We start from the raw sequence: 288358 nt of genomic DNA, 5'->3' as shown, positions 1-288358 counted from the left end.
TATCGTCGATAATAGATGTTTTTACTACAACATAAAATATTATCGAAATTAAATTATTATTGACGATGATAATTTATTGTCACTAATTTTTTTTGTTTGTAATGACCTATTTTCTTATAATGAAATCATTTTGGTCCCAACCCAAATGGTTCCCATATTGTATTATGATCAATTAAATATATAAAAATATTGATAAATTTATAATTAATATGCATTGCTTTTAGTGATTAAAACTTTAATTCAATTTTTTGTAGATACTTCCTATATTGCGTTTTTGGCATGGACACCGTTGGGTTGAAGTGGATCCCAATTCTAAAGATTAGTACCTAAGAACTAATCCAACTTGTTACATTTTGAATATGATTAATTTATCATTGATATCTTTTTATTTCATCATGAAATGATTGGTTGGTATGATTTTTTTATTTAAATTTTGACATTATTTAGAATCATTAAAAAATGTCTCATTTGTTAGCATATAATTTTCTTAATGAATAGTTAATTATATTAATTTGCATATTTTTTAATGCCTTTAACTGGTGGGCTCAGTGAGGGCATGGGTGTGGATGACCCCACTCGGGGTTTTGCTTGCAAGGGGGTGGGCCCATTAAGTGACGCTGTTCTCGGCAAGGGTTCCTTGGCATAAAAAAATTAGGTCTATAATACCAATTATATCTAGACCCGAGCTAAAATCTAAACCTGTTAAGACCCGAACTGATCAGACTTCTAAAAAAACTGCTTATTATTTGTGTTAAGAGGTACATTGATTGGCTTGTACATTGTTTTATGGGAAAATGATGAATGAGTGGGGAGCTAAAACGTTACACTGTAGGCATTGGTTACCAAACCAATGTTGCATCTGCCCTGAATCGTTTGGTGGCCACCGATTCAGCTGTATCGACAGATACCGATACTCAAAGTGAATGTTCTGTATTGGTCAAAAAATAATAAAATATATTACATATCAATCATAATGTGATACATGTTACAATTATTAAAATAATATTTAAATACTAACAAATTATTTTTTAGTATTTTTATATTTATTAAAAAATAGATGATTGTGAAGCATATCAATTTTCTGCGGATATGATACATATCGGCCGATACGCACTGTTCTGATAACATTGTGCCAAATAATGGCAGCAATCTTTGAAGAATCAAAGTTCTACCCCATGTAATGGAATGTCATAGCTTCATTCTATTCAAGGTTACAAAACTTGCATTATCTTAGCTGGAGATTGTCTACCAACAAAAATAAACAACAAAAATCTGATTGCTTAAAAGTGGTAGACAGTTACCATGTATATATATATATATGAAGGGAGATGGTCCTTTTTGTTAGGTCTCGACTCTTGTTAGGAGTTTTTGAAAATTGTACTTTCAAGAATTTTTTTTTGATGAATATGTATCGTTAGATGCATTTAACATTGTTTACTCAATAGAGAGCATGTGTAGTTTAAAGTTTAAAAAAATCAATGGTTGATATTATACTAAATTTTGCTGATAAAAATATTTACATTTTTACATCAAATCAAATTAAAACATACTTAATTTTTAGTAAATAGGCAATGATAAACGTGCCTAATAGTTAAGATTAGGCAAAAAAATACTTGACAGTATCATTTTTAAATTGTCCTAACAGAAAAAAGCAGGACCATCCCCCAACTCATACTTATATATACATATATAGAGAGAGCAAATGTGCACGTCACTAATTAGTGATGCAAATATGTGCCAGAAAATAATGTATTAGTGATGCAAAGATTGTTTCAGAAAAAGGTATGTATTGGTGACCCAATGTATTTTTGTTCTGAAACAATAAGTAGGATGCATTTTCTTTTGGATAATCTAAGGGAAAGCTCTCCATCATTCACCACAGATTGGCTGACGTCCAATTGGTAAAACCCTTGAGGTCACCCCTGCCCACCGGGGACTACACCCAACTTCGACCTTTTGGCAAAGAATGCCACTCGTGGGTTTTTAACTTGTGACATCTCGTCAACTTGGTGACATTCGCAAGACACCCCTACCATATGAGCGGAGCCCTTGTGGGCAAAGTGATGATGCTCTTACTAACACTATTAATGTTGCACATTTTGTATTAGTAAAGGTTTTTTATCACGTAGTTGTTGGGACAAACAGTCTTTTAATGCCTTATACCATGCATCTTACAATACTTATCAAATGGTCTCAAATATTCACCTTCATTGTCAGTTCGAATACACTTCAACTTCTTCTCTGTTTGTCTCTCAACAAGAGCATGAAATTGCTTGAATGCATCAAACACTTAGTCTTTTCTCTTCAAAGCATAGACCCACAACTTTCTTGTTAATGATCATTAATGAAAGTCACAAAATAAAGTGCACCTTCAAGCGAACTCACTTTTAAAGGACCACATACATCTGAGTGAACTAATTCTAAAATTTTCTTCTTTCTTGATTGAGGATGACTCTTGAAAGATACTCTCATTTGCTTCCCAACCAAGCAATGAGTACATCTTTTCAACTTCTCTTTCTTCATACCAAGAAGTAGATTATTCTTTATCAAACATTCAATGTTCTTTTCGCTCATATGACTCAACTTCTTATGCCACAATTCAACTGACTTCTCATTTTCAGTCACATTCACGACATTCTTTGAAATCAATGCATGCAAAACATACAAACTGTTGCACTTCTTTCTATGAGCCATAACCAATGAGCCTCTAGTGCGCTTCCACTGTCCATTATTGAATGTACTACAAAAGCCTTCATCATCAAGCTTTTCCGCTGAAATTAAATTCAAGCGAACATCTGACACATGCCTGACATCTTTAAGCATCAACATAGTTCCATTGGTGGTTTGCAAATTTACATCACCAACACCAACAACTTTAGACAAACCATCATTGCCCATTCTTAACACTCCAAAGTCACTCAAAGTATAAGTAGCAAAGAACTCCCTATTTAAAGTAACATGGAGAGAGGCACCACTGTCTATCACTCAACTAGCATCATGACTAGTCAAGTTCACCACATCATCATCATAGATAACAACTAATTCAGTCAAAGTAGTCGCGGTGACACAATCACCATTCTCATTATTCTTCTTTTCTTGCTTTTCACAATTCTTGTTCTCTCTTTTCAACTAAAAATAATATTTCTTAATGTGCTCCTTTTTTTCGCAATGATGACACCCTATATTCTTGTATCTTGATCTTGATTTGATTCGTCTTTTATCTCTACCCTTCTCACCCTTAAATTTACTTCTTCCCCTATTCTCAGTGATAAATGCCTCTGGCTGTGGAGAATAGCCTTGAGATTTTCTTCTCATCTCTTCATTGAGGACATCGACTTTAACAAGCTCCATAAAAATAATACCATTAGAAGCAAAATTGGTGAGTGCGACCCTAAATGTCTCTCATAAATCCGGTAGAGTAGCAAGCATCCAAGGCCCTACAACTTTATCTTCAAATTTAATACACATGTCTGACAACTGATTAATAACCCTTAAAACTCATTCAAGTGGTCAACTATAGAGCTTCCTTCTTTATGCTTGAGTTACATCATCCGTTTAAGTAAATACAATTTGTTGTTGCCGGTCTTCGAAGCATATAAATTTTTAAGCTTAGTCCACAATGTCCTTGCATGATTCTTATGTTGAATATGATTGTAAACATTCTCATCAACGAATTGCCGAATAAAACCACACATTTGCTCATGCTCAAATTCTCATTCTTCATCACTTTTATATTCGAGTTTTTGAGTAGCAAAGACAGGAAGATGCATAGCCTTAACAAACAAAAGATCTTTCATCTTGTTCTTCCATAAATTATAATTTGTACCATTAAAACTAATCATCCGACTTGTGCTTATATTCATTCTTGAACTTGAAGTTTTGATACCACTGATGTTGTGAAAAAGAAGCACAAACCGAATGCAACCACTTCTCAAATGAAGGTGATGGCAACAAAGTACCTAGAAGAAGAACACTTCTATGCCTTATACATAACACATAGAATAACTCCTTCCACCTGAACTCCAAAATAAAACTCTTATCATCCAAAGGATACCACAAAAATATATATACTTCGATTCACAAAAGCAAGGGATAATAAAAAAAATAAAAATATGATAAGAGAGAGGCTCACACTAATTTTAACATAAAAAACCCTCTCAAAATAAGAAATAAAAATCACAGGGTTGAGAGTAACCCAACAACAACTCCACTATGTGATATAAAGAATGACTACAAAGGGGCATACACAATGCATACCCACAATAAGCCCACAAATCATCACAATAGAGAAATATCAAAACAAATAAAAATGTGAAAGTGGAAGAACATCACCTAATCAATAGTGATGACATTTCTACAACAAAAACTCTTTTTCTCTTGCCTTAATCTTTACAAAATAAGAAGAGGATAAGAAATAATATGAAGAACACCAACAATCAAAACTTTTCTTCTTTCTTTCTCCTTCGCTTTCACTCTCTTTCTCTCGTTCTCACAATCTTGTGGAAGCCCCACACAAAACAAGAGGAAGAAACCCCATTCTCTCTCTTTCTTTCTCTCTTTTCTTCAAAGAGCAAAACCCAAAAGGACTCTTCCAAGCATACCATCAGGTCCTCTTTTCTTTCTTTTTTTTCATTTTTTCAATTGTAGTCCCTCACTTCTTGCTACAGGTCCTCCACGTGGAGGGAACCCAAATCCAACATTAGTGACACTTTCCAAGTATATCTAACTATACTCACAAGGGTTCCGCTCATTTAGTTGGAAAGACTTGTAGACGTCACAAATTTGAAACCCACAAGTGGCATCCCTTGCCGCTTAGCCAAAGCTGGGTGGACCCCCTCGGTGGGCAATGGGGTCGATTAAGGGGTTTCTTCTTGGATTATCCAAAAAAAAAATCTCACTATATTAGCATGAAATATGCTTTCAATCAATAAATTTAGGTATTGAAATTTACTTTCAAGAAGGACAAAAATAGGTAGTCTAGATTATATGTATATATAAATAAAGGATCACAGGAGCAAAGATAATGTGGCAAAGATGATCCTTATCGTATAGTTGAGGCACATATCAAACTTACGCAAATCCATCAAGGGATACTTATCTCACGTCTGGAAGTGAGACATCATATGAAAAATTGTACATGCTTTTTTTTTGTGTGAGTGAAAATCGAATTGAAAGAGAGAGAGAACAGCTTGTCCTATAAAAAATTTCTCCATCTCTAAAAATGGTGAAACCTTTCACATGAAAAAACTTTAGATTTCTAAGAACTTTTTATGTGAAAATTTTTCTCTTGTTTAGAACAATCGGAAAAACTGCACCTTTTTCTTCAATTTTCTCACTTCCAAAAACGCCTCAGATCTCAAATCCGAGGTCATCTAACCCTACTCTTCCTCCAGCCTGAAATCTATATATTTAGAGGGGCTCAAAGATCATTGTTTACGAAACCAAGGATTTAACCCGGGCCACGTGTCAGATCAAGGCAGTCAAAAGTCTCTTAAGACAAGCATCCTCTGCAGATCATATAAAAGTGGAATTAACACTTTTGTACACTTGATTACACCGTGCTCTTTAGTCATATAAAAGTGGAATTATCACTTTTGTACACTCGACTACACCATGCTCTTTAGTAGAAAGTCATAGGTGTGAGCTTTACATGGCCTCACATAGACGTGATTAGCATGGTTTCTTTAGTAGAAACCAAACATGGATCAAGTGGTTTTTATATAAAAAGTTTTTTTTTCAATTGCAAAAACTTGATGTATTGTTGGACTTTTGAATTTTTATGCTTTTAAAGAATTTGTTCATACAACACAATTACACAAGCAATTAATCAAAAACATAAATTTTTTTAATTAAACCAGCTGCGTCGAACACATTTGTAATGCTTGATCTAGAAAAGAACTCAAGAAAACTTATATATAGGGTTTCTAGTAGTGTAGTACTGGGATGAATGGCCTCTTGGGAAGTCCTCATGTTGCACCTCTTTATCTTCTTAAAGAAAAAAGAAAAAAATATATGGGTTATATTAGAGTATGGTACCTAACTAGAGTAGCGAAAGTTTTTCGCACAAAAAATTGTCCAAGTTTTGTAAATCTGTCACTGAAGCATTAATTTTCACATGACTGCAGAAACACTGGAAGAGAAAAATGGAAAATTTTTCCCAGTTCCAACTTTTTTTCTCACGGATATGCAGGCTCTTGTAAGTGGACAGGGTCCTTGTCCGGATATCCAACTGACCAGTTACTGATTACCTGAACTCAGAGAGCCCCTTGAGGATCCCATACCTGTTTGGGTTCAATCTGGTCAAGATCCAGTCCGTTTACGTGAAAATGAAATTTGAAAAAGCTGATCGGATCCAGATCTAGCAAGCTCTCTCCCTGATTGATTTGGATCCAATTTGTGCATCAACATCTTAAGCGCTCCAGCGATGTCGACTGAAAAGTACGGGTTAATAACCCGTTACATTAATTTGCGTCTCCGTTTTTCTCCCGGTCAAACGGTCACACTTTTTCTCACGGACCCTCTAAAACCTATTTACACAAAATGTCCTCAACTTTTCTCGAAATGCCTCAGGTAAACTCAACAGTCAACAGCCTTTTCTTGCCCGTGAAGATTCCCAGCCATCGTTACTTTTCATATCTCGCAAAGGTTGAGGGCAAAAAAGTCAAATTTTCACTATAAAAAACCTAAATCGCAGGCGTCACCGGAGCGTCTACTCCTTCCTCCACCTCCTCCTCTTCTTCTTCCCTCCGACGGAGAGAGAGAGAGGGGCGCCGAGGAGATCCGCAATGCACAGGCTCTCCCTCTCGAATTCCGCTTCTAAATACTCGACGATCCACGGCGGAAAGGCGGAGAAGGCCCTAGAGAGCCGAAGGGAGGAGGGCGAGGGTAGGGAGGAGATCCAGGAAGCCAAGGGGGAGAAGCTCAGGACGTGGGGCTGCCCGAACGAGAGACTCGTCCACCTCATCCCTCTCGTCCTCCTCTTCTGCATCCTTGTACTCTACCTCTTCTCTTACGACCCGCTCCAGAAAGGTGAGAGAAACCCTGAGTTCCTGCTTGGTCTCGGACGGAGCGATTCGATTTTTCAGCTTTCCTTACTTCTTCCGAGTCGATCCGCGTTCTTGATCCGGTAGAGATTTTGCTCCTATCTTGTTTAAGACAGCTGCATTGTTAAAACCGTTATTTTGGATAGGCGCCAGTTGATTACCCGAAAATTCTCCGATTTTCTCGTTCTCAAGAGCGTCGAGTTCCTATTTTTGGCAGTTTTTTCGTGTTTTTTGTTTAAAAAAAATGCTACAAAGAAGCCGCTTTTACAGGGAAATGCGTATATACGATTCTGTGATTTTTTCCTTTTCCGAAACGGTACGAATACTAGTTTTCTTTGAAATTTTGATCAAGAAAAATATTTCTTTCCTTTCTTCTTCCGAGTCTACGCTCTGGTCGAGATTTTGCTCCTACCTTGTTTAAACCAACTTCTGCGTTAAAACTCTTTTTTTTTGGTAGGCGCCAGTCGCTTTCGCTTACCCGAAAATTCTCCGATTTTCTCTCTCTCGAAGAGCTTCGAGTTCCTCTTTTTGAATTTTTTCCTTTTTTTGTCTAAAAACGCGATAAAGAAGCAGTTTTTATAAAGAAATGCTTATTTAATATACGATTCTGTGATTTTCTTTTTTCCTTTTCCGAAACGGTATGAGTTCTAGTTTTCTTTGGAAATATGATCAAAAACACTTATTGTAGCCAAACTATTGAACAACTGCCAGAAACATACGTCTGGTTGTAAGATTTTCTGGTTCAGTAAACACTAACATTCTTGCTTTGGTGGTTTTCGGAGAAGGCAAAAAAACATTTTTCACGCGGTTGATTAAAATTGTGAATGTAAGTACCCGATTTTGTCTGTTCCTGGATCTTCGTCTCGTTTACCTGATTTTCCTCGGTTCTTCACTCAAATCGTCCGATTTTTATGTTTCTGGATCTCCGTGTCTCATTTTGCTGATTTTCCGAGTCAACTTGCAGTTTTTAATCGATTCTTCTTATGCATCGTGACATCAAATATCCGGTTCTCCATCCTCTCTTTCCCATGCCGGTTTAGCTTGATATTTTTTATTTCGTACAGAATATTTGTCCGATGTGATACTGTGGATATAATCCGCGTTTTCGCTTCGTTGAAAAATATTATTTCCCTTCACTTTTCCAGTTTTTTCGTACGTTCCCTTTTTCTTCTGTTTGCTATTCTGCTTTTTTTCTTCTCACCCTTAGTTCATTCTTCTCGTAAGAATGTGAAGGAATCTCTCTTTCGAAGCAATGGAAACCAAAAACACCATAATTTTCAACAAAGAGTCGGAACGAGGATCCGATTATCCGGTTCTCTATAATTTTCAACAAAAAAGTCGGAACGATCATCCGACTATCCGGTTCTCTTACTCTCTCTCTCGGCCATCTCTTTGCAATTGCGACTCTCTTTATTTTTCCCCTTTTCCAGAAGAGGCGAAGATCGGCGACGTGGGGCGATTTTCCGATCGTCGGAGCGGCGATGTTTTGGCGCTCTACAGCCACCGCAGCCTGCAGCATGCGGAGAGGAAGGACGCCGCCACAGCAACGCCGTCTCCTCCGTCAAATCGCTACCGAAAATTTGCCGATTTTTAGCCGGCGTTGTAAGGGGAAAAAATATCGCAAAACAAAATAGTCTCAAAGACTCCCAACCCCTCTTTCTTTCTTTCTTTTTTTTTTTGCCTCGAATCTCTTTCACGGCACGTGCCAGCTGGTTTTTTTGCACGTGTAAAAATCCCATTGAGATTTGAGACATGGAGTACCCGTCGGAAGAAATCCAGCCGAAGATAGGGTCACCGCCTGCCGTCGCCTTTGCGCTTCGCGTCACGAGCGGGCGTCCCCTGACCAGTGTAACACGTCCGTGCAGCGTCGCGATTAAAGCGGGACTGTGTCCATCCATCCGCTGGCACGTACGACGCGCGAACGTGAGAAGCTTATCCTGGAGAATTATGAAAATGTCCATGTAGTAAAACTGAAAATCGGTGATATTTGTTTTTGATTTATCGATGAGGGGCGTACTGGTGATATATGATGTTTAGCAGCCTGGTTTTGGTAATTTTGCGGACGTTTAATTGCCGTTTGGCAGGGAGGTTTTGGTAATTATAGTTGTGGTTGTCTTTTTTTTGGTCCTTTTTGCCCCTTCGGGACGCTCGGCGACCTTTTGGTTTTTACAAGGTGCAAGATATATGATGAGGGGAATTTTTTTTTTTCCAGTGGTTGTGGATGAACTGCATCTAAGGTTTTCAAAATGAACGGCATCAGAGCGACACTGACGGGGTCGTACTGTCCAACACTCCAACTTTCAAATCGTTGCCTTTAGTACGATCCGTTGGATACGGGTCTGGATGGACTCCAGGTTTCATCCTAAATTGTGTTTGCTGATGGTTGATAGACGGACAGGATGATGGTCCCAGGTTGGGCGCACGATCACCCTGCATTTACCGTATTAACTCAGTCTTCTCAATGAAATATCACGATGATTAAATTTTGACTTTTAAGACGTGATTACATGTGCACATTGTCATGGTAACGGGATACAGCAGTTTACGTGCGGTTTATAAGCATGAGCCCAGCCGCGTTGAAATGGGTTCAAATGATACCCTAACTCGTGACATAGGGGCTTAATCACATGTTGAAGTTGCACGACCTGAACTTCGGTTGAATGTGGGTCCGCTCAAAATTCTCCCAGGTGATTGGTCCTTAGGCGATGGTTCAAGAGATCATGCTTAACCCTTACTCCAGGGTGCCAATTTTTTGCCCTTTGCCGCTATTAGAACCCATCGGAACAGCCCTTGGATGCTCTATTTGGAAGCCATCCTCATACTTTCTTGGTAAAGGGTGACCTAGAGGAAGCGTCCAAGTCTGACCTGTATGGTCTAATAGAGATGAAGTAACGTCTCTAGAATCACATTGCCATTCTCCAAGACGCCAACCCAAGGTTTTTTTTTATCTGAGAGATCAACCCAGTTGTTTCGCGAGCTCCAAAGAATACCAGACCCTTATCAGACTTTAATCATTCACGAGGCAGTACTGGTAGAGCAAGGCCTGCAGTGGGACAATAGAAAAAACCGGGCATCTTCTTGGTTTTTGCTTTGATGGTTGCTTGTGTGTGGTTATAAGCAGATGAAAGCATTAGTTGGCTGATAATTTGAAGGTTAGCTTACTGTTTCTTTTTCATCTCTAGTGGATGAGGGGGCACTCTTTTGGATTCGGAAGCATGATTCAATGGGTACCACCAGTCTTATCAAAATCAAATCGAATCGAATCGGCCATTAATTGATTTGGAGGCCGATTCGGGGGGGCCTACACAATCGGCCTAAGTCGGCCTATATAGATATGCCTCTGTTTTTTTAATTAAAAATCATTTGCTCAAGTAGACCAATTTAATTTGGGAAAACGATTCCAGAAATTTTCAGGCATAAATATTACCAAATCAGGTGACATCTTTCTGAAATCCCCAAAAAAGGGCACATTGTTTCAAACAAGCTGCCCCACCTTTTATCCATGTAGTTTAATTTAACCTTGAGTGGAGCACCACGAATTGACCAAACAGTCGGGTCTCTATATAGAAAATTCCCTTACATTTTTATCTAAATTTGAGTCTTGCTAGGAAAATTGAAAAATTGTTTTGTTGGGAGTCTTGAGTTTATGATCCACGAAGAGCTTTCATTATGTGAAAGGACCAAACAGATGAGCCTGTAAGCTGAAAATTTTCCTTAAGGTTTTATCTAATTTGGACTTGTTCGAGAAACTGAATATGTTTTGTTGGGAGTCTTGAGTTTATGATCCACTAAGAACTTTCAGAGCCATGTGAAACATAATCAAGATCATGCAGAGCATGAACCTAACGTATTGTGTGCAATTAAAAGGTTATAATCCATAATCCATAATCCACAATCCACAATCCATATAGCTCTTTGGTAATCTACATTAAAGTTGGATTGCAATAAAAAACATAATACTTTTCTTTTTTAACCCTTAAAATGGTAACAATGTTGTGTCCAAAATTTCCCAGTGAGGGAAAATCCCGTAACAGATTAAAATTTTTTGTCTTGGAGAAAATCTTGAGAAAATAACAGCATATACAAAATTTAAAGTATTAGAAAAATATGTAATAGAAAATATAAAAACACAAAAGTGCTCAAGTATCACCATAATATTGCAAAAAAAAACACTTGACATATAAAAATAGGTGATGTTTTGAAAATGCTACATTTTTTCAAAAATAATGCTGATATGTGTGACCATGGTTCAGAATGTTCTTCATGTCATGATCTTCAAATTGTATTTCAGACCAGTTTCAGTTACCTCATATAGCTTAAAAAGCCTCATATACCTCAATGAATAATTTGGACAAATTTGTGTCTGCATCTATCTGAAATGAGGTTCAGCCAACTTGGCGACCACGGTGTGATCATCCAAGGGACAACCAGAAAAGGGGACAGAATTATGCACCTAAAGGCCCAATGCTGGCTTAATTCAGTCTGATGGGCCTACCCATTTTGGATTATTTTGCCTCACCATTAGGCTATAGACTAGGTGTGAGGCCTAATTATTTGACTTGATTAGTTGATGGACCAGGCTATGACTGATATTGATCTGGCTGGGCCGGGCTTATTATATAATATATATTATATCTAAAATGTAATATGGACAGGGCTAGGCCGGGCCAGCCCAATGCCCACCCCTAATGACAATTAATGGTGTTGACGGTCTCCCCTTGGATGCCGTTGATTAATGAGATGAACGAAATCCAACCCCCATAATTTTTTTTCGTCTCCCTTCCCACCCAGTCCATTTCTTGTGTGCTAGACTTTCTTCGTCACGAGCAAGAATGGTTTAGAAAATTTTAGCGGGGCCATCCAAGACATAAGCAATCCAATCCAGCCATGGTGCATTGAATGAAGGGCATCCAAGGGACCCTTGATCTGATCCTCTCATCAGATATGGGTTGGATCAAGCATCATCTGACACTATCTGTTTTCAATAAGTTGGGTTTGGTTTCATACACAGATCCAACTAAGGTCATAAAATGGGTTTCGATGTGGACCAGACCTGCACTTTAATGACGAGATCTTGTGAAATGGGTGTTATTTTGTAATTTTTGTACATTACAAATAAATGACAGGCTGTCCTAATCCAGATTCCAACCCGTCTAATTATATGTGCTCATCCACTTATAAGGTAGGATTTACTTTAACAATAATAGGTTGGGTTAGTCTGGTTCCAACCTGATCTGAGGTCATATGCTTATAAGGTCTGTATCCAATAAGGGATCCGACCTAGATTGCTCAAATCTGATGTTATATACTTATTCACATATAAGGCCTGGATCCAACAAAGGAGCCAACCAGATTTGGATGTAAAGTAATGCAGTACCAGTATATGATAATACGGGTCATATCAGGATTGAGAAATGACCCTGTTGCACCCTATGTGACCAAATTCCAAGCAGTACAAGCTATTACTAGGGGTGTAAACATAACTGAAACAAATTTTAGGTGTTAAGAAACATCAAGTTCTAACCCGTCTCAAGCCTAGTTGTCCAAGTTGAGCTTGATTCAGTTTTATTGGTGAGCTTCGTATCAACTTAAAGCTTCATTTCAAGCTTAGATAAGATACAACATTGCAAAGACCAAGCCTGGGCCCATATTAATCACTAAAACTTCAAAAACAGTGGCATAATAAGCAAATAAACCCAGAAAAAAGGATCGGAGTGGTTAGTTTGCAACTTTAGACAAACCCACAAGCAAAAGATTTGAAAGAAAAAGAAATGAGTGGGAAAAAAATGCATATTAAAATTTGAAAATCTATGAACTTTTTCTTTCAAATCTTTTGCTTGAAATTTTGAAAAAGGTCAGACTAACCTCCAAGTGGGGCTCCGCATGCAAAAGAGTTAGATGGTTTTCTCTGGTTATCTCAAAAATTTCCTGCTAAGGGCAATCATGTCATGTAACCAACGGGGGCTCCACTTGTCTGGTAGGAGCAGCTAGTGCACATCACCTCATGTTTAGGACGTTGCAGGTTCAAAACCCAATGGTATAGTTGCATAACTGGTAGGGATCTGACTAACCCTAGTGTCAAGGGCTTATTTGGAAGCACCACATGACACTTGGTGATTTCAACCAGGTTAGCCTTCAAGAAACAAAGGTATCAACATGGTGGGCAGGAATATGCTCCCCCGCCTAAACTGGCGTCATCCTCGGCGGGATCTGTTGCTGGTAGTCTTCAATGACTTGCTGAAACTGGTGAATACTTCTTCGAGTCTTTCAACTGGCATTACTCACTGATAGTCCTTTCCATTCCATGAGATACTTCTTCACTTTTCCTAGATAGTTGTTGACGTGATCTATGATGAATTCAATTTCTCTGGAGGTTGATGTTGATGTTGATGTTGGAGCTTGCTAAGGAATGAAAGCCCACTGAGGTAGACTACGGCTGAAATCCTCTTCATCTTCATTTAAAGGCTTTAGATTACACACGTGAAAGACATGGTGGACCTGAAAATTGGTAGCTAGGAAGGTCTAGCTTATATGCTAACTTGCCAATCCTCTGGATAACAGAAAAGGGTCCATCATATCGAATGAGTCCTTGATGGTGTCCCCAAAAGATATTTGTTCTTTCAGGGTATAATTTGATCAACACTTTATCTCTGACTCGAAACTCGACGAGCTGACGGTCTTGATCCACCCATTTCTTCATTTGTTTAGCAGCTTTGTGTAGAAATGCCTTTGCTAATTCTGTCTGATCATGCCAGTTCTTCAAAAGTTATAAGCAAAGAGCGTTTTTCCTTGACCTTGAGCATCGATGAAGTGCACGGTGTCTGGGGTTGTTGTCTTATCACAATATCAAATGGACTATGTCCCGACAATTCGACCTTTTGAAGATTATAGCAGAACTGAGCAATATCCAATAGATCTATCCAATTTTGTTGATTTGCACTTATACAGTGCCTCCAGTATTCTTACAACATCCCATTAATACATTCAGTCCGGTCGTTCGTTTGCGGGTGAAAATTGGTAGAAAAGTATAATTTTGATCCCAGCAACCGAAAGACTTCTCTCCAAAATTTACCTATAAACTAAGCATCGCAATCACTGTTAATGCTCTCCGGAATGCCCTAATACTTTACAACGTGCTTCACAAAGAGTTGAGTTGTATCTTCAGTTGAACCATTGTTAGGGTCAGATGCAAAGGTCGCATATTTTGAAAATTTGTCAACTACAATGAAAATGATACTGCACCCCTCAATTTTTGGCAAGCTAATGATAAAATCCATAGAAATGTTCTCCCAAGGTTAGCTTGGGATGGGGAGAGGCTTCAATAGACCCGTGATCTTCTGATTCATGGCCTTATCCTGTTGATGGATCAAACAAGTACGTACGTAACTGTCTACGTCATCACATATTTGAGGCCAGTAATAAACTCGTTCCATTAACACAAAGGTCCTTTCTTGCTCTGGATGTCCTGCCCAGGGATAGTTGTGACACTCCTTTAATATCTCTGATAAAAGGATCCCCATCGGGGCACATATACTCAATTCTCGGTTGTTATCAGCAATTCTTCTTGTTTCCAAAATTGTCTCATCTTTCCTTCTTTTACCAGAGAGAAAAGATGATGTGCCATAGGTCTTCTCGCAAGCCCTCTCAGATTCTATCAAGGTCGCTTCAAGGTCTAGTACCCCCACTTTTATCTTCAATCAAGGTCGTCAGTCTGTCCTTCTTGCTTAATGCATTTGCAACTATGTTGGTCCTTCCGAGTTTGTACTCCAAAATCATATCAAATTCGGCTAAGAACTCTTGCCACCGAGCTTGTTTGGGACTAAGCTTTCTTTGTGTTTGAAAATAGCTCGTGGCAACATTGTCAGTGTAGATAAAAAACCTCAACCCTAGTAGGTAATTCCTCCATGCACGTAAGCAATGTACGATGACGATAATTTCTCTTTCGTGTATTGTGTATCGTCGTTCAGTGTTGTGCACCTTTCGACTCTCGAAGGCGATAGGATGACCATCTTGCATCAATACACCTCCAATGGCAAAATCTGATGCATCCGTATATACTTCAAATAGTTTTTCTTGATTCAACAGTTGTATGACCAGTTATTTGGCCATTGCATCTTTAAGAGTCTCGAATATTTTTTGACATTCTTCTTGCCAATCCCAACTTCTGTCCTTCCTCTGTAACTCTTTTAGAGGCACCGCAATGACTGAATATCCCTTAATGAACCGATGATAGTAGTTTGTTAGGCCCAAAAAGGATCGTAGCTCAGGGACCTTGGTTGAGATTCTTCAATCTTGAATAGCTCTTACCATCTGACTATCCATCCTTAGACAACCATTTCCAACCACATGGCCCAAGAAACTTATCTCCGCTTGGCCGAACATGCACTTCTTTCTTTTTACTTACAGCTCATTGTCTTTTAGAATCTAAAACACCATGAACAGATGTCGCATGTGTTCCTCCATTTTTTGACTATAAACAATGATATCATCCAAATACATGACCACAAAACGATCAAAATAAGGGTAAACTATTTGGTTCATCAGTGTAGATAAAGTCACAGGCGCATTCGTTAAACCAAATAGCATCACCAAAAACTTAAAAGCAACATACCATGTAACACATGTAGTCTTGGTTTTGTCTCCTTCCGTAATTATGACCTGCCAATATCTCAATCGCAAATTCAATTTTGAGAAAACTCGAGCTTCTTCTAATTGGTCAAACAGATCTGCAATTAGGGTTAAGGAATATTTGTTCTTGACAGTCAGTTTATTGAGTGCCCTATAATCCATGCACAACCTCTTGGACCCATCATGTTTGGTCTGAAATAGTAAGAAAGCTTCGAAAGGAGCCTTTGATAGTCGGATAATACCAGCAGCCAACATATCATCCAGTTGTCTTCTAAGTTCTATTAGTTCAGAAGGGGCCATTTTGTATAGTACTATTGCGGGAGGTCTTACACCTGGCACCAACTCTATCTGATGATCCACTTTCCTTCACGGCAGTAAGTTTTTTGGCAACTCCTTGGGCATTATTTCTTGGAACTCTTCTAATATCATAACAATAGGTGACATTATATCTTCAGGAAGCTTCCCCTCTGTTTCTTTTCGCACCGCCACTAGAAATGTCTGATCACCTCGTTGAAAGCTCATTTTTATCTGCAAAGCAAAAACCATGCGGAGGTTCGATGTTTCCGACGTCAAGGTAGAGATCATGCAAGAGCACTCTTCACTCATAAAGTTGATGACGTCCAAGTAGGGCATATGCACGACCTTACTCGCCCATAGGAACTCCATCTCCAAGATTATTTTGAAATCGTCTAACGGAGCAATAGAGAAATATGTTCTGTTAGCCCATTCTCTAGCTCCAACTTGTACGTTCCTAGATACTCCCAAGATGAGTTGCGCAGTTAAGTTCACGGCCTTCATGCGACTGGCTTTTCGATCCCATTGCAAGCCCAATCTTCAGGCTTCCTCTTGGGCCATGAAGTTATGTGTGGCTCCTGTATCAACCATTGCATTAGTAGCCCTCTCATTGATAGTCAGTGCCAAGTACATTAACTCATTTACCACAGGCACTGCAGAGGTGGACCCCACTAGTGTGTTCACCCTCTATAAAACCCCTATTTTGACATCCTCTTTTGCGAGTGCCTCTTTTATCTCGATAGCATTGGTCGCTCTTCGTCCCACATTATCTTGATTTTGGTTGGGGCAATCATGCACAAAGTGATTTTCGCTGTCAAAGGTTCGAAGGTACTAGTCTATTTCCCAAAAGTCCATCATGTTGTGCTTGAGATTGATTTTTCTGGTCTCGAGGAGGTGGTCGATACTGGTTTCACCCTTGGCCTCTTGTAGCATTATCCTGATCATCTCTACGGAAAGACTTTGCTTGAAGTCCCCCACGATTAGGGAACTCAACTATTTGTTCAGCTATCGTCATTGTACTTACATGGTCTGTCGGTTTCATTTAAGTCAACTCCTGTTGAGCCCAAACCTTAGGCCTCTTTTAAAGAAGTAAATGTGATTCATTTTCGACATGTCTTCTATATCAAGCATCACCGATGAAAATGCCACCACATATTCCTGTATGCCTTAGGGCCATCAGCTTGTCACAGGCAAGTTTCTCAGCATTGTGTGGAAGGAAATATCCCCTCATTTTCTTTTTGAAGTCATCCCACAATTTAATCATAACTCCTCCGCGTTCCATGCTTTGGTATTTCATCCTCCACCATACGACGACACCTTCAATCAAGTACCTAGTCGTCGTACGTATTCGATCAACATCGATATCAATCTCTGCTTGATCAAAGAATTGTTTCACATTTCACAACCAATTTTTCACGATCCTAGCATCTCTTTCACCTTTAAATTTTGTTGGCTCGACTGGTTTCAACTTGGGGCGATCACGAAGAAACACCATTGCATTTCTCCATTGTGGGATGTTTTCAAGATTTTCGACATTTGCCACACCTCCAATCTCATTTCCCAATAGCCTTTCTAGGACTCCATATCGTTCCCAGAGTTCTCGCATTTCAACCTCCTGCATACCCAACCGATCTGATAATTCTTGGACTGTAGTTCTTAGTTCTTCGGTCTCAGCCCTCATATCACCATCTAACTTTTTGAAGTCATCTTGTGCCCTTTCAACAACATTGGCACAGGCACGAACGTCACTTGTCAATTTTGTCATTCTTTTCTAGACTTTGGTCACCCATTTTTCTATAAGTCCGGCCGTTTCTTCCAAGCGCAACATTTATGTTGACTCCACAACATATTTCTTCTTTTCTGCCTTTTTCTCTTTATGAACTTTTTCAAGGAGTTCTCTCAACTTTGAGTCCATTATCGAACTCAACTCACGAGGGTTTCAACAAATACCCCTCTTTCCTTCCCTCAATTCTCGAGTAGGCTCTGGTGTCAGTTGTCACGGGCTTATTTGGAAGCACAGTGCGACACCTAGTGATTCCAATCAAGTAAGCCTTTCGAGTCAAGGAAGCAACACAAATACCCTGCACAAGGGTGAACAATCGCAACAGAGCGTGCACAATCTCAAAGAAAACAACAGAGAGAGATAGAGAAAAAGTAACTCATATTCAAATATTTATGACGTGCATAATCTTCTAATAATAAGGGACCTTGAGATTGTAAATGTTTGAAACACAATAAAGAAAGCAACACACTCATACAATGAGGCACAATTTAACGTGGTTCGGTAAGGATTGACCTGCGTTCGTGAAGACCCTATTCACTATCTCTTAACACACTGGAAGAGGAGTCAAACCTTCATTATATATAGACTTGATTATAAGGAAGGACCAAGTTGTTCAAGACTCTAACCCTAGCTAATCTCTTCGAGTCCTTTAGATATTGAGATTTACAAGAAAACAAGACTCTCTTAATTAGTCTATCATTAGGAGACTTAGAAACATTATCTTTATTCATACAGGAGACGTTGGATTCTTTTAGATGATTCTTGGTCATAATTGATGAATCTTGACCGCTCATATAGGATAACTTTTTTATCATATAGGAGTCTTGTTGAGCCTTGAATAAATCTTGACGATTCTTGGACTCTTCTTGAACCTGGCCACACGTGGCCTTGGATTGTCCTCTCTTAGAGTTCTTGATATTATTGAACTCTTCTTGATCTTGATCTTGGATATTCTAACATCATGACAAGTAGGCCATGCTTTGGCAAGTTAGTCTAAAATACAACAGCTCATATTCTACCCAGACTTTGGAATAAAAAAATCAGGTTCTCATTAAAATAATATGATTCAAATTGTGCTCTCTAGCAAAAAGTAGAAAACGATAAACACATCTATAGGCTCAAATTAAGCAAAAAAAAAAAAAAACTTACAACAGATAATATGATACTGCTAAGAGTACAACAAATATTCCTCAAAACTTTATTTGCCATGGAAAATGATGTAATAAATACAGAACTAAAGGTTCTTTTGTGCCAGTTCATGGTTGGTAGTTAGATGTTCGCTGCGTAATTAGAGGATATAATCATGGCCACTTTATTGTACAGTAGTCTAGCAACAAATGAACATTTCGAATTAATATGCCTACATCTTGCTTCTCCATCATGGATGAGCTATCGTATATCAAATAATTAGACACAAATCTTATATTAAGTAGGAAAATTTGATATTTTCACCAAAGAGTACTATAGATGCACTGGCTATGGTGCTCCCTAATGGATTCTTCATTGGGACAAACCATTTGGTATTTGCCATCACACTTCAGAACCTTCTAATGGATGAGACATTGCAACTTCCAACATGCAAAAAATACGCATGAGCTCAACTTAAACATGAACAAAGCATACCATGAAGCATATCTGCAGAAAGACTCTCAAATAGATGACAAAATTGTTTGGGAGACAATGTGTAATACATGAATCTCCCTGATGGGAAAAACAAGGGCACGTTTGAAAGCAAGAAAATTGTAGGAAAAAAAAAGTATAACCTTTTCAACCGTTCCAAACAAGATAAATTTTTTGAAAAGAAAGTTTTTCTAAAAAGTATGATTTTTTATAGGAAAAGTTCCTCCACCCTCCTGGGTGGAGGATTTTTTCTTATCAAAAATTCTTTTGGTATTAGGACAACCATTCACCCACAACATATCTCATTTCATGGTTTGCCACAACAAGAGCTTCCCCCTCAGCCTAATCTTCCTCCCACCATTTTCAGCTCTTTCTCTCTCATATTTTTTCATTCTGTTTGTCATGTTACATAAACAAGTGACTTTTTCATAAAAGTTATCATATCAAAACTTCTCATGGGCAAAATTTTCTTTTCCTATCTGAATCTGTCATGGGACGTGGTATAGAGGGTTTGATTACAGCTCTGTGTTAGGCATCCTAGCTCATCATATGATGTTAATTACAATAATTTTCATCCTGTGGCTTTTCATCTTGTTCAAGCAGCTAGGCACATGGAGAGCATTATTTATGCGGTGTAATGTAATTCATTCAAATTACATGGTCATCAAGAGTAATTATTCATAAAACTTGAATACCTACTCATATGGAGAGCACTAATTATGTGACTAACATACTTCACTCAAATTACATAGCCATCAAGACTAATTGTTCATAAAACTTGAAAAACTGGATTAATATATCGGACATCAAAAGAAGATGGCCATACATTACCACAATCTCCATTTTAAAGACAACAAGGTCCATCTCCAAAGCATCCATCCTGTCCCTGTCCTTCAACAGTCTAGCTCAAAGCAAATACAAGCCTACCAATCTTGTATCATTTCACTCAACAAACGTAATGTATCTATCAACTTGTCTCTTTTAGTCACAAAAAAGGAAACCAGACACTCAAACTCCTAAAGGCATGCCCCTTAAAGATAGAAGACATCAAATACACCCAATCTAGAACGCAATATCTTTCAAAAGGGTACAAGCATATTTACAATGTTTTCGATAATCAAAGAATCAAGCCTTGTGTAGGTGGAGGCTTTGAAGAAGGTTCAATGGGTGCAGCTTTTGGAGACTCAAGGACAAGAACCGCTTGATGGCCTTCAGTATTTTCTCTCACATTTTCTACTTCTGCCTTCTCAACTTTCCCCTTGGCCTTCGAACCCACATCTTCTGCAGCCTTGGCAACCTTATTGAAGGCACCGGTAACCCATGAAGCTCCAGTTAATACATAACGATTTTTCATAATGGCAGAGCCAGCACTGCTAACTTTCTGCTCAGCAGCAGCAAAGGCAGTCCTGGTCTTCTCGGAAACATGGAATTTCTCATCCACTTCCTTAACTTTCTCATTAACAACAGTGGTGCCCATACTTATCTTTTCACCAAGTCCAATCTTTTTATCCAGAGAAGCAACCTTCGCAGTAGCACTAGACGTGAGCTGGTGCTTCTCATCAAATGATTTTGTTTTGTTGAGGGCATCCTTACCCAAGGTAAGACCCTTGGAAAGCATGCTGCTGACAACATCCTCTGCCTTCTGAAACGCAGATTCAGAGCCACTAACAACTTTTTCTTTTTCCTGGAAAGACAGAGATTGTCCAGTAAGTATCCTAAATGATGGCATGCTTTATGCAGAAAAGATGAGTGGAGATAGCAAGAGGAGCACCACTGGAGGAGCTGAGGCAATAGGTGGTAGTTGGTAATCAGGAGCAGGTGTTATGGAAACAGAGAGATCACCTATTGTAGCACCCTGTTCCACAAGAAAAATTTAATATATCACGTATGCACAATGTCAGGACAATAGATAGGAAGCAGCAAAGGCAGTGAAGCATTCGTGGGCAAAAGTGCATGCTACATCAATCAGACATGCCATCAGCTGTCATAAACCACTTAAAAGGCTTTAATGGAAATTGAATTCTTGGGAAAGTTACAAATTTGGACCTGTTTCAGTCCTCACCATCCAACCAGGAGAGCAGAAAGGAAAAAAAAGAATGGAGAATAATTAAACAATCTTAGAGAGAGAGAGAGAGGAAACAGAGAAAGATTTCAATCAGGAAAATGAAATCATAAATCCATTGATGTAGAAATGCATCGACAGAGAAGCTTTCAAAAGACAAAAACTCAAGCATAAAATGCAAGACTTTAGGATACTAATCAGAGTAAAGAAAAGGACAAAGAAATAAGCTTTCAGATGCATGTGTTTCCAGAACCAACCAACTGGGAGTGCCCTTCAAAGCTTAAAGTGATGCTGGAAAGAATATCTTCAGTTCAAGCTGTTTGGCGAAAAGATGAAAGGAAGTAGGAAGGAGAGGTCCAGAATAACACTCCTAAAAATAATAAGTGTAGACTGATTTGCATGAAAGCACAGTAAATAAACTTCACTAAAAATACAATCAGTAAAAACCTGCTTCATGGAAAAACAAGAAAAGCAAACAATACATGATATGTAATAGAAGATATACTCAACATGTTGAAGATAATGGATGGTTATACCTTAAATTTCAGTAACAGCTACCATCTCATGAGATGGCAATTCATGGACTAAAGAAAATATATTTCAAGAACAACACGAGCACAGGGGAAGCAAATATACCGAAAGGAGCAGTGCAGTCTCAGCACCCTGTGAATCCTTGAAAGTGACATACGCAATTTGAGATCGCTCACTTTCACTGCAAGTGAAATAGGTCTTTATAAAGAAAATTTCAAGAATTTCATTAGTCTTACATGAAGTCACAGACAAACAAACCTTTGCATTTCAACATATTCAATATCGCCAGAAAAGGAAAAGAATTCTTTAATGTCACGCTCAGATGCACCTAAGGAGACATTGCTGACCTTCACCGTTCTCACCTGTTTTAAAGAAACATAGGGTAAGAAAAAAAGGAAAAGAGAACGAGTAAGTGTCCAATGGATCTGCCATTGAAGCAAGAAAAGAAAGCAACATTTGAAAGATTAACAGAGTTCTATTTCCAGTATGTCCCTTGTAGAAACAATAATAAACTGCAAATTACTAGCCCAGAAAATATAAGGTGACATGTACAGCACAAGAACCAACCAAGACCTCATGCCATTTGTCCAGGTCACATTCATCCTGTTTACCAGTCACAGGTTCGGCCTACTTAGGCTGGAGGCAGGTAATCTAAACTAATATTTTTCTCTTATCCATTTCATCTATGAGGGTGAAAGTGGGAGAAGGGCCTGAACCTGCAACAGCCGTGTTCACAAAAAGTGCTGCTGAAATGGGACAATAACAAATGGTTTTGGTGCATAGAAAGTCGACCAATTTCCTTTATTCCTCATCACAAACTTGGAATGGTGTGGCAACTAATTAATGTGCCATGAACATTTTGCAACATTATCAAAATATGCTTGGTGGTGGAGATTAATATGAAAAACCACCAACATATTCTGAAATTTGTTAGAGGCAACAAAAAGAAAAGGTGGTCTCCCTAATATCCACTAAAAATGGCTAGCATAAAAAGCTCAATCATTGTCACATGCGCACAAGCACACACAGGCATGCATAAGAAAACTCAATTATTCATGCATAACAAACATGCACCATGCCACTGCCCACCCCCATCCACTACACACACACACAAGGGGTCAAATGATAGCTGGACAGAGAGTCCACTATATATAAATATTTATAGGTGCTTCGATGGTGGTACTGTACCACCATAACTTACGGTGGTACACCGTTGATTTACATAGATATAAGCTCCTAAAGCAAAATCTAACCTTTGGATCATGTTTAGCATATTGTATTTACTATTTTCATGTGTTAAAGTTGACTCAAAGATGATGTTTTATATCAATTTTAAACACCCTTATTTACATGAATTGTTAGCCGCTGATCGTTTATTGTCTCAAAAATAAAATTTTGTGTGGTGTATTAGACATGATAATGGAGGAGAAGGAATCATGTGGAAGACCCAGAATGATTTTCTTTTTTGGTTCATATCGCCGACCCCAATTGTTTTGGGATGAAGGCGTAGTTGTTGTTGTTGTTGTATTAGACATGATAAAACCTTCCACCACAGTAAATAAACCAAGATAAACACATTTGTACGATTAGATTAATCATTTGGTGGCTAGATCCATCTAAACAAGAGTACGTACCACCACCGTATGGTATCATGGTACAGAACCACAATATATTTTACGTATATTCCAACCAATGACCAAGATATGAGAAGACAGAGGGTCAGTATTAGGAACTCCAGAGCATTTCCTAACCCGAAACCAACTGGATGGGACATGCTAGCACGAATATCTAGACGGATAGCTAAAATTGCTTTGCACAAATTGGCCAACACGTTGCTATATGCAGCCAAGATTGGGACACCCCCTGAGACAGTCTCACCATCCCCCTCTACGCAAACACAAGTTGACGGAAGCATTTATGCATACTTTACCCCACAAGAGGAAACAAAAAAGAAAAAACAAAAAACAAATGCCACCATGAAAGCCCCAAAAACATGCCACCATGAAAGCCCCAAAAATTACGAGGAAAATAGTCTGGGACTCACTTCAACCATAAATTTCCGGATTTTAAAGTCATAGGCACACATATACCCATCAAATGTAAGATCGATTTCCAATTTCACGAAATTATTCCTACCGAGATCATAATCAAGCAAAAAAAAAAGGAAAAGAAAAGGAAATAATTTGAATGATCGCAAATTCACTCACCGACATTGAGCCTGAGTTTTCGTGCTCCTGCTGAGAGAGAGGGAGAGAGAGAGAGAGGAATCTCAGATGGCTCGGGACGTTGGGAATTGAAACCCTAACTCTGATCTTAAACCCTAAAGAGGATGGGAAGAAGGTTTTGGGGAGAACCGCTTGAACAAGAGACGTGAGAGACTAAGCCTCATTAATTAATTCCCGTTATCTAATTAAAAAACTGTCAGCTCGTTCAAACGGCAACTGAATAACCAAAATGCCCCTAAAACCTATGCTTATCTGATGAGCAAATCAATGGGTCGGATTTGACCCCGGCCCAACCCGTACCAAACCTTATTATAATTTATAAGGTAGGCGGTGATAAACAAGATCTGATCAGAATTATGGTCAGGATTAAAGGGGCAACTTAATATTATGAAACCGTGTATGGTTTGTGAAATTTCATACCAGGGGCCTCACCCAGTTTTGATTAAGATCTGCAAATTTTCAATATAAAAAGGATATAAAATAATATTTTGTCAGGTATGCTTCAAGTCTGGTTATGTGATCTTTGTATGATTCGGATATGATTTCTCTTATAATGGATTTAAATGAACTCAAATCCTGACTTTGTTTTTTTTTTGTTTTTACAGAGAAAGCAAGCAAACCCCTACCAGTTATACAACCATACCATTTGGGGTTTGAACTTGCAGTATCCCAACACAAGGTGACTCACACTAATTGCTCCGGCCAGACAAGCGGAGCCCCAGTTGGTAGGGATGGCGGTGGATTGAGGTTAGGGATGGCAGTGGGGCGGGGCGGGGGACAAGGTCTCCACCCCCGCCCCACCTCAAGATTTTATCCTCCACCCCCGCCTCCATCCCCCGCCTCCATCCCCCGCCTTCATCCCGGTTTATTGTCCTCCATCCCCGGTTCAAACGGGGATGAGGTGGGGTGGGGCGGGGCGGAGATATTGCGGGGAAAAGTGGTTGGGGCGGGGCAAAGTGCACGTCCATCCCCGCCTCCACCCCCAGACGGGGATGGATTTTAACCTTCGTCCCTGCCTCCATCCCCGTTTCATACCCTTCATCCCCGGTCCAAATGGGGCGAGGCGGGGCGGGGCCCCGCTTTCCCTGGTCCACTGCCATCCCTAATTGAGGTGGGTGGCGAGGGACAAAGGTCTTCACTCCTGTCCTGTCTCAAGATCCTTCCCTCCGTTCTCGCCTCCATCCCTGCACCGGTTTTGATTTTAACCTTCATCTTCGCCTCTATCCCTGTTTCATGTCCTCCTTCTGTCCAAATGGAGTGAGGCACGGCCCTGTTTCTCCTGGATCCATTGCCATCACAGGGATTGGGATGGGGACAGGGGCGGGGGGAGGGAGAAAGCCTAAGTTCAAACAGAGGGAGGGAGGGCATGAAACAGTTGGTAACTCAAATCAGGTCTGGAATCTCAAATCAGATGAGTTTGTTCCCAATTAGGTCCTAATCAAACCTGACTTGTTGACACCCTTACAAATATCTGACGCCGAAGATGCCTTTACATTTTCTGCATTAACACAATGACAAAATTAGCCCTAAGCCTACATGTGATTCCAGATGTTTGTTTATTTATTTATCAAGGCAAGGGATGTAGGTTAGGAAAGGAGACGAGCTGCGTGAGACTCGGTTCATGCTCGGCTCAAAAAGTACTAGTTTGAACTCTGACCTTGGCTTGTATAGGCTCATTAACTAGCAATAAATGTATTTTAAATATATTTTATTTTATAGTGTAGATGGTTGAAGTTTTTAACTTACAAGCAAGTTTAGAATTCAAATCCTATTCCTTGCACATCTAAAACAATGCATTTATTTTGTAAATTAGTTAGTTTGAGCTTGGCAAAGTAAGCTTAAAGTTCAAATTTATTATTTAAAAATTTTAAAATATATATTTGTGTAATGAACTAACTCAAGCTCGGCTCGTTTAACTCGGACTTGCTATGAGCTCAAGCTTAGTTCAACTCGTTCTATTGTGAGATCTAATATTAAATTCGGATGTAAAGACATAAAACCGAATCCAATTTATTTATCTAGCAAAACATGGAATTGAATCCAAATAATGGATTCGGGTTGGTCACCCAAACCTTTACTGATTACATCCTTGCCTTTGAGAACAAAAGGCCAACTCATTAGACTTCTTTGATAAGAACATAACAGATGATGCTGATATTTTCAAAACATTAGGATTTTAATATGACATTTTCATTAGTCATTATTCTACCATAAAGAACTGTGATATTTTAAAAAAATCGCTTGTTTTAAAAACGTCACATTTTAATGTGATAGGAGCACATTAAAATTTTGTGCACTTTTTGTATTACTTAAATGTTTAGCGTAGTTATATATGTTTCATATACACTATATATTGGCATATACCATTATTTTACCACAATTGTCTGAAAAAATAAAATTTTAAAAATATCATGAGAAATTTCATCGCTGAGATTTAGTCACAAATCTCGTTTTTAAGAAAATATCAGCAAGGAAGCATCTTGCAATATTTTGAAAATTTTATTTTTCCCATGAAAATCTTAGGAAAATATTGGTATATGTTAATATAAAAATATAAGTAATATAGAGAAATATTCAAGTGTTTGTACTTTGTATCACATAAATATCAGGTGGAGATTGTGACTGGCAGGTTACCCAACTTCTGCTCGAGCATCCCGGTGAAACGAGAGTGTGGAACCAGATTTGGACTAGATTTTCGGGTATGGTATCAGGTCCAGACCCAGGTCTAGTCTAGTCCACTATAAAAAATCATACCCAGACCCGATAACAAGAACTAAACCTGGACCATACCCGGTAAAATCATGTTTTTTTTTATCATTTTTACATTGAAAAATTGCAGGTCTTAATCGGAACTCGGGTCGGGTATAAAATTTCACTAACTATACCTGATCCATGTATTAATCAGACCTTCAGGTCGGAACACAGGTCCTCTTATTTATCACCATACCCGGATCCTATAAGGTTTGGTTCGCCTGTTGACACCCCATAATTCCAAATGGTGGTATAGGATCTATGGAAAGAAAGGAATAACAAGATCTTCCAAGATGAGAGGAGGGAAGGGGACAACATGGTCAAAGCATGCTTAAACTCAGTGCGGGAGCATGTGATGCACATCCTTAAAAACTCAAGTCACCTGATTGCCTTTCAATGGATCAAGCTGAATACTTGCAACTTATTTAGTCAGAGTTTGGAAGGTTGGATACACCCTTAGGAATCATGTAGGCCACTTCTTAAGCGTTGGGTATTCAATTTACAAAGGGTCATAGACAGAGTAGGGATCATAAAAGAAGGCATAGGCGGAGCCACATATCGGCCAAGATGGGCCTGACACTGAAATTCCTAATAAGCGGTTTTCAGGGGCGCTCTCTCTCTCTCTCTCTATCTATCTCTCTCTCTCTCTCTCTCTCTCTCTCTCTCTCTATATATATATATATATATAACTTATGGTGGTACAAACTTGATTTATGTAAATCTAAGCTTCAAATGTAAAATCTAACATTTAGATCATGTTTAACATATTCTACTTATTATTTTCACGTATTAAAGTTGACTAAAATATAATGTTTTATATCATTTCAAGACAATTGTGAGCTATTGATTTTCACTGTCTAAAAAATAGGATCTTATGATATATTAAACATGCTAAAACCTTTTAACATAGTAAATAAACCATGTTAAACACATCGATCCAAATAGTTAGATCTACCATTTGGTGACTAAATTCATACAAACAAGTGCGTGTACCACCATATGGTTTCATGGTAAAAATGTCACCTTGTATTTTTACACACATACACACATATATATAAGCACATACACACATTTATGCCAACTCTAATTTGGATTTATGTCTTTGGAATGAGGTCCTAAGTCGCATCCCGAAAGGAAAAAAGTTGCTCATAGAGGTGTCCCAACCTCATATTGGCAAAGCAAACATTGCCACTCTCCCTTGTTACACTGGGAATAGGGACAAAAAAAACACAAATAAAAAAAAAACATGAGGGGTGGGGTTATACCCCCTACCCCCTCTCTCTCTCAATCATTAGCAGACGGGGAAAGGCTTGCTCTCTTTCTTATTAGGGTTTTGAATCAAATGTTTTCAATTAAAACTGTAATGTCCCAAAATTTTAAACTAAAAAATAAGTATACAATTTTAACTAATTTTTTTAAATGTAATCTAACTCGAATGAGTAGATCAATACACAACGAAAATCATTTTGGTTTGAATTAGACAACTCTGTGCGAGTTACAAAAATCAAGGCACTAAACTAGACTGGATCCACTTCTTATTTGAACTTAAATATAGGTCCGCACACTAAATGATTTTATTGAGAATCTTACTCCACATGAATTGAAACAAAATGTAATATCATTTCAAATTAAACCATAATGTATCAATACTCAACATAAACAATAACATATTCAAAGGTAAAAAGTCAAAATCGTCTCAGTCTAATATCCTAGGATCAAGAGTCGATAGAATATGGTATCTTGACTTTGTCACCACATCGCGCCATCACACTGCTCAACAATGCTCACTTGAACATATCTCATAAAATGAGTCAGACTTATAATAGTCTAATAAATGGATACACCAACCACATAAAAATTAAACCGGCGTAGAATCATACATCATAATCATGCATATCACATTTATATACATCAAAATCATACATATTATATTCATGTATATCACATTCATCTATATCAAAATCATGCATATCACATTCATGTACATCATAATCATGCAAGAGACATATCATATTCATGTGTGTCATATTTATGTATATCATGATCATGCAAGAAACATTTCATGTGATATCTTAAGCATGATAAGTACTAAAGACGTAACTCATCATTCGAGATATCAACTATGTATCTATTCAAGATATTAAACATATATATTTAAACAAGATATCAAGCATGTATCTCATCATTCAATAACAATATCAAAAGTTATGTCAATGAGTCTTTGTTTATCTTAATTACTGGTTTTGGGTATTCGGGGGTTCACTATTTAAACAATTATAATTATAATGAGTATTTATTATGCAATATATTATTTTATTGCTCAGAGTGTCTAACTAATCAAATATCCAAAGTAGGCGATCTGTGGCCGAAAGTATTTCTTGCAAAGACATCATTTAGAATAAGATTGCAATCCAAGACTAGTTGTAGTAGTTGAAACCTATCACTTAGGACACATTGATAGTCCTGATCTCTTAAACCTATGAGTGAGTAAAGACCAACTGAGACGTCATTGCTCTTATAAAATATAACATGTCACTCAAAGCTTGTATCATTTACCCTCTCAAAAAGTACACTATAAATATCAGAATGGGTTATTGGGTTCTTAATTAAGTGAAACATAATTGGTGTAAGTTTTATGAAATAGATTTTCAAAGAGATCTTTTTGATAAAAATATTTTGTGAAAGTCAGACATCAAATAACAATAACCGGCTCACACTGAGGTGAAGTTCAGGTCAAACTCAGGGAACAGGAGAATAAACTTTGTATTCCATAAAAATTACAAGCTTTATTACCTTTAAAATTAAAATAAATAAATAATTAAAATAAGAGTGACTCTGCGGAGGACTCAAAAATAATAAATAACCTTATTATAATTTGACTTAAAAAATGAATAAACCTGAGCTAAAAGAAAAGAAAAAGGGTCTTCAGTTGCTTGAGCTCTAGTCCCTTTGATCTTCACTGCTTATATTTCTCGCACATCTTAATATGATCAGTACTTAAGGGCTCTCTAAGGGGCTCTTCAGGGGACCTTTTAGGGGCCTCAGAGGCACTTTTAAGAGCTTATCACATGCATAACCACTCCTCTGCAAAGCAAAAAGATAAAAGAAAAATACGACAAACGAAGAAAACTATGCCAAAATCTAATGTCAATAAATAAAACAAGACCCTAACAATCTAATCTAACAAATTTAAAACAAACTAACTAACATGTAACAAATAAACTAACTAAGCAACAAACTAAATAACAACTTGATAACAAACTAACTACCTTGAAGCAAGAAATAAACTAACATGTAACAATCAAATTAACAAACTAACTAATTAAAAAAAACAATAAAAACGTGAATCTAAACTAACTGAACTAACACTTAATGAAAGCTAATTAAATATGAAATATGCTAAAGAAATTCTAACTAACTAAAATCAAGAAATCGTGAGATCAAAACTAATTAAAGTTAATGATTAACTAGAACTTAACTAACTATGAACTACTCTAAAGTAAACTCTAAATAATCAAATCTGAAAACACGTTAATTCAAAAATGAACTAAACCTAATCCATGGAATAAGTAGATCTGATCTAATTTATTGGACTAGTTTAACAAGTAACGAATGAAAAAAAATGCAATTAAGGAAGGAGAAAATAAAATAAAATAAAATAAAATAAGCTATTAACTGAATTACTTGTAACAAAAATTAAAGCAATAAAAACAAAAGCAAAATGTGAACTCTAAAGAGAAGTTCTTCAACTAAACTACAAATGAATTGAAATACAAAAAAAAAAGTTAACGACCTAACTTTGAATAGCAATAACTCAATGCAGCCTAACTAATTAACTACTAGAAAAACTAGAATGAATCCAACTATCTAAGAAAGAAATATCAAATGAAGCAACCAGAACTATAACCATGAGTTAATGAACTACAACCTTAAAATAAAACTAAATTAACCTAACAATATACTGCAACACATTTTCACCGTTAACCACACTGGATTCAGGATCGATGGTGATAATGTCAATCCCGAAGAAACACTGGATCATGCCCTAGGGATCTTGATAGGCTCACTCGGTTGGCTTCACACTGCCAGTCAAACGTTGATCTGACTGCATATAAAATGATGTTGTTGGGCTTGAATCTGAGGTGTTGTAGATCAAAACTATGCTAACAGACTGATCTGCAGTTCTGATTTGCATGGATCAAGCTCTGCAATTCAATGCCAATGGTCGTGCAACATAAAATAAATGAAAATCTGGTCTAGGAACGGGTCTCAATCAGATTTATATAGATTTCTAAAACGACTGTGGGATCATGTTGGACTACCAATGCTGCAAACTAAGATGGATTGACGTGTTCTAAAAGCAACTAAAATGGAGTAGGAATTCAAGATACTATTAAATGATGCAACGACTTCAGTATATACTTAACCTAAATGCAGAAATAAAAATCAAAAGCAAACTATCCTATATGATATACGACTGCAGAAAATACAATATGATATATTCAATGCTAAAAAAAATATTAAAATATATGCAGTTAATGAACAAAACAAAGAATATAATCTATGCACATAAACGTAAAGAGAAAAAGCAAACCTTGCGATTCCCCTCCGATGAAGTGGTTGAGAAGAAGAACGCGGTCTTTCTCTGGGCTGCACGTGCCTCCGACAATGTGGATAAGAAGAAGCCAACGATAGATGAGATTAGAAGCAAGATGAAACGAAGATGGAAAGAAAAACCGAGGGAGAAACCAGCCAATGCGAAACAGAAGAAGAAGAGAGGAGAGGGGGGAAGGCAGAGGGGGAGTGAACTCCAAGAGGAAAGACGCCCCCTTCTTCTAAAAAATCTATTTTTATAATAAAGAATTAGGTCAAAACACTATTTTTTAAAAACTCCAATTAAGTTTTGAAAATTCTAAAAACTACACTTTTAAAAATATATTTTCAAAATCATTACTCATAAACTAATTAGAATACTAATTAAAAACTCTTAAAACTGCTGAAACATTATAAAACACGCAAAAGAGGGTTTAAAATGCGCATTTTTACTCATTATGATTTTAAAGTGATCTCTTGGTTTTTGATGCATTTTTTTATTGATTATGCATAATATATATATATATATAATATATATATATATACAGAAATTATGCATGATCAAACTCCCCCATGCTTATCGTTTGCTAGTCCTCAAGCAAACTGACATTTAATTGCAAAAACTAAAAACATACTAAGTAAAACAAAAACCTAACTCACTTTTATAGGAATCACAATTGTATTTAGCATATGCAACAAGCCCTTTAAACCACTGAGTTACCCCAGTGGACGAGTAAGGTTTTGTGAGGGTTTGCAGTGATGCTGCTCACAAACATCTCTGTCATGTGTACAAAAGATTCAAATTTAAGAAGCATTAGGCAGTTAAGAAGTTTATTTTCATGAATATTTAATGCCATTATACTTTCAAAACATATTCAGAGTCTTTACATGCCACCACAGAATATAAGTTTTTTCCTTTACTTTTTTAAATATCATAATCATTTATGCTTTATTCTTTGAAAATTAAATATATGCATGTCATTGTTTATTTATCCTCACTTATATGTTTTCTGCACAGGTTTCTCAAAAATTATTCTTAAGTAGTGAACTTTATCTTTATGCTCTAGATTTTATTTTTCAATTTTTTTCTTTTTTATATTTTTTCTTTTTCTTTTAATTGAACACTATATCAAAATTTCAGTTTTTATGACCGGTGTAACGAGCTTTGAGTCAGTGACTCTCAGGCCAGATGACTTTAGGGCACCCGATACAAAGTATCCCACAGACTTAATTGCTCGAGTCACTAGACCTTCAATTTTTATAGTTTTACGTATAGCTTGCTTCTTGTCATATGCAATGTCAGCATCTCTTAGACTTTCTATAACGTTCATGTAATAAGTTTTCAAGTTGATGACTCCCAAACCAGATGGTTTTAGGGCACCAAGTGTAAACACTCCTCGAGATCTACTTGCTCGAACCAAATAGGCCACATATATTAACTTAGACATAGAAGTAATTTCCTTCGTTATCCTTTTCAACATGGGGATCAAATACTTCAACTTGTATCTAAACCCAGCTATTAGGAAATACAAAGAGATCAAACAACTAAACATATGCACTTTTTCACTTTTTCACTTTTTCACTTTTTGAGCTCTTTTTTTGTATGTTGTTTATTTGCTTAGTTTTTCAAAAATAAATTATGCATATTCATACTTGTGATTCAAAATAAAACTCTAACAACATCTATCATCATTTTTTTGAAATCCACATAAGTGACCACGTTTTTCTAGATTAGTGTCAAATTTTTTTCCTCATGGGGCTTAAAAATTCTCTAAAATGTTAGATTATGTAAAGCATTCATATAAGTTAAAACTCATTCCTTAAAAGCCTAATTTTTATGAGTTTTTATCAGTGTAGATACATGGACAGAAAGAAAAAATTTGAGTGTACAAACTACACCCTCCCCCATGCTTGAATGACACTATCATCAGTAGCACTCCCCCATGCTTACATGAAACTAGATGGATGAATAATAAGAAACAAAAACATACAAGGGAAGGAATAGATGTCACCTGATGTACGCTATTAAAGTTGTCCAGTCACTTGTAACTCATAAATCATATCCAACAAATGAAATGTATACATGATCTATAATACATGCTCATGAAACAAAAACAAGAAAAAACTACTAGATTACTAAAATTACAACAACAGTCTGAGTTGCCTCCCACAAAGCACTAAATTTTATGTCTTTAACCAGACGGATCTCTGGTTACCCTTCAACATCCATGAGATCATAGACTGAAGGTCATGCTCAATCAGGATGTCTGAGGTATATGGTTTCATCTTTTACCTTGTCCACTATGTATCCTAAAAGTTGACCCCTCTGGACCCTGAAATGACTCCTTTTTTTGCTAAGAACGAGCTTAGTCTTCACGTTTGATTGAAAATCATGATGAATCTCATGGGGACTATTCCCATATGATGGTAATCCATAAACCAAATATCTATTCATGCAAGTATCCAACTGCGGATCAAATTGCTTTCATTGAATCACTCTCATGACAATATCAAATATATTTATCCGTAATCGCTTGTTGCCAAAAGAAACATCTATCTTCCCAATGCGACAAATACATACATTGGCAGTGGCCAAGAATGGTCTACCAAGAATGATGAGGGTCTGGTGAGCAACATTAGTGCCTTTCATATGCAGAATGAAAAAATCAACTGAAAAATAAAAGTCATCAACCTTCACTAACATATTTTCCAAGATTCTCTGAGAAGCTTGGTAGACCTGTCGGCCAACTGTAAGATGGTCATAGTGGGTTTCAAATCTCCAATCTCAAACATGTCATAAAAGGAACCCGACAATATGTTTATATTGGCCCCAAGATTGAGCAAAGCATGCTCGATGGTCATGTTCTTGATGACACAAGAGATGATCGGTGCCCCCATATCCTTAAGTTTAGGTGGAACTTGGTGCCAAAATACCAAACTCACATGCTCAGTCATTAAGATCTTCTTGGGCAACGATCTTGATTTTCTTTTCTTGGTGTAAAGTTCTTTAAGGAACTTTGCATAGACAAGTACTTATTGGATAATGTCGAGCAACGGGAGGTTCATGTGAACTTGCTTGAATATCTCAAGCATTTCTTGCATTTTTTCTCCCTGCTTGCCAAAAAAATTTGGTCTCTCTAAAGCCTCAAGAAAGGGGGGCTTTGATATATATGATCTAAAAGGTTCAGATGGAGGAGCCCTCTCACTTTCTTAGGATGTCTCAATAGGGACTGACTGCTTAACAATCTTTCTCTCTCTTTCTTTTGCAGTCTCCTTGGTTCTATGAAATTTCTTTCCACTCTTAAGGATAGTAATAGTCTCGACCTACTCATGATGTGAGTCAGTTATGTGCAGATCAGAATGCATGGGTTCTTTACCCCTCGGGTTGACGACAGGTTGACTAGGAAGGCTCCCTTCGTGATGGCTGCTCAAGGCCTTAGCCAACTATCCCATATGGTTCTCTAATTTTGTAATGAATTGAGTATGAGAGTTGAAGTTAGCCTTTATGTCAAAAAAGGTCTTGAGGTGTTTCTCCTGAAAGGATTAACTTGATGTAAGTTCTTAAGGAGGAGGAAAGCTAAGTTGTGAAGGGGTCTACGAGAATGTAGGCCATGGGTAACTTTGTGGAAAGTTATCCAGTCTGACTTGTGTTTGAGAAAGAATGGATGATGGGTCATGTGGATTTCTTTATGCAAAGTTGGGGTGATTTCGCCAGCTCGGATTATAGGTTGGTGCATATAGATCATGCATTGGTCTAGTGAAACCTTGGTCAACATTCACTTGCTCCTAAACAAATTCAAGATAGAGTGGTACTGCCGGACAATAAAAAACATAGTGTGCAGGGTTAACATATAGCTCACACACTTTATTCATGTGATTTATTGAAGTTGGGTTGGTTAGTAGTTGATCCACTTTTCTAGTCAATTGGTCAACTTTGATTTGCAATTCTTGATTAGACGCAACTTCAAAAATCCTTCCCTTTTTAGGGCCACTAGGAGCAAATGTGGTCCTATCAAATCTCGAGGATAAGGCATGGTGCATGGCATTTTTACTCAATGTTTCGAATAGAGCCCATGCATCAACCTCACTATTGAGCATGAACGTGCCTCCACACAAAAAATTAATAATTTGCTTGTCTTTCTGAGTCAGATCATCGTAAAACTACTGCACCAATTGTCATCGGGGTAACTGGTGATGGGGGCACTTTTTGAGTAGGTCTTTTAACCTATCCCAGGTCTCGTGAAACTGTTCTCCCTCAATATGAAGGAAACTGGTTATTGCCTTTCAATATTGGTTTGTCTTGCCAATGAAAATATATTTTTCAAGAAACTCTTTTTGCAACTATTTTCAAGTGGCAATTCGTACTATATCTAAAGACTTTAGCCAGTGCTTGGCTTTGTCCTTGAGGGAGAACGAAAACAATGTTAACCTCAATGATCATATCTGGAATTATTGATCCGTACCGTAGAGCAGATCTTGAGGAACTCATCAAGATGACGGTAGAAGTCTTCATTACTAAGACCATAAAATGAGGGTAACATTTGTATAACACTGGCCTTGATTTTGAACTGATTCACTCCTATATTTGGTCTCGCAATGCAGGAGGTAAGAGTATAAGCATTGAGAATGAAGTACTCTCTCAGAGGACATGTTAACTGTTGATCCTTAGTCGTAGGGCTGAACCTATGGGCTCTCTTAATGATAGACTCGGGGTCCTCTACTGACTCTATAAGCTCAGGGTCAAGTGAGCGTCACCCTTGTATATACTTGAAGTAGAGACCGGTGTAACAACAGTCCTAGGGATTGGGTTTCTACCTATCTAGCGCGCAAACGTGATCAAACCACACTACAAAAGCTAGAAAAAATAAAATAAAAAGTAGTAAACATGCAACCACACACTTGCACCCAAGCAGTTACTGTGCATAAATCAAACTATATGCAAGGTACCAATGATGCACAATCACCTATAAAAGGGTAACCTACTAGGTGGGCCGGGCAGAAAAAGTAAACTTGTCTTTAGGGCTTGCAAGCAACGTGGTTCTACAAATCCTAAATACAAAAAAAACTAACAATCATAATTAATGAGCAAGGAAAAGAAACTAGCAATCCTAAATAATTTGCAGAAAATAAACTAACAATCCTAAATAAAACATGAACAAACAAGAGACAATAAAGTGAATACTCATTTTTTTAATCGTCGTTCTCGGGCAATGACACTAAAAATTTGGTGTAAGTTTTATGAAATAGATCTTTAAAGATATATTTTTTATAAAAACGCTTTGTGAAAGCGAGGCATTAAATAATAATAACTGGTTCACACTAGAGTGAAGTCTGGGTCAAATTCAGGGAACAAGAGAATAAACTTCGTATTCCACAAAAATTACAAGCTCTATCGCATTTAAAATTAAAATAAATAAATAATTAAAATGAGAGTGCGGCTCTTTGCGGAGGACTCAAAAATAATAAATGGCCTTATTACAATTTGACTTAAAAAAATGAATAGACCTAAGCTAAAAGAAAAGAAAAGGGGTCTTCAGTTGCTTGAGCTCTAGTCCCTTTGATCTTCACTGCTTATATTTCACACACATCTTAATATGATCAGTACTTAAGGACTCTCTGAGGGGCTCTTCAGGAGACCTTTTATGGGCCTCAGAGGGCTCTTCAGGGGCACTTTTGAGGGCTTATCACACGCATAACCGCTCCACTGCAAAACAAAAAGACAAAACAAAAATAAGACAAACGAAGAAAACTATGCCAAAATCTAATATTAATAAAGAAAACAAGACTCTAACAACCTAATCTAATAGATTTAAAACAAAATAACTAACATGTAACAAATAAATTAACTAAGCAACAAACTCAATAACAACTTGATAACAAACTAACTACCTTGAAGCAAGAAATAAACTAACATATAACAATCAAATTAACAAATTAACTAATTCTAAAAAAAAATAATAAAAACGTGATTCTAAACTAACACTTAATGAAAGCTAATTAAATATGAAATATGCTAAAAAAATTTTAACTAACTAAAATTGAGAAACCGTGAGATCAAAACTAATTAAAGTTAAAGATTAACTAGAACTTAACTAAGTATGAACTACTCTAAAGTAAACTCTAAATAATCAAATCTAGAAACACGTTAATTCAAAAATGAACTAAACCTAATCCATGGAATAAGTAGATCTGATCTAATTTATTGAACTAGTTTAACAAGTAATGAATGCAAGAAAAAAAATGCAATTAAGGAAGGAGAAAAAAATTGAAATAAGCTATTAACCGAATTACTTGTAACAAAAATTAAAGCAAAAGCAAAACGTGAACTCTAAAGAGAAGTTCTTGAACTAAACTAAAAATGAATTGAAATACAAAAAAGAGAGTTAACAACCTAACTTTGAATACAATAACTCAATGCAGCCTAACTAATTAACTACCAGAAAAACTAGAATGAATCCAACTACCTGAGAAAGAAATATCAAACGAAGCAACCATAAATATAGCCAGGAGTTAATTAACTACAACCTTAAAATAAAACTAAATTAACCTGACAATATATTGCAACACGTTTTCACCGTTAACCACATTGGATTCAGGATCGATGGTGACAGCGTCAAACCCAAATAAACACTCGATCATGCCCTAGGGATCTTGATAGGCACACTCGATTGGCTTCACACTGTCAATCAGACGTTGATCTGACTGGTACAACCAACAGATAAAATGATGTTGTTGGGCTTGAATCTAAGGTGCTGCATATCAGAACTATGCTAACAGACCGATCTGCAGTTCTGAGTTGCGTGGATCAAGCTCTACAATTCAATGACAATGGTCATGCAACACAAAATAAATGCAAATCTGGTCTGGGAATGGGTCCCGATCAAATTTATGTAAAATTCTAAAATGGTTGTGGGATCACGTTGGACTATCAATGCTGCAAACTAAGATGGATCAACGTGTTCTAAAAGTAACTAAAATTGAGTAAGAATTCAAGAAACTATTAAATGATGTAACATCTTCAGTATATACTTAATTTAAATGTAGAAATAAAAATCAAAAGCAAACTATCCTATATGATATACGACAACAAAAAATACAATATGCTATATGCAATGCTAAAAAAAATATTATAATGTATGCACTCAATGAAAACAAAGAATCTAATCTATGTACATAAACGTAAAGAGAAGAAAGAGAAGAAGCAAACCTTGCGATTCGCCTTCGATGGAGTGGTTGAGAAGAAGAACGCGGTCTTTCTCCGGGCTGCACGTGCCTCCAGCGATGGGGATATGAAGAAGCCGGTGATAGATGAGATTAGAAGCAAAATGAAATGAAGATGGAGAAAAGAACCGAGGGAAAAACCAGGCAAGAACAAAACGGTTGAAGAAGAGAGCAGAGGGAGGAAGGCAGAGGGATGCATGAACTCCAAGAGGAAAGACACCCCCTTTTTCTGAAAAATCTATTTTTATAATAAAGAATTATGTCAAAACACTATTTTTAAAAAACTCCAATTAAGTTTCAAAAATTCAAAAAACTACACTTTTAAAAATATATTTTCATAATCATCACTAATAAACTAATTAGAACACTAATTAAAAACTCCTACAAATATTGAAACACTGTAAAACATGCAAAAGAGGGTTTGAAATATATGTTTTTCCTCATTTTGATTTTAAAGCGTTCTCTTGAAAAATATTGACAAGAATGGGTTTTTGATGTAGTTTTTTGAAGGATCATGCATAAAAATATATCTAAAAAATACAAAAACTATGCATGATCAATAATCATGTGTGTCTTAAACCGTTAAACGAGTCAGGTCTCCGTGGCCCAAATATCTTGTTAGGGTAACAATGTATTAGATTGCATTCATATTTACCCAACACAATTTAGTTTGCTCTTGCATATTTAGCCTATGTGAATACTTTGCCTGTGAAGGCGGATCCCAAGTTAAGTGTAGGCATATATTATCAACAAAATGGTGCATTCTTTAACACTCGAGGGTTATCATTAGAGTCAAGCTTGCACATGAGCTACAATAGTACATGCATGTTAGATGACTTGCCTATACGATACAATAAATATAATTTTCATGCAACACACACAATAAATACATGTCAAAGCATTATAAATATTCTTGATGTATGCATATGACCTTAATGTCATGTGACATTTCAATAATAATATGAAGCAATGTTCAACAAAGTTGATGTTCATGCTATATAAATTTAAACCATCAACATATTTATATAACATACTCATATCCATTTGTAACTATGCTACATGCATTTGAACCATCAACATAGTTAAATAACATATCCATATGCATTTTTTAACATATTGCAAGCATTTGAACCATCAATATAGTTACATAACATACTCATATGCATTTTTTAGCATACTACATGCATTTGAACAATCAACGTAGTTATATCATATACTCATATGTATTTCTTGAACAGACTACATACATTTGAATCATCAACATAGTTACATAACATACTCATATGCATTTTTTTAACATACTACATGCATTTGAACTATCAACCTAGATAAATAACATACTCATATGCATTTTTTAACATATTACATGTATTTGAACCATTAACATAAATAAATAACATAATATATCATTTTAAACACCATTCAAGCATCTTAAAACATCAACATGAATACACATTTTAAAATATCATTCTTATGCATAAAACTAAACAATATACCATTGAGAAATCGATGTGAGAAAAGTGTTTAGACCTTACCTTAAGCAAAATGAGCAAAAAACACAAGACTAAGATGTAGGAAATCCCTTCTAATCCGTGTAGCATGGAGTTTCAATGGTACCCAACCCTACACTTGATAAGAAAGAGGTGTGGTTGCCTCCACAAAAGCTAAGGTTCAATGGCTACCAAAGAAAAAGGGTAGGAAGAGAGAGGGAGAGAAGATGAGAGGAGAGAGAGTCAAAAATGAAAATGGGGAGGAGGATGCTTGACCCCCTCTTTCAAAACTCGAGTTTTTCATAGGGGGGAGTGTGGGTGAGATAGAGGGTGGAGAGTGGTTGTAGGAAGATGAATAGTGGAGATGGGTCAAGCCCACCTACTTTTCCAAACTTCAAAGAGAGGTTTTTTCCCTTTCACCAAAATCGAAAAACACATTTTCAACACAATGCTTTGTGTGGTCCATTTATGGACAAGTATTGAGAAGCAAAGCTTGTTGGGAGTTCAAAAAGTAACTTTACTTTTTCAACATTTTTTCATTATTTATTATAATAATTATTTTTTGTTTGATTATGTCCTCTCATAAAAATCAACTTCCATGTGGGCTCCACATATGGATCCAAATCTAGTTGGGGTCCAATCCAACCCAACTTGAATCCAACTCCAAAAAGGAAAAAAAACAAATTTTTTATTTTTAAATGCTTATAAAAATTATATATTACATTAAATTCTAAATTTAATTTATAAATCATGTGTAATAATCTACTTAATGCTAATTAAGCATAATTTTATTTAAATGCTAGTTAATTAGGAATTAAACATTACTTATTCATAATTAGTAAATGAATGCTTAAAATTTAACAATTAAATGCTAATTAGTTCTAATTAGCCAAGCAATTACTACACCACTGTAATTGACTAAAATTGTCAGATAATATAAGTTGAATTCGTCTTACAAAAACATTCTTTATATTGATTAAAAAATTATAAAATTTGTGGATCTTATAAAAGTTTTTGATATTTAATTTGATTAGAGCTTTTTTTTTCTTTTTTTTATTAGGACTTTGAATCAAATATATTTAAATAAGGCTTTTGATATTTAATTTGATTAGAGATTTATTTTTTTGATTATGGCTTTGAATCAAATTTCTTTAATTAGAGCTTCTTATAGTTAATTTGATTAGAGTTTTTTTTTATGTATTTGATTAAAGTTGTTTTTTCTATTAAGGTTTGAAATAAGAATTAAGGTTTTTTATATTTAATTTATGATTTCATTGATTTTATGGTTTTTAATGGTTTATTTTTCTTATAGTTTAGGTTTTTGGTTTATTTATGATATTTTCTCTTATATTTAGGGTTTTATGATTTATTTATGATTTTTGTATTTGTATGTAAAAATATATTTTTTTCTCAAATTACCCAAATATTTAAATCCATGTTTGGGGGCTAAAATCCAGTAAACATGTTAAACACTCATATGGTGGGACATATTGAGTTATACTATCCAAAACGAAGTTATCCAACCCATTATCTATATATGTCCAAGTTATCAGCATAGCCTAAAAATTAAATGTTAAATACAAGGAACATAACTTCTTTGTCCAGTCAAAACAAACACTGAATGCAGTACAATTGTTACAAAACAAATCAAACATGTGTTTTGTCTGTTATTATGTTCTACTGATCTATCCAAACTTGGACAAGCAATCAAACACACAAGAAAAATTGAAAGAAAGGGACAAGTCAAATGTCATACCTAATTTCCTGATCCAGCCACTCTTCCAATTTTTGTTGGTTAAAGTGCAAGTGGTTCCGAAGACATAGAACACTTACCAAATTTGTGGCCCACATAGCTTGTCTTGATGAGAACTACCACCAGTTGGATAAGCCGCCATATTAGCTTCCTTCTTGTATGACTGCACAAGTAGGGGTTGCCTAACCCTAGTCTGTCTTTGAAACACAAGATATCAGGTTAAAAAATAATATTTTTAGAATAAGTGATAATTTAAAAATATCCAATTTTTTGTATAAGTTGGTATTTGAAAAATGTTGCGATAAATCAATTAGGATATTTGTGATTGTTCACTCGAGAGGATCAAGTTAACACACCTCTGACCATAGTAGCTAAGCTCGTCCTCAACAATTCTTCGAAAATTCACAAATTGGTCAACCTTGACATGCAATTAATCAACTCATCAAATCCTGATTAATCGGTAAAATCATAAATAGTGATTAATTAACAAAATCATGAATATTATATTAATATTATAGACAGTTAAATTTTAAAGAATATAAATAAAAAAACTCAACTCTGCCTGTGTATAACTGTTTAGTTATACACTGCCGGTCCCAAGCCCGGATAAAGGAGGAGGGTTGTGGTAGGCCTGTGACAGCCAGCATAAAAACTTAGTCATACCCTATGAATATGAACCAATATGAGAATTTCGTTGGGGCGTTCCCTGCTGAGCGACGTGTTGTACTCTATAGGCCCGGAGGTAGTGATAAATGGGCAAGGGTTGCTAGGTCGTCGCCCGGAAGCAACGCGTCACACCGGCGCTTGGGTGTGGTGTCAAATAGGCAAGGGTTCCCTCACTTTGTTGGACGGGTGGGGGTAAAGAAGTTAGTCCAAGACCATAAAATTAGGTTAGCCACTTGGAACATAGGGTCTTTAACTGGTAAGTTGGTAGAGTTAGTAGATGTTATGTGTAGGAGAAAGATTGATATTTTATGTCTACAAGAGACCAAATGGGTAGGTGAGAAAGCAAAAGTGATAGAACCTTGGGGATATAAGATTTGGTATACAGGAATAAATAGGAATAGGAATGGAGTAGGGATTGTTATGAGTCGTGAGTTTATAGATAATGTAGTTGAGGTCCGTAGGAAGGGTGATAGGATTTTACTTATTAAATTAGTATTAGGTACGAATATTATTAATATTATTAGTGTTTATGCACCTCAAGTAGGTTTAGATGATTCCACTAAGCGTCAATTTTGGGAAGATTTAGATGGAGTAGTACAAAGGATATCTTATGGAGAAAGGCTTTTCATCGGTGGTGACCTTAATAGGCATGTAGGCATTAGTAGGGATGGATTTGAGAGGATCCATGGAGGCTATGGTATAGGAGAAAGAAACGATAGTGGAGAAAGGATTTTAGATTTTAGTTTGTCCTATGATATGATCTTAGCAAACACTTGGTTTAGGAAGAGAGAGTCTCACCTAGTAACATTTAAAAGTGGGGTTAATACGAGTCAGATAGATTTTTTTCTACTTAGAAAGAGAGATAGGGGTTGTTGCATCGATTGTAAGGTTATACCGGGAGAAAGTGTATCTACACAACATAGAGTCTTAATTTTAGATCTTAGAATTAGACAATGCCGCAAAAGGGACAGACATAGGATAGATCCTAGAATTAAGTGGTGGGCACTGAAAGGAGCTAAACAAGGAATGTTTGTAGAACGGGTAGTTAAGGAAGTTGATTGGTGTCTCGAGGAGGATTCAGAATCTATGTGGAATAAGATAGCGGGTGGCATGAGAAAGGTGGCTAAGGAGGTATTGGGTGAGTCTAAAGGCGGTGCACCGCTAGGTAAGGATACATCATGGTGGAACGAGGATGTCAAATTAGCTATTAAGGTTAAAAGAGAGTGCTATAGAAATCTAAGTAAAAGTCGTGATAATGAGAATTTGGAGAAGTATATGATAGCAAAGAAGGAAGCTAAAAAAGTAGTTTGGAACGCGAGGGATAAGGTATATAAGGAGGTTTATGACAAGTTGGATACCAAAAAGGGTGAGAAGGATATTTATAGGATTGCAAAAATGACAGATATAAAATCGAGGGATCTGGGTATGGTTAGATGTATCAAAGATGAAACGCAAAGGGTTTTAGTCAAAGATGAGAAGATTAAGGAGAGATGGAAAGATTATTTTGATAAGCTATTTAATGAAAGTCATGCTCAGGATCTTGGAGACTTTTCCATTCCTTTTCATGAGATGAATCGTGACTTCATGCGCAAGATTCAAAAGAAAGAAATTGCAGAGGCTTTGAAGAAAATAAAATCAAGAAGGGCAGTTGGCCCAGATGGTATACCTATCGAGGCTTGGAAATGCTTGTGAGAGAAAGGTTTAGAATGGTTGACAAATCTTTTTAACAAGATTTGGCGGACAAATAAGATGCCTAATGAGTGGAGGAAGAGTACTTTGGTGCCTCTATATAAGAATAAGGGTGATATACAAGATTGCACAAACTATCGTGGTATAAAACTCATGAGTCATACTATGAAACTTTGGGAGAGGGTGATTGAGTCTAGGTTGAGGAAGGTTGTCATGATATCGGAGAATCAATTTGGTTTTATGCCTGGAAGATCTACTATGGAAGCTATACATCTTCTTAGACAACTTATTGAGAGAAATAGAGAGAGGAACAAAGATTTACATATGGTTTTTATTGATTTGGAGAAGGCTTACGATAGAGTACCTAGGGACGTTCTCTGGTGGACAATGATGAAAAAGGTGTTTCTCTCAAGTACATTAGTATAATTCAAGATATGTATGAAGGAGTAGTAACCAATGTCCGCACTTGTGGAGGCGTGACAACCAATTTTCCTATAACGGTTGGGTTACATCAAGGATCTGCTTTAAGCCCTTTCCTTTTTGCTATAGTGATGGATGAGCTTACGAGATCAATTCAAGAAAATGTGTCGTGGTGTATGTTGTTTGCTGATGATATTGTTTTGATTGATGAGTCTAGAGCTGGGGTTAATGCTAAGTTAGAATTATGGAGACAGACATTGGAAGCAAGAGGTTTTAAGTTGAGTAAGAGTAAGACAGAATACATGGAATGTCGATTTAGTAAGCAACGAAATAGAGATGGGAGTGTAGTGAAGCTTGGTGAGCAAGAAATACCGGTGGATGATTCTTTCAAATATTTGGGATTTATCATTCAAAAGTATAGAGAAATTGATGGAGATGTAAATCATAGGATAAAGGTTGGGTGGATGAAATGGAAGAGTGCAACTGGAGTGTTGTGCGATTGTAGAATGCCATTGCGGTTGAAGGGAAAGTTTTATAGGACGACTATTAGGCCCACTTTACTATATGGTACGGAATGTTGGGCTGCCAAGAGACATCATATTCAAAAAATGAGTGTAGCTGAGATGCGTATGCTGAGATGGATGTGTGGAAATACAATAAAAGATAAGATTCGGAACGAGAAGATACGTAAGAAGGTTGGCGTTGCACCCATTGAAAATAAGATGAGAGAGAATCGTTTACGGTGGTTTGGACATATTCGACAAAGGCCTAATGATGCTCCAGTTAGAAGGATGGAGAAATGGGAAAATATATTAGTTAAAAGAGGTCGGGGTAGGCCTAGGAAGACATGGATGGAGGTGATAGGAAAGGATATGAATGCTTTGAACCTCACCGAGGACATGTCATTGGATAGAAATGAATGGAGGAAAAGGATTCATGTGGAAGACCCAGAATGATTTTCTTTGTTGGTTCATATCGCCGACCCCAATTGTTTTGGGATGAAGGCGTAGTTGTTGTTGTATAAATAAAAAACTCATTTATGTGCTTAAAATTTATAGTATATTAATATCTTAATTTTGTGATAAAAATCTATCAAAGATTAGCTATGCTTAGATACATATAAATTAAAAATAGTAAACTCAACATGTTAAAAATATTATAGCAAAATTGTTGAAATTGATTAAGTAAAAGAATATGCAGTCTATCTTATTCTAAAATGGTTAGTTTTTACTTTATTATTAAATTATTAATTAAATATTTTCTTAAATTATGTAAATTTATTTGTATTGTTAATTTTTGCATTTATATTAAAGTCTTTTTTATTGGTAAAGTGTAAAGACTTTTGAGTTTATTTTTCTATTGACATTTGATTTTATTGTTATAAAGTAATTAAAAAAAGTGGGGCCCATCCAACTGATGAGCATCTCATCTGTACAAGTTTGGATGCCGTTCACCTCGAGATCAACGGCATCCAAAGCAGCTCTGCATACTCTGACCTGATCCCATCTCGAGGTGAGCCTGTTTTAGATAAAGTAACTCAGTAAGCAGAAAAAACTTTAATCTAAGGGGCGCATTAAAAACAACGTGAGCCTGTTTTAGATAAAAACTTACCTCAACGTCCACGTGGCGACGATAACGTCGAAGACTTATTTCCAAATGTACACTTTGGTCAACAAGCCGATATTTGCATCTTGCCAAACGCCAGCTGCGTTCTTTTTCCCGCCCTCTTTCTCTCTCTTCCTCCAAAAATCGGTACATTCCGGCAAGTTTGCGGCCGTCGATTTCTGCGTCCAGAACCGCTAAGATGAGCTCTCCGGCGAGATCTTCGGTTTCGGCGAGCAACGCCTTCTTGGGCGATGAATCGTCCTTGACCCAATTCCACGACGATCTCGTTTCCGCCCAAGATTGCAAGCTTGAAGCAATCGCCGGTAATCACCCACCACAGATCTCCATCTCTTTCGTTGATTCAGTATATTAGAAACTACCAATATTCTTAGAGTCGCAAATTTTCTACCAAATCTTTGTTCATTATCCATTTTTTCTCTTGAATAATGACCACCACAGTCGTTTTCTTGATCGAGAGCAACGCTTTCTTTCTTCTCCAAATGATTGGTGTTCTGTAATCTCTGTTTCAAGATGGGTGGCTTTATTATTATTATTATTATTGATTTTTTCTTTTATATATGTATGGGTTAATGGGGGTGCCTGTTGTACTAATTCTGATTTGTTTTGGGAGTTTTCTTTTCACTTACTTTTCCTGGAGTCCCGGGCCAATAGTTGGTCATAGTAGATTGATTAGCTCCCTTTGGTTTTCTTGCTTTTCTTGTTTTGTTTGTTTAACTTTGCACCAATTCTGATGACCATTAAGCGGTTTTGGTTGGATGTGTTTGCTTAGTTTCATGTAACTTGTTTGGTGATGGTTTTGGTTGGTGGTTCCTTTGTGTGGTTCAGTTTTGAAATCGGATGTAATGGCTGCTCTACAAAAGGAGGTGAAATCCTTGGATGAAGATAGCTGGATGTTTGCCGCCCCTCGTTCCAAGATCCACCTTATATCTAAACCACGTAAAGCATGCCTTGCCCATGATTCTGTTTATCTGTCTGTTATGGTTTTCTGTCCATTCCATCTTCAGTAATGTTTACCTGTAATGGTCTTTATTCCTTCCATCTTTGGTACAGACATTTTTCTTGGTTATACCATTTTAAGAACTAACATTGTCGAAATGCCAAAGGTGGAGTCATAGAGATATATTCACATATATAAATTGGTGCACTTTTTTTTTCTTTAATTGCATGCTGCATAATACACATGTATAGGCTATAGCTGTGGAGCAGTTTTACTCACATAATCAGATACTTCTTTATTTGGCAACATGTTAGAAGCAAATAGTTTAATCATAAGTTGTACTCACCAAGTGCTCTCATTATTTTGTTTTTAATACTTTAAATTTTGAATCCCTTCAAAGTGGCAGTTTCATTATAAAATTATCACCTTATATATCCTACACGTTTCTGAAAGATCTCCAGATATCTCTTAAATACGCTACATTTTCAAGTAGTAAGTAGTTTTTTTGATGTTTCAGTTATTATATTTAGTTGTTTGTCTAAGTAGCATCCACACACATGCTTCTTAGGTAGGGCTGGTAAATGAACGGAGGCTCAGCTCATTTACAGCATTATAGTATTCGGGTTCAGCTCGTATGGGCCCGAGCCAAATGAGCTGAGCCCGAGCTGGATTTTCTAAATAAAAAATTATTTTTTATCAAAGGGTTCACAGTGAGAATGGAACCCTTGGCTTGTTGGACACAAGTATACCCAACCACCCAGCTGAGCTAACATGTTTTTTAATACATATTATTATTATTATATATAAAATTCTATATAAGCTATCTAAACGAGCTGAGCCAAGATGAACACCCCTTGTTCGTACTCGACTCGGCTATATATAACGAACAAGCTCATGCTCGGCTTGCCATTTAAAAAAACTGAACATGAATGAGCTTGAGATGAGTCGAACCGAGCCGAGCCGAGCCACGAGTTCTTTGGTTCGTTTACCAGCCCTATTCCTAGGTGATTCCTATTCTTTACTCTTGATCTTGGTGGTTTGTTAATCTGTCAATTTAGTTCTTAACACATGCTTGCAAAAGGGAAAATAAGAGAATATAAGCACATGCAAATGATCTTGCCTCTCATGAAATGGCATGGAACCCGAGACACAAGAAACTAAAAATAACAACGTAGATGAAATCCAAATGCATTTGACTAGATACAATAAGCTATACAAATACAAGGGAAGAAACAAGATATAAAAAATAAATATTTTATTGATGTGAAATAAACACAAAAAATATACAAGAGAAACCTCACTACAACACTCATGCACACACACTCCATATACATTCATCCTCTCTCTCTCTCTCACACACACACACACACACACACACACACACACACACTCTCTCTCTCTCTCTCTCTCTCTCTCTCTCTGTCTCACACACACACATTCTCTCTCTCTCAGTTTATATAAGAGAGTGAGAAGGAGAAAAGGAGAGGGCTAGCCTAACGGCTAGTTGGACCCCTCCAACTAGCTGTTAGGCAAAGTCCTAACGGCTAGCTGGTCAAAACAGTTTGACCAAAAAAGAAAAACAAAATACAAAATACAAAATACAAAATACAAATATTAGTCATTAAATAATGACTAAAAATATAAAAACAAAAATATAAATGAAAATTTCTATTCTACCTCTACGAGTATACATTGATGATACTTAATCTAAAGACTAAATATCTAATAGGTATACCAAGGATATACCTAAAATACAAAAAAGAATATAATGAATTACAAATACAATGGAAGTACCGATAAGTATACCTAAGTATAACTCGGTAAATACAACACAAAGATACATTTATCTTAACAATTGCCTTCATATCTAATCTAAACCCCCAAATGATTGACACTATTTTTTTCTTCTATGGGGGAAGAAAGCAAATTTGTGCAGATTTCATCATGCCTTAAATTGTGAAAAGACCAAGATATGGCAAACAACTATATCTTCTTTTGATGTGAAAAGATGGGCTCACAGTGCAACAAGGGCTCCTTATCGGAGTTACTGGAAGCTTCTTAGATAGGTGGGAAGCCTGCGTCCCGGAAATTCGCTTCGGAAGCGCGATACTGCTCGCTTCTCTCACGCTTCTCATATGCTTTCCACACACTTCATTTATTCTTCTTATATGTTCTCTTATTCAACTTTTCATGTTTTTTATGTGTTTTCTCTCACTCTTCTCACTCACTTCCATGTGCTTTCTCTAAATTGATAGTCATCATTTTTAGATTTTGTTAAAAATTTAATTCTTACACTAAAAAATCATGAAATTTAAGAATAGTCATTTTTATTTCAGTTCTTATTTGTGTTTCATTTTGATTCCCATTCAATTCCTATATTTCTTTTTTTTATTCCTCGATTCCCGCTTCCTATACATTTTAAAATGTATTGCTTCTCGCTTCCACTTCCTAGTTTGGCAACCTTGCTCCTTACTCCTGTTCTAGATGGTTGGAATATGGTGAGATACCGCTATTTGTAGAGTTCTAAATGGAATTTGGACCTAGACAAATTGGATTTTGGATTATATCCAGATTCAGTTGCTATGCAGCAAGCTGTTTTTGATTGGATGAAAAAGTAAGGTGGCGGGATCATAATTGGTTAGGACTGCATGACTTATCCTAATGATTTTTCTTAGAGAAGGAAAATGTTTTTTGTAGGATTACTAGTCTTATCCTAAGGTTTTGGAAGGCTTAAAATCTAAAATCCATGATTTAGGTAAGTTGGTTTGGGCCAAGACACATTTCTCTAGGCGAAACAGGTCCAAAATGCCAAGTTTTGGACCACGCTTCTTGTTTTTGTCATAACTCTCAAAATATAGCTGATTTTAACGTGAGTTTTTTGTTTGTTTGAAAGATGACAAATTTATCTTTGACTTTTATTTTAAGCTCAAGACCCCAAAACATAATTTGATAGGCCAAAAATGCGTACTAAGTGCGGCTCAGCTGAAAATCAGGGTCAGCCTTGGGCAGAATTTACTATTTTGGTCATACATCCCTTCCCGAGCATCCCTTTTGACCCAAATTTGTTTTATTTGGAAGGTAAGACGTTCTAGAATATTTGACCTTTTTGGTGAAAAGTCAAAAATGCCATCTTGTGGGTCAAAATCACATTGCAAGCTATGTCACACGGACTCGGCTCCAAGGTCGACGCACCCGCGTCGACACGCACCGGGGGAACCCCCCCCTTTTGTAAGGAAAAAAACCCTGAATCAGGCTTCACAACTCATCACCTGTCCCCTAATGGGCACAACTTTGACCGAGTCCAAAATTTTTGAAATTGCGTCGCACCCGTGCCGCACCTGCACCCACACCCATGTGACATAGATTGCAAGTCAAATTTGTCATGTTTGGACCTGAAATTACCTGTTTGAGAAATCCAATCCAAGATCCAATTTACTCAAGATCCAAATGGGTCAAAATTGGAGTGTCTACACATCTACTGTTAAAATTTTAGACATAATCATAGACAAATACAACTAAACAACAACATAGGTTCTTAAACCAGGTAACTCAGACAAAATAAACAAAATTCAGGAGTATCTAATTTCACTATATAACAACTTAGAAAATACAATCTCTCTCTCTCTCTCTCATGCATGCACGTCCATATGCACATCTCTGTTATCATGTAATGAATCTCATCAATCATCATGAATATGATAGTACAATGATAAACCATCATAGAATAGTCCTACATGCTTCCCTTATGCATCAACCTCAGGTCCTGTGTAGTCATCCCCAACATGATGCTGCAGTCTTTCTCCTTTAGGTGTGATTCTTATCATCCTCTAGTGTACCTTAAACTGCTTGAATACATGTATCTAGAAAGTCAAAAGAGTCAAAGCAAATCATATCAAGTAGTGGCAGATCCAAGGGGTCAGGAGGGGGCAATTGCCTCCTAGCCCAAATAATTCTGACGTGTATAGGCACTGTTTGGAAACTGCCCATCAGACACAGATGGAATGGAGCTGGGGAATATTCCAGCTCCAAAATCCTTTGGAATGAATGTTGTTATAGGAAATGAGGGAACTGGATTCCTCATTTCACTTCCCACCTGGATGAGGTGGTGGTTACCAAAGTCTATGCTGGCTGCCACAACATGCCCATTCCGACTGCTCCGGTGACCCTCCCAGCACTCTTCCTAGTTTTAATCTTAGGCTTGCAACCACATTCCAGACAACCACACAAGTGGAAGTGGTGAATACTCAGTTGAACTATACCATGTATTCCAAACAACCACTGCACTTGTTGAAACCACGGATTATGGGGTTTATGTCCCAGAACATAAGGAAAGCTAAAAAGTTACTGCTTTTTAGATCTATAGAAATTCAAAAATTACTGTATTCAATCTTATAAAATCAGAAAACATAGTTAAATATTTTATGATAAATATTTAGAGTGAACGATTTTGCTGTTTCTAAAATTTGAATGCATAGATATTTTAAAATATACAGACTAACATCGCTCCCTCCCTAGTTTATGCATCCATTTCTCTCTTTTGATCATCAGAGGCTCCACAATATGCAAACCACAAAAATAAGAGGTCCAACAAAATAGCAAGCTGCATCTTGGTGGTCTGGTTATTATTTACCACAATTTGAGAGAGGGTCATTTTGTATTCATTTATATATCTATGTTTTATTTCATTGTGGTTGCTGGAATATTTACGTTTGTGTCTTCCAACATCACTTTTGCATGATTATAAAAAATATATTTTGAATATTCAGGAAACATTATGCAACTTTTGCCCCAGGAGCCAAAAGGACGAAGCTCGAGTATGGGCAGAAACTTAGGAACAAATGACAGGCTGAAACTCCATCTTCAGCCTCATGACACACTATGTTACAAGCCACGATAAGTCACATGAGCTAATTAAGGCTAAAGGTATGCCTAATAATGTTATACCGCTGGACGTGTTATGTACAAATTTGCGTTTGAGTTGAGTTCTCAAAACTTTGAAGCTTCTAAAAATTTCTCTTGTAAAGTTCTTTGTCAGTTACTATTGTTCGACTCTTATTCTTTTCTATGGTTTTTGCTTCAGTGATGAACTTCTGCTTTGTTCATCAAGTTGACTGTCGCTTTGTTCCAATGGATATTTCCTTGTGCTTTAATTTTGTGATGCCATTATCAATTTATCATGTTTCCAGAGGCAACACTGAACATAAGAATATTGTTGACAGCCGACCACCCCTTGTTTCTTTTTTCAGGCGAGTTAGGGGTAGCCTCTGGTGTGAACTTTTCTGATCGAGGTATTATGTATGACCTGTAAGCGAACCAACCATGAGTATACCATTGTTGAACATGTCCTAGATGGTGCCAGGGTGTCAAGGGTTTTGTCTTATTTAGTGTGCCAACTGCTTTTATTAAGCACATTTTTGTTTACTTTTTCTTTGTTCAACTTTTCTGACTATAGACGTGGTTGTTCGTACCCTTAGGTTGTTACAAAATACAGGAATTATATTTTTATACAATTTTTGCAGTATTAAAATGTAGGCTGTTACATGAATATGGCTACCGGTATGGGGATTGACAATTTTTGTGAAGTTTTCCTATATACCTAATGTATAAATGGATATGGTACTAAAGTGAAAATGCAGTATCTATGTGACATAGAACGTTCGGGTATCTTTGTCAGATGATAATGGTAACCCTTACATTGGTACTTTTGTCTTCCAGCATGAGTTTTACATGTTTTTGAATATTAATCTGATTTTTTTTTTGTTGTTTTTTATGACTGCTGAAAATTTGTTGTTAAGCTTGATTTTTGGCATGGTGCATATTTATATGTATGAGATATTGTTAAAATGGATTGGAACTACCAAGCTTTCTATGTCTCATGAACAATACTATGGAACCTTTTTTGTTTACTTTTTTTTTTTTTAATTTTTTTTTCAATTCTAAGTGTTTGTTCTGAGCATACCTTAGCAATTGTGCCCTCTGGGGAAACTAAAAGAATTGTAGAAATAAATTCAAATGAAAGACGAATCTATTGGTATAATTTCAATGTGTCGAACTTGTTACTCTGAACTATGAACAACATGTTCACAGTAACAATGCCATGTTTTTCTATGCGGTGTTCATATATTGACACAGAACTATGACACAAAATGTCACTGCTGGAGTTTCATCACACAGGACGAGGGCATGCTTCTAATCCAATGGCATGATTCAATATCCCCAGAGAGTTGGTCCTTTGATTAACCAATAAAAGCATGTCATTGTTATGCTTCTAACCTTAGTAACACACAATGCAGCTTGCTGGAGATAAGATATCCTCAAGAGAACAATGTTGCCTGCTAATCTGCACGCATCTATTTATATGGGGTGAAAATGTCTGAGTACATACATCTCTGAACTGTAAAGGAATGATGCCCATGATTGAATATGATAAAGTATTCTACACACTTGTGCACATGGGAGAAACCCCCAAGGCCCATTTGATAACTTGAGATTCTGTTTATGTTCTTTTTTATCCCTTAGTATGCATTATTATAGTCTAGTGCAACATTCCACAATATTTTTGAAACATCTAGAATGTTTATTCAATATACCCGAGAATTAAAGGAAGCATAGGTAGTACGCTTGCATATAAATGCTGTACAATTATACTCCAGGATTTATTTGAGGCATGATTAAACCTGGTCTTTGTCATGTTCACTTCATTTTATTTTAATATGAGGCCAATTATACAAATTTGTACTGGTGCCCTTAGTCTGCTTATATGACAATGCACTTTTTTGCTGATTCAGTCAAACCGGATGTTTTCTGCTATTTGAAATTTCTCATAGGTGGTTTTGCCATTCAAGGGTCACATTGCAAAAAAAACTTATGGATGCTGGATGATACAAGCATTTGGAAGTCAATGACTTCCACTTTGGATTATGAAATATCTCTAGTTAAAGACGGACTGTCACAACCACATCAAACTCATGCTTGATAGCCTTATTTCTCTATCGTGAAACCTTAAAGAAAGTGATTCATATGCGGGATATTTTTCATTCCTCAGAGGGTACATGTGTTGCTGCTGTTAAGATTTTTTTGGTCTCGGTTGTCTTCATATACTAACCTTTTTTAAGAGCGATTTAAGATGCCTATAGGCCAAATTTTTTCCATTTATCAGCCTGTGCTTGTGATGCTTAACTGTGTCAAGAAGATGCTGGTCCGTGATTCAACATGGCATCTTCAGTCTGTGCTGTTTTCATTAGACACTAGATAAGAAAGTTGTTCACGCACCGGAAGGACATAAAAGGGATTCTCCAATATGTGACATGGCATAACAAGGCTACGGTAGGTGACATGGTAGTGTCAAAGCTGAACAAAGTAGGTATCTTCTGTTTATGTTAAGATTATTTGGTTGCATTGGCTGCTTACTAAAACAGAGACTTCCACTCTTCTTCTGTCTGTACAGCAGAATAGCAGTTTCACCTATATTACACGGTTCATATTTCCTAGTTCTATGAGTGCGCCAAACATATCAAAGTAAACCACGTTGTATCTAATAGCAAGATAGATATGAGAAAACACAATGCGGACTACATTGCTTTGTTGATCTAATTAGACTAGATGGTTTCCTTACCAAGTCCGAAATGATTTAGTTGGTCCACTTTCACTTGTGATGAAGTCTGTGTAGGAACTAGGTTTGGGGTGTGCTCATTGAAGGCTAGAGGAGAAGTGAGAAGAGTTGATATTAACGGCTTGCTTCAGGGGAGATCCTCAATGAGATTATTGAGAGTTCTGAGTGTGTTCTGCAGAGGCGGGGGCTGAAGAATTTATCCTCTTCTGGGTAGTTGTTATCTAGTCATAACCAACTTCATTGGATTTTCAAACATGCTGAGAATTCAATGAGTAGAACCACCACTATCATGGTGGTTCTTATCTCAATGGTCCACTACTCAAGTAGGTCATTGGATTCCATGTGAGATCTATTTGGTTACATTGGATTCGTACCAGGATCAAACATCTCACACTTGGCCATATAGGGCGAACACCTATATTGTATCAAAACCAATGCATTATGTATTGCACTCATGATATTATGAGATTTTACATACGTTAGTTAGATTTCTCCTTTATAATATATCCCTATCATAAGGCTATTCACAAACTAGGTTATTTTTTCATCATGTCATAAATTTTATTATAACTTTTATTTTGTGTATCATTTTATTCTAAAATATTCACTATTCATTGCATACTAAGTCATGCAATCTATAGATAAAAAATGAATACATCATAATGTAGGTCTTTCATAGTCACGGGGTTCTTGTGGCTCTTCCATGACTATACCATAGACATGCACACTAGGGGAGTACTGTGAAATTTATTAACTCATAAATTCATTATTTGACAATATAGCAAATACTCTCACTTTTTCAAATTTATACTATAGTTTATACTCTCACTTTTCATGTGCATTATCACATGTTAATCACTTCCTGATCATTTCAGATCAGTATATTCGGATCTAAATAGTCATAAGTGTAATCATTTCATGTATGAAAATAAAATATTCCTTCATGCATTTATAGAAGTATACTATAAGGAGCATTATTTATAATGATTTATTTATCATCATATAAATATCTTCACATGCATGTATAAATTTATAATTTAGCTCTCACTTTTTAAATGCATTGCATTTAAGCAATATTTGCATTAAGCCATGACATCACGAGGTTTTGCATGCACTAGCTGGACTTTTCTTTCATGATATATCATCATCATAAGGATACTCACATACTAGGTTGATTTTTCATCATGAAGTTAAGTATAATTCTCTATATCCAAATTCAATTTGGATATACATAAAATCCATATCCAATAAGAGTTATGTCATTATCATTTGGATATGCCAAATATGGTAAGCCAATTTCAAAGCTTTAATCAGACAACAAAATTAAAATTTTAAGTTCAAATCCTTTATCGGATCCACTAATATATATATATATATCCAAATTTATTAGATTTGAAGGATTCTATATCCAAATCTGACTTGAAATGTTATCTATCAAGTCTAACATGATCCATATTAAAATGGATCTCCATACAAGCTTAAATAAAACCATGGATCACTCAAGATTTGATCATAATCCAAATTCATATCCAAAATCATATATTTCAAATGCAAATAGATCAATATTATACATCCAATATTCTACTTATTTGGATCTAACAGTATCAGTCCCGGACCCATATAAAATATATGTAATTATTAGGTTCAAATATCTGGTATGATCTTATCCAGATTCAACATAAAACTTGGATCAATTCTGGATCCATATCCCATATCCGGGCATAACACTTCTCCGGATCTAATCATAAATCTTGAATCAAATCTAGATCCATATTTTATATGTGATAATTATACTTATCTGAATCCATCACAAACCTGGATTAAATCTAGATCCACATTCCATTCAACCAGACTCAATATTGCTTTATTGGATTAAACTAGGTCTATTTAATCTTACCAGATCCAAGCATCTGTTCCAATACCGATCAAATCCAATCTTGACCCAAACATTATATTTAATAGATCTTACAATTAAACTTGATCTATATAAAAAAATTGGATTAAACCATATTGGATCCAAATATTAACATAAATAGAATATTAATGCATATAATAAAAACATATGCAAGCACAATAGTTTTGAATAAAAAAATATCAGTGTAGAAATATAAACCAAATTATAACTGGGTCCAGAAAGTTTTACCAGATCAAACCAAGTTTATAAGAAGCTATCTGAATAACTTGTCCCAATCCAGATCCAAACCTATTTGAGGTATTCTTGCTAACTAGATCCATTTTTCTGCAAAATTAGAAAAGTCAGAAACATTTCTGGGTAAAATCAACAATCCAGATCATAATATTAAAAAATCTCTGAGTTAAACAAAAAACTTTGGTTTTCTGTAATTTTAAAAAACACAACCTTGTCTCGGATATTAACTAGTGGGCAGACTTGTTTTTGAAAATTTCAGAAATAGAGCCTCTACAACAACAACAAACAACAACAACTACGCCTTCATCCCAAAACAATTGGGGTCATCGATATGAACCAAAAAAGAAATTCATTTTGGGTCTTCCACATGAATCCTTTTCCTCCAATCATTTCTATCCAATGCCATGTCCTCGGTGAGGTTCAAAGCATTCATATCCTTTCCTATCATCTCCATCCAAGTCTTCCTAGGCCTACCCCGACCTCTTTTAACTAATATATTTTCCCATTTCTCCAACCTTCTAACTAGAGCATCATTAGGCCTTCGCCGAATATGTCTAAACCACCGTAAACGATTCTCTCGCATCTTATTTTCAATTGGTGCAACACCTACCTTCTTACGTATCTCCTCGTTCTGAATCTTATCTTTTATTATATTTCCACACATCTATCTAAGCATTCGCATCTCAGCTACACTCATTTTTTGAATATGATGTCTCTTGGCAGCCCAACATTCCGTACCATATAGTAAAGCGGGTCTAATAGTCGTCCTATAAAACTTTCCCTTCAACCGCAATGGCATTCTACGATCGCACAGCACTCCAGTTGCACTTTTCCATTTCATCCACCCAACCTTTATCCTATGATTTACATCTCCATCAATTTCTCCATACTTATGAATGATGGATCCCAAATATTTGAAATAATCATTCACCGGTATTTCTTGCTCACCAAGCTTCACTACACTCCCATCACTACTTTGTTGCTTACTAAACCGACATTCCATATATTCAGAAATATAGCCTCTATTCTGAAAAATAATAGAGGCATCATAACATAATATTTTAGAAAACAAGGACTAAATGTTAAACTACCCAAAAAGTAAACAAAAAAATGATAAAGGTATTCTCGAGCTTTTTCAAAACCCTATCCTCATATATTTTTTGGTTACCCTTTTCTTAAAAGGTAGACCTCTTAGGGTTTTCCCCTTTTACGAAAGGGAGAAACCCGAGAGGAGATGAAGAGGGGTGAGACAATCGCCTCACCTCGCTGTCTCACCCCCGCCTTCGCCGCGAGATGCGGCAACCGCCATCGTGGGTTTTGGTGCAACCGCACCACCTTCGGCACACTATCCCACGACAGAGGGGATACCACCATCTTTCGGCGGTCAACTGGCTGGGGCCCCACTGCACGTTGGCAGCTTCGGTGCCTTGATGTCTGTAGTAGCGTTTCTCCTCCACCACTTCAGCTTCGTCACCTTCATCACCATTGGTGCCATCCTCTTGATCGTCTGGCTCGTCTTCCGCTTCTAACTCCTCGATTTCACGGTCATCGGTGCCTCTGTCATCGGCTTCAACATCTTTGGCAACCAATTGGCGGCCAATTGGGATGTGAACATCACCGCCTACAATGGGAACAAGAAGATGGGGATCGACTATAGGAGCATTTAGGTCATCGTCGCGTACCACAGAGAGCTCTTGGCCGACACCTCCCTTGCCCCTTTCTACAAGGAGAAGCACAATGCCACCATGCTCCGTGCTAGCTTTGATGCAAACTCGAGGTATGTCTTCGACTGGACGACGGGCTGGTTGAAGGCCAACCGTGGCATCGGGATCGACGAGTTTTTCTCTCCCGATGCCTTCCTCGCTTTCGTGTGAGAGTTCAGCCCTTTCGTCTCGCCCTTGCTGGTTTGTCTTCGGATTTTGTTGCCATCGAGACGATACGTTGAGTCTTCCTCCCTGAGCCCCTCCAGCACCTGGTGAGCGATTCTGTCGATCGATCGCTCGAAAATGGTTCCTTTTGTCTTCAAGAGGCCCTTGAGGGCACCACTGTCCATGTACTCTAGCATGAGGCACACATCGCCGCCGGCGGCCTCGATGATGCCGTGGCACCGCACGACATAGGGCGATTTCGTCTTCTTGAGGATATCCATCTCATGGATTGTCTGCCGTCGGGTGGAGGCATCACAGTCGTCGTGGATGACCTTCAGAGCATAACAGATGCAGCTTCCTCTATGGGTCCAGGGGCTATAACAAAGCTCACTCACTTTCTGTGTGGGGTCACTTCTTTGGAGGGAGGCATATGGCTTCTCTGAATCTCAAGGCCCATCCCTCCACCAAATTAAACCAATAATGCAAAGCTTCTTTCAAGATCACAGAGATTTGTAAACTCTTAACCCCTTTGGTGTGGTACATAAAACCTGTGAGCTCCTCCTTCCTATCGGTCTTAGCTTCCTTTTTTGTTTTCTTTCATTGGCAGCCATCTTCATCCTTTCCTATTTCGAAGGTAAAAGAAAGCAAAAGAGGGGAGGGACAACTACCACTTAGGACCACGTATTTCCCTTAAAAGAGGATGTCATGAGAGAGAAGTGCATGATTGCTTGTCGGCAGCTCTGGCACGATGCCTTGATGCTGCAAACAGTCATCGGTGTCACCGACTCCAATGGTAAAGCATGTGTTTGCGTAAGGGTTTCCTTCCTTAGCTGCACTGTCAGATGAGCCTGATGGTTCTTGGGTTTTTCAGCATTTGCTCAAAATTAGGATGTTGTTTGTACCTTCATCGCAGTCAAGGTAGAAACAACTCCTCCTCCTGTGCACACCAGTAACCTGGCTACGATACTACTGTACGAACTAGGATCAGGGTGTGCTCGTTGAAGGCTAGAGGAGAAGTGAGAAGAGTTGATATTAACGGCCTGTTTTTGGGGGATCCTTGATGAGATTATCGAGAGTTCTGAGCGTGTCGTGTAGAGGCAGGGGCTGGAGAATTTATTTTCCTTTGGGTATCCGTTACCCAGCTATAACCAATTTTATTGGATTTCCAAACATGCTGGACAATGAGTGAAACCACCACTATCCTGGTGGTTTTTATCTCAATGACTCCCTACTCAAATAGGTCATTGGATTCCACATGAGAACCATTTGGCGCATCTGTACTAGGATCCCACAGAGAGGTGTTGGTTATGACCCCATCCAAGGGAAGCTGCTTTCCTATGAAAGCTGTGCCAGGAGGGAAAGTGGTTCACTATGGGAGAAGGTTTGACTCCATTTTGATAGGAAAGATGCTTATTTGTTATGTGAGCCCTACCAGCCTACCACATATTTTCTGTAGAGATGTTAGTTTCTCCCACACTCCTTGTCCTCCCCTTTTTCAAGAAAGAGGCCATTTTCCTATGAAAGAGGTTCTCTTTTGTTGGAAAGGGCATGAAATAAATGCCTCGATGTCTTTGAGTTCATGACCTTTGGAGGCTTGCCAAGTTTTACTTGTCTGTTACAGCATACAAAAATCAAAGGTTGAATACATATTTGCGATGCATATTTGTTTATTTAGACGGTTGTTTTATCTTTCCATGAAGTCTCATTCAAGGGTATTTTTAACCCTCTAAATTTGGAAATGATACTAGTCCAAAATCTTGTGAGGTTTTCACGTAAATCCAATTTTTCTCAACTATGTGAGCAAAGAAAATGGAAAAGAGAAAAATGTCCACCCTGTAAACACCTCAACAGGATATGCACACAACGTTGTTGTAGGACATCAAAATTTTAGAATATGTGAAAATTAACTGCATGGGCAAATAAGTATCATTACATGTTTCTCATATTAACTAGGCTTTTAAATTCCAACAGGAAGCTATCCTCGTTGTGCCGTGGGGAAGTACTTGGAAAATTTTATATTATAGACCGCAAAACAGAGCTACTGTCAAAGTGGCACCTTTCAGCCACGTCCAATTAAAGGTTTGGCTTGGTTCACATTTTTATCCTGATGTGGACTTATCCTAGCTATACAGATTCTTTGGCTGGACGGCTAAGATTGACGTAGGATGGAACCCATTTGTCAAATGATGGGATTCCCTTTGGTGTTTTCTCCCCCTTTATATAAATAAAAAGAAGTGTAAAGACCTACAAAATTTAAAGGAAAAATGACCGTACCGTACCACAAAAATGCTGCATTTTAAAAAATGTCTTACAATTTACTAAATCTGTCAAATGAACAATTTGGTAGGTTCATACTTCTTTTAAACACTTTTATCCTTCACAACTGAAAATTTTTGATTTTCGTGGGTCACAACCTTAAAAAGTAGATGGACCCATGAAACTCATCAACAAAATTGCATTTGAAGTTGCGATGTTCTAAACAGGATTGTGAAATTCCAAAACACTTATGAAAATTGTGACGAGTATTACAAGACATGTGAAAATCCTTTAAGCGTTGCAAAAGTCCATATCTTACGAAATTCTAAAAAGTATCGCAAGGGTGTTATGAAATTTCATTCTATATACATGACATTTCATTTCTCAATATCTTATTTGCATCCTAATGCCTTACTTTTGCAACCTTAGGATTCTTTTGGTTCTCAATCATTTTGACAGTCTTTCGATGACATTTTGGCTTTGTGAAAATCCCTGATCGGTGGTGGTTTATCGGTAGTGGTTTATTGACGATGGTCAATCCTGAAAGCATGAGCGACACTTCATCAACAATGAGTTTTTTCTGGTAAAAGAATGGGCAGCATTTCATCGATGGTGAGTTTTTTTTTTTGGTAAAAACATGAGTGATACTTCGTAGACAATGCATTTTTTTGGTAACAACGTCGGCGGTGAGAAGACTAACAACACTTTATCGATGATAATTTTTTTTGATAAAAGCATCAATGGTGAAAAGATCGACGACACTTCATTGATAATGAGTTTTTTCGATAAAAGCATCAACAATGAGATTTTATGGTATGGGTGAGATAGAAAATCAAAAGTCCGTGAGTTATTCGTAAGTATTTCATTCTCGTCATAGAGAATGCGGATGATGATAATGCAAAAGGCATTCACTCGAAGACACTGTGATAGCTGAAAAGATGATGATGTAGAGTCGATGTATTTTACAGTCAGCGTTCATTCGATCACATGGTATGAGTGAGATAGGAAAAATCAAAAGAACAACACAAAATGTAGAATCAACAATAGCATACTGTGTTTTCTTCCTATAAAAAATATGGTGCAATTTGGCATTCTTGAGGCTGAAAAGATGAAAGTACCTCTGTCCATACTTTGTTTCTCTTCATAAAAAAAAAGCAGTGAGTAACAATATTCTTTTGAAAGAATGAAATGAATGCAATGCATGAGCGACTTTGTTTTATATGAAATAATGAAATAAATGCAAAATGTATAAGCGATTTCATTTGGTGAAAGAATGAAATAAAGGCAATATATGAGCAACATCATTTTGTGAAATAATGAAATGAATGAGCGACTTTTTTTTGTGAATGAATAGAATGAATAAAATATATGAATGACTTCATTTTGTAAATGAATGAAGTGTATGCGCAACTTCATTTTGTGAAAGAATGAAATGAATGAGCAATTTTTTTTTGTGAAAGAATAGAATGAATAAAATATATGAATGACTTCATTTTGTAAATAAATGAAATGTATGCACAACTTCATTTTGTAAAAGAATAAAATTAATGCAATGTATGAGCAACTTTATTTTGTTAAAATTACACTAACATAGGATGTCCAAATACAAATAAAGGGTTGAGAAACCACAAAAACAGTAGGATTGCGAAAATAGAGCATCCAGATGCAAATAAGGATTTGAAAAACTAAACATCATTTATATAGAACATAATTCACAAGAAAAAAAAACTTTGCAATACATGTGCAATATTTATCATAATTTTGCAATATTGCAATATTGAACATTCATAAGTTTTTCATAATTTTGCAATACCTTTGCGATACTCTTTTAAAATTTTGCAAGGTATGAACTTCTTGCAACACTTAAAGGATTTTTGCAATGTAGCTTGCGATACTCATGACGATTTTTGCAAGCATTTTGAAATTTTGCATTTTTTTTTTAAATATCGTAACCTCAAATGTGATTTTGTTGATGAGTTTCGTGGGTTCATCTGCTTTTTGCATTGTGGCCCACAAAAATCTAAAATTTACAGTTGTGATTGGTAAAAGTATAAAAAAAGAGAGTAAAAACACGTGAAATTATGGTAAAATTGTGGGATATTTTTTTAAGAATACATCAATTCTTTTGGTATAGTTTGGTCATTTCCCCAAATTTAAATGTGTTGAAACGAGTTCTGAGTTAGTTGAGTACAAATTGGAAGAACCAAAACTCACTATCTAGTCTTTGATTTAAAAAGACATTTTCCTTCACACTCTTCTATAGCCAACAAAAGGGTGGCGTGTGTCTAGGAAACTTTTGGGAATCATGCATCTTCTCATCTCATTCACAAAGCCCAAATATCACAGTAGAAAGTAGAAACCAAACAAGAAAATAGAAAAGTCAAAGTGCATGATATAAGTGGAGAAACTACAACAAAGATAAATGCATGCGCCAACCGATTACCAATAGCTACAGTTTTGACGGTGTTGTAGACAGAAGAGAAGTTGTGAAAACAATAACTATATCTTTTACATACAGCAAGCCTGTCTAGCTCAGTTGGTAGAGCGCAAGGCTCTTAACCTTGTGGTCGTGGGTTCGAGCCCCACGGTGGGCGCTTTTCTGTTTTTTTAAAATCGCATTACTTTCCCTTAGGGGCCGGGGCAACGGACTGGCCTGTTGGGAAAATACCCACCACCTCAGCTATATATATATATATATATATATATATATATATATATATATATATATATATATATATGGGTCGGTCCCCGGCCTGGCCAAACTTCAAAGCTGGCCCCGATGCCTACCGAGCTACAGTCAAAGTGGCACCTTTAGCCCATGTCCAATCAAAGGTTAGGCTTGGTTCACATTTTTATCTGGATGTGGACTTATCCTAGCTGTACAGATTCTTTGGCTGGACGGCTAAGATTGATGTAGGATGGAACCCATTCTTTGTCAAATGATGGGATTCCCTTTGGTGTTTTCTCCCCCTTTATATAAATAAAAAGAAGCCTAAAGACCTACAAAATTTAAACGAAACAAAAATGCTGCATTTTTAAAAAATGTCTTACAATTTAGAAAATCTGTCAAATGAACAATTTCGTAGGTTCATACTTCTTTTAAACACTTTTATCCTTCACAACTGCAAAATTTTTATTTTCGACGTTAAAAAGTAGATGGACCCATGAAACTCATCAACAAAATTGCATTTGAAGTTGCGATATTCTAAACAGGATTGCGAAATTCCAAAACATTTATGAAAATCGTGACAAGTATTACAAGACATGTGAAAATCCTTTAAGTGTTGTAAAAGTCCATGACGTTTCATTTCTCAACCCCTTATTTGCATCCTAATGCCTTATTTTTGCAACTTTAGGATTCTTTTGGTCCCCAATCAATTTGGCAGTCTTTCGATGACATTTTGGCTTTGTGAAAATCCCTGATCGGTGGCGGTTCATCAACAGTGGTTCATTGACGATGGTGAATCCCGAAAGCATGAGCGACACTTCATCGACAATGAGTTTTTCTGGTAAAAGAATGGGCAACATTTCATCGATGGTGAGTTTTTTTTTTGGTAAAAACATGAGTGATACTTCATAGACAATGAGTTTTTTTGGTAACAATATCAGCGGTGAGAAGACTGACAACACTTTATCGATGATAAATTTTTTGATAAAAATCATCAGCGGTGAAAAGATCGACGACACTTCATTGACAATGAGTTTTTTCGATAAAAGCATCAACAATGAGATTTTATGGTATGGGTGAGATAGAAAATCATAAGTCTGTGAGTTATTCGTAAGTACTGCATTTTCGTCATAGTGAATGTGAATGATGATAATGCAAAAGGCATTCATTCGAAGACACTGTGATAGCTGAAAAGATGATGATGTAGAGTCGATGTATTTTACAGTCAACGTTCATTCGATCACATGGTATGAGAGAGATAGGAAAAATCAAAAGAACAACACAAAATGTAGAATCAACAATAGCACACTATGTTTTCTTCCTATAAAAAATGTGGTGAAATTTGGCATTCTTGAGGCTGAAAAGATGAAAGTACCTTTGCCCATACTTTGTTTCTCTCCATAAAAAAAGCAGTGAATAGCAATATTCTTTTGAAAGAATGAAATGAATGCAATACATGCGCGATTTTATTTTATATAAAAGAATGAAATAAATACAAAATGCATAAACGATTTCATTTTGTGAAAGAATGAAATAAAGGCAATACATGAGCAACATCATTTTGTGAAAGAATGAAATGAATGAGCGACTTTTTTTTGTGAAAGAATAGAGTGAATAAAATATATGAATGACTTCATTTTGTAAATGAATGAAATGTATGCACAACTTCATTTTGTTAAAGAATAAAATTAATGCAATGTATGAGCAACTTTATTTTGTTAAAATTACATGCACATAGGACGCCCGAATGCAAATAAAAGGTTGAGAAACCACAAAAACAGTAGGATTGCAAAAATAGAGCTTCCAAATGCAAATAAGGGGTTTAAAAACTAAACATCATTTATATAGAACATAATTCCCAAGAAAAAAAAACTTTGCAATACATGTGCAATATTTATCACAATTTCACAATATTGAACATTCATAAGTTTTTCGTAATTTCGCAATACCCTTGCGATACTTTTTTAAAATTTTTCTATGGTACGAACTTCTTGCGACACGTAGCTTGTGATACTCATGACGATTTTTACAAGCATTTTGAAAATTTGCATTTTTTTTTAAAATATCGTAACCTCAAATGTGATTTTGTTGACGAGTTTCGTGGGTCCATCTGCTTTTTGCGTTGTGACCCACAAAAATCTAAAATTTAGAGTTGTGATTGGTAAAAGTATATAAAAAAAGTAAAAACACGTGAAATTATTTGTTTGGTAGATCTGGTAAAATTGTGGGATATTTTTTAAGAATACATCAATTCTTTTGGTATAGTTTGGTCATTTCCCCAAATTTAAATGTGTTGAAACGAGTTCTGAGTTAGTTGAGTACAAATTGGAAGAAGCAAAACTCACTGTCTAGTCTTTGATCTAAAAAGACATTTTCCTTCGCACTCTTCTATAGCCAACAAAAGGGTGGCGTGTGTCTAGGAAACTTTTGGGAATCATGCATCTTCTCATCTCATTCACAAAGCCCAAATGTCACAGTAGAAAGTAGAAACCAAACAAGAAAATAGAAAAGTCAAAGTGCATGATATAAACCCTAAACCCTAAGTGGAGAAACTACAGCAAAGATAAATGCATGCGCCAACCCGATTACCAATAGCCACAGTTTTAACGGTGTTGTAGACAGGAGGGAAATTGTGAAAGTGATAACTATATCTTTTACATACAACAAGCCCGTCTAGCTCAGTTGGTAGAGCGCAAGGCTCTTAACCTTGTGGTCGTGGGTTCGAGCCCCACGGTGGGCGCTTTTCTTTTATTTAAAATCGCATTAATTTCCCTTAGGGGCCGGGGCAACGGGCTGGCCTGTTGGGAAAATACCCACCACCTCAGCTATTATATATATATATATATATATATATATATATATATATATATATATATATATATATATATATATATATATATATATATATATATATATATATATATATATATTATGGATCGGTCCCGGGCCTGGCCAAACTTCAAAGCTGGCCCCGATGCCTAGCGAAACTTTTTTTTTTAAGCAAGCTGGGGTTAGGCAGACCCCACCAGTTACACAACATACCATTGCAACGTCCCAACATGGTGCCAGTGATGCCTACCCCTACTTTCACTTCTTAAATGTTATTTTATTTTTTAAAATCTTCTGGACGTCTTGGGCGGAGCCATCAACTGTTCGGGTTTGGGTTGGATATTAAAGATCCGATTGTATAGTCTGAATGGGTTGGGTAAGGGTTTTCCCTATGCATGTCACTGTTTGGATCCGCTTTCTAATTATGCCACATCCATAAATCAGAGACTGGACTGCAGAGCCTCTCAAATCTCAAAGGCCCTGGGGAGGATGGTTTTCCTGTTGATTTTTTCAATTGGTTTTAAGACACCACTCGATTTGATCCATTTCAGTTCTTCAAAGAATTCTACAGGAACAGTAGACTCCTTAGAACCTTTAAGAGAACTTTGTTAGTTCTTTTACCTAAGCATAGTAAAAATGGATATCTGCCTACTCAGGGCTGTGTATAAGATCTTAGCAAAGACGTTGGCCCTGAGGCTCAAATCTATTATCCATAATCACAACATGCTTTCATACTTCTTGGTTGTGCCTGCATGATTGCGTAGCTCTGTCAAACTAACTTCTGCACAACATGGCCCAAAGCACCCTATGTTGATTTCAGCAAAGCCTTTGATTCAGTCTCATAGCCCTACCCTTCTTATCTGAATGCGTGCTCAAAATGGGATTCGATGCTCGGTGGATCAGATGGATCAAGGAGCTCATCTCCACAGTCATGACTATCTTACAGATAAATGGGATTTCTTTTCTTTTGAACAGGGAGGCCCTAGCGGCCATGTTTCAAAAATTTAACTCCATCAACTTTATCAAGTTGGTAGCTTTCAATGGCTTTGAGTTCATCATTTTATAACATGCAGATGACCTCTTAGTTCTTGAACACAATTTCATCGAGCAAATATTTAGAACCATATTTTTTTTCAAACTAGTGCTATTGATATTCGCCATAGTAATTTTGATAACATCCAGTCCTTCGATGCAGATGCCATAACTAGGTACAAGTTTGTTAAACTTTATAATTTATAGTTAAGATTGTAAGTGTAATGATGAAAGTGTTATTTCTATACTTGATCATGAAATTTAAAAATGCATGAATGTTACATGCATGAAAGTAAATGAAGTGATAAATACGATGACTTTTGATTTAGTTTGTGCATTCAAACAATCAATTGGTCATAACAACAATCACGTGAACAATAGAGAATCAAATAATGATGATGACTATACCATGTTAGATGAGAATGACTAAAAAATGATAAGAAATGATGAAGATACTGATGACATGGGATAATCAATGACAATTGCAAATGATGCATAGATGCCAATTGAAAAATTGAACTCATAGTATGTTGTATATGCTATATGAGCATTTATTGGGCAGTAGAATTATTTTCTGTTTTTATACTAATGCGACATGGTTGAATAAATTCTCGTTTAATGGATTTTCATACAATGAAAAATGATTGAAATTCATTAATGGTGAACATATTGTTATCAGACAAAGGTTTAATTATCTAAAGCACTATCGTGAGTTTTTGAAAGATCATGTTATCAAGAATAACTATAAATTAAAATTCGTGAGGAGTAACAATAATATAGTGAATGTCGTATGTACGAGAAAAAACTTGTAGACTATGAGAGATTGTCCTTAAAAGATTCATTGCACAAAGTTGCGTGAAACAATGTTCTTTTAAGTGAAGAAATATGAAAGAACACATATATATGGTGGATCATTGTGCAACCTTTGAGTAAAAAAAATGTTTGTTGCATGGATTGCAAGTGTTATTCGCAAACGCCTGCACGATGACCAAAAAATTACTCAATTTTTTTTATCAATGACATAAGTCACAAGAAAGGTATAGAGATTAGTTATAAAGAAGCATGATGTGAATGCGAACACACAAACGAAGAATTATATGGTTTATATAAAGTCTTCTTTAACAAACTTCCTGCTTATTTGGATCATTTAATGATGAGAAACCTAGAAATGGTAAAGTTCATTAAGACTGATAGGAAATATCAATTTAAGTACATATTGTTATTCTCGTCCATACATTAATGACTTTCTAAAAAAGTATCCTCTAGTTCTTATGTTAGATGACACATTCATAGAAAGAAAATACATAGATATATTATTGGCTCATAGTATTGGTCCTTATGGCGATATATGTTTGATAGCATTTATAATTCTAGATAATGAGTCAAAGGAGTCATGTGCGTAGTTTTTGAAGTCTCTAAAGCACAAATTCAAATACTTCAATGAGTTTAGAGAGCGAACAAAAATAGATTATTTTCTCAGATAAGCATCGAGGGTTAAAATATGTCATCCTCCATATCTTTACTATATGTCATGTTGGATATTACATGAAGCACTTGATATAAAACTTTTCTAAAAATTTTTGTTCACCACTCAATGTACTTTGGTGGAGTGCAATTTGAGCAACCATGAAACTACAATGCAACTATTTTCTTAAAAAATCCAGGAGCAAAATACAACCACATATGATTATATTGCCACCAACATGAAACTAGATTTTTGGGCTACATCACACTTTAAAAAAAAAAAGGTGTTTGACATCTTATATAGCAGAGTACTTCAATTCTTAGATTCTTCCCATATATGACAAGCCCCTAGTGCCTCTTTTAAAGATGTTTCATCTCATACTAATGACATTGTTTGAGAAAAAAAAGAATATAGAGTAGAAAATATCTGACGTTGTTGTGCCTCAAGTAAAAACAAAAGGTAGACGCATAGAAGAGAAAGGCACAACGACTATATATAGTTTTCGAACATTGTCATCTATGTCTATACGAGGCCTACGATCGATCTCACGATTACAATATTGATCTTGAAAATATAATGCTTTTGTGAAGTGAGTGAGATTCCATGTGAACATTCAATTGCATACATTTTGTACGATGATAAGCTACTGGAGGATTACTGTGATGAGTACTTCAAAGTTGAATTGTATTTAAGTGCATATCATACATTTTTATTCTTTTCGATGCTGAATAATGTCCCACACAATGCTCTATTGACAGTCTATCCATCGAAGGTGATGTATAAACCATGAGAACCTAAGGTAAAGAGACAAATAACAACACCAAAAGATATGTCATACAAGTATAATATATGTAGTGAGGTTGAATACAATAGGCGGAAACACACGTAAAAGTATCTTTAAGTACCTCTTGTTGCAAAATGAGTGTGTTTGTGTGTGCTTTTCTATGTGTGTATATTTGTTAAGAATTGTTTCTATTTATATATTTATCAAGATTTTTAATGAACTGTCTTAATGTTTTATGTCTTTTATATGTATCTTAGGCCTTTACGACTTAAAGGGAAACATAACGGCAGAAAGGGAACCAAACCCCAAACCCGAAGTAAGGATTCAATTATGATAAAATGTATAATAAAATAAATTATGTGTGTATACAATTAGTGATACTACATGTTTGTATTTATATTCAATTGTAATTGATCATGAAAACATATTGATGATAAGCAACCACATGGTGTTGAAGAAGAAACACAATTCGAGCATGATTTTTTCAAGAAAACTTTGTTGATAAGTGATGTAAGCATTATGTTTGCATGTTTGTTTGTTTATTTGTTATGTTTATTTATTATGTTTATTTATTATGTTTATATGTAAACTTATTTAAATCTAACATACACTACAAGAAAAATGTTAATTAGCGACAGAAATTTGCAACAGATTTTTTCCGTCACAAATTAGCGACGGATTAGCTAGAGAAAACTTTCTTCATGAATCCGTCGCTAAGTAGCGACTGATTAGCGATGAAAGTTTTCTCTAGCTAATCCGTCTCTAATTAGCGGCGGATTAACGACAACAATTGTTTTGTCGCTAATTCTCAATACAAGAAAAACATTTTAGCGAGGGATTTAGTGAGGGAATTTTTCTGTTGCTAATCTGTCGCTAATTAGCGACGCAAAAATTCATTCTCTAAATCCATCGTTAATTTTCGATTTAAACCGAGCGCGAAATTTTCCCTCTCTCCCCGTTCGAAATTTAAATCGATCGTGCTCGATTTAAACCGACTTCTTCGGAGGACGACGACGTCGGAGAGCACGTTGGAGAATGGAGGACGACGATTCCGAAGGACGATCGGCGGTCGCTGGAGGACGTCGGTGCCTGTTCACGGAGGACGGCGACGCTTGTTCACGGAGGATGACGGCGACGCTGGTTCACAGAAGATGACGGTGCCGGTTCATGGAGGACGGCGACGCCGGAGAGCACCGGTTCACGGAGGACGGTTCACGGAGGACGGCGACGCCGGAGGACGGTTAGCGATCGCTGGAGGACGTCGGCGCCGGTTCACAGAGGACGACGATGCCGGTTCACAGAAGACGACGACGCTAGAGGACGTCGGCGCCGGTTCACGGAGGACGACGATGCCGGTTCACGGAGGACGGCGACGCTGGTTCATGGAAGATGACGGCGATGCTGGTTCATGGAAGATGACAACGCCGGTTCATGGAGGACGGCGCCGGAGAGCATCGGTTCACGAAGGACGGCGACGCCGGTTCACGGAGGACGACGACGCCGGTTCACGAAGGACGACGACGCCTGTTCACGGAGGACGGCGATGCCGGAAAGCACCAGTTCACGGAGGACGATACAAGTCCGGCGACGAGGCAGAGCGATCATTCTGTGCAATGCCTGTCGAGTGCGGTATAAGTCCGGTTTATTGCTGCCGGAATACCGCCTGACAGGGATCATTTTTTTTATTTTTTTTTAAAAATTTAGCGACGGATTAGCGCTAATCTGTCGCAAATTAGCGACGGAATTAACGACAGATAAGTTTTTTTCGCTAATTAACGAGCGAAAATTCGCGATGGCCTCTATCCATCACTAATCCGTCGCTAAACAATTTAGCGACGGATTAACGATGGATATAAGCCGTCGCTAATCCACGATTTTCTTGTAGTGATAAACATATCACATATATCGATTATGTAACGTCTATATAGATTTATAGGAAGACTTATTCAGAATCACTATTAGAACATGACGACAAGAAAAGAACAAACAAAGACTATTTACCTTACCTCGTATTTCTTAGTGAGTCTCCAAAGCAATAGTTTTCATATTTTTTTTGTTAACTAAGAAACTAATAGCTTAACATTGTTCACAACAAATGGTCGAATGTCCTAATAGGAAAGAACAAACTCATTTTTTATTAGAGAACCAACATGTGTTGTATCCATTTGATGAATGTGACAAGGTATCCACTAAACAATATTGCATACTTATATTTATGTTTACACAACATACAATGTGTATTTATGTCTTGAACTCGATTTATATTGCAGATCTTTATTCCTCTCAACTAAGGCAATCATCACTAGATTCTGTGGGAGATGACCATGAAATAAAATGCGTTCATGCTCTATAATTCTATGGGACTACAACTAATGCAAATAAAGACATAAAAAATATAGTACAAATTTATTACTGATTCAATAATATATTTATTTTTCTATCATATTAGGTAGGATTAATGTTGAGTTTTAGGTTCATTTTTTTGCATAATGCTTTAACTACGATGCTTACTCTGATTGGATGACCTATCCCAATGAATGATATTTCTCAACAAGAGAATGATTTATTACTTTGCATATGTATATAAACTCAATAAATACATGTACATGTTGACTTTGTATATGATTGTTACAAGATTGATTGTGGTATATTTGTTTTGATGTACATGTTATATTTGGATAGAAACATAAAACTTGATTTTATACATGCACATGTTTATATATCGTGTTTTATTATATTCTTGCGATATAAGTTAATTAGTTATTTGCTAATAAATTTTTTTATACTGATGTAACGAAATGCGAAAAGTGTATGATAAAAAAAATTATGACCTAATGCGGTTAAGGTAATGGTGGTAAATGCACAAGGAAGCTTTGGACATCGTAATGAGTTTACAATAATTAAGGCTTCTACATCGATGGTTGCTCCCTCGACAATCTTACTTTGTACATTAACTTTTCAGCTATACGACGTCACAAGTTCGAAACCCACGGATAACATTTCTTGCCGCAAGGTCGAAGTTGGGTGTGCTCCCCGGTGGGCAGAGGACTCAAGGGTTTTACCAACCTAAAGCCAATGTGCAGTCGGGGTTTTTTCCCTTTGACTATAGAAAAAAAAATGTTATGTTTTTTTCATGTAACATCATGTCCAAATAAGCACTTTAACTCCAATGCTGCTAAAAACGGTTCACTAAGTGAATCCGTTTCTTAATAAAAACTTAAGACCCCAATCGATTTGTGAAATGACAACTTTTTATCATCAGATGACATCATTAAAAAAATTTAAAAATATTAAACAAATTTTTAATCCCTTAAAATATTAAAAAAATGAATTGAAACGACACGTGAATCGGCTAAGCGACGATTCGATCTCTGATTCAGGCTGCTTGAGACTGGTTTTAACAACATTGTTAACTCTTCAAAGTAGCTTTCTCTATAAAAAAAACCGACTCCCAAATGTAACTTTTTCCTTTAGGCCAAAAGAAAAACCATCATCACCGACACATACTGTGGTTGGTAAATCCCTTGAAGTCCTTTTAGCTTACCAGAAAAGTAGGCTCAGCTTCGACCTTGCAGCAAGGAATGCATCTCATGAATTTCGAAATCACAGTGACCCATCAACTAGGTAAAGTTCACAAGTTGCCCCCCAAGAAGTATAAAAGATAAATTTGGAAGATAAGACCCTTTGTCGCATAATGAAATGCTTGATTACAGCCTTGGCCTTAGTTTAAGAGGAATAGCACAAATACAATCAAATCTCAAGTCTTTGAGCAGCACCAAATAGAATGAATACACAACAAAATATGCTAATGCTAGAACATAATGTTTAGTAGGTGGAGCTTATGAGTCCAGTTCCATGAAATTTTATTGGAAGCCATACTACCCCTCAAACAAAACTTATAAGAGAAACAATAAATTTCCCAACTTGTTTACAACAGAAGCTACAGTTGCTTAGTTATATGAATAGAGCCTTCTGCGTCAGCTTGTTGGGAGGAATAGTATAGTGGATTTGCAAAGTTTGTTGCATAAGTCTGCTAGTGAGGCATCAAAACGAACCCCTAGAACAGCAAAATGTGGCAAAAACCAATGAACTATGTTGGACATCCCACAAAGTACCATAACAGAGTAAAGGGCACATGTCTATGAACTTCATATAATCCTGGAACACCATGTTCTAGGACCTTTAGAGTTTAGATCAGGTTGGTATTACTTTTCAGAGAAAAAACATACATAGTTTATACAGAGAAAACATGATTATTATTTTTCTTTAATAGATTCAAATTCTTTAACAAAGTTCATCATTCTTAATATAAAGAAATAAAGATTACATCAATATTCAATGACAAGGAATAAAACTAACACATATCACTGCTGCACGATCGAAGTAGCTAGTCATGTCCTGCCTCTGCTAATGTACCTAAAACTTATAATTGTAATTATTCAAGAGGTGAGTTTATAACTCAGTAAATAATATTTATAAGAAATAAAAGACTTTGACTTACAACTGTAGTGGACTCTAAGCCCCTAATCTGAGTTTAATTTTTGACACACCACACAAGTTTTGTATCTTTTAAATTTCTCTCTTAACTCTCTCAATCTAACACTCACTCATAGCACTAGCTCGACTATACCAGTCATAACCATCTCTGGGTATAGCAACCTGTGTAGAACACATCAATTCTACATTGTTGGTTAGACTATAAATCTTACGCTTCCAGTAATCCCTGTATCACCAAGCACTGTAGTGAAACAAAAAGAAGACCCCATCGATAGCTAGCCGAGAGGTTTAGACTTAAACTCAGTATAGTTCATACTACATCTTAACCATAACTAACTTTCAACCATCTATGATTCTTTAGAGTCACAGATACTATCTGAATATAAAACCCTAAGTCATATCTTAAGTTCATTACCTTGAACCTTACTCTCAAGCTCGTATTTCACTCGTTCTCCCACGAGTGCCATCGTGAAATAATTACGATGAGTCTCAGTCTCAATATTAAAATTGTACCAAGGTTCACACTTTGTATCATACTAAGCATGCAATAAGGTAGAGTCTCTACATCGTTAAATCATCAATGCTCAACTCTCTATAGTGGCTGCATTTTGGCCGTGAACCAAGTAGTCATTTTAACAGGTTGTCATTTTCAAAATTTAAGGGGTTAAGCATACTAATCTCAATTTAAATTCATAACACATGACTAAATTTAAGAGACTCAAGAATAATCACAATTTTTATCACAATGTATGCCATTGAAAAAACATAATATAGATATGTTGTAAAAAAAAAATCTTTCTTTCTAACGTGCATAGCATATCACAACCGACATATGCATATATTCATATCATTGTAATTAACTCATGCATGATAATTCTATGCATATCATTTTCACACTCAAGAGATATATTTCTAAACATGCTAATATACATCAAATAATGATAACATGCAACTCAACATGATTTATTCACAACTAAAGTTACTTATAATATCTTATGTAGCGCATCTAGACCAATCTAAATATATGCAAGGAGCAGAACCTAATCTAGATTATCGTACCCACAACCGACAAGCCAAAAATACTCATTTTGGGTCCAAAGGGAGTCTAAGGATAATTTTGTCATTTTACATGAATTAATTTTATGAGATTTTTGTTTCGTCCATCTCATAAAATACATATTGATATATGGTTCTAATTTTGTGATTTTTGAAATCACTAAAACACATTTGTATATTTTATTTTGTTTTTTAATTATTTTTTTATAGGTGTTAGATTCTATGGATCCAGATAGTTCTGGTATCCGTTAGACTTAACTGTGAGTACTAGAGGATGTATGAGGAATATGGGTAGTTTTTATTTTTTGATCTAGCTTTGGATCTAGACCTTGGGTCTATTCTTTTGTTAAAGATTCAATTTTCAAGTTTGGATTTTGAGAGAGATCCAAAATTCAAACTTTGGATCTACATTGGCTGCCTTGAGAGAATGCATTTATTGGGCTAATGTGGATCTATATTCATTGTGGTGTAAGGTTTATTACATGTGGCCTTGTTTCATTGGATGTGATGTGAGGTGAACTCTTAAGTGGTCAATCCCTTTTTAGCCATCTCACCTTCCACATGGCTATGCAGAAAAAATATAAAGAGCTTTTTTTTTACCTTTTTCTAAAATACTTTTCTGGACTTCGAAAAGTTGCTGGAACCTCTTCCATGGAGAAAATGTGAAGGTTGTACCTTGAGGGTGAGCCGGTGGTGCATGGACCTTGTGGTGAGTTGCTGGACGTGAAAGCTTGAGGAAGCTTTTTGGGTGACCGTTGTGGGGTTTGTGAACGCGTGAGGAGTTTAACCCTTGAAATGACTGTTTGTGTAGTGTTCAAAGAGCCTTTGGGCATCAAGAACAGTTGGATGCGTGAATGCTTGTGGAGACCAGCGTTGGGTTGACACTTTGCTGGTTGTTGCCTTCTTTGTTGTGCAAGAAAGGAGTGAGTTCAGAAGAATTATGGTGCTTGAATCGGCAACCTTTATCGTTGATGGTTTGGCTAGAAAAACTTATTTATTTTGTTAAACTTGAGCTATGAAGATGGTTGAGTCTTGAATTTAATATTTCATTGAGATAGTTCTTGTTTGAGTTCTTATTTGTGTTTGTAATATCTAAAATTTGATTGCAAGTTTTGAAAAAGTTCATTTTTGTGTAAGTTATTGAATGTTAGATGATTTTCTTGTTTTATTGTGAGTGAAGATTGTCTAACCGGAGTTGGGTTGTTGGTGGATGAGATTGTGAACACTGGAGCAATTATCTTTAGAAATATTTTGACTGCATGTTGAACTTTAATCACCTAAAAGAATTAAAATTCAGAAATATATTCTTGTGTGCTTGTGTGTTTTTGCATTCAGTTTTGTTTGACCCAGTCTCAGTAATCTGATTATATCTTTCTAGATATAAGTTAGGTTTAGGCATACTTGGATTCATCAAAAATCTGACAAAATTTTCAAAATCTTTCTTGTTTTGGCGTTTGTTAGATTCTGTTCCTACTGTCTTTGAGAATAATTCATGAGATTGTGCCTCAATTTATCGGTTTGTCCGAGTGTTTTTACAATATCTCGACACCCCGATGTTAGATTTTTTGTGTTCTTGGATTCGTCGGAAAGCGGGTGTCTAAGAACCAAATTTTTTTATAAATTTTATATATGATATGTATGTTTAGGCTATTTGGAGATTCTGTCCATATAGTTTCTGAAAACGGGTGTGAACAGTGAACACTGTCTGTCATGAGACTGTGTTCATGTGTACCGGACTGTCTCAGTGTTTAGGCGATATATCTGCATCTTGGTGTTAGTTTTCAGTGTTCTTGGAGTCATTGAAAAGGTATCGAAAATACCTCCAACTTTTGTGTTCTGTCCGTCGACAGATTCTGTAAATAAAGCTCTGAAAATGAACATAAATAATGTATGTCCGATGTGTGACTGTGCTTCGAGTGTCTTAGTTTGCCCTGTTCATCGGATCATATCTCCACGCCCCGATATCAGAAAACTCTCATCTTTGATGCATTGAAAATATAATTATATTGGATAATTTTTCTTAGTTTATCATTTTTTCAAATTTTGTGATCTACTAGGATGAATTTCGATATTAACAGACATTATCATTTTTTTGAATTTTCACTCAAGTGCTTCCACAATAGAACTAGTAGGGTCAGTGTCTTGGCTGCGAACCAATTTGTTGTCGGTCTGCACCAATATCCCTTACTTGATGGTAGAGAACACCTTCTCTCAACAATCTAATCTCTCGTTAGGCCACTTGGATATGTAATTCAAATTAGATCCACGAAGTTAATTCAACTCTAAATATACAATTATTAAATTAACCCTATAGGGGTTGGTCAGATTTCTCTCTCTCGATTGGCTAGGTTTGGTTGCGGATACAAAGCCAACAAGTAACTTTCTGCCTTCTGTTTTCAATGAGCCAAACCTTGCTCGAATCCGAGTTCGAAGTGCAGAATTATGCCCATTTTAACAGTTTGAGGTTTGAGGCAAGCTTCAGGGTATTTTGGTTTTTTCTCCCAACTCGGTTGCGGCCTATCCATATACTTAGCCCTCTGGTTTCCTCTAACCCGCTAAACTACGTTCGGTTTGAGTTTGGATTCATAGGACCCGAATTACAACGTATGCATTGAACCTTCTTTGGTTGCTTATCGTGAACCTAGATCTAAAGTGATCCGCACCGGAACAAGATTTGACACTCCCTGTCTCGCCTCATTGCACAAAACTAAGATAGAGGGACCTCTCCACCGAGACAGATCTCTCTCTATCTCATTTCGGTGAACAGAACCCAGACGAAGAGATCTCTCTATCCCGTCTCAACGGACAAAACTGAGCTCTCTCTGTCTCCCTCTATCATGTCTCAACGAACATAACCGAGACAGAGAGGGCGTCTCTCTCTATTTCGTCTGGGTTGGATAGAGCCAAGACAGAGATGAGGAGACCTGTCCTGTCTTGACAAACAGGACCGAGACACAGAAATAACTCTCTCTCTCTCTCCCAACAGACAGAGTTGAGACAAAGAGAGAGGAGACTCGCTGTCATGTCTCGGCCTACAGAGTCGAGACACAGAGAGAGGGGTTTCTCTCTCTGTCTCACATATATCGCCAGCAACCACTCAGTTGTTCAGTGATATCTCTCTCTCTCTCTCTCTCTCTCTCTATATATATATATATATATATATATATATATATATATATATTTTTTTTTTTTGAAATTGTTATCGGCAATTGACGACTGCTAATTTTCTTTCCTCAACCACACCGGCAGCTATGTCGGCCGGCCCTCTCAAGAAAACCCCACAACAACAAGAACGAGGGAAAGAAGGCATTACCTGTTGGCGGCGGCGGTGGTCCGACACCCCTTCCCTTTCTCGTTTTTTCAAACCCTCTCTCCCACTATCTGTTAACCCTCTCTCATCTCTATCTTGTTGATCAAGTGGTCTCCCTCTATTTGGGGAAGGTGAGGTTTATCCTCATCTCTCAAGCAACAAGAAGGAAGGAAGAGCAGCATTACCCAAAATGCGTTTCTCTTTTTTTTTAAGTTCGCTTTCCTCAACAAGTTTCAAGAGAAACTCAACACTTTAGAATGGAAAAAATGACCTAAATCTTCCTCTCGTACTTGTCGAATAACTTTCAATAAATCAGGATAAACATAATTTTTGTAAATGGCAGCATGATAAATAGTTAGAGAATCAGAGTTTCTATTAAATGCAATTAAGCATCAGAAAAATTAAGAAGAAATAATTTTTTTTCCAGCTATGGAAGAACAAATGGAATTAGTAGTATGCACAATGGAGTACCTGCGCTTATCTTGATAATGACTACAAGTCTACAACATTACCCTCTCAGTAACAAAACAAATTAGTCGACAAAGCAAGAGGTCTGAGAGAACTCTAAATCGTACAAACTAGCAAGGGTGCTGGGAAATATGTTTCACACTTAACTAGAAAGAAGCTAAATACAGGAAGCCAAAAATGCAGTGGTGTTGATTTGGCAAATATTTTTCCAGCAACGCTTATTAGCAGATTGCCATATCGACTTGTTATGCTGATTTTTATTTTTTTGAAGAAAAAAAAAAAACTACAACATAGGATGTAACAGCTTGAGGACAGGCAAATCCATATGATGATAAGGTTCACCCATTTGTTTCTGACGCAAAAAGCCCCAGCTGTTGAGTAAGCAGCTCCATATTAGCTTTATCCCATCTAATTTCCTTAAATGCTTGTCTGAAACCATTTTCCTTGACAAGAGCATCCTGATTGCTTGACTCAGCCTCCTCGGTTTCACCTGAGATTGGGGCCCCTAGAAGTAACTGATCCCAGGAAAAATCAGTCATATCTGACAGAATAGGAACCCCATCAAACAAACTGTCCGCATCAGCTTCGGACAAGAACTTATCTGATTCTTCTGTAGGCATTGGGGCATCAACTGGTATAAGATCCATATACCCAGTTGCAGATTTAGGAGCCACCATATGTGCTGCACTTGCAAGATCAACAGCACCACCTTCTGGCACTAACCATGGCACCTGAGGGAATTTGGGAATATTAAGAACCGCCTCACCTGGGACCATTGGCTCTGGTAATCCAGAAACCACATTTGCACCTGGTAAATCACTTGAACTTGCGACCGATTCCAAATGATCAACAAGAGACCGAATCGCCGATATTGAGATAGATGAGGAAACCTCTGGAAATCCTGTCACAGCAGGCAAAAATCCATGTCCAGAAGTTGGCTTCACCCCTGAAAGTGTTACACCAGACTTTTGGCTTGAAGAGAAGCCATTCTCAAATGCTTCAGAAGTTGAGGTGACGGCATTAATCAAGGAGCTTTCAGGGCTGCCTGATGATGACTGCAAGCGGGAAGACAAACCCATGTTAAGTATTTGCATAAACATGGCTTTCGCAGCCTCCTTCGCAGGCTGGTACTTAATTATCTGACCATCACTCGGGGCGTGTTCGCCATCCGCATCGCCTTCATGCTTAGGCAGTCTGCGCTTTTTGCCCACCCCAACTACACGCCTGTTGTTATCGTTCTGGTGCACGAACTGAGCCAAGAACCCAGGGTTCTGCATTGCCTTCGCCAGGAACGACATCATCTGCTGCTGCCGATGCTCCATCCCATGGATGCGCTGAACTAGTGTCTGCACCTGGTGGTCGGTGCCCTGCTGATGCTGCTTCACCCGAACCAGCTCCTGCATAAGGATGTTCTTATCCCTTTTCAGTCTCTCGATTTCTTCATCGAGCCCAAACTTTCCAACCTCCACGCACGCGCCAACGGACGCACTCTGTACTTGAGGCAATTGCGCCTGAGCATGGCTCTGGATGGGCTTGCGCCTAGAGATAGTCTTCAGCAAATGCTTTTGACCTCTTAGAAACCCTTCGTTTGCAAACTCCCATCTATCTGGATCAACTTTCCTAAAACCCTGCTCACAAGAAAAAGAACTTCAGAAACAAGCAAAAATGCATCAACAGGTTATAGCTTATCAGAACAAATTCAGAAATTCATACCCATCAGAAAAATGGCATCAAGAAGGATGCAAACTTTTACCAATCCTATGAATAACAATAATACATCTCCTTCCGTATGAATTCCTGCAGAATGACACGGCACATAGACATTGCTTTTACATATACATTCTTGTGAAGAACTAGAAGACTGAAGTACCATACAATCAAAACCATCCTTCTCTCATCCCCATTCACAACAACCGGCGTAAGAATTCGATCGATGGAAAACCAACTCTACCGCCAGAGTCAGTAGATTTCCGTTCAATATTATATGCCGATTTTCACAATCGTTGAAAGTTTCAACTTACCAAACACAAAGTGGGCATGAATCCTAACTGGTAAGTATCAAACTAAGGGCTGGATAAAAACTGAGGATGAATCCTCGGCGAATGATTCGTAAAAACAAGACGATCACAGTGTAACATCTCTTCCTAACAAGGAGCCGAATCATATTTACTAAAGCCTTCAACTTCATACGGACCAAACAGAAAAAGCAGATATGAGCAAACACAAAACAATCATATTTTTCCTTCTCTGATCTCGCGAATAACGGAATAAGCCTACGGTCTCCTGATCATAAGAAGAAGAAAATCCACACAATTCAACTACGAAACCAATGAACATAAATGAGACCAAGAAGCCTTAAAACATTAATGCAAAATAATTAGCTCCACACGTCGAATTCAACCGCGAAGGAATGAAGCCTTCGTCCGAATGCCATGTAACGCATAAAAAACCTTAATTTCCCTATCAGATACGAAGAACCAGCAAACACACACCCGCAATCAACATCTTCCAACACAAACACGAAACACCCGAAAACCGAAGTCAGCAAAATTAATTCCAAACGAACGAACGGAAATCGCAACAATTCAAGCACAAAAACACGGAAAAACCAAATCTTTTAACTCCACCCACAACCAGACACACCGCAATAGCTGCGAAACCAAAGTAGGGGGCTCACGTAGGTATTCAATTGGCGGACGAAGCTAGAGAAGTTGCTGTGCTTGAAGTACTTGGGAAGGAGGCAGCGGGCGAACTCCGGCGGGTTCCACACGATGAAACTATTGCTCCCCTGGCTCCACGATACCACCGAGTCCGTCGACGATTCGTCCACCATGTCGTATGTCTTGCTCAGGAACGGCGGCGGGCCGCCCAAGCCCAGCCCCGCGCTTCCTCCTCCGTCCATCTCTAGGGGGTTTTCCGGCCAGACTACCGACTCCTCCGGAGCGCGCGCCACAGAGAGAGAAGACAAGAGAGAGGGAGAGTGGGGTTTTTCGTTTTGGAGTTGGGGTTTCGAGGGAAGAAGAAGACGAAGACGACGACAAAGAACATAGGCGGTGAGGGGAGAGTTAGGGCATTTTGGGGAAGATGCAGGGACAGAATGGGCGCGCAGACGTTTTCCGAGGGTGCTGCTTTTTGGGGATCTTACGGGTAAATTAGTAATTTACTAAAGCAGATTCGTTGTGCTCTGGAAAAGGCCGTCTGAAGGAGTGCGGATGAAGTCGGAAGTACTTCTGTGGGATTCCTTAGAAGCCGTTCATCCAGTTGTGGGGCCCATCTGGAGCAAGGTTCTTGCCGTCATCGCCACGGATGAACGACATCCAAGGGACCGCCTGACGGTGGAGGGTACATCTGACCTGATCCCTTTCCCGCCTGGGTGTTTTGAGGATTGTGCCGTTTGTTTTTTTTAGTCTGAATACCATTTTTGCCCTTTACATTGGTAGCAATACCGAAAACGTCCTCCCAGCTCTCTGTGGAGCGGTGCGATTGCCACGAGTCCTGTTAACGTCCGTTACCTTTTTTTTTTTTTGGCGAGGGAAATTCTCGCGGTTAATTAGAAAAAATGGAAATATCGGCATATAAAATTTGAGAATATCGGGAAAGGAATGAACTGCAAAGATAAAGAATTTGATACTACGAAAGATTGAAGAATAAAAGCTTTAGTGTATAGGGTGTTAATGTCGAAATAAAATCGAATATTTTAGAAAATATTCAACGTTCTGAGCCCGTGTTTTTATGGTATTTTATCTTTTGAAATATCATGTTTTAATTACGGTATTTTCAAAAAATATCACCAGCAATTGTGACTATTAGGTATGTAAAGGGTTTGGATTCGGATCGGATGTAAAAAAGATTAATTGGATGTTGATTAAAGAGATTCAGATTCAGATGGTGACAAGTTCATACCAGATCCCGTTTTTTAACATGTAAACGGATTCAGATATCCATCAATTTTGGATATTTTTCGGATTGAGTAGCAAAAATTCAAAAAGCATGTCAACATCCTAATATAATCGGATATTGTTTTGGCTTACCAAATTAGGTAGGATTTCGGATAAAATCCAGTTCATTAACTTCCCTAGTTATTATGGTGGGAAGGACTGTCCTTTGTTATTTAAAGTGAAAAAAAAACAGACTTCCGTACCGTAGGGCTACAACCAAACGGGTTGGTTGAGTTGAGCTCGTGAATTGTCAGAGAGAGAGAGAGAGATTATGACGAATAGGTATGTGTCTGTTAATATTAGCCATTAGTGAATGTATAAAACTAATGAGTAGAAATCATATTTTTTTTTCAAAATTTTATTTTTTTTGTAAATCAAATATTATGAATGTGATAAGAAACATATTTAAAATCATGTGATTATGATAAGTAGGTTTTTAAAGAGGTCCAAAAATCAATGGCCCCGATGACATCTTGAACCAATATAGGCTTGATCAAATGTGATTTCTATCTCATTAGTAGCTATATATATATATATATATATATATATATATATATATATATATATATATATATATATATATATATATATATAGAGAGAGAGAGAGAGAGAGAGAGAGAGATTCTTATGACAACTTACCATGCGTGATTGGAGGTTTTTGAGTTTTTTTTTTTTTAAATCCGACTATGGAGATGCATTCAACATGGTCGATTTGCTAAGAAATAACATTTGGATCAGGTTTTTTCGATAAAAATCTGAACTTTTTAATTCTTAAATATTTATAAAAATTTTACAGTCTATTTTTAAACCTTATAAAAACCAAGCTGCACGTTGAAATTGAATGATGAGTCAATTCTTATAAAATCAAAGGCATGACAAACATTTGTACGATCATATTCAAGAAAAACATGAAACTAGTCTCTACTAAAATATATATATATATAATGAATCATTTTTTCTTAGAAAATATCATTTTTTTTAGATCAAATGTTGTACATGGTTTGTTTAGTAAGAAACTTGTTTTAAATCATGTAATTATGACAATTAGGTTTTTAAAGAGGTCCAAAAATCAATGGCCCACATTGTGCTAAAATTTCATAACTGAAAAGGTCACATTTTTACATCAATCAAATCAAACAAACCATGCTGAACATGTAGTTAGACTGAGTCTATATAACTTGCACCTTTGATTTGTAGCTCATTAGTTATGTACCTTCATTAGTAGCCAATATATATATATATATATATATTGTTGCAAATGTTTGTGTAAAATGTATGGATGTCCATGGTGCATGTTGTTTTGATTTAAATGAACTTCATGTAAAATCTCATCTTTAAGGCCTTATTGTTTTTTGAAAGGCAAGCTGGCACATTTTAAGGTTAGTTTCATAAAAAACAACTAAAAAAGGCATTTGCACCTACAAACTATATATATATGGGTAAGTGCCTGACACTTTTTGTGCCTACGGCTTGGATAGGGGTTTTCAAGTAGTTTTTAAAAAATCCGACCCTACATATGTGTTCTTCATGACCGATTTGCTAGAAATATCACACTTTGGATCATGCTTTTTGAGAAAAAAATAATATTTTAAGCATTGAATATTTTTTAAAATTGTATCCCATTGATTTTTGAATCTTATAAAAACCTAACTTGGTGTTGGAATGGGACAATCCAAAAGTTGATTCCCATAAAATCAAACATGGAGATCACATCTGTATGATTAGATTTTAGGAAAAATAGAAACAATCTTTCCAAAGCTAGATAGGCACATGGTAAGCACAAAAAAACGTCATACACCTACCCATCACTATATATATATATATAGGATAAATATTGGCTATTAATAAAGGTACAAAACTAATAAGTAGAATTCATTTTTTTCTTCAAAATTTTTCATTTTTTTAATATTAAATGCTACAGATGTGATCGGCATGGTTGGTTTAGTAACAAACTTGTTTTGAATCATGTCATTATCACAAGCAATTAGGCTTTTAAAGGGGTTAAAAAATCAATGGCACACAATGTGCCATAATTTCAAAACTCAAAAGACCACATTTGTACATTAAAAAAAGCACGATCCAAGACTTTATCCTTATCAAACAAACCCAGCTAAACGCATATATGTGGCGAGATTGAGTTGATACAACTTGCACTTATATTTCTAGCTAATTAGTTTCGTACTATCATTAGTAGCCAAGATTAACCCATATATAGTAGACACGTATGTTTGATGGCGGTAAGATGACTATATGCTGCTGATCAGTGGGCAGAACTGTCGCTAAAGATCCTGTGTGAAAATACCCTTAATCACCAAGAGGTGTTTTCCACCCAGGGTCTTTAGTGACGGTTTTGCCTGCTGCTAAAGACCAAAAAGTGAAAAAAACAAAAAAATGCAGAATCGGATGCAGTGTGTGTTTGACCCTGCGTTTGAGGATTGGGAGTTTGATGATACATGTTTTCTTGTATATATACAATCACTCGAATATGAGAACTAGTGTGAACCATTATTTTCATGGAGTTTTTTGTTCTTTTCTCTTTAATCTAAGTGTAAGGATGTGATCTACATGATTGGATTTATAAGAACCCACGCTTGAATAATTTGATTTTGATGCATTAACGTGATTTTTTTAAGGTTTTAAAATCAATGACTCATAATCTTCATAAACATTCAAGCATTCAAAAATCATATTTTCTTATCGAAAACACATGATCATCCAATAGTTGATTCCTAAAAAATTCACCATGCCAGTTGGATTTGCACAAAAAAAAAAATTGGAGATGTTCACATTTTTAGTTCACACACACATATATATATATATATATATATATATATATATATAGAGAGAGAGAGAGAGAGAGTAATGGGTAGGTGCTAAATGGGTTTTTCAAGTATTTTTTTTTTTGTTTTATTTTTAAATTCTGACAGTACAAATGTGATCTATGTACTTGATTTTATAGAGATCAGCTCTTGAAGTGTTTGATTCCCACATATGGGTGGGTTCAAATCTCATGGGTGTCACACCTAGCATTCGATTAAGCTTACAGAGTTTTAAGCTACCAGGACTGTGACCATAAGTACGGCAGACAGTTAGCGCGATTAGGTCTTTGTCCCTGGAGGCGGTTTCTCTCTATAAAAAAAAAAAAAAATTGTGATCATGCACCTGATCCTCAATTGTCTTTCATCCCACGACCCAAACGCCCCCCATACGGTCCACGTGAAGGGGGGGTGAAGGGTAAAGCAATTGGACAATGCACACAAATTGTGTCTGATTCCCCCTAGCTTTGCTGGGTTATGTGCATGTTTTGTGGGCACAATAACACGTGTAACGTGTTGTGCAACAAAGGGCAGCTCTGGGCGTTCAATTACATTGCACCTTATTCTTGTTTGTGTTCTGCTTGCTGACCCTATTTCACGTGTTCCAACAAACTCCTTACCAGGGTGAGCCATGAGCGGGCTCGATTGGGCTGTGGAAAGTTATTGACAAAGGCAAAATCTTACCATAAATCCAAAATCTTTGTTGTCAAAATGTTAGAAAAAAAATCATGGCACTTTATGAAAAAACAAAAAACAAAATTGCGTAACAAACTTTAAATTTTAGAAAACTATCAAGCGTCATTTATGATAGAGTACGTCAGGTGAACGAAAAGGTCATCAAGATAATTTTCAAGATTACAATTTGCATACATTAAACAAAATTTTCGTGTCTCGACGTTCGAGCTGCTTTGATGCACACTGAATGATATCTGTTGTCACACCCTTTCACCGCAAGGCCAGTGGCTCGTCTTGTACCTCGAGAGATGGGATCAGTTCAGAATGTGCTCTGACAGTACTGCCGTTGATCTCAAGATGAACGGGCATCCACACCTATGCAAATGAGATTGCCCATCACTTGGATGGGTCCCAGTTTTTTTTTTCATGATGTTGTTCGTGTTGCGGATAGACAGCATTTTGAATGGTTTAAAATGAACGGCTCACAATAAGCCTTATTCTCTGTTTGATGGGTGTCGTTCATTTTTTAGATGAACGGCATCCAAGGCACCTCTGCAGTAAACTAAACTCTGTTCACGTATATGTAAAAAGCATTCAAACTTCAAAGGTATCATTACCCTTCATTGCAAGGCTAGTAGTTTTGTAAAGGTCACGTTTGGTGCCCTTTATTAGAGCCTGGAAGGCCTTTCATATGTGGGTCCCACTATATTTCAGAGAAGGGGTTTGGATGTGTTAGAGTCACGGTTCCAGTTGAGGGAAACTAAGAGTCCTGATGAAGAACAAGATAGAACAAATATCCTCCCTAAAGATCATGATAATTTGGTTGGGAGAAGAGTGCACAAATCGTCTAGTGTATGGACAGTTTTATCAAAACCGAATGATAAGGATGCTAAAACGTTGGTTAAGACTAGGACTCATCCTCATATCACGTTAATTAGCTATATTGGACTCTCAATGTAACACATATAAAGAAAATAAGAAAGAACCTCTATTTGTGAGTTAGAATAGAGAGAGATTATCGTGGACAAAGGTTTATATCGAACCACGTTAAATCGTTGTGCATCTATGCTATTTCTTTGCTGTGTTTTATTTCAATCGTATGCGTGCTGGTTCATTTTGTGGTATCAGAGCCATATTCGTTTGCATCAATGTCAAGCTCAACCTCGTTCTCCAACAATACTCAGCAACCTATAAATCAATCAGAGGCTTAAGGTAATCTCAGTATGATTTTACCCCAACCGAATTTCTAATATGGCCTTCATCATTTTTTAACTACCAAATTAACAGTTGATAATTACTTATGAGAATCTCAATTTTTGCTTATTTTGAAATCGTATGACCTTATTGGTCTTGTTGATGGGTCTAAGCCGTGCCCTATGAAATTCAAAATAAATTCAGATGAAATCAATCTAGATTTCATATTATGACATCGTCAAGATCAACTTTTATTTAGTTGGATCTTATCATCACTATCTGAATATGTCCACACTCATGTTGTGGGTCTCTCCACGCCCTACGAGGTCTGAAGTTCTTTGAAACTTGCTTATGCTGCTCAGTCTCGAGCTTGAATTATGCAATTGAAAAATAGATTTTTGAGTTAAAGAAAGGCACTCAAAGCATTGAAGAATATATTCAGTATGCGAAAAGAATCTTGCATCAACTAGTAGTTGTCGCCAAACCGATTTATGAAAATGATTTAATGGCTCATATTCTTTGTGGCCTACCATATGAATTCAATTAGTTTCGTACGACCATCACTACTCTCATGGAACCTATAATACTTAATGAACTTCATGGACTTTTGTTGATTCATGAAGCTCAATTAAGTGAAAATGAGCCGATCCCTGATGTGACCATGCCCATCGTCAATCTCACTACCTACTAAAATCAAAACTCAAATTGGTGGGGCGGCTATCGCGAAAAGAATAATGAAAATTGTGGTAGTTATCGAGGGTGAAATAAAGGCTATTTCAATAAACCTCGAAGTGAACAAAACTATGGAGGGCTTTCGAATTCATCAAATAGAGTTATTTGTCAAGCGTGCGACAAACCAGGCCACATAGCAAGCAAGTGTTCTCAATATGCCTTACTCTATCAATCAAACTCTCCGTAAGCCTATCATGTTGCTCCTATGATGTACGATGATGATTCTTGGTACCCTGATTCTGGTGTGACTCATCACGTCACCAATGATCTTAACAATATGTACCTACACTCTAAATATCAACGCAATGACACTCTTAAAGTCGACAATGGCTCAGGTTTGCAAATTCATAATGTGGGTATGATTCATTTTTCTAAAGCTTCGTTCATTTTCAAAGATATTTTACATGTTCTTTTTCTTACGAAGAATTTGATATCAGTTAATAAGTTGACCAGAGATAATAACTTATTTGTTGAGTTTCACCTTGATTATTGTTGCATTAAGGACAAGGCTTCAAGAATTTTTTTAGCCAGCAGAAAGAGTGATGGAGGTCTCTATCAGTTTTTTCTTCCAGCAACACGACATATAGAAGCAATGGTAGGCAAACATGCTCGGTTTGACCAATGGCATCAACGCCTTGGTCATCCATCATCTAAGATTGTTTAACATGTGCTTCTTTGGTTTCATTTACCTTTTCTTAAATGGTTTGAAAAAAAAGTTTATGAGGCATGTCAAATCGGCAAGAGTCATAACTTGCCTTTTGTTTCTTCTTCTCTTCGAGTGGATAAACCTTTAGATTTGATTTTTTGGGATGTTTGAGGACTAACCCCTATTGTTGCACTTAATAATGAACAATATTATGTCAATTTTATTGATGCATATTCTCGTTACTGTTGGATTTATATGCTTCATAAAAAATCGCAAGTGTTTGATGTTTTCAAGCAATTCAAGGTGCATGTTGAAAATATTTGTAATGGTAAGATTAAATTCCTCCACACGGATTGGGGTGGTGAGTATCGTAATGTTTCTACCTATTTACATGCTTGCGATATTGGTCACGGGTCTCTTGTCCCCATACTCATGAGCAAAACGGAAGTGCCAAACACAAACATCGACATATTGTTGATGTTGGTCTCACACTTATGGCCCACTATGCCGTCCCCTTGAAATTTTGGCCTTATGCTTTTCAAACTATAGTTCATCTCATCAGTCGACTCTCGTCACATACCATTGCCCATAAAACTCCTCTAATTTTTTTTTAAAGCCCCTGCCGATTATACCTTTTTGCATATTTTTGGTTGTGCCTATTTTTCCTGTCTCCGTCCTTATTGCCGTCATAAACTTGATCCTCGCTACACATTATGCACATTCTTAGGGTATAGCCCACATCACAAGGGATATGTGTGTCTCAACATGATCACCTTCAAACTTATTATTTCCCGACATGTTTTTTATGAATCATGGTTTCCTTTCTCTGAACTTAGTCGCCTTCCTCCGACTCCATTTTTGCCCTCTCCCTCTTCTGCGTCGGTTCCTCTTGCCATATCTCATCCATCCTACCCTACTCCGACAACTCCTATTCCTATCCCTTCCACTTCTTCTCTCTCCTCTCTCTTACCGACTTGTGTAGACCCCTCTTCTCCTCCTTCTCCACCTATTGATTATGTCTCCTCTAGATTCATGCCTCCCTCTCTGGCATTGGTCCGAACTCACCCCATGGTTACTCGCACCATGGACGACACTCACAAACCAAAATTGTTCCTCTCCACCAAATACCCTCTTTCGGTTGCTCTTCTCTCTGAGCTAAACCAAGATATGGAACCGACTTCCTTTACCATTTCCAACCACGATCCTCGGTGGCGGCATGCTATGTACTTAGTTTAATGCCCTGATCCAGAATGGCACTTAGGTCCTTGTTCTTCTGACTAATCATCACATTATTAGATGCAAATGGATTTATAAAATTAAATGGAGGTCGGTTGGTAGTCTTGAATGCTTTAAATCTCAGCTTGTCGCCAAAGGATTCAGTCAACAAGGTGTGGATTATTTTGAAACATTCAACCCGGTGGTCAAACCCACTACTATGCCACTGGCCACAATTGGTCGATCCGTCAACTTGATGTGCAAAATATCTTTCTCTATGGCATTCTCAATGAAGATGTTTATATGGCACAACCTCCTGGCTTTCAAGACACACACTTTCCCCACTATGTGTGCAAGTTGTGTCGTGCCCTATATGGCCTGAAACAAACTCTGCGTGCATGGTATCATCAACTTAGTTCCTTTATCTTGAACATGGGTTTTATTGGTTCCTAGATGGACACTTCTCTCTTTATTTTTTGGACTTCGTCCATTATTATTTTTGTTCTAATTTATGTGGATGATATTATTGTGACCGACAACTCTACTTTTCACATTCGGTATCTCATATCTGATATAGGGTGTGAGTTTTCCCTCAAGGATTTGGGTCCACTACATTTCTTTCTCGGCATTGAGGTTTTTTCTATCTCCACTAGTTTGTTGTTATGCCAATTCAAGTATATTCTGGATCTTCTTAGTCTGTCCAACATGCTTGGTGCCAAACTCATTGCTTCACCAATGGCGACTAGTCTTTTATTGTCTACCTTCAGTGGAACTACTTTTGAAGACCCCACTTTATATTGCATCATTGTGGGCACCTTGCAATACATCACCTTGACTCGACCAGATGTGTTCTTTGCTGTGAACAAAGTATGTCAGTTCATGCATCGCCCTACTCTTGATCATTGACAGGATGTCAAGCGTATTCTCCGCTACCTCAAGTCCACAATTTCTTATGGATTGCTTATGACTCGGTCCACTAACTTTGACCTCTCTGTGTTCATGGATGCGGATTGGGTCGGGTGTCCTGATGACCGCAAATCTACCAGTGGGTATGATGTGTTCATTGGTCCTAATTTAGTTTCCTGGAGCTCTAAGAAACAATATATTGTCTCCCGCTCAAGCACTGAAGTTGAGTATCGCGTTCTCTCTAACTCTGTTGCTGAAGTTACACGGGTTGAATATCTTCTGCGCGAACTCAGTTTCACTGGTCCTTCGCCTATCATTTGGTGTGACAACATCGGTGCCATGTACCTTGCTTCTCATCCAATGTTTCATTCTCACACAAAACATATCGAAATAGATGTTCATTTTGTTCATGACAAAGTCGCCAAGAAGGATTGCAAGTTCAATATTTACATACTCATGATCAACTGGCTGTTATGTTTACTAAGTCCTTATTGTCTCAATGATTCTTGTTTCTACAATTCAAACTCAATGTGCGTGAAGACCCATTGGGTTTGTGGGGAGCTGTTAGAGTTACGATTTTAGAGAGTTCCACCAGAGTCCAATTGAAGGAAACGACTTCTAAGAGTCCTGATGAAGAACAAGATAAAGCAAATATCCTCCCTGAAGATCACAATAATTCGGTTAAGAGAAGAATGCACAAATCATCTAGTGTGCAGACAGTTTTATCAAAACCGAATGATAAGGATGCTAAAATATTGGCTAAGACTAGGACTCCTTATCCTCATATCACATTAGTTATATTGGACTCTCAATGTAACACATATAAAGAGAATAAGAGAGGACCTCTATTCGTGAGTTAGAATAAAGAGATATTATCGTGAACGTAGGTTTATACTGAACCACGTTAAATCGTTGTGCGTCTGTGCTATTTCTTTGATGTGTTTTATTTCAATCACGTGAGTGCTGGTTCGTTTTAGGATGCCTTGCTTAAGGGCTCCTTTCTATCTAGAAATCCATATGGAAACCATGATTTTTGAAAAGAGAAAATTGCTTATTTTCGTGAAAAGAAGCATGCGTTCATGGGCAAGAAGGAGGAGCAAAAGTGTTGCGGACATCAACACCTTTGGGTCTACTTGAAAAATTATAGCATATAAAATTATGCTCCTCCTTTTTCTTCTCATCTCCTCTCTGCTAGGGTTTTCTTCTTGTTCTCCCTCTGCTAGTGCTTGTGATTCTCCATCATTTTTCTCCCTCCACTGGTGTCTCCCCCTCTCTCTCGACTGCGACTCACCTCGACTATAAAGGTAAACTCTCTCTCTTTCTCTCCCTTTGGTTCTTCTCCAAACCTCCTGAGTTCCCCCCACTCTCTTTCTGATTTTCCCTAAAAAACTGTCTATTTTTTTTGCAAATCAACTACTATATGTTTCTTGAAATTTATGTAAAAGAGTTATTTCTGAATCCTGGATTTGTATATGCAGTTTGGTTATAGATGATTCCCCTATTTCTTTGAGTATTTTTCTTGTTAAAAATACACGAAAATTTTAACCTGTTTTCTCCATGGACTTCTTTCTTACACAAAACAAGAGGATGAAAACTGAGAAAGGATGATGGTCATTCAGGATTTGGGTTATTTCTTGATGCAGAGCAGTATCGACCTAGATCCATACAACTTGACCATGGTAGGGAACCAGACCTGCACGATGGGATCGAGGATCGGACCCAAGCATTGGATCCGACCCAGTTCCAGTCGGTACCGAGATGCCCCAGATCCCTGTGTACCTACTCCAAATGAGCACATGTCAGGATGCCCCAGATCCAACAGCAAACAAAAGCTGTCTCAGGTCCAGAACCAGACCTGAGACTTGGATCCAACTGCACCCTTTAAAAGGGCCAGTCTAGGGTTGCGTGAGAAAACACACATAATATTGGATTACTGCAGCCTTTGTTTTCCTGAGTTTTCTGATTGCCTTTCATCAACCTCTTTTTAACATTTGTTTATTGTTCTCATTACCTACTTATTTTTTTGTTTCATTTCCTTGTTAGATTGATTATTATTGATAATAAAATCAACCATTGTTCATTCAATGATGGTTTTCAATATCATTCTCAGCATACTTCACAACTAGTGCAGTCGAAAATCTCATTTCTCAGCCCCTACGTGCCAAGTTACAAGCAAGAAATGTTGCATCACGTGCAACACGATACCTCCCTGCATCAAAGTGGTATCAGAGCACAACCTTCCTCCTTCGTCAGTGGCATGGCTCAAGAGGCAAGGAACGATCCTACGAGTAGAAAAGAGTAGGAGGAAATCGACAACGAAGATCCGATGTTGAGTATGATAGAGATGATGGCAAAAATGCAAGAAAATATGTTGCGTATAAACAAAGAAGTGGCGGGGATATCCAAACGGCTGGACGGGATTGAAGGTCGGCTCGTTACCCTAGAGTTGCCAGCGGAGCTGCACACGACGTCAACATCAAAAATGGGTACGAGCATGGGCGACAGTATAGTCAATCTTGTTAATACTACCGTGATCGGCCCCACCCAACTCAGCTGTCAGCCTGTCGTGCAACCGGAAGGCACTGAGGAGGACTTGCGGAGGGACGCTGGTCGTGCGACATTCCCGCTGGCGGTAACATTTCTGAACCCTGTCCCGGTAGCAGCGACTAACCAGATCGACAACACTTTCCAGTTGAACGTGGGGGTCGTCGTAAGGCCTTCTGACGTCAGCCTGAGTGCGCAAGCCTATCATCGACCCCCAACACAGGGGCTGCAGGCCAGGCATGGCCTGCAGTGTTCGGAGGAGATACGGGGCCAGGCTGCAGGCGCGCCTGCGTTGGCCCGGGTCGAGGCTGACCTAACAACCCTCCCACCGCACGTGCTTGGTGGATCGGTCGCAGCCCACCAGCGCGACGGGGGGTGTGGATCCTTGTGGGTCGGACCGAATCCGATAGGGTCTGGTCAGAAGCCAGTTTTATCGGGCCCAGACCCAAATCCAAGGGACCATCCTTTGGGTCTCATGGGGCGGGTCAGGGCCCGAAACCCATTACCCAACCTACCCAGTTAGGTTCGATGCACGGTTCGCTTGGAATCAGACCAAACTCACTATGTTTGAACCCCAAAATGGATCCCATGCCAACCCAAACCCCTATCGGACCCGGACGGAGCTCTAGTTTGAATTTGAGCTGGGTCAAAATCAGACCCATCCTGTTATGGATCAAGGATTGAGTTTAAACCAGGCCTTCTCACACCACAACTTGATCTATGATCCTACCTACCTCATTCTGGGTCCGACGAGTAATTTAGGACTTGACCCGATCCAGATCTAATTGAGTGAATCATCCCAATACTACACAAACCAAACCCAATACCCGTATCAAACCCAATCCATTAACCCAACCCCGATCCAGAACCCAGTACCATACCCGAATCACTGCCCCTACCCTGACCCAATCCATAACTCAAACCCACATTATGCTGTTCCTACCCACCTAGAACCTCAGACTCGACCAACCCATCCACCTTTAGTAGGACCCCCTTTCATACTGGTGCCACAACGCCGGCCACATATGGCTCCTGCCCACGGGCTAGTCAGACTGAAGCAAAATCAGTAGGGATCAACGCGACCTGAGCGTCGACCACACGTCGTTGGAGTTCAGCAGCACCAGCATCCAGGCGAGCAGTACCGCGCAGAGGGTGATAAAGCAGTGTGAGATGACGACGCTTTCTGGAATGAGTATCCTGCAGGAATGGTGGAGACTCGTCAACAAAGAGCACTAGAGCACCCCTCCACCTACGGGGTGAGGCTAGACCTTCCAGAGTTCGCAGAACGATTCAATGTGGAGCAGTTCTTCGACTGGTCCTATGTCGTATAGTTCTTCTTCGGCTACCACACTGTTGCTGAGCACCGTCGTGTCTCTCTAGCGCTCACTCAGTTGAGAGGCCTAGCGCAGACATGGTAGGTTGAGCTACAGAGGTCGAGGGAGCGGTAGGGACTAGAGCGCATACAGACATGGGAGGAGATGCATAGGTTGATGCAGTTTAAGTTTGTGCTGTCAAATCACGCTGAGAGAGCCTACAAGGAGTACCTGACCTTGCATCAAGGCACCCGTACTATGGCAGAATACATTGTTGAGTTCCATCATTTATCTCTGCGAGTGCACATCGAGTAGACTGCCCGCCAACAGGTCACGAGGTATATTTCTGGTCTTCGTTTTGCTATTTCTGATGATTTCAGTTATATTACAATCGAGTCATTAGATCAAGCAAGCAGTTATGCCATGAATATGGAGGAAAAATTGAAAAGGGAGCAGGATTATAGGACCTCTCGTAGTGACCAGTCCAGTCGACCTAAGTCGAGTTTCCCAACCAGGGGAGCGAGCTCCATTAGAAAGGAAGACTCAAAGTTCACCCCTAGAGTAGACCCTAGCAAATCTGACCAATTCGGACCTACATACAATACCAGATCCAAAGCCAAACCTAGTGAGTCTACCATCTGTTGTTTTAGGTGTCAGGAGTTAGGACATGTCGCGTCCAAGTATCCCACCATGAACAAGAACACCCATCTCATCGAGGGTATAGTTGAGTCAGCATGTGACAGTGAAAGTGAGCGTGAGTCATTGGATGAAGAAGAGGATGAGAGGGAAGTTGTAGAGTTTGATGGCAACATCAAAAACTTTTTGTCCATCCATCACATTTTGACCGCACCCCGTGAGCCGACCACTGCAAAATGGTTGTGAAACAATATTTTTAGAACCCGGTGCAACTGTGAAGGTCATGCATGTGATGTTATCATTGATACTGTGGCATGTGAGAATATGGTGGCCGAGAGTGTCGTGTCCGCCCTAAACCTGAAAACGGAAAAATTGTCCCAACCTTACAAAATGGCATGGTTTAAGAGAGGAAATGAGGTTGCCATCACCCAACATTGTCTAGTTCAGTTCTCTATAGGGGAGCATTACCACGATGAAGTGTGGTGTGATGTAGCCCCTATGAGTGCGTGTTACATCCTTTTGGGACGTCCCTGGCAATTTGATCGCAAGACCATCCACGATGGCCGCAAAAACACATAATCGTTTATTTTTAAGGGTTATAAAATAGTTCTTCTCCCTATCAAGGAGACTGGTTTTCTTACTATGGATAAGCCTGAGCGAGTTCCCCTACTCGCGGGCCTATCCTAATGGTCTTTCTTGAGTCATTGTCGGGAGGATGGTTATTGTTATGCCCTGGTGGCTAAGCTGTCGATGAGCACGTCGTTGCCCATTTCTGTAGATATCACCCCCCTTGTGGAGGAGTTTCGTGATATTATGCCGGATGACCTTTCTGATGGTCTACCTTTGATGAGGGTGGTTCAACACGCCATTGAATTTGTCTCAGGATCTAGTCTCTCTAACCTCCCCGCGTACCGCATAAACTCATCCGAACATGCCGAGTTGTTGAGGCAGGTCCAAAAGTTACTGCAAAAGGGTTTTATTCGTGAGAGCGTGAGCCCTTGCACCGTACCCGCCCTGCTCACCCCTAAGAAAGATGGTTCCATGAGCATATGTGTTGATAGTCGACCAATCAATCACATCACTATCAAATATTGTTTTCCTATTCCTCGTTTAGATGATATGTTGGATGGTGCCTCTATTTTCTCCAAAATTGATTTAAAAAGTAGGTACCACCAAATCCGTATCCGAGAAGGGGGATGAATGGAAAACAACATTCAAGACATACGATGGATTGTATGAGTGGTTAGTTATGCTATTTGGGTTGTCAAATGCCTCGAGTACTTTCATGAATATAATGACCCAAGTGTTGCGTCATTGCATAGGGAAGTTTGTCGTTGTGTATTTTGATGATATTATGATTTATGGTTCGTCTTTGTCTGATCATTTGAGTCATTTACGTCAGGTCGTAGAGATTTTAAGGAAAGAAAAGTTGTATGTCAATGCCAAGAAGTGTGAGTTTATGATGTCAAGTGTTGTTTTCTTGGGTTTTATTGTGTCCTCTGATGGAGTTAAGGCAGGTCCCGCCAAAGTCCGTGTGATTGTAGATTGGCCTACCCCAAAGATTATCAGAGAGATTCGTAGCTTCCACGGGTTAACCACTTTCTACTATCGTTTTGTGAGAAACTTCAGCACCCTCATGGCCCCTATCACGGAGTGCCTAAAGGGGACTAGTTTCCACTGGACGTCTGCTGCGGGAAAAGCCTTCATACTCATCAAAGAGAAAATGACTAGTGCCCCCGTCTTAGCCCTTCCTGATTTTGGCGCAGTCTTTGAGGTTGAGTGTGATGCTTCTAAAGTGATAATTGGTGCAGTCTTGAGTCAAAACCGCAGACCCATTGATTTCTTTAGTGAAAAGCTTACTCAAGCCAGGTGCCAATATTCCACTTATGATGTCAAGTTTTATGCCGTGGTACAAGCCCTTCACTATTGGAGGCATTATCTTATTTATAAGGAGTTTGTCTTGTACACAAATCATGATGCATTGAAGTATCTGAATAGTCAAAAGAATTTGAGTGATCGTCATGCCAAGTGGATCAGTTTCTTACAAGAGTATATATTCACGATTCACCATCAATCTGGTACTCTGAACAAGGTAGCTGACACTCTTAGCAGAAAAAACAACCTTCTGATGACTATGTCAGTGCAAGTCATTGGGTTTGAGCAGTGTAAGGAGTTGTACTCGACGAACTCTGATTTCCAGCAAGTCTGGGAAGGGTGCCTCTCCTCTGATTGCACAGTCAACCGACGATTTAGTATACATAGCGGTTACCTCTTTCGTGGTAATAAGTTATGTGTGCCTGCATTCTCCCTTAGACTCTAGTTGATTTCCGAGCTACATAAAGGGGGACTAGCTGAGCATTTTGGACATGATAAGACGTTCGCCCTGTTAGATGAACGTTGCTTTTAGCCCAAAATGCACAAAGATGTTGTCAAGTTTGTTCAAAGTTCTCGTGTGTGTCAAGTGTTCAAGGGTCAATGTCAGAACAGTGGATTGTATACGCCGTTGCCCATCCTTGAGCGTCCCTGGGAACATGTGTCCATGGATTTTATTGTGGGTCTTCCCAGAACCCCACATCGTTTTGATTCCATTCTAGTCATTGTTAACCGATTTTCCAAAATGACTATTTTTATCCCATGTAAACAAACCACTGAAGCCTCGTTAGTAGCTTCATATTATTTCAAGGACGTGGCCCGCTTTCATGGATTGCCGCACACGATCACCTCAAATTGTGACACATGTTTTATGAGCCATTTTTGGAAATCGTTATGGGCTTTATTGAAAGTCAAGCTCCAGTTCAGTAGTGCTTACCACCCACAAACCGATGGCCAAACCGAAGTAGTGAACTGCACTCTAGGGAACCTGTTAAGGAGTCTAGTGGAGGAGAATGTCAAAACTTAGGACCTAGTATTGCATATAATAGCTCCATCAACCAGTCCACAGACAAGTCTCCTTTTCAAGTGGTTTATGGTCGGTCACCCACCCATGTAGTAGACCTAACACCTGTGTCCAGTCCTCCAGACCCAGCCCCAGACGCATTTGACGCCATCAAGTACATGCGTGATATCCACCGACAGGTCCGTGACAAACTTGTGGAAAGGTACGAAGCCTACAAAGCTTTTGTAGACCAAGGTTGTCGAGATGTCCAGTTTCAAGTCGGTCAATTAGTATGGGTTTACTTGCGTTCTGAGCGTTTTCCAGTGGGTACTTAGGGCAAGTTGAGTCCTAAGAAGTATGGTCCTTTTAAGATTCTTCGACGATTGGGCCTGAATGCTTACCTCCTTGAACTGCCCGAAGATTGACACATTTTGCTTATCTTCAATGTGTCTGATCTATATGCTTACTGTGGAGACAACAAGTCGTCAGAGCCGACTTCTTCTTAACCAGGGGAGAATGATACAGAGCAGGATCACCCCAGATCCATACAGCTTGACCATGGTAGAGAACTAGACCTGCACGATGGGATCGAGGATCGGACCCAAGCAGTAGATCTAACCCAGTTCCAGTCAGTACCAAGATGCCTCAGATCCCTGCGTACCTACTCTAGACGAGCACAGGCCCGGATGCTCCAGATCCAACAACAAACAAAAGTTGTCTCGGGTCTGAAACCAGACCTGAGACCCAAATCCAACTGCACCCTTTAAAAGGGTCAGTCTAGGGTTGCGTGAGAAAACACACAGAATATTGGATTACCACATCCTTTGTTTTCTTGAGTTTTCTGATTGTCTTTCAGCAGCCTCTTTTCAACGTTTGTTTATTGTTTGTTTCGTTGTTTCATTTCCTTGTTATATTGATTATTATTCATAATAAAATCAACCACTGTTCATTCAACGATGGTTTTCAATATCATTCTCAACATACTTCATGACTAGTGCAGTCGTGAATCTCATTTCTCAGCCCCTACGTGCCAAGTTACAAGCAAGAAACATTGCATCACGTGCAACACGATACCTCCCTGCATCATTTCTATGGCTGTTCATTTTGCAATTTTAAGGGTTCCATGTTCATTATTTTCTCTATAATATTTAGAATTCATATTATCGATTGAGTTTTTCATTTTGGGTGTCATTAGAATATTCTTTTTTTTGGTGTATTTTGTGTGTCATGGTCCCAAATTTATCATATTCTTTGCTTTAAGTTTCAAGGAGTCATGGTACTATTTACGTATGAACCTTTTTGTATGAAAGAGAAGAAGAATCTAGATGGTATCTTTTATTAGGTTTACATCTTTTCTTTTCTTTCATTTTTTTAATGTGTTCTTGGTTTTCATGTGCCTCGAGTTCCATCTCTTTGTCTTGTTTTCTTTTAGCTTTTTCTTGATTTTGTTAAGAACCCCTGATTTTAACAACCATATCTATATACTTATATGAGTGTTCTTTGTTATTAGGCCTGACTTTTTTTAATCGTTTTATTTCTCATGTATTTGGAATTTGATTTTTATGATGCTGTATCAGTTGCTATTTAATTTTCTAATCCAATTTCAGTACAATTTTTGCAAGCTTATTCTATTCAACTTGATTGCAAAGTTGGTACAAATTGCTTATTAGTTTCTATAACCCTAAAAACTTAATTCAAATGCCTTTGGGTCCTTAATTATTAATTTGTGTATTAGACTATGGGCAATGAGAATAATCAAGAACCAGTGGCTGTGAAAAAAGAACATTGGGATGACCACACACATAAAGCTTTCGTTAAAATATATCTAGAAGAGGTTCAGAAAAGCCTTGAGTTTCATGATGAATGTGATATTCTCTTTGAGGGGACCACTGCTATGGGTGAAGATATCTTGACTCCATCCGAAGTTCTTTCTCCAATAGTGAATGTTCTTACTACTGAAAGCAACACTCATGCAAACATAAGATTAAATGAGCTCAAAGAAGAGGAGGACATTGCTGACACTGCTACTCCTACCACTAGTGCACTACATACACAATGTCATAGGGAGTCCGCGGAGGTATCAAATTTAGATGATGTTGAGAACAACACATGTCGCAGGAGGAAGTCTAGTGCAAATCAGTTGATTGAGAAGTTTGACAAAACATGTGATGTGATCACTAATAGACAAAGTAATACAAAGTTCAGCTTTATAAGTCAAGCAATGGAGCTTTTGGAGAGGATGGAGGGTTGAATCATCTTGGTCATGCCAAGTATGATGACAGATGCTGGTCTTAAGCTATTTTTGATGATTGTTTGTAGCTCAAAGTTTTTTCTTTCTGATGCTTGAACTTAAGGATCACTCTTTGATTTGATTATCTGATACATTTTTGCTTTTACATTTTGTTGGTTTCATGATTGAACTATGCTTGTTTGTTGATCTTGGTTTGGAAGGAAAAGAATTGTTGCTAACTGAACTGAAAGTCCATGCTAATATAGAGTTGCTTTATGTAGTTTTCATAGCCTATTGTTCATGGATTTCATGGTTTACAGTTCGTGATCTTTGTACAACTTTTGCTATTTCCTGGTCATTTTAAGTTTGTCTTGATGACATTTATCCTAACTTGAGCTGTTTGTGGCAGAATTCCTTCATTCTTTTTTTTTGGTTGCAGCATTGGAATGTAACATGTTCTCAGTTATAACTTTTGGCTGCATGTGTTTGTTTACTTATCCAATTATGGCTGTCCTGTGTCTGCTTTGGGGCTATTCTGTTATTAAAAAGATTATGACTGATCTTATTATTGGCTTTTGACACTGTTATCTATTTTGATGAAGGGGTATTTTTTCCCTCTGTTTCATGCTCCAAATCCTTTTGACGTGCATTTTATGGACACCACATATGTGCTTTCATATTGTTCTCCATGAAATTTTTTTGAAAATAGCACGATTGTATATTCTATGTTTGTATTTATGTGACATAAGCTTGTCTTCGATGGATGCATTGACAGTCCTTTCGACAATTTAAATTTCAAACAACGAAGCCAAAATGAGCTCTGAATAGGGCGGTGGAGAAATTGATCAACTCATTTTTTGGGTTTTGACTAGTTCGTTTTCATGTTGGTCAAATGTTAAGAAAATCATGAGAATACTTGACTCAGAAGTCAACTTCAGTGCTAGTGTCATCTATGAACACTTGTGAAAAACTGCTGGACTCACCGAGTTCATTGACATAAAACCCTAGATTTAACATATACCCAGCTCACCTCGAGTTAGGTATAGGCTGGCCTAACCCATGACCAAACCCGACCCACCTCAAGTTGGGTTCAGGTTGGGTTGGGTGGGTTTAACCTATACTCAACCCAAACCTGAACTATTTTATAAGGTCAGAGGTAGGTTGGTCCTTTACTACAAAAACAGTGCTTTAGAAGACCTTAACTAATGCACCAAACACCCCATTAAAATTAAAAAGTCCTTTCAAGATACAGTTTCTAAACAATTTCTTCATCCAGTAGATGAACTTCTAATCAACGTCATCCCTACAATTGACTTTATTCAAAAGTTCATCCTCATTCCTCAATATGAGGGGCCAAACATGACCTAAGCATTTAACAAATACATTTGTATTGTGTATTTTGATGTGCATGAGCACGAGCATATATATATATATATACCAACCAAATATGTTTGATGATATGAATCAAGATTTTCATATGTTTTTTTGCAAATCTAACCATGCAGATGCATTCAACGTTATCCATTTGCTAAGAATAAACTGTTGGATCATCCTAATCGGATCAAGAAATACAATTTTTTATGCTTGAATGTTTATGAAAATTCTAAACCATTGATTTTCAACCCTTAAAATATTCTTCTTATACATAGTAATTAGATGATCCAAATAGTCTATTTATATAAAACCAAGCATCTAGATCACATAGGCACAGTGAAATTTAAAAAAAAAGTAAAAAAAGCTATGAAAATCTTGATTCATACCAGCAAACATATTTAGTTGGTAAACATATTTTAGTTACCACACACACACATATAAATACAAAAAAGTGTAGATGCATGATCACTTTCGAACATGACTAGAACAAACTCGCACTGAACATCCATTGCGAGTTTGCGCCAAATAACACCTTTAACGCAACAAAAAGTCGCCGCTAAAAGTCCCTGTTGAGACTTCTGCTAAAGATCCCATACCTTTAGCAGCAACTTTTTGTCACTTAAAAGTGTTTATGCAGAAATAATGATGCTGAGCATCCATATGCTCAGCACAAGTTAATTTTGGTCATGTTCGAAAGTGATCAAGCTCTCTCTCTCTCTCTCTCTCTCTCTCTCTCTCTCTCTCTATATATATATATATATATATATATATATATATATATATATATATATATAATGATAAGGTGCTCCGGGAGTACCTACTCCTACATAATAGAAGCTTTAGATTTTTAATTTTCTTAAACCTTTTTTTTGTTGATCCAACCCTATAAAATATGATCTATAAGCATTATTTAGTAGAAACCAAGTTTTAGATCATGTGATTATAATATACATGTATGTTTTTTAAGACCTTCAAAAATCAATGGCTTACAATGTCAAAATTTTAGAATTTAAAAAATCCTATTTTTATGTCAAAAAAAAAAATGATGCAAAGCATGAGTCCTACCAAATAAACTATGTTGAGTGCGTCCATAAGGTTTAATTGAAAAGATCCAACCTAAAACTATGATTTCTAGTATGTGGGAGTAGGGTTTAATTGAAAAGATCCAACCTAAAACTATGATTTCTAGTATGTGGGAGTAGGGTACTCCGGGAGCACCATAGCATTACTCTCTCTCTCTCTCTCTCTCTATATATATATATATATATATATATATATATATATATAAAGAGTGAAAGAAGAACAAATGCTGAATCAATATACTAATCGATACAACAAATGTGTTAACACCATCTCAATCTAAAAGCCTCACTCAATGGCACTCATGGTGCGCAGCCTATATGCACCATTATTTCATGGTTGCCAAAACTCTACCACAATTTACATCCAAAACTTCAGCCTCTTAAATAGATTCGATTTATTAATTAAAAGGCAAACAAAGAAAATAACATGAAAAAGAGGAAAATTAAGATAGAATCAATCTTGACTGTGTTGTCTGCAACCCTTTGGTCCATAGTGCTGGGAGCTGCGCCTGACAACTTTATGGCACAAAGCACAGTAGTGATTTTGGCAAGACCAACAGAAGATGTGGTTGTTATTTCCAACCTGTATTTTAGAACAAGATAACAATATTAGAGGTAGGAAAAACCAAAAAAGCTGAAAAAAGAAAGATCCATTACTCCTTCCCTTTGCTACAGTGCAAAGAAAGCCATAATGCATCTAGAAATCACTAGGTGCTTTATAAACAATTCTCCAATCTTAAACCACTCCCACTACCAATAAACAGATACAAACATGTTCAATAATACTTTAAAGTGCGACAAAAACTGTGATTATACAAGTGATGGCAGTTGTCCGGCCTAGCTTTACCGAAGCACATACTAGTCAATTCCTGGCACAGCACATTGGATGAATGAAAAAAAGAAGGAAAATAAGCATATGATGTAGACACACTTTGATTTTTATTTACATTCGTAAAGTGATTCGAACAGAATTGTAGCTATATACAGCTTGGAGTTAGAAATATGTGCATATGTTGTAATACAACCTATTTAAATTCTTCAATTAGGAGACATTTTTTAAATAACATTATATAAACACAACCACACACTAAGAAGAATTTCATTAATATTTCATATAAGAAAAAGAGAAATTTTTTATGTTTCACATACATGGACGGGCAATTTCTTGGTTGATTTTTACAATTACAACCTTTTCATTTTTTTATTAATTGAAGGTAAATCAAACACAATTTCATATGCACATGTATTGCATGTGATATATTAAATACAAGCATAAATTTTTTCAACAGATTTTTTATAGAATGTAAACACATAATTAAATGCCATCAAAATGCCTTCCAAAAAGATGGTAAACATTTTAACCTTTGTGCATAAGAAACAAAGCTAGGAAGAACTTGACGTGCACTTTTATCCCTCATTCTTTACAAGGGCAGAATACAACTCTATTAGAAAGACTAAGCAAGCTAAAAGAGACCTTGCCCATCTGAGAGTGTTCCCCCCTGACACGGGATTAAGCAATGGGGCCTTGCTCACCTGGTCATTCAACAAAGAGCTTGTATTTGGTTAACATTAAGTGTGAAACAGGTTGGTTTCAGTCTAGTCTCCACTCCAGATCCAACACCTTTTTCTTAGATATAGACCTTAACATAAGATCTACCGTGTACTTGGTGTTAAGACATATGTAATAATACATCTCTCTCTCTCTCTCTCTCTCTCTCTATATATATATATATATATATATATATAAATATAGATGTATTTACCATAATACCCGATAGGGGTATTATGGTCTTTTCACAAGTACCCAATAGGGGTACTTGTTTTATTTCTTTTATTTTGCTGTTTTTTATTTTTTTATTTTTTTAAATGTATTTTGGGATACCGAAAAGGGGCCCCACAATGGAGTCGTTGGGGCCCCCAACGGTCACAATTGTGACCGTTGGGGGCTCCCAACGACTCTATTGGGAGCCCCCTTTGGTCTCCCTTCTCTTATAAATAGGGGGAACCCCCCTTGTATTTAGTATGGCTCTTAGAGAGCTCCTCTTCAATAAAAGAAATATTCTTTTATGTGTGTAGCCTTATTATAAGGCCCTTCGTATATCCCTTGGTGGATTTTCTCTCTTGTGCTTGTTTCATTTGTCCGTGTTGGACATTGTGAATGCTTTGGCATTCTTGAATTCTTCCGCATACTTCATTACATGGTATCAGAGCCATACGATCTTCTAAGGTAAAATTGTGTCTCTCTCTACTTCCTTTTTTTCTCACATCTTCATTTTGTAGCAATGAAAGTCAAGATCGATCTATCATTCAAACTCAATGGAAAAAATTACATGATGTGGGCATCCGCAATGGAGAATAATTTCAAAGGCAAGAAGCTTTGGGGTTATGTAATGGGAACCGTTCCGGAACCCCAACTTAAGCTCACAAAGATGGAAGGAGATCAAGAGAAAGTACTTGAAGGTGATGCTCGTCTCAAGGCCATTGAAGATTATAATCACCAAATGGAAGATTGGGAGAGCAACCATGCAAAAATCCTAGCATGGTTTATGAATAATGTCGAACTCAAGGTATGTGCAAATATTGCAAAATTCCGCCGGGCAAATGAAGCTTGGTTTTTTATGAAGGGTATGTTTACCCAAAAGGATCTTGCAAGAGCTTATTTTTTGCAAGAAAAAGTAAGAACCACAAAACAAGGTGACATGAGCATACAAGATTATTATAGTGCTCTAAATCCTTTGTGGGATGAATTGGCTCTTTTAGAGCCTAAATGGGTGGCTATGGAGGATGTGGTACTAAGACAAAAACAAATGGAACAAGATAGATTGTTTCAATTTTTATTTGGGCTTCGTCCCGAATTTGAACAAGTTAGATCCTCACTTTTCCATAGATCTACGTTTCCTCCCTTAGAAGAGGCTATTGCCGAGATTACTCAAGAAGAGACTAGGCATAGCATGGGTAAAAGCATAGAGGAAGTTCTTGTCGTATCTAAACCCGGCAATCATGTTAAAACATACAAACCACCTCATTTTGGTAAGCAAGGGAGTGGTGGAAGAAAAATGATTATATGTCATCATTGTTATGAGCCGGGACATATTAAACCCGTTTGCCCAAAGCTAAATGGGGCATTCAAGCCAAAGGTGGCTTCCGTTGAAGAATCATCCACCAAAGAAGATGACGGCAAGAACGGGGATCTCAAAGATACTCTTGGACAAATCTCCTTGGCTCTCCAACAAATTTTAAAGGCTACTTCTTCCACCTCCGGTGCCGCCATTGCCTCATCATCACCTCCCGGTACGTACTCTTGGATTTTAGATTCCGGAGCCTCTTTTCACATGACTCCTCATGAAAATGCATTAACCAATGTGCACACCAATTCAAAAATATCTTGTGTCTCTACAGCCGATGGAACTTTTCTCAAAATAAATGGTATTAGAACTCTTGATTCTAAAAATGTTCAAAATTTTCTTGTTCCAAAAGTTAGAATAGTTCCTAAATTAAATCTTAACCACTTTTCCGTTTCTCAAATAGCCGACCATGGATGTGAAATATCTTTCTCATCCCAAGGGTGCTTTGTGCAGGATCTCCGGTCCGGGAAGCGGATTGGGCAAGGCCATAGGAAGGGAGACCTTTATTTTATGGATAACTTAATACTTCCAAATACCTCATTTTGTACTTATGTCCAAGACAAAAATATTGAAACTTGGCATAAAAGGCTTGGACATCCAAGTTACTCTAAAATGTATCTTTTTCCTTTTGGAAACAAGTTTTGTAAAAAAAAAGATATCAATTGCAAAGATTGCATTTTTGGAAAAATGAAGTCTACTCCTTTTCCTATTAGAACCTTTGTGACAACAAGACCTTTTGAATTGGTGCATTCCAATGTATGGGGACCATCTCCGGTTCTATCCAAAGGTGGTTATTCGTATTATGTTACTTTTATTGATGATTATACTAGATATGTATGGATTTATTTTCTTAACTTTAAATCAGAAGTTTTTAACTTCTTCAAAGAATTTCATACAAAAGTTCAAAATCAATTTCAAAGTCAAATATCCATTCTTAGATCCGATTCGGGTGGAGAGTACTTATCAAATGATTTTCAATCATATCTAAAACAACATGACATTTGTCATCAAAAATCTTGCCCAAGAACTCCTCAACAAAACGGTCTAGCGGAAAGAAAACATAGACATATTTTAGAAACCACTAGATCCTTACTCATTTCTAAAAATATTCCAAAAAGTTTTTGGGCCGAAGCCGTGTTAACCTCCACCTATTTAATCAATAGGATGCCATCTTCAAAATTGAACAATATCTCTCCTTATGAAAAAAATTTCAATATGACACCCGACTACAATCGTCTTCGTATTTTTGAGTGTAAATGCTTTGTTCTTTTACATAAAAGAGATAAATTGTCACCTAAAGCAATAGAATGCGTATTTTTAGGATATGGTGAAAATCAAAAGGGCTATAGATGATTTGACTACAAGAACAATAAATTATTTGTCTCTAAAGATGTGACCTTTTTAGAAGATGAAAATGGATTCGAAATTTTGAAAAAACCAAATGATATTGATTATATGTTTATCAATGATCTTTTAGAAGACTCAAATGATGACCTTTTGAGTCATCCAGAATTTTTAGAAAATACTCATGATAATGGTGACAATCTCCAAGTATACACTCGGCGTAAGGAAGCACAACCTATTAGTGCTTTAGAAAAATTCTTGCGGCTTAATGAACCCCTAGAAGAAACCTCCCTTAGGCGTTCTTCTAGAGAATCAATTCCACCTAATAGGTTTGTCTCATATGAAACTCTCTCACCTAAATATAGAGCTTGTTTAATTGCCTTGCATTCTTACTATGAACCTTCCCACTATAATCAAGCAAAAAATATTTCTCATTGGGTTGAAGCAATGAAAGTTGAACTAGATGCTTTAAATAAGGCTAAAACTTGGGAAATAGTTCACCTTCCTACAAATAAAAAAGCTATAGGATGTCGATGGGTCTACAAAGTCAAAACAAAAAGTGATGGTTCCCTAGAACGTTATAAAGCTAGATTAGTTGCTAAGAGATATTCACAAGAATATGACATCGATTATGAGGAGACTTTTGCCCCCGTGGCTCGCATGACAAGCGTTAGAGCTCTAATAGCGGTAGCATCATCTAAAAAATGGCCTATATTTCAATTAGATGTTAAAAGTGCCTTTCTTAATGGTCAGTTGAATGAAGAAGTATATATGGACCCTCCGCCGGGAATTAATGTTAACCAAGGTCAAACTCTTCGGTTATTAAAAGCTTTATATGGTCTTAAACAAGCCCCTAAGGCTTGGTATGATAGATTTAGTGCTATCATGTTAAAATTGGGATTTCGTTCATGTTATACTCACACTACTCTTTTTGTTAAACGTGCAGGTAATAGTATCATCATCCTTCTGCTTTATGTTGATGATATGATCATCACTGGCAATGATGAAAGTGGTATTCTTAATGTTAAAAATATGTTAAAACATAATTTTGATATGTCTGATCTGGGTTTTCTCAGGTACTTTCTTGGTATAGAAGTAGCATACTCTCCTCGAGGGTATATATTGTCACAGATGAAGCTTGCTGCAGACATATGTTCCAAATCTGGGATTTCAGATGACAAAAAGGTGGAGACTCCCGAGGTTATCAATGCTAAACTTCGACTGGAGGATGGAGTTCTGCTGGATGATCCTACGCCCTACAGGCAACTCATTGGCTCCCTCACCTATCTGACTATCACCAGGCCGGATATTGCTCATGCTGTGCACTCTGCAAGCCAATTTCAGCATGCTCCTACATCTGTGCATATGAGTGTTGTGCTCCGGATCATTCGATACATCAAAAATACTTTGACTAAAGGGCTATTCCTATCCTCACTCTCTTCCTTAGACTTACTGGCTTATACTGATGCTGACTGGGGAGGAAACTCAAATGATCGAATCTCAACTACTGGTTTTTGTGTTTTCCTAGGAGATTCGCTAATTGCTTGGAGGTGCAAGAAACAGCAGAAAGTCTCATTGTCTTCTACTGAAGCAGAATACAGGGCTATGACAACTACTACAATGGAGCTTGTGTGGCTTCAAAGTCTTCTTCAAGATATGGGAGTCGAAATTACCGGTGCTTCGAAGCTTTGTTGCGACAACAAAAGTGCCATCTACATTGCCAGCAACCACACCTTTCATGAGAGGACTAAGCATATTGAAATGGACTGTCACTATGTACGTGATGAATATCTTCGTGGGACAGTTACACTGCCATATGTCACTTCAGAATATCAACTTGCAAATTTCTTTACCAAAGCCCTGCCTGCTCCTCGCTTCTTGTTCCTTCTTGGCAAACTTTCGGTCATTTCCCCGTAAAGTTTGAGGGGGGTGTTAAGACATATGTAATAATACATCTATATATATATAAATATAGATGTATTTACCATAATACCCGATAGGGGTATTATGGTCTTTTCACAAGTACCCAATAGGGGTACTTGTTTTATTTCTTTTATTTTGCTGTTGTTTATTTTTTGTTTTTTTTGTTTTTTTAAATGTATTTTGGGATACCGAAAAGGGGCCCCACAATGGAGTCGTTGGGGCCCCCAACGGTCACAATTGTAACCGTTGGGATATTGGGAGCCCCCTTTGGTCTCCCTTCTCTTATAAATAGGGGGAACCCCCCTTGTATTTAGTATGGCTCTTAGAGAGCTCCTCTTCAATAAAAGAAATATTCTTTTATGTGTGTAGCCTTATTATAAGACCCTTCGTATATCCCTTGGTGGATTTTATCTCTTGTGCTTGTTTCATTTGTCCGTGTTGGACATTGTGAATGCTTTGACATTCTTGAATTCTTTCGCATACTTCATTACACTTGGAATGGGTTTACTTCTCTAAATGGATTAGTATCTGTGTACAGAAGAACATGTTCTATTGGATTTTCCCTTGTGCCCATATCAAGTCCAATCCTTCTAATATTGCTACATGCAAACCTCAACCGCTTTTACCAGACCCGATATTATGAAGTTAGTATCAGAATCCAACTCTAATTAATCAGATCTATACCAGAACCAGATATTAAATTGGATGTAGTACTAAAAGTTAGATTTTCATCTGGACCAACAATGACCAAGCCTGCATGCAACCCATCTTAACGCCTAATTACTGTGGTTGTTGGAAGTGGCCATTCCATGTTTACTTCCATGGCATTTTAGTAAAGGATAAAGTTAAAAAAAAAATGAGGTAAGGGCACGTTTGACGCCGGGGGGAAGTTCTGCTGGCCCCCTCTTTTAGTGGGGCCCATGTGGTCCCATCAACCCCCCCCAGATTTATCACTGTTTTGGGGGGAGTTTCTACCCAACAACAGGGGGGGGGAACCTTGCGATTCCGCAGAACTTCTCCCCAGCGTCAAACGTTCTGTATCATAAGATACAAGGGTGTATCGTAAGATACACCCAAAATGGGTACGATACACACCCGTATCGAGATATGTGTTAGAAAATAACATATATATGTATATACTTGAATATATATATATATATATACTCTTCGTAATACAAGAGTACGTATATGTATATGTATATAAATATATATTTAAAGTATATACGTATATCTTTGTAATATTTAATTTTCTGTATTTTTGTTTTATTTCTTTTTATTCTTTTTTGTCTTTTTCTTAACAGTCATAATGACTATCACTGTACAGTCTGGCGAGCTGTCAATATATATATATATATATATATATATATATATATATATATATATATATATATATATATATATATGACTGTTGACAAAGAGCTCTTGGGAACTATTCCCAACAGCAAAGAGCTGTTGGGAATAGCCCAACAACTATTTCAAGAGAACATGTAATCTATAAATAAGGCATTTGTGCCCATTGTAATTCACTTTTTGTAGAGGGTTCTCCCTCTCAATTATATTCAGATTGAAGTGCTTTTTATGCACTCTTTAACATTTGTGTTGTGAAGCATTTATATGCTATTTTTGTTCTAGCATATTCGATGAATGTATGTATTATCAAGTTATTTGAAAACTTGATTATTTGTAAGTCTCTTTTCATGGTATCAGAGCTTGGTTTATGATCAACCGTGCATTGGTGGGTTGCCTCGTAAAACGTGCTTGCTCTCGTTTGTGGTAGTGACTCTCTTCTTTCTTTGTGATTCATCATGGGTGAATTTTTTTCACACAATACAAGCAACTCCAACTTTATTCCGCCATTCAAACTTGAAGGAAGCAACTATAACATTTGGGCGGGACACTTGGAGACATTCATAAAGGGTCAAGGTTTGTGGGGTTTCGTAAGAAGTACTATTCTTGAACCTACTCCCAAATTTACATTAGGTGAAAATGGTGTACAGACTAGTCTTGAAGAAAGTGATAAAGCTATGAAAGAATACTACAAAAAATTGGATGAATGAAACATAAAAAATGCTAAAATTCTTTCATGGATGTTAAGTGGAGTTGATACAAAAATTGTCTCAAAACTTTTATGTTACAAAAAGGCTAATAAAGCATGGAAATAACTTAGAAGTATGTTTACCGAAAAAGATATGGCTCACATGTATTATCTCTAAGAAAAAGTTAGAAATATCAAACAAGGAGAAAAGAATGTAAGAGATTATTTTATAAAGTTATCCTCCATTTGGACCCAACTTGCCCATTTTGAACCCAAATGGGAAGAGAAGTGTATAGAAATGCGAAGAGTTCAAGTTGAAGAAGATAGACTCCGCTTTTCTATATGGTTTGAGACTCGAGTTTAAACAAACGAGGGCGTCTTTGCTATCATCTTCATCACCTCCTCCTATTCATAAGATTCTCACTAAACTTAGTGGAGAAGAAACTAGGCTAAACATAAGTAAGAATGTTCGTGTACTTGCTACTTCTAGCAATAGACAAGAAGAGGATTGCGCACTTACCGCATCCAAACCAGGACATTATATCAAGCCATATAAACCTCCTCATTTTAGTAAGAATAGAGAAGAATTAAAAATCATTTGCCATAACTGTAATGAGCCCAGTCATATTAGGTCTCAATGTCCTAGATACAAATATAGGCCTCAAGAAAAACGTGTTGCCATTGCACCATCAAAACAAGATGAGGATACTCTGAATCTTAAAGACCTCACCAAATCATTATCTCAACTGATAGAAGCATTGCAACCATTGCTTAAAGGATCTACCTCAAGAGCGGTCATTGCATCATCTTCTACTCCTGCTACGTACTCTTGGCTTCTTGATTCAGGAGCTTCATTTCATATGACCCCACACAGGTCTATTTTATCTGAATGTCAACCTAATTCAAATACATCATTTGTTTCCACTGTTGATGGCACTGCCTTGCAAATAGAGGGCGTTGGAACTTTTGAAAATGATTTGTCAAAATACAACAAATTTCATATTCAAAAAATAAGACTTATACCAAAACTTCATCTTAACCTACTTTCAGTTTCTCAAATCTCGGACCATAGATGTGGTCATTTTCTAATCAAATAAATGTTGGGTGCAGGATCGCCAGTCCGAAAAATTAATTAGGGAAGGTTCTAGGCAAGGAGATCTCTATTACATGGATTATCTTTGTATTCCAAAGGAATAATTTTGTAACACTGCTCAAACAAAAGATATACGGACTTGACATCATAGACTTGGATACCTAAATATAAGAAAATTAAATTTTGTACCTATTACCAAGAATCTTTGTAAATATAATTTTGAATGTAAACTATGTTTACTTGGTAAAATGACAATCTTGCCTTATGGTTAAAGAATTTTTTACTCTTCGATGCCTTTTGAATTAGTTCATTCGGATGTGTGGGGTCTTGCTCCCGTAGCCTCTAAAGGAGGATTCTCCTACTATGTTGTGTTTATCAATGACTTCACTAGATATTGTTGGATTTACTTTCTTAAGTTTAAATCTGATGTGTTTGCAACCTTTAAAATGTTCCATAACATGATTAAAAATCAATTTGAAAGTAAACTCAAAATTCTCAGAACTGATTCTGGAGGTGAATATTTGTCAAATGAGTTTAAACAATTTTTAGAAAACGAAGAAATTTTACATCAAAGATCATGCCCTAGAACCCCACAACAAAACAAAATTTCAGAAAGAAAACATAGACATATTATAGAAACTACAAGGACTCTCCTTATTGCTAAGAATGCTCCTAAAAACCTTTGGGCTGAAGCTGCGTTAACCTCAATATATCTTATAAATAGGATGCCTTCAAAAACTTTGGCCAATGAAATTCCTTTTGAAAAATTATTCAAATATCAACCTGACTATCAAAGACTGAGAATCTTTGGTTGCAAATGTTATGTTTTAAATGATAAAAGAGATAAACTATCTTCTAAGACTATCTCCTGTGCGTTCATTGGCTATTCTGAAACACAAAAAGGATTTAAATGTTATGATATAAAAAATGATAAACTTTTCGTCTCAAGGAATGTTAACTTTTTTGAAAATGAAAGTGGATTTGAAGACATAAATTTTGATTACTCTTTTATTTAAACTATTGTCTAATGATGAAAATATTTATGTAGAATCCCCTATTAGAATAGAACAACAGTTGAACCAATAGTATACACTAGAAGAAATCAAAACACACCTAATGAAAGTGTAAATCAAAGTAACCATGAAACATTAGAAATTCCTTAAGAACAAACCACTATTCGTAGATCTGAACGAACCTCAAGAGTTCCAAATAAATTTGTGTCTTATGACTCATTCTCTACTAAACATAGAGCATGTCTTATAGCTATTCATTCATATTTTGAACCCTCATGTTACAATGAAGCAAAAAATTTACCTGAATGAATAAAAGCTATGCATATAAAATTAGACGCTCTTAAAGAAGCTAACACTTCAGAAATTCTAAATTTACCCATTAGAAAGAAGATCATAGGTTCTAGATGGGTTTTTAAGGTAAAAACCAAAAGTGATGGATCGTTGGAAAGGCATAAAGCCAGGCTAGTTGCCAAAAAATATTCTCAAGAATACGGAGTGGATTACGAAGAAACCTTTGCTCCTGTTGCTAGGATGACCACAGTTCGAATGCTTGTAGCTGTTTCAGCTATTAAAAATTAGAATATATTTCAAATGGATGTTAAAAATGCCTTTTTGAATGAGAATCTTAATGAGGAAGTATACATGGATGTTTCACCTGGATTGATAATTCCTTCAGATAAAGTGCTTAAATTAAAAAAGACATTGTATAGCCTCAAACAAGCACCTAAAGCTTGGTTTGATACTTTTAACAATGTTATTACAAGATATGGTTTTAAACCACGCTAAACTGATACAACTTTATTTATCAAGAATTCTTCTGCAGGTATTATAATTTTACTTTATATGTTGATGTTATGTTGATTACAGGTAGTGACAAAGAAGGAATCAAGAAAGTAAAACAGTTTTTGAAAAAATCTTTTGAAATGACAGATCTTGGGTTCCTAACATACTTTTTTGGTATAAAAGTATCATACTAAAAAGAGGGTACATATTGTCACAAACAGAGTTTGCTTTAGATATTATTGACAGGTTAGGACTATCAGATGATAAAGTTGTTGACACTCCAGAGACTATTGGAATGAAGATGCGAGCCGACGATGGAGTTCCTTTGGACAATCCAACTCCATTCAGACAACTCGTGGGGTCTCTTATGTATTTAAGTATTACAAGACCGGACATAACTCATGTTGTACATATAGCCAGTCAATTTCAACATGCTCCAACTTCAGCTCATATGAGTGCAGTCATGAGAATTATCAAATACATTAGAGGCACAATAAATAAGGGAGTTTTTCTATCCTCTTCTTTCTCCTTAAATCTTATTGCATACTCTGATGTTGATTGGGGAGGAGATCCAAATAATAGGAGATCAACAACTGGCTTTTGTGTGTTTTTAGGTGAATCCTTAATTTCATGGAGGTGCAAGAAACAACAAAATGTGTCTTTATCATCTACAGAAGCTGAATATAGAGCAATTGCGACTACTACCATGAAAGTCGTGTGGCTCAAGCAACTAATTTCAGATATGGGAATTCATCTTCAAAATCCTATAAGATTATGCAGTGACAACAAGAGCTCTATATACATTGCTCAAAATCATATTTTTCATGAAAGAACTAAGCATATAGAGATGAACTGTCATTTCGTTCGTGAAGAATATTTAAAGAAGACTATTGATCTTTTCTATGTGACATCAGAATATTAACTTGCTGATTTCTTCACCAAGGCACTGTGCTCACCAAGATTCAACTTTTTACTTAACAAACTTTTGGTGATCTCACCATAAGTTTGAGGGAGGCTATTAGAAAATAACATATATATGTATATATATATACATACTCTTCGTAATACAAGAGTATGTATATGTATGTATATATATGTATACAAATATATATTTAAAATATATACGTATATCTTTGTAATATTTATTTTTCTGTATTTTTGTTTTATTTCTTTTTATTCTTTTTTTTGTATTCTTTTTTTGTCTTTTTCTTAACGGTCATAATGACTGTCGCTGTACGGTCTGGCTGGCTGTCAATGTACAGTCAACAATCAATATTTCACTGTTGACAAAGAGGTGTTGGGAGCTATTCCCAACACCTCTAATTAGAGCGGTTGGGAATAGCCCAACAACTCTTTCAAGAGAACATGTAATCTACAAATAAGGTCATTTGTGCTCATTGTAATTCACTTTTTGTAGAGGGTTCTCCCTCTCAATTATATTCAGATTGAAGTGCTTTTTATGCAGTCTTTTACATTTGTGTTGTGAAGCATTTATATGCTATTTTTGTTCTAGCGTATCTATTATCAAGTGATTTGAAAACTTGATTATTTGTAAATCTTTTTTCAATATGGGTGTATTGTTTCAGAACACTTAGTAGATAAGACACATATTATAGAGTATCATACTATACTTGCAACACTGGGTACAGTAGTGTGATAATATCATGACATGTTGAAAAAGGAGAGATTTTATGTTATTGTGATTCTATTAAATTATTTTGACTTGTGAATTAATCATGACAACCTCACAATAAATTTAATATATTTGGTAGATTCTTTTTTAGATAATCCAAGGGGAAAACCCCCCATTACCGACTGCACATTGGCTGGCCTCCGGTTGGTAAAACCCTTGAGGTCCCCCCTGCTCGCCAGGGAGTACACCCAGCTTCGACCTTGCCGCAAGGGACACCACTTGTGGGTTTCAAACTTGTGACCTCCCGTCAACTTAAATATTTGGTAGATAAATGCAAATATAAACTGGAGAAAATGCACTAAAGGAAAGAAAAGCACAAAAGTAATAGAATAATTATAAACTTATATGGGAATAATTGCAAATGCATTTTATGGAACACACACACATTAACAATGATAGGGTGCTTGGGAGTACCTACATCCCCCTAGTAGAAACCATAGGCCTAGACTGCTTCTCAATTATACCTCATAGATGTATTCAACATAGTTTGTGTGATAACAACTGTCTTGGATCATGTTTTTTATGGCAACAAAAGTAAGATTCTATAATTCATGGAATTTTGGCACATTGTGGGCCATTGATTCTTGAAAATCTTAAAAAACCTACATGTACCAAATTACATTATCCAAAACTTGCTTTCTACTAAAAAATGCATGTAGATCATATCTATGGAGCCTGATCAAGACAAAACTAGAGAATTATCAAAATTTATAGGTTCTAGTTCTACTAGGTTGGTGCTGTCACACAGACTCTTCTAAAAGGGCACCACACCCGCGTCGCACCCGCACCGAGGCGGGTGCGACACTTGGACACAACTTCCTTTGTGTTAGGCGAAGTCAACCATACCGAGGTCCATTTCTATCCAAAAGTAGATTCAGTTAACCCTAATCAAGTCCATTTTTATCTATATTATATATATAAATACATAAATGCACACCCATACACGTAGTGTTAACTTAAAACTGTTAAAAATTATATATATATACCCTCCCCACACCCCCGCACCCAAGTTTTTTTAAAGTGCCGCATCGCCCACCCGCACCTGCATCCTCACCCGCACCTATGTGACATAGGGTGGGTGTAGGTGCTCCGGGAGCATCCTATCATTAGTATATATATCTGCACCCCTACATCCAAGATTTTTAAATTTGTCATGTCGCACCCTTTGCACCGGCACCAAATAACGTATTTAATTGATATAATCCATTACGGTTTTTTTTTCTCAGTTCTACAAACAAAGGTAGCATATATCCATGTTGAGAAACAAAAATTTAACTCACAACTTTGTTTAGGACATTTAATGCATCTCCATATGTATTTCATAAGCAACAAAACCACTAACAAATCTAGAAATGTTATGTCGGTTTCCCAACAAGTTGATTCTAAAGGTGAACCTCTCGGCTAGATGTTGGTCCTGTTAAAATGTAATGTTCTTGTTATATATATATTCTTATATATATATGGAGACACACACACACACACACACACACACACACACATATATATATATATATATATATATATATATATATATATATATATATATATATATATATATATATTTCAAAACCCGATAAAGGGTATTTCAATCATTTCTCATTTTGCGCAAATTCTCATTTGAGAATATGACTGTATTTTTTCATATTTTTTATTTCTTTTAGTTTTTCTTTTTTCTTTTATAATATGGGGGGGGGACTCAACACATACGTTGGAGCCCCCTCCAACGGTTATATTTATAACCGTTGGAGGGGCTCCAACGTATGTGTTGGAGCCCCCCCACTCCTCCAACATGTATATATAGGGGGTGCTCCCCTTCTAGTTTTTTTCATGCTTTTGTAAAGTCCCTCTTGGGACCCAATATATTGAAGTTGATATTATTTTATGCTCTTGTGCATTTGTATCCGTGCCTTTGTGCACTTGTGAGAGTTCCTCTTTGCGCCTTTGTGCACTTCGTGCTTTTAGCATTGTGTTTATACATAAAATCTCTTTTTATAGAAATTTTCACATGGTATCAGAGCAAGGTTGCTTGTGAGAGTGCCTTGAAAAGCGTGCCTTTAACTTTCTTGTGATTGGCGGGAAAACTTCTATTCATCCAATATTTTAGAAGATTACTACAACAAGTAAGATTTAAAATCTCATTGTGGTACATATTCTTTTCTCTCATCTTATCTCTCTAATGGGTGAAAAAGGCTCCCATTTCTCTCTTGGCTTTAAACTCAATGACTCCAATTATCACGTGTGGGCCGAAAATATGGAAGCCCATATTAAAGGAAAAAGGCTTTGGGGCTATGTTCAAGGCTCAACTTCGGAACCAGAGCCTAAAATTACTTTGGTTGAAAGAGGAGAAATCAAAATTCTTGGCTCTTGAAGAATATAGCAAAAAACATGAGTGAAAAATGAAGAACTTCAAGATCTTGTCGTGGATCTTCTCCACCGTTGAGACTAGAAACAACACCAATATTTTAAAGTTTAAAAAAGTTTCTCAAGCATGGGAGTACCTTGAGAAGATGTACACTTTTAGAGACTTGTCCCATAAGTATTACCTCCAAAAGATGGCGCTAACCCTTTTTCAAGAAGAAATGACTATAAAAAAATATTTTGCCGAACTCTCTTCCATTTGGGATGAGTTTGCTATGCTCGAACCTAAGTGGAGTAGAGAAGCCATAGAGCTTCATCATAAACAACTCGAAGAAGATCGATTTTTTAACTTTTTGAATGGGCTGAAGCCTGAGTTTGAGCAAATTAGATCTTCTCTCCTATCCTCCTTCACCTCTCACTCTCTTGAAGACGTCATTACCAAATTAAGTGGAGAGAAAACTCGTATGGGCATTAGCAAGCAAAATCCAAGTGTTCTTACAATGCCCACAAATCAAGATGAGTGTGATGGAGCAAATGTCATTTCTAGGTCTAGAAACAACTTGAGGACATATAAACCTCCTCATTTTAAAAGCCAAAATCAAGGTGGTCAAGGCGGAATAAGAGACTATAGCAAAATTGTGTGTCACTTTTGCAAAGAGCCGGGTCATATCAAACCAGTTTGCCCTAAGTAGAAGAAATTACTAGCAATGACCACCACATCTCAACCACAAAAAGATGAATCTACAAATGGAGCTCTATCTCTAAATCAAATTGTAGAAGCTCTTCAACCCCTTCTTAAGGGAGCTATTTCCGGTGCCGCCGTATCTACTCCTCCTCTAGGTAAAAGTTCTTGGCTTTTAGATTCTGGTGCTTCATTTCATATGTCTCTAAACATTTCCTCTCTTTTCGAATATTTTGAAAGTTCGTCTCCATCTTTTGTTTCAACCGCGGATGACACTTCTCTTGAAATTAAGGAAATTGAAAATTTTAAAAGCCAAAACTTCTTTATTCCTAAAATTAGATTTATACCAAAATTGAATTTGAACTTACTTTTCGTCTCTCAACTCTCGGACCTTGGGTGTGACATTCAATTCTTGTATAATAAATGTTTAATACAGGATCACCGGTCTGAGAGGTTGATTGAGGAAGGCTCTAGGAAGGGAGACTTATACTATGTGGATTCTCTTCAAATTCCTAAAACCCCCTTTTGTAACGTGGCCCAACATAAAGACATAAATGTTTGGTACAAAAGACTTAGTCATCCCAATATCACCAAGTTGTCCTATTTGGACTTTGCTAAAAATCTTTGTAAAAGTACTTTCTCTTATAATGATTGTATTCTTGGAAAAATGAGAAGTATGCTTTTTGAACAAAGATCTATGTTTACCACTAAACCTTTTGACATTGTTCATTCGGATGTTTGGGGACCGACACCCGTTGTATCCAAGGGAGGTGTTGTGGGCCACAAGGGTTTTACGCAAATCAGAAAAGGGAGAGAAAGAGAGAGAGAGAGAGAGAGAGAGAGAGAGAGAGAGAGAGAGAGAGAGAGAGAGAGAATCATTGCAATCCATTAGGTCTAATTTCCATTAAATAGAGAGATTAGGAAAAAAGATAAACATATACAAAAATACCCTTAGCTATAATGAGGAAATACGATATACCCAAATTATTAAATAATTACGAGACTACCCCGTACAGTTTCTCAACACTCCCCCTCAAGCTAGAGCATATATATCAATGATATTCAGCTTGTCACAACACTTTGAAAAACTTGAGCTGGCTAGGGTTTTTGTGAAAACATCAACAATTTGGTTTTCTGAAGATACGTGCTTGGTACAGATGATCTCAGTTTGTACCAAGTCACGTACAAAGTGACAATCCACTTCAATGTGCTTTGTCCTCTCATGAAACACTAGGTTATTAGCAATATAAGTAGCAGCTCTATTATCACAGATCATCTCCATAGGTAATGATACTTTTACATGGAGATCAGTCAACATAGATTTAACCCACATCATCTCTGCAGCAGTCTGAGCCATAGCCCGATACTCTGACTCAGCACTTGACCTAGCAACAAGAGTTTGTTTCTTATTTCTCCAAGTAACCAGATTCCCTCCAACAAACACACAGAATCCTGTTGTTGATTTTCTGTCAACAACCGACCCTGCATAATCCGCATCAGAGTAGGCAATAACATCTAGAGAGGGATTTTGCCTAAACCATAGACCTTTGCCAAGGGATAACTTTAGATATTTAAGGATCAACATTGCAGCCTCCCAGTGAGCCTTAGTAGGTTTGTCCATAAACTGACTTATCTTGCTCACGGCTAAAGATATATCTAGTCTACTTACAGTCACATATAATAGCTTGCCAACTAAGGAACGATAACTGCTATTTTCCACATACTCTGATTTTTCATCAAACAGGTGAGCCTTAGGATCTATAGGGATCCTTGCAGGTTTGGTACCTAACATTCCTGTCTGTCCAATACAAATTTCCGTTGGGACAAAACCAATCCTTCTTTACTCCTTGCAACCTCTATGCCCAAAAAGTATCTGAGTTGTCCCAGATCCTTAGTTACAAAGTGTTTCTGCAAGTGGGACTTGGTTTCAGAGATGTCTTTTTCGCTGCTACCTGTGATTATAATATCATCAACATATACTACCATAACCACAATCTTTGTACCAGTCTTTTTAATAAAAAGAGAATGATCTGAGGCAGATCGAACAAACCCAAATGCTATCATGAACTCAGCCAGCTTGGAGAACCACACACGAGGACTCTGCTTGAAACCATAGATTGCCTTGTTAAACTTGCAAACCTTCTGACACTCCCCCTGAATCTCGAACCCTAGAGGTTGCTGCATGTAAACTATCTCTTCCAAGTCACCATATAGAAAGACATTTTTCACATCAAGCTAACAGAGAGACCAACCATGGTGCACGACGACAGACAAAACAAAACGAATAGTCCCAAGACGAGCAACGAGAGAAAAAGTTTCAAAGAAGTCCACCCATAAGTCTGAGTATAGCCTTTTGCAACCAGCCGAGCTTTAAACCTTTCAATCGATTCATCTGAGTTATACTTAATAGTATAGACCCATTTACAACCAACAATATCAGCCTCATGCGGAGAATCAACTAAGTCCCATGTTCTTTGAGAAAGCAAAGCATCCATTTCATCCTGCATGGCCTTCACCCATTTGGGATCCAGAAGAGCTTGATGATGATTGAGAGGAATTGAAGTAACAGATAAGGCTAATACGAAATTCTTCATAGTTGCACCGAGTCTGGCTTCAGAAACAAACTGAAAAATAGGATGAAGAGTACACTGCCTTTTTCCTTTTCGAAGAGCAATAGGTAAATCATCATCAACAATAGGCTCGTCAGTAGAGTCAGGAACACTTACCTCTGGAGAAGTAGACGGCAAAGGCACAAAGTTGGATGGAGCTCAATGTGTGTACACCACAGGAGGATTTTTGTAACGTGATGGAACTGGGCTTGGAACAAGAGGCTCAAGACCGACGAATTCCAGCGGAACTGGAGGGACGGGAAGAGGAAAGGAGTCACCTTGGCTAGCATGTAATCTTGGATTGGTACTAGAAAAATATGGGATAGACTCAAAAAATGAAACGTCCGCACTGACATACTCTCTCTGTGAAATGGGATCATAACAACGATATCCTTTTTTATGTTTGGGGTACCCAACAAAAACACATTTTATAGATTTGGGTGACAATTTATCTTGGTTGGAATCAAGTTTATGAACGAAGCACACACAGCCAAACACCTTTGGAGAGATAGGGAACAGTGGAGCTTCAGGACTAAGAATTTGAATGAGAATACGATCCCCCACAGAGGTTGAAGGCATACGATTTATTAGGTATCCCGCAGTTAAAACTGCATCTCCCCAGTAAGACACAGGCATATTAGACTGAATCATGAGGCAACGGGCAACATTTAAAATGTGCCGATGCCTACGCTCCGCTACTCCATTCTGTTGCGAGGTATGAGGACAAGAAGTCCGAGGTTGGATCCCAAGATTTTTGTAAAATTGTAATAAGTCAGAGGATTTGAATTCAAGAGCATTGTCAGTGCGAACAACTTTGACGCAAGAATTAAACTGCGTTTTTATTTCAATAATCAAGGATTTAAGAATAATGGGGGCTTCAGCCCTATCTTTTAACAAGAATACCCAAGATAATCTGGAAAAATCATCTACAATGACTAAATAATAACGACACTTAGAACGACTAAGAATTCTACTTGGACCCCAAACATCCACATGAAGAAGCTCAAATAAATTTTGACTTGATGGACTCTGACTAGACAAAAATGAACTCCTATGATGCTTCACACATCAGAGTAGAGGACGACGAGATATGAGGAATAACTCTACGCAATTTGAGTAACGGAAGATGACCAAGACGATGATGCCAAAGCAGCGGACTAGAGGATGACTCAACTGCCGAATGAACCGAGCCAACAGGTTGGTGTAGATAATAGACTCCACCTTCCTCATGGCCTCCACCAATCGTCTTCCCCATCAGCAAGTCCTGAAAAATGCAACACGTAGGATCAAATATTACTCTACAATTCAATTCTTTTGCAACACAACTAACAAATAACAATTTTTGAGAGAATGAAGGGGCATGGAGAACATTTGATAACTGAAGAGTAGGAGAAATGGAGATATTCCCCTGGCCCACAATGGAAGAAAAACTTCCATCGGCCAGAACTACCTTTTTATGGTTAGCAACACTATTCAAAGATGAAAAATCACATTCATTTCCACACAAATGCCTAGATGCTCCTGAATCAATAATCCACCGACTACCTTGGGAATTTAATCCATCACCTGCAGAACATGCAACATCAGCAACAGAGGAACGATGTGCCATCAAATCATCATACTCAGGACAAGTAAGAGTAACTGAATCACTAGGAGGAACAACGAAAGACTCGGGTTTAGCAACTTGAGTCATAGGAACAACTTTAGCCGAAGGTGCAGGAGGTCTTCCATTCTTGTCAAAGCATCTATCTTCTAGATGCCCAAATCTCCCGCAGTAGGTACACTGGAGCTTGCTTCGTCCTCCTATGCCTCGACCATGCCCACGACCTCGAGTATTAGGAATAAAACATCGACCTCAACCATAGGAAACAGATAGTGCAGAAGATTGTGATTCCAATTGGGAAGAAGGAAGGGACATGACAAGCCTACTTAATCGATTATATGCCTCAGCAAGAGTGGGAACATCTGAGCCTGTCAACATCTGAACTTTAGCAATTGAGAATTCAGATGACAATCCTATAAGAAACCGTGCAACCATGGTGTGCTCCGGATGTAGTTTCTGTTTGTCACAACATGGTGGTCTATGTGCGTTTAGCCTCTCAAATGCTGACTTCACAGAGGCATAGTACTCGGCTAGAGTTTGCTCTCCTTGTTGCAATTTATAAATCTCTTGCTCTACTTGAAGAATCCGACTAACATTAATTTCTAAAGAGTAAGTATCTTGCAAATTATCCCATATTTGTTTTGCAGAGGTGTAATAAATAAGCCCATCGGCTATGTGAGGTTGCACACTATTCATAATCCATGACATGACAATATCATTGTCCTCTTCCCATGTAGCATACTTTCCAGTTTTATCTTTGGGCTCATTTTCCAACAAAATATGTTTTCTACGATGCCCTGATACAGACATCATGAAAGTACGAGACCATCTAGCATAGTTGGTCTCATCCAATTTTATCGATGATCCATACGAAAAAGGGTTTGCAAAGGCTTTATAATCAACCACTGTTTCAGACTTCATATCTGACTTCTGTGTTTCAGCCATGGGATACTGAATTTGACTTGATTTAAAACGCAGGAACAATCACACCTGAACATAGCCTGCTGAAAGTCCGGATCTGATACACAGCAACAACCAACTATGAAAGCAACCATATTAAGTTTTGATTTCACCGATGAAATCTGAGATACACAACAACCAACTCAACAAAGGACTGCGATATGCTGCATACCACGACCACGACCGGCTGTATACCACGACTACAATAGGCTGCATACCACGACTATACATCCACCACAATATAGATGCATACCACAACTACGATAGAGATGCATACCACGACTACGGTAGGCAGCATACCACGACTACACATCCACCACGACTATGCCTCTGATTCATGCTCGAAACTGGAGACTTATTCAACATCCACTCTACCCCCATTAACCCACTTTGAAATCACATCCAACACAGTTGGATCACCATATGAAGAACCCGATCCAGACTGCAGTTTGGATCGATCGTTTTGCCTGCTCCTTCCACGCACAACTAACTCGACTTCCACAAGTTGTAGACGTTGTCAACGATCACCATCTAATCTGCGTTTCTGCTGGAGAAGGGAGACATTAGATCAGATCCTGTAGATGTTGTGTTCAGATCTGCGTTTCTGCTGAACACATGAGACCCCAAAAAGAAGACTGATTAGGTCAGATGTTGCGCACACAGAAGCCGATCCACAGGTGGGTTGATACAGTCAGATGCTCAGAACCACGTCCCGCTTTGATACCATGTTGTGGACCACAAGGGTTTTACGCAAATCGAAAAAGGGAGAGAGAGAGAGAGAGAATCGTTGCAATCCATTAGGTCTAATCTCCATTAAATAGAGAGATTAGGAAAAAGATAAACATGTACAAAAATACCCTTAGCTATAATGAGGAAATACGATATACCCAAATTATTAAATAATTACGAAACTACCCCGTACAGTTTCTCAACAAGAGGTTTTGCCTATTATGTGATTTTTGTGGATGTTTTTCATGATTTTGTTGGATATATTTTCTCAAACATAAGCATGATGTCTTTACACGTTTTAAATAATATCATATGATGATCAAAAATCAATTTAATAGTAATTTAAAGATATTTAACACTGATTCCGGAGGTGAATATCTATCTAATGAATTTAAGAAATACCTTGAAGACTATGGTATTGTCCATCAAAGATCGTGTCCTAAGACCCCACAACAAAATGGTTACAATAGATTAAGAGTTTTTGGTTGTAGGTGCTTTGTCCTTATAGATAAAAATGATAAACTCTCACCAAAAGCCATTCCTTGTATTTTTCTTGGCTATTCCGAAATTCAAAAAGGGTTTTGATGTTATGATACTAAAAATGATAAGTTATATGTCTCAAGGAATGTAACATTTTTGAAAAATGATAGTGGTTTTGAAAAAAATGAATCTCATTTAGAAAATGCCAACTATTCCTTTCTTTTTGATCTATTATCTAAAGATGATGATATCTCTAGTGATGATGAATCAATATATTGTGAAGAATCCTTGCAAACAATCAAGTTTTCAAGTAACTTGATACTTCAAATACTCAAAGCACACAATAACATTCAAATGCTTTACACCAAAAAAAAAAAAGTGCAATAAATGCACAGTGTTTATAAGCTTAAGGAGACAAAACTCCTTACTGTAATAATGAGATACAATGGGCTTACATAACCCTTATTTATAAGGCTTTCTAAGTCTTAAAGAGATGTTAAGCTGATTCCCAACAACTCTAATAAGAGTCGTTGGGAATAGCCCAACGTCTCTTATTTCAAACAGTACAACAGTCAGTGGGTGGCTCTCTGTTGTACATTGTACACAGTCAGCTATTGTCTGTGTACACAAATATTACATAAAAAAGAATAAAAAATAAAAATAAAAATTTATAAAAATAAGAAAAATTAAAAAAGGAAGAATTACAATCATATTAAAAAACATGAATATGCGTAAAATATAGAAATAACTAAAATACCCCTACAACTAATACAAGAAAAAAAATATATCTTTTATATATATAAGTAGATGGATACATGTACCTATATATAAAATATATATGTATATGTATCTTCTTTTATATATATAAAAAATACATTATCTTATGAATTACATTTTAAAAATACAATTTAACACCCCCCGTCTAAGTCTTAAAGAGATGTTAAGCTGATTCCCAACAACTCTAATAAGAGTCGTTGGGAATAGCCCAACGTCTCTTATTTCAAACAGTACAACAGTCAGTGGGTGGCTGACTGTTGTACATTGTACACAGTCAGCTATTGTCTGTGTACAAAAATATTACATAAAAAAGAATAAAAAATAAAAATAAAAATTTATAAAAATAAGAAAAATTAAAAAAAGAAGAATTACAATCATATTAAAAAACATGAATATGCGTAAAATATAGAAATAACTAAAATACCCCTACAACTAATACAAGAAAAAAATATATCTTTTATATATATAAGTAGATGGATACATGTACCTATATATAAAATATATATGTATATGTATCTTCTTTTATATATATAAAAAATACATTATCTTATGAATTACATTTTAAAAATACAATTTAACACCCCCCCTCAAACTTAGGGCATAATGACTGAAAGTTTGCCAAGAAAGAAGTTGAATCGCGGAGAGCACAACGATTTGGTGAAGAAATCTACTAGCTGATATTCTGAAGTTACATATGGAAGATCTATGACTCTTTTCAGATATGCTTCTCGGACATAGTGGCAGTCCCTTTTGATGTGGTTAATCCGCTCATGAAATGTGTGGTTTTTTGCAATATAAATTACACTTTTGTTATCACAGCATAGCTTGGTGAGCCCTTCTACATTAATCTCCATATCTTCTAGTAGCTGATGAATCCATACAATCTCCATGGTAGTAGTTGTCATGGCTCGGTATTCAGCTTCGGTAGAAGATAACGATATTTTTTGTTGTTTCTTACATCTCCATGAGATTAGTGAGTCTTCTAAAAACACACAAAAGCCAGTGATGGAGTGACGGTTATTTGGATCATCTCCCCAATCAGAGTCAGTATAAGCTATTAAATTTAATGTAGAGGAAGATAAAAATACTCCCTTATTCAACGATCCCTTTATGTATCTCATGATCAGCATAATTGCACTCATATGAATGGATGTTGGTGCATATTGAAATTGGCTGGCAGTATGAACTGCATGTGAAATATCTAGTCTAGTAATACTCAAATACATCAAGGAGCCTACAAGCTGTCTGTAGGGAGTGAGATATTTGAGAAAAATTCCATCATCAATTTTCATTTTGGTTTTTACTATAGCAGGAGTCACAAATTTTATCATCTGTAATACCTGACCGTTCAAGAATTTCATAAGCAAGTTTAGTTTGAGATAAAAAATAACCTCTATGTGAGTATACAACTTCAATTTCCAGAAAGTAGGTCAGAAATCCTAAGTCAGACATTTTAAATTTATCTTTTAAAATAGATTTTATGCTCTTAATTCTTTTAGAATCGCTTCCAGTTATTAATATATCATCAACATATATCAGTAATATTACTATTTCTGTGTTGGATTTTTTGACAAATAAGGCAGTGTTAGTAAAACATGAAGAGAAACCATTTTTCAACATTACAGAGTTAAATTTGTCATACCAAGCCTTGGGGGCTTGTTTTAGTCCATAAAGTGCTTTCTGGAGAAGAAGTATTTTTCCTTTAGGAGTCTTCACTCCTGGAAGAGCATACATATACACTTCTTCATTAAGATCGTCATTTAAAAATGCATTTTTAACATCCATTTGGTAGATGTTCTATTTTTTAATAGAAGCAATGGTAATAAGGCATCTGACAGTAACCATTTGTGCAATATGAGCAAATGTTTCTTCATAGTCAATCTTGTATTCTTGACTATATCCTTTGGCTACTAGACGAGCTTTATATCTTTCAAGAGATCCATCACTCTTGGTTTTGACCTTAAACACCTATCTACATCCTATGATTTTTTTACCCTTAGGAAGATCTTGAAATTCCCAGGTCTTCGCTTTTCTGAGAGCTCTAAGTTCATTATCCATAGCTTCTATCCATTCAATACTTTTTTTGGCTCCTTCAAAGTTTTTGGGTTCTATATATGAGTGAATGACACTAAGGCAAACTCTATGTTTAGAGTGTGAATGAATCATAAGAAATGAACCTAGAAAAGACTTTTCTATTTCTCTCAGTTCTTCATGAATTTTTCTTATCTGAAGAGGTAGTTCCACTAGATTCGTTATATTTTTCTATTGCACTTCTAAAACTATTTTATCTCTATGGGAATATGTGATAGGATCTCTAGATGTTCCTTTATCAATATGTTGATAGGTAGGTGGGTGTAATAAAGAGTTATTTTCCTCAACTTCATTATCACTAGAGTCATTACGTGGGAACTCATCATCACTAGCATCATCATTTCTAGAAAAATACTCAAATAAAAAGGAATAATCCACATTTTTTTCATGAGGTTCACATCTTTCAAAACCACTAACATTTTTCAAAAAACTCACATTTCTCAACACATAATTTGTCGTTTTTAATATCGTAACATCGAAACCCCTTTTGAGTTTCGGAGTAACCAAGAAAAGCACATGTGATAGCTTTTAGTGAAAGCTTGTCATTCTTGTTTGTAAGAACAAAACATTTGCATCCAAAAAATCTTAACCTATTATAATCAGGTTCTTTTGTGTACAACATTTCAAAAGGCAAAATTTTATTTAAATTTTGGATGGAAGCTAATTTATGAGATAGACAAATGTAAGAGCTGCCTCAGTCCAAAATTTTTTTGGTATGTTTTGCAAAATGAGAAAGGGATCTTATTGGAATTGGGACCCCAAGGAAACCTGGGCATTTATTACTTGGACCGTATTCACGATTTATTCACATACTAGAACAAATAAAAGTTTGCAAGGTGCAAATTCAGCAATTGTGGCTTCTATGGGATTTCTTATAATTTGGATCAGCTATTTCGGGGTTAATCTATTAGGAAGAGGGCTACATAGTTATGGTTTTTGAGTAGTTTCAATAATATATTTATGTTTTTTTTTGGCTAATCCATTTTTTTGAGGTGTTTTCGGACAAAATTTTTGACGAAGAATACCATAACTCTCAAGATATCTTTTGAATTCATTTGATAGGTATTCTCCTCCAGAGCCGGTTCTAAGAATTTTCAAGTCACCATTAAATTGATTTTTGATCATATGATATGTTTTGAATGTCGTAAATACCTCATGTTTGTGCTTAAGAAAAAATATTCAATAATATCTAGTGTAATCGTCAACAAAAATCATATAATACGAAAACCCCCGTTTTGATAAAACAGGTGTCGGTCCCTATACGTCCGAATGGACAATTTCAAATGGTCTTGTTGTAAACATAGATCTTTGATCAAAAGATAAACTTCTCATCTTTCCAAGAGTACAATCATTACAAGTGAAATCACTTTTACAAAGACCTTTAACAAAAGGTAAATAAAATATTTTAATAATATTGGGATGTCCAAGCCTTTTATGCCATACATTAATATCTTTATGTTAGACAATATTACAAAAAGGGTTTTTTGGAATTTAAAGAAAGTCGACATAGTTTAGATCTCCCTTCCTAGAGCCTTCCCCAATCAACCTCTCGGACTGGCGATCCTGTATCCAACATTTATCAGATGAGAATTTTATATCACATCCATGGTCCGAGAGTTGAAAGACCGAAAACAAATTTAAGTTCAATTTTGGTATAAATCTAATTTTTAGGATAAAAAAATCTTGTTTTTCAAAATTTCCAATTCTTTTGATTTCAAGAGAAGTTCCATCCACGGTTAAAACAAAAGATGGAGAGGAATTTTTTGAATATTCAGAAAAAGAACAAATACTTGGAGACATATAATAGGAGGCACCCGAATCTAAGAGCCAAGAAGTCTTACCAGGAGGAGAGAAAGTTGACATGGCGGCTTCGAAAATTGCCCCCTTGAGAAGAGGTTGAAGCGCTTTTACAATTTGATGTAAAGAGAGAGCTCCATTGAAAGAAGATAAACTTTCTTCCTTTTGGGTTTGGGATATGGTAGTCATTGCTAGCAACTTCTTTCATTTTGGACAAATCGGTTTGATGTGCCCTGGTTCTTTACAAAAGTGGTACACAATTTTGCTATATTCTTTTTTTCTGCCTTGCCCACTATTTTTCCTTGCTCCTTGATTTTGATTTTTGAAGTGGAGAGGTTTGTAGGTTCTTAAATTGTTTTCCGGTCTTGTAACAACATTAACACCTTCACCTTTTTCTTGGTTGGAAGGTTTAGCAAGAACACTTGAGTTATTTTTGCTTATACCCATACGAGTCACTTCCTCACTTAATTTAGTAATTACATCTTCAAGAGAAGGGGAAGTAAAGGAGGATAGAAGAGAGGATCGTATTTGTTCAAGTTCGGGTCTAAGCCCATTTAGAAAGTTGAAAAAGCGATTCTCTTCTAATTGTTTATGCCTAAGCTCAATGACTTCACCACTCCATTTGGGCTCAAGCATAGCAAGCTCATCCCAAATAGAAGACAACTCCGCGAAATACTCTCTAATAGTCATTTTGCCTTGTTGAAGGGTCAAGACCCTTTTTTGAAGATAGTACCTATGGGACAAGTCTCTTGAAGTGTACATTTTTTCAAGATATTGTCATGCTTGAGAGGCTTTTTTGAATTTGATAATGTTGGTATTGATTCTTGTTTCAACGGATGAAAAAATCCAAGATAGGATTTTAAAATTTCTCATCTCCCATTTCTCATGTTTCTTACTATAGTCTTCAAGCGCTTTGATTCTCTCTTCACCTTCAAGAATCTTTATTTCTCCTCTTTCTACCAAAGTAATCATTGGTTCTGGTTCCGGTATTGAGCTTACGACATATCTCCAAAGCCCTTTACCCTTGATATGTGCTTCCATATTACTAGCCCAAATATGATAATTTGTTAGTTTGAACCCAAGAGAGAAGTGAAAGTCTTTTTCCCCCATTTTGAGAAAGAATATAGAGTGAAGAAGATCTTACCACAAGCAAGTCTTTAGAGCTTACTTGATGTGGTATGATTCTTTCGATATATATTGCAAGTGGTCTCCACGCCGAGGATCAAGAGAAAGGTAGGTGCACACTTTTCGAAGCACACGATCTTCTTCAATAATCACCTTCCTTTTTCAATAATTCCCAACGGCTCTGATACCATGTAAAGAATCCTTGCAAACAATCAAGTTATACTTCAAATACTCAAGACACACAATAGCATTCAAATGCTTTACACCAAAAAGAAAAGAAGTGCAATAAATGCACAATGTTTATAAGCTTAAGGAGACAAAACTCCTTATTGTAATAATGAAATACAATGGGCTCACATAGCCCTTATTTATAAGGCTTTCCAAGTCTTAAAGAGACGTTGGGCTGATTCCCAACAACTCTAATAAGAGCCGTCTCTTATTTACACTGTACACAGTCAGCTATTGTCTGTGTACACAAATATTACATAAAAAAGAATAAAAAATAAAAATAAAAATTTATAAAAATAAGAAAAATTAAAAAAGGAAGAATTACAATCATATTAAAAAACATGAATATGCATAAAATGTAAAAATGACTAAAATACCCCTATAGCTAATACAAGAAAGAAATATAGATTTTATGTATATAAGTAGATGGATACATTTACATATATATGAAATATATATGTATATGTATCTTCTTTTATATATATATATATATAAAATACATTGTCTTATGAATTACATTTTAACATTACAATTTAACATATATAACAGTGACACTGAAGTGGTTGAAATCAAATATAACTCTAACTCTACTACCTCTCAAGAAGAACATATAACTAGAGACCCTATCACCTATACTCATAGAGATAGACGCACCTTTAAAAGTGCTATTGAGCAATATAATGAACCTAGCGAATCTATTTTCACACATGATTCAAACCCTAGAAGAACCGAAAGAACTAGAAGAACTCCCTCTAGATTCATATCCTTTGATTCTTTCTCTCCTAAATATCGGGTTTGCTTAAGTGCCATTCACTCATATTTTGAACCGAAATGTTTTGAAGATGCCAAAGGGTGTATTGAATGGAGAGAAGCCATGGAGAGTGAACTCAAAGCGCTTAGGAAAGTCAACACTTGGGAATTTCAAACGGTTTCCAGTGAAAAGAAAACTATAGGATGTTAATGGGTGTTCAAAGTCAAAACCAAGAGTGATGGATCTCTTGAGAGGTACAAAGCACGTGTAGTAGCTAAAGGGTATAGTCAAAAATACGGGATTGACTATAAAGAGACATTTGCTTCAGTAGCTCGTATGATTACTGTCAGATGTCTGATCACCATTTCTTTCATTAGAAAATTGAATATTTACCAAATAGATGTAAAAAATGCCTTTTTAAATGGTGATCTTAATGAAAAAGTCTACATTGATGCTCCACCTGGTATGAAAATTCTTAAAAATAAAGTTTTGCGTCTTCGTAAAGCTCTTTATGGCTTGAAACAAGCTCCCAAAGCTTGGCACGATAGGTTTAACAATGCAATGATTGAAAATGGTTTCTCTTCATGCTATACAGACATTGCTATTGTTTGTTAAGAAATCTGATGCAGGGATTGTTATATTACTGTTATATGTTGATGATATGTTAATAACATGTGATGATATCAAAGAAATCAAGAGTATTAAATCTATCTTGACTTCAAAATTTGAAATGTTAGACTTGGGATTTCTGACATATTTTTTGAGAATTGAGGTTGCCTATTCTCACAGAGGCTAGTTTTTGTCTCAAACTAAACTGGCTTGTGAGATTCTTGATAGATCAGGAATCACAGATGACAAAGTCTGTGAAACTCCTGAAATAGTAGGTTCAAAGATGAAGATTGATGATGGGATTCTCCTAAAAGATCTCACACCTTACCGGCAACTGGTTAGATCTTTAACATATCTCAGCATTACGAGGCCTGATATTTCTCATGCAGTACATGTTGCCAGTCAATTTCAACATACACCTACTACAGTTCATATGAGCATCATTCTCCATATCATCAGATATATAAAGGGTACAGTAAACAAGGGGTTATTTCTATCTTCTTCTTCTGAATTAAATTTAATTGCTTATACTGACTCTGATCGGGGAGGTGACCCGAATAACTGTCACTCCACCACTGGTTTCTGCATTTTTTTAGGAGAATCTTTAATTTTTTGGAGATGCAAGAAACAACAAAATGTCTCACTTTCATCCACTGAAGCCGAATACAGAACCATGACATCTACTACCATGAAGATTGTTTGGATTCGCAGCTTGCTGGAAGATATGAATATTCAAGTTCAAGGGCCAACAAAACTATATTGTGATAATAAAAGTGCAATTTACATTGCCAAAAATCACACATTTCATGAGCGCACAAAGCATACTGAGATGGACTGCCACTATGTTCGTAAAGAATACTTAAGAAGAATCATAGACCTCCCATATGTTACATCAGAATACCAACTGACAGACTTTTTCACCAAAGCATTGTGCTCTCCAAGATTTCACTTCCTTCTTGGCAAACTTTCAGTTATGTCACCCTAAGTTTGAGGGGGGGTGTTAAAATGCAATGTTCTTGTTATATATATATATATATATATATATATATATATAAGAATATATTTTTCAAAACTCGATAAAGGGTATTTCGGTCATTTCTCATTTTGCGCATATTCTCATTTGAGAATATGACTATATTTTTTCATATTTTTATTTCTTTTAGTTTTTCTTTTTTCTTTTTTTGTCTTTTATAATATGGGGGGGGGGGGGGGCTATGTCACATGGGTGCGGGTGCGAGGGTGCGACACTTTCAAAAAACTTGGGTACAGGGGTGCGGCAAAAAAAAAATTAAAAAATATATATAAAAGGGGGGGTCTGCGGGTCCAAAAATGGAGCAAAATGACCCTGGGTGCGTTGACCGCACCCAGGGTCGGGTTAACCGCACCAGGTGCCGCACCCACGTCGATACGGGTGCGGCACCTGTCTGGCCGAATCCCTGTGACATAGGGGGGGGGGGGGGGGGGGCTCAACACATACGTTGGAGCCCCCTCCAACGGTTATATTTATAACCGTTAGAGGGGCTCAAACGTATATGTTGGAGCCCCCCCACTCCTCCGACATGTATATATAGGGGTGCTCCCCTTCTAGTTTTTTTCATGCTTTTGTAAGCTTCTCTTGGGACCCAATATATTGAAGTTGATATTTTTTTTATGCTCTTATGCATTTGTATATGTGCCTTTGTGCACTTGTGAGAGTTCTCCTTTGTGCACTTCGCGCTTCTAGCATTGTGTTTATACACAAAATCTCTTTTTATAGGGATTTTCACAGGTCCAACCTACTACGTTCTGTGTCACGTCCATCGTCTTTCTCCTAGGTCCCATGGTTTCTATGCTGCCGCATATCCCTATCCTTTTCTTTTAGTGCTTACAGGTCCTCCCTCTTGCCCATTGGGAAAGCTTTCCCTTATGTTACGACTTGCCATAGGACACACCCCTAGGGTTTCAAACTCAAGATGTCCATTCATTTCAGGACAACTTGAGCTCCCCGTCCCCCTCTCAAGCTATGTCACGTAGGTGCGGGTGCAATACTTAAAAAAACTTGGGAGTGGGGGTGCGGGGAGGGTATATATATAATTTTTAATAGTTTCAAGTTAACACTAATGAAATAAAAACAATTATCATATCATTAATTCATCATGCAATAAATCAAATTAACAATCTACCATTCATCATGCATAAATTCACCATTTTAATCTTAAAAACCAAAAAATCAATTTTTTATTAAAATAAAATTTATAAAAAAACTGGTCGAACTTAGAACCAAACCCAAGCTTGGGTTATATTCTACTGAACCCAAGACTAGGTTCACTAGAGACGAACCCAGCAGGCCTGGGTTGGGCCCTTGCGCAAACGAGGGGAGGTGGAGGAAGGAAAAAGAGAGGAGGAGAAGAAAGAGAAGAGGAGGCGGTGGAGGGAGGAGGAGGAGGAGAAGGAAGAAGAAATAAGGAGGAGAAGGAGGAAGAAGAAGAGAGGAGGGGGAGACCGTCGCCGTCATTGCCACCATCGAAAGAGGAGAGGGAGAGTTGGGGAGGGCAAGGATGAGGAGCGTTCAATGGGGAGGGGAGGGGAAGAGTTGTGCTCTAACACCCCCCCTCCCACACATATTTTTTAAAAAGGTGGACCAAAATGGACTCAACTCGGTCAATGTTAACCAAGTCCATTTTGGACACATAACCCTAGCTGCGGGTTGACCACACCCAGGGTTTATTGACAGCACCTAGTGCGTAAAAACATGAGTTTTTCCACAACAGGTGCCGCACCCGGACCCGCATCGTGTCGATGCAGGTGCAGCAAGCTCTTGGGCGAGTCCCTGTGACATAGCTCTCAAGCCAAGTGTACAAAAACCACATTGACACTTATCAAATCTTGTGTGTATTTCCTTAAAATTATCATTTAAAAAAATTCCAATATCTTGTTTTGCTTTATCATTTCTTGTTTTTAGAAATTTCAATGGTTTCCAACAATGGTGATTAGGGTTGGTAAACAAGCCAAATGAATCAAACATGAGGTGTTCAGGATCCACAAATTTTTTTGGTAACCCAAGCCAAGCTCAAGCTAAACAAACTGAGTTCCAGCTAGCTCATTAAAAAAAATGCATTATTTCAAAGTTGACAGGAATAGGATTTGAATAATAGACCTATTTGAGCTAGGCTTAAGCTGACTCATTTACAAAAATAATACATTTTTTCAAAGCTAGAAGCTTAGAAGCAATAAGATTTATACTCTAACCCTCTTTTTGGATCCTTTTTTAAATTCTTCTTTGCCATTTATACCTATTCTATATAGCAAGTTTTGGTGTTTGGATCTTTTATTGTTATTTTTTAATGACTTTTTACAGAGGAAGACCTACTTTTTTTCTTTTTACAATTTGTTTTCTTCCATTCTACCACCACCATCACCATCGTCACTACCACCACTTCTCCACCACCATCACCATTGCAATCACCACCACCATTACCATCATTAAAATCACCACCACCACTATGTTAAATTATGTATATATTAATATATATATATATATATATATATATATATACATTCGTATATATATAAGTATATATATACATATATGTATATATACATAATTTATTTTTCTTTTTCTGTACAACCAAAAACCCGATAGGGGTGTTTTGGTAATTTACCATGTATTTTTTCCTTTTTGTATTTTTCCTTTTTCTTTCTTTTTCCTTTTTTCCTTTTCCTTTTTTTATTTCTTCTTCTTCTTTTTGTAGGACCGTAGGGGGGCCCACCCATCTAGTCGTTGGGGCCCCAACGATCATATTTATGACCATTGGGGCTCCCAACGACTAGAAGGGAGCCCCCCTTTATGGTCTCCTTTTTAGCCCTCCTCCTCTATAAATAGAGGAGGCTCTCACTTGTAATGGCATGGGGTTTTCACCCTTCTCTTTCTTTCTTCAATAATATTCAACTTATGACTTTAAGTCATTTTCTACTTTTGTGAGTTTTGTGTGTACACCTTTAGTGTTTGTGTTCTTGGCTCTTGTGGTCACTCTTAAAGAGTGTTTTTGCTCTATTGGTGCTTCCGCCGCTTTTCATTACATGGTATCAGAGCTCGGTTGGTGATTGGACTTCTCTTTGTTATCTTGGGACGTGTGCCTCTCAAGCTTTTGAAGAAAGGAAGAATATTTGGTGCCGATGGAACGCGATTCTAAAGTTGAGCTTTCTTTTAAGCTCAATGGGTCCAACCATCTTATGTGGGCCTCCGCTATGAAAAATCATCTAAGAGGTAAGAAACTTTGGGGTTTTGTTATGGGAACTACTCTCGAACCCTCTCTTGTTCTCACTAAAATCGAAAATGAGGTTGAAAAAGCTTTAGATGGTGATGAGCGCATCAAAGCTATCAATGACCATCAATCCAAAGTTGAGGATTGAGAGAATAACCATGCCAAAATTTTGGCATGGTTTATGAACAATGTAGACCTTAAAATTTGTGCTAATATTGCCAAATTTAGAAGGGCCAATGAGGCATGGTTTTTCCTTAAGGGTATGTATACCCAAAAGGATCTTGCTCGACAATTTTTTTGTCAAAAAAAAATCCGTTCCACCAAACAAATGGATATGAGTGTCCGGCACTACTTTAGCTCTCTAACCCCTCTTTGGGATGAACTTGCTCTTCTTGAGCCTAAGTGGGTGGCTCCGGAAGATATTGAGTTAAGAAGGGAACAAATTGAAAAAGAGCACTTTTTCCAATTTCTTCATGGTCTTCGACCAGAATTTGAACAAGTTAGGGCATCCCTTCTCCATAGAAGCAAAGCCTTACCCATTGAAGACGCCCTTGCCGAAATATGCCAAGAAGAAACTCAACTTGGCCTAAGCGTTAAGAGTGATGAAGTTTTGCCGTTACTAGGCCCGGATCAAATGTAAAAGCATATAGACCTCCTCACTTTAACAAAAATAATGGGCCTAGAAAGGGAGTGATATGTCATTATTGTAATGAACCGGGACACATTAGACCGGTTTGTCCCAAACTTAAAAGAAAAGTAGCCGCGGTTGGAGAAAATTCTCCAAAGAAGGAAGAAGAAAGTGCCAAAGAGGGAGATATCAAAGAAACTCTTAATCATATCTCCGAAGTTCTCCAACATCTTCTCAAGACTTCTTCTTCAACATCCGGAGCCGCCATCGCCTATTCTTCATCAGCTCCAGGTATGTGGATACTAGACTCCCGTGCTTCTTTTCATATGACATCTCATAAAAACTCTCTTTCAAATGTTTTTTCCGAACCCATATCCTCTTATGTTTCAACGGCCGATGGAACATCTTTGAAAATTGAAAGTATTGGAACACTTGATTTTAAAAATTCTCAAAACTTTTTCGTTCCTAAAGTAAGAATCGTTCCAAAAATTAATCTAAATCTTTTTTCCGTTTCCCAAATCACCGATCATGGATGCCAAGTCTCTTTCTCACCTAAAGATTGCACCGTGCAGGATCTCCAGTCAGGGAAGCTGATTGGGCAAGGCCATAGAAGGGGTGATCTCTATTTTATGGATTTTTTGACTCTTCCATCTAAGTCATCTTGCAATCTTGTAAAAGACAGAAGTATTGGAATTTGGCATGAGAGACTTGGTCATCCAAATTTTGTAATAATGTCTCTTTTTCCTTTTTTGAACAATACTTGTAAAGACAATCACATGACTTGTAAAGATTGCATTTTTGGGAAATCTAAAGCTACTCCATTTCCTCAAAGAAGTTACTTCACCACTCGACCTTTTGAACTTGTTCATTCCGATGTGTGGGGACCTTCCCCTATTTTGTCTAAAGGAGGATTTTCGTACTATGTGGTCCTTATTGATGACTTCACTCGATTTACATAGATTTACTTCCTAAGTCGCAAATCCGAAGTTTTCTCCTTCTTTAAAGAATTCCATGCGATGGTTAAAAATCAATTTTTGGGTACCTATCTATTCTTAGGTCCGATTCAGGAGGCGAATATATGTCCAATGATTTTCAAAGTTATTTAAAAGAAAATGGAATTTGTCATCAACGTTCTTGTCCCAACACTTCGCAACAAAATGGTCTTGCGGAAAGAAAACATAGACACATAATAGAAACCACAAGAACGTTATTAATTTCAAAAAATATTCCAAAATCCTTTTGAGCCGAAGCGGTTCTAACCTCAACATACCTTATCAATAGAACCCCTTCATCTTCTTTGAAAAATCTTTCTCCATTTAAAAAACTTTACAATATGTCTCCCGATTATAAAAACTAAGAATTTTTTGATGTAAATGCTTTGTTCTAACTCACAAAAATGATAAACTTTCTCCTAGGGCTATTGAATGTATTTTCTTAGGATATGGCGAAAAACAAAAAGGTTATCGATGTTTTGACATACTAAAAAACAAACTCTATATCTCAAAAGATGTCACATTCCTAGAAGAAGAAAATAGTTTTTCGCACCAACCAAATGAAAATATTGACTATTCCTTTTTATTTGACTTGTTGCCTCAAGAAAACATCATAGATGATCATATTGATCCTAGTGAACCTCTCATTGAAGATCATTTTGAACATCCAAATGATGATCAAAATTTAGAAGAAAATGTTTCAAGACAAATACAAGTCTACTCTAGAAGGAATGAAAGAAATCCATCTTGTGCCCTTGAAAAATTCTCTCAAAGTGAGTCGATCGAAGAAACCTCTCAAAGAAGATCAAATCGTATTTCCAAAGTACCAAATAGATTTGTTTCTTATGATTCTTTTTCTCCAAACTTTCAAGCATGTCTACTTGCTCTTCACTCCTTTCACGAACCATCTCATTACAATGATGCTAAACAATATGCTCATTGGAATGAAGCTATGGAACTAGAACTTAATGCTCTTAAAAAGGCACAAACTTGGGAAATCATTGATCCTCCCAATGGCAAGAAAACCATTGGATGTAAATGGGTTTTTAAAGTAAAAACTAAGAGTGATGGTTCATTAGAAAGATATAAGGCTAGGTTAGTAGCCAAAGGATATGCCCAAGAGTATGGGGTAGATTATGATGAAACTTTTGCCCCAGTTGCTCGAATGACTAGTGTTCGAGCTCTTATTGCTATAGCCTCTGTTAAAAAATGTCCAATTTTTCAACTTGATGTCAAAAATGCCTTTTTGAATGAAAATTTAAATGAAGAAGTTTATATGGAACCTCCTCTAGGTATGAATTTAAATGAAAAAATTTTAAAATTAAAAAAGGCCTTATATGGACTTAAGCAAGCTCCTAAAGCTTGGTATGATAAGTTTAGTAATGTATTAATCAATTTAGGATTTTCTTATTACTATACTGACACTGCTCTTTTTGTTAAGAAAACAGGTGACTCCATTGTTATGCTTCTGCTATATGTTGATGATATGATCATCACTGGGAATGACAAAAAGGGGGTAAATGATGTAAAGTCTATGTTAAAAGAAACTTTTGATATGTCTGATCTTGGATACTTGAGATATTTTTTAGGAATTGAAGTGGCTTATTCCGCGCGAGGATACATCCTATCTCAAATGAAATTAGCTGCAGAAATTTGTACCAAATCAGGAATATCTGATGAAAAGAAAGTTGAGACTCCCGAAGTTATCAATGCAAAACTAAGACTTGAAGATGGTGTTCTTCTTGAGGATCCAACCCCCTTCCGTCAATTAATTGGATCCCTCACCTATCTATCCATCACACGTCCAGATATAGCTCATGTGGTTCATGCAGCAAGCCAGTTTCAGCATGCACCTACTTCGGTTCATATGGCAGCCGTAATGAGAATTGTGCGATACATCAAAAATACCATCTCCAAGGGACTCTTCTTATCCTCTTCCTCATCTCTTGAATTAACTGCTTTTACTGATGCTGACTTGGGAGGAAATCCCAATGATCGTATCTCAATTACGGGTCTTTGCATTTTTTGAGGTGAATCTCTCATTTCGTGGAGATGCAAGAAGCAGCAGAAGATATCACTATCATCCACTGAAGCTGAATATCATGTCATGACAATGACAACTATGGAAATCGTATGGCTCAGAAGTCTCCTTGGTGACATGGGCGTCCTCATTTCCACTCCCACCAAGCTCTGCTGTGATAACAAAAGTGCGATATACATTGCAAGCAATCATACTTTTCATGAGCGGACCAAGCATATCGAAATGGATTGTCATTATGTTCGAGACGAATATCTCAAAGGAACTATCACATTACCATATGTTACTTCAGAATATCAACTGGCTGACTTCTTCACCAAGGCGCTCCCAACTCCACGATTTATGTTTCTTCTTAGCAAACTTTCGGTCTTCTCCCCGTAAAGTTTGAGGGGGCGTGTTAAATTATGTATATATTAATATATATATATACACACATTCGTATATATATAAGTATATATATACATATATGTATATATACATAATTTATTTTCCTTTTTCTGTACAACCAAAAACCCGATAGGGGTGTTTTGGTAATTTACCATGTATTTTTTCCTTTTTCTTTCTTTTTCCTTTTTTCCTTTTCCTTTTTTTATTTCTTTTTCTTCTTTTTGTAGGACCATAGGGGGCCTCACCCATCTAGTCGTTGGGGCCCCAACGATCATATTTATGACCGTTGGGGCTCCCAACGACTAGAAGGGAGCCCCCCTTTATGGTCTCCTTTTTAGCCCTCCTCCTCTATAAATAGAGGAGGCTCTCACTTGTAATGGCATGGGGTTTTCACCCTTCTCTTTCTTTCTTCAATAATATTCAACTTATGACTTTAAGTCATTTTCTACTTTTGTGAGTTTTGTGTGTACACCTTTAGTGTTTGCGTTCTTGGCTCTTGTGGTCACTCTTAAAGAGTGCTTTTGCTCTATTGGTGCTTCCGCCTCTTTTCATTACACACTATCCATCACCACTGTTACTAGCATCACCACCACCACCGCCGCCACCATTACCACCACCACCATCATCACCATCACAATCACCATTGCCACCACCACCACCACCATCACCACCATTACCATTACTGTCACCACCACCACCACCATCTACTGTCACCGTCGTCCCAATTTCTCACTAATCTTCTTTTCTTCTTCTATAATTTAAATAGTTGGTGATCCAAGCATTCATTTTCTTAAAAATAAATGCAAGATTCTTCATTATAACATGTACTTAAATTTATATATGTAAACAATAAATAAAAATAGATCCAAACAGGCCTAAATGTTTGCAAGCCAAACACTTTGACTATTTATTTTACACTATATTATATGATGTAAAATATATTTAGAATATATCTACTACTACTTAATGAGCATACTCAAACCAAGCCGAACATGATGCCTTTTGTTTGTGTTCCACTCATAGTCACAAATATTGGCAATATTTTTAAAATATCACAATATTATCATTGTAAATTTAACAAACGATAATATAGGTAAAATATCATGATATTTTGAAAATATCATCAATTTGATAATATTGTGATATGCTTGTGATGTTATCAATTAGTTTTACTGTTTTTATTTATTTTTTACATTTTAAATATGTTTTCATCTTTTTTTTACATTTTTTATTTATTTCTTTAATTATTTATGTATTTTTTGTCTAAACATGACATTTTCCTACTTATTTTTTTATTTTTTAAGCCTCAAGATTTTCCCAAGATTTATCACCAAACCTATAATATAGCGAGAAATAGCCTCACCGAGATATAGCCGATACTAATATTTGTGACTATGGTTCTGCTTGCCAACGATTTCTTTATGAGCTGAACCATGAACAGGTCATCTCGTTTCCTAATCTATAATGACGTTGAGAATAGTGGAGTTCCCACCATCTTGAAGGGCTTCAATCCCTTTGAAAATATCTGGCCTTTTTGCAACTGGAAACCAATGGTAGCATACCCATCCATATAAATATTATTCATACCTATATCTGGATTGATTTTCAGACCCTGTTTGTCTAAACAAAATCCATCGAAACAGCACTATCGTAGTGTTAAATTGGCCGAAAACTAGCAGGTTGTCACGAGAGTGTATCATCCATGGTTACTGGAAGCTTCTACTTATACTGGGAAGCTGCTTCGGAAGATACAAACTGAGGGCATCTGAAACTCAGTTCCCTTGTCATGGGAAGTGCACTTCCGACAACATCAAAATTTAACATAAAAATTGATGTTTCCAAGAAACAATACTTCTACATAATTAATGGATTGTGATTCCCATACTAACACTACCATGTTTGGTCTATTTTAATTATACTCGAGAGTAAATCTTAAATGGTAATATATTTTCTATAATTTCCAAAGATGTTATGGAATTATAGAATTCTTCTTAAAGCTTCCTATTAACTTCTTGCTTACCTCTCCATGTACACATATAAATCATGGTACAAAGAGCATAGTGTTTTAAATCATAGTGCAGTAGATTGTAACCCCCGCCCCCCCTTCTGCTTCTTTAACACACACACACATGCACACAAGAGAGGGGGACAAGTATTTGAAATCATGGGGTTGCCATGAGTCCTGGATATCTTTTCAAAGATGTAAAGTTGCATTCCTTATCAGAGCACTCACCTTTATATTCAGTTGACCACATAAAGGGCAAGGATGAGCAGTGTTCGGGTTCATTTGAGCCCGAACCTGGCCTATGACTTGACGGTCATTCATCTGTCGCTCCCAGTTCTGAATTTCTTGCTCGGAGAAAAGCATACAACTTCCTTCCCTTCAATAATAATAAGGTTGACTTAGATTCTATGTTTAGTAACAAAATTAAATAAAATAGAACCTATGTAGGTTAGATATCACAAGTATACCTGAAATGATCATAACCATCAATTGCCTTGTTGCACTTATAGCAAAAGTACTGCTCACAGTTCTGGCACACCATCTTGTTGCAACCTTCAATTTTTGAGATTGCCATCTTGCATGAGGGACACTGTTTTGAATCACGAAGTATCTCTCTAACACTAAGAATCTCATTCATAAGATCAAGTTCCTTGCGTCTCTGATCAGCCATCAGCTGACCTGAATTTTGACGCTCCTGCAGAAGTAATGAAGGTATTATGAAATTCAGGGAGCTGGCCTTGCCACAAAAAATCAAGTTTTTATGAAATGATTGGCATGGTTTTAGAAGTAATATTTAAGGAAACATAGCAGGAAAAAAAAAGGAACATACATAATCAGGAAAGCCATAAAAAAACATCTACTTCTATCTAAAGAAGCCATAGATTCAATTCAAAATAAAATTAAATTTTGGCTGAAATAATGAAGCACATAAAAATCCAACTGTACAAGCAAACTTTTATGGACATGGAAATCCAAGCTAGGAGTCCCAAGTTCCCATTGTTGGACCAAATAGACTGACACGCTACTGTCCTAAGTTCAGTCATGACCTGCAGACTTTACTGACTCCGTGAATCACTGTGCTTAGTTAACAGTTTAAGCATAAGAATCACTGGAATCACACCTTCAAGATGCGGAGTTTTTCTTCTGGTGTCATGCACGTCATTCCTACATGACGACGTTCCCTGCAGAGACTGCAAAAACTAAAGAAACACTTTGTACATTGAGCATGGTGATCCTCATCCTCCAAACAGCGCGTTTCACACCTTGGGCAGTAAACTAAATCACCCATCATGTCCAATGTTCTCTGTAATACCAATGACTCCCATCTTTCAAATGCTTCAGCTCCTAGCAGACACTTCAGTAATGCAGGTGGTACAATACCCTTACACTTCATATCAGGGCAATGCAACTTGTTTACTGTACCTTCTTCTACATGCATTTTGGATAAAGTTTCCATGCATGTCCAGCAGAAAAAATGTTGACATGGTAATCGAACAAACTCCACTCCTGACAGGATCAGAACAAATACATAACATGTTAATATAATAATCACTTTTCTAGATGCTAGAACAGATCAATAATGATGATATTTTCCAACATAATAAAGCTGAGAAGTAACACATGGTACATATTAGGCTGTGTTTGGGAACACAATGTCGGAGTGCATGGGCGCTGGTTTGCGGAATCACCAATGCAATGCACTTCGTCATTTGGGAACCATGTTTTATCAAAACATGGGTATTGGCAGCACCAAAACCCTCCCCAATGCATGGATTCAACACCCACCATAGGAGGTAGGTTTTACGGAATCCATGAATAGACGCCCTGCCTGACACCCTGCCTTGCTTCCCTCTAACCCTTCCTCTGCAACAACCCCATCTTCTTCCTCACCCTCCCCCCCCCCCCCCCCCCCGCCCAATTGAAACCATCCTACCTAAACTAACAGCTCCTTAATAACCCATTGAATCTTCTCTACCTAACCCTAACAATTCCCTCCATTGCTAACCCCTTCTCTTTGGCTTAAACGTAACGTCCACAAATAGGGTTGGGGAGCAGCTACAACCTCCAAAACAACGGAAAACAAAGGTATGATATCCTCTTTTCGGTTTTCAGGATTTATCTCTTTTTTTTTGCTTTTGCAAAGAGGATTTTATGTTTTCTGTTACCCCCTTGATGTTAAAAATGTAAAGTACATACAAAGTATGTGTACATATACATATTTTTATATATACATATATATGTTAGGTTAGTATCTAACTAGCAAATAGTAACTAGGTTAGTTTCCTTTTTGTCTTCTTTTTACTTTTTAGATTCTTTTCAGCTAAGAGAGACATTGGAGAGAGAGTCCAATGGCTCCTCTCCCAATGTTTTTCTTGGAGATCTTCTTTGTATATATAAATAGGGGTGAAACTGTTAAATTGTATCAACTCATATATATATATATATATATATATATATATATATAGCCCCAGGGGCATTTTTGTCATTTCCTATTTTACACATATTCACACTTGTGAATGTGCATGTAACTTTTCGTCTTTTCCTTTTTCTTTTTCTCTTTTCTTTCTCCCTTTTTTCTTTTCTTTTTTTCTTTCTACTTTTTTGACTAAAAGTCAAAGGAGGGGGAGACGTTGGACCCCCCTCCAACGGTTAGATTTCTAACCATTGGAGGGGCTCCAATGTCTAGTAGGAGGCCCTTCTTTTGGTCTCCTCTTGTATTATAAATAGAGGTGTATCCCCTCCACTGTAACTCATTCTTTTGGGAGCCTTTGTGCTCACCTTTGCTTAATAGATTCAATCTTTTGCATTCCAAGTGTTCTCTTTGTACCTTTGTGTACTTTTTATTCAAGTGTTCTTGATGTGTCTTTGTACACGTATCCCTTTGTGGATCTTGCGCTAGTAGTGCACATCTTTGAAGATATTTTTACATGGTATCAGAGCGAGGTTGGAAGAAAAGAAGATTATGTATTTTGTTCTCTTTATTGGGTGCCTCAAAAAGTGTGTCATCAACTTTTGGTGATCGGGATAAAGACTAGTTTCTTCATTCAATATTTTAGAAGCATCCTACATCGAGTAGGACCTTATATCTCCTTGTGGCACACAACTCTTCTCTTTTTTCTTCTCTCTAATGGGCGAAAAGGACTCTCACTTTTCTCTGGGCTTCAAATTAAATGGATCTAATTATCATATATGGGCCGAGAATATGGAGGCCCATATCAAAGGTAAGGGTCTTTGGGGATATGTTGAAGGAACTATTCCCGATCCCGAACCTAAAATCACTATATTTGAGAAGGGGGAGATTAAGGTCCTTGACGGAAAAGAAAGAGAAAAAGCTTTTGAGGAATACAATAAAAACACGAAGAGTGGGAGATGAAAAACTACAAAATCCTTTTGTGGTTTTTCTCTTCGGTGGAGACAAAGATTAATGCCAATATATTGAAATTCAAGAAAGCATATCAAGTATGAGAGTATCTTGAACGAATGTATACGTCAAGAGACTTGTCCCATAAATATTACCTTCAAAAGAAGGCCTTAACTCTTCATCAAGTAGAGATGCCGGTTAGAGAATATTTTGCCGAATTATCGGCTATTTGAGATGAACTTGCTCTCCTTAAACCTAAATAGAGTGGAGAGGCAATCAAATTGAGGCAAAAACAACTTGAAGAGGATCACTTTTTTAATTTCTTAAATGGGCTTAGACCCGAGTTTGAACAATCTAGATCCTCTATTTTATCTTCTTTTTCCTCTCCACCTTTAGAAGATGTTCTTACCAAATTAAGTGGAAAAGGAACTAGATTGGGAATGAATAAAACCAATCAAAATGTGTTGGTCGTCCCCTCTAAAACTAGGATGAGGGAGCTTACGTTGTATCTAGACCAGGGAGCAATGTCAAATCTTATAAACCTCCTCACTTCAACAAGAATCAAGAAGGAAGAGAAAATAACGGACATTATGGAAGAAGAGACTACAGTAAAATCGTGTCATTTTTGTAAAGAACCAGGGCACATAAAACCCGTGTGTCCCAAATAGAAAAAAATGATGGCAATTTTGACAACCTTCCAAGAGGAGACTCCTCTCCTCTAGGTAAAATTCTTTGGCACTGACCAATTATTCTAAAAACCTCTTACCATCCTTTGTTTATACTCCGGATGGGGCTTCTCTTGAAATTAAAGGAATTGGAGACTTTGAAAAACAAGATTTTTTTTATTCCTAAAGTTAGATTTATTCCAAAATTAAATTTGAACTTGCTTTCCGTCTCTCAACTTTCGGATCATGGATGTGATATAAAATTCTCATCACATAAATGTTGGATACAGGATCACCGGTCCGAAAAGTTGATTGGGGAAGGCTCTAGGAAGGGTGACCTCTATTTCATGGAGTTTCTTCAAATTCCAAAAACCTTTTTTTGTAACATTGCTCAACATAAAGATATAAATGTTTGGCATAAACGCCTTGGGCATCCAAATATTGACAACTTTTCTCATATTCATTTTGCTAAAACATTATGTAAATAAAATTTCAGTTGTAATGATTATATTCTGGGAAAAATGAGAAGCTTACCTTTTGGTTCAAGATCTATGTTTTCAACTAAACCTTTTGAAATTGTGCATTCCGATGTATGGAGACCCGCACCTATAGTATCTAAGGGAGTTTTTTTATATTATGTTATTTATGTTGATGACTATTCGAGATACAGTTGGATATACTTTCTAAAGCATAAGCATGAAGTCTTTTCCACTTTTAAGAATTTTCATGTAATAATAGAAACCCAATTCAATAGGAAGTTACAAATCTTCAGAATAGATTCAGGCGGTGAATTTCTCTCAAATGATTTTAAAAGTTGTATAGAGAGTAATAGGATCATTCATCAAAGGTCTTATCCCAAAACTCCTCAACAAAATGGCTTAGCTGAACAAAAACACAGACATATTATTGAAACTACAAGGACTTATTTCTCAAAAGATTCCAAAAAGATTTTGGGTTGAAGCTACCCTGGCCTCTATCTATCTAATAAATCATCTTCCATCTAAAAATTTAAGCCAAATATCTCCTTTTGAAGTTTTATATAAAAAAGAACCTGATTATAATAGATTACGAATTTTCGGCTGCAAATGTTTTGTTCTCACTGATAAAAATGATAAGTTATCTCTTAAATCCATTCCCTGTGCTTTTCTTGGTTATTCAGAAACACAAAAAGGTTTTAGGTATTATGACCTTCAAAATGATAAACTATACGTTTCAAGAAATGTCACCTTTTGGAAAATGAAAGTGGCTTTGAGAAGGACACAACCCTTCCTGATAATGCTAATTATTTCTTTTTATTTGAATTACTAAATAGGAATGAAGATTTCTTTAGTGATGATGAGACAAATAATGAGAACATTGATAATGAAGCTCCCCCGTCTGTTCAACTGGTAGAAGTAGTAAATGAACCAATTACATATTCACATAGAGATAGAAATACGTTTAGAAGTGCGATGAAAAGATATAGTGATTTTAGTGAGCTCTCTCAAGATAGCAACTTACGAAGAACTGAAAGACCTAGGAGAAACCCTTCCAGATTTATATCCTATGAATCTTTTTCCCCATAACATAAGGCATGCCTTAGTGCCATCCACTAGTACGAAGAACCCAGAAACTTCGAAGAACCTAAAGAAAGATTAGAATGAAGAGATGCAATGGATAATGAACTTAGTGCCCTTAATAAAGCCAAAACTTGAGAATTTCAAAGTCTTCCAGAATGTAGATGGGTTTTTAAGGTTAAGACCAAGAGTGATGGAACTCTTGAGAGATATAAGGCCCGACTAGTAGCAAAAGGTTATAGCCAGGAATATGGTATTGATTACGAAGAAACCTTTGCTCCTGTGGTACGAATGGTCATTGTGAGAAGTTTAATCATTACTGCATCAATTAAAAAATAGAACATATATCAAATGAACGTTAAAAATGCCTTTCTGAATGAGGACCTAAACAAAGAAGTCTACATGGAGGCCCCCCCTGGCATGGATATACCAAAGGGTAAAGTTCTTCGGCTTAGAAAAACCTTGTATGGTTTAAAACAAGCCCCAAAGGTTTGGTACGATCGATTTAATGAAGTAATGGTTGAAACTGGATTCAATTCTTGTTATACTGACACTGCTCTCTTTGTTAAACAGATAAAAAAAATTGTGAGACCCCTGAAGTTGTGGGCTAAAAAATGAAGGGTGATGATGGGATTTCTTTGGAAAATCCTACTCCTTATCGACAGCTTGTGGGATCAATTATGTATCTTAGTATCACAAGGCCATACATATCTCATGTCGTGCATACTGTAAGTCAATTTCAGCATGCCCCCACTTCAGTTCATATGAGTGAAGTACTTCGTATTGTCAGATACATAAAGGGCACAATAAACAAGAGAGTATTTCTTTCATCGACTTCTAATTTAGAATTGATTGCATATACTGACTCTGATTGGAGAGGTGACCCAAATAACCGTCACTTCACCACTAGTTTTTGTATTTTTCTAGGTGAATCACTGATCTCATGGAGATGCAAGAAACAACAGAAGGTGTCTCTTTCATCAACAGAAGCAGAATATCAAGCCATGGCCTCCATGACTATGAAGATTGTGTGGATTCATCAATTGTTGCAGGATATTGGAGTACTGATCCAAGGACCTACATAATTGTATTGTGATAATAAAAGTGCAATCTATATTGCTAAAAATCACATTTTTCATGAGCGCACCAAGCACATTGAGATGGACTGCCACTATGTCAGAGAAGCCTACTTATAAAAAATCATAAATCTTCCTTATGTGACTTCAAAATACCAGTTGACAGACTTTTTCACAAAGGCGCTATGTTCTCCCAGATTTAAATTTTTTCTTGGCAAAATTCCGATCATCACGCCCTAAGTTTGAGGGGGGGTGTTAAATTGTATCAACTCATGTATACATATATTTATATATAGAGAGAGGGATACATATGCATATATATATATATATATATATATATATATATATATATATATTTCTTTATGTAGCCCTAGGGGCATTTTTGTCATTTCTTATTTTACGCATATTCACACTTGTGAATGTGCATGTAATTTTTCTTCTTTTCCTTTTCCTTTTCCTTTTTCGCTTTTCTTTTCTTTCTCCCTTTTTCCTTTTCTTTTTTCCTTTCTACTTTTTTGACTAAAAGTCAAAGGAGGGGAGACGTTGGACCCCCCTCCAACGGTAGACGTTGAAGCCCCTTCTTTTGGTCTCCTCTTGTATTATAAATAGGGGTGTATCCCCTCTACTGTAACTCATTCTTTTGGGAGCCTTTGTGCTCATCTTTGCTTAATAGATTCAATCTTTTGCATTCCAAGTGTTCTCTTTGTACCTTTGTGTACTTTTTATTCAAGTATTCTTGGCATGTCTTTGTACACGTATCCCTTTATGGAGCTTGTGCTTGTAGTGCACATCTTTGAAGATATTTTTACAGAAACCCCCTCTCAAATGCAAGCTTTCTTCAAGGGTTGAAATCAATAAAAATATTATTTTTCATTTCTTGTTTTTGTGCCCTTTAGTGGGTGTTTGTGAGTGAACCCATTTGTGGTTCTCTGTGTATTCTTTTTTGGTATTTTGGTAGAACTATTTTGAGTGTCTACTTTTAGCGATTTAATGAATATCTTTGGAGGAACTCATTTTCTTACATGATATCAAAGCTTGGTGATCAAGTTGAAATTGTTTTTGGTACATTGGAAAGCATGCAACTCTAAATTTGAAAGTGTTAAAACTCTCTTGCAATCTCTATTCAAAGTGCTCATGATTAGTGGCATTTGCTTAGTGGTGGAGTGCTCATAACTTTCACCGTTACTCTTGTTTGTTTCTCTCTTCTTTCTCTACTTCTCTCTATTCTTTATTTTTGTTTATACCCTTATAAAAATGGATGACAATGAAAATGTTACCATAAAACCCATTAATCTTAATGATTCAAACTATGTTATATGGGCTTCAATCATGAAGTAGGAGAGAAAGGGTTGTGAGGACTAGTAGATGGGACCGATCCGAAACCCAAGCTAATCCTCACCAAAGTAGGAGAGAAAAAGGTACTTCTTATGGAGGGTGAAAAAAATACGGCAATGACCAATTAATGTCTGCACTAATTAGTAGTGCAGACATTAAGAAGTGGTTGCTGATTTGAACATGCAAATGATTCATGGAATTACCTTAAGAGAATGTATTCTCTTAAAGATATTGCACACGTGTGCAACTTGCAAGATAAGATACGAAATGACTCAAGAAGATAAGAATATTAGAGAATACTACAATGAATTCTCTGAATTATGGGAAGAGTGCTCTTCTTAAACCAAAGTAGCATCGTCCTGAAGATATTGAACTCCACCAAAATCCAATTTATCAATGGTTTGAGATCAGATTTTGAATCCACTAAATCCGTTCTCCTTCATCGAGGTAAAGTTCCCTCAAAAGAGGACACCATAGAAGAATTGAGTATGAAAGAAAATAGGCTTAAAAAATGTACTTCTAAGAGTGATGATGACTTGGTTCTAGCCGTATCTAGACCGAAAAACTATGTTCGCACTTACAAGCTATTAAAATATGTGTACTCGTACACATATATGTATATATATAAATATATACATATATGTGTGCAATACCCGATAGGGGTATTTCTATCTTTTTATATTAGCTACATAGTTGTTTTTAGAAAACAACTATTTATTTGTTTTTAGAATTAGTTTATATTTTTTGTTTTTTGTTTTTATTTTCACACAAGTGGGGGGCCCACATAGATTCATTGGGGCCTCCAATGGTCACAAATGTGACCGTTGGGGGCTCCCAACGTCTCTATGGGGAGCCCCTTTTGGCCTCTCATTTTCCTCTCTTCTTTGTGCATAAATAGGGGCTTTCCCCTTTGTATTTGCTACTTCTTTGAGGAGCTTTTGCTCCATTGTAATGGGTGTTACACCCTTCTTCTCTTCAATAATATTAACTTATGCCTTATGAGCATTTTTGCCCCTTTCGTGGGTTTATGTGTTAGCACATTATGTGCTTGTGTTTTCCCCTTTAGTGGGTATATCCGCACTTCATGTGCATGTGTATTGGTCCATTATTGAACCTAATGTATTCAAAGTCGTTTCCTTACATGGTATCAGAGCAAGGTTGGGATCGAGTTGCTCTTTTGTTGCATCGGGAAGCGTGCTATTCAAGAAATTTTAAAGAAAAATGGTGAAGTCCCCATTTCTCTCTTTTGTTTCTTAAAATTATTCGGTATGCATTATATTTCTTTAAGTATTGTGCATTATGAAGAATTAGATATGTTTTGCATATGTGTTCTCTTTGTCATTATGAGTTTGGGTTCTTAACATTTCATTGAACTTTTTTCGTATATTATTCTTTTTCGTATGTCTTTTCTTGAAAGTTTTTTATTGGTAAATTCTAGAACTGGTGAACTTGTTTTTCGAATAATTAAATATGTGATTGCTCAAAACATGGTCTAATAGGTCGATAAAAAATTATGACCATTGGAATTTTTGAATTTATACCTAATTTTGGTTATAAGAATACCGTTTATATAAAAAAAAAAGTCTTTTAAGAAAGTTATGTTAAAAGTAAAATGTTTGTGAGATATGTAGCATTGCTCACATACTCTCATCATAATTGTTGGTTCATATTAAAGGTATGTGTTTATCCACTAAAATGTCCTATATGAGGCTTTTCATAATATCGTGTGATTGACATATATTAATTATGAAAAATTCCTTATTAATTTTTTATTTTCCTAACTAATGAGTTCTTTTCATATGAGCAATAGTTGATTAAGAAGACATTTTATAATACCGGTTGAATTAAGTTTTAAAAAATGATCTCATGAAATATGGTTATTCTTCAATTCAATTTCAAGAATGTGTTTTATTATAAAATTTATGGTCTTCATTAATGTTTGTTGCATACTTATTACATTAGGAGTTGGTTATAATCTATTAAGTCATATGTTTTTAATAATATTATGAATTTTTTTGTTTTTTAGATTTATGTCATAACGCAATCCTATTATTCTTTTTTGTTGGGACTTTCTCCACTTTAATGAAGTTTTCCCTCTTCCTTTCGTATGTACCCTCTTTTGGGAATTTGTTTTTTTGTTGAATCTCTCTTTGAGAGGCCTTTTGATCCTTGTGAATCTTCTTATGAGTATATACTCTTTAAGAAGATTTCATGATTGTTACAAGCTTCTTTTTAAATAACAATATTGGTTTTTATGAGATTTTTTAAATATTACCATCTTTATGAATGCTTGGGAGTTCTCTCTCTTTTTTCAATAAGGGTTGTTTATATTGTCTTTTTTAGGGCTTGTGTTTGTTTTGTCCCTTAGTGGACTTGTGAGATTGTTTCTTTTATCGTTGTAAGTGCTTCTGCAATATCTTGTTATATGTTGTCCTAAATTTGTTATTTGCTCTTTTTAAGATTATTGTCATTTAACATCTTGTATTGCGTAAAAATGCATCTATTATCATTTGATGTGCATATAATTACACTTTATATCTATTATAGTTAAAGGCTTGATTTGATTTTTGGATTATTCCAAATCGGTTCTTGCACATGACGTTGCTTAATATTCTATGTTGTGTTTGTGGCATAAATAAGTCTTTTGATATAAATGACTTCTTTTTAAAGATTTGATCATGATTAAGCATAATTCGTGTTTATGCAAAATTATTGTTGTGATTGATTATATTGGACCTTTGATTTGATTTTTTTAAAATCGGCCCGCTTTGTAAAATCACGTATTTGAAAAATGATTTCCTTATGTGTTCTTTGCCTTTTTGTAGCATTTATATTTGTCCATCACATGTTATTTAATGCATCATTTGTTTAGCCTTATTATTGTTATATTAGAGATGTTTGTTAAGGTGAGTTATGTGCACCTTGTATTATGTCATTTTAGGTTGTCAACTTGTAGTTTGACCCTAAAATGACTTATGTGATCTCTAATTATGAGTGTGTCACTCATTTATTTTTTGCCATTGTTCCTATGGATGCTCTTAATTATGTGAACCTGTGATGGATATATGATGATTGGAACCTTAAATGTTTTAAGGTATATTAAAATCAATGTTTTATTTGTTATATGTTTGTCATTATAAGTCTTATTGCTTCAAAAGTTTTCTCCTTTTATAACTCTTATCTAAGTGTCATCATATGTAGACAAGAATTTTATTACACCTTTGTGTATTGGTAGCCCTTTGTTGACTTTGTTCTCTTGGTCTAGTAGCTGAACACACTTGTCTTGAGTGTTATTATATGTAGACAAGGCGCGTTGATTCACACCATGGTGTGTGATTTTAGTCCATATTGACATTTGTGTCCTTGTTCTAGTCGCTGAGATGTATGCCCATGGTTGGCTTCTTTCACTCATTTCAAGTGTTATTTTATGTAGACAAGAGATGTATTGTGTTTTAGCCCATGGTTGGCTTGATACTCTTGTTCTAGTAGCTGAACATACTTGATCATGAGTGTATTTTTACGTAGACAAAAGATGCTTTTGGTCCATGTTGGCGTGTATTCTCTTGTTCTTGTCGTTGATGCACTCATTTCAAGTATTATTACATGTGGACAAGAGGTTCTTTTACACACCTTTATGTGTGTCTTTGGCCTTTAATGGCATTATATTTATGTTCTTGATCTAGTAGCTTATACACTTGATTTATGGGTTTTGGAGGACTAATGAGGTAGTTGCTTGTAGTGAATGAACTATTGTTGAAATTTGCAAAATTTCATTCATAACTTGTGTTTTAAGATATTCTAGTGAATCATATCATTGATATGCATATTTGGAAACCAATTTAATATTTTGGCATTTAACCTATATATTAAGTGCTTTTTGGTTTTTCGGCCACCTAATGAGTTTTTGTATTTGCAAATATTTGAGTAAGAATTTCCTCAATGTGTAAGGATTTCTACTCAAATATATTTCACTCTTGACTCTTGGGAGGACATTTTTAGCAAGATCACATGTGACATTTGTTTAGAATTTCTTCTCTCTAAGATGTGAAAGAAATCATTAGATCATCTTCTGTTAAAATGCCTCTTTATTATTGATTTGTGTGTCAAATTTGCTTTCGTTCGTATGTTTCTTTTAGGGAGCCACTAGTTCTTATGTGAACATTGTGTTCTTAAAGATATTTGTAATACATGAAACCTTTTTAATCTTAAATACAAATTTCATAATTTTGTGTCTTTGTGCACTTGTGAGTGTTCCCCGTTCACACACTTCTTACTTCCAAGTATTGATAAATTCCTTCGAGTACTTATTGGGCCCTTGTGCAAAACGATTTGTGGAAGTTGGTGTACTTCATATACATTGTTTTTCTTGAAGACTTTTTCACATAGTATTGAAATGATTAAGTAGTTTTTTAATTATCCTGTTATGAACTTCCATTTAGATATTCTTTTTTGGGATTTGCTTGAAATGTCTCTTAATAGACATATTTTATCTTAGTAAATCATCCTTAAGGTATCTTGTTTAAAACCACTCTTGCTTTTCAATATATTATTGTTGCAATTCTTGGGTTAGAATATTTTATTTGTTTTGTATACTTTGAGTCTTCTCTTGGTTTGTTCTTTCTCTAAAGGATCATTAAGATGTGGTGCCTTAGATACATCATGGATTCGATCAATGGAGGTACTATGGGGATGATCACCAATAAAGACATTTTTTGAAGACTTACATTTGAAAGCATTTGTTGAGATGTCATAAAGATGGAGATTTTCCTTGAAGACTTTTAAAGAAATGGACTTCTTTTCAAGACTCTTTTTGTATTTCCAAACTTTTGGCCTTTTCCCCGCAAAGTTTCAGGGGGGGTGTTAAAATATGTGTACTCGTACACATATATGTATATATATATAAATATATATATATATATATATATATATGTGTGGAATACCCGATAGGGGTATTTCTGTCTTTTTGTATTAGCTACATAGTTGTTTTTAGAAAACAACTATTTATTTGTTTTTAGAATTAGTTTATATTTTTTGTTTTTTGTTTTTATTTCACACAAGTGGGGGGCCCACATAGATTCGTTGGAGCCTCCAACGGTCACAAATGTGACCGTTGGGGGCTCCCAACGTCTCTATGGGGGAGCCCCTTTTGGCCTCTCCTTTTCCTCTCTTCTTTGTGCATAAACAGGGGCTTTCCCCTTTGTATTTGCTACTTCTTTGAGGAGCTTTTGCTCCATTGTAATGGGTGTTACACCCTTCTTCTCTTCAATAATATTAACTTATGCCTTATGAGCATTTTTGCCCCTTTCGTGAGTTTATGTGTTAGCACATTATGTGCTTGTGTTTTCCCCTTTAGTGGGTATATCTGCACTTCATGTGCATGTGTATTGGTCCATTATTGAACCTAATGTATTCAAAGTCGTTTCCTTACACAAGCCACCACACTATGGGAGACCAAATGATGAACATTATGAAAAACAAAGCAATGAGTATAACAGAAAAAAGTTATTTGTTACTATTATCGTAAACCGAGACATGTAAATACATAATGTCTTAAATTGAAGAAACCTTATAAGAAGAAGGTTGCTTCTGTTAGACCTCCACAAGAGTCAAGTGATACAAAAATCTTACAAGATCCATCCATTGAAAATATGTCATGGACACAATTAGTGGAAGCTCTTCAACCTCTACTATGACACCTGGTGATATGTTATTCGAATGTCATAACTCAAGTGAATCAAATGTATTTACTGTTGATGAAACATCTCTTGAGATAAAAGGAATATGAAATTTTGAAAACATTTCTCAAAACTCAAAAAGGTTTTCTATTCAAAAAATTAAATATATTATTAAATTAAATTTAAATCTTTTATCAATTTCCTAATTATCCGCCCATAGGTATAATGTTTCCTTCTCCTCTCATGGTTGTCGAGTGTAGGATTGCCAATCAAGGAAGATGATTGGAGAAGGCTATAGAGAAGGAGGCTTGTAACATAGGGATTTTTTGGAAATACCCAAAAATATAATTTGTTGCAATGTTCAGAAATTATATTTGAATGTAGCATAAGAGGCCTGAACACCCTAGTATATCCAAGATTCAGTTTTTTCCAAAAATGGAAAACTTTTGTAATTCTAAAAATTTTACACATAAAAATTGTACTCTTGGCAAAATGAAGAGATTACCATTTCAAGAACGAACATTTGTTTTTTCTCGACCACTTAAGCTAATACATTCAGATGTTTGGGGTCAAACACCCATTGTATCTAAGGGTGGTTTTGTGTATTATGTAATTTTTGTGGATGCTTTCACGAGATACACTTGGATTTACTTCCTTAAACACAAGTTTTGAAGTTTTTTTCACCATTTTAAATATTCCATAATTTGGTCAAAAATCAATTCAAGAATGATATTTTCATCTTTTGCATTGTTTCAGGGAAAGAGATTTTATCAAAAGAATTTAAAGACTACCTAAACTTAAATGGTATCACACATCAAAAATCTTGTCCTTACACCCCTCAAAAAAATGGTTTGGTAGAAAGAAAGTACAGGCATATGATAAAAATAACAACTTTGTTTATTACAAACCAAGTACCCAAAGAATTTTGGGTAGAAGCCACATTAACTGTGGTATATCTTATTAACAAAATGCCATCATCTTCATAGAAAAATATATTTCCTATAGAAAAACCTTTCAAACAAGTTCCAGATTACTCTAGATTGAGAGTCTTTGAGTATAAATGTTTTATTTTTACCGATAAAAATGACAAACTCTCTCTCTATGTTATTCATTGTCTCTTTTTAAGATATGCAAATAATAAAAAAACTAGATGTTTTGATGTTAAAAATAAAAGGCTATATATTTCAAGAAATGTGTCCTTTTTAGAAAAAGAAAGTTTCTTTGAAATTGAAAAAACTAAGGAAATAACTGAGTATTCTTTTTTGTTGCATCTAATTCCGAAGATTCATGATGGTGATATTGAAGTAGATCAGGAAGTTAGTGAAGAATATCATGATATGAGTGAAAAACCATTTCATAAGAATCAAGGTTGTATCAAATATTCCAAGCGTAGTCATTTTGAACATCCACGTACTCTTGAAAAATATATCAATGATGAAAAACATGTAGAAACTCAAACTAGAAGATCGTCTAGAGTATCAAAACCCCCTGAAAAAATTGTCTTATAAGTCTTTTTCACCTAAGTATCAAGCCTACACTGCATTGATACATTCATATATGCAACCCTCCAACTATGCTGAAGCAAATGAATATCCTGAATGGGTAGAAGCAAAGAAAGTAAAAGTAAATGCCTTAGAAAAAGCAAATACCTAGACTGTCCAAGATATTCATCCAGGAAAGAAACCTATAGGGTGTCGATGGGTATATAAGATTAAAATCAAGGGTGAAGAAACTCTTAAAAGGTACAAAGCCATATTAGTTGCCAAGGAATATTCTCAAAAGTATGGAATAAATTATGAGGAAATCTTTAGACTAATTGTCAGAATGACTACTGTTAGAACCTTAGCAACTCTTGACCCTGTGAAGAAATGGCCTATATATCAAATGGAGGTTAAGAATGCATTTTTTAATGAAAACTTTGTTGAAGTTTATATGGAAACACCGCATGGTATAATTATTCCTAAAAGAAAGACTTTTCATTTAGATAAGGCCTTGTATGATTTTAAACAACACCAAAGGCTTGGTATGCAGGTTTAGTCAAGTTATGTTTGATGTCGAATTTCAATCTTGTCTGACTGACACAACTTTTGTTATTAAGATTTCTGGTGCAGGTATTATTATCCTTCTCCTCTATGTGGACGATATGATCATCACAGGAAGTGATAAATAGAGAATTGAACACATTAAAGGGCTTCTCAAAACTCATTTTGAAATGACTGATTTGTGGTTTTTAAAATATTTTTTTGGTATAAAAGTTGCTTATTCTTCTAGAGGTTATCTACTAACTCAAATTAAATTTACTCTAAATATTGTTGCCAAGTCTGGTATCTCAGATGATAAGAAGGTTGACACTCCGAAAGTTGTCAATAAAAAAATAAACATTGATAATGGGGAACCACTCGAAAACCTAATATCTTATAGACAACTTATTGAGGCACTGTCATATATCTCAATTACAAGGCCTGACATTGCACATGCAGTTCACACAAACTAGTTTCAGCATGCTCCCACCACTGTTCATGAGGGAGCAACTTTACATATTATTATATATATCAAAACTTTTGTTTTTTGAGAACTTTTTTTGTCTGTTTTTTCCTCCTTATATTTACTTGCTTATACTGATGGAGACTAGGGAGATGATCTAAATAACCGACACTTAACCATTGGTTTTTGCGTATTTTTAGGTGACTCGTGGATTTCATGAAGATGCAAGAAGCAGCAGAAAGTTTATCTCTCTTCAACCGAAGCAAAATATTGAGTCATGACTACCACCACTATATAAGTGGTTTGGCTAAATTGCTGGCTGACATGGGCATTCAAAGTACAGGAGCATCACGACTGTGTTGTAACAATAAAAGTTCTATTTACATTGCCAGCAACCGAACCTTTCACGAACAAACCAAACACATTGAGATGGATTGTCACTATGTACGAAAAGAATACATACATGACACTATTGATCTTCCCTATGTTACTTCAGAATATCAATTGGCGGACTTCTTTACCAATCCTCTCGTTGCTCCTAGATTCTACTCTCTTTGACAAACTTTCGATTATTCAATCGTAAGTTTGAAGGGGAGTATTAAAAATATAAATGTATATACATGTACATGTATATACAACGTATGTGTACATATACATATTTGTATATATACATATATATATATATATATATATTTATATATATATATATACACGTTAGGTTAGTACCTAACTAGTAAATAGTAACTAGGTTAGTCGGTTGATTTCCTTTCTGTCTTCTTTTTACTTTTTAGATTCTTTTCAGCTGAGACATTGGAGAGAGAGTCCAACGGCTCTATTGGAGCCATTAGGACCTCTCCCAACGTCTCTCATGGAGACCTTCTTTGTGTATATAAATAGGGGTGAAACCCCCTCTCAAATGCAAGCTTCCTTCAAGGGTTGAAATCAATAAAAGTATTATTTTTTATTTCTTGTTCTTGTGCCCTTTAGTGGACGTTTGTGAGTGAACCCATTTGTGGTTCTTTGTGTGTTCTTTTTGGTATTTTGGTAGAACTCTTTTGAGTGTCCACTTTTGGTGATTTAGTGAATATCTTCAGAGGAACTCATTTCCTTACACTTGTCTTAAACCGTAGTTTTTGTTTGTTTGTAAAGCTTTTTTTTGGCAAAGAGGATTTTCTATTTTCCGTTTTTTGTTTCCTCCATGTCTTAAACCATAGTTTTTTTTTGTTTGCAAAGTTTTTGTTCAAAGAGGGTTTGAGAGCAACACAACCAAATCATCCAATTGCACTCTTTTTTACTTGGTTTTTTGTTTTTTTTTTCTCCAGTAGGCAAGTTGCTTTGAGAAAATTGGAATCCTAAGATTAAACTACCCAAACTTTTGTTACTGGTTGTTTCCAAAATTGTCATTTTGTTCTTAAATTTTCAAAACAATTGGGTTCTTAAAAACAATTGAGAACCATTAAAAATTGGCCTTCCTCTCTTTCTTCCTTTAAATCACCTTGGCATAGACCGTTACTTTGATGTTTTTGTTTTCAGTCAACCCGAGATTGTATTTTAGAGAGATGAGAGAAAGAGAGATGGACGAGAGAGAGAGAGAGTGTGTGTATCCTTCATTAACCCTAATCACCTATTTAAATAGGTGATTAGGTGGAACGAAATTACAAATAGGTATACGTAATTATACAAAATTACGTATGACCACCCCAAGTGATGATTCTATCCCCAATGTTGATGATGTGTGATAATCGAGCAACCACCTATATAGGCATATTTCTATTAGTCATGTGACTTCTGAAAACCAAGTGGTAGACGTCTTCACCAAGCCTCTCGCAAGTGCCGGTTTCTCAAGATGTTGCAACAAGCTGAGCATGATAGATATATATTAATATTCATAATCCTTGGGGTGATTGCTAGGGCTGATGCCTGTGATTCAGATTGAGTTTGAGGAGGAGTAAAGTCAAGCCTACTCAGTCAATTATAGGCTTCTGCAAGAGTAGAACATTAAAACTAGTTAGCATTTGAACTTTGCCAACTGAAAAATTAGATGATAACCCTGTAAGGAACCGGGCAACCATAGTCTGCTCTTGATGGGTCTTCTGTTTGTTGCAACATAAGAGTCTGTGTGCATTTAGCCTCTCAAAAGCAGATTTAACAGAGGCATAGTATTGAGCCAAAGTCTGAGCTCCTTGTTGCAACTGATAAATCTCCTACTCAACTTGTAGAATACGACTCACATTGGTTTCATGAGAATATGTATCATGGAGATTGTCTCACATTTGTTTAGCTGAGGTGTAATAAATCAGTCCATCAGCTATATGAGGTTGTACACTGTTCATTATCCATGACATCACAATGTCATTGTCTTCGTCCCAGGAGACATATTTTCTTGTTCTTTCATTGGGCTCCAATTCTAACAGGATATGCTTTTTCTGATGACCCGATATAGACATCATGAAGGTGCGAGACCACCTTGCATAATTAGTGTCATCTAGCTTAACTTAGGATCCATATGAAAAGGGATTTGGAAAGGCCTTATATTCACCAATAACCTCTGTTTTTTGGTCGTTATTTAGAGCACATGAATCAGCCATAACGACAAAAAAAATTGCTCACCAAGGGCCACAACAAGACACTACCAGAAATAAATTTTTTTCTGGTAACAAGGGTCACCTGCCTGTTTAATCTTTTTCCAAATCTGAATGGCGATCAGATCATCACCCCAACCACAAACTGAAAATATTTTGTTACAATGACTATCGACTTCAAGACTGAAAAAAATTTCAGCAAAGACAACCAACTTCAAGACTGGAACACCTACCAGTTAATCTTCACAATAATGATCTGATCACCGACGTTTTTCTTATGCAACACGATAATCATACACAGACCCACAAGCTGATCGTGATCCATAGCATCCAGACCTTCTTCACGCTTCCTGATCATCAGCAACATCAGCTCCATGACATCTTGTCCTTCACAATCAGCGGCAGCCTCATCACCACGATAAACACCAGCACACGATCACGGTCGGCAAGTGACCTAAACACCAGCAGGGAGGAACACACAAACACCACTGGTCACGGCAGCACAATAACGGTCACAACACCAGCACGCACAACCTGAACTACTCACGACAACACGTCACCAGCAGTGGGAACATGATTACGGCAGCAAAAAGGTTTTAATCTACAACATATCACGATGATCAGCGACACCCACTTCTACTTCACCCTTCACGACTGGCAGCCTGATCACGATCTACGATCAGAAATTTTTTTTTCGAGCCGATCATCCACTTCTTCTTCACCCTTCACGACCAGCAGCATCCTCGAGCAACAGTAGCAGCAGCGTCATCCCAGAAGGGAGACCCGCTCTGATACCATGTTTTCAGTCAACCCTAGATTGTATTTTAGAGAGACGAGAGAAAGAGAGATGGACGAGAGAGAGAGAGAGAGAGTGTATCCTTCATTAACCCTAATCACCTATTTAAATAGGTGATTAGGTGGAACGAAATTACAAATAGGTATACGTAATTATACAAAATTACATATGACCACCCCAAGGATTATGAATATTAATATTGAACATTTTAACAGATGTTAAAAGTCTGAATCTTTAAGAAGTATTGGCTTATTATTTTGTTTATTACATGTTAAAAGTCTGGATCTTCTGCTAATAGGCCACTCTGAATGTGTGAGATTCGTGAAGAAATTCAACTTCCCCCCATTGGTATGCTTTCTTTGCAATTTGCATGTGTGATCATTTATTCATTCTTTTCCCAATTGCCAGCTTTGTGTGGAATCAAAGGCCTTAAGTGGCATTTACTTGTGCACACTTTAGTTTCATTACAGTCCCAATAGACTTGTGTTGAACAACTCAGAGTCAGGCAACCTGGGCTGAAATGCAGCAAGTTGGCAATGGCCTTGACAAGCATATCAAGCATCATGGCAACTGTTTGAAGGAAGTGGTATATTTCAACTTCTTTCCTTTCAGGTTACTGGAGGTGGAGGGTACACAAAGGAAAATGTTGCACGTTGCTGAACAGTGGAAACAGTTCTGTTAGATATTGAGCTTGCCGATGATAACATTATCATACTTATCATTCTAATTCAAAATATAATTTTTTAATACATATTTCTCTTTATCCTGTTTCATTGCCAATTCTAAAATGGCTGCAGCTACAAGTTGTTTCTCAATATGTTTTTATGCAATCGGTAAACTGCTGAGAATATGGAACTTAGGATCTATGAACACATTGATGCTAAACATCAGAATTCTGGGATTTGATTTCGTTATCTTTTTATGGGTTCTAGTGCTCTCGCAATCTCTGTCATTTTCTTGAAGGTGAATTTGCAGAGCTTTATTATAGAAGATTAACTTCACACTTTTCCATCAGAATTAAAACTACATTCAGACACTAGACACTGAGACAGTCATAATGTTTTCTCTTGGATGTGATGTATGAACTTGATTTGTCATGCACTATATGCATCATGTAAATCTTTTATGCCACTCAACATGATTATGTAATACAGTCGGTCTTAGTTCTTGGGTTGTTGTGGGGCATGTAGACTTTTCATATTCTGATTCAAATCTAGCAAAATCCATCATGTATCCAACCCGCTTGCAGCCCTACTCTGTAACAGGTCGACACAGCCCAGCTCTAACTGTGTCTAGGGTCAGCTATCAATTGAACGCTGGGCCATTGACTAGGCCAGCATGGTCAACAGCCCATCGGCCCATCTAAGTAATGGGTCGAGCAGCTGTTGTCAACCCCTATTAGCGGGTTAAGATATTAGTCAGAAGTGTAACAGGTCAAATCCTAATAATGGTCAAAGCAGTCCAAGTCACCTTTTTTTTCTCTTTAAAACCCCTAAATAAGCTAAAAGTTCTGACCCTTTTTTTCTCTACTTGTTTGGAAGGCAACACCAATTCCTTGCATTGCCAAAACCATCTGAAAACCAAAGCTAGCTCCCAAACAACTCAAGGAGTTGGCAGCTCCATAACTTTTCAAAACCATGTTTTGGCAATGCATGGAAACGGCTTCTCCCATCCCAATGCAAGGCTCCCAAACACAGACTACAGGATTTTCTGTTTCATGTGCAAATGTTGACAAAGAGCAGGCAAATCACAAAGACCATAACCAGAAATTAAATGTGTACCTGAATACTCGCTAAAACAGATGGGACATGTATGCAGACTTTTCTGAAAAACTTCATGACGCTTATTGTCATTGTAACTCATAAGTGTGATGATATCTACATTAGGAGAGTCAAGTCCAGATAATGCACGTTCATCTCCACCTAAACAAATGTATGGACCTAGCCTGATCTCTCTTTCACACCCTAAGTAGGAAAGAGAGGAACTTTGTAGCCATTCAACCCACTGATATATTACCTCCTGTCCTCGTTGCTCAGTGCAGATAGTATCCAACATGTGACAAAGTTTGCTAATACTTGTAGTATCCAGCCACTGAACGTAGATACTGAAGTAGGGAGGATGATGACTTGGATATGAAAAAGGCAACAAGCATGCCAACATGATTGGAGGAAGATGCTGAACATTGAAAGAATAAACAAACTCATTTGATCCGTCCTTTCCGATAACATGTCTACTAGTATTCCCTCCATGCTGGAAATCAGTGGATGAGTCAAGCTTCGCAGAGATGGTGAAATCATCAGGAACTTCACAGTGTATATGGATCTGCAAAACAACATTCACAATTGGAAAACTTTTTTCTTCTACCTCATATATGCAATTTTACAGCTTATAAGAAAACCTGAAGTGATCGTAGTCCTTTCCTTTCAGAACAATTAACATAGTCCCCATAAATAGCCTTCAGAACCAGTAGCTGCGAAGAAGTACAATGGATTAGGAAAAACTAACCAAAATCCAAATTATGAACCTAATGCAAGATTTACATAGTAGTCACTATTTGATGGCTTCATTATAACATTCACAAACACCACTTTAAAGAGGAAGGAGTGAAAGTTGCCACTGAACAAACAAGACATGACAGACTAAGAAAAGAAAATCATTTAGATCAATAAGGACATAGGTGGAATGGGATCATGTCAGAGATTGGACTAACCTCAATCCATATGGTCGGGTTACCTAAGCACCTTCAGATTCTGTTGTCTAATCAGTCAGTTCTGGTATGACTTTCTCAAACCTGAATATGCAACCAATTCTGAGTTCATTAAATTTGGTATATTATGTGCAGAATTCTAAATTAGATAAGAGGGCATATCTGGTGAGGTTGGATTCCATTTTAGACCTCCAAGCCATATCCACTTTCCATCCAAAACCCAATCAGACCATTGCAAGGATGTGGCACAGAATCCGAGACACAAGAAGATAAAAATAATAATAATTTCACTAAAGCAGATGAAAGCCAAAAGCATTATCACAATGCATTTGGCTACAACAATACATGGCCAAGAATAAGAAACAAAAAATATATAAAATAAATATTTTTATTAATAAAAATATTCACATTTTTTACAAGAAATCCTCAATTCAAACACTCATGCACACATACCTATTTACATCCATCACTCTATTAACTACACAATAAAAAGAAAGAGAAATATATAGAGGAGAACTGTAATGAAGTATGCAGAATTACAACCCAAAGACGCAAAAGCATTAACTCTAATAATGGACAAGTACAAAGGTGTTAAAATGTAATCCTTAATGTACGTATATATAGAGAGATACATATACATATATACTATGTATATATATATATTCTCTTAATTACCCAAAAAGGGTATTTCTGTAATTTTTTATGTTACGCATATTCCACTTGGAATATGATTGTATTTTTTATTCTTTTATTTTCTTTTTCTTTTTCTTTTTCTTTTTCTTTTTCTTTTTCTTTTTTGTAGGTTGTGCCACCTAGGGAAGGCTCCCCAAAGAGTTGTTGGGGAGCCTCCAACGGTCACAAATGTGATCGTTGGGGGCTCCCAACGACTCCTTCGAGAGCCCCCCTAGGTGGCTCCTCTTGTGGTGTATAAATAAGGGACTTCCCCTTGTATTTCTTCAAGCTTGTGAGCTCAAGCTTTTCCTATTCCTCTAATATATTGGCATTTTATGCCTTTGTGCATGTTCGTATTGTTTTATGCCATTGTGCATATTAGTGCAAGTGTTCTTTGAGTGCCCTTGTGCACATTGTATGCATATTGTTTCATTGAAGACAATTTTACATGGTATCAGAGCTTAGTTAAAGATTGAAGATCGTGTGTTTCTTTGTTTTTCGGGTGCCTCAAAAAACGTGCTTTTGGCTTCTTGAAGATTGAAGTGGGGGTTTCTCTTCCTTCATTATTTTAGAAGGGCCTTACGACAAGTAAGACTTAAAAATCTTATTGCGGTACATATTTCTTCTTTCATCTCTAATGGGTGAAAAAGAATCTCATTTCTCCCTTGGATTTGAACTCAATGACTCCAACTATCATGTTTGGGCCGAAAACATGAAGGCTCACATAAAAAGGAAAGGTCTTTGGGGGTATGTGCAAGGAATAATCCCGAAACCTGAACCAAAAATCACCTTGATGGAGAAAGGTGAAATTAAGATCCTTGAGGGGAGAAAAGAACCAAAGCCCTTGAGGAATATTCGAAAAAGCATGATGAATGGAAAATGAAGAATTTCAAAATATTGTCTTGGATTTTTTCTTCCGTTGAGACCAAAATCAATGCGAATATTATCAAATTTAAAAATGTTTCTCAAGCATGGGAATATCTTGAGAAAATGTATACTTCTAGGGACTTGTCTCATAAATATTATCTTCAAAAGAAGGCCCTAACTCTTCTTCAAGGCGAAATGACCATTAAGGAATATTTCGCCGAACTTTCTTCCATTTAGGATGAGCTTGCTATGCTCAAACCAAAATGGAGTGGAGAGACGATTGAACTTCGTCACAAACAATTAGAAGAAGATCGATTCTTCACTTTTTTGAATGGGCTAAGGCCCGAATTTGAGCAAATAAGGTATTCTCTTTTGTCTTCTTTCACTCCTTCTCTTGAGGATGTTCTCAGTAAATTAAGTGGGGAAGAAACCCGTTTGGGAATAACTAAGCAAGGATCTAATGTGCATGTGGTTCCATCCAATTTCGAAGACAACGATGGGGTCAATGTGGTGTCTAGACCCGAAAACAATTTAAGAACCTATCGTCCCCCTCATTTTAAAAATCAAAATCAATGAGGAAATGGTGGACAAGATGGAAAAAAAGGATTATAGCAAAATTATTTGCCATTTTTGTAAAGAACTGAGGCATATCAAACCTGTTTGTCCCAAGTGGAAGAAGTTGTTAGCCATGGCTATCACTTCTCCGCCGCAAAAAGAGGAGACCTCTTCAAGTGGAGCTCTTTCTCTAAACCAAATTAAATTGTGGAGGCTCTTCAACCTCTTCTCAAGGGAGCCATCTCGGGAGCCGCCGTGTCTTCCTTCTCTCCTTCAGGTAAAACTTCTTGGCTTTTAGATTCGGATGCGTCTTTTCATATGTCCCCAAACATGTATTCTCTTTCCGAATATTCAAAAAATAGTTTTCCATCTTTTGTTTCTACTGCGGATGGGACTTCTCTTGAAATTAAATGAGTTGGGAACTTTGAAACTCAAAACTTTTTCATTCATAAAATTAGATTTATACCAAAATTAAACTTGAACCTTTTCGTTGTTTCTCAACTCTCGAACCATGGATGTGATGTTAAATTTTTCTCTGATAAATGTTTAATAAAGGATCGTCGGTTCAAGAAATTGATTGTGGAAGACTCTAAGAAGGAAGACTTATATTATATGGACTCTCTTCAAGTTCCTAAAACTTCTTTTTGTAATGTTGCCCAACATAAAGATATAAATGTTTGGCACAAAAGACTTGGTCATCCTAATATCACCAAGTTATCTTATTTACATTTTGCTAAAAAAATTTGTAAAGATACATTCTCTTGTAATGATTGCATTCTTGGAAAAATGAGAAGTTTACCTTTTGAACAAAGATCCATGTTTACTTCTAAACCTTTCGAAATTGTTCGTTCGGATGTTTGGGGATCGGCACCTGTAGTTTCAAAAGGAGGGTTTGCCTATTATGTGATTTTTGTGGATGATTTTTCTAGGTACTCTTGGATATATTTTCTTAGACATAAGCATTAAGTTTTTTCATGCTTTAAATCATATCATGTAATGATAAAAAATCAGTTTAATACAAACAACAACAACTACACCTTCATCCCAAAACAATTGGGGTCGGCGATATGAACCAACAAAGTAAATCATTCTGGGTCTTCCACATGAATCCTTCTCCTCCAATCATTTCTATCCAATGCCATGTCCTCGGCGAGGTTCAAAGCATTCATATCCTTTCCTATCATTGTTAAAATATATGTAATATATATATTTATATATATATATATATATAAATATATTTATCATACACTACCCGATAAGGGGTAGTTCTGTAAACTCGCCCAATAGGGGCATTTTAGTCTTTTTCTTCTATTTTTCCTTTTTCTTTTTCCCTTTTCCTTATTTCTTTTTTCTGTTTTTTTAGTGTACTTTTTGTGCATTTAATGCACAGCCATTGGGGGCCCCAACAAAGAGTCGTTGGGCCCCTAACAGTCACAATTGTGACCGTTGGGAGCACAACGACTCCTTGTTGGGACTCCCAATGGTCCCTCTCTCTTGCTTTTCTCTAACTCTCCCTCACTCCTCTCTTGCCTATAAATAAGTGGGGTCTCCCCCTTTGTAATGTGTGGCTTCTTCAAGCCCTTTAGTACATTTATAAGATTTTATGCTTTCTAGCCATTATTGGCTTTTGTGTATGCCCTCTTTTGGACTTGTTCTTTGATTTCTATGTGTGAATGTCCATTGTAGGACATACTTTTCTTTTCCGCATATTTCATTACATGGTATCAGAGCCTTGGTTGTGCTCTTGATTCATATAGCTAGTTGTCTTGTTTTATCTCTCTCTTTGTTTGTCCTCCATTCTTGATTATATAATGGAAGGAGAACAAAAGATTGATCTCTCCTTCAAGCTTAACGGTACTAACTACATGATGTGGGCCGTCGCCATGGAGAACAACCTCAAAGGTAAAAAGCTTTGGGGATATGTTATGGGCACCATTAGGGAACCTCAACTTCAACTTACAAAAATTGATGGTGATCAAGAAAAAGCTCTAGAAGGAAATGCTCGCATGAAGGCTATTGAAGATCACCAATCCAAGGTAGAAGATTGGGAAAGTAAGCATGCAAAAATTCTTGCATGGTTCATGAACAACGTGGAGCTAAAGATTTGCGCCAACATTGCTAAATTTCGCCTAGCAAATGAAGCATGGTTCTTTATGAAAGGTATGTATACCCAAAAAGACCTTGCTCGTCAATTTTTTATCCAAGAAAAAATCCGTACCATTAAGCAAGGTGAAATGAGTGTAAGAGATTACTATAGCACTCTTGGACCTTTATGGGATGAGCTATCCCTTCTTGAACCCAAATGGGTATCTAGTGAAGATGTGGAGATGCGAAGAGAACAAATGGAAAAAGAACACTTTTTCCAATTTTTACATGGGCTTAGGCCCGAATATGAACAAGTTAGGTCCTCCCTTCTTCATAGGTCAAAACCGCTTCCATTGGAAGATGCCATAGCCGAAATATGCCAAGAAGAAACATGTCTTGGCATGATTAAAGGAGGAGATGAAGTTCTTGTCATATCTAAACCCGACAATCATATGAAAGCGTATAAGCCTCCACACTTTGGGAGGCAAAACAACTATAATGGCAATTATAGGAAAGCCATTTGCCATCATTGTCAAGAACCGGGTCATATAAGACCTAATTGTCCAAAGATAAATGAACCTCTAAAAGGGAAAGTTGCTATTATTGAAGAAATCCCACAAAAGAAGGAGGAGCCAATGAAAGGGAAAGAGTCATTTTCCCTTGCTTAACTATCCGAAGCACTTCAAATTCTACTCAAATCGCCATCAACTTCGGGAGCCGCCATTGCCTCTTCTTCTCCTACAGGTACGCCCTCTTGGATTCTTGATTCTGGAGCATCTTTTCATATGACCCCTATTGAAAATAGACTATCCAATGTATGTAGCAACTCCAAAAATTCTTTTGTTTCAACCGCCAATGGTACCTCTTTACAAGTTAAAAGTTTTGGAACCTTAGACTTTTCAAAAGATTTTTTTGTGCCAAATGTAAGAGTAGTACCTCAACTTAATTTAAATCTTTTATCCGTCTCTCAAATATGTGATCATGGATGTGAAATCTCCTTCTCAACCAAGGGTTGCTCTATACAGGATCTCCAGTCCGAAAAGCGGATTCGGCAAGGCCATAGGAGGGGAGATCTCTACTACATGAACCATTTGAAACTTCTCATCAACTCATTTTGTAATCATGTCCAAGATAAAAATATAGAAATTTGGCATCAAAGACTTGGACATCCAAGCTTCTCAAAAATGTACTCCTTTCCTTTTGGAAAGAAATTTTGTAATGAGAAACATTTTTTTTGCAAGAGTTGTATTTTTGGAAAAATGAAATCCACCCCTTTTCCAAAGAGAACATTTGTATCCAAAAGACCCTTTGAATTAGTTCATTCGGATGTTTGGGGTCCTTCTCCGGTCATATCAAAAGGAGGATATTCTTACTATGTTACTTTCATTGATGATTTCACTCGATATGTGTGGATCTATTTTCTCAACCTAAAATCCGAAGTTTTTAATTTCTTTAAGAAATTTCATATGATTGTCAAAAATCAATTTTCAACTAATATTTCCATTCTTCGATCTTATTCCGGTGGAGAATATCTATCAAATGAATTTCAAGAATACTTAGAAACCAATGGCATTTGTCATCAAAGGTCATGTCCTAGGACTCCCCAACAAAACGGTCTAGCCGAAAGGAAGCATAGACACATCTTGGAAACCACTAGGACTCTTCTCATTTCCAAAGAAATTCCAAAATGCTATTGGGCCGAAGCCGCCTTAACTTCCACTTATTTGATAAATAGAATGATATCCTCATCCTTACAAAATATATCTCCATATGAAAAACTCTTTGAAAGAACACCCGATTTTAATAGATTAAGAATTTTTGGGTGTAAGTGTTTTGTCCTCACACATAAAAGAGATAAGTTGTCTCCCAAAGCTATCGAATGTGTGTTTTTAGGATACGGAGAAAATCAAAAAGGTTTTACGTGCTTCGACCCCAAAAGCAACAAACTATATGTATCCAAAGATGTTACCTTTTTAGAAAATGAGAATGGTTTTGAGAAAAATAAAGATATTGATGAAAGCGAATATGCTTTCTTATTTGATCTTCTCTCTCAAGAAGATGTGACTCCTCACGTAGAGGATGTTCCTAATGATTTAGAGGATACTCCTCTTAGCAATGTTGAAAATGGAAGTAATGATTTTGAAAATAGGTCAATTCAAACCTATGCTAGGCGTGGTCAAGAAACTCCCATAAGCGCTTTAGAAAAATATTCTCAAATTTCCAACATAGAAGAAACCTCTTTAAGGAGATCTAGCCGAATCTCCAATCCTCCTAATAGGTTTGTTTCCTATGAGTCACTAACACCTAAATATAGGGCATGCCTAATTGCATTACACTCTTATCATGAAACATCACACTATAATGAAGCCAAAAACATTCATCAATGGGTTGAGGCCATGAAACTAGAACTTAGTGCCCTTAAAAAGGCTAAAACTTGGGAAATAACTTCATTACCCACTGGGAAGAAGTCTATTGGATGTAAATGGGTCTTCAAGATTAAAACTAAAAGTGATGGGTCATTAGAACGTTATAAAGCTAGGTTGGTAGCCAAAGGATATGCTCAAGAGTACGGAATAGACTATGAAGAAACCTTTGCTCCCGTAGCCAGAATGACTAGTGTTAGGACTGTTATTGCGGTTGCATTTGTTAAAAAATGGCTTATCTATCAATTGGATGTTAAAAACGCATTTCTTAATGGCAAACTAAGTGAAGAGGTCTATATGGATCCTTCGCCAGGAGTATCTATTAGAGAAAACAAAATTCTTAAACTAAAAAAGGCTCTATATGGGTTAAAACAAGCTTCAAAGGCTTGGCATGACAGATTTAGCAATGTAATGACTAGCTTAAATTTTCGTTCATGTTATACTGACACTGTGTTATTTGTGAAAAGTGCAGGGTCTTCTGTAGTTATTCTACTACTATATGTTGATGATATGAATCACTGGAAGTGATGAGCAAGGAATCCATGATATTAAGAAAATTTTAAAAGAAAATTTTGACATGTCTGACCTTGGTTTCTTAAGATATTTTCTAGGTATTGAAGTCTGGAATTTCGAATGATAAGAAGACAGAAACCCCTGAGGTTATCAATGCAAAGCTAAGGCTGGAAGATGGGACACTTCTCGAGAACCCTACTCCCTACCGTCAACTTGTTGGGTCTCTGACATACTTATCTATCACTCGGCCAGACATAGCTCATGCAGTTCACTCCGTCAGTCAGTTTCAACATGCACCTACAACTGTGCACATGAGTGCAGTCTTAAGGATTGTCAGATATATTAAAAACACCATAACTAAGGGAGTTTTTCTTTCCACTTCATCATCCCTTGATTTAATTGCTTATACAGATGCTGATTGGGGAGGAAATCCCAATGATAGAGTCTCAACTACCGGTTTTTGTGTTTTCTTAGGTGACTATGATTTCTTGGAGATGCAAGAAGCAGCATAAAGTATCATTATCCTCAACTGAAGCGGAATATTGTGCAATGACCACTACAACCATGGAGCTTGTGTGGCTTAGAAGTCACCTTTGTGATATGGGCATCGTCATCTCAAATCCTTCGAAGATGTGTTGCGATAACAAGAGTGCTATCTATATTGCAAGCAACCACACCTTCCATGAGCGTACTAAACACATTGAGATGGATTGCCACTATGTTCGAGATGAGTACCTAAAAGGAACCCTAGCACTGCCCTACGTCACATCCGAGTACCAGTTGGCGGATTTCTTCACCAAAGCTCTTGTTGCTCCTCGCTTCATGTTTCTTCTCAACAAGCTTTCCGTTGTATCCCCGTAAAGCTTGAGGGAAGGTGTTAAAATATATGTAATATATATATTTATATATATATATATATAAATATATTTATCATACACTACCCGATAAGGGGTAGTTCTGTAAACTCGCCCAATAGGGGCATTTTAGTCTTTTTCTTTTTCTTCTATTTTTCCTTTTTCTCTTTTCCTTATTTCTTTTTTCTGTTTTTTTAGTGTACTTTTTGTGCATTTAATGCACAGCCATTGGGGGCCCCAACAAAGAGTCGTTGGGCCCCCAACGGTCACAATTGTGACCGTTGGGAGCCCAACGACTCCTTGTTGGGACTCCCAATGGTCCCTCTCTCTTGCTTTTCTCTAACTCTCCCTCACTCCTCTCTTGCCTATAAATAAGTGGGGTCTCCCCTTTTGTAATGTGTGGCTTCTTCAAGCCCTTTAGTGCATTTATAAGATTTTATGCTTTCTAGCCATTATTGGCTTTTGTGTATGTCCTCTTTTGGACTTGTTCTTTGATTTCTATGTGTGAATGTCCATTGTAGGACATACTTTTCTTTTCCGCATATTTCATTACAATCATCTCCATCCAAGTCTTCCTAGGCCTACCCCAACCTCTTTTAACTAATATATTTTCCCATTTCTCCATCCTTCTAACTGGAGCGTCATTAAGCCTTCGCCGAATATGTCCAAACCACCGTAAACGATTCTCTCTCATCTTATTTTCAATGGGTGCAACGCCTACCTTCTTACGCATCTCCTCGTTCTGAATCTTATCTTTTATTGTATTTCCACACATCCATCTAAGCATACGCATCTCAGCTACACTCATTTTTTGTATATGATGTCTCTTGGCAGCCCAACATTCCATACCATATAGTAAAGCGGGCCTAATAGTCATCCTATAAAACTTTCCCTTCAACCGCAATGGCATTCTACGATCGCACAACACTCCAGTTGTACTTTTTCATTTCATCCACCCAACCTTTATCCTATGATTTACATCTCCATCAATTTCTCCATACTTTTGAATGATAGATCCCAAATATTTGAAACAATCATCCACCGATATTTCTTGCTCACCAAGCTTCACTACACTCCCATCACTACTTCGTTGCTTACTAAACCGACATTCCATATATTCTGTCTTACTCTTACTCAACTTAAAACCTCTTGCTTCCAATGTTTGTCTCTATAATTCTAACTTAGCATTAACCCCAGGTCTAGACTCATCAATCAAAACAATATCATCAGCAAACAACATACATCACGACACATTTTCTTGAATTGATCTCGTAAGTTCATCCATCACTATAGCAAATAGGAAAGGGCTTAAAGCAGATCCTTTATGTAACCCAACTGTTATAGAAAAATTGGTTATCACCCCTCCACAAGTGCGGACATTAGTTACTACTCCTTCATACATATCCTTAATTATACTAATGTATTTGAGAGAAACACCTTTCTTCATCATCAGCAAAAATCAGTTTAATAGCGATTTAAAAATATTTAGAACTGATTCCGAAGGAGAGTATCTCTCAAATGAATTCAAAAAGTATCTTGAAGATAGTGATATTGTTCATCAAAGGTCATGTCCTAAAACCCCTCAACAAAATGAGTTGGTCGAAAGAAAACATAGGCATATCATTAAAACCACTCGAACTCTTTTTATAACACAAAATATTCCAAAAAACTTTTTGGGCTGCAGTGGCTCTTGCATCTGTCTATCTTATCAATCGTTTACCATCTAGAAAATTGGGTAAAATCTCTCCTTTTGAAACACTGTATAAAAGGGATCCAGATTATAACATGTTGCGAATTTTTTGTTGCAAATGTTTTGTTCTTACAGATAAGAATGATAAACTTTGACCTAAAGCTATTCCATATGCCTTTCTTGGATATTCCGAGACTCAAAAAGGCTTTCGCTGTTACAATTTTAAAAATGATAAGTTATATGTGTTAAGAAATGTGACATTTTTAGAAAATGAGAGTGGTTTTGAAAAAAATGATTCTCATCACAAAAATATCGACTATTCTTTCTTATTTGACCTATTATCCAGTAATGATGATATGTCTAGTGATGATGAAATATCATCAAACCATGATAATGACAATAAAGTAGATATTAATGACTTCAACTCGCCTAGTACTCAAGAAGGCAGAACAACAAATGACCCAATAACCTATTTGCGTAGAGATAGAAATACTTTCAGAAGTGCAATATAGTGATTTTATTCCCACACATGATCCCAGACGAACGAAAAGAAATAGGAAGTCTCCAACAAGATTTGTCTCTTTTGACTCTTTTTCACCTAAATATAGAGCTTGTCTTAGTGTCATTCATTATTATTTTGAACCAAGAAATTTTGAGGAAGTCAAAAACTGTGTCGAATGACAAGAAGCTATGGAAAATGAACTCAAAGATCTTAGAAAAACTAACACATGGGAATTTCAAACTCTACATTCTGGAAAGAAAACTATAGGTTGTCGTTGGGTGTTTAAACTTAAGACTAAGAGCGATGAATCTCAGGAGAGGTATAAAGCTCGCTTAGTCGCGAAAGAGTATGATCAAGAATATGGAATCCATTACGAAGATACATTTGCACCTGTAGCACGAATGGTTACAGTAAGATGTCTTATCACTATTGTGTCTATTAAAAAATAGAATATTTTTCAAATGGATGTTAAAAATGCCTTTTTAAATGGTAACCTTAATGAAGAAGTTTATATGAATGCTCTACCAGGTATGAAAATTCCTAAAGATAAAGTTTTTCGTCTTCGAAAAACTCTTTATGGATTAAAACAGACTCCCAAAGCCTGGTATGACAGATTTAGCAATGTAATGTTAGAAAATGGTTTTTCTTTATGTTATACAAATACTGTATTATTTACCAGAAAATCTGATGCATGTATTGTCATATTATTATATGTTGATGATATGTTAATAATAGGTGATGATGTCAAAGGAGTCAAGAACATTAAATCTGTTTTGACTTTAAAATTTGAAATGTCAGACTTAGGCTTTCTGACATATTTCTTGGGGATTGAGGTTGCTTACTCTCAACATGGTTATTTTTTATCTCAAACTAAACTTGCTTGTGAAATTATTGACAAATCAGGAATTTCAGATGACAAAATTTGTGAAACTCCTGAAATAGTGGACTAAAAAAATGAAGATTGATGACGGAATTCCTCTGACATATCTCACTCCTTACAGGCAACTGCTAGGTTCACTAATGTATCTTAGCATCACCAGGCCTGATATATCACATGTGATCCACATTGTCAGTCAGTTCCAACATGCTGCTACATCCATTCACATGAGTGCAGTTCTTCACATCATCAGATACTTAAAGGGAACTGCAGAAAAGGGGGTATTTTTGTCCTTATCTTCAGAATTAAATTTAATTGCTTATACTGACTCTGATTGGGGAGGTGACCCAAATAACCGTCACTCCACCACTGGTTTTTGTGTTTTCTTAGGAGAATCGTTGATTTCTTGGAGGTGCAAAAAGCAACAAAAGGTCTCTTTGTCATCCACCGAAGCCGAATATCGAGCCATGACATCTACAACCATGGAAATTGTATGGATTCAGCGACTTCTAGAGACATGGGAGTCTATATTAAAGAGTCAACAAAGTTATGCTGTGACAACAAAAGTGTAATATATATTGCCAAGAATTATACCTTTCATGAACGCACGAAGCATATAGAGACGGATTGCCACTATGTCCGAGAAGAATACTTAAAGAAGGTCATTGATCTCCCGTATGTGACGTCTGAATACCAACTAGATGATTTCTTCACTAAGGCTCTTTGTTCGCCTAGATTTAATTTTCTTCTTGGCAAACTTGCGGTTATCGCACCGTAAGTTTGAAGGGGGGTGTTAAAATGTAATCCTTAATGTACGTATATATATTCGTATATATATAGAGAGATACATATACATATATATATGTATACATCTCTCTCTCTCTCTCTCTCTATATATATATATATATATATATATATTCTCTTAATAACCCAAAAAGGGTATTTCTATAATTTTCTATTTTACGCATATTCCACTTGAAATATGATTGTATTTTTTATTCTTTTATTTTTCTTTTTTTCTTTTCTTTTCTTTTTCTTTTTCGTAGGTTGTGCCACCTAGGGAAGGCTCCCCAAAGAGTCATTGGGGAGCCTCCAACGGTCACAAATGTGACCATTGAGGGCTCCCAACGACTCCTTCGAGAGCCCCCCTAGGTGGCTCCTCTTGTGGTGTATAAATAGGGGACTTCCCCTTGTATTTCTTCAAGCTTGTGAGCTCAAGCTTTTCCTATTCTTCTAATATATTGGCATTTCATGCCTTTATGCATATTCGTATGCCTTTATGCATATTAGTGCAAGTGTTCTTTGAGTGCCTTTGTGCACATCTATTGTGAGGGTTTAGTGCTTGTATGCGTATTGTCTCATTGAAGATAATTTTACAAAAGGCACAAAGAGCATACAAGCAAGAAGTCCACGATGGGACAATACAAAAAGCCTTAAAAAGACAATGCCAACAAGTAAAAAATATATAGCTTTATAGAAGAAAGCTTAAAAAGCTTAAAAAAAACAAGGGTGAACATCCCCTATTTATACACAACAAAAAGAGAGAGAGAGACCATTGGAAGCTCCCCTATAGAGCCGTTGAGAGCTTCCAACGGTCATATTTATGACTATTGGGGCCCCCAATGACTCCATGATGGGGGCCCCAATTTAATAAAAAAAAAAAGTAAAAAATACATTTTGAATAAATAAAACCCTAAACTAGAAAAATAGTTGTTTCTAAAAACAACTTTGTGAAAAGATTAAAATGTTTCCATCGGGCAAACTAGACAATATATATATATATATATATATATATATATATATATTAACACCCCCCACAAACTTATGAAAAAATAACCGAAAGTTTGCTAAGGAGAAAAATAAGAGCTTTGGTGAAGAAGTCCGCCAACTGGTATTCTGATGTGACATATGACAATGTAATAGTTTCTCTCAAATATTCATCACGTACATAATGACAGTCCATCTCAATATGCTTAGTATACTCATAGAAGGTATGGTTGCTTGCAATATAAATTACACTCTTATTGTCACAGCACATATTCGAAGGTGTGGAGATGGCTATGCCCATATCACTGAGAAGACTTCGAAGCTACACAAGCTCCATAGTGGTAGTGGCCATTGCACGATATTCGGCTTCACTTGAGAATATAGATACTTTATGTTGCTTTTTGCATCTTCATGAATTCATAGTCACCTAAGAACACATAAAAACCTGTAGTTGAGACTCTATCATTGGGATTTCACCCCAATCAGCATCAGTATAAGCATATAAATCAAGTGAAGATGAGGATAGAAAACCCTCCTTGGTTATAATATTATTGATGTATCTGATAATTCTTAAGACAACACTCTTGTGCACAGTAGTAGGAGCATGTTGAAACTGACTAACAGAATGAATTGCATGAGCAAAGTCTGACCGAGTAATGGATAAGTATGTGAGAAACCCAACAAGTTGATGGTAAGGAGTAGGATCGTCGAGTAAAGTCCCATGTTCCAGTCTCAATTTAGCATTAATTACTTTTGTAGTTTCTAACTTCTTATCATCTGAAATATCAGACTTAGTACAAATATCAGTAGCAAGTTTCATTTGAGAAAGGATGTACCCTCTGAGAGAGTACGCAACTTCAATACCTAAAAAGTATCTTAAGAAACCTAAATCAGACATGTCAAAGTTTTCTTTTAAAATGTCATCCAAAGAATCATCACAAGAATTCAACTCTTCTTGTGGCAAGAGATCACATAAAAAGGGTACAATTAACTTCAATTTTTTTCTTAGTCTTCTCAAAACCATTTTCATTTTCTAAAAAAGTAACATCTTTAGAAACATATAGTTTATTATTTTTAAGATCAAAACATCTATATCCTTTTTAATTTTCTCCATAGCCCATGAATACACATTCAATGGCTTTTGGAGACAATTTATCTCTTTTATAAAAAAAACACAAAATACTTACAACCGAAGATTCACAATCTATTATAGTCGGGTGTTCTTTCAAATATTTTTTCATAAAGAGATATGTTTTGTAATGATGATGAGACTAATCTATTTATCAAATAGGTTGATGTTAGAGCGTCCTCAGCCCAAAAACTTTTTAGAATGTCTTTAGAAATAAGTAGTGTCATAGTGATTTTTAAAATGTGCCTATGCTTTCTTTCGACTAATCCATTTTGTTGGAAAGTTCTAGGACATGATTTTTTATGACAAATTTCATTTGATTTTAAATAATTTAAAACTCAATTAATATGTATTCACCACCCGAATCGGATCTAAGAATAGAGATGTTGCTTGAAAATTGATTTTTGACAATCATATGAAATTTTTTAAAAAAGAACATCTGATTTGAAATTAAGAAAGTATATCCATACATACCTAGTGAAATCATCAATAAAGGTAACATAATATGAATATCCTCATTTCAATATGACGGGAGAAGGTTCCCAAACATCGGAATACACTAATTCAAAAGGTCTCTTGGAGACAAAGGTTCTATTTGGAAAGGGAGTTGATTTTATTTTTCCAAAGATACAATCTTTGCAAACTAAATTTTTCTTATTATAAAATTTTTCCCCAGAAGGAAAAAGATACATCTTAAAAAAACTTTGATGTCCAGTCTTTTATGTCAAGTTTCAATATTTTTATCATATACATAATTACAAAAAAAGTTAAGGAGAATATTTAAATAGTTCATGTAGTAGAGATCTCTCATCCTATGGCCTTGTCCAATCAGCTCCCCGGACTAAAGATCCTACACGGAGCAACCCTTAGAAGAGAATGAGATTTCACATCCATGATCGGAAATTTGTGAAATGAAAAGAACATTTAAATTTAGTTGTAAAACAACTCTAACTTTTGGCACAAAAAAGTTTTTAAAAGAATTTAAAGTTCCAACACTTTTAATTTGTAAAGATGTTCCATCGGCAGTTAAAACATAGGAGATTTTTGAATTAGTGTATAAGTCGGATAAACCATTCGCAAGAGGTGTCATATAAAAAGAGGCCCCCGAATCAAGGATTCAAGAAGACATACCTGAAGGAGAAGATGAGGCTATTGCGGTACCCAATGTGGATAGAGATTTGAGTAGCATTTAAAGTACCTCTGACAATTGAGCAAGTGAAAAAGAATCTTTTCCCTTAATTGGTTTTTCCTTCCTTGGTATATTTTCTTCAACGGAAGCAACTTTATTCTTTGGGTTTTCATATAACTTTGGATAATTAGGTCGTATATGACCCGGTTCATAGCAATGATGGCAAATGGCTTTCTTATAGCCTCCATTATAGCTATTTTGCCTCCCAAAGTGTAGAGGCTTGTATGTTTTCATGTGATTGTCGGGCTTGGATACGACTAATACTTTGTTAAAATATTATGTCTCTTTATATATAATGAGATGTCACATGGGGTATTTCTCATGTATATATACTCCATTGTAAATTGAAATACCCATCAGGGGTATTTCAGTCCTTTTACTCAATAGGTGTCAATCACCCTAATGGGCTAACATTTTTACTTTTTTTTTTATTTACTTTTGCCTTTTACACATTTTTCTTTTTGACGATTGTGAAAGGGACAGCTCCATATAGCGGTTGGAGCTGCACCCTATGGCTTCTCTTTGTATTATAAATAGGCCTTAGTGGCCCTTGTAAACATATATTTTTTTGTGGGTGTATATGCAATAACAATTCTTTTTGTAAAACCCCTTTTGGGACTCAAGTTATTAAAGTTGATATTTTTTATGCCCTTGTGCATGTGTATCCGTGCTTTTGTGCACTTGTGAGTTCTCCTTTGTGCACACTTCGTGGTTCTAACATTGTGTTTATACATAAAATCTCTTTTTATAGAGATTTTCACATGGTATCAGAGCCTCGTTGAAGAAGGAGGATCATGTGTATCCTCATTTTCGAGTGCCTCGAAAATCGTGCCTTCAAGATTTTGAAGATTGAAGTGAGTCATCCTTCTCGAGCAATATTTTAGAAGCTTCTCTTGTCAAGAAAGACGTGAAAAACTTTTGAGGTACGTGGTTTTCTTCATCTTCTATCCTCTCTAATGGGCGAAAAAGACTCCAACTTCTCCCTTGGTTTTAAACTTAGTGGTTCGAACTATCATGTTTGGGCCGACAATATGGAAGCCCACATCAAAGGAAAGGGCCTTTGGGGTTACGTTTAAGGTTTGATTCCGGAACCGGAGCCTAAAATCACTTTGGTCGAAAGAGGGAAAATAAAAATTCTTGAGGGAGATGATCGAACCAAGGCTGTTGAAGAATATAGCAAAAAACATGAGTGGGAAATGAAGAATTTCAAAATCTTGTCATGGATCTTCTCCTCCGTTGATACGAGAATCAATGCCAATATTATAAAGTTCAAAAAGGCATCTCAAGCATGGGAGTATCTTGAAAAGATGTATACCTCTAGGGACTTGTCCCAAAAGTATTATCTCCAAAAGAGGGCATTAACTCTTCTCCAAGGGAAAATGACTATAAGGGAGTATTTTGCCGAACTCTCTTTCGTTTGGGATGAGCTTGTTATGGTCGAACCAAAGTGGAGTGGAGTGACTATAGAGTTTCGTCATTAGCAATTAGAAGAAGATCGATTTTTTAATTTTTTGAATGGGCTAAGGCCTGAGTTCGAGCAAATTAGATCTTCTTTTCTATCCTCCTTCACCTCTCCTTCTCTAGAAGACGTCATTACAAAATTAAGTGGAGAGAAAACTCGGATGGGCATTAGCAAGCAAAGTCCAAGTGTTCTTGCAATGCCCACAAATCAAGAAGAATGTGATGGGGTGAATGTGGTTTCTAGGCCCGAAAACAACTTGAGGACATATAAGCCTCCACATTTTAAAAATCAAAATCAAGGATCCAATGGAGGACAAGGTGGTAGAAGGGACTATAGCAAAATTGTGTGTCACTTTTGCAAGAAACCGGGACACATCAAACCGGTTTGGCCCAAATGGAAGAAATTATTGGCTATGGCTACCGCATCCCAACCTCAAAAAGAAGAATGGAGCATCTACTTTTACAAATGAAGCTCTCTCTTTGAATCAAATTATGGAAGCTCTTCAATCACTTCTTAAGAGAGACATTTCTGGTGCCGCCGTATCTACCCCTTCCAACAACTACGCCTTCATCCCAAAACAATTGGGGTCGGCAATATGAACCAACAAAGAAAATCATTTTGGGTCTTCCACATGAATCCTTCTCCTCCAATCATTTCTATCCAATGTCATGTCCTCGGTGAGGTTCAAAGCATTCATATCCTTTCCTATCATTTCCCTCCAAGTCTTCCTAGGCCTACCCCGACCTCTTTTAACTAATATATTTTCCCATTTCTCCATCCTTCTAACTGGAGCATCATTAGGCTTTCGCCGAATATGTCCAAACCACCGTAAACGATTCTCTCTCATCTTATTTTCAATGGGTGCAACGCCTACCTTCTTACGCATCTCCTCGTTCTGAATCTTATCTTTTATTGTATTTCCACACATCCATCTAAGCATACGCATCTCAGCTACACTCATTTTTTGTATATGATGTCTCTTGGCAGCCCAACATTCCGTACCATATAGTAAAGCGGGCCTAATAGTCGTCCTATAAAACTTTCCCTTCAACCGCAATGGCATTCTACGATCGCACAACACTCCAGTTGTACTTTTTCATTTCATCCACCCAACCTTTATCCTATGATTTACATCTTCATCAATTTCTCCATACTTTTGAATGATAGATCCCAAATATTTGAAACAATCATCCACCGATATTTCTTGCTCACCAAGCTTCACTACACTCCCATCACTACTTTGTTGCTTACTAAACCGACATTCCATATATTCTGTCTTACTCTTACTCAACTTAAAACCTCTTGCTTCCAATGTCTGTCTCCATAATTCTAACTTAGCATTAACCCCAGCTCTAGACTCATCAATCAAAACAATATCATCAGCAAACAACATACACCACGGCACATTTTCTTGAATTGATCTCGTAAGCTCATCCATCACTATAGCAAATAGGAAAGGGCTTAAAGCATATCCTTGATGTAACCCAACCGTTATAGGAAAATTGGTTGTCACCCCTCCACAAGTGCGGACATTGGTTACTACTCCTTCATACATATCCTTAATTATACTAATGTACTTGAGAGAAACACCTTTCTTCATCATTGTCCATCAGAGAACGTCCCTAGGTACTCTATCGTATGCCTTCTCCAAATCAATAAAAACCATATGCAAATCTTTGTTCCTCTCTCTATTTCTCTCAATAAGTTGTCTAAGAAGATGTATAGCTTCCATAGTTGATCTTCCAGGCATAAAACCAAATTGATTCTCCGATATCATGACAACCTTCCTCAACCTAAACTCAATCACCCTCTCCCAAAGTTTCATAGTATGACTCATGAGTTTTATACCACGATAGTTTGTGCAATCTTGTATATCACCCTTATTCTTATATAGAGGCACCAAAGTCCTCTTCCTCCACTCATTAGGCATCTTATTTGTCCATCAAATCTTGTTAAAAAGATTTGTCAACCATTCTAAACCTTTCTCTCCCAAGCATTTCCAAGCCTCGATAGGTATACCATCTGGGCCAACTGCCCTTCTTGATTTCATTTTCTTCAAAGTCTCTGCAATTTCTTTCTTTTGAATCTTGCGCATGAAGTCATGATTCATCTCATGAAAATGAATGGACAAGTCTCCAAGATCTTGAGCATGACTTTCATTAAATAGCTTATCAAAATAATTTTTCCATCTCTCCTTAATCTCCTCATCTTTGACTAAAACCCTTTGTGTTTCATCTTTGATACATCTAACTATACCCAGATCCCTCGATTTCCTATCTCTCATCTTTGCAAGCCTATAAATATCCTTCTCGCCCTCTTTGGTATCCAACTTGTCATAAACCTCCTTAAATACCTTATCTCTCGCATTTCGAACTACTTTTTTAGCTTCCTTCTTTGCTATCATATACTTCTCCAAATTCTCATTATCACGACTCTTACTTAGATTTCTATAACACTCTCTTTTAACCTTAATAGCTAATTTGACATCCTTGTTCCACCATGATGTATCCTTACCTAGCGGTGCACCGCCTTTAGACTCACCCAATACCTCCTTAACTACCTTTCTCATGCCACCCGCTATCTTATTCCACATTGATTCTGAATCCTCCTCAAGACACCAATTAACTTCCTTAACTACCTGCTCTACAAACATTCCTTGTTTAACTCCTTTCAGTGCCCATCACTTAATTCTAGGATTTATCCTATGTTTATCCCTTTTGCGGCATTGTCTAATTCTAAGATCTAAAATTAAGAGTCTATGTTGTGTAGCTACACTTTCTCCCGGTATAACCTTACAATCGATGCAACAACCCCTATCTCTCTTTCTAAGTAGGAAAAAGCCTATCTGACTCGTATTAACCCAACTTTTAAATGTTACTAGGTGAGACTCCCTCTTCCTAAACCAAGTGTTTGCTAAGATCATATCATAGGACAAACCAAAATCCTTTCTTCACTTTCGTTTCTTTCTCCTATACCATAGCCTCCATGGATACTCTCAAATTCATCCCTACTAATGCCTACATGTCCATTAAGGTCACCTCCATGGTATCTACCCCTTCCCCTCTAGGTAAAACTTCTTGGCTTTTAGACTCGGGTGTTTCATTTCATATGCTTCCAAACTTTTCTTCTCTTTCCGAATATTTTAAAAGTTTGTCACCATCTTTTGTTTCAACCATGGATGGCACTTCTCTTGAAATTAAGGGGATTGAAAACTTTGAAACTCAAAATTTCTTTATTCCCAAAATTAGATTTATACCTAAATTGAATTTGAACTTACTTTCCGTCTCTCAACTCTCGAACCTTGGAAGTGACATTCAATTTTCAACTAATAAATGTTTAATACAGGATCACCGGTCCGAGAAGTTGATTGGGGAAGGCTCTAAGAAGGGAGACTTGTACTATGTGGATTCTCTTCAAATCCCTAAAACCCCTTTTTGTAATGTGGCACAACATAAAGACATAAATGTTTGGCACAAAAGACTTGGTCATCCCAACATCACCAAGTTATCCTATTTACATTTTATTAAAAACCTTTGTAAAAGTACTTTCTCTTGTAATGATTGTATTCTTGAAAAAATAAAAAGTATGCCTTTTGAACAAAGATCTATGTTTACCACAAAACCTTTTGAAATTGTTCATTCGGATGTTTGGGGATCGGCACCCATCATATCTAAGGGAGGCTTTGCCTATTATGTGATTTTTGTGGATGATTTTTCTTGATATTGTTGGATATATTTCCTTAAACATAAGCATGAAGTGTTTTCATGTTTTAAAGCATATCATATGATAATTAAAAATCAATTTATTAGTAATTTAAAGATATTTAGGACCAATTCCGGAGGTAAATATCTTTTCAATGAATTTAAAAATTATTTTGAAGACTATAGTATTGTCCATCAAAGATCGTGTCCTAAGACCCCACAAAAAAATGGGCTAGCCGAAAGGAAGCATAGACATATCATTGAAACCACTAGAACCCTTCTTATTTCCCAAAGTATTCCAAAAAAAAATTGAGCCGAAGCGGCTCTTGCTTCAGTTTATCTTATTAATCGTCTCCCATCAAAAAATTTAGATAAAATCTCTCCTTTTGAAACTCTATAAGAAAAAGAACCCGATTATAATAGATTGAGAGTTTTTTGTTGTAAGTGCTTTGTCCTTACAGATAAGAGTGATAAAGTCTCACCTAAAGTCATTCCTTGTGCCTTTCTTGGCTACTCCGAAACCCAAAAAGGGTTTCGATGTTATGATACTAAAAATGATAAGTTATATGTCTCAAGGAATCTAACTTTTTTGGAAAATGATAGTGGTTTTGAAAAGAATGAATCTCATTTAGAAAATGCCGACTATTCCTTTCTCTTTGATCTTTTATCTAAGTCTTGGGTTCACGCAAGACCTATGGAAAATGATAGTGGTTTCTCTTTGTCTTGGGTTCACGCAAATCAACTCCACTGTATGCCTTCTAACTAACTGTGCCAATAAATAAACTAACAACACTAACTATATGCTGAATGCAGTTACTCTTTTACTCTAAACTATATGCAATCTATTACAAACCATGCAGTATGCTATCATGAGAAGAAATAAATCTAAACTACGACAAATAACGTATTATCCTAACTGCGATGAATACGCAAAAGGCTACAGTCTATATGCATTAATCTAATATAAAGTGAGGGATAAGAGACTTACCGTATGGCTCGCCTCCAACGGACGGGTTGAGAAGAAGAGAGTGGTATTTCCGCTCGTCGCGTTATGTCTCCCCGACGAAAGAGAACGAAGATGCTGGCAACAAAGAAACTAGAAGAAAGAGGACAAAGAGGAAGAAGGTAGAAGAGAGGGGGTAGAGGGAAACCGGCAGAGCGAGAGGAGAGAGAGAGAGAGGAGAGAGACAGAGGGGGTGTGGGCTTCAAGGTGAGAAAGACGCCCCCCTCTCTCTCAATACTATTATTTATACTACATACTTAGGGCTAATCAGATTTTTTAGAAAATTTTCAAAAAGAGTCCAAAAGTTTTCAAAATTTTCAAAAGACACCATTTTCGAAAATTATTTTCTAAAAACTTATTCAATTTTGCTAAAAAATCAAAAAAGGCTCTAATTTGCTCAATTTACTTTTTGATTGAAATCAATAAGACTTCTAACAAACAAGCATTCTTAACCATTTTTCACACATAATCATGCACATAAATCTATAAAAACTATGCATAATCAACCCCAGTATATCATAGGATTATGTTTTTTAGGTCCTTCATTTGCAATTGTGAAAGTTGTAAACTTGTAATATTCTCATTTTGGAGAGTTTTGAACAAACACACTAACATTTGGTTGTTAATGGTAATATGCATTTTCTGATGATGACATGATGTTGAGAAATTTGATTGTTAGTGATTTTGTTAATTTTTCATTGAATGCTCATATTTTATTTCTTAGATACTTACATAGACCAAGTTGTTGCATTAATGTTACTTTTACATGTTAATCTCATATTTTTTGGTATTTATTTGAGATTTTTTATTTCATATTGGTTGTTGCTTCATCAATAAAACATTTTTTTATTTGTTTGTATTTGTAGATATTTTTAAATGTTTTTTTAAGTTAAGTTTTTTTTAAGGCTTACACCTCGCTTTAGTTTCTGGTGGACCACTATGCTACGCCTCAATGCTTTTTCACAACATTGATTGCAAGTAAGTTTAAGCAGTGGCATTATCCAACAAGTGGACTGAGCGACGAGTTGTCCAAGTAGTACACAGTCAAGCCAAACCCCCGGTGGCTTCTTCCATGCCTGAGAATGTCATTCTCGTTGATGTTATGTTTCCGGTGGAAAGAATGGACTGGGTTTATGAAGGTGAGAGGGAGCCAATTGCTAAACTTAAGTAGAGATTGTAGAGCATATGCACTGACCATTACTTGAAGCTGAATTTGGAACATGATCTAACCTGGAAGATAAAGGTTTGGAGAAGATTTGGTGTTCTCCCGGTTGAGCAGCCACATGTAGAACCACATTTCAAAGTTCTGCAGGTTGTCTCCCACCGTACATCTTCCAGGTGCAAGGCAGGGTTCATTTTTTGCTCAGCCAATAGGGAGATGATCCTCTCATGGGTGCTCCACCGGGCGGTGGATTCTCTAATTATCAAAAACTGGATATGGGAGCTGCTCCCAACAAATCTTACTGCCTCAGGTCCAATGTTGGTGGCATCAAATACTCGAAATTGGTTAATTGCTCTCAGAGCAATTAAGGAGGACTCGAGACATTCGTGCCCGATGCCAATTGCTTTCCGACAGTAGATGCAAGAGTGGAGCTTCCTGAAGTGCATGCCTTGCCTCCTAGCATGTTCTCTTTTGGAGTTTAGATTGGATAGGGACACTCAATTTTTGTGGCCCGGGCACCCTCCAGATATAATTGACATAGATGATACTTAGTCATTTTTTGTACATACCCCATCTCATGTATCGTTGGTTGTCATAATAATATGGTTGAGGGGCCTTTTTCCCCTTTGTGTCCCTTGTCAAAAAAAAACAAAATACAAAGACCTAACCTCTTAAGTCTCAAGACTATCATCTCTCATCTAGACATAGAGACCTTCGATCATAAAGGAGTAGGGTTACAAAGGAAGACGATGACCAAGCACACCGAGAGAGAGAGAGAGAGAGAGAGAGAGAGAGAGAGAGAGAGAGAGAGAGAGCTTTGTTCGTCTCTTTGTAGGTTCCCTAATTCCAAAATTGTCTTTATTTATTTATTTTATGACCTTTTCTAAATTTTTTAATTTGCCAAAATTTCATAGTGTTTTTTGAGGGGAAAGAAAAAGCTATTTCCAAAATATCATGAGATATTTCCTTGCCTAGAATATCCCATGAGCAATATTTGTGACATTTCCTAGAAGAAACATAAACCAATTATGATGCAAATGGAAGCCTTGCAGTGGAATCACAATCTACTCAAGATCTATGCCTATGCTATTCTATGCTACACTAATCTATGATCTACATAAAATCAATGGAAATTAATGGACATTAATAGAAATTAAAGATAATGAGTCAATATTAATCAATACATCCCCATGAAAACTCTCCACAATGAATATGTATAGGGAAACCGAGAAAAACCTAATTCCTACTGTGGATCCAAGATGGATCCAATATTACAGTAAAACCCAAAAATATAATCCAAAAGCTAATATCCAAATAAACTAAACAAAAATCCAAAAAACATAAAATGATCAACGAATGGATCTTGGACCCAATCACATCTCGCTCCTGCCCTGTGTCAAATTATCAAAGATCCATTCCAATTATAAGCAAAACCAAAAGGACTAATGAAAAGCTAAGGAAACATAATCTTGAACTACAAAGCAAAATAAACAAGAAACCTAGTAATTGCCAAATCTGCTTAAATTATAAGTAGACCAAGGGAAGTCAATGAAAAACTTGGTAACAAATTTTGCATAGATTATAATCATATATGGATCAATATCAATAGATTCTTTAAGCAAATACCAAGCGAGATACAGAAGAAATCTAAAGAAATTATCAAAATCTGCTTCCATAATCAGCAATCCGAGCAAAATAAGCAAGTCGCCAACAATCAATGCAAAGTATAATACATCAGAAACCTTGCCAATTTATCAAATTGGATGATAAAAACAACAAAATCACTGGCATCTTAAGAAAATTGTATCTAATATATCCAAAAACGCATCAAAGGAACTTAGTGTAGTTGTCAAAATCTAGGACCATAGGCAAACCGAGCAAAGTCAATAAAATTCCCAAGCGAATTAGATCCTGCCAATGTGAAACGAATTCTATATACTCAAAATAAGGAATAAAAATGCATGCAAGTTCCTGAAAAAAAGAAAAATAAAAAGAAAATGAGAATACAAAGTAGATCGTTAAACAAAACTTGAGCAAGAAAATACCTCATCTTCCTGAAACTGCTCGTTGATCCTGATTTCATCCTCGCTCAATTCTGGTTCTTGACCACCTCTTGCAAGCTCCGCTAACCCGTCCAAGACCGCCTCCCGCTCGACGACCTCCGTTTCTGGCTCTTGATCACCGATTACAAGCTCCGCTAACTCGTCCACGACCGGTTCCGGCTCAACGACCTCCGTCCTCAAGTCCAAAGCCTCCGTCACACCTGAACCTCCTTCTCCGGACTCGGTCATAACGAATTTTGCCTCCTCCACCTCCTCATCATCATCAGCAGCAGAAGAACAAGCGCAAGCTGATTCGATCTCCGGCGAGAGATCGCCCTTCCAATCCTTGCTGTGACGGCCGGAGCTTCCGCCGGCAGAAGCTCGGCGGGAGGCGGACACCCTCGAGGGAGACAGGACGAAGTCCGAGAGCGGAATCGGCGGGAGTTCGGTGTGTTGATGGGATGACGGACCGGTGGCGGCGTCGCGGTGGGCTTCTTGGAGGGGCCCGTTGTCGGAACCGAGGGTTTTGACCCTCCAATTCTCTGAGAGGGGAAGGGAGCTCTGGTGCCTCGCCTTCCTCCCCTTCTTCATCGGCCACCGGAAAATCCCCAAATCCTCTCTCTCTCCCTCCCTCTCTCTGGAATTTGGGCGCTCTCTTCTTCCGGTCCGACGGCGCCGATAAGGTTCTTTTCAGGCAAATCTCTCTCTCTGACCTGTCCTGGACTTGAACAGGAAAACCCAATTTGGTTCGGATTTGGACGCCGAATAGGAAACCCAATTCAGTTCGACAGTTCGGATTCGGACGCTATCCAGTACAGAAACTGGGCCGGAGGCCCGGACCATACACAAGCCCGCTTTACGGGTACATTGGATCTAACCATAGATGTAAACCCAGACCCCCGCAATACGGTAATTCTCAACCAATATAAAAGATCAAGCCCGTTGCGTTCGAGGGTTTTGGGCTTTTGCGAGACACTGAAGGAAAGCGAGCGAGCAAAAATGTGAGCGTCTCTCTCTCTCTCTCTCTCTCTCTCTCTCTCTCTCTCTCTCTCTCTCTCTCTCTCTCCTGTGTGATTCTTTCTTCCTCTTAAACATGATTTTAGGGTTTCTTTCATGATTTCTTGACCCAGTTTTGGGGTCGATTGAAGGGCAATTAGGGTTCATTTGTGTGGTTAGGGACTTTGTTGATTTTGGTGAGTTCTAGAACCGGAAAATCCATGTTTCTTAAATGATTTAATCTCTTCCGGTGATAACTCTCTTCTTTGTGACACTGTGTGATGCCTTGCGTCTCGAACGCTAAGTTTAGGGTTTCGTGTTTTCTTGACTAAATGTTGGGATCGATGGAACGGGGATTAGGGTTTCGTTGTGTCGTTTTAGGGTTTGCGTGAGTTCTGGAACTCAAAAATCCATCGTCTTTGAGTGAGTTTGGTGGCAAGAACGGAATGCAGTGAATTGTAGGGACAGCGTCCTTCCTGCGTCGCATTATGGATTGGGGATTCTGTGTCTCTTCTGGTTGGGTAAGGAGTGCAGCTGCTTTGTTATGTCACATGGATACAGATGCGGATACGGGGATGCGTCCATTTTTTGTGAAATTTTCAATATGACTAGTATATAAAGGGACACGATACGGGGGACAAAATGGAGTATCCATGTGACATAGCTGGTTTGGCACTTGTCTGTGCCAACCTGCTCGCCCCATTAGCGATCAATTTACAGTCGCCCGTGATTATTGTACTCTCTTTCTCTTTCATCATCGTATCAACCATTTTCTATTAATTCAAGGTTCTGCTTTAATATAAAGATACAATGCATTCATTCTTATTACATACTGAGACAACACTCATGCATTTTGTAGAAAATTCCTAATTTTAATGCTTAGCTGATTCATCGTGACACTTTTCTTCCCAATTGCCTGCTTTACTTCACCGCATAGTAGAGTGAGGATTGCTCCTCATCTGATGATATGTTAGTGAAAGGGAGAAAAGTTACTGCCAGGGGAGAAGAAATTGGTGCACATTATGCAATCAGTCCCCTTGAGGATGACGTTGTTATAAGACACAGGCTCCTCACTCGGACCACCACAACAAGGGGCGAACCTCCTATAAAGAAGCTCCAGAAAAAGTTTGTGGCTTTTGCTCTTGAGGTTGACAAGGATTTGGATAACTACAGCGAGTGTGAGCGGCTTTACAAAGCTTTTTTGCAGGAGATGGCCACTTTTGAGCTGCCCCTCCTTAAGAGCAAGGCAGTTGTTAGTGGAAATCTTCGTGAAAAGGAGAATTTCAATGAGCTGCAAGAAGAGATAAACCGCCAAATCTTGCAGGCTCAGGCTGATATAGAGGATCTGAAGAAACAGCTTGACGAGAGCAGGATTGAGAGGCAACATAAGGAGGAATGCGAGACCATTAGAAGGTTAATTGTGATACAACCACCAAGGTCCGAGACTCAAAAGTATATATCAGATCTTGAGAAGGAGATAGCAATATTAGAGGCAGAGAACACTGCTGGTTCGAGGATGTTGGACCTACGCAGAAAGCAGTTTTCTCTCTTACTACATGTGGTGAGTTCCTCTGCTCTTTTCTTATAATGTCTACTCCTGTTTGAGGGAATTGGGACGGGGGCTCTTATAAAAGTCACAATGGCAGTAGTAATTTTCTCTTGCTTCCCCACCAGACTTTTTATATTTATATAAAAAGCCCATTGGTTGGGCGGGCCAAGGTTGCCAAACTAGAAAGCCAAAGCGGGAAACGATACGGGAAGCGGAAGCGAGAAGCAAGGCATTTTAAAATGTATACGAAGCGGAAAGCGAAGTTTCAATTTAAAAGCGAAATATGAATAAAAAATGAAGCAATATGGAATCAAATAAGAAACAAATAAAAACTAAAATAAAATTAATCATTCTTATATTTCATGATTTTTTTGTAAAGGAGTTAAATTTTTGTTAAAATCTAACAATGATGGTTACCAATTTAAAGAAAGTACATGAAAAGTGAGTGAAAGCCTCAGAGAAAATACATGAAAAAGATGAAAAGAAACATGAGAAAAGTATATAGTATGCATAGACCATGTGTATGAGAAGTATAGAAGAAACGTGGAGGAATCAAGCTTCCCATGAAGTTTCGGAAGCAAGGAGTATCATGCTTCCGAAGCGAATTTTCGAGAAGCGAGCTTCTCACCTACCTAAAAGCTTCAGGTAACTCTAGGGTGGACCGTCTCAATACGAGGTAAGGGAGATTTCCCATCATTCCGCCTCAGTTAGCCTTCCATCATAGCTGTCATTTCTCTGTGAAATTGATGGAATCCATTGTATGTTCTGAGTGATAACATTCACCCTTCACGTCCTTGGAAGTTCTGCAAATGATAGAGTGTTGTCGTTAAAACATCAATGTCGTGCATCTGTTTTTACCCTTTTTTTACTGTTGAATGTATGTACCTCCTCAAGTTCGCACAAATATATTGCGAACCTCTGAATATAGATAAAATTGCCAAGATTCACAATATATTTGTAAGGACCTCCTTACATTCGTACAAATATGTTGCAAAGCTTCAAATATGGTTAAAACCACCGAAGAGATTCACAATATATTTGTGTGAACTTCCTCACGTTCGCACAAATATGTTTCGAACATCCATTTGGTAAAAATCACTGTGGAGATTTGCAACATATTTGTGTGAACTTCACGTTCATATGTTGTGAAACTTCAAATACAATTAAAATCAAACTACAGATTCACAACATATTTGTGCGAACTTCCTCACCACAAACATGTTGCGAACTTCTAAGTATAGTTAAAATCAAACTAAGGAGATTCACAACATATTTGTGTGAACATTCTCACATTCCTACAAATATGTTGCTATCTTCCAATCATAATTAAAATCACTTAAGAGATTTGCAATATATTTGTGTGAACTTCCTCACATTCACCCAAATATGTGTGAACCTCCAAATAACCTTATGTTTTGAACCATATTCAGTGCAAAGAATAATTTCACAAAGTTACTACAATGAATGCACAAGCGCATAAACAAGAAGGCACTATTAACTGCAAAATCTAGAGTAAATTTTTTATTGGTCAATTTGTTCTTTTGCATCTCTCTAGGTGGATGAGTTGCAGAGCACGATTGATGAGAACCAACGAAGTTTGGCAGAGGAGCTAAGAAATGCTGTGGAAGAACAGAAGAGTTATACGGAAGAAACTAATGGAGCCCCGGAGGCCATGGCTGTTGACTAGAGAGTCTTCAGCACATCATAATCAAAAGATTCTGGCTACTACAATTGAAGGATACTTTGACTTCTGTACTCTTATCAACTCTGCTGTTTTCCATTATTGGGCCTACGATGTTTGTATACACTGTACGGGGAAAAAGGTGGTGATGTTTTCAATTTGAGGATTTTATGTTTGGTCAGAGATTGAAAGATTGTTTATCCCAAAGAAAAAAAGAGAGATTGACCAAGTTTTCTCTCTAAAGATTTGTGTTTGTACTGTCTTGAAACATGCAGTAGATCAGCCTTCTATTCTGTTCACGTTTCACTTTTGCATATGCAATTACTCTGGGTTATTGAATTGGTGTATCACCTCTCATCACCTATCACAAAGTATGCTCTCAACATTGCATGAACCAGATCAAATCCCTCTGGCGCATGATTGTGTCCGTAGCTTTCAGAGTTGGGCCATGTGGTCGTGCGGCCTGCCTCACTCGGAGTTTTCCTCACTTCAGGGAGGGTTCCTCGGTCATAAAAAAAATAAAATTGCCTCTGATATTGGCACAAATAAAGTATGCAATAGATGCACGCATGCACTTCTAAAGGGAAAATATTGGATACCGTGCACTGTAGTAGAAATAGCCTGTTAGCATTTTCTTGATTTCTGTTTTTTTGTGGAGCAAGGCATATATGTACATGATTTATTTAGTTTGTCTAGTCAAAAACATGTCTGTCATCCAATTACATTGTATAAGCAGACTTTTTAAGAACTTTAAAATTCAACAGTAAGCAACGTGCTAAAATTTTGCCATTGCAAAAATCATGTTCTTACATCAAGACCACTTAGATCCAAATTATTAATGCTGCACTAGGGTTAGATTGATCAAATAAAGTTTGCACTTAATAACTTTCAGCTAGAAAGTATGGTACTCTAAGAGTGTAGATTATGAAGGATTATCATCTACCAGTATGTTTTGCTCCTTAAGATACTTAAAATGGATGCTTTGGATTTATTGATACCAATGTAATACACAGTCAAGGATTGTTTAGATGATGTTGCTTGTATAACATTTATTGTCAACTCCTTGAACAAATACATATACAAGCATTGCATTCCAACCTGCCTGATGATAACATACGTAGGGACCCATATTTCCTAGACTAGCAAATAGTTGCTACACAAGCTGGCATCCACTGTGCTCAGCACCCTGAATGATACTGTTTGAGTTAAACAGCAGGGAATTAGCTTTCTACATTGTGGCCATGCAGGGATCTCCTCTTAGTGCTTCCACAGCCTTGTTGCCAAAGACATAAAAAGACTCCTTAAATATGTAGCAACTGCTGGGACTATGTCTCTGCAAAAAAAATCGATAGATTAAGTAATTCAGGAGAACGAAGAGTTCATAAGAAAGGGGATTTGCAAAATGCACGAGAGAGAGAAGTTTGTCAACTAAACGGCAAATATAATTCGATGTATTTTCTCTCTCTGAGGATTTGGGGTTTTGACTTGGAGGAAACAAAATATACTTGAGAGCATAGGAAAATAGAAAAGAAAAAACTATGAAAAGCTAGGATCACTTTAGAAAAAGAGAATGCCAAAAAAAGGAAGATCTTTGACAATCTCGGAGAAATTTGTGACTCTAAGGCAACATTTGATTGGCTGGACAAGCAGCGTTTGTCCAGGACCTCTGAGTTGCACCCCATGGGCTGTGACTCACACATCCCACCAATGAAGCTTTGTTCCGTGTTTCAAACACAGGATACCGGCCACACGGGCAGCTTTGTCCCTGTGGCTCCCTGCATGGGTGCCCTCTTCCACAAGGCAAAGCAGGGGGATCCCCGGGGGTTAGGGGGCATCCACAGAGTTTTATGCTGCCTAAACAGCCGCCGTAGATACAGCAGGCTAAGACCAGCATGGCCAGCTCTCCGATCCAGTTTCTCCATATAATAAATCAGGAAAAAAAGCAAGTTATAGCATACCAAAATCATACATACATATATTGCAGGTATTAGCACACATGGATAAATATCTTATAACCCATGTGCATGAGTGTGTGCATTTGCGCCTATATGCATGCACGCATGGTGTATGTGATTATACTTACAGAGCAGAGCTAGGAGATCGTCCACCATTTACATAATATGCATATAAATATGCATCAAAATGCCGACCCTTGATGTAATAAAAATCCTGCAATCTCTGCAAACATCGGAAAGCCATCTTCATGTAGAAGAGAATGGCAGGTTCATTGTAAGTAATCACATGCAAATAGACTGCCCTGCATGAAGGAATGCTTGAAGCATACTTGATAACCTCCCGAACGAGTGAAGAAGCTGAGACATATACAAAAGATCAGTTCCACTGCAAGGAAAACCAAAACATCAACAAGGCGGTTGCACCAAAGTAAGAAGAGGACTGACCTATTCCAAGATTTCTATACTCCTCCGTTACACCAAGTGTTAGGATGTAAACTAACGTTTGGTTTGTTCCTGAACAATTATACTGCAATATGTCTCCTATCTGCAGAGCATGGTGCAACTAGTAAATCTGCCAGCAGCACTGTGTCCAATATAAACACAATATACTAAGACTTAGATGATACCTCATTTTGTGTTGCTATGACAACACGAGCAGTGACGAATCCAATTAGTTCATCGTCTTTTCCATCAGGATCACTGCTGTCTACAGCAGCCCAAGACACGATATCATGACCATTGACCACATTCAAAAAGAACTGTGACTCATACCTACAAAGAAATTGTCAAATGTACACTAAATCAAACTATTGCTTTGAAACAGCTAAGAAAGCAAGCTGAAGAACAGCACAAAGGCACAAGCTAGCAGTGATCAATACAAGTCCTCACATACAACAAAAACCACAAATGAGATATTTGACCTGATAGGAAATAAAGATATGTGCATCTCCTCGAGTACTTCTAGATCAGATGGCCGTATAGGCCTATAAGCAATATTTTGTGTTACCATTGAAGGTGTCAACTAAAATGATCCCACTCTAAGAATCTCTTCTGTTTGGGGGACATTTATTGAGGATATGTTGCCCATCTAAGCCATGTCTGCCACCAGTCTTGCAGAGCTCTTGCTGTAATAATCGAGACTCTTCCCATAGAAGAATTCAGATTGCACAATACATCAAAAACTGCATAATTAAAAAAACAGATAAATGTAGCTTCAGTCGAATGAACCATAGTCACAACATACAAGATGAGATCAGCATGTTGCAATACTTGAGATGATAGGATAGTGAAGCAAGAAAGAAAAAGAAAAAAAGAATAGTGAAGTAGCATTATTCCATGCCTGCTTGTAGTTGTACATTTTAGGCAAAGCCTGGAAATCATGAAAAACGAGGTGCCGAAGTAACACAATTCACACTTCAAATTGCTTCAGAACTTTAGCCAAAATATCTTATAACCACAATGAAAGACATGAATGAGGCATAAACTTACAAATATAAACCATTATTTAAGTTTGGATCTAATCAGTTTTTAAATTTATTTGGCGTCCTCCAATCAAGTACATACCTGCTGAGAAATCTAAAACTTCCATTCATTCCTTAGGTTATTTTCCTTAATAGAAAATGAACCAAGTCACCAACAGGGCTCTGCTTGTTTGGTAGGAGCAGTGAGCACCTTGTGTTTGGGACATTGCAGGTTCAAATCCCAATGGTATGGTTGTATAACTGGTGGGGGTCTGCCTAACCAAGGTTGCCAAACTAGGAAGCAGAAGCAGGAAATGATACGGGAAGTGAAAGCGAGAAGCGAGGCATTTTAAAATTTATAGGAAGCGGGAAGTGAGGTATTAATTTGAAAGCAAAATAAGAATAAAAAATGAAGCAATATGGTAAACTGAATAGGAATCGAACAAGAAGCAAATAAAAACTAAAATAAAATTGATCATTCTTATATTTCATGATTTTTCCAGTAAGAGTTAAATTTTTGTTAAAAACTAACAATGATGGTTACCAATTTAGAGAAAGTACATGGGAAGTGAGTGGAAGCCTTAGGAAATACATGAAAAACATAAAAAGAAACGTGAGAAAATCATACATAGACCATGCGTGTGGGAAGCATAGAAGAAGCATGGGGGAATCGATATTTCCATGAAGTTTCGGAAGTGAGGAGTATCACGCTTCCGAAGCGAGCTTTTGGGAAGCATGCTTCCCACCTACCTAAGAAGCTTTCAATAACTTTGGCCTAACCCCAGCTTGCCTATCTAAAAAAAGGGAAAATGAACCAAGTCTTTTTTTTCTCTGTAAACAAGATGGTAGATCAAGGCTATCATTATCAGAAGAATGGTCATAATTTCTCTCCTTATGATTCTTGCATGTCTCCACTAGGCAACTATCTGGGATGGTGGCCTCTTGCACTACATTAGGAGCAATTATGCCATTGATTGTACACTAATTGGATGCACATTTGTGGGGCACATTTGTGGGGCACAAATAGTAGGGTTACTTTGTCAATTCTTTTATTGGTGTAAATGAGTGCAGATACAGGGTAATACTATGGATGGGAAATAATTTGCAAAGCTGTCTCATTTTGCTCTTGTTCACCCCAAATTCAATTGATGCACATGTTTTAATATACTATGAAGTAGCAAACGGATTTGCAAAATATTCATGGATCAATGTGACCATTTCACCTTTTTCAAAAAGACAGGAAAAGAACCCCTTTTGCATCATGAGCAAAAAAACTATTTCTTCCACATGCATTTATTTCACACAAATAGTTCAATAAGTATCACGATGTACTCTCCTGCAAATTCTTTAATGTTCAAGTGCAACAATTACTCCGAAACACATTTCATCTTTGCCATTAAGGAAACCCCTTTCATGAGCTGAGACCAAGGGATTACAATATCCTCTCTTTGATTCTTTGGGTCATTAATCATCATTGTCAGAAATATCAGAAATATCAGCCTGCAGGTGTTAGGGATGAGGTAAAGAAAGATAAGAGAGAGAAGAGTAGTCGATCGCAATAGGGTTTTCCCTTTTACTTAATATTTATAAGTGGTACAATACAGGGCATAACTTTACACAGGTAATAAGAACTAATTACAAACATGCCACCGTTGTATCTCGAGGTGGATCGGGTCGGATCCATGATCCAAACTAACAGCCTCCCTCAAGTTGAGTATGGTCTTTGATCATGCTCAACTTGTCTTTGAGTGCCCAAAACTGATGAGTGGATAATCCCTTGGTAAAAATGTCAGCAACTTGCATATCTGACCTAACATATGCAGGTTCAATTTCTTTTTCTTCCACCTTTTGTCTAACAAAGTGTTGATCGATTTCGATATGCTTTGTGCGACAATGAAGAATGGGATTGAAGGCAATATTAATAGCACTCTGATTATCACAAAGAAGCATAGAGGACGAGATTGGTTCTTGTAATTCTTGCAGTAGATGTCTCACCCACGTAACATCGGCTGTTTCTGCTGCCATTGCACGATACTCGGCTTCAGTACTAGATCGCGCCACTGCCTTTTGCTTCTTGCTACTCCATGTTACAACATTATTGCCGATAAGGATGCAATACCCTGAAACTGATCTGCGCTCATCAGGATCACCAGCCCAGTCCGCATCTGTGTAGGTGAATAGTCGATGTCCTGACGTATAAGCTGTGTCTTTGTTATACATCAAACCATCTCCAATCGTACCATTTAAATACCGAAGTATTCTTTTTACCGCTTCCATATGTGCATCTGTAGGAGCATGCATAAACTGAGAGGCCTGATTGACAGAGTATGCTATGTCAGGCCTAGTGAATGTTAAGTATTGTAACATCCCTACAACTCGACGATACAAAGTTGGATCATGATAAGTAGTGCCTTCTTTAGCACTTAACTTATGATTTAGAAGACAAGGTGTGCTAATTGGTTTACAATTCTCCATCCCTGTAGCGAGTAGAATATCAATAGTGTACTTATGTTGGCTCAATGTAATAGTCTCATGTCGACTATCAACTTCCACACCCAAAAAATATCTCAAGGAACCCAAGTCTTTCATCTTGAATTTAGCCATCAGCATAGACTTAACCCAAGATATGTGATCCTCATCACTCCCGGTAATAATGATATCATCAACATATATAAGCACCCAAACAATAGCTGAACCACTTTTGAAGATGAACAATGAATGGTCTAGAACACTTTTATTGAACCCATGACGCTGGATCTCTGTGGAAAAACTTTCAAACCAAGATCGAGAAGCTTGTTTTAATCCATAAAGAGAGCGTCGAAGTTTACATACCCAATTTGATGAATCATGCACGCTATATCCAGGTGGCTGCTCCATGTAAACTTCTTCCTTTAGTTCACCATGCAGAAAAGCATTTTTAACATCAAGTTGACTGAGTGACCATCCATGTTGTAATGCCAACGCAATGACAATCCTGACTGTGCCCAGTTTTACTACTGGGCTGAACGTTTCATCGTAGTCCTGCCCATATTGCTGTGTGAAGCCTCGTGCAACCAGACGAGCCTTATAGCGCTCAACACTGCAATCCGGTTTGTGCTTGATCTTGTACACCCATTTGGATCCTACAACATTCTTGTTATCTGGTCTTGGCACAATTTCTCATGTGTTGCATTCATGCAATGCTTCCGTTTCCTCATTCATCGCCTCTACCCAGGCACGAGAATTTACAGCATCATGAAAGGAGGAAGGTTCTGTTTCTTTGGACACTCTGGTTAGAAATGTTTGAAAATCCAAAGAGAAATTGTTATAACTTACCCAGCGATCTATAGGATGTCTAACCCGAGTGGAATGTCGTAGAGGAGTCTCAGCATTGACTGGGTGAGTTCTACGAGAATAAACAAGACCAGAAAAACGTGAGGATGTTGTTGTAGGAGGAATGTCTTCCATATGTGGTTCCACATCAAAAGTATAGGGTTCATTGTCTGTCAATAAAGATGAATCCTCATGAGGCAACGAGTCATATAAAAGTGAGTCACTGAGCCAAGGATCATAACTGTCCTGTGTATCTGTGGAAGATGAACCCAGAGTGTCAAAATTTTCATCATCAAAAACAACATTTCTGGATACCCGAATTTTGCCTGTATGAGGATCATAACACCTGTATCCCTTATAGTCATCTGCATACCCAAGAAACTTGCATTGTACAGCTCTGTCTTGAAACTTATTCCTCAATGAATGATCAATATGAACATAACATACACAACCAAAAGGATGTAGTTCTTCATATGATGGATGACAATTATAAAGAACAAAATACAGAGAATTATCTTCAAGGATGGTCATGGGCAACCTGTTGATAACGTAAACAGCTGTGTGGAAAGCCTCGGTCCAAAGGGAAAAAGGAATGCCCACAGTATGCATCATGCTCAAGGCTGTTTCAACAATATGTCTGTGCTTTCTCTCAGCAACTCCATTTTGTTGAGGGGTATGAGGGCAAGAAATGTTACGTGTGATGCCATGCTCCTTCAAATATTCACTAAAATCATGGGATATGTATTCTCCCCCCATCACACTGGAAATATACAACATTGGTATTGAATTGGTTTTGGACTAGTGCATGAAACTGTTTGAACAACTTGAAAACTTCATATTTGTTTTTCATGAAGTAAATCCAACTAAAACGAGTGTAAGAATCAAGAAAGAGTACATAGTATCGAGATCCAGAAAGAGAGGCAGTGGGCGCAGGACCCCAAACATCTGAGCATATAATCTCAAAAGGCTTTGTTGCTCTTTTATTGATACTATGAAAAGGAAGTACATGACTTTTGCATAAATGACAACTTGGACATTTTGACTCTAAACTGACTGCGGGTATTAGACCTTTAGCAGACAACTTGTCAAGAAAAACTTGACTACAATGACCCAAACGAAGATGCCATAAGTTTGGCTTATTAAGTTTCAAGACTCTAGATGAAGAACTATGATCTGTGGATCGACTCAAAAATGTTGGAAAGGAAGGAGCTGAAGAAGCCACGGCTACGGAAGACGACGTCTTCAAAGGCACATGAGATTCTTCAAAGACGTACATGTTCCCGGCCGTTCCCCTTTAGCGAGCGTCTTCTTGGTGTGAAGATCCTTAAGATAAACAGAAGAAGGAGTAAATTCAACAAAAGAATTTGTTTCATCAACTAATTTAGACACAGATAGAATATTCTTTTGAATAGCAGGTGCGAATAAGACATTTGACAAGGGTAATTGAGATTCAGGCAAAGAAAGGGAGACATTTCCAGTGTGAGAGATGGGGTGGTGAGATCCATCTCCTATGACTATAGTGTCATTTCCAGTGTAAGGAGTCAAGTGAGAAAATTTACCTGCATCAGAAGTAACGTGTGTTGCTGCCCCTGAATCAATATACCATATACCTTCCTCATTTTGGCGCAAATTCATCTGATTGAAAGTAGTCATAAGGATATTTTGTACGTCCTGTGGAAGAACCTGTCCCTGAGGAGTACGGGCAAACTGATGAGTTGCCTTCTGCCCTGGCCTACTATCTGGCCTCCCTGATTTGTTCCGGTTCTGAGGATTGTACCAGCAGTTTGCTTTAACATGTCCCCGTTTGTTGCATAGAAAACAAGTAGGAACACGTCCTCCTCGTGGTACACTGCTTGAACCAATACCTCCTCCACCTGGTGTAGGCAGTAATCCTCCTTTGTTCATAGGTGTTCCATTGGGGCGAGGGGGAGTAAATGAAACTCCTGTTTGAATAGGCGTATGTGTCATCATCACAGGATGAGCATCCTCTGATGCGTTTTCCTGATTTAAACTGACCTCATATTGCAAAAGCTTAGATTGAAGATCATCAAAACATGGAAGGACTGAGACAACCTGAAGTGTCGTGCAAAACATGCGATATTCAGGTCCAAGACTACCTAATACCTGTTGTACCATATCCTTATCTGATACAGGACTTCCAATGGCAGCTAACTGATCTGTAATCACTCTGACATCTCCCATGAACTCTGTAATGGATTTGTTTTCTTTTCGCATGGATTGGAATTTCCACTTGAGTTGCAAAGCCCGAGATTCGGAAACCTGAGAAAAAGAATGAGCTAGTCCATTCCATAACTCGGCAGCGGATTGGTCATCAGAGATAGTTTGTAAAACACGATCAGAAAGTGTGGAGGTTATGTAAGCAACTAATGCCTGATCCCGTTGTACCCATATGTCATAAGCTGGATTGGTGTTTCGAAGTTGACTCACCTTCCCATCTTCACCTGTTATTTCCTGCATGATATGTGTAGGTGGGGCGGGTGATCGCCCATCTAGATGCCCATAAAGACCATGACTGCGAATAAAAGGCACAATTTGGCGTTTCCAAAGCAAATAGTTATCATGTGATAACTTGTGGGTCATGAGGTGAGTAAGAAAACTAGGGTTCAATTTGGAATCCATAGATTTTATGAAGAATGAGAAAACAAACTGTATTTAACAGTGTATTAAGAGAAGAAGAACAACAATACTGTGTGCTGAAAATGATATCAGCAACACATTTCACAGAAATATAGTGACGTGCAACCCAGAAAATAATCTTCACACACACGTTTTTCAAAAAAAAAAAAATTGCAATGTTGTGTAACGTGTGAACCAGGAATAGCAATGTTGTGTGCACAAAGAAATAGTAATGTTGTGTGCACAGAGAAACAGTCAATGCTGTGTAACGTGTGAGCCAGAAAAAGAATTGGAAAAGAAAAGAAATCGAAATAGAAATAAGGATGCGCAAAACTGGGATGCGTGAAATCAGATTAGGAAAAGGAGAAACTGGAGAAATCTGATTAAGGAAAAGAAACAGAGAAATAGGGATACGTGAAACTGGAATGATGCGTGAAATCAGATTAAAAAGAAAAAACAGAGAAAAGATCAGAAGATCAGAAATAGATTTAAGGAAAAAGGGATAGAGAAAGCCTACGTCCTTTCACGCACTGGTCCTTATAGGCCTTCCAGATGATCGATTTCCGCGCCTGTGCTCTGATACCATGTCAGAAATATCAGAAATATCAGCCTGCAGGTGTTAGGGATGAGGTAAAGAAAGAGAAGAGAGAGAAGAGTAGTCGGCGGCAATAGGGTTTTCCCTTTTACTTAATATTTATAAGTGGTACAATACAGGGCATAACTTTACACAGGTAATAAGAACTAATTACAAACATGCCACCGCTGTATCTCGAGGTGGATCGGGTCGGATCCATGATCCAAACTAACAATCATAACATACAACATTCTCACACAAGTTTAAGCATCATGGAGGAAACACTGAAAAGGTGATGATCTTTTCCTCAAGACTCTAAGACCACCGTGTGAATCAGCATCCTTTGCAAATATCATTCAACACTACCACAGTATACCATACAATGTTTGAGGAATGACGGTAAATCTGGCTAAAAGAAAAAATAAATCAACCAAATTTTACTGTCCAAGGAAAAACCTCTGCATGCAGATCAACCAGAACAAACCAATTGACTTTTTAATTCATTAAACATGGAAGACTCTGATGATAGTTCAATCTGATAAAATGACCTTGCACCACATGAAGGTTAGTCCTAACAATCTAATGCAAGTTAATGAGAGTATATGTGGGGATTATTAATGGATGTAGGCAAAATGCAAATATGACTTTCAGAAGAGAGAAGAGAGAAGAGAGAGAGAGAGAGAGAGATGTTAAATGATGTTAATCCTCTAAGGAGGTCCAAGTATAAGATGTTTGTGAGTTGTGACCACAAGAAAAGTTTCCTTCTCAAAAAGCTGAATGACTATCAAGAAGACATCCCAAGATTTACCAACTCAGCATACCAAAGAAAGAGCATCAGATCCTTCATGCCTTTAACTCTAAACCCAGATGCAACACAATATCTGAAAGCCATATGTAATTCAAAATGCCCAGCATAGTTCTTATTCCTTATAATGTGTCTTTCAAGGTTTTTATTATTTGGCTTTGTAAGTTTATCACTCTTCTTTTAATACATCAATTATTATTTGTTTGGCCTTGTCGAGGTGAGTTGTATGCACTTCTATGTTGTGGGACCAGAGTTAATTCTTGAGGTGAATTATGTGTGCACCTTTGTTTTCTTGTCACTATAGATTGCCAAATGATTTGGTTCTGACTGACGGTTGATTGACTTTTGGTTCTATGAGTGTGTTGTATCACTCATTTTTTCTTGTCCACCTCGATGTTGTGGAGTTAGGGTTAGCCGTTGAGGTGAGTTATGTGTGCACCTCATGTCATCTTATCAGTCTAGATTCCCAGGGGTTATGAGTGACGTGTGGTCATTTGCCTTAGGTCTGATTGATGGTTGATTGGCCTTTGAACTCATTGTTGTTGGAAATCCGAGTTAGTCGTTAGAATAAGTTGTGTGTGCACCTCCTGTCACCTTGTCAATATAGGCACGTATCTAACTGGCAGGTGATTGACCTCCCTTTCTATGAGTATGTTTTATCACTCACTTGTTTTTTGCTATTGTTTTTATTATAGATGCTTATAATTATTTGTATTTGTGATGGCTATTGTTAAAGATTGATATTCTTATTAGTGATATTAGTTCATTTTCATTACAAACTCTTTTACCTTGTGTGTTTTCTCCTATTATGCCTCTTATCTAAGTGTCATTATATGTAGACAAGAGATGCTTATTCACACCTTCGTGTGTGTTTAGCCCATTTCACGATTTCAGTACCACTACAAAGTGTAAAGAAAATAGCTGGAAAATTAAACTGAACTCACATGATTGTTGGCTGTAAGAACAGATGCAATACATAAATCAGCTAGCTCGTGAATTTCCTCCATGTTATGCTATTTCATTTTATTAGTACATCAGCAAGTTGTACAAAGGAACACAACTGCACTAAAGATTGCCATCATTAGTTCTGAACCCGATAATTGATATCACCACACATCACAGAATCAGTCGATCCTAGAAAGTTTAGTACGAAATTTGCAATGCAGAAGCTAGAAAGACACAACTGCAATGACGCCAACAAGAAAAGGCAATTTATACGATCGTGCGAATAGAAAAACTCCATTTTTTTTCTGCTATCAAAGAAAATGAACACTCATTTCCTGAATCGTCGCAATAGAACAATTCCAACTATTAAACCAATCAACAAAAAACAACGAATGACAACAAGCCCAAATATTGTATACAATAATTCAACATAAATAAGGAAAACATGGGAAATTTTGGCTAAGATGATAAAATTACGGATGCAATTGGTAAGAAACTCATGGAAGACATGACAGAACCTGTCAAAAACAAGAACAAATCGTTGATTCGTTTGATCCTGAAGAGCTTCAGCAAGCAACATACGCTCTGCATCGATCATGCTCGCCTCTCCCCAAGCTACCTACATCCCCACCCAAATAATCACAAACTCAAACCATCGAAAGAAACAATAGAACCAATTCATCTATCGCCGATCAATCAAGGGAGAAAAAAAAAGAAGCCCAAACCTTAATGCTATGATTCAAATGGCGCCCGTAGCAATAGGAGCACATGGTCATCGTGTGGTCGAAGATGAATCCGGGCCTCGAGTGCACGTAAATGGAGAACCTCTCCTCACCTGCACTCTGTGCCCTAGACGCTTCATACCGGAGCCCTGAACAAAAGAACCATCCATAAGGGGAGAACAATGGGATACCTTGAAGAAATGCTGCCAGAGAAAATCGAGAGGAAGGTGTCGTCGGGCGAGGAAGAGGAAGGCGATCATCGGGGGGGCGCTAACCGGCGCGCTGAAAGTAGTCGGGATCGGCGGGCTGGGCGCGAATCGGGTTTTTTTTGCTTTACATGATGCGTAAGCCTTAGAGGCGAAGCGCGCCTCGATGAGAGGCGTGCGCTTCACCCATGTGAAGCGTACGCTTCAAGACTCAAACGCCTCGGTACAACGCCTCAGTACCTTGAGCGTGCGCTTCGCCTCTGAGGCGTACGCTTCATGTACTGAGGCGTACGCCTCTCACAACACTGAGTCAAACTATTGTTGAAGTTTGCAAAATATTACTTCTTGATATTTGTGAGAATTTAAATCTCTTTATATTTTTCGCAAATTGGTATTGATTTGCAAATATCATTCACTTTGTTACGTGGGATTTTTAAAAACTCTCCTTGAAATTTCTAAACTTTTACTTGTTTTTCCTTGTATGAAAGATGTTTATGGATGAAAATTTCAAGCATTTTTGCATACTTGTGATGTTTAATAAAAATATTATTCTTTATATTCTGAGTTTTCTTGTGTGAACCCCTTTGTGGGATTTGAGAGTGTGTTTCTTAAGTAAACATTTGTGTGTTATCCACTAGATATTGGACACTTTGGTTTGTAATCGAAGGATACTTGTTTCTTTACATTAAATCCATGCATTTTATGTGCATTTTATTGATAAAAATAGTTATTTTTATTGTCGTTTCATGTGCATTAAATATGCTTTAATTGCATATATGTATGTGTTTCATATTAATTAGCTTGTTCACATTATTGTATGCATGAATTTAATTAGCTCTTCCCTTTGTGAGGTCTCTTTTTGAATTGTTATATTTTATATGCATGTTGTTATTTGAAATGCTTAGAATATTATTTATGCATAATTGTTTATCTCTTCTTGATGATTTATGTATCCTTTAGTAATCACATCTTCTTAGCGATCAACATTTATGTCTTCTTAAAAAATATGTTGATTTTGAGTTTATGGTTTGATTTCATAAAAATTGATCCTTGAGGAATACTCCTCTTATCTTTCTTAATGATTATCTCATGTTTCTAAAAATTATTACCCTTTTTTTGAAAATTCTACTTAAGTGTTATTCTTGTTTTGAAATTATATTGTTTTTCAAAACTTTATGGGTTAGAATATTTTCCTTGTGTACTTAGAACCTTTGTTTTGTTCTCTCTAGAGGTTCTTAAAGATGTGATGGATTGATAAAGGAATATATTTGATGCATCATATCATGAAAATAGAGATAGTCGATGAAGGCGTTTGTAAACGATCATCAATGGAGACATTTAGAGACTTGTATTTGCAAAATTCTCTGATGCGACATAAAGATGGAGACTTCCAATGAAAGACACTTGAAGACTTTGATCCTTCCCGATGATTATTTTTGTATTTTCAAACTTTCGGTATATCACACCGTAAGTTTAAGGGGGAGTGTTAAGTTATACATCTATATATATATATATATTTTCATACATATATATATTTTTTGTTCATATTGTACATGTATATATATATATATTCATATATGTATATATATTTTATTTATAAATGATGTAATAGGTAAATACCCATTAGAGTTATTTCAGTTCTTGTAATAGGCTTTAGCCATTAGGGGCAAAATAATACTTTATTTTATTCTTTTCTTTTTGTCTTTTTCTGTTTTTATAGGGACTATTTAGTCAAATACCAAATATAGTTGTTATGTTCTTTTTTGACTAGTCAATAGAGCTGTCAGAACAGTCCACCAACTATATTTATAATTGTTGGAACAATCTAACAGCTCTATTGAGGTCTCCCTCTCTCTTGTATGTGTATAAACCAGATGTTGAATCAGGGGAAGAAGAAAAATAAGTAGTAGGATTATTTATCCAACATAGACTCCTCTCGGATGAACTCTCCATATACTTCCTTGCTTCGAGCGTGCATATGCAAGAAAATGGCTTTCTCGTTGCTACCTACATTAAAACTACATCTTGATTGATTGTAGGTAGATCCAGTCCAGTTACTGAGTGACCCAAGGATCACATATCTTCCCATCATACAAAAATAATATTCCCAAGATGTTTAAAATCTTTCAAGCCATATGTATAGATAGCTTGGCATAAATGAATATCACACCAAATATCATGACCCTTCATGCCAAGATAATATGAAATCACAAGGAAAAATAATAAGCATTTAAAGAATATTTCCTTAACAATATTGATTAACATGCCAACTCCAAAGTTTTTTGGTCAATTGTTGTCTGCATTTGGAAACCTAAATACTTTGGATGCACATATACTGCTAAAACCATTGAAAGTTATGTCATGTAAAAAAGCCACGAAAAACTAGGGTTACCGAAAGCACCATAGGGCATGGGGAAGTGGGCTTCCCCGAAGTGCATTTCAGAAGTGTGAAACATGGCACTTTCGAAACGTGATGAGAAGTGCCAAAAAAATTGGGAAGCTCGCTTCTCCTTCTTTTTCCATTTTTTTTTTGTGTTTTCATTTTTTTTCTTTCTTTTTTCGCTTCCTAGGATGCTTCCGAGACGATTTCTAGTTCGCTTATAAGTCGTCCTGCGCTTTCTGCTTCTTAAAATTTTGGAAGTGCCTCACTTCTCTCTTCCCCCTCGCTTCCTAGGTCGCTTCTGGTTCGCTTCCTAGGTTGCTTTTTGTTCGCTTCCTAGGTCTCCTTCTAAGCCGTCCCGCGCTTTCCGCTTCCCCGACCGGCAACTCTGCGAAAAACTAATGACAAGACCATGTTGGACATGAACAAATCTGCTCTAAAAATTCATGGAATGCTTTTTAATGCAATTGGAAATCTCCTAGACACCAAAGTATGCAGCTATCCTAGAAAATGGTTTTCAACAAAAAGACCATGCCCAATTTGCTGAATCTATTTTTGTTGCTAAACCATCATCAACTCAGTACAACACGCAATGCTGTGCTAAATATGTTCTCCTTACCACCCAATCTTTATCCCTAATTCTTTGAACCAATACTGCCTCAATCGGTGATCATCCATTTTCCTCCTCAATCATTCATGAATTGTTACTACAACGCGTACATGGCGACCCATTCATTTTGCCAAAGTAATATAACAAATTGCCAAACCTTATGCACAACACTGGTGCCTCAAAATGCATCAGATTCCATACCTTATGGCCATTTCTGCTACTCAGACAACCTTTAATGAAAATCCACTCAACATAGCCTTAATAATTCTGGAGGATGGCACATTTCCTATAAAATGGCAGCAATGTAGGCACACAAGATTATTGCATATCATCCTTAAATGATCATTATGAAGAAGAAGACACCAGTTTAAGAAAAAACTTCAATATACAAATATCCAATCAAAGTGATAACAAACAAAGGATTCAACAACAGTCCCCAATTCAATTCATGCATTTCCCCACAGAAGACTTCATCGTCGTCAAAAATTTCTGCACATTGAAAACGTAAAATCTGAACACCTAAGATGATCTTATCGAGAGAAAAAAAAAGAGCACACAGATCTACAAGATCCCAATATCATAACAATAATTTAACACAAAAATTCCTCCCTCTTTAACGAAAATTTGGATGAAATACCCAAGCAATTGAGAAAGTCATCAATCTCCCGAACAACCAGAAACCCTAATCCAACAAAAACCGAAGATAGAGTAATTCAACTAGAACGACTCCTCTTGACCAAATCGATGGAAATTAAGAAAAAATGAAAACGAAACAGAAATCATTACTATGTAACACTGATTTCGCACGATTAGCCAAAAAAAAAGAAAAAGGAATCGTAGCGCGAATCATATTTCAACCGTGAAAATGAGGGGAGAACTCCAAATTTTTCGTACACAGAAGAAGAAAAAGAATAAATTTTCCAAAATTAAAGGAAAAACCAGGAATATAAAATCGAGCGTACCTTGATTCAAGGCGGCCAAATTAAAGAGAGAAGAGAAAAAAAATATTAAAGAAGAGTTAAAAAGGGAGAAAGAAAACGCGTAACCAGAAAATAAATATAAAAAGAGAGAGAGAAATATGGCGGGGAACAAGGGTAGTTACGGTATTTCATTTTTTGCGTGTTTGGAATTCTAGAGTGTGGTGATGTGGTGACTTACTCAAAGATCACGCCTTCCTCGGTCATAGTGCCACTTCTATAAAATAAGGCCATTTTTGGAATTACATTGAAATATGGGGCCTTTTGAAATGAATCTTCTGTAGCGTGAATGATCATAGCATTAGTAACATGCAGGACTTGTTTTTGAAATAGTTACGCGTGTTATTTAATCATTACAAGAGGAATAGCGGCCTACCCTGTCATTCAATGAGAAGAAGACGATTTTGAGCTTTGACGTTGGTGCGAGAGGCTGGGATTTCACGATGATAGTTCATCATCCGGATCCGGATCCTGGGTAGGACCCGATCAGATGCATGACCTGGATCCAAACTATATGCAAGCATCATGTTGGTATCCCACATCTTTAAAACAACAAAAAAATTTGATGTTTCCATGAAAAAACTAATAATAAATTCATAATATATTGAAAATATCACGACCTTAACGTTAAAATGAAAAAATCTTATAGAAAACGTGACGATATTTTTACCATGCTAAACACATCCATGAGGTAAGATTTGATTAAACAACTTATCTTTATAAGTTTCAACTCCCTATGAGTAGGGGTGGCAATTTCTGACAGGACCCACCAACCCGCCTCTTAGGCGGGTTCGGGTTGGGCTTAAGCCAACCCGTTTAATAAACGGGTCGACCCGCATAACCCGTTTATTAAACAGGTCGGGTTCGGGTTGGGGGTATGCCAACCCGCCAACCCGGCTGACCCGTTTAATAAACGGGTTAGGCGGGTGGGTCAACCTGCCAACCCGTCTGCCAACCCGACCCGTCAACTTGTCAACCCGACCCGCCAACCTGACTACCTGCCAACCCGATCCGTCAACCCGCCAACCCGACCCGCGAACCTGAAAACCTGTTTACCCGACCTAACCCATTTATTAAATGGGTTGGCGGGTCGTGTCGGGTTACCCGTTTATTAAACGGGTCGGGTTCGTGTTTGCCACAGCTGACCCGTTTAATAAACGGGTCGGGTTCGGGTTGAGGTATGCTGACACGCCAACCCGACCCGATTGCCACCCCTACCTATGAGGGCAGCAAATATTATCCTGTTCAAAAATGCACTTATGTTTTTAAAATTTTTTAAAATGCTCTTCAACTTTTTGGTTAACCTAAGAATTTGGAATTAAATTTATACTAAAGTCTCAATTATGTTAAAAAAATTATGAACATGTCAAATCAAAATCCACCTAATTCATAGATTTTTGCAAAACATAGTATATATATAGGACCAATAGTACATTCTCAATATTGAAGCCTAAGGGGCTCCACTATCTGCATAGGCAGCATCACGTTTGTCCCTTGCCTCAAAACCAAAGTTGGGTGTGCTCTTCATTGCGCAATAAAACTTCGGGTTGTTTGTTTCACCCAATTTACAGATGAAAATGAGGGTTTACATATGAAACCCTCCAGGTGAAACAAACATGCCAACTTCATTTGTCTTATAGGGCCTATAGTCAACATGGGTTTCTTTTCAAGTTGATCATGCATTTACTATGTAAATCCCTACCCCCTTCTATGAATGGATTCATGAATGCATTTTTTCACAGGTAGGATGGTTTTCCCACCATAAGATGCCTTTCTCATGGATTCTTTTCTTATTGGTGGGAATGAAACAAATGACCCCTTAAGGTCTTGCGTTGATGGATGCGGCGATCAGGAGACGGGTAAACTGATTGTACCTTATGGCGAAGAGAAAATCAATGGTTTTCTTTTCGACTATCAAAAATAAGAAAAAACTATTGAAGCAAAAAATGGTAAAACACCTGACACTAACTGCCAAATGGGTTGGTAGAAGTTAATTTAACAAAAAAAAAATTTTATTCTGCATGGGCATGTTTGCTTTGGTCACAACTCACAAGTGGAGATGAACAATCACAGCTGAGAAAGTAGAAGCCGTGATTGTTCGATCTTATGACCCACTTTTACAAGATCCAAGACAAAAAAACAATCGCAGTTGGCAATCACAATCACAACTTGTACTTTTTTTCGTATTCCACTAACTTGTAATTGTGATTTGCAATCACAAGATTTTGAAAAAAAACCAAGAATCATGTGTCATTTTGAAATTTTTTGAACTTAAGTTGCACTTGTGAATTATTAATCCAACATCCCTTGATGCATTGTCTGTTGATCTATAGACAGATTTGTCCATTGATGGGCCATGGGCTAAACCTTTTTTCAGTGGGTGGGGACTAAACCTAGCTTGAGCCCGGCCGTGGCTCAGAAAACCAGCCCAAGGCAATCCTAGACAAGCCATTCCACGGGCAGCCCTGATGGATGCCCATCCTTAGATAAATCCGTAACAATTAATAAAATTAAATACTTGACTTTCCAATCCTAAAGTAGCAAGGAGTCACACCCATAAGGGCTCTCTACTCATTTTGTGGGGACGACTTGTAAGAATCATCAAGTTAAAGGGACACCACAAGTTTGAAACCCAAACTGGGTGTAATCTTTGGTAGACCAAAGGGTATTAAGGTTTTTACACCAATGAGCTTGCAAGTGAACGAGGTGGTTTTTTCAAGCATAGTGACAAACATTTTTTTTTGGCAAAATCTTGTTTTTCAAAAACTTGCTAGAAATTTTAAAAAAAAAATCATAAATCTCACATTTTTTTGGCAAAATCTCAGCAAAAAAAGAATAAATTAAAAAAATATAAAAAACATTTTTATAAGAAAATATTAGTAAAAATTATTTTAAAAAAATACATGGTTTGTTTACCATAAATAGCTATTTAAAACATAAATATCGAGTTTAAATCGTGGTATTTATGTTTTTTCATAAATCTCATGATATTTTGAAAATCTCTTAAGAATTTGCCGTTTTAAACTTTTAGGCAATTTCTCACTATATTATCACGAGATTTTCATAAATCTTGCGATATTTGTCACTATGTTTTCAAGTCATTAAAAAAAAAAGAGTTTTTTTTTTAAAGGACCAGTTATTATTCAATTGTACCACTAAGGTTTGAACCTGCAACATCCACACCACAAGGAGAAACTTATGTGGTGTTGAGGATGGAGTTGCCAAAAACATCTTCTTGGAATGGTGTTGATATGTGATATTGAGACCAATGGGGGTTCCCCTTGTTTGGTAGCAGCTGTTAGTGCCCATCACCGTATGTTGGGACGTTGCAAATTCAAAACCCGATGGTATGTTGTGTAACTGGTGGGAATCGGCCTACCCCCAACTTGCCTTTAAAAGAAAATGTGATATTGAGGCTGCCAACTTCATTCCCAACATCAGAGAGCATGAGAACAAACCAGGAATATTGCAACACACCTCCAATTCAAGGCTCCCAAACATAACCATAATCAAATTCCAGAGAGAAACGTGAACTCTAGGAATACATAAAGCAGCCACCAAGGGCCATATGATCCACCATTATTGAGGAGTTACAGTATACGTTTTAATCATGTAGCTAAAAATCCAGATTCCAATCCAAAAAGGGAAACATGAATTCTATGAATTGATGAGGCTGCCAACAAGGGCTAATTCACTTTATTTACAAAGTCGTCTAAAGAGATAGGTTATATATGTTCAGGACCGCCATGTTTTGACCTTTTTGTTTCGGATCATACAGGCTTTTGCTTCTAACATTACAAGAAAAACATCAATTAGCGACAAAAAATTACGACAAAAATAATCCGTCGTAATTTTGCGATGGATTAGCAAGAGAAAATGAACCGTCCCTAACATTGAAATTAGTTGTGGAATTAGCGACGGAATAATATCTGTCGTTAATCCGTCGCTACTTAGCGACGGATATTATTCCATCACAATCATGTCGGAACTTAGTAATGTCATAGCGACGAATATTATTTTGTTGCTAATTAGCGTCGATGTTGGCGATGAAATTATTCTGTCGTGAATTCGTCGCTAAGTTTCGATGTTTAACGCCCATCTAGGGCACGAAAATGTGTTTGTTGTCTCACTCTCTCATCCTCATTGCGTGCTTTGGCCACCTACCGCTCTCCGATGACTGCCCCGGCCACCTCTCGCTCTCCGACGACCTCCCCGGCCATCTCCTGCTCTCTGGTGTTCGCCCTGGCCACATCACTTTCTTCGGCGACCGCGCAGGCCCCCTCCACACCTGCTATTCCCCAGACCGCCCCCGCGTTGCTCACCCTGGCCACCTACTGCGCTCAGGCGACCGCTTCGGCTACCTCCCGCTCTCCGGCGACAACCCCGGCCACCTCCCGCTATCCGACGACTGCCTTGTCCACCTCCCGCTATCCGGTGACCGCCCCGACGATATCCACACCTACTCTTCCATCGAACAACTTCGTGTTGCTCTCTGGCGACCGCCCTCGCTCTTCTGTCGACCGCTCCCTAGCCACCCACCAACAGGAAAGTACACTAGTGAGCCTCCCGTACCCGTGCCTCCCCTCTGTCCCTCTTTCTAAAATACTGTCGGCAAGGGACCCGCCCCCCTGCCGACAGTATTTTCCGACAGGGGATCTGCCCAACCCCCCCCCCTGCCATTGTTATTTTCCGGCAGGGGGCTGGACCCCTCTGCCCTTGTTTAAGCAAGGGCAGTAGGGGATCCCCCCACCCCCCCCTGCCGTTGCTATTTTCCGGCAGGGAGGCGGACCCCCTGCCCTTGTTTAAGTAAGGGCGGCAGGGGATCCGCCTCCCCTGCCGCTGGTATTTTTTGGAAGGGGGCCGCCTCCTTGCCCTTGTTTAAGCAAGGGCGGCAAGGGATCCGCCCCTTCTGCCGCTGATATTTTTCGACAGGGGGCAGAGCGCCCCTGCCCTTGTTTAAGTAAGGGTGGCAGGGGGATTCTCCCCCCCCCCCCCTGTCGTTCTTTTTGCTCGGTCGACAGGGGCGGGAGCCCCCTTGTCGTTGGTATTTTCTAACGGCAGGGGGATCTGCCTGCAGGGGGCGGAGCCCCCCTGCACTTGTTTAAGCAACAACGGCAGGGGGATCCTCGCCCACTGTCGTTGTTTTTGCTCGGTCGATAGGAGGCCCCGTGCCCCTGTCGCTGGTACTTTTCGGTCTTGTTTAAGCAACAACGACAGAGGGATCTACCCCCTACCGTTGTGTTTGCTCTGCTAGGCTGGTACTTTCTTGTGTCTTTGTCTTTGGTGAGCAAGAGTAATGTGCATTGCAGGCGCATAACAGAGCAAAATGCACGATGCTTAATGTTAAGCATCACATGCGGCTTAAAATGCTATGCGAAAATAAATAAGCAAAATGCAAATCGGGTAAATACCCGTGGTGAGTAAGTGATGCAAGTGCATCACATGTTATTTAATTTCTTGGATGCAAGACTTTTCTATTCACACACTCACTTAGTTGTGGATATCTAGGACTACTTTGATGGAGTTTGGATATCATGTTGAGCATGATTTTAATGTATAAAAATAGATGTATTCTTATTTTTTGAGTACGGATTTCATGCTAGGCATGGTAGTAGTTAGCGGGATATTGGAGTGTGTTTGTTGCAGGTACATGTTTAACATTGTTTTGATATGAATGATTTGAATGTATTGCAATGTTTGATGTGTCTGTATCCATGCTTGCATGAAGTTATTTTTCATTTGATTATGCCTTGCATGTGAAATTGTATCATGAAAACATGCTTCAAATGAATGTATCGTGTTATGAAATGTGATTTCATATTTTTAAATATCCTCGTGATGTGTATAAATATGATGTGATGGTATTACACACGAAAATATTGAATTATCAATGCATGCATAATAGTTCATGGAATTGCATTTTATGTTAAGCATGTTTGTGGTATAGAGTGAAATAAAATTTATGCATTAATTGAAACAAAAAATTGCTCGCAAACAATCACCAAACAAGAATTAGTAGATAAATTAGATATTTTTTTATCATAGCATTATTAAGATTCTCTTTTAACTGGTGATGATAATATTCGTAACATTATAGGACAAAATGACTGTAAACCATTTATGGATGTACCGTAGGATAGTTAATAATGAGGTATCACATGAATATATGGATGGTGTTGACAGTTTTATTGAATTCGCAACCGCAAGTGTCCGTACAGTGGATCTCACTGGTCGAATCAGATGCCCCTGCACGATGTGTAAGAACAATCGATTTGTAGAACCTCATGGCGTTAGACATCACCTATACAGGAAGGGTTTTGTTAGTGATTATCAGAATTGGATGCTTCATGGTGAAGAATTTTAGAATAATTTTGACGCACGGGTGGATGTGCTGCACGATAAATCTATATATGGATTTGATATTTGATATTGCAGAACCGAAAATGGGTTCTGCTATGGGACATAGTGATGCACCAACTGGGGTAGAGGAAGAAGCAACAAATGATACAACTAGTAGATTTTATGAGTTACTTAAAAATGCTGATAAGCCACTGTGGAATGGTTGCGAGAGTCACTATCTTGTCTGTAGTTCTTCAATTAATGAATTTGAAGTCAGAGTATAATTTGAGTCAATCATGTTTTGACCGTCTGTGCTCTATTGTGAAAAGTATGTTGCCCAAAGATGAGAAATTGTCAGAAAATCTCTATCGTGCGAAGGTCATGGTCAATGCTCTAGGTATGGGGTATCAAAAGATAGATGATTATCCAAATCACTGCATGTTGTATTTCAAAGATCAAGAAAATAGCAGATCATGTCTATCATGTGGACATCCTCGGTTCAAGCCAAAGACAAGAGGAAATGGTAGCACGATGTCAAAAGAAGTGTCATACAAGTCACTCTGCTACTTCCCTTTCAGCCTTAGATTGCAACGACTATATATGTCTTCGAGGATAGCTAAACAAATGATATGACATACAAATAAAGTTTGACATGATGAAGACAAGATCACACATCCTATTGACGCGGATGCTTGGAGGCACTTTGATTGTACTCATCAGAACTTTACAATGCAAGTGAGAAATGTTAGGCTAGGTTTATATACAGATAGATTTAATCCATTTATGGGGTAGATCAACCTCATACTCGTGTTGGCCGGTATTTGTCACCCCATACAACCTTCCTCCAAGCTTGTGTATGAAGCATCAAAATCTTTTCTTGTCTCTACTGATCCCTGGTCTGACTTCTCCGAGCCAAAATCTTGATGTATATTTAAGATCATTGATTGATGAACTGAAAATACTGTGGGATGACGGTGTTCAAACGTATGATGTCCACAAAAAATAAAACTTCAATATGAAGGTTGATGTTCTATGGACAATCAATGACATCCCTACATATGGTATTTTATTTGGTTGGAGCACACATGGGAGGTTGGCATGTTCATACTGCATGGAAGATACAAAATCTTTTAGATTGACGCATGGAAGGAAGCCGTGCTGGTTTGATTATCACCAGCGATTTTTACCCAGCGATCATCCGTTCCGACGACAAAGGAATGTGTTTCAAGCAGGCACAACTGAAATGAAAGGTTTACCCACAAGGTTATCTGGCATAGAGATTTTAAGAAGATTGCGATACTTTTCATGTGGACTGACAGATGCCCGTAGCCTGACACCCTTTTTTGGATTTGAGAAGGATCATAATTGGACAAAGAAATCTATATTTTGGAAACTACTATATTGGTCGACCTTATTGATACGACAAAATTTGGATGTGATGCATATAGAGAAAAATGTGTTCAATACGGTAATAAATGTGAAAGAGAAAATGAAGGATACTTCAAAGTCCCGTATGAATTTAAAAGTAATATGTAAAAGGCCAGAATTGGAACTCAAAGAGTACAATGACAAAGTACTGAAACCAAAGGCAAGGTGCGTGCTTGGACCAGATCAAGTAAAGCGGGTATGTCAATGGTTGAGACAGTTGAGATTTTCAGATGGATACGCCTCTAACATTGTTTGGACTGTGAAGATATATGAGGGACAATTATATGGGTTGAAGAGCCATGATTGTCATATCATTATGCAATGGTTGATACCCCTAGCATTTCATGATATGTTAGACAAACCTATATGGGGGATATTGTCCGAGTTGAGTAGATTTTTTAGAACATTGTGCACATCAGAAGTCGTAGTATCTGAGGTAAAAAATCTTGAGGATTCTGTCGTCACTACTATTTGCCAGCTAGAGAAGCTTTTTCCACCAACATTTTTCAATGTTATGGAACATGTGATCATACATTTGCCATATGAACTAAGGGTTGGTGGTCCTATGCAATATCGGTGGATGTACCCATTTGAAAGGTATATATTTTTTTATATTTTTCTCTTCAATGCTATTGAGAAATTTATTATAATATGAGATGTATATTATTGACATATGCATGTTTGACTTCAAAAAAAATGTTCGGAATAAAACAAGAATAAAATGCTCTATTTGTGAGGCATACACTTTAGAAGAGATTTTAAATTTTTCATCTATGTACTTTGAACCTCACATTCCAACACGTTACACATGCCCACCTCGTAATGATGATGAAAAACAATTTACTGTAGCTGACAAATTGTCGATATTTCAACCACTTGGGCATGCATTTGGCAGTTGTCGGTCAAGACTCTTGGAAGATTGAGAGCAAGACGCAGCACAAATCTATATCCTTTTTAATTGCTCAGCAATCGACCCATACATTGAGTAAGTATATTTAATATGTAACAATAAGTTCTATACGTGCATACATGGTTCGGTAATATAAGTATTTGTTAAGTGCAGACGATTTGATCTGGAGTTGCGAAGAAAACTTCCACATCTCACTAATGCAGAAGTACAGAAAGAACGTGAAAATAAGTTTGTGGCATGGTTAAAAGAGTTGGTAAGGACGATAACATACATTCTTTCCGTGTAAACAACAATAAAATACTTAATTGGTCATGATCACAGTCATTGTTTATGCTTATAGGTCCTCTATGGTGATGTTAAAAATCAAGAAATATATGATTTACAAAATGGTCTGACCAAAGTTGTGCAATGTTACAACGGGTACATCGTAAATGGTTATCAATTTCATACAAAAGACTACGATGTCAACAAGTCAACGATGAATAGTGGCATGTGCGTCAAGGGTAGCAGCTATGGTGAAAATAAACATGACTACTACGATGTTATAGAAAAAATAATGGAGTTGGCTTACTTAGGCACAAATAATAGTGTAACTTTATTCAAGTGTCATTGGTTTGATCCCATAGCAACAAGAGTCGACAAAGCCTCAGGCATTGTGGAGATGAATCATAAATCATGGTTTGGAACATATGAATCATTCATATTATCCTCGCAAGCTCAACAAGTTTATTATATTTCATATCCGAGTACAAGGAAGTCATATAGAAATAAATGGTTGTCAGTTTATAAGGTAAAGTCTAAACTATACCCATGCTGAAGAGGGTGATTACTATCAATCAATTGATATGTATGACTTCTCTTATGGTCATGATGTCGCACATGGTATGCATGTCATATCTTCATTGTCTGATGGCACATGCATGGAAGAATATGATCCAAATGATATACCAAGTGGATGGCCGCTCAATGAAGAAGAAGAAGAAGATGACGAAGAGGAGGAGGAGGAAGAAGAAAAATATGAAAGTCAAACAAGTGATGAGGAAGCATTCTCGAGCTAGTGAAATACATTTTGTAATACATGTCTCTATTTGATGTGAATGATTTGAATGTATTGAAATGTATTGCAATGATTTGAATGTATTACATGACATTTTTTATTTGTTAGAATATGGTTTGTGGAGGTCACAGTCGTCGAGCACCTTGTGGAAGCCAGTCTCAGCCTTTATCTTCATGGGCTGCTTCGATAGGTATATCATTTAAATAATTGTATACTTGATTAGTTTAAATATGCATTGTGTAAATTTTTAACTCATTGTTCTGTAGGTGTTGTTTCGCCTAGACATGACCCACCTACACTAGCTATGCATACATATCACGAGACAACGCCGGATGCAGGGTCTTCTCAGTGTGACACATGATGACTAATTCAAATAGTATATATCGATAGTCAACCATAAGTATTTCATTGTCACTTGTGCAATACTTATCTTATAAATAGTGTATATCGACAGTCGATTGTTAATGCGTATCAATTCATATACAGTGCGAGATTTGAGCAACAAGAAGTAATATGAGAAATTAGAAAGTCACTACTGCATCATCTTCTAGGACCGGTAGCGCAATGGAAAGAGTACCCGACGAAGGTGTTGGACAGATTAATATCCTCATTCATGGTATGCAATCGTTTATCATAACTAATGTATTTCATATTTATGTGTGCTAACTTTCTGAAAGTATTTGTAGGCTTCCCATCGCTTTGCGACTGCAAACGAAGAGAAAGACGTGAGGGTAGTGTGGCAGAAGGTGACTGTCAATCGATTTGTCGACATGCTGTACAATATGAAGACTGCAGCAAAAAAAGCAGCTGCCGGGATAGATGATCCACTGCAGTGAAAGAGCCATGGGCCTTCTACTATCAGAAGAGATTATTGGGATGGCATATGCGACAAGTGGGTGAGCAATGAATTTCGAAACTGCTCAGCAAAGGCTGCACAAAACTGAGCGAAGATGCTCGATGCCCATCTACACACAGGTGGATCTAAGACTTTTGAGAGCCACCAGAAGAAAATGGTAACTCATCAATATATATATATATATATATATATATATATATATATATATATATATTATAAAATTTGTAAGTATTTATGCATACTTATTAATCGAATTTTTTATCATTTAACATTGCAGGAAGCAGAAAAAGGAGACATTGTGCCTTATAAGGATGTGTTTGTTGAAACACATAAACGTAAGAGCACATGAAATTTTGTATCAGCGAAGGCGAGAGCGACATCGGTATGTATTTATTGTATTAATAAACATTATAATATACAAGTTACTATGAATTACGTTATCATAAACATTGTAATTCTTAATTATTAAATCATATTCTAATCATTACTTTGTAGGAGTCATACGAGCAACAAATGGTACAATGATATGACGATGACTCCACTCAGCATCCGCCTTTTGATCCTGCAGCATGGGTGACTGCAACTGGTGAACCCAAAAATGGTCGTGTGTTCGGGTTTGGGAGTAACATGAACACTACATCAGTCGTTGCCTCCTGCAGCCACGACTCTCAGAGTTCTCCCACCAACATCAACTCCCAACGTCCGATTGACCATGTTATGTCTTGGGATGGTGTATGTCAGCGTCTTGAGGACGAAATACAATACTTTTTAAATGAAGCCATTCCCAACAGTCCGCAATGAGTTGTGCAACTTTTTTTAGGAGAGGAAAACTTCGTCTGCATTCAACATGAGCTTCGGTGCCCGTCAGGTATAAAGATTCATGTCATTTGTTTCATGTCGTTAGAATGATTGAATACATACATGCATGATTGCCTCACTATAAAAATTTTTGACACCTTATAACACATATATGCATGATTGATTCACTATACAATTTTTATGACACCCTTATAACACATATACGCATGATTGAATCACTATAAAAGTTTTTTTATAACCTTATAACACATATATACATGATTTAATCACTATAACAGTTTTTTGACAACCTTAGAACACATACAAGCATGCTTTTATCACTATGACAACCTTAGAACGCATATGAGCCTGATATTAGCATATATGAAAGTTTTTTAATGCCTTATAACACATATATGCATGATTGAATCACTATAAATTTTTTTGACTGCCTTAGAACATGATACGCACGATTGAATCACATATAAAGTTTTTTGACTACCTTAGAACACATATGAGCATTATTGAATCACTATAACATTTTTTAACTGCCTTAGAATATGATACGCATGATTGAATCACATATAAAGTTTTTTGACTGCCTTAGAACACATATGAGCATGATTGAATCACTATGGAAGTTTTTTGACTGCCTTATAACACATATGAGCATGATATTAGCATATATGAAAGTTTTTTTACTGCCTTATAACACATATATGCATGATTGAATCAATATGAAAGTTGTTTGGCAACCTTAGAACACATATATGCATGATTGAATCACTATGAAAGTTTTTTGACAACCTTAGAACACATATATGCATGATTAAATCACTATAAAAGTTTTTTGACAACCTTAGAACATATACAAGCATACTTTCATCGCTATGAAATTGTTTTACTGCCTTAGAACACACATATGCATGATTGAATTACTATAAAATTTTTCTTAGAACACATTTATCCATGATTGAATCAATATGAAAGTTTTTTGACTGCTTTAGAACACATATGAGCATGATTGAATCACTATGAAAGTTTTTTGACAACATTAGAACACATATAAGCATGATTTAATCACTATGGAAGTTTTTTGACTGTCTTGTAATACATATATGCATGATTGTGATACATAACATATTTGTTTAACAACCTTATAAACCATATATGCATGCGTGAATCACTGTGACATTCTTTAACAACCTTAGAACACATATCTGCATGATTGAATCACTATAAATTTTTTTCCATTCTTAGAATACATATTTGAATTCTGTTAATGTCCTTCAGTTTATTGCTATTCTATGTGTCATTCAGCCATTTACTTTGTTGCATTAGATTAGGTGCATTGCATATAATTTATTTTATTATATTTTATTTATAAATATTAACATTTTTGTTCTCTTGTAGGATGCTGGAGATGATCAGTGTAGAGGAGCTAATGGATGCATGGATGGAGGGGCAGATCGAGAAAATGAAGAGGATGATGCCCAAAATCTTGGTGAGGATTAGATTCATTTGTTTAATTTGTTTGATGTACTTGTAACTAATTATAACTTGGCAATGACTGTATTTGGTTGTTAAAGTTTGCTTAACTTAGAACTTGTGTTAAATTTGTTCCACCTGTATATGTATTTTTTATGTGTACTTTGTTTTTTATAAGCAAGTTATATGAATTGTATAACGAGAAATTTTTCTCGAGTTTCATAATATTTCAAAAAAAAATTAATTTTTTTAAAATTAACGATGGATAATATCCATTGCTACTCCGTCGCCAATTTAAATCAGTCAATGGTTTGCGATGAAATTTAAGCCGTCGTTAATGTCCGTCACCAAATTGGTGACAGACATTAGCGACGGATATCGTTAAATAGTAGCGACAGATTAAATTCCGTCGCATAACCAAATCAGACTCTATTTAACGACGAACATGATCTATCGCTAATTCGTCGCTACTTAGCGATGGATTGGTGACAGATAAATTCTGCCGCAATTTAGTGACTAGGGTTATGCGACAGACGTTATCCGTCGCTAATCCATCACAAAATCCATCGTTAATGTCTTTAGCGACGGATAACATCCGTTGCTAATACGCATTTTTCTTGTAACCCGTGACAACATAGACACCTTACCATTTGATCATTTTTTTTCCTTTTTAAAGCAGTAGCTGGACACACGGGATAAGGTTAAGAAATGTTTCTGAACCAAGTTAAGCACCTATCCAAGCTCGGATAGAGGAAATTGATAAAAGACAATCACTAGGTCCCAGTGAGTCAGTGACATGTTTATGAGTTTTAACTAGGGGTGTCAATGGGTCGGTTTTGACCCAGATCCAACCTGTACCAAACCCTATAGGGTTAGGGTTTGGTGATAAAGAAAGATGTCAGATTAGAATCTGGGGTTGGGCCTAAAGGGTTCCATTTGTATAAGGAGCTGGGTATGGTTTGTGAAATTTCATACGACTCGGGCTGACCCAAGTTTCAGTTAAGACCCATGATTTTTCAATTTTATAAAAGATATAAAATGTTATTTTACAGGGTATGGACCAAGTCTGGTTCATATAATTCTTATAGGGTCCAAGTATGGTTTTCCATATGGCAGACCCGGTACCTGCATCTTTAATTGGATCTGGGTTTGAATCTACCTGGGTCCAAACCAGATCCAACCCGTTGACACCCCTAGTTTTAACACCGTTTAGCACTGTTTCCCATGAGTAAGGTTTATTTAGTAAAACTATTACTGATGGGCCCACTAGGGCTCCGGTTATCTGGTAGGGCCGACTCATGAAAGCCACCGAGTTCAAGGGGCACCATGAGTTTAAAACCCACCGATTCACGTCCCTTACTCAAAGGTTGGTGCATACCGATACAATATACTATTTTTTAATAAATATAAAAAATGCTTAAAATTATTTTTTAATATTATTGTAATGGCTTTAACATGTGTCACGATTGACATGTAATATTTTTTAATTAATTTTTGACCAATTTAGAATGATTCACTTTAGAATCGGTACCGGCCGATTCACCTGAATAGTTGGCCAAACGATACAGGTCCGATTCCTATATTGACAACATTAACTTCTAATGACATGCATAAAAGGTTTAATCAAGATTGCCAATTGATGTATGAAACCTTGAGGGTTGAAACTTGATTAATTTTGAACTAGTTCTTGCTCTGATTAGCTATGATTTTGTTTAGGGAAAGTGAAGAGAAAAGCTTGCATAATTTGTTATTGATGTGTTGGTATTTATGTGAACCTAACAGCTTCATCACAGCCTAAGCATCTTATGTTCGACTTGGCTTAAGGGGTTTGGGTTTGAGAAGGCAGGTCTGACACTCTGACAAGAGCTATAAAACCTATGTTAGAAGGATACACGGACACGAGGACACGGGATATGGGTTCAATTCACAAGTTCGAAAACTTTTTCAAAAATGGGACGAGAGAGGACACATGAAATTTTAACTTTAATCAATAAAAAACTATTTTTGATATTTTAATATTTAAAATACTTTTTATTGAAATATCCATTAAAAATATAAACTTTATTAAAAATATTAAAATAATGGCCATGCAAATCCTTGTTCGCACAATGTCAGGGGTGTCCCTGTGACATAGTATAGAATCAATAAACAGAGTGCCACCATGACTGGCCATTGGTTTCTAAAAAAATCCATGGTGTTAAAGTCTTTAGATACTGGTTCTGAGACTAAATCATCCTGTGTTTAATGGATCTGACCTTAATCAACTCTTCTTCTAAAACAAGTTCCTTTGTTTGGATTAATCAATATTGGAGTGCCTGTGTGTGAACATTAACAAGTTCATAAAAAATCTATACCCCTAACAAATTAAAGAAAACACAAAGACTAATAAATGTGTAAAATCTTTATAAAATTATTAAAATGTTAATGGTTGTGACAATTAATGCATGAAATCCACTGGAACATTTTGAAATCTGTTAAAGATGTAAATTTGTAGTCAACTTATTGGCCTTCACAAAATGTTAAAAAAATAAATGTCATTTATCGGCTGCACACAACAAATATACAGTGCCCTTTGATGTGTGTTTTTATAAAGTTATTAAAGCATCTCATGGTGTGCCTCACAATCCAACTCATTTTGTCCCTGACAATAAAGTGAACAGAAGTAATGGATGAAAAACTGAACACAAATAAAATTGAAAGGTTGACTATAAAGGGCTAGACAGATAACAATGACTGCAGAAAAACAGGTCTTTTCCTAAATATGAAGCCTCCTACACAAGCAGGAGAAAATATTCTCTGCCAATTGAGGCTAAACATGGATACATTGTACGGTTATATGAAATGTTTAAGATGTCTTTTTGTCTGCTAAAAGCTGAAATTAGGCACTTTTCTTTTGGTGAGGGTCATTTTCTAGGTGAACACCATTTTGGACAAGCTCAAATCATTTTCCTTCAAAAACCCACAACAGTGCTGGACCATACAGGTGCACTATTACACCTTTCTAGGGTGTAGCACTATGCCAATGAAGCGAACGACCTATACTCTAAATGATGCATGTTTTATCAATTCATAACAAATTGGGACAGTCCAAAAACGCAAGGTTTGTAGATTTATCTCAGTTGTATATATGAGATCAAATTAAACCTATTTCAGTACTAGAGAGCCATGCCCCCCCCCCCCCCCACACACACACACACACCCTCTCTCTCTCTAGCACACGTCCATGCACACACACACACACCACATGAAAACATGCACACACGTGCACACACACATTTAATATTGCATATTACTTAATGCAGAAAAAGTTAAATAAGTAAACCTTTTGGGGAGTTTAAAATTTTAGCAGCAGCTCTTAATCATATGGGGACTCTCAATGGCACAAACATACGAAATAATATTAACACCACGCAGTGCATTTCTCTAATTACAACACTTTATCCAACAAAAACAGAATTGGCTTACAATCTTAGAACATGCAACTTCACTTTTTCTAGACCAAGTGTTCTTCATCTGCAGACTGTTATCCGAAGCTCCAAACCAGTAACAAGCTATTGCAACATTAAGAATGACACTCCATGATTGAGAAGGTTTCTTTATCAAAGGATTTCAAAGGGAAGTTGTGAACTGGAATCCCTTGCTGCTAGCTCTGATGCAGTAGCAAGACCCTGTAACATTCTGACAATCTCTGAAGTGTCATCCAGGTAATACTTGGCTTTGCTTGGCTTTTGGCCAACTGTGCAAGCAAAGACCTCTGCTATGGGTGATAAAGAAGGACCAGCCATGGCACTTGTGATCACCTCAAACATATCCTCATCAGATCTATCATCACCAATGCAGAGAACAAAATCCGCCAACATGCCTTTCTGCTTCATTAACATAAGTAAGCGCTCTGCAACTAAACCTTTAGTGACACCCTGCATAGCAGAATGAGCATGAATAGAAAAACAGAGTCAGACAACCATGTTGGTTCACCATATTAGTTTTCTAAAATAGAGCTGAAGGCAGAACTACCTGTGGCTTAACTTCTACAATATGCTGACCACTCTTCACGGACACGGGTTCATTGGCAAGAACACTCTCAAGATGATCAAGAAGTTCCTTGGCCTGGCAGGCTCCAAAATCTGGGTCAGCATATTGATAATGCCAGACAAGTGCACTTTCTTTGGTCTCAATGGAGGAACCATCAGTTGTTTCAGTGTACAACTTCATCACAGGTTCTGCAACCTGCTTCCAATCAAAGTCGGCAACAGGGACACAAGTTTCCCATTCTTCGTCACGCTTTAACCTGAAATGGATGTTCAGCTTAAATCAAACTATATTGCATTATGCACAACAAAGCATATGACAAATCAAAAAACCAGATTGAGATTTGAGAGGCATGCACGGGTATGAAAGTTACAGATTGATCGAATTATCAAAACAACAACAACAACAACAACTACGCCTTCATCCCAAAACAATTGGGGTCAGCGATATGAACCAAAAAAGAAATTCATTTTGGGTCTTCCACATGAATCCTTTTCCTCCAATCATTTCTATCCAACGCCATGTCCTCGGTGAGGTTCAAAGCATTCATATCCTTTCCTATCATCTCCATCCAAGTCTTCCTAGGCCTACCCCGACCTCTTTTAACTAATATATTTTTCCATTTCTCCAACCTTCTAACTGGAGCATCATTAGGCCTTCGCCGAATATGTCCAAACCACCGTAAACGATTCTCTCGCATCTTATTTTCAATGGGTGCAACACCTACCTTCTTACGTATCTCTTCGTTCCGAATCTTATCTTTTATTGTATTTCCACACATCCATCTAAGCATCCGCATCTCAGCTACACTCATTTTTTGAATATGATGTCTCTTGGCAGCCCAACATTCCGTACCATATAGTAAAGCGGGTCTAATAGTCGTCCTATAAAACTTTCCCTTCAACCGCAATGGCATTCTACGATCGCACAACACTCCAGTAGCACTTTTCCATTTCATCCACCCAACCTTTATCCTATGATTTACATCTCCATCAATTTCTCCATACTTTTGAATGATGGATCCCAAATATTTGAAATAATCATTCACCGGTATATCTTGCTCACTAAGCTTCACTACACTCCCATCACTACTCCGTTGCTTACTAAACCGACATTCCATATATTCAGTCTTACTCTTACTCAACTTAAAACCTCTAGCTTCCAATGTCTGTCTCCATAATTCTAACTTAGCATTAACCCCAGCTCTAGACTCATCAATCAAAACAATATCATCAGCAAACAACATACACCACGGTACATTTTCTTGAATTGATCTCGTAAGCTCATCCATCACTATCGCAAATAGGAAAGGGCTTAAAGCAGATCCTTGATGTAACCCAACCGTTATCGGAAAATTGGTTGTCACCCCTCCACAAGTGCGGACATTGGTTACTACTCCTTCATACATATCTTTAATTATACTAATGTACTTGAGAGATACACCTTTCTTCATCATTGTCCACCAGAGAACGTCCCTAGGTACTCTATCGTATGCCTTCTCTAAATCAATAAAAACCATATGCAAATCTTTGTTCCTCTCTCTATATCTTTCAATAAGTTGTCTAAGAAGATGTATAGCTTCCATAGTTGATCTTCCAGGCATAAAACCAAATTGATTCTCCGATATCATGACAACCTTCCTCAACCTAGACTCAATCACCCTCTCCCGAAGTTTCATAGTATGACTCATGAGTTTTATACCACGATAGTTTGTGCAATCTTGTATATCACCCTTATTCTTATATAAAGGCACCAAAGTACTCTTCCTCCACTCATTAGGCATCTTATTTGTTCGCCAAATCAAGTTAAAAAGATTTGTCAACCATTCTAAACCTTTCTCTCCCAAGCATTTCCAAGCCTCGATAGGTATACCATCTGGGCCAACCGCCCTTCTTGATTTCATTTTCTTCAAAGCCTCTGCAATTTCTTTCTTTTGAATCTTGCGCATGAAGTCACGATTTATCTCATGAAAAGGAATGGAGAAGTCTCCAAGATCTTGAGCATGACTATCATTAAATAGCTTATCAAAATAATCTTTCCATCTCTCCTTAATCTCCTCATCTTTGACTAAAACCCTTTGCGTTTCATCTTTGATACATCTAACCATACCCAAATCCTTCGATTTCCTATCTCTCATCTTTGCAAGCCTATAAATATCCTTCTCGCCTTCTTTGATATCCAACTTATCATAAACCTCCTTATATACCTTAGCCCTCGCGTTTCGAACAACTTTTTTAGCTTCCTTCTTTGCTATCATATACTTCTCCAAATTCTCATTATCACGACTCTTACTTAGATTTCTATAACACTCTCTTTTAACCTTAATAGCTAATTTGACATCCTCGTTCCACCATGATGTATCCTTACCTAGTGGTGCACCGCCTTTAGACTCACCCAATACCTCCTTAGCTACTTTTCTCATACCACCCGCTATCTTATTCCACATTGATTCTGAATCCTCCTCGAGACACCAATCAACTTCCTTAACTACCTGCTCTACAAACATTCCTTGTTTATCAAAAATACAAATTAAATACAAATTAAATGCCCGTTTTGGAACATGGGTCTCTCAAAATGGATCAGTTACCACACAAGCTGAAGTAGGTCTAAGCACCACTAAGCTGGGTGACTCGAGTGCCAGGTGAATTAAACTAGTCAAGTACAATGATCTAGTTTCCCAGTCAGGTTATCATCAAATCTTAGCCTTTGATTTGTCTCAAACAAATGCCAAATAAGAATTGGGTGACTGAGGTGAGGTATCAAGATGGAACAGACCTTTACTCCTGTCCTATTTGATGTTTCAGCACTTCATAGCATGATAAACAGGTCACATTATTCATGAACATGACTGTGAACATTTTGGAACTCAAACATCGATTCATGAATCCTAAAAAACTTAACAAGCCATATGCATGGAGGTTATGGATATGACATGTGCCAAGTCCCCATTTAAAAACCTAGATATGTATAACGGTCTCAGTGGCATCTTAGCAAGGCAAAATATCCGGATATTATAGGTTAGTCGATAAATCACAGGAAGATCTTGGCATTCAGAAAAATTGAAAAAATGGAAAATAACAAAAAAAAGGAAAGGGCAGGTTTTAGTAATATTCTTTTTGCTAAACATGAAGAAAAGATGTAAAAGTTTTTGAAATATAAAAAAATTAAATGAAGAAGAAAAAACATGTTTAAGTTAAAGTTATAGAAAGTAAATAAAAGTAAAAAAACTCTAAATATCATAATAATATCACAATATTACCTCGATAATATCATGATTTTTTTTTCAAATTTCTGATGTTATAAACTATCATGACAATTTACCTATTTAATCTTTTTTATCATATCGTGATAATATCAAGATATTATCAAAGTATTGGTGATATATGGGGACAATGTTTTAAAATTGAGACCAAAACCATGATCCATTTAAAAGGCCTTTTTTCTTGAGAAAACTCTCATAACCTACTTATATTCATATAAGTGGTGGCCATTCATTGCAGGCTTCATTCTGCAACTGGAACCAATAATTACTTTAAACCTGCTCATTAACCCAAGTCTTATTTTTCATTATTTTCTGTAAAAGAGCTGCCATAGTTGTGCACACTAAGAGTATGTTCTATGCAATTTCTTTTTAGTAGAGCAGGAACCTATGGCCTATTATTAGCAAAATAAATTGAGCGAGTTCAGTTTTTGTGGTGAAAAAGAAACAACATAATTACTATAAACTGCAGTGGAACATAAGCAAAAGGTTTCTGATAAATCTACCTTAGAAAATAGCCATGCTCTGCGGCGATCCCCAAATTCTCGCAGGGAGAAAACCATTCACTAAGAATCTTCTTTCCACTTCCACTGACAAGAAAGACAACATTTTTTGGATCTCTACACAAACTGTTCAACAGACCAATAGCCTCAGAATTTGGTGTTTTGTTAATGGATGTCCTTGGCATCATGGCACCATCATAATCCAAGAGGATAGCCCTGTTCTTGGTTCTCTTGTAGGCTGAGACTATGTGCTCAACTGAGAGCTTCCTGAAATTGGGATCAAGTGCAATGACCCTGAATCCTAAACCAAAACCAATACCCCAGCACCTCCTCCTTATGTGATCCCTGCATGTTCTTTCCAGGTCTTGCAGGAAGCTATGTGCCCAGTATCCCACATCATGGGTGCTCACATACCTATAATGCTTCTCGTGTCGGAATTGCTTTTCCGACTCCGCCATCATAATTGCAGAATTCATGGCTTCAGCCACAGCATCGATGTTCCAAGGATTTACCCGAATCGCTCCACTAAGAGATGGCGAACAGCCGATGAATTCTGAAACAACCAGCATGCTCTTTTTCGGCCCTGCTGGGTTTATTTCCAGTTTCCTGTCCAATCTATCATTCCCTTGCCTGCACACAATGTACTCATATGGGATAAGATTCATTCCATCCCTAACTGCAGTAACAAGACAGCACTCAGAAATCACATAATATGCAATCCTCTCATAGAACTGAAGTGGGGTGTCTATTAACACCACTGGCTTATAGCCAGGCCTTCCAAATTTTTCATTGATCCGTCTCATCGTGGAATACGTCTCGGCCTGCACTTCCTGCACATCCTTCCCTCGCCCTCTTGCCGGGTTGGCGATTTGCACTAGGACCACCTTCATACTCCACTCTGGATGCTGAAACAGCAGCTGCTCCATAGCCAGCAGTTTCAAGCTGATCCCCTTGAATATGTCCATATCATCTACTCCAAGCAACACGATCTGGTCTTTGAATTGCTCCCTGAGCTCACCAACTCTAGTGTCAGTCTCCGGAAGATCTAGAACAGACTGAAGCTGGCCCATATGAATTCCAACTGGGAGAATCTTAATGCTAACAGTGCGTCCATAATACTCAAGCCCAATATAACCCCTCTTTGATCGATAGCTCAGACCAAGCATCCGGCTGCAACAAGAAAGGAAGTGTCTGGCATAATCAAAGGTGTGAAATCCGATCACATCTGAGTTCAGGAGAGCGCGGAGGAGTTCGTCTCGGACAGGAAGAGTCCTATAGATCTCTGAAGATGGAAATGGGCTGTGAAGGAAAAATCCAAGCTTCACTCTGTTGAACCTCTTCCTGAGGAAAGTTGGCAATATCATCAAATGGTAATCATGTACCCACACAAAATCATCATCAGGATTGATCACCTCCATTACTTTATCAGCAAATATCTTGTTCACAGAAACATAAGCCTGCCAAAGTGATCGATCGAACCGGCCGCCTAAATCCTGGGACAGGGGCAACATGTAATGAAACAGAGGCCAGAGCTGCTGCTTGCAGAAACCATGGTAGAACCTACTGAACAAATCACGCGGGAGGAATGCAGGAACACATCTGAAAACCTCAAGCAGAGTCTGAGCCACATCTTCCTGCTCACAGGGATCGATCTCCTCCCTCAAACATCCTACGTAGATCACTTCAACATCCTCACCTAGCCCATCCTTTAGCTGCAGAAGCAGTGAATCCTCATCCCAACTGAAGTCCCACCCGCCGCCTTCGCTCTGCCTATGAGCTCGAAGGGGAAGCTGATTGCCCACAATGATCACCCGTTCCTGCGAATCAGAGGAGGGGCCATCCGAATTCACACTGCTGGTATTCTCATCGTCTAAGTCTGATATAATACCAGCAAACGTCATCACTCTGGGAAGCCTCTTTCCGACCCGACCGAACATGGAAGAATCCCCGGAAGTGAGGTCAAGGAGATTTGAGTACGACCTTGAGGCCATTCTGCTAAATCTGAACTACCAAATACACAAAGATCACTAGAATTCACTCTAGCACATCTATAAGCATAAGTTCAGCAATCTCCAATATGAATGCTTCAAACGAAACTGGGTATCTTCCCACCAGATACAAATTCTCAAGTGATAAACCACACACTCAAATATCCAAGTTTGAGGGGAAAATGCATTAGAATCTGATGAATTCCAAACACATAAATCACAAGATGCTACAGTGGGCAAAATCTGTAGGACTCCAAAGAGTACTCAGACAGCACCAATCTTTCACATCCAACCATCAGCTTCTCTGCTAAAAACAAATCCCTGTGACAAAAAGCACATAACCAAGCAGAAACATAAGAGAAAAAATCGAACTGAAAGAACTCACTCATCATCAATGTCAACCCATAATCCATTACAATCAAGCCCACACATGAATTCTTCAACTAAACTACAACCACCCAATTACTGAAGAGAGTGGAAAAAAGAAAATGCTAAACAAACTTCGGGTATATTGCTTGAGAATGAAGAGAACTAGTTTGCCAATAAAATTTTAGCCTATGGAGGCAGACAAAAATCTGTAGCAAGAAAAAGTAGACAGAGAAGAACCCACCGGAATAACATGAAAGAAAGCAAAAGATGGAGAAAATGCAATTTTTATATCAAAGCATAGCTCAAAAAGAGAGAGAGAGACTTGGAAAGAAAGCAAAAGATGGAGAAAATGCAATTTTTATATGCAATTTTTATATCAAAGCATACCTCAAAATGAAACCTTTTCCCTGCCACAGCGTATGATTCTCTTCCTTGGTTCTCTCTCTCCTTTTGTGGCTGGTAATGACTTGGAGGGTTTAGATGGAATTTCACTGCAGATTCTAATAATAGTGAAGGAATCTGGTGCGTGTGTCTTGTCATGGTTAGGAGGCGAAGGTCCACTGAAGTGAAGTCTAGAACGCAGATCAGGTAAAAGGCAGCACTGACAGATACCGTTCATATATATATATATATAAGATGAACGGCTTCCCAAGCGCATGGTTTTGAAATCAGTTTCAGCCGTGCATCTTGTATGCTCTAGATGCTATGGCTCTGGAAAAAACTTATGGGACCCATGTAAAATAAAAAGAACACATCTGTAGTGCTTGGAAGACCGTTCATCCTATGAATGAAAGGCATCAGATGCAGCTCTGACAGACACCGACGTGATAAGCACTCGTCCATAATTAATGAGATGGTTTTTGTGTGCTTGAACCAAGGAACCAATTGGGTTTGATTACGCTCAGGCTTTTGACTTTTTACTAGAAATGACCTCAATGAGTTCCCTTTTGTTCCCAAGGCTACGCAATACATGCACATTCACGCACTCCAAATCCCTTGTTTGGGTTTTCATGGAATGTGACAGTGTTTATGAAATTCAGAGCCCGCCGGGTTGGAGTTCATGAACTTGGTCATGCCAATCATAACATAAAGCCATGACAGAGTGAGTTTTGGTCTGGCTTTATGTAACATTTTTATTATTTTCCAAAAAAATAAATAAAAATAATGGACTTGGAAAAGGCTAGGTTTCACTTGCCAGTATGGTGATTCATTTTGAACCATATTCTGAAAACCATGCCTTATCATCAAGCATCTTTTTTATTTAACTCATCACTAAGCATCCACCCGATATTGAAACCTTTTTTTAAGAAAGAAATGCTTCTTATGCAACAGAGAACCGTTGAAAATGGTTTTTCGTCTACACCCTCCTTTGGCTGCAGTAGGATTCATGTGGGCATGGGAAAGATGAATCAAGGGGACGTTTGTTTAAATCTGGTGATCTCATCGGGTCCATGCTTTAACATCAAAGCAAATGTGAGAGGATGGGGAGAAATCTCACTACCCTAATGAGAAGAATGTGTGCACTCCCTTTCACAAGCAATACCCATACTCAAGTGAATCGTCTGAATCGGCCAAAAAATAGTTCAAAAATATTATGTCGAGCGTGACACATGTTGAAGCCATCAAAATAATATTTAAAAATATTTAAAATATAATTTTAAGTATTTTTTTATATTTATTAAAAATAGCCGATTCAAAGGTGAAACCAACAACATAATCACAAGGCTAAGCTTGAGGCTCCCTAGTGGTCAGGGGAGGGGGGGGGGGGGCACAAAGAGAGTTTTACACTGACCAAGAAGGCATCTAAGTACGGCAGGCTAAAACCAAAGCAGCCAGGTTTTTAATCTCGAGCGTGGTTTCTCAATATAATATAAAAAAAGATCTGTAACATTTAAAAAAACAATTTTATTTGAAAGACAAACTGGGGTTAGGCAGCCCCCCAACCAGTTATTATTCAAAGTATCACCGGGTTTTGAACCTGCAACGTCCCACCACAACGAGACGTGCACATACAACTCCTACCAGCCCAACATTTGTTTAATTTTACAACGATGAATTCTCTTTCTTTTCTCAAAAAAATAAAAATAAAAACTTCTTCCTGCTATGTCTCAATCAACAATTCTGGTAAGGCTGAACAATAAGATTCGATGGGTTTGCCCAAATGAAGTGGGCCACTCTGTATCTTAGCTACGAAGCCATACAGCTTTTGAGCACAAGAAATTCACGTTCCATCTTCAGGCACGTGACACCTTCAATAACCAGGGACTCCGCGTGGTTGGTAGGAGCTGTCACTGTATGTCTCTCTATGATGGGACGTTGCAGGTTCAAAACCCCAGTGATACCATTGGATAATAATTGGTGAGGGTCAGACTAACCCCAGCTTGCCTTGAAAAAAAAATGATACCTTCAATACATTTTTCTGCTGGCTTGTCCTCATGGAGTCACAGGTGATGAAGTTGGTGTTCATCGTGACAAAGTGAATAATTGATTGGTGTTTTCACCTCTGTACCATGTGCTACAGCTTCGAAACGCTCTCAATTCACCAGGACCACTCAAGAATGGAAGTAAATCCAGTGCCAGCCCCCTAGTAAAGAGAAAAAGGATCGATCACCAACCGGCGGGGGCAGGCTCCGCATGTTTGGCAGGAGCAGTTAGTGCAAGTTACCTTGTGTTGGGACGTTGCAAGCAGAGCCGGACCTGTCAAGAGGCCAATGAGACTTGGGCCTCAGGGCCCATGAGCCAAAAAAAAATTTAGGAGCCCACTTTTAATAGGGATTCTATTTTTATTAGGAGCCCCCAAAAATTGGAGGCCCTGCCCTCGAACTCCTACTATTAATAGGGGCTCAAAAAATTCTGAGGCGCTGCCCCCGAACTCTACTATTAATAAGGGAGCTATTTTAATTAGGGAGCTCATTTTTAATAAAGGCTCAAAAAAATTCGAGGCCCTGCCCCCGAACTCCTACTATTAATAAGGGGCTCATTTTTTCCCTCGGCTTCAGGCCCCATAAAACACATGTATCACTGTAAAAAAAAAAAAAGATCATATGCAATGTAATTGCACACTCTCGCTTTTAAGGTGCTGCTGCACTTGATCACATTTCATCATGGAGATAGGGCCTATCAGTTGTGGGGCACAAGTAATGATAAAGGGCCATCAGGTGCAGCTGCACAACAATGCACCCTTTATTAAAGAAGGAGAATCTTAAAAAGGACTGCATACTTATAAAGTGTTCTTCCCCGAACACAGAACCATGCCTCCTCAAGAATCTAAAAGCTGAACACGCTCGGACACGAGAACACTGACACCAACACGTATGAATAATATTTTAATATTTTTTTTAGTGTTAAAGAGTATTATTTTAATAAAAATAAAATTTTAACATTAAAATATCAATAAACTAGTTTTTTTACTGATTAAAAATTTGTGTCGCCGTGTCATATTTTTTCAAAAGAAAATTGAACTTACTATTCTCATGTCCACGTGTCTATGTCACATAGCCTAAAAGCACGCATTTTGTTTTCTCGATAATTTGGTGCTTGGATCTTAAGGAATTGCTTTTGCTTTATCTTTTATAAATAGATTGCTCTTTATTTGTTGGTCAAATGGACCTATATGTCATTTATTTTGTCATGACACGACACCGACGTGGTTCCATCTAGCAAAGTATGATTTTTTTTTTTAAAAAACAGGACGTGCGGATGCTTTTTTTTTTTTAAATTGTTATCAAATATAATGCTGTTTTTCATATTTTAGTATTAAAAATATATAAAAATATTAAAGGTATTGTAAATGTCGAGTTCTACGTCAACCTGTCTGGTCCAGATGTATTCAGCAGGGTAAGGGTGTCAATGGACCGAGTTTACTCAGACCGGACCCGTACCAAACCTTATAAGGTCCGGGTATGGTGATAAATAAGAAGACCTGATTAAGTCCCAGGTCCGGATCTGAAGGTCCGATTAATACATTGAGCCGGGTATAGTTTGTAAAATTTTATACCAGAGCCTGACCCGAGTTTCAATTAAGACATACAAATTTTAGATGTAAAAATGATAAAAGATATTATTTTACCGAGTATGGCCATCATGTAGTTCTTATCAGGTCCATATATGGTTTCTCTTATATGATGTATCCAATTAGACTCGAATTTAGACTTGATACAATACCCAAAAAATTGAGACCAAGTCTGGTTCCATCCTAGTTAGAACCAAACCTAGTTGGGAGACATGGTTAGGATGGCCTGACACAAGTAAAATTCATCTTAAACGCTGCACAAAAACCCACTTATGAAACCATCGAGGTGGTATGTCATGTGGTAAGCTGTGCCAATCTGAAGACCTAGGTTCGAATCCATTTTTAACACACGGGGCTTAAGAAATATCTGGTAGGGGTCTGCCTAAACTAGCTTACCTATAAAAAAAACTTACTTCTGTATTAGGAAATTCACAGCTGACCTTTAAAAAATGATAAGTTACTGTGACATGACATGACAATGAAAGGAGACTGTCTAACATCTTTGGTTGCTTATGTGGGTCTCACACAGAAGGTGTCGATCTTACTGACCAAGCACATACGAGCATTGTAACAGGGGGTAGGCAAGCCAGTTTGGGACAAGGTTTTACTTGGCTACAAATATTTTGGAGTTCACTTTTTTGCTCACCATTCTCTCTTTGCGCTACAAAAAGTTTGTTCTTATTTGATCTTTTGGCCTCTTGGGGGACCCTTTGTCTTTTAGATGGTTTAGATAAGAAAGTCTCATGGCAAAGTCACGGATTCATAGGAAAGACATCGGACCCACCCACCTTTTAGACTTGCAAGAAAAGTGCCTATTTTCATATGACCCGGGAAAGTATCACACATTGTAGACCATCGAATTTTGAAGCTTTATAAAATTCTAGATTTGGGGAATAGGCAATAATGAAACTTCAAATTCCCTTTGGCCGAGTGGTAATTTGATAATTCCCTTTGTTTCTCGGCTTGTCTGATAGGAGCAGCTAGTGGGAATAGGCAACAATTCTTTGAGAATCATTTTCTTAAATAATTCATAAACAACTACAATGATGAGCAAATATTTTAAGTTAAAAGTCGTTCATTTCACTTACAAGTAAACCATAGAAAAGGGAAAATTGTACTACTATATATACAAAAGCCAAAAGTGAAATAGTTGACAATCTGTCTTGGATTGCTTGGTTAAAAAATTAAGATGCTTGGCCTAGAAGTGCCATTCTGTCCATTCGCCATAGCTGTAAGTTGCTTCAAAGAAAATGGCATCTCATCTCAAAAGGTTGAGTGGAGGCCACAAAAGATGGACAGTTCATCTCTTTGTGATGCCATGATGTTGCCTTCACCTTTAGTAAGTTTTGGAAGCCATCACCTTGAGTATCTGTATCAGCCTATTCACCTGAATCGTTGGCCAAATCGATACATACTGACAAACATTGGTTCAAACAATGAGCATATCCAGGGGCCTGTACTTGTAACAGTGAGTAAATTGATGAACTGAATGGATATTTATTGCTAAACCTAAAGCACCCCAACCAAGTGAATTGGAAGAGTAGATGGCACCAACCAAAACATCTACCAACAGTGGCTCAGAGTGGTTGGTTGGATTTGTCAGTACACGTCTCCCTGTGGTGGGACGTTGCAGGTTCAAAACCCCAGTGGTACGTTGAATAATAACTGGTGGGTCTGCCTAACCCCAGCTTGCCTTTAGAACAAAAAAAAAAAAAAATCAACCAAAACATCTGGTCAATTGGAAACCACCCAACCCAGAGGTGTGGTTAGGTGATGGGACCGAGTACTTTACAAAGTGCTTGGGTCACACCTAACATAAAAAATGGTTGCAAGTGTACTGATTTTATGTCTTTCCACCTAACCCTTAGGTCATCGATTTAGGGTCTTTGTACTCCAAGGAAGATATTTTGCAGTGTCTCTGTCATTCAATTGTGTGTGTGTGTGTGTGTGTTTTTTTTTGAAAGGCAAGCTGAGGTTAGGCAGATCCCACCAGTTACTATTCAAGGTACCACTGGGTTTTGAACCTGCAACTTTCCATCACAAGGAGACGTGCACTGATAGCTTCTACCAACCACGCGGAGTCCCAGTTGGTATTATCATTCAATTGTTTTTATCTGTTGAGAAGGACGCCTGTTGTTTTGCTCCCGGGCTCCACTCATATACACGCTGTTGCATGAGTCCATGCAAGTAGGGCGCATCCCAAAACTTAAAACCTGTACTGGGTAACAAAAACAAGAGAGAATGGGCCCCCAAAGTCTGTGCAGCAATGTGATGCTAGGGACCTGGTTTTTGTTTCATATGCCTGGCAAAATGAAGCTTTGTTAAGGTACAACTTCTAGCAAAGAGGATGCCACTTGTGGCCATAGTTTTTTTACTAGCATGAACTTGCATATTTGAGATCAACAAGAAATTCCACTTGAAAATCATGCCATTACACATTGGGATGAAAACGGTTCGGATTCGGAACAGCTAACTACATGGGGATTCGGACCAGAATCGAATTCAAAACAGACAAAAATTGCAAAAACCCCATCCCAGATCCGCCCCATTTGCACCCCTAATTACACATGCTTCTGAGATGCATGAAACTGGATTCGCCTTGATATCTTGAATCCTATATCTTACTAGAGAAATATATTTGTTAGAATCGTTTGCATGCACAATTTAATTGGGATCTCCTGCTACAAGTCATTGTGTCTCAATTTGACATTGTAGATTTGTTCACTCAGTGATTTGTAACAAATAAATTCTTGAATTGTGTTTTTTGAGATAGGTCAGCTCCGGCCCTGTCCACTGCCATCCCTAAATCTAGACCATTAATCTTGGTGTACTTTTAACAAGAAATATTAACAATCAAATCAAATGACTTTTAATATATTGGGCATTAGACCAAATCTAACTTTTCACATCTCATGATCAAGACGTGTTGGTGAGATATCATTGCATTTCATGAGGGCACCATATCTTAAAAAGACCTTTGAGTTACCTTTTACATGATCAGGACAAATCTTGCTTTTCTTTTGATACTTAGCCAAAAACAGGAGGGTTTGAACTTTGAAGAAACCATAATATGTTGTCTTAATCAATTAATGAGCTGTCACCTCTAATGCTGTCATAGAGATGGGCGATTCCCTTAACCAATGTTGTCAAAATTGAACCAAAATCGGCTTCAATTGTCTGATTGAAATCAAATCGGCGCCTCACCTATTTAATTAAAATGGGCTTAAACTAAGGATGCCAGTGAACCGGGGAAAAATGAGTCCCTGCCCCACCTCGCCTGCTTAGACCGGGGATGGAGGACATGAAACGGGGATAGAGGTTAAAATCAAAACCCGTGCAAGGATGGGTGGGGATGGACTTACATTTTTCCCCACCCCGCCCCGCCCCATCCCCATCTTTCTCTGCTAAGTCCTGTCTCCAATCCTTCTTTAGGGATGGCAGTGGACCGAGGAGAAACGAGGCCCTGCCCTGCCTCGCCCCGTTTGGACCGGACATGGAGGACATGAAACAGGAATGAAGGTTAAAATTAAAACCCGTGCAGGGATGGAGGGCAGGACTTTGAGACAGGGCGGGGGTGGAGAACTTGTCCTCTGCCCCGGCCCCAGTCCACTGCCATCCCTAGCTTAAACCGTTTTTTTTTTTGTATATTTTGTAATAATTATGATGTTTGTTCCCTATTACATTTTTTAAGTATTAAATGCACAATTTAGAATTTAATTGAACCTCTAGGACCCTAGGTCATTATTTACTTCATTTTCTTTTTTATTTCTTAGATGTTTTTTTCTGATTTTATTTATTTCTTGAACTTGAAAAAATATTCTTAAATAAACCATTCCAAAACGAGCGGGTTTCCTAAGTCTTTTTTGAAAAACGATTAAATTTAGGAACCAATTCTGACAAAACTACCCTTAGCCAAGAATTGGAGCAATCAGGTCCAAGGAGTGAAATGTCGCTAAAAAAAAAGAGATATTTACCGGCGGATCGGTGGGGCCTTCCGCTAGCATTGAGTCAATACCAGCGACAAAGTCTGCCGGTATAGCCTTTTGACGTTGGCCGCTGGTACGCTGCAATAGATTACTACCGGCAGCTAAATTCACTGGTATAGGTTGTCTTTACCAGCAAAAAAATCTGCCATTAAAAGTTAAATACTAGCAGAACATACATATTTTTGCCGATAAATACCAGCATCCTTAGCAGCGAATATTTATGCCGGTAAAGACCTTTTCCTGCAGTCTCCGCCCGCCGATAATGATCAGCTTTCCTGTAGTGTGGGGCCACCAGCAACAATAGCAACATAGTAAGAGATAAAGAAGCCATGCATCTCATGCGACCCACAGAAAGTTGGACCAGACCTAGCTCCACACTTGAGCCCAATTTGGTTCCAAAACATCAGATTCATTATCCCCAATATACATTTCATGGATCCACGTATAGTGTCTCAACACAAGCGCAATCCACATGGATCCAACCTAAAAAACCTTTAAGTTGAAACTAGCAGGGTTGTGTTCTATTTGTAGTTTGTCATTTAATCAAGTAATTATTTTTGTGTGCCCACGAGGGCTCCACTGATTTGGTAGAGGCGATTCATGAACGTAACCAAGCTGAAAAGGAGTCACAAGCTCGAAACCCACTAATGCACCATCCTTGTTACGAGGCTAAAGCTGAGTCTGCGCCTTGGTGGGCAAGAGGACTTAGGGTTTTTTGCACCCAAATACTTCTTACTCCTGAGTGAGTGAGGTGGTTTTCTCTGGTTAAAAAAAAAAGATGGGCCGTAATGTGTCAAATCAATGTAGTCAATTAATTTATGAAAAGCATGGGATCGTTCATTATTGAAAGAAGTAGGATTCCATATGTTCCCCAAGTACAATGTCCATGGGAAGAGAACAGAACAGAACAGAACTCGAAGGATAGATGTACCAACCAAAGATATCAACCTACCTAACACTTTATTTAATCAAACTATGCCGTTGAAGATGCAAAAGATATTTTTAGGTTTGTGTTTTAACTAAAAAAAATATATTGGAGTCATTGATGGGACACCATTGCAAAGCAATTCAACATTCTTGCAAATAAAATAACGGAAAGTAGTGCACTGAGAATTTTGGCTCATGAGCTGCTTGGCTTATGGAAGTAGGTTTGGCTTCTTTTTGAGCGCAGAGTTTGTTAAACTAGTGGTTCTATTTCATTCCTTAGGGATCAAAATATATTCTATTTATTATTTTCATGTGTTAAAATTGGCTCAAATATCATGTTTTATGGCAGTTTTAGACCACCCTTATTTTCATGAATTATGAGCCGTTAATTTTCACTATTTCATAAATGGAATCTTATGGTGTATTAAGCATGATAAAACCTATTAAACACATATGTATGGTTAGATTTACCATTTGGTTGTACACAATAGTATGTACCAATAATGCAAAATAATAATAAAAAACAAATTGGCTATGCCCAGAAATGTCATTTATTATATGTAATTAGTATGTTGAAAAAAGAAATCACTAAGAGGTACATCGGACACCCAAACAGTGAACTGCCACTGATCGCGCACATGATCAACGGCGGAAAAAAAATTCTGCAGAAAAGAGTCTTTAGCAGCAGGCACAACCACCACCGAAGGCCCTTTGGGCTGATAAGCGTCCACTCATTCGATGTTTTTGGCTCATCCACCATTACTCTCTCTTTCTTTATATATATATATATATATATATATATATATATATATATATATATATATAAGGTGCTATGGTGGGAGCACCTACTTTCACCTACAAGAAATCATAGTTCTATGTTGCATCTTCTCAATGAGACCATATAGATGCATTCAACATAAATTATTTGAAAAGGATCTTGTTTTTTTGATGTAAAAATAAGATTTTTAAGTCAGAAAATTTTGGTACATTGTGAGCCATCGATTTTGAAGATCTTAAAAAACCTACTTGTATGCTATAATGGCATTATCCAAATTAAACTTGTTTTCTACTAAATAATCATTGATCATATCTAATAAGGTCTTATTAACAAAAAACTCAATATATATATAGTCTCTTTTGCCATACATATCTATGCTAACATTAAAAGATAAAAAATTGAAAACCAAATAGACCCAAAGAATTCTAAACACAAAGTATGGTATTGGGGAATTTTGTTATGCTTCCTCCAATTCTCATGCTTCTAACAAAATTTGTAAATTCTCTCATATATTTTTGGTTTTCAATTTAAAATACCCCACACTTAAAGCCAACCTTCTTGTGACTAGCCATGAAGAGATCATATTTGTAACTAATTCAGGTTCAAACTCAATTGTTCATCAAGTCTTCCTACGCAGTCACTTGACAAGACGTTCGTATCCCAACTCTTGAAAAGCTACGTCGTCTAAAATTGTCAGTCCTTGACAAGGACTTGTTATGTCGATGGTGGTGGCGTCTGGCTACTGAAGAAAATCGTCTCTCCTTCTTCGAAGGGCTCTCCGGTTTGGTCAAAGTGTTGGACAGTTTCATTCAATTTGTTGTGATCGACGACGGCTCAAATGGTCGCTCTCTAAAGATGGCATCTCTTACTGCTACCTGACCTCTCAATTGACTATGACATGCCGTGGTTTCCCAAAGACTCAATTTCGAGTTTTGGCCCTTGGCTTGGAGCTCGTTTCTTTGCACGGATCCTTCATTCTGGCCGAATTAACACATTGGACAAGGTTCAAAGAATCGGTCATTTTTTAATAAATGTAAAAATAATTCCAAAAATAAAATTTAATATTATTTTAATGGTTTTGAACCATTCACTCATCGGTATCCGCCAATACAGCAGAATCGGTGGCCAAACGATTAAGGGCGATACCGATACTGACAACATTGGTTTTTCCTTTAGCTTAGCAAAAAAAAAACATGCTGACAAAATGCTAAATTCAACATCGCACGTGAGATGGCCTTTTTAAAAAAATTTCCCCTTTCAGCTTGGCCAAAAAATTATGTTGACAAAAAGCTAAATTCAAATTTTGTTTCCCTTTTACCTAGCATATCATCTAATCAAATTAGTTCCTTTTGTTCAATTATACAATACACCATTTGCCTCATCCTTGTCTTTCCAAATAATTCATGCAGGTTTGTCATGATAGACATTCATGCATGAGCTAATAAGAGAAAACCGGTAACAACGCCTCAAATATTTAACTCAAAAATTTTGAAATAATTTTTTTTTCTTTTAAATCACAGTGAAATAATTGAGTGAGTTAAAGTGATAACACAACTTTCATATCATTAGGCAAAATAAAACCTTGCCTTAAAATATTACAAGTCATGTAAATTTACAAATAACACAATTAATAAAATTAATCGAAATTTCTCAGGACATCAACAAAAGATATGGTTTCATGGCACCGCCCGCATCGATGCCCGCAATTGCTCTGATATATTTATTTGTTATCTAAAAAATAATAATTCAGATAGAGTCATACTACTTTCAGTCTGAGTAAGAAATATAATATCAATATGATTGTACTTAGTGTCATGCGTATACGTATATGTGCAACACATTTGAATAATGATGTACAAAATACCAAAACTTATACAAGTTCTATGATATTCACTCAATACAAATAGCTCATGGTTTGGTACATAAAAAAAAGCATTACTGAAACTATGCAACAAATAAATGAACCACAACTATATTATAACAGATGCAATATCAAGCAATGTATTTACTTAAAGACATTAAAAGTAAACTGATTTTATGTTTCTCATGTTACTTCCCCTATGGAAATGCAGAGCGTTCGACATCGTAGAAGACCGAGATCACACGAAGGACTGTTATGCTTTTCTGATTAATACCCCATGTGACTAGCCGCACGAATACCCAGAGGAGACGAATCATGATCGAGAGAGTACTCTCCAATGAATAAAACTAGAAATAGGATGCACCCTGAAAACTTCTGCAAAATACTTGGATCTACCATCTAGGACACATTGTTAGTCCTAGACCCCTAACTCTGAGGACTGGGGACCGGGTGAGATGCCTCGCTCTCACAAAAACATAATTATCTCACGAAGCTTGTACCATCTACCCTCTCTAAGGTAGAATATGAGTCTGGTAGCATATACCGTCTTTCAGGTGTACCCCAAACCCTAAGAAACTGGTAACATATACTATCTTTTAGGTATACTCAGAATATCAAAAAACTGATAACATATACCGTCTTTCAAGTATACCCAGAATCCTACAGTTTAGGTTATATGTGCATATATTAAATTTTGTTTGTTTCTTCGTATGAGTCATTGCACCATAAGGGATTTTAAAAACCCCAAACCCACACTCGGAGTGATCAAGTATATGCACATTATCATCCTAGTGCACAATAGACACCAACAATATTTCTCAAAATTACGACTCAAATTCGAGGCGAATACTTGCACTTGCATTCTTTTAAATTTTATTTCTGAATTAGGGTGTACGTATCGTACCCCCACTGATCATGCAACTGCATGACATGTCTCAAGTAAAACATTTCATAAGTACTCATATAGCACTACAAAGGTTATGCAGAACCGCAAGCTCGGTTTCAAATCTTTGCATAATCCTGACCCTATAATTTTCATTATTGTGCAAAAGTTTATAATAATATGCATTTTCTATCAAACAATCCATACATTAGACATGGTCATAACATTCGCATGAAAATCACTTACAAGTTTCATAAGTGCATATATGGCACCACAAGGGTTCTCCGAAACCGCAAGCTCAGTTTTGAGCTTTCGCATAATTTATAACCCTACAATGTTCATAATTGTGCAATTATCAAGATCATGTATTTAACACTAAGTAGTCCATGCATTGCACTACAAGAAAAATATTAATTAGCGACGAAAATTGGCGATAGATTATTTCCATCACAAAGTTGCGACGGCTTAGCAAGAAAAAAGTAGTCGTCGCTAAAATTAAAATTTATTGCGAATTTAGCGATGAAAATATTTTGTCTCATACTCCGTCACTAATTAGCGATGGATTAGTGATAGAAAAGTTCTGTGTCAAACTCTGTCGCAACATAGCGACAGATTAGCGACATAAGTTTTCCGTCGCTACTTAGCGACAGAGTTTGAGACAGAATGTTTCCATCGCTATTTTTCGATATAAGCCCATATAAGCAGTGACATTCTCTCTCCTCTCTCTCTGATTTTCCCTAAATCGAACCCTAACCCTCCTGTCTCCGTCGATCCTCTTGTCCGACTACCGCAGCCCCTTTTCCGACAGCTCCATCGGTGACTCCTCATCGGGCGACCAACCCCGTCCGGTCACCTCACCCCCCCCCCCTCCTCCCTTTTGGTTTCTCTCCCTCTCGAGCCTCCTCAGCCGCCAGAGCCCCCCGTCCGCGCTCCCTCTCCTTGCTGGAACCCCCCATCTGCGCTCCCTCTCCTCGCCGAAGCCCCCGTCTGCGCTCCCTCTCATCGCCGTACGCACTCCCTCTCCCTCAGGTGATCCCTCTTTCCCCCTGCATTGTCTCCTTCTTATTCTTTTTTTTTCGTCTTGGTCCGGCAGGGGCCATCGGCCCTTGCCTCCTCCTTTTCAAGATCCGCAGGGGCCTTTGGTCTCTATGCCCTCACCCCTTTTTTTTGTCTTGATCCGACAACCCCCCCCCCCCCCCCCCCTTTCGTCTTGGTCTGACAGGGGCAATCAGTCCTTGCATCCTCCTTTTCAAGAGCAGCAGGGGCCTTTGACCCCTGCGCCCCCACCCTTTTTTTTCGTCTTGGTCCGGCAGAAGCCATCAACCCCTGCCTCCTCCTTTTTAAGAGCTGCAGGGGCCTTTGGCCTCTACGCCCCCACCCTTTTTTTTTCATCTTGTTCCGCCCCTGCCTCCTCCTTTTCAAGAGTTGTAGGGGCCTTTTGGCCCCTGCACCCCCCCTCCCTTTTTTTTCTTGGTCGTATATAATTGTGCTTTGCAGGTGCGTAACTGTGCTAATTGTGTGATACTTAGTGCTAAGCATCACATGCGCTTAAAAATGAAATGCAAAAAGAAATAAAAAAAAATGCAAAGGCAATAGCATGCAAATCGGGTAAATACCCTTGGTGAGTAAGTGATGCAAGCACATCACAGGTTATTTAATTTCCTGGATTCCACAATTTTTTGTTCACACACTCACTTAGTTGTGGATATCTAGGTCTGCTTTGATGAAGTTCAGAGATCATGCTGAGTATGATTTTAATGTATGAAAATAGAAGTGCTCTTATTTTTTGAGTTCGGATTTCATGCTAGTCATGGTAGTGGTTAGCGAAATATTGGAGTGTGTTTGCTGCAGATACATGTTTGACATTGTTTTGATATGATTGATTTGAATGTATTGTAATGTTTGATGTAATTGTATCCATTCTTGCATGCAGTTATTTTCAATTTGATTATGCCTTCCATGTGAAATTATATCATGAAAACATGCTTCAAATGAATGTATCATGTTATGAATGAGTTTGCACATGAAAATATTAAGTTATCAATGCATGTATCATTGTTCTTGTGATTGAATGACATTATATATATATATATATATATATATATATATCAAATCATTACATCTACCACGAATGCATGATAAATTTGATATTTTCTTCATCATAGCATTCTTATGATTCAATTTTAACTGGTTAGGATAATATCTGTAACATTATAGAATAAAATGACTGCAAACCGTGAATGGATATACCGTAGGATAGTTGACAATAAGGTATCGCTTAAATATATGGATGGTGTTGACAGTTTTATTAAATTTGCAATGACAAGTGTCAGTACAGTGAATCCCACAGGTCGGATCAGGTTCCCTTGCACAATGTGTAAGAACAATCGATTTGCAGAACGTCATGGTGTTAGACATCACCTATACAAGAAGGATTTTGTGAGTGATTATCAAAATTGGATGCTTCATAGTGAAGATTTTTAAAATAATTTTGATGCACGGGTGGATGTGGTGCACGATAATCCATATGTGAATTTGATATTTGATGCGACAGGACCAGAACTGGGTTATGCTATGGGTCCTAGTGATGTACCAACTGGGGTAGAGGAAAAAGCAGCAAACGATGCAGCTAGTAGATTTTATGATTTACTTAGAGATGCTGATGAGCCCCTGTGGAATGGTTGCGAGAGTCACACTATCTTGTCTGCAGTTCTTCAACTACTGAATTTGAAGTTAGAGTATAATTTGAGTCAATCATGTTTTGACTGTCTGTGCTCTATTGTGAAGAGTATATTGCCCAAAGATGAGAAATTGCCAGAAAATCTCTATCGTGCGAAGATTATGGTCAATGCTCTAGGTATGAGGTATCAAAAGTAAATGCTTGTCCAAATCACTGCATGTTGTATTTCAAAGAACAAGAAAATAACAGATCATGTTCATCATGTAGACATCCTTGGTTCAAGCCAAAGACAAGGGAAAATGATAGCACAAGGTCAAAAAAAATGTCATAGAAGTCATTATGTTACTTCCCTCTCACCCCTAGATTGCAACAACTGTATATGTCTTTAAGGACAGCTAAACAAATGATATGACATGCAAATAAAGTTTGACATGATGAAGACAAGATCACACATCATGTTGATGCGGAAGCTTGGAGGCACTTTGATCGTACTCATCAAAACTTCGTAATGGAAGTGAGAAATGTTAGGCTAGGTTTATGTACAGATGAATTTAATCCATTTGGGGGTAGATCAACCCCATACTCGTGTTGGCCGGTATTTGTCACCCCATACAACCTTCCTCTAAGCTTGTGTATGAAGCGTCAAAATCTTTTCTTGTCTCTATTGATCACTGACCGACGTCTTTTGGCCAAAATCTTGATGTATATTTAAGGCCATTGATTGATGAACTGAAAATATTGTGGGATGACGGCGTTCTCACGTATAATGCCCACAAAAAATAAAACTTTAATATGAAGGTTGTAGTTCTATGGACAATTAGTGACTTCCTTGCATATGGTATGTTATCTGGTTGAAGCACACATGAGAGGTTGGCATGTTCGTACTGCATAAATGATATACAATCTTTTAGATTGACGTATAGAATGACGTCATGCTGGTTTGATTGTCACTATCGATTTTTACCCAACGATCATGCATTCCGACGATAAAGAAATGTGTTTCGAGCAGGCACAGTTGAAATAAAAGGTCCATCTGCACGGTTTTTGGGCATAGAGATTTTAAGACGATTGCGATACTTTTCATATGGACTGATAGATGCCCGTAGTGCGAGGCCCTTCTTTGGATTTGAGAAGAATTATAATTGGATAAAAAATTTATATTTTGGGAACTACCATATTAGTCGACATTATTGATACGACATAATTTGGATATGATTCATGTGGAGAAAAATATGTTTGATAATGTGTTCAATACGATAATGAATGTCAAAGGAAAAATGAAGGATAATCCGAAGGCTCGTATGAATTTAAAAGTAATATGTAAAAGACCAGAATTGGATCGTATGTATCTTAACTTTTTGAAAGTATTTATAGGCTTCACATCGCTTCACGACTGCGAACGAGGAAAATGGCGTGAGGGTAGTGTGGTAGAAGGTGGCTGCCAATCGATTTGTCGACATGCTGCATAATATGAAGACTGCAACAATAAAAGCAGCTGGTGGGATAGATGATCTACTGTAGTGGAAGATACATGACCCTTCTACTATCAGGAGATATTATTGGGATGGAATGCGCGACAAGTGGGTGGGCAATGAATTTCGAAACCGCTCAGCAAAGGCTGCACAAAACCGAGCGAAGATGCCCGATGCCCATCTACACATAGGTGAATCTAAGACTTTTGAGAGCCACCAGAAGAATATATATTGTCAAATTTATAAGTACTTTTGCATACTTTTTAATTGATTTTTTTATCATTTAACCTTGCAGGAAGCAGAAAAAGGAGGCATTGTGCCTTACAAGGATGTGTTTGTTGAAATACATAAATGTAAGAGCACGAAAGAGTTTGTATAAGAGAAGGTGAGAGTGACATTGGTATGTATTTAATGTATTAATAAATATTATAATTTACAAGTTACTATGAATTACATTATCATAAACATTATAATTCTTAATTATTAATTTATATTGTAATCATTACTTTGTAGGAGTCATACGATCAACAGATGGTAGAGCGATATGACGATGACTCTACTCAGCATCCGCCTTTTGATCCTGCAACAAGGGTGACTGCAACCGGTGAACAAAAAAAGGGTCATATTTTCGGGTTTGAGAATAACATCAACACCACACCAGTCGTTGCCTCCTGCAACTAGGGCTCTCAGAGTTCTCCCGCCAACATCAACTCCCACCGTCCGATTGACCCTACTATATCTTGGAATGGTGTCGGTCAGCGTCTTGAGGACAAAATGCGTGACTTTTTACATGAAGTGATTCCCAACCTTGTCTATAATGAGTTGTGCAATTTTTTTCGGGACAGAGGAACTTCGTCTGAACTCAACATGAACTCTGATGCCCATCAGGTATAAAGATTCATGTAATTTATTTCATGTCGTTAGATTTCAAGCTAGTATATGCATGATTGAACACATATAAGCATGATTACATCACTATAAATTTTTTTGACTGATTTATAACACATATATGCATGATTGAATCACTATGAAAGTTTTTTGACAACCTTAAAACACATACAAGCATTCTTTCATCACTATGACAACTTTAGAACACATATGAGCATGATATTAACATATATGAAAGCTTTTTGACTGCCTTATAACACATATATGCATGATTGAATCAATATGAAAGTTTTTAGACAACCTTAAAACATATATATGCATAATTGAATAACTGTGAAAGTTTTTTGACTGCCTTGAAACACATATGAGCATGATTGAATCACTATGAAAGTTTTTTGACAACCTTAAAACATATATGAGCATGATATTAGCATATAAGAAAGTTCTTTTACTGCCCTATAACACATATATGCATGATTGAATCAATATAAAAGTTTTTTGACAATCTTAGAATACATATATGCATGATTGAATCACTATGAAAGTTTTTTGACAACCTTAGAACACATATAAGCATGATTTCATCACTATGAAATTGTTTTACTGCTTTAGAACACATATATGCATGATTGAATCACTATGAATTTTTTTTACTGCCTTAGAACACATATATGCATGATTAAATCACTATGAAAGCTTTTGACAACCTTAGAACACATATAAGCATGATTTCATCACTATAAAAGTTTTTTGACTGCCTTATAACACATATATGCATGATTGTGATACATAACACATTTATTTGACAACCTTATAAACATTATTTGCATGTGTGAATCACTGTGACATTTTTTTGACAATCTTAGAACACATATCTGCATGAATGAATCACTATGGATTTTTTTTGTCAGTCTTAGAACACATATCTGAATTCTGTTATTGTCATTCACTTTATTGCTAGTCTATGTGTCATTCAACCATTTACTTTGATTACATTAGACTAGGTGCATTGCATATAATTTATTTCATTATATTTTGTTTATCGATACTAATATTTTTGTTCTCTTGTAGGATGCTGGAGATGATCAGCGTAGAGGAGCTGATGGAGGCATGGATGGAGGGACAAATCGAGACAATGAAGTGGATGATGCCCCGAATCTTGGCGATGATTAGATTCATCTGTTTAATTTGTTTCACGTACTTGTAACTAATTAGAACTTGACAATGATTGTACTGTAACTTATAACTTGTGTTAGATTTGTTTTACATGCTTTGTATATGTATTTTTTATGTGTACTTTGTTTTTTATACACAGGTTATATAAATTGTATAACGAGAAATTTTTCTCGATATTCATATTTCAAAAAAAAAATATTTTTTTAAAAAAATTTATGATGAATTAATGATGGATATTATCCGTCGCTAATATCCATCACCAATTTAAACCAGTCGATGTTTTGCGATAGAATTTAATCCGTCGCTAATCCCTCGCTCAATTGGCGATGGATACTCGTCGTTAAATTTTAGCGACATAATACATTCCTTCGCAAAACTAAATTAGTCCTTATTTAGCGACAGATTAGCGATAGACATTATCTATCGCTAATTAGCAACAAATTGATGACAAATAAATTCTGCCTTATTTTAGTAACCAGGATTATGTGATGGCCGATTTTCGTCGTTAATCCATCGCTAAACACGTTAGCGATAGATTAGCGATGGATTAATGATGGATAGCGTTCGTTGCTAATCCGCATTTTTTCTTATAGTGTTGGACATGGTCATAACGCTCATATGTGAATCACCTATTCAGTTTATATGCAAAACAATTAGCATCATGGATATCTCTTTCATGCTATGACACATTCGTGTACACTAATGGATGCACATATGAACACAACCTTAATTTTGATAAAACCATATGTATAAACAATTGTCTCCAATATACATTTACGTATATCTATATGTATATGACTTATCACCAAAGTTATAACTCAACAAAAATCAGAATGATTCTTCGAAAAAAACTTTCTTTATGTTGCGATAGACATATCTCTCATGAAACATATTCAATTAAATCAAACACATATACCAAATTGAAATTCTAAATGTGTAGGTCATAATATAATCTTTATTAGTATTTATTGGATTCGTTATCTAGGAGATACAAATCTTTTTCCCAAACTACTCAAGTTAGAAAAATTTGTCCAGCCCTACAAAAAGGACATAAACTAGTCCTCTGTTGCAACAAACATATCTCCTTTGAATAAGATTCAATTAAATCAAATAAATACACAAAATTTAAGTTTTGAATGTGTAGATCATGATAGAATCTTTATTTATATTTATCAGACTCGTTATCTAGGAGATGCAAATCTTTTTCTGAAATAGGTCGAGTTAGATAAATCTGTCAAGTCCTACAAATAGGACAAAAACTAGTCCCTAGTTGCAACAAACATATTTCCTTGGAATCATATTCAATTAAATCAAACCAATACACCAAATTCAAGTTTTAGATGTGTAGATCATGATAGAATCCTTGTTCAAATTTATCAGATTTCTTACCTAGGAGATACAAATATTTCTTCAAAACTAGTCAAGTCAGAGAAATCTGTATAGTCCTACAGTAGGACAAAAGCTTGTTCCCTGTTGAAATAGACATATCCCCTAGGATACATATTCAATTAAATCAAATAAATACACTAAATCTAAGTTCTAGATGTGTAGATCATGATAGAATTCTTGTTCGAATTTATCATATTCGCTACCTAGAAGATACATATCTTTTTCTTAAACTAGTCGAGTTAGAAAAATCTGTACAGTCCTGCAAGAGGACATAAACTAGTACCTTATTGTAATAGACATATCTACTAGGATACAGATTCAATTAAATAAAAAAATTATACCAAATTCAAGTTCTAAATGTGTAGATCATGATATAATCTTTGTTCTAATTTATTGGATTCGTTACTTAGGAGATACAGATCTTTCTCCGAAACTAGTCAAGTTAGAAAAATCTGTACAGTCCTATAATAAGATAGAAACTAGTCTCCTATTGCAATAGACATATATCCTAGGATACAAATTCAATTAAATCAAACCAATACACCAAATTTAAGTTCTAGACGTATAGATCATGATAAAATCCTTGTTCGAATTTATTGGATTCGTTACCTAGGAGAAATAAATTTTTTTTCCAAAACTGGTTAAGTTAGAAAAATCTGTACAGTCCTACAACAGGACATAAACTAGTCTTCTATTGCAATAGACATATCTCTTGGGATTCAGATTCAATTAAATCAAACAAATACACTAAATTCAAGTTCTAGATGTGTAAATCATGTTAGAATCCTTGTTAAAATTTATTGGATTCATTACCTTAGAGATACATATCTTTTTCTAAAACTGATCAATTTAGATAAATTTGTACAGTCCTGCAACAGGACAAAAACTAGTTTTTTATTGCAATAGACATATCTCCTAGGATACATATTCAATTAAATCAAATAAATACATCAAATTCAAGTCTAGATGTGTAGATCATGATAGAATCCTTATTTACGATTTTTAATCGAGATACGAGGGAGATCCAACCAGTTTTTCAAGATTAGTTGGTATGAACACATGTCGATGGACACACACATAGAGATATAAAGCCTCTTACCAATCAATTAACCAAGAACCTGAAAAGAAGATCGCGTGGTTTGATGGTTGATCGATTGGTGGTCACCCTCCTCTGAGCTACACTCCTCTTCAATGTACAACTTCTACATCTTAAACTCAGTCCTCCCCAACGCATGAAAGGAGGAAAAGAAGAGATAGACAGAAGAGAGAATAATAATAATGAGAGATAGATAGATGAGAGTTGAGAGATAATAGGGTGTAAAGGGATCTTTCCCTTGAGGACCATCCACAAATTAAATGAAAATAGAGGGGCATCACCCCCTTTCCATTCTAGTAGGACTTCTCACCTCCTCCAAGTAATCTCCTTGATTACTTTCCCCTTTTTTTTTCAGCTATACAACAATGAAAATTAAGAAAAACACGAATGTGATGGAAGGGACAAATAACTTTCTAATTTACACTTTCAACCTTCATATTTTTTTTATTCTATCTTAAAAAAAAACACATGAGCTATTTCTAAAACTTACCAAAAGTGAATTTTTTTAACTCCTTTTCCTCTTAAATTCTATTTAAGTCAATATCATAATAAAATGTGTGCTATATGAAGATTTTTTTTATATATTTCTAAAACCAAGGTTTTGAATGTTAAAACCCTAATTGTGTTTCTAAATTTGAAATTTTCAACTAGTCTATATCTTTCATAAATGAAATGTATAATCTTGCCATTTAATTCCAAACTTTATAAAAAAGGAATCATAGTGCACCAAAATAAAAACCCATGTGTGTAGGGGTTTTTGAACTCAGGTTACTTCCCAAAGAGACAACAAACATCTCCATAGCACTGTTGTTCTTTTCATTGCAATTCAAGAGTCTAATCTTTCATTTATTATATATATATATATATTATCATTAGTTATAAATTCTCACTTATGGCTTATGCAAAAAATTTTAATGCTCCTCTATGCAGTATCCTCATAACTGTACAAGGGATCATACTATGTGTGTTATTTTAAATGAAAACTTTAAAACAAATTAAAATTTAAATCTCATATCTCATTTAGAATATTTAGAGTCATGTTTAGGATATCTAAAATCTCCTTCTGAACCAATAATTGCCTTGCATTTATTTAACAAGAAGTTAAATATGACTTAAAGATATCAATTGGGTTCGATTTTGGCATCCAACTGTATCTAAATTGATTCATCATATCTTGTATCCCTAGTAGGATCCAATTAGGGTTTGGTATTGGATTTAGGATCCATCTTTGAATGAGTGCGGTCTATATCTGACAACTTAGATACAATTACATACGACTCTAGAAATTTAAATTAGCCAAATTCAAGTGCTAAGACTTATAATCATATAATTTGATATTCAAATCCAAATATATTCATCTTTATTCCCTAGAGAACATATATATATATATATATATATATATATATATATATATATCCAAATTCTTAGATTATATATTTGTTTTCTTTCACTCTCAAGAGATTTATTGCCTTGTCCTTATAAAAATATAAAAAATTCTTGGGGTTAACATCCTCCCCTCTCCCTAAAGGAATTTTGTCCACAAAATTTGATACAAGGACTAAACAATTAAACTCAGGTATTTTCTCCTTCAAGGGTGTCTAGTCAGCCTAAATTCAACTTTCACTAGACTTTTTTAGACAAAACTTAGCAATATGCCTCGATTGCCTACATTTGAAACACTTGCCCATATAGAGAGGGCAAACTCTGAAAGGATGATCCTCATTGCATTATCAATAAATTTGTTGGATATTTGGTTGTTGCGATTACCTTTGTTGCCGATGGTTCTGGTAGCCTCCCTGACGCTTTTGCTTTTTAGAAGATGGTGTGAACCTTTTTCTACTCAAGGCCTTTTCATACTTCCTCCTTTGACAGCTAAACTTCTTGTGGACATTCTCCTGCAACAATTGTTGCAATTCATTCCCTAAGACTTGTATTGTGGTTGTCTATTATGTCACATTCCTAGTTAGGTTGTTTAGTGAATCAGGGAGATCGTCACACTTACCTTCCCAAGCCATCTAATCAAACAAACAAAATATAATAAGTCTCTCAATTATCTAGACTATAACGTAGATTGAATGATGTTCCTAGTAATATGTCTAGGTTCTTGATTTTTTCATAATAAATTAATTATTTTCTTCAAGCAATAAAATTTAATTCAAATACCATATACTTACAGAGCTCTTGTAGGGTCGCTAGAAGAGCCATAAACCATATATTCTTGTCATTCTCTGACACCATAACTGTAACACCCTAAATATTTAACTCAAAAAATTTTAAATAATTTTTTTTAAATCACAGTATAATAATTGATAAATCCCTCGATCAAATAATTGGGCGAGTTACAGGTGATAACACAACTTCCATATCATTAGGCAAAATAAAACTTTGCCTTGAAATATTATATGTCATATAAATTTATAAATAATACAATTAATAAAATTAGTCAGAGTTCCTTAGGACATTAACAATAGATATAGTCTCATGGCACCACCCATAGCGATGCCCACAATTGCTCCAATATATTTATTTGCTACCTAAAAAATAATAATTCATATGAGGTCAGACTATTCCCATTCTGAGTAAAAAGCATAATATAAATATGAATGTGCTCAATGTCATGTGTACAAGTATATATGCAACACATTCGAATATTGATGTACAAAATACCAAAACTCATACAAGTCTATGATATTCACCATATGCAAACAACTCATGGTTTGATACATAAGGTGAAATATTACTGAAACTACGCATTAGATAAATGAACCACAACTATATTATAACAGATGCAATATCAAGCAATGTGCGTACTTAAAGACATTAAAAGTGAATCGACTTTATGTTTCTCTTGTTACTTACCCTGTGGGTATGCACAGGCATTCAACATCATAGTAAACTGATACCACACGGGGGTCTATTATGCTTTTTCAATTAATACCCCGTGTGACTAGCCGTACAGATATCCAGAGGGGACATTTCACGACTAAGAGAGTACTCTTCAATGGCAAGAACTAGAAATATGATACACCTTAAAAACTTTTGTAGAAGACTTGGATCTACCACTTAAGAAACAATGATACTTCTGACCCCCGAACTTCGAGCACTGGGAACCAGGTGAGACGCCTCGATCTCACAAAAATATAATTGTCCCATGGAGCTTGTACCATCTACCCTTTCTATGGTAGAACATGGGTCCAGTAACATACATCATCTTTCAAGTGTACCCAGAACCCTAAAAAACTGGTAACATATATCATTTTTTAGGTATACCTAAAATCTCGAGAAACCTATAACATATATCGTCTTTCAGGCATACCCAGAATCTTGCAGTTTAGGTTATATGTGCACATATTAAATTTTGTTTATTTCTTCGTGCGAGTCACTGCACTACAAAGAATTTCCAAAACCCCAAACCCACACTTGAGGTGATCAAGTGTATGCACATTACCATCCTAGTGCACAATAGGGACCAACAATATTTCTCAGAATTATGACTCAAATCTGAGTTGAGTAGTTCTACTTGCATTCTTTAAAAGTTTATTTATGAATTAGGGTGTACGTATCGTACCCCCACTGATCATGCAACCACATGGAAAGTCTCAAGTACAATATTTCATAAGTGCTCATATGGCAGTACAAAGGTTATGCAGAACCGCAAGCTCAGTTTTGAATTTTTGCATAATCATGACCCTATAATTTGCATTATTGTGCAAAAATTTATAAGAATATGCATTTTCTATCAGGCAATCTATATATTGGACATGGTCATAACATTCGTATGCAAATCACGTATAAGTTTCATAAGTGCCCATATGCTACCATAAGGGTTCTGCATAACCGCAAGCTCAATTTTGAGTTTTCACATAATTCATAACCCTGCAAATGTCCATAACTATGTAATTATCAAGATCACGCATTTAACAACAAGTGATCCATGCATTGGACATGCTCATAACATTCATATGTGAATCATCTATTCAATTTACATGCAAAAATAATTAGCATCATGGATATCTCTTTCATGCTATGACACATTCTTGTACACTAATGGATGTACATATGAACACAACCTTAATTTTGTTAAAACTATACATATAAACAAAATGTTTCAAATATATGTTTATGTATATCTATATGTATATTACTTATCTCAAGAGTTATAACTCAACATAAGTCAGAATGATTCTGGATCTTAACAAAATCTTTCATGTTGTTGCGATAGATATCTCTCTCTTGAAACATATTCAATTAAATAAAAAATACACCAAATTCAAGTTTTGAATGTGTAGGTCATGATAGAATCCTTGTTAGTATTTATTGTTAAATCTTTTTCTAAAACTAGTCAAGTTAAAAAAATCTATACAATCCTGCAACAGGACAAAAACTAGTCTCTTGTTGCAATAGACATATCTCTTAGGATACAGATTCAATTAAATCAAATAAATACACCAAATTCAAGTTCTAGATGTGTAAATCATGATAAAATCCTTATTTAAGATTTTTGATCGAGATACAAGAGAGATTCAACTAGTTTCTTGAGACTGGTTGGTATGAACATATGACATTGAACACATGCATAGAGATATAAAGCCCTTTACTAATCGATTAACTGATAACCAAAAAAGGAGATCATGTGGGTAGATGGTTGATCGATTGGTGGTCACCCTCCTCTGAGCTACACACCTCTTCAATGTAGAACTACTACACCTTAAACTCAGTCCTCCCCAATGTGTGAAAGAAGAAGAAGAAGAAGAAGAAGAAGAAGAAGAAGAAGAAGAAGAAGAAGAAGAAGAAGAGAGAGATGGGAGAGAGAAGAAGAATTATGAGAGATAGATAGATGAGAGTTGAGAGATAATAGGGTGTAAAGGGGTCTTTCCCTTAAGGACCACTCAAGAATTAAATGAAAATAGAGGGGCATCACCGCCTTTCCATTCTGGTAGGACTGTTCACATCCCCCAAGTAATCTCCTTGATTACTTTCCATTTTTTTTCAGCTATACACCTAAGGAAATTTTAAAAAATGTGAATAAGATGGAAGGGATAAATTTGTTATCTAGGAGATACTGATCTTTCTTCAAAACTAGTCAAGTTAGAGAAACTATCGAGTCCTGCAAATAGGACAAAAACTAATCTTGTTTTGCAACAGACATATCTTCTTTGAATCAGATTCATATAAATCAAGAAAATACACAAAATTCAAGTTCTGGATGACTAGATCGTGATAGAATCCTTGTCCATATTTATCAGACTTGTTATCTAAGAGATATAAATCTTTTTTCAAAATTGGTCAAGTTAGAAAATTTTGTTCAGTCCTGCAAAAAGGATAGAAACTAGTCTCTTGTTGCAATAGACATGTCTCCTTTAAATCGGATTCAATTAAAGCAAACCAATATATCAAATTTAAGTTCTAGATGTGTATATCATGATAGAATCCTTGTTAGATTTATCAAATTCGTTACCTAGGAGATACATATATTTATTCAAAACTGGTCAAGTTAGAGAAATCTATAGTTCTGAAATAGGACAAAAACTAGTCTCATATTGTAATAGACATATCTTTTAGGATACAGATTCAATTAAAAAAAAAAAAACACTAAATCCAAGTTCTAGATGTGTAGATCATGATAGAATCCTTGTTCAAATTTATTAGATTTGTTACCTAGGAGATACAAATATTCGTTAGAGAAATTTGTACGATCCTGCAATAGGATAAAAATTAGTCCTTTGTTGTAATAAACATATCTCTTAGGATACAGATTTAATTAAATTAAACAAATACACCAAATTCAAGTTCTAGATGTGTAGATCATGATAGAATCATTGTTCAAATTTTATCATATTCATTACCTAAGAGGTACAAATATTTATTCGAAACTAATCAAGTTAGAAAAATCTGTACAATCCTGCAATAGAAAAGAAACTAGTTCCCTGTTGAAATAGAGATATCTCTTAAGATACAGATTCAATTAAATCAAACAAATACACCAAACTCAAGTTCTACATGTGTAGATAATGATAGAATCTTTGTTCGAATTTATCAACTTTGTTACATAGAAAATATAGATCTTTCTCAAAAACTGGTAAAGTTAGAGAAATCTGTACAGTCCTGCAAGAGAATAGAAACTAGTACCCTATTGTAATAGACATATATCTTAGGATACATATTCAATTAAGTTAAACAAATACATCAAATTCAAGTTCTAAAAGTGTAGATCATGATAGAATCTCTGTTTAAATTTATTAGATTCGCTACATAAAAGATACAGTCTTTTCTCCAAAACTGGTCAAATTAGAGAAATTTGCACAGTCCTGCAATATGATAGAAGCTAGTCTCCTGTTGCAATAAAAATACCTTGTAAGATACAGATTCAATTAAATCAAACAAATATGCCAAATTTAAGTTTCAGATATATAGATCATGATAGAATCCTTATTTGAGATTTTTGATTGAGATACGAGAGAGATCCAACCAATTTTTTGAAATAGGTCGGTATGAACACATGATGCCAGACACACACATAGAGATATAAAGCCCATTACCAATCGATTAACCGAGAACCCAAAAAGGAGATCTTGTGGGTAGATAGTTGTTTGGTGGTCACCCTCTTCTAAGCTACACACCTCTTCAATGCACAACTGCTACACCTTAAACTCAGTCCTCTCCAATGTGTGAAAGGAGGAGAAGAAGAGAGAGATGGGAAAGAGAAGAAGAATTATGAGAGATAGATAGATGAGAGTTGAGAGATAGTAGGGTGTAAAGGGGTCTTTCCCTTTAGGATCATCCAAGAATTAAATGAAAATAGAGGGGCATCACCCCCTTTCTATTCTATTAAGATTTCTCACCTCCTCCAAGTAATCTCCTTGATTACTTTCCCATTTTTTTTTCTAGTTATACAACTAAGGAAATTAAGAAAAATGTGAATGTGAGGGAAGGGACAAATAGCTTTCTAATTTAGACTTTAAACCTTCCTATTCTTCTTAATTCTATATTAAAAAAAACGTATATGCTATTTCTAAAACTTACCAAAATTGAATTTTTTTTAACTCTTTTTCCTCTTATATTCTATTTAAGTCAATAGCAAAAAAAAACGTGTGCTATATGAAGAATTTTCTTCATATTTCTAAAACCAAGGTTTTGAATGTTAAAACCCAAGTTGTGTTTCTAAATTTAAAATTTTTGACTAGTCTATCTTTCATAAATGAAATGTATAATCTTGCCATTTAATTTCAGACTTTGTAAAAAAGGAATCATAGTGCACCAAAATAAAAACCCATGTGTGTAGGGGGTTTTAAATTCAAGTTACTCCTCAAAGAAGCGACAAACATCTCCACAACACTATTGTTCTTTTTATTGCAAACACTACAAGAAAAATGTTAATTAGAGATGGAAATTTGCGACGGATTTTTTTTGTTGCAAATTTGGGACAGATTAGCTAGAAAAAACTTTTATTCTGAATCTATCGCTACGTAGCGACGAATTAGCGATGCAAAAATGTTATCGCTAATCTGTCGCTACTTAGCGACGGAATAGCGACTCCAATTTTTTGTCGCTACTTGTCAATAGAAGAAAAACAAATTAGCGACGAATTTAGCGAGGGAATTTTTCCCTCGCTAATTGGTGACGAATTAGCGAGGGAAAAATTCTCTCGCTAAATCCGTCGCTAAATTTTTATATAAACTGCCCATCAAGAGCACAAGATTTTCCCTCTCTCTCTGTTCGAAATTTAAACCGACCGAACAATTAAAACTGATTTATGAAGGAATGATATCGAAGGATGGCGACGAGGCAGAGCGGACGGTTGCTGGAGAACGGCGATGCCAGAGAGCGCGTCAGTTCACGGAGAACGGCGACCAGGCAGAGCGGCCGGTTGTTGGAGGACGACAACGCCGGAGAGCACATCGGTTCATGGAGGACGACGACGAGGCAGACTGTCCGCTTGCTGGAGGATGACAATGCCGGAGAACGTGCCAGTTCACAAAGGACGGCGACGAGGCAGAACGTTCGGTGGCTGGAGGACGGCGACGCCAGAGAGCACCCCGGTTCATAAAGGACGACAACGAGGCAGAGCGTTCGGTTGCTGGAGAACGGCAACGCCGAAGATCTCACTGATTCACGGAGGACGGCGATGCCAAAGAGCGCACCGGTTCACGGAGGACGGCATTGCAGATATCGAAGGACGGTCAGTCCCTTTGCAATGCCTGTCGGGTGCAGAACAAGTCCGGCTTATTGCTGCCGGAATACCACCCGACAGGGAGCAATTTTATTTTATTTTATTTTTTAAATTTAGCGACGGATAATGTCCATCGCTAATCTATCGCAAATTAACGACGGAAGTAACGACAGATAATTTTGGTGCTAATTAGAGAGCAAAAATTTGCGATGGACGATATCCATCGCTAATCCGTCACCAAACAGTTTAGCGACGGATTAGCGATGGATACCGTCCATCGCTAATCCACGATTTTCTTGTAGTGAAATTAAGTCTTTGTTAATTTATTTATATACATATAGGAGGTATAAATTTTTGTTAAAAATGAATGTAGCACCTTCTTACCAAACCATGTGTATGTATGGTGGGATAGAACTCACATCAATTCCCAAATAGAAAATGAACCTCTCCACAATACCATTTTATTTCGTTGCAAATATGTTTTCATTAATTTATTGATATACATATGAGTTTTCTAATGGATCTCGGATTTTGGGTTGGATCCATGAATACTATAACTTTATAAAACTACCCAGTTGGTTTTCCAATATTGATTAGAGTTATACAATATTTGGATCTATTAAAAATCTAATCAAACTCCAACTGAGTTTTGAATCCATCCGAGATCCAAATTCACTTGCTATTCAAATTCATCTATTTGATTTGATATGACCTTATTTGGATCCAAGATCTAGTTAGATCCAATTCATTCAAAAAATCATATTATCCTATCCATTCTAAATAAAAATTCTCTTTTATTTATTTCTATAATTTCTGAGATTTTCCAAGTTTTACAAAACCACTTGTCCAAGACTTCACACACACACACACACACGTATATATATATATATATGTGTGTAGGAAAATGAGAGAGAGAGAGAGAGAGAGAGAGAGAGAGAGAGAGAGAGAGAGAGAGAGATTAGCACCTAGAAGCCAAGTTATACCAATCAGAAGGCTTGGAAAATGAGATGAGTCTTTTGTGGCTTGACTTGTGTTCAATTTTTAAGAGCACGTTCAAACTTGTGAAATAGGCTCAGCGAGTTGAACACGAATGATGAGCGTTCGGTAAGGGACTTTTAACTAGTGATAAATATATTTTGCATATATTTTATATCATAGAGTGTAGATGGTTGAAGTGCTTGGCTTGCATGCAATAAGTTTAGAGCTTAAATTTATTGCTTACAACTTTCAAATAATTTATTTTGCAAATGAGCCAGTTTGAACTTAGCTCTACAGGTTTGAGGTCCACATTTTATTGCTTTCAATTTTGAAAATGTATGTTATTTGTAAATAAGTCAGCTAATGAGATTGAGCTCAGCTTGGCTTGGCTGACTGTAAGAATAACCTGTGCTTAAGCACCCTGTATTCAGCTTGTTTACCAGCCCTACAGAGTAGTTGGAGAGAGAGAGATTAACAACTAGAAGCCATATGTTATACCATGAATCTACAAAAGAGAAGAAAAAGAACCTGGTATTTTTTCTCAGTGAAACTAAACAAACAACACATTCAATATATATAGACAGGTTACAACAGTCAGCAATACAACAACATCATTTCTTTATAATTCATATGACTTGATAGACCACAATTTAAAAATGAAAACCCATTATTCCTCGTGCAAAACAAATTAGTAAACACCATTGCTGGCCAATAGGGATTGAAGAGGACATGGGGAAACATGACCAAACCCCCCTTTCTTGCTATCAAAGATGTACAAAGACATACATCTTGGGGGTAAGTAAACATATAATGACCCCTATTTAAGGGCATCATCATAGGTTTGATAAAATGGAATAGCGGGGCTAACATTTGAAGATGACCACCTTGCCCTCACCTAAGTTGTTGCTGATGTTTCTGCTGTTGTAAGCTGATCAACTTGAAGTAAGGTCCATCTTTCTTCTCCACTAGGCTGGCATGATCCCCTTGCTCTATGATCTTCCCATCTTGTATGACCGAGATCCGGTCTGCATTTTGGATTGTCGAAAGCCGGTGGGCCACAACGACTGTGGTTCGGTTCTTCATGAGCCGGTCCAGGGCCTGCTGGACGACCCGCTCCGACTCAGCGTCCAGTGCACTGGTTGCCTCATCTAGCAGGAGTATGGCTGGGTCCTTGAGGATGGCCCGTGCAATGGCGACGCGCTGCTTCTGTCCACCGGAGAGCTGGACACCGCGCTCGCCGACCCTTGTGGCATAGCCGTCTGGCAGCGCGCTAATGAATGTGTCGGCATTGGCTAGCCGAGCTGCTTGGATGACTTCAGCTTCAGTGGCGCCTTCCTTGCCATAGAGGATGTTTTCATAGATGGAGGTGGCGAAGAGAGCCGGCTCCTGCTGGACCAAGCCAATGTGACGCCGCAGTGATTTTAGGTTGAGTTTTCTTATGCCTTTTCCTATAAGAATTACATTAATTTGCCAAAAACGGTCTAATTGTCAGCTATTTACAGAAAACTGCGTAACATTTTACCAATTACATTGAATCACCAAATTTTAAAATTTATATATTTTTAATAAAGAGGTAGATGACACTAGCTTTTGGGCACAATATTGAGATTGGCCGCAAATTAGATGTTATGAGGATGAGTGCGTTGACGGAGATCTTCCCAGACCCGGCCCGAGGTGGGGTTGGAGAGAGAGAGAGAGAGAGAGAGAGAGAGTATGGATCAGTTACCGTCGATCAAGACCCGGCCCGAGGTGGGGTCGTAGAACCTGAGGATGAGCGCGATGACGGAGCTCTTCCCGGACCCACTGGACCCGACGATGGCCATGCTCTTGCCGGCCGGCACCCTTAGGTTGAGACCCTGGAAGACGGGGAAGTCTGGCCGCGAGGGGTAGCTGAACACGACCTCCCTCATCTCGATGGTACCCTGCACCCTCCCCACAACCTCCTCCTCTTCCTCCTCCACCTCCTTGCTTCGGCCGTTCACCGGCAGGCTCGATCGGATCCTCGGCCTCCGGTCGAGGATCTCGAAGACGGAGTCGGCCATCTGGTAGCCCTTGAGGAGGTCCGGCACCAGCGCCAGCATCTCTCCCATGGCCAGCGCCGTCACGATCAGCACCATGAACGTCTTCATCACCGACTTGAAGGAGGCGAGCCCGTCGCGCATCAACCGCGACCCGTACCACAGCGCCAGCGCGTATGAGCTGAAGATGAAGAACTGCGACACTCCGTAGCAGGCGCCGGCGATCTGACCACGCCAGAACGACCGGCGGGCGGGTTCCGCCAGACGCTCCGTGTAGAGCTCCACCACCTTGCCCTCCGAGCAGAAGGCCGCCACGGTGCGGATATTGCTCACGGCCTCGCCGGCGATCATGTTCGCCCCCAGGTACGCCTTGCTCAGGTTGCCCCCGAATCCTTGCATGAACAGCCTCTGTTGCGAGATTGCACCACCACCACCATGAGTTTTCGATTGTCACAAGGACACGAGACACGTCATTTTTGTGGCAATTTTTCTATTAAAAAAATAGCATACAAAGGGACACGACACTAAGGCAAGTTGAAAAATCCCTGTGACATATGACTTTTCGATTTCAAATTCTCCAACAGTTGGGGGGAGTAAGCAGTATATAGTATATACCTCGCTGATGTGCCCGCTAACCATCAAAGGGTAGGTCGCGATGACGACGAGGGTGATCCTCCAGTTCAAGATGAAGGCAATGATGAAGGCCGCGGTGACCAGCGAGATGTTCTGCAGCAGGACTGCGGACCTGTCCACAACGATGCTCCTCAGCAGCGTCGCGTCCGTCTCCAGCCTAGACGCCAGCACCGCGCTGGTGTTGCCCGTGTTGTCGAACCAACCGATCTCGTTCCGAAGAATAGCTGCAATCAGAAAATCAAGTGTTCTAAGTATGGGTGATATTTTGAAAATTAATATATACCACAAACCTATCAAGTCTTGGTTAGGCGATCGGGCTTAAATACTTTACAAAGTACTCGGGCCACACAAAACATAAAAAATCACTACCGCATGCAGCGACTTTCTGCTCAAAACACAAACACTAAAAATTGCTACGCATGCAGCGATTTTCTGCATAGAACACAAACACAGAAATTTGCTATGCGTGCAGCGATTTTCTGTGCATAACACAAAACACAAAAATTACTACACACGCAGCGATTTTCCGTGTTCTGTGTGGCCCGAGTACTTTGACAGTACTGGATCTTCTCCGAATCCTATCACATTGATCTCAAGTAAGGAACCCTGCACTTGTTATACTTACCTCCAAACATCATCTCTCTCACACGAAGTGTCAAACGTTCACCGATAATGCCGAAACTGAGGTGCTCTACGGTGTGTGAGACAATGGTCACAACGGCAGCGCCGCAGAAGAGCAATGCGATCTTCCGAATCTCTGTTTTACAGGACTCCCAGTCGAAGTAGTAGACGACCAATGCCTGTGACACCCCGAGTGCAAAAAGAGGGAACTGGGCTCCGGAAATTATAGCACCAACGATGCCCCAGATCGCGAACACCCAGTCTGGTGCAGCCATCGAGAACAGCCGTCTCATCGACACCGGCTTCCGATTCAGGGGATCGGTGTTGTCCTGGCCATACGGGCTGATCGATTCCAATTCGGACCGAAAACTGGCTCCGAAGCTCGCGGTTCTACGTGAAAGGTCCCGTGAGAATTTCGCACTGAACATGGAAAAAGAAATGATCAATACAACAGTGATCTTAGCAACAATTTCTGAACCTGACCTGCATCCAATTTCAGTATAATACAGACTTTGTCCATTACTCCAGTGATCGGGCTCGAGTACTTTACAAAATACCTGGGTCATACAAAACACAGAAAACAACTGTGCACAGCTATTTTCAGTGTTTTTTTGTTTTACACAGAAAATCACTGCACGCAGTAGCAATTTTCTGTGTCGTGTGGCCCCAGTATTTTATAAAGTACTCTAGCCCGATCACCTAATGGAGCCTCTTAGGCGGAGTTGCCTTAAAGCCTTTATACAGAAAAAACAGTAGGCACTCGCCAACTATGATTTAGAAAGTAAGGTACAAAGGAAAGCCCAAGGTTACTGTAACAAAGCAAGCCAAGTATGTATATAATACCTATGTCTACCTACGCTCTGGTTGTCTGTAACTGATCGATGAGAGGCATCTTGGAGGCTGACTAGTGCAGAATAAGCACTTCCTGGATCTGATATGAGCTCTTCATGAGTCCCACTCTCTACAATCTTTCCGCCTTGCACCACTGCAATTGTATCTGCGTTTCTTATGGTTGATAACCTATGAGCAACCACTACTGTTGTTCTTCCAACCATGACTCTATCTAATGCTTCTTGTACACATTTTTCCGACTCTGCATCTAGTGCACTTGTTGCTTCATCCAGCATCAGAATCGACGGATTCTTCAAAATAGCCCGTGCAATCGCGATTCTTTGTTTCTGCCCGCCGGACAATTGGACTCCTCTCTCCCCAACCTGTTGGAGGAAGAAGAAGATCACTCACATAGCCAAAATTAATGCTTCCATTGTGTCATTGTGAATATACATGGGAGTTGTAGCATTCAAAGCTGTTAGACTGACAATTAAGTTCAACTAGATTTGTTACCTGTAACTTACGAGCACTGTAATTACCACAAACACTCCAGAGTAGAGTTGCGAGCAGTGCAAGTACTATAAGCGAGTTTAAGTACAAGGTGCCATAAATAAGAAGAATGAAGCTTTTCATATGATTCTTTTGTTGATGTCAAGAAATCATTCAATATTTTCATTACCTGTGTCTCATAATGATCCGGTAGGTTGTTGATGAAAGAGATGGCCTCCGAAAGCTTGACGGCTCTTGTGATTTCTTCAATGGTCGCGTCTTCCTTCCCATACAAGATATTCTCCCTAATGCTGGTTGCAAACAAAGCAGGTTCCTGATTCACTAGGCCAATTTGTTGCCTAAGCCACTTCAAGTCCAATTGTCTAATGTCATGACCATCAAGTAGGATCCTCCCGGACGTCGGTTCGTAGAACCGTTCGATGAGAGAAATGATCGTGCTCTTGCCCGACCCGCTTCCGCCGACAAGGGCGACGACCTTACCAGCAGGTATATCGAAGCTAAGCTTGTTGAAGATGACCACATCAGGACGGGAGGGGTAACTGAAGCTTAAGTTCTGCAATTGTATGTAGCCTACAACTTTCTCTAGCTTTTTCCCAGTTTTTTCACTAGCTTTGCCAGCAGTGTTTCTCTCTATCATCTGGAAGATAGGATATGCAGCTGCTCTTGCTCTGATGAAGGCAGAGATATCAGGTGCTGCTTGTCCAAGAGATCTGCATAAACATCATGTATTGATATACATTAGTAAAAACAAGCAAAATAAACTGTGTCCGTGTGTGTGCGCCTGCATCAACATGTATTGATAGACATTAGTAAAAGTAAGCAAAATTAAAGTGTGCGTGTGTGTGTACAATACATACACAAGATCCACATCAATACATATGTGCATTTTTATCTATTGCACCTATGAAGGTTATGCTACTACTGATGTGAGTTCTTACAAGCCACTGATAACAACATTGAGCATGGTTGTGAAGGCGTCACCGCCGTTTGCTATTTGCTTATGAACAACAATACTAGTGTACCAGACGAGAAGCGCCCACGAGAGAAACAGAACACAGTGCATTGAGCCAAGCCCAAGTCCTTTGGCCAACCCTCCTCTCTTCCCATATTTATATGTTTCAATTAGAGCTGTTCTATAAGATTGAACCGCTTTCTCTTCGCCGACGAACGCGTGCACCGTCCTAATGTTTCCGATCACCTTAAACACAATTAAAAGAAAATAAATTGAATTCAATAAGCAGGGAATTTAGATAGCATGTAGAAGGATAAACTGCAAGTTAACAAATAAGAATGTGGTCATCCTTCATGGGCTGCATTATTAAGTTGCAACCATTGTGCCAATTTGGTCTGTGAACCATTTGTACAAGTAGTCTAATTAAATCCCATTTGGACCAGGCTAACCATATGGTCCCATATCAATTTGACATGGCATGGTCTGAAGAATTCCTAGATCAATTACCAGCCATTAAAGACTGGGAAGAAATAACCAATTTGGAGAACCCTTTCATGTTGCCATCAGCTGACTCGTTGATCCGGTGAGTCATATGGGTTTGACCGGTCCCAGTAGTTTGGCAAAAGCTCAGTCAAGTCACTGACCTGATTCGCCCCATTCTTTCCCTTGACCAAGTTAATTTGTAGCTCAGATTGAGCCCGAGCTGCCAAATATTGTGTTCATTCATTCCACGGGTAAAAATGGGATATCATGGTCCAAGGCTAGGTAGATCAGGATCCACTTGACCTTCAGGGACCTTATCAGACTCAAAACGGATCCACTGAAGACCAGACCAGATCCACTGCAGTCTGATCTTGCTTTATGTGCCTAATTGGGGCTGTTAACTGGTTGCGTCCCAGGCGGATTAATCTGTGTTCAGATCAGGATCCAGCTTTGAGGTGCTGCTGTCAGGTCCGTTCCCATCTGGACCTGGATAAGGCTGGATCATATCCGGATCTGGGATTGGGTAACAGGAAACCGACCCTTTTCTTTCTCTTGATATTCAAGTTCTTGGTATATCCACTGTGGGATTCGAATCCTAGATCCCTCGTGACAGAACCGTCGAACTATTATCTCATTCGACAACAAGAAGCAAACAGGGTCTAATCTCTAGCATTTAAATATTTTACATATGAAAATTGGAACATAATTGGATCTTGGTTCAGACTTGGACCTACTTGGATCTTGTGAGTCCAACCTATTTATCTAAATAGGTAAGACTTATCTTATTTGGTCGAAACCTTAACACACTCGGGTCAATAAATGGTCAAATATATCGAATTTGCTAAGATCCGATCCATTCACATTATGCCCATGCCTGATATAGTAATATGTGTAACTTTACCCAGGAATCAGAAGCCTGATCCGGACCAAGATCTCAATTCTGGACCCAGGCTTCATGGGAGTTCCAAATCTAGCCTACTGACCTCAACCTGCTTTTTCAAGTAAAACCCAACCTGGGTTTCTCATGTAAAAATTGGACCGGATCTGAACCAAATTAGAAAATAAATTTTCATTTCCCCTCGAGGGTCATGTATATATTCATCCTCCAGTAACAAATTCTTCGCAAGGGAAAATCTTGCGATAAATCAAAATTTTTGTTTAACATATATAGAAAAATTATCAGGAAATCTCTATACATTGAAATTTTTAGAAAATTAATTAAAATAAATAGACATTTAAAATATAAAAAAATAATATTCTAATATATTGGAAATACTTTGTAAATGATATATTTTCAAGTTGTTCACGGCTTGCGACCGACACATCCAAGGGCGAAAAAAGCGGCGATCCAGGCGTACCTCCTCGGCGATTTCACCGGCTCTCACGTATGACTTCCTCACGCGTGCGACGAGGCCCGTCGCCACGTATGCGTACAGACCGCCCGCTAACGCGATCAACGGCACGATCGAGAGAGTCACGAGGCTGAGCTGCCACACGTGTGCGAAGCCGATCGCAAACCCCGCGATGAATCGGCTGATGTAGTGCATGAAATTTCCCACCTGCCATACCAATCACCCGTCAGCATACTCTTTACCAAACTGCCATCCAAACACCAAGCAACCACTGAAAATCTGACCCACAGAAAACACACCCCTAAGGCCGTCAATGGGTCGGGTTTGTAGTAAGTACTTAATTGATCCGACCCGAACTCAAAATCACGGGTATGGGCATGAAAATGCCGACCCAAACCCTAGCCAACAAATATGCAGGCCGGGTTCGGGTTACGATTTTTGCCAAGTACCCGATTCAACCTGGCTTTTTTGCCGGATACCTAACCCGACTTGCGTGTTTTATGTGTATTTTAAGTAAAAATACTTTTTTTTAAAAATTATGCAGGTTGTATATATATATATATATATATATATATATATATATATATATATATATATATATATATATATATATATATATATATATATATATATATGAACATTTTAGGTAGGAAGGCCAGTGGATAGGTGGTGGTGGTGAGGGACAAGGTCTCCACCTTTGCCCCGTCTCAAAATCATGCCCTCTATTCCTGCTGCGGTATGCGGGTAGGTTAGGACTGATGTACGGACCCTCATACACCCCACTAAGTGCCACGCGGTGTTCAGTGGAGACCCCGGAACATGCACTGTAGTTACAATACATGTTCGGAGGTGCACATGCAACACCCTCTAATTCCTGCACGGGTTTTGATTTTAACCTCCATCCCCATTTCATGTCTTCCACCCCGATCCAAACGGGGTGAGGTGGGGGCAGGGCACCATTTTCCCTCGGTCCACCGCCATCCCTAAAGGATGGGAGAAGGAGACAGCCGGACAAGAAAAAGCATAAGTCCATCCTTGCATGGGTTTTGATTTTAACCTCGCCTTTATCTTCGTTTCATGTCCTCATCACTGGTCTAAACGGGGCGAGGAGGATCGGGGCCCTGTTTTCCTCCTATCCACTGCCATCTCTAGTTTTAGGTGTGTGTGTGACATAAACATTCAATCATAGGTCTGCGAGGGGAACGTCAGATTGTGTGATTGCATTTTCTGGACCATGAAGGCCCAAACGATTGGTTATCTTAATTAAAGAGGAAACTAGGAGGACAGGGTTAGAATATATGACCTTCTCGGATATGGCATCTTGGACGACGATGATATCACTCGTGATTGCAGCAATGACCTGACCAGTGGAAGCTTCTGTATCAAAGAGGCTTATGTCCTGATTCAGCATAGACTTCAGATACGCCAATCTCATCTTTGATGCTTGTCTCTCTCCCGTATACATCCAACATGCAACCTCTACATTTCATAAACTTAACCATGTTACTCTCAAACGCCATAAATCGTTTACCAATTCTACTTGTGGGATAAGGCCCTGATTAGAATGACTGGATCTGCACTGAGTCCAAATATATTGAGGTGCTAGAGGCTTGGCTGAAGATAGGCTCAATCTTGGACAGTCAAACTGAGCCTGGCTTTGTAACTCCAACCTTGAGCATGAACCCAGATTAACTAGGCTCAGGTTGTAAAATAAGCCAAGCTTGATCGAGTCCTAATTTTCTTTCTTGGAGAAGAAGACAATCGAGTCATAAATTATGATACCTTTTTTTATAGGCAATTTATGGCACCAGTTTTTGCATCTCATATCATTGAAGCATTTCACCTGTTACCCTCAACAATTAATAACAAGCCAGCCGCCATGCTGTTCAAGTAGGTTCATTTAAAACCAAGGATAGAGACCCCTTCATGTGATTTCTGATGAGCCGGTAAACAAAGGCGAGCTGAAGGGGAATTGACCCCTTCACCATAAGTGAAATCTGAGAAAGGAACCGCGTTCTCACAGAAAATGTTCCAAATTTCACTCTCCAAGCCAGACTGACACATCCCAACTTAGGTTTAAAAAAAATTCCAATTATATGCATCATTTTCAAAATTAATATTTTTTTAAAAAGGTTACCTGTCATTCATACCCAGAAGATTTCCTGATTAAAAATCCGATATCCATAATGCATGCATATGGCAACTTCTCTTTAACAACGGTTAATAATCAATAAATTTATGGTGCAGTTTCAATCTCCATTCAAGGAGTTCATGCAAACCTTGCCTTTACTAACCACCATGAGAGAGAGAGAGAGAGAGAGAGAGAGAGAGAGAGAGAGAGAGAGAGAGAGAGAGAGAGTCATTGAACTTTAGAATCAGTGCCAATCAAGAATCAATCAACATACCCGTCCAAGATGAGAAGAGAATGGCAATGCTGAGATAAACGAAATCCAAGGAATACTGCACAAACACACACAACAATGCAATCTAAACCTGAGCACTGGCCTAAGAAATATGGCTCTCATCATAAACAGAAAGATCAGAGAGAAAACTGCAATAACTTTCATCACCATCAAACCATACCTCAAAACGAAACCCTCCCTAGAAAGAAAAAGTGATCACTGAAAACCATAAAAAATATGGCTCTCATCACCCAAGGATACCTTAGCAACTTGATCGGAGACGGTGGCCGGGAAGAAGAAGGCGATCCCCATGATGTTGATGAGCTTCCCGAAGAAGATGAAGAAGACTGGCACCGAAGCGCCGTGAGCGCACGCGCCGAGGGAGCCGACGCCCATCAGCACGTAGTCCCAGAAATCGGCGAAGCAGAAGAGCTTCAGGAACGGCACCTTCTGCGCCTGCTTCCTCCCTTTCTCGCCACCCTCCTTTTCTCCTCCCCCATTGCTCGCACCTTCCACACCGAAACTTCGCCGGCCGGCGACCTCACCCCGGCCACTCATCACTTTCACTCAGAGAGAGAGAGAGAGAGAGAGAGAGAGTATAGGAAAAAGGAGGATAGGATGGGTGGTTAAGAAGGAACCGGGGTTTGCTAAATTAGGCTAAGAATCCCATTACTTTATGGAAACAACTCGGTTGACATGATAGCTATTTGGGACTTAACGATGGTTAGGGGCAGATTCATAAATCATAATGAAGTGGGTTTCTTGTGGGTCATTTTCTCTTAAGGGTACATTAGTTGGGCCTATCTCTTTGTGGAAGTTCGCTACTCAGACGTACTATTACTCATCTACTGATCAAGTTGGCATTTAATATGTGATTATTTGTGTGGGGGAGGGTGGCTTTACTTTCTTGCTATGTGAAATTTGAATGATAACAACAGGTCATTCAGCTAATGAAGGATAGGAACAAACTTCAAAGTGTGCTGCTGGGTACAGCTTGTCAGCTGTGGGTGATCAGGTGCAGCAGCACACTAAAAGTGTGCAATCACATTGCACCAGATCCATGGGTTTCTCAATTTGTCATTGTTTAAAATTCTAGGACTACAAAATTTGGTGCCTTTGGTGTGGTAACCACTTCCTACAAAGTTTGCTTATTAGTGCTTTCTTTTAGTAACATGCTCTATGCGTGTCACTTTCTAGAAGTTCGGTTCTTCTCTCTCTAGGAACGTGACCTTTTCTTGTGAATACTCAAAAAAAAAAAAAAAGTCACCTTTTTGAAGATTGGTGTACCTATCACATGACTAATGGACCATTTCTTGGAAAAGTGTTATTACTAAACTTGTGAAAGAGATAAAATATATATAACCATTTTATTTTATCAGAAGTTGGATCTACCAACAGAGAAAGGTAGGCCTAGATATTAGGATATATTATAAGAAAATAAAACTTCTAACAACAGGATTAAATTTTAAATTGCAGTAGAATCTTGAGACTTAAGATTTAAGAGTTAAGTAGCTGAGAAGATTGTGGTGGGATACTGTTCTTGCAGGTGGGGAGAGAGAGAAAGGACTTAGGTGTCACTGTGATCAGGGGTGAGTAATTTATTGGCCTGTGAAAAGCAGTGGAGAACGGTTGGGAAGGTGTACTGAGTTGGTGATGTACCGTTGAAGGGTTATGAATGTTTGACAGAGTAGGTGGGTTAGAGCTTACACTTTGCAGTTACTACATGCATTTAATGCATTTCTTCTGCTTCGGGTCAGACAGATGGGCATCACAACACGGGCATAGCAAGTACGGGTGCAAAATGGATTGGATATAATCGGATATTCGATGTGAATCCGATACATTTTCCCCGGATTCGAATCCTTGTAGTAAGATCCAAATGTGGATTCGGATCAGATTTGGATTTGCCAATTCGGATTGTTTTCTTCCCCTCCCTCTCCTTTCCTTTATACGAACTGGAGTCGTCAAAGCCTTTCCGACTCTGACGTGCCAGCACTTGGCTAAAAAGTCCCGACCCACTTCGACCTATCAATGGGGAGGGCTGATCTGCTTTGATCCAACAGAAACCCTACCGGATTCTAACAGATTGGAATTAGTATTTTAGGTCAGTCTAATTTGAATCGAGATCAAAATCCAATCTGATTTCATTTTTTTTTCATGTAAAGGATTTTGTTTTTACTTTTTTTTTTTTGCAAACAGTATTAGCACATATGTTTCAAATTTGGATGGTAGCTAGGTCTGATTTGGACCCTAGACCTTCAGCTTGACACAGGAGCCCACTGACCGCATGTGTAACCACTCTGGTGGCAAAATTAATCAATTATCAAAAGAAGCCAAAAAGAAAAGACAGAAAAACTAGAGAGATAAGGTTTCAAACATCTAAAACTCCAAGTATCTCTTTCTTCTCCTCCTTTCATGGTTCATGATCCTAATTATAGCCTAACTCTAAGATAATTATTTAGTAGATCTTGGATCAGGTTCATATCCAAAATGTATGTTGCACATATAAATCAGGCTCTTCATATCTCAATCTTCACTTTAAGATGGGTCTCTTCCTCCTAATAAACATCGATCCTAGCCCAGCCTATGGCCCTATAGGCCCGTTGGATTAGGTATGCAAATGGATCAGATTCAGTTCAGATGTTGGGTTTACTGAATCTGGCCTTATCTGAGTCAGAATCAGCTTTGGATTTGTCAAAAACCAGAACCCAGCTAGCATAAAATAGCTAAGCAGATACATATTCACATATAACCTGAGATATCCATTGGATCCAGGTCCAGTTCAGTCTCAGACTTGGATGTAAAACCCGAAACTGAATCCAGATCTGGTTGTTATTCGGATACTCTTTTGTTTACAAGTCTGACTAAACTGATTTGGATTCAAACAGATATCCGACTCGAATGAGAACCCTTAATTATCGCTATAACGATTGGATAACGTGGGAACAAATATCCATACACCACAAAAAGGGAGAAACCCCCATTTTGAGGTTTTGCCATCAGTCTCCCAGCTAAAGCTGATCTATAAAAAGGAGGTGTCCAATTGATGATACTCGCAGGGTCCAAACACAAATCCAGGCCTGTTTGCCCACAAGTGGTAAATGTCTCATCTAGTAACGACTTCCACTGGGACAAACAGAAAGGATGGCAGTCTGATCCAGAACACATGATTTCAGCACAATGCACAGAATATTTCAGAGAATTATTCAAATGGGTCGGATCTATTTTGAGTTAGATCCAGTTCCAACTACGTGGATGCAGGAATTAGGTATTAGTTCCAACCACGTCAGATGAGTTGAGAAACTAGCCATTTGCATGAAGGGGCGATCCTCTGACTCTGAGTGAGTGGCTCGAGCCCCACGGTGCCATTATGAGATTCGATGTGCATTAAAGGCTTCTTAACTTACGCCCTTACCTTTTTTTTTCTCTCCTATTTTTCAGCTGTCCAATTATGAAAAAAAAACTCATAAAATAAAATATAAATTTTTCAGTCGTTTCAAATAGTTTTTTTTTTAAATTATAATTTTTGATAAAAAAAAATTGAAAATTTTCCGAATACCCCCAAACCTTTCACCTAATTCATCCTCACCAAAAGTTTCAGACTTTACAAATGCCCACCAAAATTGTTTTGGTTAATCAAATGACCTCAATCGTTAACTAATGCTGAAGTATTCTTGGGTTAACCTAAATCATGCCGTGAAGTTACCATTTTAATCATGTAAGTAGAAAAATAAAACGTGTAGTAGGGTCAACTAAATGTATCTGGCAAAAACTTATTGTTTACAACAATACTTGAACCATTGACCTATCTAAGATAAACCACAACTCTAACCATTATGTCAAGCTTATTGATAATTTTTAGAAAAAAAAATATATATATTTAGATTATGATAAGCCAATCAACTGAAGAATTACTTGACTCACTAAAATCTGATCATACAGGCGTGATCTATATGCTTAATTTTATAAGAATTCTGATTATGACAAGTAGTTACGTTTTTATAAGATTTGAAAATCAACAATCTACAATTGTCAAAAATAGTCAATGCTTAAAAAATCATGTTTTTGAGATCCAAGTATCATTTTCTAGCAAATCAACTATGCTTACAAAAAATATCCTGAAGAGTCTCGTGATAGGCTCAAAAAGTGTTAGGCAGTTACCATTTTTCACAAATCTATATAGGCTCAAAATTAAGTAGATTAAGTTATGAATCTAAATGAAAACCTTAAAACTCACATAGTTACTATTATAGCAATAGCTAATTGATCATAATTCTTGAATTATTTAAACTTTTTTCAACTATATATAACCACATCAGCTTTTAGGTCAAATGAAAACACATTTAGTTTGTGTTCAGATATTTATTGGATCAATTATTGAGGAACCAAACTGGCCCAATTGCATTAGAGAGGATTGAATAATTGTTGGGTTGAATGGCTTATCATAATTTAAATATATAACTATTTTTCTGAAATTATCAACAACAAGCTTCATCGTGTAGTGGTTAGAGTTGTGGCTTATGTTAGAAAGGTCAATAGTTTAAGTATCACAATATTTTTGGTTAAATACATTCATTTGACAACCCTATACATTTTATTTTCTTATTTAAAGAGGTAAAATAGTAACTTCACAACATGAGTTGAGTTAACTCAAGAACAACCCAAATGGAAAGTGGTTGTTTGAGAAATATTTTTGTAACCCAGGTAGGTATGTTGTGATTATATCAATTCCTTTTGTAAAATTTTTCTTTCTTTCTTTTAATCATAAAACTTTGTCCTAAGGTTAAGGCTTTCCTATTTGAGTTCTTTAACTTTATATATATATATATATAGGGTAGAGCAAACCCTATGGAGAAATATTACATTAGAAAAATCAAGATTATGTAGTAGTGCCTTCTTTTTGGGCCAAAGGGCAACACAAGTGCTCAAATACTGAGTCCAGCTCATTAGTGATTTAAGTTCAGTAAGGTGACTGGTATCGTACGTCTTATTAGGGGTGGTTGGCGGGTCGACCCGACGGGTTAACGGGTCAGCATACCTCAACCCGAACCCAACCCGTTTATTAAACAGGTCGGCTGTGCCAAACACGAACCCAGCCCGTTTAATAAACAGGTAACCCAACACGACCCGCCAACCCATTTAATAAATGGGTTGGGTCAGGTAAACGAGTTTGCAGGTTCGTGGGTCAGGTTGGCGGGTTGGCAGACGGGTTGGTAGGTTGGCGGGTTGACCCATTCGCCTAACCCGTTTATTAAACGGGTCAGCCGGGTTGGCATACCCCTAACACGAACCCGACGGGTTAGGCAGTTCGACCCGTTTATTAAACGGGTTCATTTTTTTCAAACCCGAACCCGCCTAATAGGCGGGTAGGCAGGTCGGGTTGGCGGGTCGTGTCAGGTTTTGCCACCCCTAACCTTATTTATTTCTCTCTCTTTCTGCATTCAATAATTTCAAGTAGAGTAAAGGGTCAAAATGTCAATTTCAAGAGTCGCTTTTTTTTATATATATAGCGAGAAAAAATTTGCTGGAAGTATACTCGCTTGTCCCGTGCCTTGTTGCTTTTTGTAATTATTTGAAACCTAAGACAGGTGAAACTTTTTATATATGAAAATTTTTCACTCATTTGGAACAGCATGGAAAAGTTTTATTTTTTCATATTTCATAAAAAATATTTTCCATTTTTTCTCCATTTTCAAACCTGAGCCCTTTCAATGATATAAGATGGTTCTGGATCTTAGCGAGGCATGCTTAACTGGACCTTTCTAATGCTAATTGAACCCAAAAACCATATCCTAGTCTGGGTGCGGTCCATCCACAGGTCTTATGGACTATAAAACAAAAATTTTAACTTGGTCCTTCACAAGAACCCTTGCTAGGGATGTCAAGGATTGGGTTGGTGCCAGATCAGTCGGGTACTCGAGTCAAGCTAAGCCGGGATATTGGGTTGTGGGCACAAAAATACAAATCTGAACATGAGAAAAATTCTCGCTGTTATTAATCAAGCAATAACAATGAGATTTTTGTTTTGGCTATTAGCTTCATCAATTACAGTGAGCCATGAATCTTGCTACTGTTAGCTTCATCAATTACGGTGAGCTAAATATTTTCTAGAATGCTTTGCACCTGCATGCATCTCACCATTAAAGACCCGTGTATAAGGGCGGCGATTATGTTTTCATTATAAAGTGCCATTAATATTGTTAAAAATATGTCTCAAGGGGCAAAAAGTGCACCTCATCTCGCTGTTATTAATCTTTAACGACAATATTTAACAGTCATTGTAGATCAATAAAAGTGAGATCTGGTTCTTACTAGGTTTTACTTCATAATGGTAATATAAACCTTATAGACTGATGTCTATAGAAAAAAGGCCTGATGGTTTCTTTTTATATTTCTCTGTATGTTGTGACATCTTCAGGCAGGAAGTGATGCTGTTCCGACCTCCAGAGAGAGAGAGAGAGAGAGAGAGGGGTTTGCTCTATTTTCTCAAATGGCCACGGTGTTAGGGTTTCGTTCTCTGGCCTTCGTCACCCTTCTCTGCATCTCGACCGTCTCTTCAGAGGTCTTCTTCCAGGAGCTGTTCGAAGGTACACTCTTTTTTAGGTTGTAGATCTATGATTGGATTTTGCGTTTCGTTTATTTCATGATTTTTCAGGGTTTTTAACGTAATACTACGCCTTTCTTCTTAGTTTTGCGTTTGGAAGATCTGATCCGAATGATTTTTTGACAATTTTTGCGGATTCTAACCTTTTCTTTAGCGAGATTCTCTTTTTATTAATCTTAGGATTTGGATTTTTATTTTAAGCTCACGGTTTGATTTAAGTCGTGATTATTGTTGGTTTAAGTGATACCGTTGTTTTCCTCCCGTCTATCTTGATTTTGGGAACTGTAAAACGCTGTTGTTTAGCTGGGTTCTGATATGGCAGATTCTGATTCTTAATAAAACTGATCTGGTAAAGTTATTTTTTTTATCGTGTTCATCTTGTTCATTGAATCTGATAGCCTCTGGAGTTGCAAATTTAACGTACTTTTCATGGATCTTGTGGTGAATCCATCCAACTGCAGTCTATGCAATTTCCCGAGAGGGTTGTGTATGTTCGCCCCCGATGATTCACTGAATCCCACGTCTATGTTCGGGGCTTTGAATGAGCACCACGTATACAAGCACATGGGGCTCGTATTCCCGTGTATGTTGACATAACTTTGCATCCGACTCTGGTGTTGTTGCAAAGACTTAAGCACCCTTTCTTGCTATTCTTCTCATAAAGTGATGGTTTGAGAAAATGACAAAAATGCCCTTCATTCAAAAAAGAAAAAACAAACAGTTCAAAAAAAGGACAAACATGTCCTCCATCCAAAAAGTTGAGGATGATGTTGACTCTTCAAAGTCTTCTTCTTTTTCTGTTCAAAAAAAGGATAAACATGTCTTCTTCTTCTTTCTCCGTAAAACACTGTAAAACCCTCTCTCTCTAGAGAAGAAATCAAAGGAAACAAAGAGTTCTTCCTGGAGAAGGCCATGAACATCAACCCTCTCACTCTCTCTCCCTTCTCTCTTTACTTCTGTGCACATCCAACAGACGATCCTACATTGCTCCGTCGTCATCTTCTTCTTCTTCCTTCTTCGTAAAACACTGTAAAATCCTCTCTCTCTCTAGATAAGAAATCAAGGGAGGTAAAGGGTTCCTCCTGGAGAAGGCCATGAACACCAACCCTCTCACTCTCTCTCCCTTCTCTCTTTACTTATGTGCCTGATTTAGAGTTTTTGCCCTTACAGGAGGGGGGTCCGGGGGTTCATCCCAGCGTGGGTAGCATCATTCAACTAAATGAGTTGTAGATCCTGATTAAGAGTTTTTACCCTTATAGGAGAGGGGTCTGGGGGCTCCTCCCAATGTGGGTAGCATCATTCAACTTGAAGAGTTGTGGAGTCTGATTCAAAGTTTTTACCCTTACAGAAAAGGGGGGTCTGAGGGCTCCTCCCAGCGTGGGTAGCATCATTCAACTTGATGAGTTGTGGAGTCTGATTCAAAGTTTTTACCCATTCATATTTTAAGGCATTAGATCTCATGTTTGAACATCCATGCATGTGCAGTTTGCTTTCATCATGTTCAGTTGCTTTCTAGATTATACTTTGAATTCTGGTGCATTTTAGATCTATCGATTTGTATGTAACCAGAGCTTATTTTAATATGAATTTTTTACTGCAACTTCATGCATATGTCTTCATGCTCTCCACCAAAACTCAGATCATTCAGAGTTTGTTTGAATCACTTTAAAAATCAAGATTCAAAACCTGTTATTTTGCACCCTCAGAATTTTAGCAGAATCAGGACCAACTTGCGAGAGTGATTTCTCCCCAACCAGAGATGATCTTTCCAATCCGTAAAAAGGGTTGTTTTTTAAATTGAATCTAGTTTGTTCATACCAAATTTCAGCGATTTCTATGGTGTTTTCATACCAGTTTCGGGTCAAAAACCATAACCCTGTCACCCTGTGTCATTTTAACGGCTCAGATTTTGATCCATTTTGTTTGAATTTTATTTTCCTAATGAAAGATCATTTTTCAATTCTGTAAAACGGGTTTTCTTCGTTTATGTGTAGTTCATCCCTGTAAATTTTCAAAAATTTTTATGGTCAATTACTATTTTATTTTGATTAAATACCAGAACCTTGTATCCAGATTTTATAAATGTTCTGATTTTGGCCCCCATATCATGACTGTTGTAGCACTTCTTCAACAAATCGTTATTTGATTGAAAATATTCTTCAGCAAATTGTTGTTATTATTTTTTTGAGTCTCTAATGAGTCCCTACTATGATTTGTAGTATTTTTGGGTCTCCAACGAGCCTCACAATGATTTATAGTGTTGTCCGATCGGGGTCTCCAACGAGCCCCACAACGATTTGTAGTATTTTTGGGTCTTTTAACTATGATTTATAGTATTTTCGGGTCTCTAACGAGACCCACAGCGATTTATAGTGTTGCTGGACCTCGCTATAGCGATTTGTAGTGTTTTTCGCTAAACACTACGGCGATTTGTGATACAAATCACTATCCGAATCAGGACCAACTTGTCAGGGCTATATCTCCCTAACCAAAGATCGGATTTCAAATCCGTAAAAAGTGGTGTCTTTGTTATGAAGTCTAGTTTATTCCTGTAAATGTTCAACAATTTCTACGGTCATTTGATACCCCATTTGGATCTAAAACCAGACCCCTATCAGTCTGCCTTATTTGAGTGACATAGGTTTTTATTTCATTTTGTAAGAGTCATATCTCCCCAATGGAAGATCATTTTTCAAATACGTAAAAAGGGTTTTCTTCCTCTATGTGTCTAGTTTATATTTGAAAAGTTTTATAACTTTTTATGCTCATTTGATATTTCAAATCTGTTAAAAACCGAGACATGTTATAAAATGTTATAAAACTTAAAAAGTTTGAAACTTCCTCTATGTGTCTCGATTTTTAACAAGTTTGAAATATCAAATGAGCATAAAAAGTTAAAAAACTTTCCATATATAAACTAGACACATAGAAGAAGAAAACCCTTTTTACGGATTTGGAAAATGATCTTCCGTTGGGGAGATATGACTCTTACAAAATGAAATAAAAACCTATGTCACTCAAATAAGACAGACTGATAGGGGTCTGGTTTTAGATCCAAATGGGGTATCAAATGACCATAGAAATCGCTGAAAATTTACAAGAATAAACTAGATTTCATAACAAAGACACCTTTTTTTACGGATTTGAAATCCGATCTCTGGTTAGGGATATATGGCCCTGACAAGTTGGTCCTGATTCGGATAACGATTTGTATCACAAATCGTTGTAGTGTTTAGCGAGAAACACTACAAATCGCTATAGCGAGGTCCAGCAACACTATAAATCGCCGTGGGTCTCGTTAGAGACCCGAAAACTCTATAGATCATAGTTAAAAGACCGAAAAACACTACAAATTATTGTGGGGTTCATTGGAGACCCCAAAGCATTATAAATTATAGTTAAAAGACCGGACAACACTATAAATCATTGTGAGGCTCATTGGAGACCCAAAAATACTACAAATCATAGTAGAGACTCATTAGAGACTCAAAAAAATTATAACAACAATTTGCTGAAGAATATTGCCAATCAAATAACGATTTGTTGAAGAATCACTATGACAGTCATGATATGTGATACAAATCGCTATCTGAATCAGGACCAACTTGTCAGGGCCATATCTCCCTAACCAGAGATCGGATTTCAAATCCGTAAAAAATGGTGTCTTCGTTATGAAGTCTTGTTTATTTATGTAAATTTTTAGTGATTTCTATGGTCATTTGATACCCCATTTGGATCTAAAACCATACCCCTATCAGTCTGCCTTATTTGAGTGACATAGGTTTTTATTTCATTTTGTAAGAGTCATATCTCCCCAACGGAAGATCATTTTCCAAATCCGTAAAAAGGGTTTTCTTCCTCTATGTGTCTAGTTTATATCTGTAAAGTTTTATAACTTTTTATGCTCATTTGTATTTCAAATCTGTTAAAAATTAAGACACATAGAGAAAGTTTCAAACTTTTTAAGTTTTATAATATTTTATAACATGTCTCGATTTTTAACAAGTTTGAAATATCAAATGAGCATAAAAAGTTAAAAAACTTTCCAGATATAAACTAGACACATAGAGGAAGAAAACCCTTTTTACGGATTTGAAAAATGATCTTCCATTGGGGAGATATGACTCTTACAAAATGAAATAAAAACCTATGTCACTCAAATAAGGCAGATTGATAGGGGTCTGGTTTTAGATCCAAATGGGGTATCAAATGACCATAGAAATTTTTGAAAATTTACTGGAATAAACTAGACTTCATAACAAAGACACCACTTTTTACGGATTTGAAATCCGATTTCTGGTTAGGGAGATATAGCCCTGACAGGTTGGTCCTGATTCGGATAGCGATTTGTATCACAAATCGCTGTAGTGTTTAGCGAGAAACACTACAAATTGCTATAGCGAGGTCCAGCAACACTATAAATCGTTGTGGGTCTCATTAGAGACCCGAAAACACTATAAATCATAGTTAAAAGACCGAAAAACACTACAAACCGTTGTGGGGCTCGTTGGAGACCCCAAAGCACTATAAATCATAGTTAAAAGACCGGACAACACTATAAATCATTCTGAGGCTCGTTGGAGACCCAAAAATACTACAAATCATAGTAGGGACTCAAAAAAAATAATAACAATAATTTGCTGAAGAATATTGCCAATCAAATAACGATTTGTTGAAGAAGTGCTACAACAGTCATGATATGGGGGCCAAAATCAGAACATTTATAAAATCTGGATACAAGGTTCTGGTATTTAATCAAAATAAAATAGTAATTGACCATGAAAATTTTTGAAAATTTACAGGGATGAACTAGACACATAAACGAAGAGAACCTATTTTACAAAATTGAAAAATGATCTCCCATTAGGAAAATAAAATTTAAACAAAATATATCAAAATCTGAGCCGTTAAAATGACACAGGGTGACAGGATTATGGTTTTTGACCCGAAACTGGTATGAAAACACTATAGAAATCGCTGAAATTTGGTTTGAACAAACTAGATTCAATTTAGAAAACAACCTTTTTTACGGATCGGAAAGATCATCTCTGGTTATGGAGAAATCACTTTCGCAAGTTGGTCCTGATTCTGCTAAAATCCTGACGGTGCAAAATAACAAGTTTTGAATCTCGATTTTTAAAGTGGATCAAACAAACTTAGAATGATCTGATTTTTGGTGGAGAGCATGAAGACATATGGATAAAGTTGCAGTAAAAAATGCAGATTAAAATAAGCTCTGGTTACATACAAATCGATAGATCTAAAATGCACCAGAATTCAAAGTATAATCTAGAAAGCAACTGAACATGATGAAAGCAAACTGCACATGCGTGGATGTTCAAAAATGAGATCTAATGCCTTAAAATATGAATGGGTAAAAACTTTGAATCAGACTCCACAACTCTTCAAGTTGAATGATGCTACCCACGCTGGGAGGAGCCCCCAAACCCCCCTCCTGTAAGGGCAAAAACTCTAAATGAGGCTCCACAACTCATCAAGTTGAACGATGCTACAGTTAGTGTGCAGGTCAGTCGGTGTTTGATGGAGAAATGTTGGATCATTTGTTGGATGTGCACAAAAGTAGAGAGAGAAGGGAGAGAGAGTGAGATGAGGTTTTACCCCTCTCTTGTAAGGGTAAAAACTCTGAATCAGGATCTACAACTCATTTAGTTGAATGATGATACCCACGCTGGGAGGAGCCCCCAAACCCTCTTCCTGTAAGGGTAAACACTCTGAATCAGGCTCCACAAGAGTTAATGTACAGGTGAGTCGGTGCTTGATGGAGCAATGTATGATCTTCTAATGGATGTGCACAGAAACAGAAATAGAAGGGAGAGAGAGAGTGAGAGGGTTGATATTCATGGCCTCCTCCAGGGGAGATTTCTTTCTCGGATAATCCTGTAGTGCAGAGACTGAGTCTTAAATAATCATCTTCGGGGCACTTAAGTCTTTACAACCACTCCTTTTCAAGAACCGTCATTTTTTTTTGCACCAATGGAGGAGAGGGTACTTAAGTCTTTGCAATCGCATCAAACTCCAACGCTAATTAATGCTGACAAACATGGGGATACGAGACGCACATGATTACATACGTGGTGCTCTTTCGGACCCCCGATCATGAGATGTAGCTAACTGCCCTGTTCGGGGGGGGGGGGACATATAACCTGCTTTGCAATTTCCCTGATGCTATGCATATCATCCCAGAATCTTTTACCTTTAATTCTTACCAAATTTCTGATGCATGACTTGCTAAGCCTGTGGTTGATTTTGTTTAGAATATTTTTAACAATATCTTGATGGAAAATCTAGAAGATGAAGTGCTTCAATCACACGGTTGGACCATTCTTGATGTTTTCATGTTAGTATAGGTCTGTCGTTGTGGTCCACTGCTCTTTTTATTTTTGCAAAACATGAGCAATTCTTGAATATCTTGTTATGGGGAATAGTTGATTAAAAAGTTATTCCTAATCATGCATTGATTTGATGAAAACAAAGCAACATGTTTTTCAAAATCTTCTACCCTTCTCAATTGGTTGATATCTGTGCTCTTTGAAAACATTTCTCAATGTCCCGATGGTCAAAGCTAGTCAACCAGAGAATGCCACATATTTCTATGGGAAATGAAAAGTTTTGATTCTAATAAATTATCAGGTAAAAGGTGGGTTTGAATCAGGAATTTTCCCTATGTTGTTAATGTGCCTTTGCTCCATTCTTTTGCATTGTGTTTGCTTCCCAAGTAATGATTTTGCTACTGTTTGAAAATTGAATGGCTTATGGTTTTTCGAGTTATTTTTGCTTGAAGATCTTTATAGGAGGTATTTCAAAAGCCTTATCATCTCTTGTTTATTAATTCTCTTCATATGCTGTGACAATGTTTATCTCTCATAATCACTTACATGTCATCTTGTTCCAACAAAAGGGATTGTAATCATGTTCTCTTGGAGTGTTTTCTGTATTATCTGATAAACATCTACCTTAATCATTCGTTACATTTTTTCATGAGGAAATAATCTTTTATTTAACTATCTAATTGCTATTTAATCCTTTTCTGCTGGTTTTGCATTCGTTACTTTTTCCCATGAGGAAAGAATCTTTGTTACTTTTTTTTGTATTATTTGATCTTGAGTGGTATTTTTATTGCCCTTGAGATAGGGCCTATAACCAACAAGATGACATTCGTTAATTTTTATTTGTTTTTTTGTTTAGGTTTATATCCTATAAGAGTGAGATCCCGGTCTCTCATTATAGGCGATCGACGTTATAGCCTCTAACGGCAAGTCTATTCTCTCCATTATAGCCTATAATGATGAGATAGGGATCTCGCCATTATAGCGGTGAGCCAATGAATCTTATCGTTAAAGATTGCTACACCGCTATTGGTGTTTCCAGTTCCGGTGAGATTCATCGCTGGTGTTGGTTCACCCTTTAATAACGAGCCATAAATATCGTTGTTACTACTCAACAAAATCCAAATATTTTTTTTGTGACT

The 288358-nt window shown here is 37.3% G+C and overlaps 7 protein-coding genes and 2 non-coding genes across 11 annotated transcripts; 3 read left to right on the top strand and 6 right to left on the bottom strand.

The window, feature by feature from the left end:
• Positions 1 to 20026: 20026 nt before the first annotated feature.
• Positions 20027 to 24267, bottom strand: LOC149813590 (binding partner of ACD11 1-like). Its single transcript, XM_089991709.1, has 5 exons — positions 24169 to 24267; positions 22220 to 22323; positions 22067 to 22142; positions 21140 to 21223; positions 20027 to 21052 (listed from the first exon to the last, which is right to left on the bottom strand). The coding sequence occupies exons 1-5, from the start codon at positions 24172 to 24174 to the stop codon at positions 20486 to 20488; spliced, it is 837 nt and encodes a 278-aa protein (XP_089847835.1). The 5' UTR covers positions 24175 to 24267; the 3' UTR covers positions 20027 to 20485.
• A 39471-nt stretch (positions 24268 to 63738) lies between these two features.
• On the top strand, positions 63739 to 63811 carry TRNAK-CUU (transfer RNA lysine (anticodon CUU)). Its single transcript has one exon. It is a non-coding gene; the product is annotated as a tRNA-Lys (tRNA).
• Positions 63812 to 66552: 2741 nt separating this feature from the next.
• Positions 66553 to 66625, top strand: TRNAK-CUU (transfer RNA lysine (anticodon CUU)). Its single transcript has one exon. It is a non-coding gene; the product is annotated as a tRNA-Lys (tRNA).
• A 12909-nt stretch (positions 66626 to 79534) lies between these two features.
• On the bottom strand, positions 79535 to 82289 carry LOC149813587 (heat stress transcription factor A-1-like). Its single transcript, XM_089991844.1, has 2 exons — positions 82004 to 82289; positions 79535 to 80954 (listed from the first exon to the last, which is right to left on the bottom strand). The coding sequence occupies exons 1-2, from the start codon at positions 82226 to 82228 to the stop codon at positions 79665 to 79667; spliced, it is 1515 nt and encodes a 504-aa protein (XP_089847970.1). The 5' UTR covers positions 82229 to 82289; the 3' UTR covers positions 79535 to 79664.
• Positions 82290 to 103712: 21423 nt separating this feature from the next.
• NHL8 (NDR1/HIN1-like 8) lies at positions 103713 to 190991 on the bottom strand. The gene is made up of 7 exons (XM_089992169.1): positions 190338 to 190991; positions 165533 to 165604; positions 164916 to 165456; positions 144725 to 145110; positions 144072 to 144298; positions 143833 to 143980; positions 103713 to 104085 (listed from the first exon to the last, which is right to left on the bottom strand). Exons 1-7 carry the CDS (start codon positions 190923 to 190925, stop codon positions 103957 to 103959), a joined length of 2091 nt encoding a protein of 696 aa, XP_089848295.1. The 5' UTR covers positions 190926 to 190991; the 3' UTR covers positions 103713 to 103956.
• Positions 190992 to 191285: 294 nt separating this feature from the next.
• Positions 191286 to 194859, top strand: LOC149813585 (THO complex subunit 7A-like). Of its 2 annotated transcripts, none has more exons than XM_089992167.1 (3): positions 191286 to 191335; positions 192271 to 192891; positions 194435 to 194859. In XM_089992167.1, exons 2-3 carry the CDS (start codon positions 192298 to 192300, stop codon positions 194564 to 194566), a joined length of 726 nt encoding a protein of 241 aa, XP_089848293.1. In that variant the 5' UTR covers positions 191286 to 191335; positions 192271 to 192297; the 3' UTR covers positions 194567 to 194859. The 2 variants fall into 2 exon arrangements, with proteins under 2 accessions (XP_089848293.1, XP_089848292.1); XM_089992166.1 differs by having other exon boundaries at positions 192190 to 192891.
• Positions 194860 to 195528: 669 nt separating this feature from the next.
• Positions 195529 to 211214, bottom strand: LOC149813584 (histone acetyltransferase MCC1-like). The gene is made up of 7 exons (XM_089992168.1): positions 211129 to 211214; positions 210368 to 210655; positions 197436 to 197696; positions 197142 to 197286; positions 196960 to 197059; positions 196644 to 196872; positions 195529 to 195893 (listed from the first exon to the last, which is right to left on the bottom strand). The coding sequence occupies exons 3-7, from the start codon at positions 197522 to 197524 to the stop codon at positions 195818 to 195820; spliced, it is 639 nt and encodes a 212-aa protein (XP_089848294.1). The 5' UTR covers positions 197525 to 197696; positions 210368 to 210655; positions 211129 to 211214; the 3' UTR covers positions 195529 to 195817.
• A 16182-nt stretch (positions 211215 to 227396) lies between these two features.
• Positions 227397 to 234602, bottom strand: LOC149813583 (alpha,alpha-trehalose-phosphate synthase [UDP-forming] 5-like). 2 transcript variants are annotated; one of them, XM_089992165.1, is made up of 4 exons: positions 234555 to 234602; positions 231814 to 234119; positions 228034 to 228307; positions 227397 to 227936 (listed from the first exon to the last, which is right to left on the bottom strand). In XM_089992165.1, exons 2-4 carry the CDS (start codon positions 233799 to 233801, stop codon positions 227619 to 227621), a joined length of 2580 nt encoding a protein of 859 aa, XP_089848291.1. In that variant the 5' UTR covers positions 233802 to 234119; positions 234555 to 234602; the 3' UTR covers positions 227397 to 227618. The 2 variants fall into 2 exon arrangements, with proteins under 2 accessions (XP_089848291.1, XP_089848290.1); XM_089992164.1 differs by lacking the exon at positions 234555 to 234602 and adding an exon at positions 234409 to 234543.
• Positions 234603 to 264983: 30381 nt separating this feature from the next.
• On the bottom strand, positions 264984 to 274823 carry LOC149813582 (ABC transporter B family member 10-like). Its single transcript, XM_089991151.1, has 11 exons — positions 274527 to 274823; positions 274269 to 274323; positions 273167 to 273342; positions 271870 to 272070; positions 270015 to 270274; positions 269246 to 269786; positions 268579 to 268949; positions 267740 to 268155; positions 267097 to 267338; positions 266190 to 266889; positions 264984 to 265911 (listed from the first exon to the last, which is right to left on the bottom strand). Exons 1-11 carry the CDS (start codon positions 274821 to 274823, stop codon positions 265355 to 265357), a joined length of 3816 nt encoding a protein of 1271 aa, XP_089847277.1. The 3' UTR covers positions 264984 to 265354.
• Between the last annotated feature and the right edge of the window lie 13535 nt (positions 274824 to 288358).

This window comes from Nuphar pumila, chromosome 16, assembly GCF_984573655.1.
Source record: "Nuphar pumila chromosome 16, dmNupPumi1.hap1.1, whole genome shotgun sequence".
Classification (NCBI taxonomy): Eukaryota; Viridiplantae; Streptophyta; class Magnoliopsida; order Nymphaeales; family Nymphaeaceae; genus Nuphar; species Nuphar pumila.
This window is presented reverse-complemented; position numbering and strand designations above follow the sequence as displayed.

Bases quoted from the DNA above. Each gene is read 5' to 3' on its own strand.
- LOC149813582 (XM_089991151.1), bottom strand. From the start codon at position 274,823: ATGAGTGGCCGGGGTGAGGTCGCCGGCCGGCGAAGTTTCGGTGTGGAA. The intron at 274,324-274,526 runs GTATCCTTGGGT...GTGTTTGTGCAG, and splicing joins TCTCCGATCAAGTTGCTAAG to TATTCCTTGGATTTCGTTTA. The intron at 273,343-274,268 runs GTATGTTGATTG...TATGAAATGTAG, and splicing joins TCTCTTCTCATCTTGGACGG to AGGTTGCATGTTGGATGTAT.
- LOC149813585 (XM_089992167.1), top strand. From the start codon at position 192,298: ATGTTAGTGAAAGGGAGAAAAGTTACTGCCAGGGGAGAAGAAATTGGT. The intron at 192,892-194,434 runs GTGAGTTCCTCT...GCATCTCTCTAG, and splicing joins TTTCTCTCTTACTACATGTG to GTGGATGAGTTGCAGAGCAC.
- LOC149813583 (XM_089992165.1), bottom strand. From the start codon at position 233,801: ATGGCCTCAAGGTCGTACTCAAATCTCCTTGACCTCACTTCCGGGGAT. The intron at 228,308-231,813 runs GTAGATTTATCA...CATCCATTTCAG, and splicing joins GAGCATGGCTATTTTCTAAG to GTTAAAGCGTGACGAAGAAT. The intron at 227,937-228,033 runs GTAGTTCTGCCT...TCTGCTATGCAG, and splicing joins TTGTAGAAGTTAAGCCACAG to GGTGTCACTAAAGGTTTAGT.
- LOC149813590 (XM_089991709.1), bottom strand. The intron at 21,224-22,066 runs GTATATTTGCTT...CTTGTGGAACAG, and splicing joins AGACTGCACTGCTCCTTTCG to GGTGCTACAATAGGTGATCT. The intron at 21,053-21,139 runs GTGCTCCTCTTG...CTGTCTTTCCAG, and splicing joins TTGCCTCAGCTCCTCCAGTG to GAAAAAGAAAAAGTTGTTAG.
- LOC149813587 (XM_089991844.1), bottom strand. From the start codon at position 82,228: ATGGACGGAGGAGGAAGCGCGGGGCTGGGCTTGGGCGGCCCGCCGCCG. The intron at 80,955-82,003 runs GTGAGCCCCCTA...TCTTGTGAGCAG, and splicing joins TCCGCCAATTGAATACCTAC to GGTTTTAGGAAAGTTGATCC.
- NHL8 (XM_089992169.1), bottom strand. From the start codon at position 190,925: ATGAAGAAGGGGAGGAAGGCGAGGCACCAGAGCTCCCTTCCCCTCTCA. The intron at 165,605-190,337 runs GTATTTTCTTGC...ACTTCTTCGCAG, and splicing joins AGCAGTTTCAGGAAGATGAG to CTACTGGTTCTGAAGGCTAT. The intron at 165,457-165,532 runs GTTTTCTTATAA...GTTGTTTTGCAG, and splicing joins AAGGACTACGATCACTTCAG to ATCCATATACACTGTGAAGT.
- LOC149813584 (XM_089992168.1), bottom strand. From the start codon at position 197,524: ATGGTAACACAAAATATTGCTTATAGGCCTATACGGCCATCTGATCTA. The intron at 197,287-197,435 runs GTCAAATATCTC...ATTTCTTTGTAG, and splicing joins ATATCTTTATTTCCTATCAG to GTATGAGTCACAGTTCTTTT. The intron at 195,894-196,643 runs GTAAGTATAATC...TTTTTTTTGCAG, and splicing joins CGATCTCCTAGCTCTGCTCT to AGACATAGTCCCAGCAGTTG.